This window comes from Mytilus trossulus, chromosome 7 (genome assembly GCF_036588685.1).
Source record: "Mytilus trossulus isolate FHL-02 chromosome 7, PNRI_Mtr1.1.1.hap1, whole genome shotgun sequence".
In the NCBI taxonomy this organism is placed as follows: domain Eukaryota; kingdom Metazoa; phylum Mollusca; class Bivalvia; order Mytilida; family Mytilidae; genus Mytilus; species Mytilus trossulus.
Genome location: NC_086379.1, coordinates 74,040,635 through 74,286,018, shown reverse-complemented (window position 1 = coordinate 74,286,018; position 245,384 = coordinate 74,040,635). Strand labels below are relative to the sequence as shown.

At 31.3% G+C, this 245,384-nt stretch overlaps 11 protein-coding genes across 21 annotated transcripts; 5 read left to right on the top strand and 6 right to left on the bottom strand.

Moving 5' to 3' along the window:
* Positions 1 to 13,586: 13,586 nt before the first annotated feature.
* Positions 13,587 to 35,210, bottom strand: LOC134725794 (serine/arginine repetitive matrix protein 1-like). 2 transcript variants are annotated; one of them, XM_063589952.1, is made up of 5 exons: positions 34,989 to 35,210; positions 25,325 to 25,436; positions 23,456 to 24,031; positions 17,642 to 17,666; positions 13,587 to 16,675 (listed from the first exon to the last, which is right to left on the bottom strand). In XM_063589952.1, the coding sequence occupies exons 1-5, from the start codon at positions 35,032 to 35,034 to the stop codon at positions 15,260 to 15,262; spliced, it is 2,175 nt and encodes a 724-aa protein (XP_063446022.1). In that variant the 5' UTR covers positions 35,035 to 35,210; the 3' UTR covers positions 13,587 to 15,259. The 2 variants fall into 2 exon arrangements, with proteins under 2 accessions (XP_063446022.1, XP_063446021.1); XM_063589951.1 differs by having other exon boundaries at positions 23,408 to 24,031; positions 34,989 to 35,204.
* A 5,142-nt stretch (positions 35,211 to 40,352) lies between these two features.
* On the top strand, positions 40,353 to 44,894 carry LOC134725793 (uncharacterized). The gene is made up of 3 exons (XM_063589950.1): positions 40,353 to 40,577; positions 42,479 to 42,613; positions 43,704 to 44,894. The coding sequence occupies exons 1-3, from the start codon at positions 40,517 to 40,519 to the stop codon at positions 43,925 to 43,927; spliced, it is 420 nt and encodes a 139-aa protein (XP_063446020.1). The 5' UTR covers positions 40,353 to 40,516; the 3' UTR covers positions 43,928 to 44,894.
* A 4,276-nt stretch (positions 44,895 to 49,170) lies between these two features.
* LOC134725792 (uncharacterized) lies at positions 49,171 to 53,785 on the top strand. Its single transcript, XM_063589949.1, has 3 exons — positions 49,171 to 49,337; positions 50,552 to 50,683; positions 51,558 to 53,785. Exons 1-3 carry the CDS (start codon positions 49,184 to 49,186, stop codon positions 51,794 to 51,796), a joined length of 525 nt encoding a protein of 174 aa, XP_063446019.1. The 5' UTR covers positions 49,171 to 49,183; the 3' UTR covers positions 51,797 to 53,785.
* Positions 53,786 to 60,063: 6,278 nt separating this feature from the next.
* On the top strand, positions 60,064 to 66,199 carry LOC134725791 (uncharacterized). Its single transcript, XM_063589948.1, has 4 exons — positions 60,064 to 60,199; positions 61,846 to 62,010; positions 62,468 to 62,518; positions 63,014 to 66,199. The coding sequence occupies exons 1-4, from the start codon at positions 60,136 to 60,138 to the stop codon at positions 63,172 to 63,174; spliced, it is 441 nt and encodes a 146-aa protein (XP_063446018.1). The 5' UTR covers positions 60,064 to 60,135; the 3' UTR covers positions 63,175 to 66,199.
* A 2,907-nt stretch (positions 66,200 to 69,106) lies between these two features.
* Positions 69,107 to 133,013, bottom strand: LOC134725790 (dynein axonemal heavy chain 3-like). Of its 6 annotated transcripts, none has more exons than XM_063589942.1 (71): positions 132,776 to 133,013; positions 126,809 to 126,907; positions 125,018 to 125,201; positions 124,752 to 124,814; positions 123,946 to 123,997; positions 123,334 to 123,511; positions 122,615 to 122,804; positions 122,032 to 122,107; positions 121,503 to 121,622; positions 120,916 to 121,041; positions 120,549 to 120,744; positions 119,848 to 120,027; positions 119,502 to 119,638; positions 117,402 to 117,507; positions 116,764 to 116,942; positions 116,317 to 116,410; positions 116,008 to 116,098; positions 115,456 to 115,646; positions 114,268 to 114,499; positions 113,616 to 113,827; positions 113,042 to 113,133; positions 112,444 to 112,558; positions 111,496 to 111,666; positions 110,745 to 111,007; positions 109,745 to 109,946; positions 109,349 to 109,555; positions 108,890 to 109,004; positions 108,257 to 108,452; positions 107,474 to 107,582; positions 106,908 to 107,198; positions 106,490 to 106,581; positions 105,738 to 106,092; positions 105,004 to 105,226; positions 104,572 to 104,702; positions 103,826 to 104,245; positions 100,798 to 100,959; positions 100,363 to 100,488; positions 99,677 to 99,834; positions 99,018 to 99,098; positions 98,514 to 98,697; positions 97,810 to 97,992; positions 97,238 to 97,464; positions 94,284 to 94,487; positions 93,702 to 93,829; positions 92,154 to 92,278; positions 91,453 to 91,638; positions 90,780 to 90,848; positions 87,617 to 87,784; positions 87,053 to 87,186; positions 86,159 to 86,612; positions 85,667 to 85,884; positions 85,316 to 85,523; positions 84,873 to 85,133; positions 84,323 to 84,524; positions 83,584 to 83,891; positions 82,786 to 82,971; positions 81,866 to 82,108; positions 81,271 to 81,431; positions 80,369 to 80,389; positions 78,035 to 78,192; positions 77,390 to 77,757; positions 76,754 to 76,961; positions 75,954 to 76,204; positions 74,867 to 75,030; positions 74,368 to 74,521; positions 73,543 to 73,671; positions 72,742 to 73,007; positions 71,982 to 72,070; positions 71,521 to 71,645; positions 71,104 to 71,193; positions 69,107 to 70,541 (listed from the first exon to the last, which is right to left on the bottom strand). In XM_063589942.1, the coding sequence occupies exons 1-71, from the start codon at positions 132,794 to 132,796 to the stop codon at positions 70,335 to 70,337; spliced, it is 12,315 nt and encodes a 4,104-aa protein (XP_063446012.1). In that variant the 5' UTR covers positions 132,797 to 133,013; the 3' UTR covers positions 69,107 to 70,334. The 6 variants fall into 6 exon arrangements, with proteins under 6 accessions (XP_063446012.1, XP_063446014.1, XP_063446013.1 ...); XM_063589944.1 differs by lacking the exon at positions 90,780 to 90,848 and adding an exon at positions 89,098 to 89,109; XM_063589943.1 differs by lacking the exon at positions 80,369 to 80,389.
* Positions 133,014 to 135,333: 2,320 nt separating this feature from the next.
* Positions 135,334 to 187,565, bottom strand: LOC134725788 (ras-GEF domain-containing family member 1B-like). 5 transcript variants are annotated; one of them, XM_063589941.1, is made up of 22 exons: positions 187,329 to 187,565; positions 176,429 to 176,530; positions 175,791 to 175,828; positions 174,755 to 174,839; positions 161,675 to 161,725; positions 153,868 to 153,924; positions 150,486 to 150,581; positions 149,253 to 149,342; positions 147,828 to 147,905; positions 147,105 to 147,193; positions 143,767 to 143,908; positions 142,614 to 142,700; positions 142,203 to 142,268; positions 141,770 to 141,838; positions 141,308 to 141,403; positions 140,760 to 140,903; positions 140,212 to 140,346; positions 139,755 to 139,822; positions 139,372 to 139,456; positions 138,983 to 139,049; positions 138,712 to 138,784; positions 135,334 to 138,270 (listed from the first exon to the last, which is right to left on the bottom strand). In XM_063589941.1, the coding sequence occupies exons 1-22, from the start codon at positions 187,428 to 187,430 to the stop codon at positions 138,249 to 138,251; spliced, it is 1,842 nt and encodes a 613-aa protein (XP_063446011.1). In that variant the 5' UTR covers positions 187,431 to 187,565; the 3' UTR covers positions 135,334 to 138,248. The 5 variants fall into 5 exon arrangements, with proteins under 5 accessions (XP_063446011.1, XP_063446008.1, XP_063446007.1 ...); XM_063589938.1 differs by lacking the exon at positions 187,329 to 187,565 and adding an exon at positions 180,988 to 181,158; XM_063589937.1 differs by lacking the exons at positions 174,755 to 174,839; positions 175,791 to 175,828; positions 176,429 to 176,530; positions 187,329 to 187,565 and adding an exon at positions 171,453 to 171,666.
* An 18,021-nt stretch (positions 187,566 to 205,586) lies between these two features.
* Positions 205,587 to 211,424, top strand: LOC134726668 (substance-K receptor-like). Its single transcript, XM_063591080.1, has 4 exons — positions 205,587 to 205,926; positions 207,409 to 207,848; positions 209,167 to 209,271; positions 210,083 to 211,424. Exons 1-4 carry the CDS (start codon positions 205,587 to 205,589, stop codon positions 210,401 to 210,403), a joined length of 1,206 nt encoding a protein of 401 aa, XP_063447150.1. The 3' UTR covers positions 210,404 to 211,424.
* Positions 211,425 to 213,133: 1,709 nt separating this feature from the next.
* LOC134726667 (uncharacterized) lies at positions 213,134 to 225,670 on the bottom strand. The gene is made up of 12 exons (XM_063591078.1): positions 225,576 to 225,670; positions 222,131 to 222,236; positions 221,490 to 221,616; positions 219,938 to 220,054; positions 219,182 to 219,327; positions 218,570 to 218,846; positions 218,274 to 218,337; positions 217,686 to 217,761; positions 215,909 to 216,041; positions 214,606 to 214,728; positions 213,874 to 214,028; positions 213,134 to 213,707 (listed from the first exon to the last, which is right to left on the bottom strand). The coding sequence occupies exons 1-12, from the start codon at positions 225,638 to 225,640 to the stop codon at positions 213,300 to 213,302; spliced, it is 1,797 nt and encodes a 598-aa protein (XP_063447148.1). The 5' UTR covers positions 225,641 to 225,670; the 3' UTR covers positions 213,134 to 213,299.
* A 2,286-nt stretch (positions 225,671 to 227,956) lies between these two features.
* LOC134725786 (protein Wnt-8a-like) lies at positions 227,957 to 237,578 on the bottom strand. Its single transcript, XM_063589935.1, has 6 exons — positions 237,194 to 237,578; positions 233,455 to 233,545; positions 232,558 to 232,684; positions 230,000 to 230,125; positions 229,119 to 229,261; positions 227,957 to 228,686 (listed from the first exon to the last, which is right to left on the bottom strand). The coding sequence occupies exons 1-6, from the start codon at positions 237,268 to 237,270 to the stop codon at positions 228,189 to 228,191; spliced, it is 1,062 nt and encodes a 353-aa protein (XP_063446005.1). The 5' UTR covers positions 237,271 to 237,578; the 3' UTR covers positions 227,957 to 228,188.
* LOC134725787 (uncharacterized) lies at positions 230,454 to 232,489 on the top strand. Its single transcript, XM_063589936.1, has 3 exons — positions 230,454 to 230,685; positions 230,805 to 231,203; positions 231,722 to 232,489. The coding sequence occupies exons 1-3, from the start codon at positions 230,532 to 230,534 to the stop codon at positions 231,910 to 231,912; spliced, it is 744 nt and encodes a 247-aa protein (XP_063446006.1). The 5' UTR covers positions 230,454 to 230,531; the 3' UTR covers positions 231,913 to 232,489.
* Positions 237,579 to 242,730: 5,152 nt separating the features above from the next.
* Positions 242,731 to 243,807, bottom strand: LOC134726666 (carbohydrate sulfotransferase 9-like). The gene has a single exon (XM_063591077.1). It carries the CDS (start codon positions 243,805 to 243,807, stop codon positions 242,731 to 242,733), a length of 1,077 nt encoding a protein of 358 aa, XP_063447147.1.
* Positions 243,808 to 245,384: the final 1,577 nt, after the last annotated feature.

Below are 245,384 nucleotides of genomic sequence, written 5' to 3'. Positions count from 1 at the left end.
AAAAAGCAAGATACAAAAACGGTTATAAATGAAAGCGCAAATCCATTACTTGAAACCTTAAAACATGCGGTTATTGAAAAAGCAAGAATCAAAAACCGTTTTATATGAAAGCGCAAATCTGCGCATTCATAATTTGTGTTTTTGCTTCTTTATTTCAAAACTAGAAATTTTGGTTATATAGATGTTGGCAAGTGGTATTCAAGTAAATCAACAGAAATACACCTCAACACTAATATTATATTGATTTTTACAGATTTTAAATTATGTTTCTGGTTCATACATTTTTGACAAAGATATAAAGAAAACTCCTCGTCAATGACCTGCATACATATGTTTGTAAACATGTTTTTGTATACAAACTGTAACTAATTGCTACTTTATGCTTGTTAAATTGTATACAAAACATAGACCATTGAAAAAAGTAAAATGACAAAAATACCGAACTTCAAGAATATTTCAAAACGAAAAGTCCCTAATCAAATGGCAAAATCAAAAGCTCAAACACATCAAACGAATGGATAACAACTGTCTTATTCCTGACTTAGTTCAGGCATTCTTCTTATGTATGGTTCTATTTAATTGCCATGTGATTATGGACTTCCCAAATTGATTTTCCTATGAGTTCAGTATTTTTGTGATTTTACTTTATATACCTATCCAAACCTCAGATGTGTATGACAGTTGCATAAATTACCATTATATTGGCAACGATATTTGAACAAAATAAACAGACATAAAAGGTAAAAATTGTCAAAAAAAGTAGTACAATAGTCATCATTTTGTTACAAACTTAAACACAATAAAAACAGGCAAATATGTCAACAAAGATCAGCAAAAAGGCTTATAGACAAAGCACATAGCAAAAATGAAAGACAAGAATAAAAATAAAGGCAACCGTAGTATACCTCTGTTCAAAACTCATAAATCCATGGACAGAAAACAAAATAGGGGTAACAAACTAAATAACTTACCATAGCACAATAACACACGGGATGTATAAGTACCAATCGAGCCACGTCAAATGGATATTAACAAAAATAAACTTAAGAGTAAAAGTAACATTCATAAAGACAAATATACTTCAAGTCTATCGAATATTATTTTTGAAGTTGAAAAGGGATATTTTACAACAAGGTGCTGGTATCTTCCGATGATCTTGTTTTCTAGAAAGAGGTCGAGACGTTCTTTGACATACTACTGGTTTATCACTTTCGTCTCAGACACCGTTTGCGTTTTACAAAGTCTGAGTAGCAGCTGCAGGCTGAATACCGAATACATTGAGAAATGAATATCCCATATGCAGGCGAAGTTGATATATTGCTACTAAGGTTTTAGGGGATTTTGACATAGATTCTATAGATTCTGGTACTGCAATAACCACTTATGTAAAAAAAAAGCATGAGTAAAAACACAAAAAAATACCTATCTCTGAGGAAAATTAATGAAACACATTGTGTTCGTCGTAATCTATTACAAGTCACGTTTTACTTTATACATAACACTGAGTATTTTTGTCGTTAAAATTTGATGAAATGCAATAAAATTTTGCCACGGTTGTTTTATTTTGTGATCATAATGTGTATCTTCAGTAGTGACATAACATTTATTGTTGTTGAAAAGTAGACTTCAAAAGGAGCAAAATTTCCATTGAGTTGTGTTTATGTTTATACTTGTAAACAAAGATTCAATTTGTTTTGTAATAAATAATTTAAATTTCTAATGACATGACTCTCAACTTTAGATAGAACATTTTCAATCTGTAAAAGGCAACGATTTCGAGATGGTTTGCGGACATATATAATGTGCTTATGGTAGAAAGCAAACCTAATATTTACCACAGTACTTCACATCACAAATTGTATATTATATGACCTTGTATGTTTTAGAGCTCTTTTCATCCAAAATGTTTCTAAACATGTCTTTTTGTTCTGTATTATTTATAAATGATTGTAGACATATTTCTGTAGGTGCTTTTATAATCAGTTTATCCATTTTTTACGGTAATCGAGTATGTCGGAACACTATTACGGGTGTCGCTTGCAAAGAATGTTTATGCTTTATGCCTTCTGCGATGGGATTGATTATTTGTAAATTTCAGTTTTCCTTCACGTCAAGTGACAAATGTTAAATGAAAATTCAGGACGACACAATTGTCTACAGATCCACGATTTTTATTATATAAACTGTATTAAAGAGGAACAGCAAGTGTCATTATTATGCTTTGTCAATGAAGGTGCTATATTGCGTTAGTTGGATTTGGACTTAATGAAGAGATTTTTTTCTGAATATTGAATAGACATTAGTGACACCTGAAACCAATTTTCTGACGATTTTTCCAACTCTCCACAAATTATGCAACAAATAACTTAACATATACCCTTATGATTACTAGTAATAAAGTGCACTTTTACGGTATCAATAATTCTATAACAAACTAAAATTTATGAAAAGTGGGATTTTTATTGTGTTAATAATTATTTTTTCAGAACCTTCCTCCGATAAAAAAAAAATTCTTGTGAGAAGGAAAGCAAAAAATGTTTTCCTATAATGACTGAACAGAAATACATTTCATAAAAACCATAAAATTTACATAAAATTCATCTTAAATTTTTTGATTGATGTTAAATGTAAAGTGCATGGCTCTGTCGATATCCTGGCATTGGCTGTTGTCTCTGATGGTTTTTTTTAGCCCACTTTCTACATAATGATATTCTCAGACGGTCCGTTATACAGGTACCACAGTCCTTGAATTTTAATACTATAATTAAAGTGGCCACCATTGTCATATGTAATGACATTTGAAGAGTGAGTAGCTCAAAATTATAAACATACACTGTTTCCAACTATGATTATTGACATTCCATTGAAAAAAGCGGTATACAGAATGATACAAAGGAAAGTACTACCGGTATACAAGTCTGTTTCATACACAATCAGGGCTTCTTTAAAAGATTGCCTATTTAACCATATATATCCCTGTTATAAAAGGATCATTTCATGTTTATAAAAGTTGCAGTTTTAAGTATGTCTTAATGTAGTAGCATACATGCAGGAGATTTGGAATGCTTTTAAATATTTCTGGATCAAACACTATTACAGGAAAATACAAAAAGTAATAAGGTATAAATAGAAATTTTAGCGTAATCTGTAGACTGGACAGATGTTTTTAATCTGCTGTTTCACTGTCTCAACTGTTGTTATTTTCACTATTTTCAAATTCAGCAATGCCAAAAAAATTTCAAGTAGGTGACAGCATAATTTTTTTTTCAGCTACAGTGCAAAACATATTTTTTTTCCCTGTCAGATGGGCCATCAAAATATTTTTTTCAAAAAAACACCAGCCCCCCCCCCCCCCCCCCCCACGATAAGAAAATGGTTGTTGCCTTAACATTATCGTATAGCTTTAATTTCTGCAAACATAATCAGTTCTCTGGTATCTTTGATGAGTGTATTTGTTTGTTTTGTGTATCTTTTATCTTTTATATTATTAATCCAAATACTTTTAAAAAATGGTCCAAATTTTGAGATAATAAAACATCTTACTCGCGTTCACATCTATCATTAATTTATTTCGGTCAGATATTGTGATACGAAATCTGACCTTTAATATCAATACAAGAATAGTTTTAATGGACATTCAATTTTTTTTTAAATATATGCTTCTGATAGTGTAGCACTGCCTAAATAACTTGAATATGGAACAATTTTTTTGTTCTTGAAATGATTAAAACTTAGAATTTTATCATAATTCATACCTGGTTTTGATTTTATTTAGGCTTAATTTCGATAGGGATCCCTAGATTTTCGACAGAAACTGGTATTTTACGTTTTGGTCCGATGTCCTATCTCAGCAAAGAAACAAAATGCCGTCTTTTTTACTATTTTAATCCGAGCAGAACTGGTGAGTCTTGTGTAGACGCAATGCCCAACTGGCGTAAAAAAAACTTTAAACCTGTATCTATGATGAGTTTATACCGTACAAACTTTGTATTTTTGTTTTCGACTTTACGTAAACACTGGGGAACTATTATTTAAGCAATACGGTGTTTATCCTAAACATTTATCTCAGCATTATTATCAATCTATTACACAAACATTTATTCAAAAACCCATTATCAGTGATACAAGTACTATGTTTATATATTCTGTAAATTATAACAAGCCTCGCCTTTCAAAACAATTGAGCTAATAATGCTAAACAACCAGATAAACCAACGGACATTAAATACATTGGAAATGAAAATATTGTACGTAGGAAGTAGACATATGGAAATATCTTAAAGAGGGGAAATATTAAACACGAGGACAACTACCAATGAAGAAAGATCAGACACAATCATTGGTTAGTGTAATTAAGCGCCATTGGCCTTTATTTCATCCTTCCTTGAATGTAACCAATAAAAAAGAAGGATTGTTTACATAATGCTATGTTCTGTGGAGGTCGACCGAAATAAAGAACGGAAAGTTTGGAATGTTGCAGTTAAATGATTGCATGTGCATGGATATGCGCAGAAAATATCTCTTGCAACAGGCCACTAACACATCCCTCTAACAGTTGTTCAAATGGTCATGGAAGTGTAAAGACCGTTTACCCAAAGGAAAAAGTAAAATAATTAAAAAAAAAAAACTAATTCCAAGGAAAATTTCTAATCGGAAAGTCCCTTATCAAATGTCAATGTCAAAAGCTTATATACATCAAACGAATGGAAACAACTGTCTTAGTGCAGGCATTTACTTTTGTCTATATATGCTTGTTTTAAAGCTAGAAACCTTTCCTTTGCAAGTCACGTTTCAGTAATTTATAAACAAATTCAAAATACTTGAGTTTGTTCGTTGTTAAATTTTGATAAAATGCAATAAATTTTTGACACGGTTCTATTATTTTGTGATCATAATGATTATCTTCAGTTGAAACATAATATTTGTTGTTTTAACATTCATTTCCATGTGTAGAAAATGGTTGATTAAACCTGGTTTCAAAGCTAGCCAAACCTCTCAAGTGTATGACAGACGCATAAAATTCCATTGTATTGACAACAATGTGTGAAGCAAACAAACAAAGAGTCTCTTGTTTAAAAGAGTTGTCGAATAGGCAATTACACTACATCTTTTTATATAGAAGTGGTAATAATACAACAGTCAACTTTGTGTTGGAATTTACAAGAGAAGGTCCACAATGGATTCCGTTTGGTCCTAAATGGTTTTTTTTTGTTTTTTTTTTGTTTTGTTTTTTTCAATCTGGCAAAAAAAACACATAGAAATACTTGTGAAAATCCTATAAAAACAAAACAATATTTTTGGCACCTTCCTTTAAAATTATAAAGTTATGATCCCTTAAACATTATTTATATTTTAAGGTCAATTTTTGTGATTTCAATAATTTTAATGTTTTGGCATAATTAACCTTGGCCACAATCCACGATCATTTATATTGATTAATTCTATATCAAAATGACTTTTGGTTACAAAACATTTTGGATCGTAGGTGGCGGCCAAGGTCTGCCTAAAGCTTTTAGGTCTGAAAATGTCCAACAATGGGCTTACTTTGGAGAATGATTTGAACTTTTATGAAAAGAAGTGATAGATTTTGCATGAAGGTTTTTGAAATAGTCCCATTTACAAATCAAATTGTGACCTTTTTGGTGTTTTATGATTAAGTTGATATTTTAGGCCATTTTGTGACATAAGTGAATATTGTCCTTTGAACAGAAAAACATGAAACTGTACATTCCTTACTTTAGATATTTCAGTTTTAATCGAGAACTCGATGAAACGGACAATTTTTCTTTTCATATTGTTAATATTCCTTTTTCAGACGGTGATGTTCTTTTAGTGCCAGCTTACGATTTTTTACATACTATGCAAAAAAGAGAGGTCACCTGTTTGTAAGATTATATATATTGTTTTATAACCAAACAAATATAACATTAAGTTAGTATAATCGTTAGCTTAAAAATTTCATTTGAAGAGAAAAATAACAAGTGTTCTCTATTTGAAACAATATTGCACATTTTTGGATAATTTTAACAGGATGAGTATACTTTTCAATTTAATTTGTCAATACCGTGCATGACCTGCTCTTGCATTTGTGACCGCCTGAAACTTCCGTTGCATTGAGTCGTCGAATAAAGTCTGGAGGGAAGTGTTTCATTCCCTGATACAGTTGTTCGGAGCTGGGATTACGTTTACAGTGGATTTCGATTATTTCTGACGTCGTCCAAATTCGTCCCAAAGATATTCGATTGGCAATAAATCTTGAGACATCGGTGACTATAGCAACACACGAACATGATTATTCTCTAAACATTCATCGAAATATGTGCAACTGAACAATTGTCCTGCTGAAAAAATTGGTTCAAACGATCCCCCTGGTGAAACAGGAGAACGACAGAAGCCAGAATTTCTTCCTTATACCTTGTTGCGATTAGATTGCCATCAATGTTTTTGAGCTCAGTGATTTGTAGGTTATTCCGCCCATAACATAATTCCACCACTACCAAAAACGATCTGTTTCTTGCACGCACGCATTAAAAAAGTCGTTCATTGCGTCTCCTGTATAGTCTGGGTCCGGCGTCGTAAAATTTGAAGTTGAAATTCTATTCATCGGCATCGGTTCAATTAATGGTCGACTTTTGCATTGAACCGTATTTGAGTTCATTGAAATCGCCCTGTGAGGCTGCGTAGGGAGCTACCATTTGATTTTTATGTGGGGCTACAATAAGAAATGTTGTCCTTCAAGTTTTTTAAGTTGTTATCTCTGTACTTGTTTTTTTTCTCACTTTATTCGGTCCTGCCTTTTATTTTATTTCATCCCGACCTTTTTTTACATACAGTTTTTGTAAAGTTGCTCAGCCTGCCTTTTCATTACTTAAAATTCAGGACATAATTAAAAACAAATCATCCTAGATCCCCCTGACCGATTCCACCATAAAAATCAAATGCTAGCTATCTAAGGATATGTCCTTTCAACGGACGACAAACTCTTTGACTTGAATTGACGCTGTCGCCTACGAACTGTTTGTCCGGATATTTTATTGTTTTTTTCTTCCGTTGGTTTGTCGAGCAGTTTGTTACGCCATTTTGAACAAATTCTGGAGATGAATAATGAAAATGTGTCTGTCTTGACGTAACGTAGTTTCACTTGACCTTCCACTAGTCATTCTAGATACATTATACAGATGTGCAACCTGCATTTGAGTCTTTTCTACTGCAAACATTCCAAGAAGTAAATTCACAAAAATACTGAGCTCCGGGGGAAACTGAAACGGAAAGCCCCTAATCAAAGTGCAAAACGACAGCAACTGTCATATTCCTGACTTGGAATAGACATTTTCTCATACAAAAACGGTGGATTAAACCTGGTTTTATAGCTAGCTAGACCTCTCACTTGTATGACAGTCGTATACATTTCCATTATATTGACACTTATAATACATATATAAGATAAATATGTAAAAAAATAGGGATACAGCAGAGAACGCTGTGTTATTTTCTTAATCACTATAAAAACAAACAGATATATAAACAAAAATTTACCATGGCATAATGACGGGATGTATAGGTACATAGTCATTATCAATCCATTCTTTTCTGATTGGATTCCATTTATATATCCCCAGGAACTTGAAATTAAAGAAACAATAGACACGGCTTCCTCTGCCTCATTTGTAGACTTATACCGGTACCTCAAATTTGACATACACGGTCATCTCAGTTCAAGAATCAATGACAAACGAGACAATTTAATTTTGAAATTATCAATCTCCTTCACCTTAGTAGCAGTATACCATTTCCCAACTTATTCGGTATTCAATAGCATGCTGTTGCTACTTAGACTTTTTAAAACGTCACCATTTTCTGAGCAGAAATTTGATGAACCAGGGGGATGTCTAAGGACGTCTCGTCCTTTTTATAAAAAAAAAGTCCATCGGAAGGTTTAAAGACCTTGTTGATAAATATTCCGTATCAACTTCATAAATAATGCACGATGTTCTTGAAGTATAGATCCTCGGTACTGACGTTGTTTATTATCTTTATAACGTGTTATAGTATTCTTTTATTTGTCGTTATGAATATTACTTTTACTATTAAGTCTGTCCTTTGGTGCTATCCATTTAACGTGGCTCTGAACTTATACATTCCGTAATTGTGTTATTATATGATAAATTATATATTCTTGTCTTTCATTCTTATATACAAACTAACAACAAACAAATATTTTATTTGCCAATCACGGCGCCCAAAATGAGCAGAATAATTACAATATAATTTTCAAACATAACTGATGTAAAGTAAATGAAAAATAGGTTTAACAAAGCACATAATATGATTGATTTTGATTTAATTGATTGATATAAAATATTAAAGCAAATGAAGTAGGCAGTTTGTAATGATAAAAATATATAATATGATAAGACCAATTGTCTTTTACTACGGTCCCTTTATTGGACAGGACACCTCATAGTATACTAATAATGTATTTAATGTAAAAGAAATAACTAATGTGAATACATATTTGATCATACATATCATTCTATATCTTTAAATAGAGAAATCTAATTTAAAATTGTATTTCTGTTTATATCTAAAACCTCTAGTAATTGATAAATTGTTATCAAAACGTTTTTATCTCAATTTCCCATTAGCCAAATAAAAAGAGATTCGTTATCAAGTTTTGAAATATTTTTATTTTTACTATATATTTTGCTTAGAAAGGGATTTCTAACATTATCCAAAGTTTAACATGTTAAAAGAAAATGCATCTCATCTTCTATTTCCTCATTACAGAGTTTCTAGTTTAATATTAAAGGAACGACCTTTTCAGAAATTTCATAAATTCAAATGTGACGCAATTTTTGTGCCTTTTCGCCATCGTATGTGACGTCAGTTTTTTATGATTTATTGCGTTGAGGCCTGGACTGAGTCGGGTGTGTCTATTCTGTGTTGGTCTATGCATTATGTATTCGGGTCTAGTTTTCTGTAATTAGTTAATACTTCAGTTTCATTATGTTTATCTCTTTTATATTCATTGTATAAAATTTACTGTTTGCAAAAGCATTAATTGTTCTAAATAATAAGGATGTTTTTATCCAAAGCATAAAAACATAGCCGTATTTGACACAACCTTTTTCAAGTGCTGTACAACTTGCGATAAGACGTGTAACGGTACTTGTCTATCCCAAATTCATGTATTTGGTTTTGATGTTGTATTTGTTATTCTCGTGGGATTTTGTCTGATGCTTAGTCCGTTTCTGTGTGTGTTACATTTCAGTGTTGTGTCGTTGTTCTCCTCTTATATTTAATGCGTTTCCCTCGGTTTTAGTTTGTTACCCCGATTTTGTTTTTTGTCCATGGATTTATGAGTTTTGAACAGCGGTATACTACTGTTGCCTTTATTTCTATTTCAAGTTTGTGAGCTCCAATTTTAAATCTTGTTAAAACACATCTTTGAATATATGGTAACTTCAATAAGTAAGGCTCAAAATTAAAATTTGGTTTAAATAATCGATATGTTCTAAGTTTATTTCCAGAGGTCTTATTTTGTCTTTTATCATTAAATAATTCTTTCTTCAATATGCTGCAATACTTTATATATAATATTTTTTCACCATATTTCTAATGTTTATTTCAGATGAGATATTCTAAATGTGAAATTAAATGGCCTGGCTACTCTGATCTTCTTGTTTTTGACAAGTGTTTGAAGAAACTCCGATTCGTATGAAAATAAGAAGAGGTCGACAAGGAGAGGCGCACAGTTCGTGCCGATAATTTTTTGAAAAAGTCTATCTCCAAATTCAACAATAGCTCGTTCTCTTTCATTTTGGCGTTGACGGGGTTATAACTTACGTGAAACATTTCTATTTTCTAATGCAATCGACACAATTATTGATCAAAAGGACAACTCGATTCCATATCTATATAGGTATTTTTTTTGGAAAAATATGCTTATATGTTTAAAACCAAAATTACGTCATTTTCCAATTTTACAAATTAATTAATTTGATAAATAAATCATTCCCTTTTAATCTAAAAAAATATTTGTAATTAATATAAATGTGTATGTTGTTTTATTTTTTATTTGAAAACAAATGAAAACATTTTGCAAAGATCTAATTCTAATGTTTAACCATTTAGAATAATTTTATATAAAGGATATATTATGTTAACTCGGATCGTATCTAAATCTAAGTGTACGATAAGCAAGATCTCCGTACAAAATCCCATTTGCAATTTTAAAAAGATAGGACAATATTTTCACTTAAAATTTCTGTATCTGTAAAGAAGAATTTGGAAAAGTAATTTGTGGTAACGGAATCCTTGACTTAATAATTTACCAGTAAAACGATTACATTCATAAAAATACAAAAAGTCACTACAGATAAAGGACAAATCATTATTAGATGAAGAAAAATCATCCATTTTTCGTAATTTTTTTGTGTAAAGTTTTAGTGTAAAACTGAAATGTCTCTGTTTGGGAAAGGACACTTATTGCTGTTTTTTTTTAAATTTATAACTGAGTTTACCATATCTATAATTTATATAACACAGTAAAACGTCCGCTGTTAAAAGGGCACAATTGGTACCCACAGGAATAACTTGTTGCAATTCGTTTGTTAATCTGAACTTTAACTTACAATTGCTTGTGTATTGGTCAACTAGCTGTTTGGCATTTGAGTTTGTTTACAATTACTATTATATGAAAACTAAGGGGATATGATATGTTTACTATCAATTAAAGACCAGAAGACAAAGATGCAAACAATTACAGGTCACCAAGGGCCTTCATCATTAAACAAAACTCATAACGCATAGCAAGATATATATGGAGTGTGAAACAAATAAAAATCGAAACCAACATACTGATTTACACAAAAAAACAATAACGAAAAACAATCATGGTAAACATGAACCAACGATTATCACTGAATTACAGGTTCCTGGAGTTTGAAAATGAACATAATGAATGGCGCAGGGTAAATCATGCTCACAATTCACAAACATGTTTACCCACACCACATAATCATTCTATATATGCCATTTTTTAGTCAGCGGTCTGTAATATGGTGGTTTGTCGCTGGTTACTGTTCATCATGTTTGATTTTCGTTATTTGTGTATTGTACGTAAATCACGTATTATATGGCACGTTCGTTTTCATGTCTGTGTCTTCTATAGCTAATATACGGTATGGGTCTTGATTGTTGTTGAAACCCTGGCAGTTACCTCTAGTTACTTAAACCTGTCATTTAGTCTCTGAAGGGTAGTTGTCTCATTGGTAATCATATCATGCCTTATGAAATGTATACTATAATGTATTTAAGGTGGTATAGGTGTCTTTCGCCATCTTGGATTGTAAAAAACAGAGAATCTAAGGTCCATATTTTCTATCAAATTAGCAAAATTTGATGCAGGAATGCAGATTTGTAATGTGAATTTTCATTTAAAAGAACCAATTTATAAGAATATAACATATAAATATTAATATTTTCACAAGTGTAGATTATTTTTGGTTGTTTTTTTAATATTTTCAAATTGGCAATTTAAGGGGAGGTAACTCTAAAACAGTGCATTTTCTGAAGGACTCTACATGAAATTTTCCTATTTTGTCTTTTAGCCGGAAAAAACGTACGGTGACCCTATCTTTTCTTTTGATATTCTCAAAGCATTGTTTGAAAGCAATCTTTTCCTAATTAATTTTACAATTCTATCATTTTGTTTAGTTTCTATTCACAAAATGTTGTTTTTTCCTGTATAATCCATACAAAATTTGTCATTTTGTCACAACCTGTGGCTTGAGAAAATGCGCGGTGACCTATCATTTTTATAACAGTTTTGAACATGTATCAATAGATACTACATTTTGACAAAGTATGAACAAATTCTATCATTTTTATTTTAGACTCCCATACCACCTTAAAACACCTCATGATGACAAAATATAAAGCACTTCAAGGGTGAAAACAGAACACGTTTTGAGTGTCTTTTTTGATTTGATACTTTAAGATCCTTCATTTTTATTGTACATCAAATGGACTGTATCTGTCGATTTGAGAAATACGTAGTGTCATTATCAAATACTGCTGAAACTATTTCAATGGTATAACAAAAGAAAGTAGAAAAAAATCTATATTCTAAATTTACATACAAAACTTAATGACACAACACCTATTGAAGTCGTTTAAAATCAATAAGCTGACGTCATGACGTCAATTAAAGCATCAAAACTGTTGGAAATAGTTTAAAATACAAGTGACAACGTAAATATTCGTTCAGACTGATAAATAATCGACGATATTTACATATTAGGCGTGGTACTTTAATGCCTTATCTACTCTATATGCGTTTTTGATAATACAAAAATCAATTATTGAAGGATATAAGAATACAGGAAGTATGGTTTTCAAGATGTAAATAGATCATAAGAATAAGAAATCATGTTGTTAGACTATTACAAAACAGGAAAAAACACGATCTAATATTGAAATTATTTAAGGAAGAAAATAATGGACACCATTCCTAACAGATGGCGAAAATTATAGAACATTTCCAGCACTTCAATTGTTATTCTTCATATTTTTTACGAAAATCCTTCTTTTCTCAGTAAATCCAAAATTCACAATCTTGATATAATGACCTTGATGTCGAAGTTCAAAGTCGGAGGAAGGTCATAATGATATGCGACACACATTGGTCTTGAGGCACACATCCATGCAAGGCCATGAAGTATCAAAAGATAAGAATAGGTAATGGCCCGGACAAGATTGTATGAGACGAACCAGAACTCAAAAGACAAGTATAATTTTCAAAAACATAAGGTATCCCTACGTCAAAAGGGGACCCACTTATATTATGTAACAAACACAAGTATGCTTCATTATCATAACGTCAATATTTACCGAGACTGCTGCGTTATTTGTAATTAAAAAAACACACATAAGGATTATTTGATTTGAGTACTAAAATTTATCATATAGCAATACTTATAATCTTACTCTGATGGATTTCTCATAAAAATACCTTGATAACTATTTAAACCACTTGTCCGATGCCCCTGCTGGTGGACGTTTCATCCCCGATGGTATCAATAGCCCAGTAGTCAACACTTTGGTGGTGTTGACATGAATATTAATAATGTGGTTCTCTTTATAAATTTCCTGTTTACTAAACCTTGAATTTTCGAAAAAACTAAGGATTTTCTTATCCCAGGCATAGATTACCTTAGTCGTATTGCCACAACTTTTTGGAATTTTGGATCCTCAATGCTCTCCAACTTTGTACTTGTTTGGCCTTATAAATATTTTGACATGAACGTCATTAATGATTCTTATGTAGACGAAACGCGCGTCTGGCGTACTAAATTATAATCCTGGTACCTTGATAACTACTTAACAGTAGTCAAAATGCCAAGTCAGGAATATGACAGTTGTTGTCCATTCGTTGGATGTGTTTTGTCATTTGATTTTGCCATGTGAGTATGGACTTTGCGTTAAGAATTTTCCTCGGAGTTCAGTATTTTTGTGATTTAACGTTTTGCAACACTCTTCGTATCACTTAACATCTCATTTCATTCATAAGCGAGACAACTCTATTATCAAAATATATTTATTCATTTGAAATGAATATAACAAATATATAACTGTAAAAGATATATCATATACTTTATATAAAACGTCTTCAACGTTTACAGTAATAAAATTAATATATATAAAAGTAATGGAACCGACAAACAAGGATAATGAATCTTTGATGATTTCTTGTTAAGTAAAGCGTGCAAAACTAAAATGTGTATCAAGTGAATGCAAGTACTTTGTAGATTACATGACATATTTACAAGTAAGCTCTTAAAAAAATGAACAATGCATAAAAAATCTATAAAAATATTAACATCTCATTAACTTTGCAAAAAAGGACCAAAAAGCATGAGTTGTAAAGAATTTTCCAGCCAGAAGGAATTTAAACACAAATGTTCATCTTTTCAATCTATTTGTGATATATAACTTCATTCAGGAAGAAGCTATGTTAGTAAACTAGTTTTCAAGCACCTGATACAAAAAAAAATTAATGTATTGTACACACAGTGATACTATCTTCGTGTGCTACAAGAGTTATACAGCTGCTGTATTTCTTGGTCCCCAAACATCAATATGTATGGTACATGTATTAAATAATATATTGGTGAGAGATTATGGCGACTATTTTTTTAAAACTTTTTTCAAGAATTCATTCGTTAAATTGTAGATTGTATATAAATTTGTTCCATATTTGGCTATCAGTCATGGCACACGCTATAAGATATAGCCCTTTCATAGTTTGTGTGCTTTTGATCAATACAATTTTTACACTGAATACTTATTAGATTCAAATAATAAAAAAATACAATGTTAAAGCTTCCTTCCATCAAGAACCGGTTATTTTTGTTTATTACAATTCATCATGCGAAATTAAAGCATTCACCCTGTATATAAAACAGTTAAATTTTGAAGTCTAGGCAAACAATACAGCGATCTACAATAATATGATATTTTTAAAAATGACTAACAGTGATAAAAATCATAATAAAATAATCATACACAGATTTCCCCTTCTAATGTCATGGAATTGGCTCTCGGGTATAAAAGGGCATGTGCGATTAGTGATTGTCAACTAAAAAGGTAAAACTAAGCACTACACATTCATGCATGTTTTTATAAGTTTGTAGCATCTCGACATGTAGCTATTCTCGTCATTGAATTTGATAAGCAGATATCAAGTTTTGATTGCTTTGATGACATTCGTCCTCTGGTTTCATTCATTAACACATTTGCTTGCAATTCGTACTTTTCAAAATAAAGTGTCACAATCAATGTCAAACTGGATTGCGAAAATTGTTTTAGGGAAACATTTCCTTGTTAGTATGTTAGCCTACTAGTATATGAGGATAATGATTACACTGTTATCGAGTTCAATATTTTTGTCCACAAAAATGTATTCAGTTTCAATTTAAAAGCGGCACCATCAGAACATGCAACTCATGTTCCCCACTAAATGCATGCGTAATAGGACTCTTCAACACTGCAAAGATCATTCTACATGGTATGGTGTAGAAGTATATATTATTTTTCATTTAAAATATTCGGGTTAAATTTGTAGTATAAGAAAAGATATGTAGCAAGTTTTTTTTATTACGGTAGCCATTTCCCGTTTTTATATCATAAGACTAATTCGATAGATAAAACATATGTCAGTCAAAAACCATGTAATTGCTAGCATCATCATTTTAATTTATTTTGGTAAAGGTGGTGGTGGTGGTGGAGGTGGAGGAGGGGGTGGGGCACGTTCCTGTGGAGGGTCATCGGGGTTTAAGTTTTGAGATCCTCTGGGACTATTAGGTTGTGATCTAGGAATTATTTCGGGTGGCGAAGCAGAAAAGTTTACAGCCCTATTTCTTGCGGAATCAGTGTCGTCATCATCATCCACAGACGCCTCGGGCATTCGATGTCTCTCTTTAAGCTCTTCCAGAACTTGTGTAGAAAAAGCAGCTCGAGCATGCTGTGTATTCCCCAAGTTTGTCGTGTAACGAGCATTCATTGGTCTAGAATCATTGCTTTGTGGTTGTGTTGGAGGTAAAGGCGGTGGTGGTGGTACTCTCCTATCTGGTGCTGGTGTTGAGGTGCTTCTGCTTATGTCATCTCCATCAAAGGGAGGAGTTGATGGTCTATCAGAACGGGATGATATGGGTATGTCGTTTGGGGGAGTTTGTGGTCTTCTGATAAGTGAATGGCGTGGAGTAGGAACAGGTGTCTCGTTTGGAATATCATTTGGAGGAGTAGACGGTCGCCTAAAGTCATCAGAACTATATCTATCCGTCCTATATAGATCAGGTTTCGCAGTTGAAGATAAGCGATTTGATGATGATGGATAATCGTCTCTATTCGACATGTATGGTTTACTTGTTCTTGAGAGACTTTGTCCTTTAGGAGGATATTGAATATCGTCGGATTTATATTTTTCAAGGTCATGAACAACAGTTGTATGTCCAGAGTCCACAATATTCTGAAGTCTTTCTGACATTGATACACCCAGTGCAGAATGTGATGCAGATGGGGTTTCAATCGGCTCTTCAGATGGTCTTATCACCGATGCATATGCATACTCAGATGGAATAGAACTTATAGGCTTTCGTTCTGGTCTTGGGGGCGTCGAATCTCGACGTAATGGTGGTGTTTGTTCTCGCCTTGGAGGCGGACTTGGATCTCGTCTAGATGGCGGACTTGGATCTCGTCTTCTTGTCGGACTTGGGTCTCTCCTTGGTGGTGGACTTGGTTCTCGCCATATGGGAGATGATTCGCGCCTTCTCGGAGACATATCAATATGTTTCCCGGGAGGTAGTAATATAACGTCTCCGGGTTTTGCACTTGCGTCGGATGAAAAAGAAAACATTTCATCGATTTTAGCTGCTGTATCGCCTCCACTTGCTGAAGAATTCCTCCGATAACTTGATTTCGATACTTCTGTATATAAATCTTGGTGATCAGATGTTCTATATCGTTCAGGTGAAGGAGTTCTAGACCGTCTACGAGCGGGAGATTTTGACCGAGATTTGTGTCTTCGCTTTGGTTGTTCGGGGGATCTTGATCGGCTTCTTGATTTAGATCGTCGTTTGCCTCTTTTCTTTCTGTTCTCTTCTTCTTGTATTTTCTAAAATAAATATTTATTTAAGCTTTACATAAATTTATACAAAACAAGATCTTTTTCTACTTTTCCTGCTAAGGAAACCTGAAATAAATACAGATAATAACCGACTTTTTTCCTTTGGAAGTTTTTGGTAAGGAAGATACCTCTCCTCAGTATTAAAGGATTTTCCCAGTCTATGCAGCAAAGTTCACATTTATTATTGCATACTTTAGTAATTTCTTAATTTGTCGTGCCCTTTTACAATATATGTAAGACATTTGAAATTTACAAAGCCAAAATAGTTTGCCAGATCTACAACAATTCATCATACTTTTGTCAATTGCTTTGAATAGTCAATGTCGCCGTTGGTTCTACTTGGGATTTGGGCCACACATAAAAATATTTTGGTTTGCCCAAACCCTATCCAAAGGTTGAGACAGTGGGTAGGTAGGCATTTTCTTTTTCTTTTTTTTTCAAAAAAAGAAATTATAGTATCAGATGTTTATCAGTCTTCATGTCTCTTTGATTAAAAAAAATCTTCTCCTAATCAGGACAATAAAAGAATTTGAGTAGCCAGTTTTTTTCTGGGTAGTAGCGTTTGGGCAAACAAACCTATTATTTATTATGGCCTTGTTTCCCATTGTAAAATATAACTTGGACATGAAATTTACTGTAACAACTTTGTGTGGAATTATTCCAAACTTATAAGTAGACATGACTCGATAGTTATTCTTCACTAAGGTTGTTTAAATGTGAGATGTAACTTACAAGTATATAGATCACCGTAGAAAGATGACCAATTATACTTGTCGTAAGGGTTGTCTAATTTGGTATTCCTATCGCACAGCTAACTAGTACAATTACAACAGTACAAGTACAAACGAAAACTTAGGTATATTTAAGATGCATAGTTGATTTTGAACTATCTAGCATCATTAAGTTTCAAAATGTCGTGATTCTCATATGAATTCTTATATCATTCGTGCTTACCTTTTCCTCGTCACTGTCTATTTCTCTGAAAAAGTAAGGGAACACAAATTAAGGAATGCTGCTACTATAAACATACTTTTACCTGTTACAGCTAAAAAGGAAAAAAATATCATATTTAGTCTTACATTTTCACTGTTTAACATATATTTAATAGATAATGGACGGATTGGTGTATCAGTGGTATGAAATTGGTACTGTTCACAAACTTCTAAAGCAGAGCATTTGCACGTTATAAGCCTGGTACTTTAAATGAGGTTTTACAATCACTGCTTCGATGACTCTGCTGGTGGACGTTCCGTTCCCAATTGTATCACGATTCCGCAGTAGTCAGAACGTTTTTTTCTACATGAAATGTCATTGATGTATTATTATTATTTTTTTACTTTAATGAAATATGAACCACGTACAGGTTTTCTATCCCGTGTATAGTTTGCTTTATTCGTATTTTCCAAAAGGTTTTGGAATTATCTGTTATCAATGATCTTCAATTTCTTGATAATAATCTTATGCATTAATAAATCTACTTTTGATACTCTCAGTTGTTGCAGCGTCAATAATTCTCAGTTGTGTGTGGGTGTACATATTAATCTATTATATAAAACAATAATGTTAACTGATGTACCCCTAATTTTGACATTTTTACCTATTTACCATTTTCCATACATTGTTGTCAATATGATGGAATTTTATTCGACTGTCATACAAGTGAGAGGTTTGGCAAATTATAAAATAATACCATTTTGATCCGCCATTCTCTGCATAAAAAATGCCTGTACCAATTCAGGAATACGACAATTATGATCCATACGTTTGATGTGTTTGAGCTTTTGATTTTGCCATTTGGTTAGGTACTTTCCATTTTGATTTTTTTTCTTCGGAGTTCGGTAGTTTTGTTATTTTACTTTTTTCGATCAATCTGATGCAAAACAAATTCTGTGTTCATGCTTTTTTGCTACATTTGTGATCGAAGCGTGAACGCATGGTCTGCTTTTTAAATTAGATAGTAATTGAATAACTACTCTACTACTTCTAGCACAACTGCAATTACTTTCATTACTACTAAAAGATATATTTGTACATATAACTCAACAGCTTGAGTTAGAATCCGACTGAGGGAATTATGAATGTGTGCTGCAAAAAGTGTTTAAGCAAGCTAACAATATACAGCAAACAATATTAAACAAAGATATACTATATGCATGGTAACTAAACTTCTATAGATTTCGCCTAACAAAAATCGGAAAAATGAGCACAAAATCAAATGCCGAGTGGTTCACAACATAAGACATATTTACGCACAAATCCCAAACATTTGTTCATCGAACGTTTCTTTTAACCCTCTATCGTTGAGTCATAATGAGAGTAGTACACTTGGTTGTCCTAACGAAGGTTAATCCGCTTCTGTGTGTGTTACATATTAATGTTGTGTCGTTGTTCTCCTTTTATATTTAATGCGTTTCCCTCAGTTTTAGTTTCTTATCCCGATTTTGTTTTTTGTCCATGGATTTATGAGTTTTGAACAGCGGTATACTACTGTTGCCTTTATTTAGCTTGTCAGATAGCTTTGCCTCATATGCAGTGAGTTACTGTGTTGTCTCAAAACCGTGGCACAAGAAATATGGAAGCGATCAAATGAGCAGGAAAATAACACGTAGAAAATAGTGATATTAATAGTTATGTTTTGTAATTCTCATAATGTTACGATGATCTTTGTAGAGTTTTCGGTTGGCGGTCTCCCCACAACCAATTCTCGAGAAGTTTTTGGAATTTAATTACAGCCGTTGCAGCATTTTTATAGTCATTTATTTAATACTTACTTATTGCATACATTGCTAATTTATTATGTTTTTTCATGTCTTTCGTTTTTACTATTGTGATTTGTCCATATGACTTTTTGTGTTTTTTTGTTACATAATTGTTAAAGTGACTAAGATTATAACACGATGGTGTAAAACATTTTTTTCCTGTGCATGCTTGGTATGAAGATTTAGTTCACAAAATGTTGTTAACTTAAATACAGTTTTGAGCAATGTTTTATCCCTTTTGCATTAGCTTATTATTGAGTTACTTAAACAAATTATTCAATCTGAGCGTATGTTTTAACAGCAATGTTATATTTAGAGACGTAATGAAGGATTTTATAGATTTTATAGAATAAAGCAAGCATAAAATACATATTTATTGTTATATAATGTGCAAAATGTACTACTGCGAAAAAAAACCACTTTGCCATCCTTCAGTTTATTTAGGTAGGATTTTATTTACAAAACAATATTAGTTCAATATATAATCAGAACTAGTGCATACTTTTTTAAAAGAATTAAAAAGTGCGAAGGCAGTTGTCTGAAAACACCTAGAAACATTATGAAGTATGTACATATTAAATACTGTGTACATACTTTTCTGTAAAGCTTAATTTTTATCGTTAATTACATGCATGCTACATAAAGGTTTTGGAACTAGTTGGAATCGGATATCACTTAATATTCACTTCGATAATTCATTCAATATAATCAATATAACAATAAACGAGCCATGTTGGCGAGTTTATCTTGTTATTGTTGAAAATAAATTATCAAGTTGCTATCAACAGATATCAAAATCTAACGAGTTCCTAAAACTATTTCTCTTATGGTATTTTTTCCCCTTAGACTGCCTATCACCATCTAAGACACAATTTTTTTTTGAAAGAATACAGTTGAAAAATGCTTGTTAAAAAATAAAATCAATTCTTGAATGAAGCTTAAAGGTTGTTAAAAATAAATAACGAGTGTTGATTGATTGATTCTTGGTTGCTTAACATCTATAAACTGTTTGCTTTATATAATATTAAAAGAAGAAGACAAACTGATCAAGCACTTTATAGATCAAGGAAATCCAACTAAAATTAATACCACCTTCCAAAGGGAAATAGAAAATAAACTTAAGAATATAGAAAATAATATTATAGAAAATTTAGAAACAGCTAAACCTTTCAGTTTCTCAGAAATAAAAAAAGTTATAAATGGACTAAAATTAGGGAAAGTTGCTGGCCCTGATAGAATTATAAATGAAGTTATAAAATACTCTAACCCATTTATGATTAAAAATTATGTAAAAATATTTAATCTTATTCTTTTAACAGGGAAATACCCTCAAACATGGAGAAACTCATTTTTAGTCCCATTACATAAATCTGGAGATAAAAATGATCCCAATAACTACAGAGGAGTCTCTATGATTAATTGTCTTGCAAAAATATTTAATGCAACTCTAAAAAATAGGCTCACTAAAATTATAGATGAACAATTAAGTAACAGCCAATTTGGTTTTAGAGAGAACCATAGAACTGCAGATAGCATTTTTATATTAAAATCTCTAATAAATAAGTATTTACATAAAAACAAAAAGAAATTTTATGCTTGTTTTGTAGATTTAAGAAAGGCATTTGACTCTGTATGGAGAGATGCTCTTTTGTACAAACTTTATAATATGGGGATAGGGAAGAAATTATTTAACATTATAAAACATCAATATGATGACACTGGGTCTTCAATTAAATACAAAAACATGGTAACTGATATGTTTAATATTACAAGAGGGGTAAAACAAGGTGATTCACTGAGTCCTACTTTATTTAATATATTCATTAATGACATCACAGAGGTCTTTGATAATGACTTGTGTTATCCTCTAAAAATTATAGACTCAAAACTAAGTTGTCTGCTTTTTGCAGATGACTTGTTAATTTTTTCAGAAACTAAAACAGGGCTACAGAATAGTCTAAATAATTTAGCTTTATACTGTGATAAATGGCAGATAGAATTGAATATTAAAAAGACAAAATCTATGATATTTAATAGGACATGCTCTAAACTAGAAAAAACATTTTTGAATTTTAAAAACAGTAACATTGATAATGTATCAGAATACTCATTTTTAGGCTTATTAATTAAATGCAATGGCAACATGTCTCATAGCACTAAAGAACTTGTTAAAAAAGCCAAAAAAGCATTATTTGGGTTAAAAGCTTACACAAAGTCTTTGAATAATTTACCAGTCAAAGTTGCATGCCACCTCTTTGATTCCCTCATTAAACCAATAATGATATATAACTCTGAAGTTACATATTTAGACACATATATATCTCTTTTTAGAGCAAAAAACAGAGCTTTAAATTCTGGAAAGGAAGTAGATATTTTAAATTTTGCAGAAAAAAGTCCAATTGAAAAATTACACTTGCAATTTTGTAAATTTTTACTAGGAACTAGAAAGAATGCATCTAATCTTGCAACTAGAGCTGAATTGGGGAGACTTCCTATAGAATTTAATATTAAAACACAAACATTATTATATTTAAAGAGATTTGAATGCTGTAAATTAAATCCTCTTTTGAAAGAAGCTTACATGCTTAGTAAAAACTTAGACTCGGAAGGAGTATACTCCTGGTTTACCTATGTTAAAAATATTTTAAGTGAACTTAATATAAATATAGCACAAATTCAACAAAATACTAGTTCAGACAAAAAAATAGATAATTCATTTAAAGTTTATATAAAAACAAGCTCTAAAAACTTCTTTGAAAATTTGATACATGATAAGATGCAAAACATAGATGAAAAAAGTAAACTTTATTTATATAAGAATCTTAAACAAAATTTATGTTTTGAAGACTATTTAAGAACATCAAACTTTACTTATAGAAAATTAATAACAAAACTAAGAATAAGTGACCATAATTTAAATATAGAAAAAGGCAGACATACAAATATTCCTAGAGAGCAGAGAATATGCCTTAAATGTAAAACATTAGAAAACGAAAAACATTTTATATTAGATTGTAAATTAAATATGGAACTAAGAAATAACTTTTTTAACAACTTGGATTTTAATTTTTCTGTTAAAGATTTATCTGATGAAGAAAAGTTGATTTCTATACTCAATCCATCAACACCATCACAAGTAAATAAATTGGGGTCCTACATCAAAAGGTCATTAGAACTGAGGACAGGGGACACTGGAATAGTTACTGTAAATGGATGATTGTGTATATATATATGTGAAATATAGTTATATTGTTTATTATTTTATATGTCACAAACTTAATGTTTTAGTTTATATGGCAATAAATATTTGAATTTTGAATTTTGAATATATATATGCATGTCCATTATACTATACCGTTATTGTAACTTTATATTGTATTATGGAGAAGACTTCACAAGTATGATTTACTTGTGTCTAATCCATTTTGCTTTGATTCAGCAAATAAAATATGTTTAAACTAAACTTTAGGCAAATATTTCAAGAATGTTTAGGACAAAAACAATTGTTGAGATCAAGCGATTGCTTTATTTTCTCATCCTTGAACGATTGGGTAAATGATACCGCGAAAACTAGGAAGTTGGGCATGATGAATGTGGGCATTGAGCCCTCATGCAGAAGTATAGAAATTTAAGTAAATCAAACAGTGTCATAAAGAAAAAATTATCAATCTGGACCTTTGATGGTCATCTTCAACCTTGAAAATAGCCGATTGAAATGTCGCAAATCGATATCGAATGGTAGTATAAGCCAACCAAAATAACACATTTGATATTGCTTGTTGATATCGCACTCCATTCAATGCGATATCAAAAATAAAAATGTATCTGTTATATGTTGGAAATAAACAACAGGTTATAACCATAAGAGAAATTTAAAGCATGTAATATATTTCGTAGATATTTCACAATATATTCCAATAAGTACAGTATGTATATGCTTCTAGATATTTCATCGACTTACTTGATGACTATGTTTGATTGTCTATCAGGCAGAAACGAACGGTGGTACCTCATTTTCCGCTCCCTCACTGTTGATCTGTTTGATCTCCTGTCCTCATCCGACTCATCGTCGTCCGATTCATCCACGTACACTGTGAATTGAGGCGGGAAGAAGTACGGGTGCATCATTGGATCAGGATAACCATATGGTCCAGGATATCCTGGAGGAGGAGCACCTCTTCCTCTAGGTCCCATTGGATATGGATATGGACCTCTTGGGCCTACAGATCCCATCGGGAACATCATTGGGGGACGACGACCACCACCACGTGTAAATACAATTCGTGCAGATCCTCCTCTCATTTGTCCCCTTACTGACCCATGTGGTGGTCCCCTATGTGATCCGTGCGGTGTCCCAGCATGTGAACCATGTGGTGTGATATGTACTATCGGAACACCTCTGTGTGAACCTAAATCAGTTGCATGTGGATGCCTTGGTCCATGTCTATGTTGTGGACGTGGTTGTGGGGGAGGCATATATGGGTTAGGTTTTGGATAGCCATTAGCAGCTGGTTTCGGTGCATGTCCATTGGCGAAATGTTCCTTTGGTGGACGTCCTTTTGGTTCTGCCTTCTTCCTCTTTTTTCTGGAAATCAAAAATTTTGAAATCTTCATTATTTTTAGAGTTGTGTTAAAAATTATGTTAATGATATCTTGGATATATAGGATGTTAGAAAATTAGAAAGGTTTAAATATTCCTATTCATTGTTTTAGAATGTATACTACGTCTCAAATGTCAAAGTATACTTTTGGGTCCTTTATGGGTCAACATGTAATTTAATTGGCAAAGAACGATACTGGATGTATTGGTTTTTTTTTTTTAAAGTAATCGTTATACTTGTTTTATGTAGCAAGAATATAAGTTTAGTGAGTTTAGTGATACCATTTTTTGTTGTTCTTACTCTTTTAATTCTGAAAGCATTTTATGAGGTTTTATTTCGAATATCTGTAATACAATTTTGTATTTGCATCTGTAAAAGATTCCCGAAATTCTATAAAAGTTTAAGAAAGGTTGTTTTAAAAACTTTGACTTTAAAGACTGTATCTTCTATCTAACAAACAAAAAAAGGCTAGATGCATGGCTTTGCATTAAGCTGATACAATTCAACATAAATGTTTATTTTGATTGGAAACTTGTCCGAGCCAAATTATAGTCTTGCCTGGAAGACATTTTGTCTATGACCCGATAATCTATGACAAACATCCACAGACATTTGCCTCAGAATATTTTATACCTTAATATAACATTTTACAGTTTCGCTCTAGCTAAAGAAGTTCCATAAAACGCTTGGCTGCTTTTGTGGACCTTACTTTCGATCATTTGTACAGTTTTTTCCCCCTAATCTACGTTAGTATTTAAACAAGAGGCTCTAAAGCTAACTCTCTAGAAGAATGTCATCCAAGGCAATGTTCTATCTTTTATAGTTGTCAATATAATAAATAATAAAATCGAATCGCCAAATTTGCTCGAAGTGCAAAATAATCTGATATATCATGTTCTTCTTGAATAATTCCATTTTTAGTAGGGAATAAAGGTTGATTAAGATGTTATAGCTTGATAATTTAAAACTATACTTATAGAAATGTTTTTTTAGACTTTCGTGAATCGTTTTGACACGGTGGGTTATAGGTGATTTGAATAAATAAATACTTTATTCTAATGTTGAATTTTGGACGGTCACGTTTTGCATGTGTGACTTTCCTAGCAGTCAAGACAAAAAAACAATGCAGCAACAAACGGTTAGTCTTTATCACCTAGTTTAAATGTACAAATGATATTTAAACAATAAATAACATGAAAGTGATTTTAGAAAGCATATAAAGATCTTTGAAAAAGTTAGCAATTTAAAAGTGAAAACAAATACCTATAGAAACTTACCGTAAATAAAATATTATAACAGGAACTCCAACGACAAGTACAATGAGTATCAAACCGGAAATGACGCCTGCAGCTACCACACCAACGTCTGTGTCAGACAAAGCACCAGTGCCTGTAAGAGAGTAGACAATTAATAACAATACAGAATATTATACATCCCCATCAACAGTGATCAGTTCATGCATTGAAACTTTTTTTACTTGCATTTATATATAAATGTATTGTAAACTTAAACTTAGAGTAAAACAAAAGCCCTTTTTGCTTAAACAGGGTTTTACTACAAATAAAACACAATTAGGAGTTATTTTGGATGGATGGATTAATTTGTGTTTATTAACGTCCATGGTACCAAGAGCATGGTAACAACGCACACAACCATCAATTCAACTAATAAGTGATTACTATGGAACGCCATAGCTGTCTTATGTGTCTTTTTTATTGCTTTTCTATTATAAGATGGTGCTTTTCTATTATAAGATGATGGTTTTCTATTATAAGATGGTCAAGCTTCTATTATAAGATGATGGTTTTCTATTATAAGATGGTGGTTTTCTATTATAAGATGGTGCTTTTCTATTATAAGATGGTGCTTTTCTATTATAAGATGGTGCTTTCCTATTATAAGATGATGGTTTTCTATTATAAGATGGTGGTTTTCTATTATAAGATGGTGGTTTTCTATTATAAGGTGCTTTTCTATTATAAGGTGCTTTTCTATTATAAGGTGCTTTTCTTTTATAAGGTGGTTTTCTATTATAAGGTGCTTTTCTATTATAAGGTGCTTTTCTATTATAAGGTGTTTTTCTATTATAAGGTGCTTTTTTATTATGTGATGGTGGTTCCCGTGATTAACCGGGAGTGTGGGGAACCACTAATGACAAGACGATTGTCCGGATAGTGACAAGACGGTTTACCGGACGAGATATAAATAGTCATAACTTTTTTGTTATTCGGTAGATTGGTTTAATATTTGTAGACCTTAAAGATATCAAAATATATTTTATGAAAATCAAACAAAATAAGTGAAAAAAAAATATTTTTGAGCGAATAAAGTTGACCGGACGGTATTCACACTCGTCGTTATACGCTGTACATATATTCAACTTGTCGACAACAAGTGTTAATATCTTTGACAATAATTGTCCAAGTAATTCAGGAATCTGTGAGATTTAAAAACAAATTATACGAAAATATAAATTTATAGTAAAAACAAATATGTTTCTGCTAAAAAAGTTGACCGGACTGAATTCACATTCGCCGATGTGTTTAACAGAGACATATATGATACATGAAGAGATTCGCACATCTATAATTGTATTTTAGGTCTTTGGTTTTAAATATATTAACAGGATTTTCTTTCTTCACAGAAGGTTGACTGTCAGTTAGAAGTATCTGATGATCTTGACTGCCATTATCAGCATACCTCAATCTTAGTAGATTTCGGTGTTTATACAACCTTTCTGTTTTGACTGAGGTATTTTTTAACTTGGCTGGTGTTTTCAACTTGGCTGATGTCTTTAACCTGGCTGGCGTTTTGTTGTTTTTGGAGACTGAGGTTCCAAGGGAAAGGACACTCAAATAATGTGCCTCCTAAGAGTCCGAGAAGCTCTCGGGATGCACGATTTTGCGTATTTTTTTTCAAGGCTTCTGGGGGTCTTGAGCGACCGCCAGACCCCTCACCGAATGGTGAATATATTTTGCCTCAATTTTAAATTTAAATATAGTGACAGACTAGTTAGTGACAGTGCAGTATTATACAAAAGTAACTTTGTGTTCGATGCCCGTCCTTTATTTTCTATTGTAAAGTGTCTGAACACGACTGAATGCAAGTTTACTTCTTCGATGTTAAAGGTCATATTGGAATACATTGTTGTTGTTTTTTCAAATGATTTGATACCGGCAGATTGGTGGTCTCACTTTAATTTAATCCATGTCAGCTATCTAGTTTTATCTTTAAAAAAAAAAGAGAGAGACAGTTTTTAATAAAAAGTTCAATTCACTGTAATCTTTGTTTGGATTCTGATTGCCATCTGATTATATAAGTTAATTCAATTAAATGTATTTGATGTCTCAGGTGTGAAAACTTAAATGACATGATTATTTGCTTGATTAGTGATTACGACAGGTGTCAAAATTAGATAGTAATCTAATTAAATACATGTAATAAATATTTTATATATCAGGTCTTCTAGTGTGCTGGTGAACTTACTCAAGTCAATATTTTGAGCTCAAAGTTTTTATTAATTTATTTTATTTATTTATTTATTAATGAAATGCACATTTATACCCCTGGGGGTTAATAAAAAAGCACCTTATAACAGAAAAGCACATTATAATAGAAAAGCACCTTATAATAAAAAAGCACCTTATAATAGAAAAGCACCTTATAATAGAAAAGCACCTTATAATAGAAAACCACCTTATAATAAAAAAGCACCTTATAATAGAAAAGCACCTTATAATAGAAAAGCACCTTATAATAGAAAAGCACCATCTTATAATAGAAAAGCACCATCTTATAATAGAAAACCATCATCTTATAATAGAAAAGCACCATCTTATAATAGAAAAGCACCATCTTATAATAGAAAAGCACCATCTTATAATAGAAAACCATCATCTTATAATAGAAAACCACCATCTTATAATAGAAAACCATCATCTTATAATAGAAAACCACCATCTTATAATAGAAAAGCACCATCTTATAATAGAAAAGCAATAAAAAAGACACATAAGACAGCTATGGCGTTCCATAGATTACCATCTTTCTAAACAAAATGAGTGTGAGCAGCGTAGCTATAGGTGGTGTATTTCTAAGTCTCTATTAAAAAGCACCAGGGGCGTCATCCACATATATTCCTTGACTAAAGTGTTTTGTACAATCTGTGTATTGAAAAAAACATAGGCTTTCGGTTTCCTGGAGAGAATTTGCCTCGAGTATATGTGATCGGTCAATGGTGAGCTAAAACAATGACTTTATAACTGATTTTGCAGTAGTTTTCATCAATAACAAAGTCTGTTAACTCCAGGGTTCTATAAATGTATCCAAGTTAACTTGTTATGATTACAAGAAACGTGTCTTATGGGCTAGATTGGTAAAAAATCAGGGTTCGACTAGTACACATTATAAAAGTATGATTCAAAGCCATATTACAAAAAAAATGTATTCTCCTGACAAATGAATAGTTCAAGCTTACTGCATTCTGCAATATTACATTTGGTCTTCTTACTTTTTCATATATCTAATAATATTTGTAATAATTACAGGTAACATTTGAGATTTACATCAGACGAATGACATTACATTTGACAGTTTATGTAATAGTGTCGTAATAGAATTGTAAACTTGTATAACACCATTGTCATATTCATCTGTGGGAAAAGAGTCATTTGGTCTATTATATTCATGGGGCGATAAATTTATTTTCGGGAGGGAGAGGGGATAAAAAGGAATAACTTGGCCTGGTATGAACTGAAAATAAATTACAGTTGTGACAGGAGGATAAGCATACGTACCAAAAACAAATGAAAATCAATCCGGAAAAAAGTCATCGTGCCCCACCCCCCAGATTTTTTGTATCTCTTTTCGCAATTCAGTCATGGCTTAGAGGAAGTCTTTATAGGCATTGAACTAGTAAGCTGTAGCCATCATACTAGTGGCATATAACTAAAAACTGATTGTTATAGCAGACATCTAGACGTTACTTTATAGTTTTCAATGATAGACAACTACCTACGCATAAAAAACAGGTTCTTAATCAACTATATTTATTTGAACTCAACAGAACTCTACAGAAAAGCAGACAGGAGAACACTGACTAACACGAAAAAGTTATTGTATCAAATAATCGTTAAATTCAGTTATTATTTATATAACATATTTGAATAACACAAGATTTAAATACCCGGTTATGTATATAATATTATTTCATTTCAGGTTTTTTAAATAGGAAAATCTCCATTATATCATCTTACTTCAGTTTGTTTTATATTAAAGTACAAAGAAGTAAAATAGAGCACAACGTTTGCCACGTAAAGTTTTTTTATGGTTGAGTTGTTTGGGGTATACCTTAGATATCACAACTACGGTATATGGAATTTTTCAGTGTCTTTATTTCAGAGATTACCACTGCGGTATATTTCTGTGAAGTGTCTGGTCAATACCTCAGATATCATCACTACGGTACACAGGTTTGAATTTTCTGGTTTGTCTACTCAGATATCGTACACATGTACCAAATGTCTAGGTCAATACATCATGCATATATCAACACCGTGATACACATGTCCGAGATTTCTGGGCCAATACATCAGAAATCACTATGAGGTATGCAGGATCGATTTTGTCATGGCTTTTACCTCAGCCATCACCAAAACTAGAGGCTCCAAAGAGCCTGTGTCGCTCACCTTGGTCTTTGTGAATATTAAACAAAGGACACAGATGGATGTATGACAAAATTGTGTTTTGGTGATGGGGAAGTGTTTGTAGATCTAATTTTCTAAACATTCTTGCTGCTTACAATTATCTCTATCTATAATGAACTTGGTCCAATAGCTTCAGTGGAAAATGTTAGTGAAAATTTACAAATTTTACGAAAATTGTTAAAAATTGACTAAAAAGGGCAATAACTCCTTAGGGGGTCAATTGAACATTTTGGTCGTGTTGACTTTTTTTTATGTCTTACTTCGCTGTACATTATTGCTGTTTACAGTATATCTCTATATATAGTATTATTCAAGATAATAACCAAAAAGAGCAAAGTTTCCTTAAAATTACCAATTCAGGGGCAGTAACCTAACAACAGGTTGTCAGATTCATCTGAAAATTTCAGGGCAGATAGATCTTGACCTGATAAATAATTTAACCTCTTTGTCAGATTTGCTCTAAATGCTTCGGTTTTTGATTTATAAGCCAAAAACTGCATTTTACCCCTATGTTCTATTTTTAGCCATGGCGGCCATCTTGGTTGGTTGGTACACATTTTTAAACTAGATACCCCAATGATGATTGTGGCCAAGTTTGGTTAAATTTGGCCCAGTAGTTTCAGAGGAGATGATTTTTCTAAAAGATTACTAAGATATACGAAAAATGGTTAAAAATTGACTATAAAGTGCAATAACTCCTTAGGGGATCAATTTGCCATTTTGGTCATGTTGACTTATTTGTAAATCTTACTTTGATGAACATTTTTGCTGTTTACAGGTTATCTCTATCTATAATAATATACAAGATAATAACCCAAAACAGCAAAATTTCCTCAAATTATCAATTCAGGGGCAGCAACTTAACAACAGGTTGTCAGATTCTTTAGAAAATTTCAGGGCAGATAGATCTTGACCTGATAAACAATTTAACCCCTTTAACAGATTAGTTCTAAATGCTTTGGTTTTTGAGTTATTAGCCAAAAACTGCATTTTACCCCTATGTTCTATTTTTAGCCGTGGCAGCCATCTTGGTTGGTATGCCGGGTCATCGGACACAATTTTTAAACTAAATACCCCAATGATGATTGTGGCTAAGTTTGATTAAATTTGGCCCAATAGTTTCAGAGGAGAAGAATCTTTCTAAAAGTTTACGGACGACGGACGCCAAGTGATGAGAAAATCTCACTTGGCCCTTTGGGCCAGGTGAGCTAAAAAGGTATACAGGTTCGAGTTGTCATGTTCTTGACCTCAAATATCATCACTCCGATTTACGACTTCGAATTATCTGGGTTTACACCTCGGACATCATTAATACAGTAAACGTGCGTGTGTTGTTTTAAAATAAATCTTTGTGATCTTCACTGCTGTATACAAGTTCGAGTTGCAGGTTCTACAGATATCAACACTAATTTAAGATAAACGGGTTCAAGCTGTGTGTGTATATCTGAACTAATACCAATACGTCATACTCCTTTATAGTTATGTGGGTTTATATCTCAGCTATAACCACTTCGGTAGACCTATACGAGTTCAATAAATGTGGATCTATTAAACTCAAGAAACTACTGCTACGGTATAAGAGTTGGTAACTGGGGTTTTGCCTAAGTAATCTTCACTTAGGTACATGACGAAGATGTGTTCTAGTATATATATGGGCACGATTTGTCTTGAGTTTTATACCGCAGATATCATCACTACAGCATAATACTAGTATACGACGGTGAATATACGGGTTAAAATTGTCTAGGTCAACATTGCAGATAACTATAGTGTCAGTTGCGCACATACTTTAAAGTTTGTCGTCTTTTTGAAATATATCATGATGAACAGTTACTACATGAATGAAACTATAGATACTAAATGTTTTGCTCCCAAAATAGGCTGTCTGTGTTGGGATGAGTATCCTTTACATGTCCATGAATATATTACCATAAATTTTTACTAAAAAATTATTTCTTCCCTTCACTAGAATGAAACTTATGATCCTTTTTCCCGTCCGTTATTTTGTTGTTATTCTTCAGGTTTTTGTGTGTGATATTTTGTGTGTTTTTAATGTCTAAATAGCCCTTATAAAAACTTCATGTCTTAATTCCCCATCTCATTTATGTCAATTAGAAGATGTGTCTATGGGTCATTTTAGATTTAATCTTTTCCACTGTACATGATTCAGTGATTATTACAGTGGACACGGTGTTCTTTGTCACAGTCGATTGTATGCCTATTTGCCAATGTAAAAGTTTCTGCCTACAATGTTTAATAAACACAAAAGACATAAAGCGAGGCGTGTTCCTGGTTCTTCAATTACAATTGGTCATGATTTATATTTAAATGAGTATTTAACATGATTTTATATTTAAATGAGTATTCATCTACTTACACTGCTCCTTATTAAAGTTAAAACTTTATGGTTGGATTAACTTATTACTTCAAAATATTTGTACTATAGAAATATATGTACACATATATGTTGAAATATTTTAAACAATTTAATTCGGGATTTTAATCGTATAGAAATAAAATCTACCCGCATATTAATTGTGCCCTTATGTTTACATAACCCAAAAGTTTAACATTGGGGTAGATTTTTAAGATGTCTACAATGCCAGCACATAATGCTAGTAAAACAAAGTAACCACGATGAAGCAGGTAGAGTTAACATGTCAAATAAAGTTTTCTTTATATGTACAAAAGTAAAGAATAGCTTAGTTATCATGACCTTATCTAGAAATATTACCATGACTTAACTTATTCTAACGTTAAAATTAAGTACATTCATAATCGCCGAACTTTCTTCACCGTGTTTATGTGCATGTGACACAGTGCGATGATAGAATTAACATAACACAGCCTTCTCACATTTATATTGAAAAACATTTCCGACTTAACATAAATACCCATACAAAAGATAAGACATAAAACAGTTCCCAAGAAATAGCCTGATGTTTCTTTGTTAAATATTGCACATTTATCACAGCCTACCAAACCCTGACATAAACAAGACAAATCACAGCAACCACCACACAACAATCTCATGTGCAAATAAGACAACCACGGATACCACGGCTTAACTATCTCTAAAGAAAAAAAGAAAAGGCACAGCTCCGGCGGTCTAACTGGTGGTCTGAATGCGGTCAACATAATAGAGAATAAAGGATAAAAGATTAAAGAATAGAGAATAATGGATGGATAAAAGAAAAGATTAAAGAATAGGGAATGAAGATGTGTTAGACTATAAACAATGACAGGCACATATTACAAGTTGTAGACAAAAAACGTTATATATTACAGAATACAGTATGGAGACTCCCATTCAGACCCTCCTTACTATCTCCTATAGTTTTAAAGACAAACCAGTACAATTGTCCCAAGCATGAACATAGATTGGACAAATTACAGTTGACCATGAGCTAAATATCTAATATATGCATGTAACAATAAGACTAAGAGAATAAGCACAGTAGACTTAAGCTTTCCTTTACATGAATTAAACAGAGCACAGGGAACATAAGTTTTCTTTTGTAGTTATAAAACAAAGCAAAGGGAACATAAGTTTTCCTTTGAAGACACAAGACAAAGCACAAGGAACGTAAGTTTTCCTTTGAAGACACAAGACAAAGCACACGGAACATAAGTTTTCCTTTGAAGACACAAGACAAAGCACAGGGAACATAAGTTTTCCTTTGAAGACAAAATACAAAGCACAGGGAACATAAGTTTTCCTTTGAAGACACAAGACAAAGCACAGGGAACAGAAGCTTTTCTTGAAGACACAAGACAAAGCACAGGGAACATAAGCTTTCCTTTGAAGACACAAGACAAAGCACAGGGAACAGAAGCTTTTCTTTGAAGGCATAGGGAAATGGACAGGGAACATAAGCTTTTTTTGCAGGCATATAACAAAGCACAGGGAGCATACGAGATCCTTTGTAGACATAAGACAAAGCACATGGAACATGAGCTTTCCTTTGCAGATATAAGACAAAGCACATGCAAGAAACATAAGATTTCCTTTGCAGACATATGACAAAGCACGTAGAACATAAGCTTTTTTTTTTACAGAAATAAGACAAGGTACAGTGAAAATATATGCTTTCCTTAACAGAAATAAGAAAGAGCACAGGGAACATAAACTTTCATTTTCAGACATAAGACAAGACACAGGGAACATACACTTTGCTTTACAGAAATAAGGCAAAGCATGTAGTGAACATAAACTTTCCTAAAAGATATCAGGGAACATGAGCTGTAGTTCACAGGAATCAGACAAAGCATAGGGAACATAAGCTATATCCTTTACAGAAATAAAATAAAAACAAAACTATATATATCCTATATATATGATGGACAGAGTACTACATATTACAATATACATATTATGATACTCAATGTGTTCTCTTTATGCTAGGAATGAAATCTTATCATTACACCTAATTCACCAAAACAATACATACCATTTCTATACGTACATATATATAGTCTACCTATAGGTGTACATTCTCCTCAGTTGACAAACACGATTTAGTACAGTTTTAAAACAATTTCGGATGATATGAGCGAATATTCACCCTAAATTTGTGTCACTTTTGTGAAAATTAATGTGATCTATATAATATTAGACACGATGTCATGCTCTTTCTCTTTTCAATAAAATATGCCATATATATCTTTGTAAATAAGTCCTGGTAATTTTGCAGTTCAGTCTTTTTGAAAATCAACGTTATGCATTCTATTATCAAATGAATGCATGCTTCATAGACAAATAGATAAGCAGTTCATAAACAACTGAATGGATATACTAATAGTGCGACCAATAAATGATTACCGTCAAGTATTTACCACAACCATGTCTAAAAGTTACAAATGTTCTTTTTTAAATGATTTTTTAGTTATTGATTGTGTTTCTGTAAAACTAAATGTGTATTATAACCGTTTGGTGACTTATGCCACACCCTTCTGTAAGACCGGGTATCTCAACCACACACATGGTCAACCCATTAAAGTATCGATTCTTACATATTGATTGGTAATTATTTATTTATTATAACTAACACAGCAAAGCTTTGTTACTGCTTTGTTATTTATATGTTAAATCAATTATTTTATTTCATCACGTCCCAAGATGTCTGATTATTAACCTTACCTGACAGGTGAGAATCAACGGATTATTTTTCCTAAATATATTCAAGAATTAAACAAGACAAGTTTATTCCTGATGTTGTCAAAATCGTCAACTTACCCGGTATAAGGCAAAAGATGCTGATTATCGGTAGGTACAGTATCATCTTTTCCCCGAAAATCCAGTTTTATGGAACTAGGAAGTTTGATCATTATTTCCCATTATTAAAATAGCACAATTCGACACCGTCTGTCCTTCATTCTATATAGTACACTTTAAACAGTTTAATGTTAAGCTTTCATGCACCGATGGTTACTCTAAATAGTATGAATAACTTTAGTACTGCAATTCAGGTGTTTCTCTCGGGACACCGAAGATCACCGAAATGTCCCGATGGTTTTATGATCAATTAGTTATATATGTTTGTCTCCTAAATTGCTATCTTGTCATATTGGAATAATCATAACATATCTGGTGTATGAAAAAAGCTGCATGTTTATTGTACTTGGGGAATTTCTAGATATTCCTTTTCACAATTTCGCCTTTTCCAGATAACGAGGCTTTGATCAGAGTTATTTGGGTAGTCGACCCCCCCCCCTTTTCTATATTTATATCTTGTTTTTTGTTGTTGTTTGTTTTATATAGAAAACATGCCTTGCTATTTAAATTATCTCCGCTTATTTAATGGGATCTTGTAAGTATCAATACGATTTAAAAGAAAAAGCAGTAATTAGTATAAATATCTGTTCAAGATTACGTGCCTACTTTTCTATCCCTGATACATGTTGTTTTTAAGTAATAAAAAGTTAGAGCTTCAAAAGTTAAATGGCTTTGCTCATTGTTGAAGGCCGTACGGTGACCTATAGTTGTTAATGTTTGTGTCATTTTGGTCGTTTGTGGATAGTTGTCTCATTGGCAATCATACCACATCTTCTTTTTTTATATGATCGTTGACTTTATACATTAAATTCTTCTAGTTCAAGCCTTAATTCTATGTATACATATTAGGACATACAACACGAATACAGTGATTTTTATTAGATACTACAAATTGAAAAAGATCCAAGTCGATGATTGTATTAAACAGATCAAGTGGTCGTTTTAATCCTTCCGTAAATGCTTTAAACTTCATGGAAGTTATAACAGTAATGCTGCATTGGCAAAATTAAAAAAAAATATTTGCACATCCCCTAACTATACATTTGGTATGCGACAACAAATAGATTGCCAATTGGATATCATGAACTCAGTCCGTTGATAAATGTTTGTGGTTTTGTTACGTTCGAGTCCGTTGGTCAAGTAGACTAAGCGTCAATTACTGAGAGTAATTTGTAAAAAAAGGTGCTGTAAATTCGTAGTGTTTTACAATTCTCTGGTATTTATATTGTTTTGCCCATCTATTAATACTTAGTAATACCATCACGGTGGTCTTTATAAAAGAGTAACACAAAAATAAATCTATGGAAGGGTTTAATCGCTTCCCTCGCTGTACCCTTAAAAGGGTTACACGAAAATAAATCTTTGGAAGGCTTTTATCGCTCACAAATTTCTGCGGGTACCTGAAATCTAAATCGATGGTCATACGATGGATAAGTTGCCATCATGAATAGCCCAATGTTTTACTGTTGCACACGAATTTAATATTTCCTCTACGTATGTTCCTCTGGTTTCAACTTCGGAACAATTTGACGCCTGCGTTACAAAAAGCTGTAAAATGTAGTACAGGAATCGATTAAGAAGCTGAAACTGTTGTGTGTTGTATACATGTATATATATATATGTGCCACAACATTATGTTTAAAGGTGATTTATTGTTGTTTATAACATGTTTAACCCAGCTATATAATGTATGTGCCTGTCCAAGACAGGAGACTGTACACCTCAGTGATTGTCATAGTAATGTTGCTGTATATATTTGTTTTTGTTAATTGTTTTGTACATTCATGAGACCGGTATTTTTATTGTTTGAATTGTTTTACGTTTGCCTTTTCGGGACTATTTATACTCCGCTTGCTATGCAGTTTGGGTTTTTCTCGTTGCTGAAAGTCGAACGATGACCTTCAGTTGCTAACTTATACATCATATGGTTAATGGTGGAGAGTTGTCTCATTGCCAATCATATCGCATCTTCTTTCCAAGATACTGGTAGGCAGTAGTGTCCTCCTGGTGGACTGTGTTGATTCATAGCTATGACGGGGTACAACCAATACTGCCGAAGTCATCCACTATTTTGAAAGTGCATTTTCGTTTTGGTTTAAAGTAGCCCAGAAGAATTTATCAACTTTCATATATAGTCAGAGTAAACATCCTAATTTTGTTTAATGCGACAAGTGAAATATTATCATCAAAACTCATACAAAAAATGTTTATCTATAAATCAACGATATCAGTTTACATATATAGGTTTTGAATCATGATTTGTACAGGGTTTTTGTATAAATTATCAGTATTTTGACAAACACCTTCTTTCGCTAGGTGATACACGTACATATATATATATATTTTTTCTTCTAAACCAAAAAAAGTGTGCTTATTTTACAAAATACTGATAACTTGTACACAACATATATACAGGAATTAGTATTTATAATGTAATTCTTATTTCTAAACTAAAAGACAAACTGTGGATTCATTTACTTTCGAGAGTACGTCAATTTCTGTGGATTTTTTCCATTTTACATAATTATGGATATTTAGATTCGTAGTTTTGGCAAAGTCTGCATACAAAGTTTCTTTAGAATTTTATTATTTCCATGAACATTTAAATTCGTAGTACCCCTATACCAACAAAATCCATGAAATTTGGTATCCAAAGAATATTAATGAAACCACAGTATTAAAAGAAATAATATCTTGTTTAAAAAATAAAATGCCTACGCAGAAATAAAAATTATCTCCTTGATTCCATATCCAAAAATTCTCTAAAACTGACATCAATAAATTTTTATTTTTTTACTCTTTAGGGACAATTTTTATAAGTAGACAACCTACTTTACTTACTTTAGTGACCAATTGCATGTGTTCCTCGTCTTCTTGGCTTGTTCCTTTATTTTATGATGACTCATGTACAAGAACTTCTCAAGAAAATAAAAAGTGTCTGCCATTACAAGTTAGCTTAACCTTCCGCTGTAGAGATGTCCTTTTAAAGAAAATCTTTTTCTTAAATTTTAAAACTACATATATGTTGATTGTGTCTATTCTTATAACCTTGAAATACGATATGGGTCGTGGTCATTGTTGAAGGCCGTACTAATACATATAGTTGTTTAAATCCGAGCAGCAACCCTCTTATCAAGAAAATCATGATAGGAAATGCAAGCACGGGAATATCGTATCAATTGGGAGATATATACCCCGTATGCAGGTGCTGCTGAAATGTTGCTACTTAGAAATGGAAAGTTCACATTTGGAAAGCTGAAATCATCTCTTTTGTCGTAAAGTTTTGTTTTCAACCGACCCTCATTGTAAATTTCTAGATGTAAGTCAAGATATGAGGCCGACATAACTGTATCTGTATAGTATCCTTTATCTGTAGTTCGATGGGATAGATGCGTTCAACATAGTCACCAAATTTTGAATTATTTAGTGAAAAAACATCATCTATATAGCGGAAAGTAAAGTTAGAGGATATTGCTTACTTCTTATCTTTGTTCCTAAGAAGTTCCTGTATGAGGTCAGCCTGAGTCTAATCGATGAACATGAATTCGACCGTTAGTGTCCCTTTATAAAGGACCCCACTGGGTCATCCTTGGGTATAAGCCTGCAGAGCTAAGCTTGTCTATATACGATAAGATAAGATAAGAAAAATAAATTTGAATTTCAATAGAGGACCCATTATGGGCATAAGTACAGCGATTTTTATATGAAGCAATTACGATATAGATAGCACACAAGAAAGACAACTCAAAATATGAAATATAAATATAAATTTCACCCATTAAAATCTAGTCTATTATCAAAATATCATGACAATTTTCAATAATTTTATCATTTTTAAAATTATAATTATTAGTAAACTAATAAATCATTTAAATGTCTGTAACTATTAATTGTCTAGTGTTATATCTGTAGGACTCGGAGGGGGGCGCTGATCGAAGTGCGATGATGGTCACGCTGAGGTGCGAGCCGGGTCAACCCTGAATTGCCCATGGTTCTTTTGCTGATATGCGATGGTAGCCACCAACTTTACAGTGAGTACTAGAAATGCTATGACTTTACTACAGCTATTTTCCTTTAAAACTATAGTACTAATTGCAAATACTGTTTGGTTAGTCAAACGAAAATTTGTATACAGCTAAAAACCTATTATGAATGAGAACAAGAAATTAGACAGATGACCAGTGTTTTTTTACTGCAGCTGGAGAAAATATTGATTTTTTTTGTAGTTTATGTACTAAATCCGGTAAATAGTATAATTCCGGATAGGTCACATCCATGAAAGGGAAGAGGATTGCAGTTACGACGTAAGGAACATATCCGATATCATTTGTGAAACAGTTATTCCATAACGGTCAACCATTGGCAACTCGTCACGGATGGCGTCCGTAAGATTTACGAAATTAAAGATTTGTATATGACGACTACTTATCATCCTCTGAAACTCTTCTTGAGAACGCAAAGGTTCCAACCGAGGCTACAAGTAAAACGGATCAGGACAATGGCAATGAAAACTTTTAAAATTTCAAATGATTTAATTGGCTCCTTTAGGTTTACAAAATTTACTTCAAATTTAACACACTAAATATTCTTTTAGATACAGTATTTTGAAAATACCACAGGTAAGAACTACCTCATATGGAAAATCTTTTAGTTTTGCGGCTGCTTCTTTGTGGAAAAGCTTACCAGACCATTTCAGGATTGTTCAAGAACAGCTTCTTACATTTTGAAAGTCTTGTTCAGTCCTGGAGAGGAACAGAATGTTTTTGCTCTGCCTGTAGATAATTTGTGTTACAATATTTATGCTTTTTATGCTGCATTAACAGCTTGCATTGCAACTGAAATTTTGTTTTTACTTTTTGAAATTTGAAGGATTTAAAAATTTTACTTTATGAATCATGAATTATTTCAAAAATAATTTTTAAACTGCGAATTTCAAAAAATTAAGTGCTTCATATATATGTTTTGGTATTTTTGATACATTCCCCATTTCCATTCCCAATTTTATTTCTACTAGTTTGATGTGTTTTGGCTACTATGTTTTTGTCATTTTTAAAAGTTAAGGGTTGCCGTTTTGAATTTTACTTTTAAATTCGGTATTAATGTTATTTGACTTAATAATATCACATTTCTTATCAAGACGCATATTACAAAATCATTAGAGACATTTACAAATTGATCTTAATTTATTGATCATAGATCTAGTATGTCTGAATTTTGTATTGTTAATGACATGACTTAATATATATTATTAAACACATACAAATTTATAAAACAATATGTCTCTGATGAAATCCATATTGCAACATGGTAATCAAAATAATGTTTCCGACTATTTTTCATTATTTCGCAATATATTTCCTTTATGTACCCCTTAAGGTCCTTTCGCAATAATAAACCCTATTTAACCTTATGACGTGGTGGTTTTCAGATAAGCGCATGCGTGTTCTTGTCTTGTCATTAACATCCGTCAAGGCAAAGGAGCAGCAACAATGAAGTACCTGGAGGTTGCCGTCGTTATCTTTATTTGTATTTCTTGTTACATCGATGTTGGTAAGTTGCATTTTAATTATTAAATCATATTTGAAAATGCCTTAAATTGAATCAAAATTTCGAGGAACGATAAGGACGCCATATGATTGAAGGTGAATATTGCTTGTACAAAATGTCCTTGAAGACTTTTTACCTTTACAAAGGACACATTTACTGTTTTACAGGGGTCACCTTGTTAATGACGTACTGGTTTAACCTTTGAAAACCAAACTCGAACATCACTGTGATATCAAACAATAAGTTAACCACACATATATATTATACGATCAATAGTAATCTTTGCATACAATCATCTTATAATACTATTTTTAGAGTTGGGTTCCTTTAATGAAACGCAACCCTGCTATAAGTCTTTTGCTTCCAATAGGTTGGGAAACCCCCCAATGAGAAGCTGTCATACACGAGGGGGCATTTTGCAGTTGTAGAAAAGGAAAAGAAAGCATTGGTGTACCCTTTTGTACATGTTTTTATAAAAGAAAATATGTTTTAGCATTTGAAATGTACCCCACATAAAATGGATAGTCATAACAATTTGAGGTTACTCCTAATTATGTCAATTCTTCAAAAAATTAAATATACAGTTTGTATTTTACCCTCCAACATCAATATTATTATATATGTAGATAGTGATATATTAAAATACAATTATATTATATTGCATTAGAAAATATAAAAAAAACATACTTTATTCTAAATTAAAGGGGCATCATGAGATTATAATATTACACATATTAAACAATTACAAAATAACAAAATGTTTTTGAGGAAGGCAAATAACTACATTCTTTTCAAACCTTGAAATAACCTTTCACACTTTAAAAAAGGAAATTTAAGGGTAGTTAGTGTTATAAATGTGGATTTTTGTAAATAAATTATTATAATTCAAGAAAAATCATTCAGAGTAACTATCTAAGTGAATTTAACTTAGGTCAGCTCATCATTTGCATAATTTCTTTACAAGCTTGCTGGTTTTACAAAACTTGATGTAATGTTATGTAATAGTTATTGTCCACTTGTGTCAAGGTGCTGTTTGTTTACAGTGGGTTTTAATGATTTATTGTGTTGTGACAATTATTTTACAATAGCCTTAGGTTCATGATGTAACATTATATAATACATTTTGATATTAAGATAAGCTATTGATTGTGATTAAATAAATTATCTGGTTCTTATATTCCTACTTACATGTATAAGAAAAACCTAGGGGAAAAGGTATTTCGTTTCAAATTTTATCATGTTTATGACATGTACAATGACCGGTATTTTAACATTTTATAACTGTATTAATAGTTATCATTGTTATATCATATACAAATGTACAAAAATGTATATATAGACGAAAAGAATGGACTTAAAATATAACAAGTCAAAGCCACTAACAATACCATAGCCAAAAGAAAGTTTTAAAAACCAAGCTGAAGCCATGATATTAAAGACCCAAATATAATTTTATTATATATATATAGATAAACTATCAAAACAAAGTTTCTTTATATTAAGACAGTTGATCGAGCACAAATGTATGCCAATGATTTCACTTCTGTTCTACTTACAAAAAATATTCTGTCTATGAATTCTAAACCAGTGATCTTGAAGGATATTTTCTCTATGGGCCCAGGCCCCCCACCAAAAAATAAATAAATTCAATGGGCCATTTTTAAATTAATGGTCCATGTTGTCAAATAAGTGGGCCTTTCCTTTACAATAAATAAAAAAAAACTCCAATCTAAACTAAAAAATGCTAGTGATTGCAATGAAAAGCGAAGTGAAAGAAGAAATGGAAAATCCCTGATCTGACAAGTTTCTACTAGCTCGAGTCTTGCTAAGCAGAAGAAATGTAATGAATTTCTTTGCAATGAATATGATAAACAAGAATCTTACTTATTTATTTTTACTTTCAGGAGAATCCATTAAATGTCATGTATGCAATTCATTTAAAGAACAACAGTGTGGAGATGAATTTCCAAAAGATAACACCAATTTTTTGAAAGAATGTCCTGCTAATTATACCATGTGCAGGAAGATTGTCCAAAATGGTAAGTATTTTATGTAGTTTAAGCAATCATCTTGTATTAAGGACATTTCATTTGATATTACAAATACATTATTCATTTATTCAGATCAATAATTTGTTTCAAATGGTTATTATCCATACATTTTTTGTTGTTTGGGTCTGTATTAGTATAATCACTGTGTGTCTAGTGTTTAAAAATAATATATATGGTATACTTGTATGCATTTATTAAAACACTTCTAAGAATTACAAAACATTATTAGAATTTGAGTTTTATAATTCTGGCATCATGACCTTTTAGCCTTAATACTGAGAAAATTGAGAACTAATGTACGTCCTTAACAACGTATTTTGAAACCTTGACAATAACGGTAAAAAATTGTCATTTCAATTTAGCTGAAAATTGATCCTTTTCATTTATCAATTACCTTATTGAACAAGTTAGAAGTCAGTGCTATTAATTATATAACTTGATTAGGTATCAAGAAAATCATCAGAAATTATAACAACTTTAAAAGCAAGATAAACCCATTTCAATTTGGAATCCTTTGGAATGTCAAAATCTCAAAGGAAGTGGTTCTTATTGTTATTTTCTGTCCCTAACAATGTCCCACAAGAATCTTTCTAAACAAAAGGCAAATACCATCTTAAATTTGTTAAAATAACCATGATAACTATACAATGTATTTTTTTTTTTTGTCATTCATAAATAATCATACATACTTGCAATTGAAAAAATGAGTAAACACACAGGGTTCTCGTTAAGGCAAGTCCATGAGTCCTAGACTCATCAAAATCTGTTTGGACTCACCATTTTCAAAACTGGTGAGTCCACAGAAGCATCAAGATTGAAACATTTTGTATAAACTGAACACAGTTAAACAAAAATATCATCATTTTACAGCTAAAGTTTAAAAAGTATTCTGAATTTAATGTCATTTCATTGCTCTGTTAATCCATGGAGGATAAAATATTACATTATATTGCAATAAAATATATTCTTCTTGCTGTTGGACTCACCATGGCCAAAAATGATGAGTTCCTGGACTCACCTTCAAAAATCCTTAGCAAGAACCCTGAACACATTGTAAATTATTTTTTTTTTTTTCTAGTGTATTATGGAGATGACTGGAATATGCGTTACATTAGAGAATGTGCTATGACTGGAGAAGTAGAAGATTCTTGTAGAGAAAGAACAGGAACCTACAAGGTCAAGGTTAAATACTGTCATTGTGGTGAACCAGAATGTAATGGAGTAACACAAAACAAGATCAACTTTATGGCAGCTCTCATCCCCTTGTTTGTTGCAGCTCTGTTTACATTCAAGAAGTTATGATGAAAATGACTTATAAAAAACTTTAAAACCACGGGTACTTCATTGACTGTTAAATATCTATGCATTACCACTCCCTGTCACATCCATTTAAGATCTAGTAAGAGTGTAAACTCTTGATGTGACAGGAGACGATTTTAAGGAAAGAAGAGGAGGTCATGATGAAACAAAAAACGCATAGTTTGATCTAAATTCACAAGTTTGTGTGATGAGATGAGAGTTGATGAGAGAATGGAACATATGTGAATACTGTTCATACAATTTTATGTCTGTAAACAATAAAACAAGCAATGAAATTTTTGTGCTGATTAAAAAAGGAACCAATGCTTAACATTTTAACATCTGAAATACACAAAAATTGGTGCAAGAATAATCTATGCTTGTTTTATTGATTTTAATGCTACTTTTATTTTGTATTTTTATTACATATCCATAATTCACTGCTGTAGAATATTTTAATGAAAATAGTCATTTGTTAAAAAGGAACCAGTGCTTAACAAAATCAACATCAAACATATAACAATAACATATGTCTTTGTTTTGTTTCAATATTTTACAGCTTTTTCATTTTCATTGTTCATAAATGTATCATTATAGGGCAGGGAAGATAAATGAAATTTCCAGTTTTGAATAATTTGGTTTGTCAGATCTAACATTCCTATCACTGAAGGGAAGTGCTTTAAACTATACATGTATAATCATAGAATACTATGTGTTGAAAGCAATTCTACCGTCATTTATACCAGAGCTTTTTGAATCTCAAGTAGTGAAAATTTCACTTAATTCTAATCTTATATTTGCATATTTTTGGGGAAAAGAAATTAATAAAAAAAAGAATCCAGCTTCTTGTCAGTTTAAATGTATGAATAAATTTGGTTGTTTACAACTGTACTTAATTGATTTTAATGAAAACCTTTTTTTTACATCTTTTATAAGTGGCAAGGATTCTTAATAAACTTCTGAAATCTTATGACTTGTATTTCATTTACCATGCTGATTGAAGTACATTTTATGTACAGATAGAACTGTGTTGAAGTCTTTGATTCGGTACAATACTACATGTATTTCAGTATTTGTCTTTTCACTTGATGGAAATGATGTTCGGCGAACAAATTCAAAGTTTTCCTCATTTTGTTTCAAGTTGCATTTATATATAGTAGTGTCACAACCGAATTTCTCAATACTTGTACAAGACAAATATTATAAACCTTACCAAAAGATATCTGCAGATAATTAAAAACAACAAGGTTTATGCTTCTAAAAAAGTTGTTGGATGCACACTATTCCTTTTTTAAACCACATAATGGTCCAGAAACACACAAAAATAGGATTATATTACAAATAAAAAGTCTTGGAGAAATTTATGTTCTTTCTGCCAATTCATTTCATTCAAGGAACAGATTTATTGAATTTTCTGTTGAAACAACCATATCTCAGTTTGATGTTATCACTATAGCATACCATTAAAATCATTTCTGATATATGCATTTACACAAGGGCAAAATATTGTTTGCATAACTATAAGTCTTTATTGTATGCTTATGAAAACCTGTGCAATACTAGACCTCATATTGAATAATCCTCAAAATGTGCACATAAAAATTTGGAGAACTGCAAAAATCCTGTGAACCAATAACCTTGAAAGCATTATTTTAAAAGAGAAAATTATACACTAGAGCAGAAAACCTCAGGGTATGCACATTTAATGAATTGTTTCAGGATGGACATTTTCTTCAAATTACTCTTCCTGGGCATGCATGAAAGAGTTACCAATGGATCATAAGCAACCAACAGTCTATTAAAGTTTGATAATATGAGTAAATATCATTAAAACTAACTGAAAATAGATACTAGTATGTCATTTACCAATTTTATAAGACCGCAAACATTTTTGGGGTTCAGAAATAATATAATGTTGTCTTCATAAGATGCATTGGATTCCAGACAATCATAAGTTACCACCAGTTTAGGAAAGGGGGTGAAAGATATGAGAGGGATAGTCAAATTTGTAGATCAAAAATAAATTGACAACACCATGGTTAAAAAATACAACGGACAAATATCAGTACACAAGACACAACATAGAAAAGAAAACACTAAGCAACAAGAACCCCACCAGAAAATTTACCCAACAACCAAATACACAGTTAGATTCAGCATAAGAAAATGTAATTCTAATCCCATTAATACAAAGGACAACGTTGACTCGTGGCACAACATGGCCTACAATACCAACTTTATCATAAAACATCAAACGGTTACAATTTGGTTTCGTAAATGGAACTATTTCAAAAGTATAAATGCTAAATAAATGATTTCTTTTCATAAAAGTACATCATATTCTCCAAAGTAATAGATAAATCTTGACCTTATAAAAATGTTTATCCCCTGTCAGGATAAAAGCGAAAGTGACAGGAGTTAAAGTGATGAAACAGTCAAAATCTATCTGATAAGGAATTTTCAGACTAGTAAGACCACCCATTGCGGGGAATGTTAGTTATTGTTTTAGTTAATATCTTTAATATTATAATAGATAGAGAGAAAGCATAAACGGCAAAAATGTCCAGCAAATAGGTCAAAGTGACCAAAACGCAAGTAGCCAATTGCCAACTTTAAGAATTATTAGCCCTGACATGTTTATTCTTTAAAATTTATTTCATCACAAGTTTGTTACTTGGCCGCAATCATCATTGGTTTTTAAACTAAACAATGTGTCTAGTGACCCGGTCAACCAACAAGATGGCCACCATGGCTAAAAATAGAACATAGGGGTAAAATGTAGATTTCGGCTTATATCTTTTAAACCAAAGCATTGAGATAAACTGTAAACAGCAACAATGTTCAGCAATGTAAGATCTACTAGTAAGTCGACTGTGGACATGACCAAAATGCTCAGTTGACCCCTTATGGATTTATTGTCCTTTATAGTCAATTTTTAACAAAGTTTTCGTAGATTTTTTGTAATCTTGTAAACTACTAAATCAAATTTAACCAAACTTGCCCACGATCATCATTAGGGTTTAAAAAATGTGTCCGATGACCCTGCTCGCGAACCAAGATGGGCTACATTGCTAAAAATAGTACATAGGGTAAAATGCAGTTATTGGTGCATATCTCTGAAACCAAAGCATTTAGAGCAGATCTGACGAAAATTTAATTGTTCTTTAGGTCAACATCTATTTGCCCTGAAATTTTCAGACCATCAATGAGGCAACCGGTTGTTGGGTTGATATCCCTGAATTGGTAATTTTAAGAAAATTTTGGTTATTATTTTCAATATTATTTTTGATAGAGATTAACTGTAAATAGCAAAGTAAGAACTACAAATAAGTAAACTAGTACTTTAACAAACTATTTTTCTCTATAACTATTGGACAAACTACAAGTTCATTATAGATAGAGATAATTGTAAGCAGCAAGAATGTTCAGTAAAGTAAGTAAAATAAAAATTGAGAAAGGAGTTGGGGAATGTGTCAAAGCGACAACAACCCGACCATAGAACAGGCCGCCAATGGGTCTTCAATGTAGCGAGAAACTCCTGCATCCGTAGGCGTCCTTCAGCTGGTCCCTTAAAAAATATGTATAATAGTGCAAAGCAGAATTCTATTGTCTTAATTTATAATAGCAAGAAATAACTTGGGGAAATAGCATTTTAATTTAAAAACCTAATTTTACAAATTAATATTTTTAGATATATGTAGATACTTTAATATTACAATATAAAAATCAAGATGAAAAGAAAAAGGATTAGGATGAAGACTAAACAATGTGCATTAACAACAGCAGAAAACAAAGGCAATTTGTTTTATTTTTACAGGTAAACAGTTTCGAGTTGTAATATTGAGTACTGTGCGGACTCGACATACATGTGAGACACAGCAGGAGGACTTTATGGACTATGGTTTCTTGTCAAATGTAAAGTTACTGAATACTGCCCTGACTAGAGCTCAGTCACTATAGTTATGTAGTTGGAGATCCTCTGTCTCTTTGTCTAGTGGGAAAATGCAGGTTTGTTTTGAAAGTTTTGACAAATTAAATCAAAGATATGAAAAGTTACAAAATTTCTCTTGTAATAATTTCCTAGATGAATTTGAAATTGAGAAAGGAAATGGGTAATGTGTCAAAGCGACAACAACCCGACAATAGAGCAGACAGCAGTCGAAGGCCACCAATGGGTCTTTAATTTAGCGAGAAACTCCCACACCCCTAGGCGTCCTTCAACTGGCCCATTAAAAAATATGTATACTAGTACAGTGATAATGGGTGTCATACTAAACTCCAAATTATACACAAGAAACTAAAATTGAAAATCATATAAGACTAAACAAAGGCCAGAGGCTCCTGACTTGGGACAGGCGCAAAATTGGGTCGGGGTTAAACATGGTTATGAGATGAAAATCTACAAACACATCACCATCGCCAAAACACAAACCCATCTGTATCTCAAATGTTTCATATGCACATAGACCAAGGTGAGCGACACAGGCTCCTAAGAGCCTTTAGTTCTAAAATATGCTTCTCTTTTTATTTTTCTTGAAATTTTACTGTTTTTGGTTATTTTTTTAAAATAGTAGAATAGATAGGGCGAAAGTATGAATGGCAATAAATGTTCAGCTGAGTACACAGGCACTTGTCTCAGAATTTTTTTCCCCTATATACCTTATTATAACACGATTTTTATAATAGATCATTTACTGCGGCCGTTTATTGCCAATTCTTCAGCGGTTTGCAAAATTATTACGATTGACATACTTTGGGAGGATTGCTACGGATGATTCCGACAACAAATGTAGGCATGTTATACACCATTGTATAGATAAATCAATTTAAATTTACGATATAACAAGCTTAAATAGTGGGGTTGACCAGTGGCGGATCCAGAGGGGGGGGGGGGGTTCCGGGGGTGCGCACCCCCCTTTATTTTTGCCGATCAATGCATTTGTATCGGGGCATATGTTTTGCACCCCCCCCCCTTTTGCCCTGGGTTAGCACCCCCCCCCCCTTTCGAAAATTCCTGCATCCGCCCCTGTTGACAGCCTATAAAGCAGCATATAACGGAACTTCGTCACCACCTAACATTTTTCTAAAATGCAAGTTAAGTACCTTGTGTTATAATAAGGTATATAGGGGAAAAAAAATCTGAGACAAGTGCCTTTGGTTTTAACTATGTTTATGTATGTAGACTAAAAATAGTCATGGTTCTCCAAAAACAGGAGGGAGTTGCAGTATAGTGAACTGTTAAATCAGGTAAATATCTAGATGTCGCTTTTATACTGGTTTACTTGGCTTCTACTGTTGTTAAAGGAATCTATAATTAGGGTACCAGTTTTACAGGAAAGCGCCATCATGGATAGGTTGTATCCAACTTTGCTTTTAATTTTTGGTTTTGCAGCTCTATTTCTATTTCAAACAGGTAAAATCATTCTTCCTAATATATATCAAAATTAAAACTTTCCAACATTGTGTTGCTACAGTTCGTTCGTTGAAAGAAATTACACACCTGTACAGGTATTTTGTTTACCTGTTGATAGTCATTCACTTCCGCATTTCATATGAGTTTGTTTTGCATCTTAACTGTTCGAAAATAGGACTCTACCCTTAATAAATAATTTAATTAACAAATTAGAGACCCACCTGTGCAACTGAAAAAACGGCTGGATAAAAAATGAAATTTAAATGAATGTTTTATTTTTTTTTCATTTCAGTAAGTAAACAAACAAATAATTCAACAGACTTTTGTCATTTTTAAGTAAAAACTTTTATGCACTTTTTTTGTTATAGTTCTTAAATAATATTGTAATTGCTGTGCATAATGTGATGTGGAGCTATCAGTCGATATGCATGCCATGTATACCCCATTGTGTGATAATTACACAGGCACTTGTTTCTATCCATACGAAGGTTGGCTATCCATATAAATATTTATATGGATAGAAACAAGTGCCAGTGGATAATTACCTACAACATGATATAGATTCTGATATATAATGTGGACGAGATACAGCAACGGATAATGGCTTATATGACAGACTTTTCTTGTCGCAGGATAAGACATCAAATACAGGAAAAATGGACTATGTGTATTTCAGTTCTGAACAAATGTCATTTTTGGCACCAAACTTTAACATCAGACATTTTAATTTTAAATTTTTTGTTCGCTCCAGAATGCTATAAATTTTGACCGGTGAAAAGTGTGAGTGTTATGTAATTTATTGAAGAAATCACATTTATGTTTGTCTGTTGCCATAGACAAACTGTACATTGTCTTAACCTTTGAAAGTTATCAATGAGGTTACGAACAGCCAATGATAATTTTGTAATATTGTCTCATGATGCTGGATAAGCCAATCAAATAAACAGTTTCGTATCACACTCTGTACAGTGTTGTACGAGATATAAATCCTCATTCAAGAAAAAGATAACAGGTCAAGACCATATGAGAATAAGAAATGGGTCGGCATAAAAACAGGAAGCATTCATGAGGGAACCCTTATCACAAGTATGCATAGACATTCACAACTAATGATGTCTTAGTTATAATTAATTAACTACAATATAAATGAGTGAAATTAGGTCTACAATAAATGGTTGTTCATGTACCTAACTTTTATAAATTTTGACTTTTAGGATTTTCTTTCCGATGTTACCAGTGCAATTCATACATGCAGGAAGATTGTGCAGACCACTTCAATAATCAAACATGGCATTTATCTGAGTGTGCAGAAAATGTTACAATGTGTAGAAAAATTGTACAAGAAGGTAAGATGGTTAAAGCAGATGAACTGTAAAACATTTGGATTTTTTGGATATATAAATGTACAATATGATATGGTTTTAGGTTTGACATTTCTTAGCAACAATTTTGGAAAAAGTCTTATGAGAAAAGTAATAGAAAGTAAATTCTATACCAATTATTCAAAGTGATGAGACTTTGGACATTCAGAAAGTGTTTCTCTATGTGTTTCTTATGACTATCAATCATATACAGTGACTGTTGTATTGCGGTTCAGATTTACAAGGTTGTTTTAATAAATGTTGTGTAAATGGAAAAAAAAGGATGTGGTAGACTGGTAGGATTGTATATATTTCTGTAAATGACCAGTCCTATGTTGTGAACCATTACAGATCACAGTATGACCTACAACATGTACAACATTGCTGAACAATAACTAAAGTTAAATCCATACCTTATAGGTATAAAAGGCCAGGGCAAAACAAACTAAAAACAAAATGTTAAATAATTCAAAGGAGAAAACCAGCAGCATGATTTATGCTAAAAATTTATATGAACAATTAACAAGTGTTATAAACAACAACAAACTAATGACAACCACTGGATTGCATTACATTGTAGGTCCTGGTTTGGTACATTCTTTTAATGAAATTGTAAAACTACAGGATTGAGAGTAATTTTAATTCATTATACATGTATAATATATCAAAGAACTTTAAAAGGATGGTGTATAAATCTCAGTTTCATATTTGACCAATCATGATACAATTATTTGTTCATGATCAGGTTGATTGACAGTCAGAAATTTTGACACCTGAATAAATGCTTCCCTTTCTTTCTAATTAACAGCTGTTTATACTGTTAACTGACAAATCATCTTTTTTCGTTTTCTTTTTTCAGTTTTTTACAATGATGAATGGCAGTTACGATACGTCAGACAGTGTGCCCCTAGTGGTACTGTAGGGGGTGATGAAGGTCGACGTTGTATGGAAAAAACTGGAACATACAAGGTGAAAGTGCGGATTTGTCATTGTGATAATCAAGAAGGTTGCAATGGTGCATCTAATTTCCACAGCAACATTCACATCATTGTATTGCCACTAATGACAATTTTATGTGTAAAATATTTGTGGACATGATAAAGAAGTGCTACATCAACATATGTTAAAACATTGTGAATTAGAATGGATCTGAGTATGAAAGTGAAGTCCCTTCCAAGCCTTGCTGGGTATCATATTTTGATTACTACAAATTGATTTAAAAAAAATAGAAACCCACTAGGTGATCTGTAAAAGCTTGTTCTTTTTAGTTAACTTTTTATGGGGTTCTCAGACTTATTAAATCTTATAATAGCTAATTTTGAGATTAAATTCACATATTTACGATTGTGCCTTGAAAAAACATACAAAACCATGTTGAAAATACAAACAAACCCCTCCTCCCAAAAAAAACCTGTTGTAACTGGGGATTTGGATTTCATGTTAATATGGAAAACATGGGATTTCTTCTTAAATTATAATTGATGAATTAATGTGATATGCCTGTTTTTGTAATATTTAATAATTCTCTGTTCAAAATTTTCTTTGTGGTTCATGACATGTTTGATTGTTGTACATAATCCAGTAGCTTTATTTTCATCAAAGACTTATCATTCACTTAAATCATTCCAATCGGATTACAGTCAAGAATCATTCCATATTATGTATAAATTTCATATGTAATATTGATAAGGAAATAAGAATTGTATCAACAGATTCTATTATGATATATTTAAAGCATAAATTACTGGAACTAGCTCTCAAACCATTTATTTGTAAATACATAACCTCAAAAGTCTGTTATAAGTACTATTGTTGTCCTTTTTAGTTTTCATATCACACTCATGGCTGGTTACATTGAACAATGAGGGTGGTAAAGGGGGGTACTGAACACGGAAACACGAGAATTAAAAATCGCAAAAACGATGCACGAGAAATAAAAATCGGGAAAAACGAAGCACGAGAAATAAAATCGTATATATTAAAGAAAATATACCAAAAGTTATTACTCAGCCATTCTTGGAGTCCATGCAGCCACTTGATTTTTTTTTATTTAAGAATTGAATGCTTCTTTTTGTAAATTTTTTGGGGTGTAAAAGCGTTGACCGAAGTACATTTTGTATGGAGCGCGGAAGCGCTTCATTCTAAAAATGTATGCACGGTCAACGTTTTTACAACCCTATAAAGTTACAAAAAGAAGCATTCAATACTTATAATTACATTTTTCAGCTAGGATAATGAAAACACGATTTTTATCAAGTTTTATTTAATTCACCTGTGCATTTTATTGTGGGACCTCGTGTCATCATGCATGATGAATTGTATTGTCTCATGCAATTGCTTACGGAATATAATGTTATGCGCAGTTAGCCAATCAGAATAACGTATTATAATGAAACATACATCTAATGTAATTATTATCATTTATAGTTACCATTCTACTTTTGCAATATGTATGGTATTAATAAAGTCCATCAAATGTGGGACATGCACGGGAAATTAAGAGCACCGACACGGAACACAGATAATAAAAAAAAGAGAAACACGAAGCACGCAAATCGAGCCAAACACGAGAAAACGAGAAATAAAACGTCAAAACATGAAAACATGTGAAATAAAAAGGCCGAAAACGTTGCATGAAAATAACCCTTTACCACCCTCAACAATGTGTACATAGTAAAGTCTTCAAATCAATAAATGTAATTGAAAGAAAGAATACTTTGACCTGAAAACCAATAAACTTTATAATAGACCACTGGTCATTTCAGGTTAAATACTGCCTAAATTAAGTTTTTGAAAAAGAAATGAAGAAGTTTTACCTTTGCAATTAGATTACAATAAGACACAAAGTATAATTTTAATCTGTTATATAATTATTTATAAAATTTTACTTGAACTGACCTGTTGAATTAGAAAATTATAGATATTTAAAAAACATTTAATGAAATATTTGATTCCTCCTCAGGTATGAATTATTGTTCCAGAGTTATGTGAAATTCTGTAATTGAGGTTGTGCCATTTGTATTATATACTTTTTATATTTTATGCTGTAAATAAATCATTTATAATAAATAAAATATTTTACAAACACTGTTTTATTGTTAGCTCACCTGGCCCGAAGGGCCAAGTGAGCTTTTCCCATCACTTTGCGTCCGGCGTCCGTCGTCTGTCGTCCGTCGTCTGTCGTCTGTCGTCCGTCGTCGTTGTTAACTTTTACAAAAATCTTCTCCTCTGAAACTACTAAGCCAAATTGAACCAAACTTGGCCACAATCATCATTGGGGTATCTAGTTTAAAAAATGTGTGGCGTGACCCGGTCAACCAACAAAGATGGCCGCCACGGCTAAAAATAGAACATAGGGGTAAAATGCAGTTTTTGGCTTATAACTCAAAAACCAAAGCATTTAGAGGAAATCTGACATTGGGTAAAAATGTTTATCAGTTCAAGATCTATCTGCCCTGAAATTTTCAGATGAATCAATCAACCCGTTGTTGGGTTGCTGCCCCTGAATTGATAATTTTGTGGAAATTTTGCTGTTTTTGGTTATTATCTTGAATATTATTATAGATAGAGATAAACTGTAAACAGCAATAATGTTAAGCAAAGTAGGATTTACAAATAAGTCAACATGACCGAAATGGTCAGTTGACCCCTTTAGGAGTTATTGCCCTTTATAGTCAATTTTTAACCATTTTTCGTAAATCTTAGTTATCTTTAACAAAAATCTTCTCCTCTGAAACTACTAGGCCAAATTAATCCAAACTTGACAACAATCATCTTTGGGGTATCTTGTTTTAAAAATGTGTCCGGTGACCCGACCATCAAATCAAGATGGCCGCCACAGCTAAAATAGAACATAGGGGTAAAAGGCAGTTTTTGGCTTATACCTCAAAAACCAAAGCATTTAGAGCAAATCTGACAGGTGGTAAAACTGTTTATCAGATCAAGATCTATCTGCCCTTTAATTTGCAGATAAATCTGACAACCCATTGTTGGGTTGCTGCCCCTGAATTGGTAATTTTAGGGAAATTTTGCTGTTTTTGGTTATTATCTTGAATATTATTATAGATACAGATAAACTGTAAACAGCAATTATGTTCAGCAAAGTAAGATTTACAAATAAGTCAACATGACCGAAATGGTCAATTGACCCCCTAAGGAGTTATTGTCCTTTATAGTCAATTTTTAACAATTTTCATAAAATTTGTAAATTTTTATTAACATTTTCCACTGAAACTACTGGGCCAAGTTCATTATAGTTAGAGATCAATGTAAGCAGCAAGACTGTTTAGTAAAGTAAGATTTACAAACACATCACCATCACCAAAACACAATTTTGTCATGAATCCATCTGCTTCCTTTGTTTGATATTCATAGACCAAGGTGAGCGACACAGGCTCTTTGGAGCCTCTAGTTGTTTATGCCTTTAGAACTACTTGATCCAAAAGGCCAGTGTAATATCATATTTGGTCAAATTCTCTGTAAGATGATCTACATACAACTGAGTACATACTAGTGGTAAGTTTACCTGGCTATCACAATCAATACTTATCTTCTATACAGCATACTAATAGAATTGTCAAATTGTCTTTTGTTTGAAATATCAGTGGTAAATTTCAGTTGATTGTTTACCTGATTTTCATTGTTCAATAATTAAAAAGTTTTACACTCAAATCAGTGCCTCTGGGAAATATATCTAAAACTATGTCAATTTCAAAGACTATTTAAGTGTAAGGACAACTGTATAAGGTGTTACAGTACATGACCTTGAACTCAAGGATCACTGTTGTTATTTCAGTTTCTTAGCCACAGCTTTAGCTCTTTTTGTAAAATGTTGTATATTTAGCAGTTAGAACAGGTTGCTAATTTTAAATGCACATGTTTTATAGTCTGCTGACCAGAATCTGATTTCTCCATCTTCAATATGTTAGTTGTCCTTGACCTTATTTTCAACTTTATTTTGTATATAGAACCATTGCAAGGTATAAATGATGAATTGTTGGGGTTAAGCACCTCTTTCAGCGTAATGGCCTAAACTAGTATTGTGGCAATCAGTTTTATATTGAGGAAAGAAGCTGGAGAACTTGCAACCTCCTTGTTTTCAGCCTATTTTTGCTAGATGTACAAAAAAATAACTGGTTGAACCACAAAACAATGAACTAGTTATACCACAAAACACGAACTAGTTAGACCACAAAAAATAGTCATCAACCGAGATCCGATTCAAATTGACATTTTGATATGATTGACCATTTGGTGATGAACACTAAAAGCTGTTACCATTATAGTCAGTTTTTGATAAAAGATTGCATGAAATCCAATAAAAAGCTTGTTGTACTGACTTGATATCTTCATGGTCCAATATTTAAACAAAATAGGGAAGTGAAGTGATCATTATTATACCCAATTAAGTCAATGTAATTGTATTTTATACTTTGATATACAAGTACAATTTGTTGTCAATATGAATTACCATACTTGTCAAGAAAACATTCTTAATTGAAAATTACATAAGTAATTCCGTTAAAAAAAAATAGGCTCGACCACAAATGTACAGTAATAAACAAAGAAGGATAACTCTAACTCAAATGTTTAACTTGTGTTGCAAAGTTTTATTTAAAAAAATCACAAATTGCAAAATGAAAGTAATCATTATCCTTGAAGTTGAGTGCTCACAAGCACTTTGACTTATGTTATTATTCTATGAGTAATTATAATTGACCTTGACTTCATGGATATGATTCATAAATCAACGTTTAGTTTTGTAATTAGGTCAGTTTCTCAGTTTGAAAGTTGTTAATATATATAGTAAAAACTAAATGTCTGTGTTCATGGTAATCAATTGGTGTACATGTTGATTATGCAGGCTTCATCTGACCTTGACCTCGTTTTCAGGGTCAATGTTAAGAGTTTACTGTCAAGGTCAGTTTTTCAATCAGACAATCAGACTAAGTTACAAGTGATTTTTTAGTTTGTTGTATAGCACTTGTGTTTGTCCATCTGACAGAGTTCATTTGGCTTTCACCTTATAAATCATTAGTAAGCAATAATTGTTAATTTTTATAAGTATGCAATTTGGAATATCCAAAAGTATGTAAACAAACCGAGTCAAGGTCACCATATTGATTTCAAAAATGACCAAGACCTGGGTCATATAGGTAAGCTACAAAAGGTCTTAGATAACAAAAAATATGAAATACAACAAAGAGAACTTCAATCTGATTTTAATTTTTTTTAAAACACACCAAAAAAACATTAATCTATCACTTGGGCAGGGAAACAAAGATACAAAAGTGACATATTCACTTCTGAGTATAAGAGCAACTGACAACACCATGGCAAATGAAACGAAAATCAACCAAAAGAAAAATAACAATATACAAAAAAAACCACAATATACAATAAACAAAAGACTGACCACACAAACTGCATCAAAGCAGGTGTTGATCTCAAGTGATTCTAAGTGTTAGCAGATCCTGCTCCCCTTGTTGCACCGGTAATTTTACTCATGGCAGTACTAATTCGGTGATGTCACATTCGAGAAAAGAGGATGGGATTGTGGTAACGACAATTAAATTTTAAACATATCTGTCGTCGTCTGGGAATCATATTCCATAGCAGTAAAACAACTCGTGAGGCCTACATTACATTTTTGAAGGGATGAATTCAGTTCAATCATCTTGAAACCTTGTTTAATAGGCTTATTGGTAATCAGCAATTCTTTTTTCAAGGAAATTATTATAGAAATGATCTCCGGAATATTGAATCATCTGGGAGATACTGCTATGATATACCCCATAATATGATAGTGTTATTTGAATGATTATCATATGTTGCTATTTATAAATGTGAAGTTCAAAATTGGAAAGCTGAATTAATCTCTTTTGTCGGAAAGTTTTGTTCTCAACTACATGTATAACCATCTTTTGCTCATTTTCAATTGCTTGATGTGGGTCAAAATGTTAGTGGAGTTGAGTTCTTTTTTTCTGTATTCTTTATTTTTCTATTTGGTTTTCTATGTTTTGCATATCTACCTCAATTCTTAAAAAGCATCTACAGTATTCTCTCAGATAATTTTTTTTGTGTCCATTTTTCGTTATTCTTCCTCCTCCCCCCTCAAGTTTTCAACGCTTATCTTCTGGTCGTCATATAACTGAAAGCGTTAACATTGCATGAGATCTGTGGAGTGTTAGTCGATTTTCTTACAGAATTTGTAGAGTTTAACCAGCGATATGTAAAACTATACTTTTTTAATAGTGATATGTCTCCGGTCTAACTTAAATAACAAGATATGATAGTAACATATTTACCATGATTGACCAGAGACATATAATACAATATCTTTTATAAAATATCTCTGCATTGAAGGAAAATAAAAACATATCATGTAATTGTTAATACTAGCTACGAATCCGAAAAGAAAATCTCAATCTACACGGTTTCTTGACAGAAACGTTTTAAAAGGTTAGTCTGACATTACAACACACAGTTAAGATAAGATAGGTAAACATGTATTAGCCAGCATAAACAGAATAAGAATGAATAAGAATATTTATTATTCCAATCAAGGGCCCTTGATGGGCAGCATAACATTTAAGAATTGAATGCTCCTTTTTGTAAGTTTATTGGGGTGTAAAAGCGTTGACCGAAGTACATTTTGTATGAAGCGCGGAAGCGCTTTATACTAAAAATGTGCGCACGGTCAACGCTTTCACAACCCTATAAAGTTACAAAAAAGAAGCATTCAATACTTATAATTACATTTTTTAGCTATGATGATATCATGAAAATACGAATTTTATAATTTTTGTATTTCATTCAACTGTGCACTTTATTGTGGGACCACGTGTTATCATGAATGAAAAGTTTTATTGAGTAATGCAATTGCTTACGGAATAACACGCGATGTGCAGTTAGCCAATACAAATAAAGTATTATAATGAAACATACATCTAATGTAATTATGTACACATAAAACAATACATCATGATTTGTAACAGAAAAACATTTTTTTATACTATATGAAACATTAAAAAGCTCAGACATATGTTATTATCTTCATTCTATATAAATCACATACATTTAATTCCAGGCAGGATCAGAACCATACAAAAAATTATAAAAATTATCATTGATCATCATTGTTATTACATACATTATTTTAAAACATTTCGTCTAACGTCTAGACATGTAATAATATAGCTCCCTAAATATTTAAGTACAGACAATTTTTCATAAGTAAATAAACAAACAAATTTTGCCTCATTAAAAAGATATATAGAATTAGGACAGATAGGGTTAATCTCCCTATCATTTTTGTATATGACCTCTTCTAAAGCCATTTTTGTACGAAGTTTTCAAATTGCAATAGTATGATATCAAAACAGCAAATATAATGAAGTTAATGAACGATTGAGATAGACCATTTTTACATATACCAAGGGGAGACTTGATAAAAAGCATTGTTATTTACTGTTTCATTGCATTTGATAGAATAAGAGGACTGTGTGGCACTTGTCTAAAAAAAATTAATATATATTACTTAATTATTAAGTGTTATATTAAGGTATACAGGGGAAAAAATTGAGACAAGTGCCTGTGCTTTGTGACAAATAAACCAAGATTTTTTTAAAGCAAATCCACAGAGATTTTTGTTATAAAATTTTAAACATAAGTTGCTTATTTGTTTTTTTATGATGTGCTAGCGTTTATTGTTTACAAATTGAAAAAGTTCTAAGCAATCTGTAGATTCCAAAACACCTCGTGCTGAGTCACTAAAGTCGAGCGCACCCTATTTTAAAGGTGTACATGATTTAGTCCATATTTATATATGTTTTAAACAATTATAACTACATTTATATTTTTTTTAAAGGGAATCAATGCCAACACTGCATGCAATAATTCTCTATCTATCAGTCACCGAATTGCCATTGGCCCAAATATGAGAGACTGAGTACAAGAATCAAGGCTGTGGATTTTCTATAAAATTTCGATGTTTCGTGCCTTGAGTCCTAATAAAGAAAGAACATACAATATATGACATGTACATAGTTAAGCATGCGTTGTCCATCTTAAATTGAAGTTCCCATGAATACGGATTTAATGAGGTCAACTCATTCACTTGCAAGTGAATCAGTCATTATCAATATTGTTAAGCTTAATTTGACAAAATGGAACCATTTTGGCTGCTATAAGCGAATTATTATTTCATTATTTCTTTTTTATTATTGATTGAAAAAAACAAATCATACTTTAAATTTTTATGCATCTCGTAGCTAGTGCTCCTTCAAGTGTCGGAATATGAATGTAGTAAGGCATTTTAAAAATCCGCGGGAAAATGTATCGTGAACTGGTTCCCTAAATTAAAAACCAGTCAGCAGGTGCCCGAAAGAAAATATGTAAATGAGACAGGTGGCGCTCTTCAAGTTTCAAAGACAGCCATGATGGACAGGTTATGGCTAACCTGTTCCATTTTAGTAGTATTAATAGGCTTATTTCGAACAGGTAAATGGTCTTTTTTGAAAGTCTGGACCACAAAGAGGATTGTATCTATTATGTGGTTCCTTAAACGTTACCGATAATTTCCTTTTTGAGATTTACCTTTACGATTGGTCACTGGCCAAATATGTATGATTGTTTACCTGAATTTGTTCACTTCCGCAAAGTCACAAAGACTGTTTATGTTCATATAACGCTCGTGTTTTGTTTATTATAAATGCTAAAAGCCAATGTATAACAGTTGCGTCTGGTCCTGCAGTAATTCTATGGCTGTGAGTGTGAAATTGCGAGGTACAGTTAGATTAAATGCGCCTTTTGTGAGAGTGCAATCTGTTACCTATGCTTGTCAGAAGAACCACTTCTTGAAGTGTAGATTCCCTAACTTTTATAAGACATGTCACTTGTTCCATCCCACATTTAAATGGTTAAAATCCTAAATCTGCTATATACACATAAATTATGTAAACATCACAATGTCACAGCACAAGTTTACAAACTTTATTTACATTTATCCACTTAAGTTAGTCATTATGAAACTCTCCTATCACATTATATCTATATACTTGCATATATGGCATCTTGAACCATACAACCAATATGTAGAGTTAAAGTCTTTAAAAAGCTTTGCTACATTTGGCAATTATCATTAAAGACATTAACTCATCTACCACACTCTCATCTTCCGTAAGCTAAAATATCTATTCTACATGAGTAAGTGGGAGGGTCCAATATTCTACATCACATATTTATAGTACAAGCCTCGTACAAGCATACATGTATCTTTACAAAACTGTCTAGATAATAAGATTTGAACTTTTCTGATGTAGTGCAAAGCAAAACCCAATTGACAAATGTTCAATAATAAGTACCCATGCCTCATTCAAAACAATAAAATAGTGAAAGAACCAATAACAATATGTGTTTATCCAATCTTCAACTTTTCATAATTTACTAATTGGAGGTATTGTTTCTTAAATACATGAATGCATGAAATATTTTCCACTGAACTTTTAACAGAAAATGAGCATGTTTAAAAAAGAATTCTGGCGCAGGAGACACACATTACAAATTTTGGCCTGAGCTTTTTAATAGCATCTGTTTTGAGATTTTGGGAATCTGAGTCTGTTACTATAAATAAATTATAATTATTATTTGGCTGCCAATGCTAATTTTGTTAAGCAATCGCTTACAAATTAAGCTATTCTACAATATTTTAAATACATGTATCTATTTTATCTCTATTCTGGAATTTGAAAATTTCATGTTTTACTCAAGCTCGACTCATTGTTAGAAAAAAAAAAATAAATACATGTATGTAAATCATTTTGCATATTTACTTTTGTAAATATGTTTTGTTCATGCCCACCGTACCTAAAACAATTCTCAAAATGAATTATATTTTCAGAAACTTTTAAAGTCTTATATTTAACTTTATTTTATCAGTTTACTTGTGTTAATATAGTTTTAAATATATTAATTTTAATCCAGTCCATGAATGAACATGCATAAAAAAGAATTTGCAGTTTTCCCATAAATTTGAAAGACAATATTATCACTGTTTTCATGCATTACACAGAGTTATCATAGCGAATGGAGTATTTGAATTTGTAATTTTAGTTTATAATACATATTACAATGTATATATGTTACAGGAGAAGCTGTAGAATGTTATCAATGTGACAGTAATGAAGACGGTATTCAGTGTCCTGCTGATGAAAGATTTGACACCTATATAAATGCTCCTGTAGATTGTAACGGGTTTGAGGCTCATACACCTGGCCAGTTTTGTATGAAAATAACACAAGAAAGTCCTGGCTGTGAGTATTCATGTATTTAAAATAAATTGTTTGATGTATTATAAAACCTTTCATTATGGAAGTAAATTTTAGAAAAAGGTAATTAATGTTAAAGTTAACCTTGGTCTAGAATTTTTTTTTTTTTATAAAAAACAATAGACTTTTAAGTTATTTATTCACTTGCCATGCTGATATCATATATGATGATATACATGTACATTTAAACTGTGTATATGCTAATGGTAAATCACTCATAATAATGTAAATTATCTGTAATTTGGCATCCCTATTAGATTTCAGAAATATCATATTGTGATTAAAATTCTATATTGGTATAGAAATTCAGCCACTTTTTTTTTTAAATATTAAAAAGTTAAACTGATACAAGTATATACTTGCAAAAGAACATTTTATATATGAACTAAAAAATATTTGGATTTTCTCAAAAATAATCATTTATCATGTTTATAACTTACAGGGCGAGGATGGAAAAAAGTGACAAGAAGATGTGGTTCAAGGACAGACTCAGGTAATCATATTGTAGATATAAGATTGGTTGCTAGGTGAAAACAAGTTTTACAGATTGAGTGTAAACATTAACTGAAGGTTGTCTGATGCAATATGTAAGGCCCTCTCAGTGGTTCTCAATTACATTTAAGCGCTTCTGTTTCAGTGCTATTGTATTACACATTTTGATTTTGATAGCAGCTGCAGTGGTATGATTTGTATTAATTATAATTTTCCAGTGCGTACTTGTACAATTTCAACCATGTGATCACCTGTTACAATGTGTATACTTTATATTTTACCCAATGATGTCAAATATCAGTTCAGGAAAAGAGCAGAATGCAGCATATCTTTAAATATTAATTTAGAGAATAAAAAGATGCACAAATATGGTAAGAGAGGAGAAATGTTTTAATAAAATCTATAATGAACAAATTATTTCTTTTAGTTTAAGGTCTGTCACTCTGTAAATCAAACTTTTATCTTTGATAATGTAGATTGTTATTTTCTATTGTAGGTGTGGCCTGGGGATGTCTGTGGTCATGGGACACAGTGGGTGTGTTTAGAGAGATCTGCTACTGTGAATCAAATAAATGCAATAGTGCTGCTGGATTACATCTTAGTCTTTTGTCGGCCATGTTTGTTGTTATTACTGCATATCTTGTCAAATTCTTATAATCCAAAATCTTTTTTGAAGTGTCTGCATATAGTTCATTTGTATAAAGTAGGAACATCACACATTAATTTAGAAATTTGTATATAGAGTAAGGAATAATTGTATTAGTTATGTCAAAATAAAGTAATTACTGTATACACAATTCACAAGCAATATAAGAAATTGTCAAGAGTAGAACAATAAATATCAAAGAATGCTTCAGGTGTGTGTTGAGTTGTAGATTCATTTTATTATATCATTTCAATTATTTAAGCTTTTAATCCAGCATTTATATTACATACCTGGGGTAGAAGTTGAGGAATTAATGATAAAAGTACATCATTTAAAAAGTCAATACATTAGAGTGCTCCTCGTTTGTTTATGTATGACTAATAAAAACAGTATATTTTCTTAACTTTTTCGCTATACATGTTTCTTTCTCATTTAAGTCATATAGCAATTGATATAATGACCAGTCATTTTACCTCTCTATTCAAAAAGAATATTTGATCACTTTTCTGAAACGAAAAATTCAGTAATAAATGTTCAACCTCAACTTTTATCCCAATGTTCCTGTACAGCTATATATTTTAGTGACACACTTTAGTTGAATTAGACAATGTCACTTTGTTCTATGCAATTCTGTGTAAATATTGGGGTTTGTTTCAGTGCCATACATTTTGTTCTATAATTTCATACCATTATTTTTTGCTTTTATTAGTCCTATTTTTAACCTTTATCACTCGTCAGTTTTAGTTGTAGTTAAGGCATAGTGTAGTGCATGGTAGAGGGCTTATTGAAAGTACATGTATTACCTATTTACTATTACGTCAACCATTTTGATGTACTTAACTGTTTAAAACACTAAAACCTATTTTGAAATGCTGGTTTTAATTGTTCTATGTCTTGATAACGTAAATTTTCATTTAAGCACTGTAGAACAAGTAATGAGATTCATCTTCAGTACATGGCAAAAGTTCTGGGTTCCATTGATTTCAATAAGGTCCACCTAGAATTTTCTTATATTCAAGACATATAAGACTTCAATAACATATTTCTATTTGCTTCTTGTGTGAGTGGGTGTATGTGAAAATTGTGTAATAAATTGTATGAAGTTGAAGATGTAAATAAAAGTGTTTTATATATATGTGTTGTCAAATAGAAAAGAATCAGTAATTACAAAACTATAAAGGTATTTGTTATTGAATGAAGAGAGAAAAAACTTTTATTATAATGTGCTAAACAAAAATGTTAACAAGCAAAACCATGTGGTTAGATAACTGATATAAACTATTGAATAATGGTTTCTATCACAAACATAACTAACATTTTTCATTTAAGAATGATGACCTTTTCATTTTTAAAGTACAGCAAAGGGAAGACAGATTGCTGTTCAATTCACTTAAAATTATTTAAAAAAAAGTTTTATTGATGTTTAAAGATTTTCAGAATTTTTTAAACATAAGCAAGACAAATTTGGAAAAACAGAATTCTTAAGTATAAGGAAAAAATGTGATGCTTTTAGCATTTTATAGATGATCAATTACCTGAGGCAACTTAAATAAACAACTTAGACGAACTAGCTTCTGTCTATTTATGTAGAACTATGTATTTATATAGCTCATAGATCAGAACAACGATGAACTTGAATAATATTAAAATTGAAATTTTGCAAAACTAAAAGGTGACTCCAGGGGAATTGACTCTGTACTGTACCAAAACTACTGAATTTATATTTTTATCAAGTTTTGAAAGATATTCTATATACATACATATTATAATGTATAACTTGTTAAAAACTACATTCTTTTTATGTTTACTACCAAATGGTGCTATTTCAGTAATGGTTTATTTTGAAAGAAAAATGATGGACGTTTAATTATCCATCCAGAAAAGCTTATACAATGGTCCAGTCCAAACTTTAATTGAACAATTTTATATTTTGATAACATTTTATATGTGTGTGTTGAACATTGTGGTTGTGATAAATTTCAACGATGTCTTAGTATAGTTTGTGTGATACAGGGAGGCGTGGATGCCCCCACCCATATCTAACATATCAGATGTAAATAATTTTTTAGTAAGATTGTATATTTAGATAATTTTATTGTATACATTGTGTATAAGTATGTGTGATTGATAAATGAGAGATTGATTCCAGAAAATTTTACAACTCCTACCATTCCATTAGTATGAAATATCACAGATGATTTTAAAATTGTTTTACCTCATGTAACAAAATTTATTATTATCCTCCAAAGAAATTTACAAAAGTATAAGTATTTATGACTTAAACATTCCATTTCTTTTGAAAACTCTTAGTTCTTTTGTAGGTAAATATGCATAGGTCCCCCTAGATGCCTTTTGGTTATTTGTGTTATTGGGTTGCTGTCTCATGACATACACCCCCACATCTCCTTTTAAACAAATTGCAATTTCTAAAATTGAAATATACAGGATACACTGATTTTTTTGCTGTTATCTTGCAATCAAAATCATCATCTTAATCAAACAAAAATCATGTTTTGTGAGGGAAAATTTCAACTGCAACATTTTAAAAGTAAATTGCATAATAAACATGTAAAATTGCTAAATATATGAAATGTAAAAAATTAAATTTAAAATAACCAAGTAAGATATCACATATATTTTTCAATATTAATATTACATTTTACAATTGTTCATATAAATTTGAGTCCATTTTAAGGTTTAATTGTTAAATTTAAATGTAAACATATCATGTACCGGTTGTGAAAACGTAGAAAATAAGAAGAAAGGTGTTATATACCAATGGCTAAGGCTATTCTCTAGAATTGTTTTCCATTGATAGCAGATTTACATATCAACCAATGGCTGAAAGTGTTAGTAATGTTAACCATATCATATTGAAGCTTGATCTTATACTGTTTTTCTTATATACAATAGAAACTATTCCCACACTGGTTGTGATTTTGCTTTCATTCCTCAAATGGTTGTGTAATTAAAGCTATCAGATATATATGTATAGATAGATTTATAAATTCTTATAAAATAAACTTTTGTAGAAAAGACAGTGTTTAATGGTTTTATTTTATGAAAGTAGAGAACAGTTTTTGAGAGCATAATGTGCTGCCTCTTTGCTGTTTTTGACTATTTTCTTAATTAATGCTGATTAAATAAAAAAGATGTGGTATGATTGCCAATGAGACAACTCTCCACAAAAGACCAAATGACACAGACATTAACAACTATAGGTTGCTGTACGGTCTTCAACAATGAGCAAAGCACATAACTGCATAGTCAGCTGAAGCCTGCTTTAAATTTTAGGAAATAATTATATAATAATAAGATAGAATTTTAAGAAAGATTTTCATTATGGCCTCTGTGACGTTATAATTCAGGTGCTATGCCAACTGAAAAATTGACCATTTTAGCAGCCTAAAAAAGCAGGTTGAGTACAACAGCTGGTGGACATTTAGATATAATTAATATAGTACATTTGATAGCTACACACAGATCCAGTTATGAGTGCTTATTGGACACACATTGCATGTACAATCAAGAATTGTAGCATTGATGGAAACGTGTGTGTGCAATGGAAGTAGCAATTTAAGGCTGTCATAATAGACAAGTTTCTTACCTGTTTATTAGCGACAAAAAGAAGGCAGTTTGTTGTCAAGCCTGCAAATTTTGTTGCAGAAAGCTCGACATAGGGATAGTGATCTGGTGGCAACGGTGTTAGCTTACTTCTTAAAAGCTTTATATTTTAGATGGTGGAAGATCATAAGATGCTTCATACTTTGTATATAGATGCCTCATGTTACAAAGTTTCTGTCGGTCACATGTGCAATTTGATCGACCTCATTTTCATGGTCCAGTGACTACTTGAAAAAAAAAGTAAGAATTTTTTGTAATGTTAAATTCTCTCTTATAAGTAATAAGATAATTATATTTGGTATGTGAAAACCATGCAAGGTCCTCATGCCCGTCAGAGTTTTCACTTGACCTCGACCTCATTTCATGAATCAGCGAACCAGGTTAAGATTTGGCGGTCGTCAAGTCCATATCTCAGATACTATAAGCAATAGGACTAGTATATTTGGTGTATGGAAGGAGTAAAATGTACAGGTCTAACTGGCAGGTGTCATCTGATCTTGACCTCATTTTCATGGTTCAGTGGTTATAGTTGAGTTTTTGTGTTTTTGTCTGGTTTTCTTGTACTTTATGCAAAAGGTCTACTATATTTGGTGTATGGAAAAATTGTTAGGTATACAGGTCTAGCTGACAGGTGTCATCTGAGCTTGACCTCAATTAAATGGTACAGTGGTTATATTTAAGTTGATGCGTTTTGGTCTGTTTTCCTTATACTTTATGCAATATGTCTACTATATTTGGTGTATGGAAACATTGTAAGGATATATGTCTAGCTGTTAAGTGTCATTTGACCTTGACCTCATACTCATGGTTGATTGCTCAGTGTGATTTTTTGTGTTTTGGCGGTTTTCTTAAATTATAAGCAATAGTTCAACATAATTTTTTGTATGAAAGAATTGTTAGCTGTACATGTCTGTCTGGCATGGTTCATCTGACCTTGACCTCATTTTCACTGTTCATTGGTCAATGCTTAGTTTTCCTGGTTAATGTTAAGTTTATGTGACATTTGTAATAAGGCTTTATTTTTGAGACTATTAACATTGTATCAATGATTAGAAGATGGACGAGACATTTCAGCGTGTGCACTCTTGTGAAGAAAGGTAGCAGGTGCAAAACAACCACCTAAAGGCACTAAGATAGTAGATGTGTTACTGTGTTGTAAGATGCAGATTAACTCTAGTTTTATTTACTACAGAATGTAGGATAGTTTAGGTTATAATTATCTTAGAAGTAAAAAAAAATGGTCTAAACTTATCATTTTGGTGCCTTTTATTGCTTATGGTACCTTGTGTTGGATTGATTTTGCTCATTATTGATGGCTGTACTTATAGGTGTGAATTTGGTCATTGGGAGATAAGTGTGGTTCATAAGTGTTTCTTGTTTTTTAATATAGTCCAAATTTAATAATTTGTAGAACATTTGAATTTGTTGTTCCCTTGTACCCATGAAATCCATGAAATTTAGTATTAAACGAATAGTAATGTGGCCACAGTATTTGAAAAACAGATCAAAGACACCACAAACCTACTGGTAAGATTGACCAATGAACCTTGAAAAAGAGGTCAAGGTAGATGAAACCTGCCCAAACTGATCACATATTGTTGACCTACTATTTGTAGCAAGTATAGTTAAGTAACTTTAATTGTTATTTGGATGGAGAGTTGTCTCATTGGCACTCACACCACATCTTCCTATATCTATTAACCTTGATAACTAATCTATGAAATAAAGCTGAGAATAGGTGAACCCTAGAAGACAGACAAAACAACTTGCTAGAGACATAATATAGTTATCCTACTTCTCAATATAAGTGAGAAATTCATGACAAAAAAGCTTTACATTTTTTTTAGCAGTTGCTAACCCTGAAAATGAGTTAATAAAGGACAATGGACAGACAAACATAAGGCATCATTAAACAAGGTTTAAGCATCCAGATATTTCTACCCTCTGAAATACACTCCTTCAGTCATATATTTGAGTCACAAGTCCTATTCTTAGGTCAAGTGGTCATTATTTCAAATAAAGTTTTTCCAAAGAAGTATAACTCTACAACATTTCTTTCATTAGAAATCATATGACATTTTCTTCCTCTGAGATTTAATAAAATTTGACTTTTTTTCATCCATAATTAAAACACCAACTGATGAGGATACAAGAAAACTACATGTTTAAATTTCTTTGCTGTCAGTGTCATACAATGACACAGTCTTTATATTCTAATCAGTAAAACTGAGATGGCTGGGACATATGTAATTCATTCAAGAATTTTTATGGATGGTTAGTAGTATTGGTTACTAAGGAATTTTAAAAATAAGAACACAGTTTTCACAAATATGGTTTATTTCACGATATGAAGGATTAGACAAACAAAATATTATTTTGTAAACTTAATTGGCACAACAAAAACAATAATCATGTACAAAGGATAAATTGTGTCTCATTCATTCATTCTCTTGTTGCCTTTTTGCTCAAATGAAATAAATCACTGTTTTGGAAAATTGCACCTCTTTCTCAAACAAATTTATCCTCTGTACAGATTTTTGGCAAATAATGCAGAAATTTCAGCAGACATCTTTTTAATCAGCAGTACTTCCAAGTAAAAAATAAAATTTCTTTAACGAGATATTGATAATTATTTCAAATTAATTTTTAAGACATTCGAGGTCATTAGTTCATATGGACGGAATAACTATTTATATTAAAATAATTTATGTAATAAAACAAGTGTAAAATAACTATCACAGATTACAAGATATAGGGGGATCAATATACTTATGTACAGCTGTCTAAGTAAAGCATGACTGTACGCTATTCTACACACGATCTTAATTGTGCATCCACGTTATAGTGTATAACTCCATTCATCTCTCAATGTTTACAGCAAAACTATGCACAAATCTGTGCAACACTTTATTTACAAATTAAACTAAAAATAAATATGACTGGAATGTTCAAACAGTAAAAATAGCACAAAAATAGATATCACAGACGGATGATTGGACACTCCTGTGTAAAATGTTGTTTACAATAAGTAAACCTTAGTCAACAAAGAAAGTGGATGGAATAACTCTAACCCTGTAAATAATTCATGACTTCCAATTTGGCAACTAATGCTGACAATACTAAACTAGCACACCCTGTACTCTTGATGTACTGGTCCTATGTCTAGGAGATCAGGACTATTAACATTACAAGTTCCTACATACATGTATAGATCTTGACTATTAACATTACAAACATATGGAAAATAAAATAATGAAATAAAACAATCACAATGTACAAATAAATGCACCATTACACAAAAATATGTTCAAATCAGCAGTTTTCGAAATTTACTTTGTGGAAAAAGATCACAAAAATATATATGTTCTGAAAAATATGTTATTTGTATAAATACTCTTTCAGCAGCAAAAATAACTTTGATTTTTTTTTCTTCAGCAGATGAATATATCACACATCTAAATAATAAAATATCACAATTGATCCATATTGGACGGAATTGTATCAACAACAAGTCACATATGATGCCACAAAAATGCCACAGCATAATTTAGTCATCGAGCTGACATAAGCCAGCTACACCTCTATTAATCCAATGTTTCTGTGGCATGTCAGATGGTAACTTCAGCATCATAACAAAGTTGGTAGAATGACCAGTAGTGGACAGCAATCCTCTTCTAGCTGTTGTCTTGTATACTGGACAATTATAATGAGGAGTAAGAGTAAACTTAGATTTTTCATTAGGTCTCATCCATATCTAAAAATCTGGTTAAGGATAAATTATTAGCACAAATGATACCTTAATTTTTTTATGCAATTTCTTTTTCTGTGTTTGAGTTTATTCAAATAACTATACTCTACTAATAAATTTCCATGCAAAAATGTTGCTTTTTTATATCTGTTCTTTTATTTATTTTTTTGTTAGTATAAAAAAATACAGCATTCTGCAGTCTCCTGTTGATGCACACATTTGTTTCTCTCCAAGGAAAAAACTCTTTTTATACATTTTATTTTTTGCACTTTTAAAATTTGAAAAAAAAACCATGTAGGTTTGAAAAAAGGTGACCCATAGGTATTAATTTCTATGTCATTTGGTCTCTTGTGGAGAGTTGTCTCATTGGCAATCATACCACATCTTCTTTTTTTATATTGAAAGGAAGTTTTAATAATTCTTTATTTTTCTGCCTTCACATCTGTTCTAATATTTTATGTATTTACCAAAATATAGTCTTAAACACAGGTTGTAATGGAGTTGCTAATGATTTAATACAAAGTAAAACCTGACCATGTATGTAATTTGAATGGAATAAAAAGGATACAATTGGCAGAGTTTCAAATAAGATCTTTGGTAAAGACTCTCCCAGGTTTCTTGTTTCTTTTTTAAATCTGGCTCCTTCAATGAATAAACCCTGGAAAAGATATAACAAGTTTTCAATACAAATCATAATGCTTTTTTCCTTCTGCCTCGTTACATCGTTACTTCACTACATTTCAAAACAGATAATAATAATAAAAAAAAAAAGTAATTGTAGATCAACCATACTTAATATGCTTATAAAAGTCTTGCTTTAAAAGATTGTATTTAGAAAATACAATACGAGACTGAAAATCTTCAAATTCAAAAGGAGATTAAAACTTTTTGGATTCATTTGGATTTTTTAGAATATGAAATATATAATTTTAAACATAATAAATCACAAAATTTACCTAAATTCTTAAATTATAGTACGACTTACATAAACATAAGCTCCATCCTCAGGCTTACAACTTGTATCTACATCACCTTCTAGGACTATTTCAAATTCAAAACCGATTGTATCAATTGGGATTGTATACTTCCTGGCATAATTCTGAGATACACCTATAAGTATTAAAAGTAGATTTTGATTTTTGCATATAAAAAATTGTTTATTCTCTCCTTATATTCCACTGGCATTTCAAGTTTCAGTAGATTTTTAGGGGGACAAAGTGGCTAAAAATTATTTTGAATTTGTTCATTGTTGGTTAATTTTTTATTTTTTTAAAAGAACTAAAAAATTAATAAGAAATTTTTCAAAAGTAGTCCAAAACTTTATAAGATAAGATAAAAAAACAAACCACACAACTTATTTTTTTGTGTTAATATTCAGTATATAACAATTTGAAACAAAACTGGTCATTCATGTTCTTATTAAATATTCTTATCTGAATGAATTACCTGTTAAAAATGACTGAGTAAAGTAGAACCCAGATAGCCAGAATGTTGCAGGAGAACCATTATCTATCCAGTCTGTCAAAAACTTTAGTCTGAAATTGGAAAAACAAATCTCTATTTGAATAATCCCAAACTATTTCTGAAAATAAACCAAAATGTGTGAAACTTCAACTAAAAGTGTTTTTTTTTAAAACAAAGGATAACACTTTTTCAAATTAAAAAAAAATAAAACAAGTGAAACTGCGAGCTACTGCTCACTGATGAGACCCCCGCCGCAAGTGGATAATATTAATAGTGTAAAAATATGCAAGTGTTCGGTAAAAAGGAAGTTGTCGAGTGATGAATCTGAAAACGCATCACACGGTATAGCTAACTTATATAAATCCTGAAACCAAATTTCAGAAATCCTTGTATTGTAGTTCCTGAGAAAAATGTGACGAAAATTTTCAACTTGGCTATCATGTGTAAAATCATACAAGTGTTCGGTAAACAGGAAGTTGTCAAGTGATCAATCTGAAAACGCATCACACGGTAAAGCTGACTTAGATAAACCCTGAAACCAAATTTCAGAAATCCTTGTATTGTAGTTCCTGAGAAAAATGCGACGAAAAATATTCATGGGACGGACGGACTGACTGACGGAAGGACAGACAGAGGTAAAACAGTATTCCCCCCTTTTTTAAAGCGGGGGTATAAAAACTTTTGAAAGCAACATGTTTAATCTGAACACATTTTCAACTAAGTCTATACATTTAATTATTACCTAGCCAGCAGGTCATTAATGTAACTGCCCAGTGGTTTGAGTGATGGATAGGACTTAGAAGCCCATACTGCTGGTACTTTTCCATTCAGCATACTGTCAAACACTTCCTCTAAATCTGAGGACATCACCACTAAACCTTTTATAGCTTTCTGTAGGTTGACCAGTGAAACACGGACAACATGTGTCAGTCTGTTGAATCGGATTAATTCCTGACGTAACACAGTGTTCATAGATTCATTATACACTACAGGGTATTTCTTTATAACCTGAAAGAAAAATATAAAATAAGTTAACAGCTGGTTCATTGTTTCATTACGGTACATATTCAAATTAGTTTAAAACTTATTTTTTTTGCAAAAGAAGCAAAAGGGATTTGCATTTTATAACAACACTAGTGACATTATCTACACCAATAGAAGGATTATTGCATTTTGAAATGGGCCAAATATTACAATAGAAATTAACCTACAGTGACTTCTGTTGCTACATCAAGGTTGTTTTAGTAGTGGAGAATCTTATGTTTTGAACAAGGTATTGCATTAGTTTTTGAAATACTAAAAAAAAAGTCTTAAGAATGTTTGTTACTCTGTTTAAAACTAACAAGTTGTTTAAGAGACTGTTATAAATTGATAGTATATAAACAAAGGAACTTAAAAAGCAGAATAAATGGCACTACATGGATAACACCAGAGAAATCAAATTATCTGACAAAAAGTATGACAAGATCAAGGAGCATCTTTTAATGAAATCTGTATGTAATAAAGTTGTATTCTAAAATGGCGATAAACATGATAAACATACCATATCCATATCAAACAACGGGGGCAGTTTACTAAGGATATCCATGGCTAAGTCTTTAATGACGTCTGAGGTTGACTTTCCTCCTCCTCCTGACTGTCTTGGTAAGGTCAGCAGAATGTTCTCAAACAACTGAAGAACAATATAACAATCAATTAACAATATTCTGAACGAACAAGGTCATATTATAATTAATACCTATGGATTTCATTTATTTTCATGGGTTCCAACAAGTTGGTTGAGGAAAAACATAGTTTTTGTTGCAATTTGATTTCATGGTTGATATTGAGATCCTGCAACATGTGTTTGTAATTGAAAAATTAATTGCAATTGGTTTGAAATAATTCTAAGAAATGATCAGTATGGACTGATTTTTAAAATAGGGAAGTATTTTTGAGTGAACTTATTTATGATGCTGAATATTGCACAAGTTAATCATAATTACAATAACTGCTATTCAAGCATTTTTAATGCTTTTTTCATAATGTGTTGATATAGCATAACTTTCTTCCAAAGCAAAAAAAAAACCCTGAAGAGTTGTCTTCATGTATTATGCAACAGACAACTAACACTAGTCTACATGAAGTTCTAAGACACATTCAAATTGTATGATTTGAGAAAAAAGACGATGTTACAAATAACAGTGATTGAGAGACATCAAAGTATAAAGGTACTTTTTAAAAGAACTTTGATTTCAAATTGGAATGTAATAATTTTATAATATCTCCCATGTAAATGTCCCAATAAATAGTATGCTATTCGTTTATGCTAACCTAACATTTATATAATCGTTGTATCTTACTTACAGTAAACATAATATGACCTTACCAAATTTGTTTCTTTGTTATCCTTAGTGATATCTGCATTCTCATGGAGACCAAATACTTCTGGTGAGGCATTTAAAGGTAAAGTTTTAATATAATCTACAAAACTTGAATGAGGACCATCTGGAGGGGCAAAATATAATCCACTGTCAGAAAATCTGTAAATAACAAAAAAATTATTATCATTGCTTCTTTCATTTTTAACCTTTGTTGATTTCTTAAAAACCATAAATGGTCTATTTCTTGGATTGATTGAATGTTGGTTGCTTAACGTCCCATGGTTTCTTTCATCATGACAGTAAATCATTTTAATTTACAATGGTAATAATGGTGAACACCAATTCTAATCACATGAAACCAACATCACACAAACAGAAACCTGTTACTTTATAAATTTCTTTTAAAAAAAAAATCTTTAAGAAACAGATTCTATTACAGCATCAATTTAACAATTAACAATTTTCAATTAAAAGAATTCTATATATTTGCAAATGAAAACTTACTTATAATTTGTATCAGTAACAATATCTTCTACAAAAGTAATGGCCAATAGAGACATGAGTAGACGTCTGTCTTTATCATCTGTGACACGCCCACCATAATTACATTCACCAGTCAGGTAAGACAAAGCAGGTAAAGGTAACTCGTCATAGTCATTCAGAAACATCTACAACCAGTCAGTTATCATTTTAAAATATGTTAGTATACCAACACCCTAGCCTCTCGGTAAAGCTTCTTTCATTTCATTGATTGTGCATCCTATTTAACTTAACCTTTGAAAAATCTTGGTTGCTGTTGACGCAAAAATAAACATAATGAAATAGAAATGATAACTTACAAATAATTAACCACAGCCACACTGGTTTTATCAGATTCCAACAATGCCATTAACTTCAAATAGCACAAAATATGGCTTAAAATTTTTCATCTCCACGTCCAAATTACCATGTCATGCTTTGAATTTGAATTTACAGGAAGTACATGACTGGGCATGTCATTTTGAAAAAGCTCATATGAGCAATGTTGAGCTTAGTTTTGAATGGTTAGAAGAATGGAAAAACTTTTCAAAGTACAAAACTAACATGGATGATAAAAGCTCACTTGAGGTTAAAATTGCACATGCGAGCATTATGTTAAGATTTTTGTGGGCACATATGAGCTACCAAACTGCACATGTGAGCAACCTGATTTGCATACAATTCTTACTTGCTTCTCATGTGCTTCACATGTGAAACTTATGTGCTTTTGTTAGCAATTTCTGTACGGGAATAAACTCTTACTCATGTACTCTCAAATATGTATCAGATAATCTGGCTGATATGAACCTGATAATTTGAACTCTTTGCACATTAACGTTTGTCTCCAGTTGATATTTAAGTCACATTTATCACATTAATGTTTTAAATTGTTTTACATTGTCATTTCGAGGCCTTTTATAGCTGACTTTGCAGAATGGGCTTTGCTCATTGATGAAGGCTGTACGGTGAACTATAGTTGTTAATTTTCTGTCATTTTGGTCTCTTGTGGAGAGTTGTCTCATTGGCAATCATATCATATCTTCTTTTTTATATTAATAAGAAATGCACTCACCAACATCTGTCTCAAGCTGATACGTAAATCTGATTCATTGAACTCATAAGGAATATTCCAGCCAAGGGGTCCAAACTTTCTTCTCTCCTGTACCAAGGCATGAAAGAAGCTCAAACCAAACAACATCTTGTGGAACTTTTCAGGTTTATTACATCCATCAAAGTAATTAGCATCAGAAATCGGGTCATTCATGTATGATCGCAACAGATTATTTTTCATACCCTTTGGAGGTTCATTTGTCATCTTTACACCTGTAAATGACATTATATACTTTATAAGTATTTGTCCTTTCTTTTTGTCAAGGAGATGTCCATGTATGGCCAAAAGTGACAAATATGGAAAAAATTTACTATAAATATGAGCAATTGTCAACTTTATTCATAATCTAATACAAATAGTTAAAATATATACTGTATATTGCCAAGTTTCAAATTAATAAAAAAAAACAAAAAACATATAAATCAAGGATATTTAGGACTCAATATTCTCTAATTTTCACCAACATACTGATATCTGTCACATAATAAATAAACTTCTCATTTTACAAGAGAGTTCCTTGGAACTGGATGGTACGAATATTTGTAATACCCTACACTTGCTTTAAGACAACAACCTCTTATTCAAATTTAGTTTAACAATTTCATTTTCTCACCATTTTGGAAAGATAATGTCAAAATGCAACTTGGAAAACATATTGGAAAGATAATTTCAAAATACAACTTGGAAAACATTTTAACAGTGATGTGATATCTAAAAGATGATCTTACTAAAATAATAATGACAACTTAAAGAAATCATACCATTTTGTAGAATGGAAACAGGGAATTGATCTGAGGGATAACTGGTGAGCCAGAGTCTGAAGTTTTCATGTGTATTTTCTGGTCTAATGACTTCTTCGCAAATCTTCTCTAGAGCAGGCATCCAACTTGTAGCTAAATGACAATTCTGTAACACCACCCATGTTCCATCTTTAATGGCCTTGTCTATCATCTTGGAGGCTATGGGACCCTGAAATAATTAAACACAATCAATTTACAAAGATATTTTCATCAATTTTTGTTCCTATAAATACCTTTTCTTTCAATCATAAAGATGAACCTATGTTCTTATGCTGTGGACTTCTAAAGATGGTTTGAAACTGTTTTAAATAAATGGACATAAATGATGAATTTGGCTTGCATAAAATGCTATAAAGAACTTGAGAACCATAAAATTGACATCACCCAAATTTAAATTTAATTTGTGTTTTGTGGTAATGAGCATTGTGTATAAGTTTCATAACATTTGGTTGAGGCAACCTAAAGTTGGAGAACGGAAATCAATTTCGGTTCGTATGTATGGACAGACTGACTGACAGATGTAGACAAGGTTAACACTAAATGCTCTCCTGTGATAGTGGGGCATACAAATGGATATGTGCTCAATTATAAAACTACCTGTCCTTGTCCAAGGGATATAGTCTGTATAGTTCCTCCTGACTGGGTGAAGCCTCGGTCCTCTCCAAACTTCAACAATGCCATCATAGGATCAGCACCAGGGGAAAGAACAAAAATTAATGGAGAACAATTATAAGAATCAACAAATGATCCACCCAGGTCAAAGGTTGGTGGTTCAATATATGATTGTCCTAAGTTATCTGTGATAAAATCCTGTACAGCTGGAACTATTTTATCTGGTCTGAAACAACGTAACACTATCATCTTATCCAGTCCTGTCAGAACGTTGAATGGACTCGGTAACTTAAATTCCTGAGGTGTGGAGGAATCATACAGCGGCTTCCATTGACCAATGTTGTCCATAACATCTGAAATGTTCAACAGCTTATATGACTTGAATGTGTTTATGTAACAACTTTCAAACATGTTTCATGATAAAAAAGGTCAAGTAAAATGTTTATTTCTACAATTGAAAAAAATATAAAAGTTGTTTTATCTCGCAATTAGTGTGAAAACAGGATTTTTATTTAAATAATGGATATTTTGCAACATCATGCAGTTAATATTGTTGGAATCACATGTATACAATATAAAACAGCAACACAAGTCAGAGAAAAAATTATTGTTATAAATGAAAATACTAACGTTTGAAGAATCCTTTGTGATTAGGAAGCGAAGAAGCTCTCACAATTTCCCCCCATGCCTTGTCACTCAACCATACTGGAGCTGGATTGGTATGGGGATTTTCTAGAGCCACACCTCCTGTTAACAGGAAACGCCAGATTGTATCATCCACTCGACCCCTAGTAAAGAGAAAACATTTCTACTGAAATTTACAAATTCTAACAATTGATATTTTGTTAATGTAAAATAAAAAGCAAAACAATTAGCAACATTAATAAATAATAATAATAAGCACACATATGGTATATACTTTTATAAAATAAACTTTAAAGCCAATATAATGTGTGTTTACCACTTTTAAAAGCAAATTTTAATGTGCATTATTTTGCAAAACTTTTGCTCTAGGATCATTTAGTTTTGTTGCAAATAGAAGATTATCTTTAGCAATACTATAATGACTATCTACTGTAACTTTTCAATCGATAGTAATTTCTTGGAGTGTGAAATTGGTAACAAGATCTTCTAGTAGCCTAACAGTATCAAACATAGTTTTTGAAATCTTTTTAAGGTTTAACTGCTTTTCAATTGTCATATTTTCCTAATTTTCAAATTTTGTAAGCTAAAATTTGTAGAAATAAATTTTTAGAAGTTATGTTTAAAATGCTGTGCATCATTGTTTTGTGACTAGGGCTTCAAATGCTTTTAGATTTAAACATCAGAAGGGTTTTTATCTCAAGACCACTGGTTAGCAGTTCTTGATTCAGTTTTAAATGAATAGATAGCCATAAAATTGTCACATATTTTTTATTCAATATTGAATTACAACAAATCATATCAAAATTTGTCTTCGAATAATAAAAAAGTCTTTTAATGTTTTCTTAACTACAGAAAACTCTCTGCACAACACAATTTCTGAATTAGGCCAGACATGAATTTCATATCCATACTTGCTATTTATCAAGCAAGAATAATATCTGTATTTTATGTAAGCAGTAGCAAATGAATAACATAATTGACGTATAATCATAAAAAAGCTAATAACATATACCATCTATTTAAATATACCATAAGAGTGTGAAAGCAATATGTAATTTGCAAAATATATATATCTAAGCAAGCAGACATGACACCCTTTCCACTCTATATTGAGATTTAATTTCCTATTAAACACAATACATGTATATAATATCTATATAACATATCATGGTAGGCCATACTTAGAACTGTCTCTTTGCAATATTTATATGATAGGCGCTTTCATTTAATGATACATTGAAGCAGGCTAACAATTTTAATACTGTTCATTCATGTATTCAAATCAGTTAAAGGTCATATGCCAGATTTTTTATAAGCATGAATAGTTTCATGAAAGTATTAAAATAAATAAAATTATGGAGAGATTTTGTAAAGACAATAATAAAAAAAACTCCACAGTAGTTATGTCCCCTTTGAAGGTGATGATAGCAGCAGTGCGTGCTACAGTTACCATACCTCAGTTATGCTTAAATAACTTACTTCAAATACACAAACACAACATGCATCCAATGGGGCTTTACTCCCACAAAAAATATTGTTTTTAAACAAATAGGTGTTGACACTTAACATCAAAACAGCTGAGTTGAAGACAAGACTATAAATGGATTCAGAAATAGTAAATTTGGAAGAGATCAATTGGGATTTTACACTGCAATTAGGAATAGTTTGTTGAAAGCAGCATCAAGAATTTCAAACAAGTAAATAGTTGATATTCATTTCATTTTCTATTAATTGTTTTCTTTTATATCAAACTACTGTTTAAAAAGCAAATATCATCGATTATCGCCAAAATTTGCATATGACCTATAAAATAGATGCAACAGTTTCTAAGTATGGCCAATTAAAATAATGTACTACATGCTATTGTACATTTCTATACATCAACACCACAAGTGTCTAGATTACATGATACTGTAGCTTTAGTTCCTGTAAACGCTTCATGCTAGCACCCAACCCAACCCTCCACATTTGTCTATCAGATTTGAATTTCTGATTATTAATGTACTTTCGTACAAATAATATATAAAATGTGTGCGCTGAAACTATCTCATGGACAGCTACAGCTTCTACTAGTAAAACAAAATAGAGATTGATAAGATTCGTCAAAATAAAATAAAATAAACAAAAGTTTCTGTACCTAAAAAAAAACTACTGTTTTTACATTACCACAAAATTTACTACCAAAACATACATTTTTCACAATTTTCCTTTCAAATAAAAGTTTTGCTTTGACTTAACAGATATAATGAAGATAGCTCCTATAACGTGCTCCCAAACTACATACATTTGAACCTGTGTTGTCTGTATGTCTATACTTACTTATTTACTTCAGGATTACTCCTTATAACGAATAATCAAAAATACTATCAAATATTCATTACAATTTCTAATAATATTGCAATAATACAATATAAAATAGAAAACTAGTACATTATGATAGTTTTCACTGAAATTTCTAACACAACTACTGTAAAATGTTTTGTCATGTTAGTTATATTGCAAAATATACCATGGAATAAGCAATTAAGCAGACTTCACAATTTTAATTTAAAGTGCATTCTTTGTAAACAGCAGTTCCAGAAGTAGCATATTTGTAATTCTCATGAAGAACAAGAAACCTACACAAGCATTTCAAAATTGATTTTTTTCTATTGTAATCACTATTATAGGATGATAGACTGCCATGAATGAGGATTGATGAATACAGAGAAAACTGCACAACAATATTTAAGTTTTGCAGACAAACATTATAATTAATACACACCAATAATTGTGACAACAAGAGATTAATAAGTTCTGAAATTAAGTTTTTCAAATCTTCTTTGCATTTTATAGTACATTTTCCGAAAGCTGAAATATTCATTTATGACTCTTTCAAGACAAAATGAAAGTAAAAAAATCACTTTATTAAATGTCAAGAATTGTACCCTATCCACAATGTATGCTGTGAGTTTTTTTTTATTATTATAATTCACACTAGAAATCTTTAAACAGTGAAATCCATTTAAAATTACCCATCTTCTTTTAAAACTTCCTTTTTCGCTTCATATTTTTTAAAACCTTATTGATAAATATCTGGGAAATATATTTGGTATCTATAACATGGGAATGATTACATTGGATTTATCGTGCCATAAACAAAATGTATTTACAAAGACGGTATGATTACATAGGAATGATCGTGCCGTAAAAAAAATAAATTAAGTGAAAAATGAACTTACATTCCCTTCAATATACCAATACATAACAGGAATGAAAACAACAGCTTGTCTTTTTCAAATAATGACCGACAGACATTCCTGTAGATACTGTTTGTGAAATGATCATTCAGGTTAAATATTCTTTCTTCCAGTACTTTGGATGGACTGCTGTTCATTATAGACTGAAATAAATAAAATTCAACATTTTATTCAGAAACTCAATTCACAAAAATATTCCAGTAAGCTTGACATATTTTGATATACAAAGAACTTGTGTGGATAATACTTTCAAGAACAAATTACAGATTTAATTGTTTTCTAAAGATAATTTTACACTTATTTTTTTGTAGACAATGTCAATACTGTGGATTGATTTTTGTGGAATAAGGAAAATTTGCATGTTTGTGGATTAATAATATCATCATGGTTTTGCAAAGACTGCATGCAAGCCTATAGAAAATTTGTCATTCGTTGAAGATTTAATTTTGTAATTTGTAATGAATCCACAGTAAGTAAAAATCTGAATTTGCCTATATGAAAATATTATCAGAAATGTGAGTTACGATATTACAAATGAGTAAATAAATGGATTAAATAAATGAAAAATACAGCTTACCTGAAGGTACAGATTAATAAACCAAGTCAATGAATACTGGTACATAGGTTCTATGTTGGCTAGATCTGAGATACAGAAGAATAAAATAGACGAATGGATGGCCACAGGTTTGTATCCGTTCCTTGTTTCATCAATCTCTTTCTCTGTCTCAGCTGCTATTTCTTGTTTAGCAGAAATTTCTTCCGACAGAACTTTAGAAGAAGATAAAATCTTGATGGCGGTCTCATCTTCTAGAATATTACCCTGTGTAAATATAAAACAAATTTATTAAAATTCTGGTGCATGTATATAAACCAATCAAAGCAGAGAATAAAGATCTTTAATGTATTCTGGACCGTGGAATAATTTGCCAATACCGCTAAGAAATATTACAAATGTAAATGTTAATTCTTTTAAATACAAAATAACAGATCATTTATTGAAATCAACCTAGCTGTATAAATAATATTGAAAACTGATTGTCATCATACTTATTTTTCATGACATTTTATAAAGTTGTATTGAATGTTATTATCATACTTGACTTTTTATACCGATGTATGCAATGTATATGTTTGTAATCTGTTTGTATTCATGATGAGGGCTTCAGTAAGATAAGTTATATAACTGTGTAACCCTCTTAAAATAAAGTATTGTTGTTGTTGTTGTTAAAGACTAGTATGTTATATGTGACATGTCAAACAGTCAAAAAATGTTGTGTTGAACCAAAGCAAGAGATGATACAATGGTATTGCATACATACTATCAACATTCCTTGACAGCCAAAATAAAAAACCCAAAACAATAAAGAGTCCTTACAAAAACAAGTGATGAAAATCTGTATTTATCATAATTAAATAAGAAAATTGTATAAATTTTACCGAAAAATATGTATCTTGAATTATTTTGAAGGGGAGGAGTTAATTAATCTGTTTAATTACCTCTGATGATGATAAAACTTCAAGAATTTTATCTTCAATTTCCTTGAGTTGTTTCTTATTTGAAGCACTTTCTATGATGAGTTGATTTTTCTTCTCTTCCAATTCAGGTTTCTCTTTAGCAGCTACAATACCTAACAACTGGTCTTCTAATCCTTGGGGTGTGATCATGAAGTTAACCAAACATACCTGTCAAATACACAATTAAAAAATCATATATGCAACTCACTTACACTAGTAAATTCCAGTAATTTTATTCTATGTGGACAGTGCTATTTTTTTCTCTATTGTTGTATGCCTCAGAAAAGGTCAGGAACCTTGTCAGAAAGTGTGTTTTGTTATATCTTAATGTTTAATGTCATTGATGTTGAAGTGATAAAAGTGTGATTTACTGCAGACTGTATGTTGACTCCAGATGTTGTCACGTTTTTGTTGTCTTACTGAGAAAACTAATTCTCAACAGTTAACAAAACAAATAAAACAGGAGCAACAATGTATAACACCTCCACTTTAAAGCTGGACAGAAAAATCAATAAAAACCAATGATTTGAGTTGAGCACCCCTGCTGTGTGCAGGATTGGAACTCACAACCTCAGAGTTGAGAGGTTAGTGAGAAAGTAGTTTGACTACTTAAGACTTCCAGGCCACTGACCTCAGAGTTGAGAGGTTAGTGACACAGTAGTTTGACTACTTAACACTGCCAGGCCACTGACGACCCTCAATAGTTTTAAGAGTTTCTTTATTACTAAATTACTTTAAAAATAAACATTGAGAAATATTGAATTATCATTGTATAATTACCTTGACAGATATCTCTGGTAAGTAATGTGGATTTCTGAATCTAGTTGTAATATACAGTTTAAAGTCTTTAGAATATTCAATAACATTGTCTCCCAGACGTATATAATCTACACCCTGTTGTCTGAATGTTAGTTTCTGTAAGATAGGTTCCAGTATAGGATCCAGTTCCTCTCCCACATTCTCCAGTAGTACAGGTGTACCAAACTGTATAGAATTCTCAAGAGTTCTCAGGTAATTAGCATCAGAAAGTTTAATTACTCCAAGTTTGTTTTCTCTCTCCATATTCTTTATCCATTTATTGGCTTGTCCTGTTTAAAATGGAAAATATTGTTTTTAATGTAAACAATGTAGATGAGATAAAAGCAAAATCCTTGAGTTTTCATATCATAAAAATTTGGTAGTACAATGAAGTCTTATTGATGATGATCCCTCCTCATTTTTTTGTTCATATTTTTCACTTGAAATATAAGAAACTAATAGAAATAGTTCTGAAAAATTATCACACATCAAAAGAAAATGATATTTAAATGACTACTTTAATTCATTGTATGTCATAAATCCACTTAAAGGAAACTGGAAGTGGTAAGTCGGATTGTAAATTGCATGAATTTATAATATAAACTCATAGCTTTTACATATTATTATCAGACTAAAAATATTTAAATTGTAAGACAAATTGTCCAATAAAATGTGACACTCTCTGTAAAAAAGAACAGAAATGTTTCTTTTGGTAACTGACCTTGTGGATCAATCATCAATGGCCATCTTCTGGACTTGGATACAATAATACCATTGTCAACACTGAAGGTATCTACAGGAAGTCCAGCTATATTCCAGGATCGAATCTTTACAGGTTCACCAAGAGTAGCATTCAGTGAAAAGTTCTCAGAACAAGGAATGTTACGCTCAATTGAAGCTTTGTGCCACTTGGCAATTATTTCCTGTAATTAAATGCATGGCTTAAAAATACAAGCAGAAATAGCAACAAACACAATAGGCTGGAATCTACCAGCTAGTTAGACACTGGGTGTTTGAATGGTAGGGCTTATCTAATATAAATCAAATGAAAAAGGGGGTGATAAAATATTAAAAAAAAATGTATCACCTTTTCTAGCAGTCTGAATTAAAAAAATATATCATTATTAATCTTTTTTCATACATTTGTCTGTCTGATATCAACTGACATATATTTGAGTTCATTTTTCTTTGTATGGATTTTTGCAAACTTAGAATACTGACAAAATGGAAATTCCTCATAAAACTGATTCCAAAGGTCAATAATAGTTTACCTGTCTATAATCCACAGTGAAAGCTCCAAGATATGCCACCAAACCAGATGACAGAAGGACATCACCAGTGATGTTAATATATCTATCTCCCAATAATCTGGCAGCCTCTGTCCATCTGTCTTTCTCTCCACCCAATCCTCCTATTAGTTTCTCTGCTCTGTCAAGTTTCTTCTCACAAATATCAATATTGGTCTCTAATTCTTTCTTCTTTTGTGTCATAGCTTCAAATTCATCATTCAATGCTTGTAATCTATCTGTTACCTGTACAATAAGGATAAAAAAATATTATGCTACTTCACCTACAAAAACTAAAAGTAGTTCCAATATAAATATAAAAATCTGAAAGTATTCTGAATATCAGAAAGTAAATCTCAACTTTTGCTTTTTTTTCATTTTTCTTCAAAATAAATGTCTCTAAATATGTCAGAATGAATGACACCTACCTCTTTGAGCTGTGCTCTTTTAGCATTAAGTTTTTCCATCTGAACAGCCAATTCTGATTCAGCCTCTGCCAACTTAAGTTTCTTTGGAGCTACAACTTTGGCAACTTTGTCATAAATATCCATAGCTTTTACCCATCTACACAGACCTTCACAAGCTGTTGATGCATTCTTAATTAATATAGGGTCAAAATCAGGGTTTGTTATGTATCTGAAATAATAAATAATTATTTAGTCAAACTTCTCTCCAAAAAATCTTAGACAATTATTGAATCAGAAATAAAATTCAAATAGAAGAATGGATGCAATGATCCCTATATACAAATCTTAATCTATATATCAACTCTATCTTACTTTTCTCTTATCTTTTTGATAATAGCTGGAGCAATATTGTCTTTATCATATGACTTCAGTCTATCCAGGAACTTAAAATCTGCCAGAAGTTTCTGAGAAGGTCCCCAATAATCTTCCACCATCTTTCCTGTACCAGTTGGATCTGGTTTTCTCTCCGACTTGGCATTCATCATTACACATACTGATTCCATAACTAGTCGTACAGGTGCTGGGGGATTCTAGAAGAGAAATCATTAATAATGATGGTCTTTTCTATCATTTATTCTTAGAGAGGTTTTTATTTATTTGGCTACCAACTAACTAATTCAAGATCAATTGAAAAAAAAAAATCAAACTTTCTCAGTGTTATACAGAAGACACCAAAAAGCAATACATTTTTTTTATTTTTCTATTGCAAAATGGAATAGTTTATAAAAAAAACCATTAAAACTTTCAGATTGTTAAACTCCTTGATGTGGAGTTATAATTTATATACATATAATCAATAATTACCTTCATGGATTTGACTAATGTAATATCAGCTGGTTTTAGAGTGTTTAAGGCTTGGATTGCAGCCTCAAGAGCTGGGATAGCCTCAGCCAGTTCACTTTCACATTCATCTTTGATAGCCTGAGCTGCAGCAGCGGCAGCATTAGCCACAGCTTCATCAGCAGCTACCACTTCTTTCTTTGCTTCCACTTCCACAGTATCCTGTTCTATTTTGATCATCAACTTCTCTGTCTCGGCAGACGTTTTAATGAGCTCTGGTTGTAAGGCCTTAAGTTCTGCCTGCATAATGGAGACCTGTGATGCAGCAAAATCAAGTTTCTCAAGACCAACCAAATATCTATTCCTCAGGGTAAGAATTTCATCACGTTTGACACCCAACAGAGACTTGAATGTCATAATCAGTTCTAAATATGAGGTTGGTGTCACATAATTATGTCTTCTTAGTTGGTCCATAAAGCTGAAAGTAGCAATATACAGATATTTAAAATCTATTTAACTGATATATGTTAGTTAATTTTTTTTCTTAGTTTTTAAAGTATCATTTTGTCTAAAAAGAATGAACCTGATTTTTTTCTAATTCCATAATATTAATCATAGTAAAAAAATGATTAATATTATGGAATTAGAAAAAAAATCAGGTTCATTCTTTTTAGACTAAATGATACTTTAAAAACTAAGAAAAAAAATGTATTCAACATTCTAGTAAGAAACACAAAAACTTAATTTTAATACTCTTATGTTGCCTTTTGGTTAGATACTATTAATGGATATTTTTCTAAGATGAGTCTCTAAATATATATTTTCTTTAATATAGTGTAAAATTCAATATATATTTGTTGCAAATCACAACCGAATCGTCTTTATAATACCAAGAACAACTAACTTAATATCCCATACCTGACAGAAAGTTCTCTGACACTCTCATGGAACATTTTGCACATAACCACACTCTCTTTCCTTATAGAATCATCCAAATCAACTTCTTCTAAGAATTTATTAGCTACCATCTCCAAAGCATCTGGTGGCCATGTCTACAATAAATATGTATTATTAGTACTCTGGAAATATACAACTCTTCTTCATATGTTTTTAAAAACAAGTATCAAATCAAATGTGTTAAACTCTTTCATCCTTACTACTTGTAATACATTGACAACATTTTGGCTGACATAGAAGTCAGCGAAACAATAACATAACCATTACATACTAAAGTCTCTTGGTCCAAATTCACAGCATTCTGTCACTGCACCAATATCTTGAGTGTTATTAATTTGTTAGACTTGTGTAAAGAAAATAACATCTTGCTAGTTTAAATGCTTTTTATTTCTATGATTCATAGAACATGTATCAATAGTTTTACATTTCAGTACACTACTGTGTGCGAAAGTACAGAAAAGAATTGCTAGAATTAAGTTCTTAAGTCAATATTCCAGACATTTTCATTGATTGTAGTCCACTCACCTGGAACCAATCTATAGTACAGCAGTTAATCAGTGAGGGGAACATCCTGAGACGATTCCTGAAGGCATCTCCAATAGGACTCATGGCTAACACTATGTGAAGGTTCTTTTTCACACGTTCAATAAAATAGTTGTACATAGCTAAGGGGGTGGCATCCATCTTTTTACCCTGTAAATATTGTGATGAGAATTAAATTATTTATCCCTATGTAAGTATTTCATTAAAATTCAACTATACTATAAAAGACACGAAAAATATAGAATTTTCTCTAGTCCCTTCTAATTTCAATATGTCACTAAAGAATGTTACAAACCTTTTCTAAATAAAATGCATGTTCATAAGTCATGTATTAAGTTTCTTTTGTCAAACCATATATATATATATATAATTATCTGTGTTGTTTTTATAATTTACTGAATAAATGTAACACTATTTGTATATAAACTTATCAACAAACACTTAAAATGAATAGTTGCAGCTTTTTGCATATCATAACATGGATTTCATCATGAACCTCAAATTAAGTGATGACAATAATGACACCTTCCAATAAGAAATAATGCTCCAAAGATATTGAAAATTCTTTTTGTAGAATTGGTTTTGCAGTTCTTACTTGTTCAGTTATATAATGGATTGTGGATTCTTTTTAATTTGTGAGATACCAATATTCATGAACTATTTGATAAAATAAGTAAACAAATTTGAATATTAAAGGTAGTCGAAATTTTCCATAAGATTGTATGCAGATTTAGGCAAACCCCTGGAATGGAATACCAACAAAAAACTATATATTCCTCATCAATCCAAGAAAATTGGTTTCTATGAATATAAATTAATCCAAAGTAACTAATAAACTGTCAGTGCTGCATTTCACAGATACTGAGTATACTTATTCTGATATATATATTTGATACATATATATGAATTCATGTGAAACCTACCTTCATAAATTAAGTAAAGATAATAGATTTTATAAGTAGAATTTACTAAAACTAAACATGCTGTTTCTAGTTCTAACTTAAAATTAAGTTAAAATCTATTTGAATAGACCCATATCAATCTATAAATATATGTAACCCAGAAGTAATTTCTATATATACTAGTTCATGCTTATTATACTTTTTTGACATAATATGTTAACTAGAACTTGAGAAGACTATGTGTCTACGTCATAGATGTGTGTACGTTCGTTAAAGTGCTGATTCTAAAGACATAATATACAATAGTATTTTGTTTAACTTCAGAATTAGGCAACATATAAGTAACTTATAAATATATACATGAATTATTTACAAAAATGGCTAAAATAGGTGTTGCCAAATTCTGAACTTTCTGTAGCATTTCAAAAGCTGAGATATACCACCCATGCTTATAAATATGCTATTTGTAAAGCTAATATATCACATGACCTGTATATAGTATCATGCAACAAGACTAATGTATCACATGACATGTATCGTCATGGTTACTACAGTACTTACTGAATACTTCTCCTGAAATTATCGTTAAAGTAAAAAAAAGACATTAGAATAGCTGGAACAAATATTTAAACATTCGTAATTACAGTTCCGAATACTTCACCATAGAAATTTATAATATTTCAACAAAATTAAGCAGAGCCTCATTAAGAAAACAAACTTATCAGCTTTGCAACTCTTATTTGTTATATCTTAATACAATATTGTATAGTGTGCGTTCATTCAACGTTGTGATCATGAATGTTTTTTGACAATATTTAGATTATTCAATGTTTATAGTTCATTGAACACAAGCAGAATGTGCACAAAACGTTTAAATCATTGCATGTCTTTGTGCATAACACATCTAGCAAATTTAGAATATTGATTAGATATTCCCACAAAATTATAACATTTAAAATAGGAAGTCATTGCATGCGTCACTTTGTTTTCTTTTACATTCTAATCAAAGCCATGTTCTAATTCAAATAAATTATGGGGTCCATGGGCTTGACATCACCAAAATATTTTGATAACCGTAAAACCTGAAACAAAAATCATTTTTCTGATATTTTCCCCATATCAAATCTAGTACAGAATTATCTCCCCTGGCAATAGAAATGAACCACAGAAATATGGGTTAAACCCTAACAGTACAAATATTTTTCAATAAGTCCAAAAACTTTAACATGATATAGTATTGTAAAACAGAGGAGCACAGAGATCTGAAAATATAAACCCCTCCCCCTTATTGGAAGTGGAGCATAAAAAACTATGAATTGTGTATGAGTGGTGACTGTTGGTGTATATCTCACCTCACAACATCACAACATAATAGCATTTTATAACTGAAAATGCAAATTAATAGGAATGTAACATAAATTTACTATGGTAGAGGGAACAAGAAAAACAGATAGAAAAATAAACTTTATTATAAAAATTCTGCAATTTTATTGAATCAAGTTTCAGTAATGCATCGACTGTAATGATGATTACGTTTGAGGAAATATCTATTTAACATCCCGCCAGAGTAAGAAATGGAAAACTGATGACAGATTTCCTTTTTATTTAAGGCACTAAAATTCAAGAATTCAGGGTTTAAAATTTTGTCATTTTTATTTTAATTGACATTATTCCAGACTACAGATTTTAAACAAACAAAAAAGTTGAAAAGAACCTTGAATTGTTTTAAAGTCAGATTTGAATCTGTTACACAGCTAGAAATAGATTCATGAACAAAAATCTTCTTATTTTGTGGTCATTTTACTTTTGAAGCTATGAAAGGCATTGGTAGAGATACTTCAATCAGTTTCTGACATTTGATATATATATATACTGAAACAAATGGGAATAGTCAGGTTTGAATATATGGTTTGCTTGAATTACCAAAGAATATTCATCTTCTGAAACTTCCTTACTAAAACCATTACTTTTTTGCTGTGAACAAAAATATGAAACAAACTGAGGAATATATATAATGTAAAATAAATGATAGCTATTCAAGAAAATTTGGTAATTCTCATTTTTCTTATTTCACTAAGACAACACTTTCTTTATTTTTTCAAATTCAATATGTTAATTTATTATTTCAGAAGACACTTATTACTTAAATTAATTCAAAATGCGTAGTAATAAAAATGTCTAATCATCCAAGAATAGCATCATAAACAAAATCAGGAATTAAAATGTATGATTAAAATGAATGCCTTGTCTTCTGGAGGAGCTGTTTGGCCAGTCTCTTTGGCCTCCTTAGCTTTGGCAGCTGCAGTAATTTCCTAAAACATTCATTTATAGTATTTTATCAACTCAGGGTTTGTTGGTATTTCATAATTGAATTTTATTTTGTTTATTTATCTTTTTACAGTGTCCTACAAATTTCATAGAGCATCAAAAAGAACTTTGAAACAATCCTTGTTTAATAAAATTTCAGCTCATTACTCATAATAAGTGAGAAAATCACTTGCGCAAAAACATTACAGTTTATTTAAAAAGTTGAACCATGAAAATAAGATCCAGCACAATGGATTTGCCGGACTGAAATTTTAGAAAACAAGATATGACTTTTCAAGTTTTCTTACTTCTAATTTTTTTTAAAGCTTTTTTCAACAAATAATCAATACTTTTGTCCTTGGATTATCATTCCTATTTCTTGCATTTTGCAACATTTATAATAATCAAGATAAAAACTGTAGTGATGCACATATTAATTACTACACTAAACACACAACACTTCACATCACATCCATTAATGTTAGTTTATCAAGTTTTAGTAATTGCATGAGCTCTCAATTTTTTATTTTTTTATCCATTGACCAACAACACTCCTAATATATCTATCACAAAGTACATGGGAAATCCAAACAGAAAAGATTATATTACCTCTTGTCTAGCAACAGCCTGCATTTTCTCTATTAATTCAGCTTTCTCATCTGAGGCAAAGATATTAGGAACATCACCAGTGTTTAATATCATACTAATATCCTCCATAAAAGATTCATCTTTAATTTGAGTATCAGCAAACAAAAATACCATTGGTTTACCATCTGCTCCAGCTTTTATAAGAAGCTACAAGAGAAATTAAAATAATGTTTCAAACTAAACAAATAGTAGAAATAGGCTTTAGGGGCCAGCTGAAGCGTGCCTTTGGGTGCAGGAGTTTCTAGCTGCATTTAAGACCCATTGGCAGCCTTTGGCTGTTATCTGCTCTTGGGTCTGGTTGTTGTCTCTTTGACACATTCCCCATTTCCATTTTCAATTTTATTTTGCCTAGTAATACTGAAAAGTTCATTTACATTTAAGCATGACAATAAGATTGGTTTCTATTTTGATTCAAACCATAACAAAAGAAATGCATTGACCCTTATGGCATGATCAAAGAAAATAAGTTTTGAAATGTAAATTTCAACTTTTTTTAACAAAATTGCTTTTTTTATTATCAGTTAGGGAGTTGTTTGTTTGTGAGGGGATCATATAACAGCAGGACTTTTTATAACAGTATTTATATTTATAGTAATCTTCATTCACACAGAGTATTAAATACAAATTCCTGTTCTACATATATAATTATATCTGCCACATACTTTCTTGATATCTTCTCTCCATTCTGTAGTAGTATAATTCTTTGTAATTTCTATCATGAACATATCAAAGTCTGCCATAAAAGTGGCCAGTTTTACAGCACTCTGTCGTCCACTACCACCAATACCTACAAAATCGTATCAATTAATGTACAATTTATGTAAGACAGTTAAAAACAAGTAAACTGCGAGCTACTGCTCACTGATGATACCCCCGCCGCAAGTGGATAATATTAATAGTGTAAAAATATGCAAGTGTTCGGTAAACAGGAAGTTGTCAAGTGATCAATCTGAAAACGCATCACACGGTATAGCTGACTTATATAAATCCTGAAACAAAATTTCAGAAATCCTTGTATTGTAGTTCCTGAGAAAAATGTGACGAAAATTTTCAACTTGGCTATCATGTGTAAAATCGTACAAGTGTTCGGTAAACAGGAAGTTGTCAAGTGATCAATCTGAAAACGCATCACACCGTATAGCTGACTTAGATAAACCCTGAAACCAAATTTCAAAAATCCTTGTATTGTAGTTCCTGAGAAAAATGTGACGAAAATTTTCAACTTGGCTATCATGTGTAAAATCATACAAGTGTTCGGTAAACAGGAAGTAGTCAAGTGATCAATCTGAAAACGTATCACACAGTAAAGCTGACTTAGATAAACCCTGAAACCAAATTTCAGAAATCCTTGTATTGTAGTTCCTGAGAAAAATGTGACGAAAATTTTCAACTTGGCTATCATGTGTAAAATCATACAAGTGTTCGGTAAACAGGAAGTTGTCAAGTGATCAATCTGAAAACGCATCACACGGTAAAGCTGACTTAGATAAACCCTGGAACCAAATTTCAGAAATCAGTGTATTGTAGTTCCTGAGAAAAATGTGATTAAAATTTTAAACTTGGCTATCATGTGTAAAATCATACAAGTGTTCGGTAAACAGGAAGTTGTCAAGTGATCAATCTGAAAACGCATCACACGGTATAGCTGACTTAGATAAACCATGAAACCAAATTTCAGAAATCCTTGTATTGTAGTTCCTGAGAAAAATGTGACGAAAGTTTCATGGGACGGACTGACTGACGGACTGAAGGACGGACTGAAGGACTGACGGACGGACTGACGGACAGACAGAGGTAAAACAGTATACCCCCCCTTTTTTTTAAGCGGGGGTATAAGACGGACGGACTGACGGACAGACAGAGGTAAAACAGTATACCCCCCTTTTTTTAAAGCGGGGGTATAATTAAAATATAGACAAGATTTCATCTTCTATATTAGTTTATAATTTCTACTTCATTTGGTCTCTTGTGAAAAGTTGCCTCATTGGCAATCATACCTTACTTACAGAACATTATGGTAGGTGCAAGTTAGATAAATACATTTTTTTTAATTCCTAGGCCTTAAAATTATAGCTGGCACATATCTCAAAACAGAACAATTATCAAAATAAAAAGAAATCATTGTAGTCATATTTGTACTATTCTATACTAGAACCATAAATAATGGATAATGAGACATACAAAAAAACATTGATAATAGTTATACATACCAACAAGTAACATGTGACCATTATCCTGAAGTAGTACTCTGCAGACACGAGATATGTGTTCAATGGCAAACTTAAACATAACTAGTCTCATTGGTGCCTTACTGATCATGTTGTATTCATCTAAATAGCTGTCAAAATATAGAAATATAAAGATAGGTATGTGAAACATCTATACTTAAACTGTATGCCCATGCCAAATATAAAACAGATAAAAAAAAATTCATACAACCCTAAAAATTCTTTCAATCTTACATTTTCTTCGTAAATATATTTTGGTGAATTTTATTACATATTTTAATTGGTACAATTTCCACCATAATGACCAATGAAAATCAAAGCCAAACAACTAATGTCCATGTCTTTTAGAAATATACTACGAATATCAGACAAATAAACAAACTCTCTGTTATCTAACAACTTTTTGGAATTTTGGATCCTCAATGCTCTGCAATCTTGTACTCGTTTGGCTTTATTAATATCTTGATATGAGTGTCACTGATGAGACTTATGTAAATGAAACACGCGTCTGGCTAACTGAATTATAATCTGGGTAGCTTTGATAACAATATAACTAAGACTTACTTTTCTATGACTTCTGTTAATTGTTTTAAGTCTGTAACTTCATCGTACACTTTATTTTCAGCAATCATGTAATCTCCAAAGAACAAACTACGAATGTTTTCATCTACAACAGTTCCGCTAGCTGATAAATGTCCAAGGATTTTATCTATGTTCATCTTAAAACTATTTGAACATTGTTCCTTAACTATCTTGAAAAACATTTCCCTGAAAGAAAACAAATTAAAAGAACTATTTTTTGTTTTTTCTTAAATTAAAATAAAGATTTATTTTTTGTTTTTTCTTAAATTAAAGAATGTTTTGTTTTTTCTTCTACACATTGCATTTGGTGTGTTTTTCTTTTACAAACTGCATCTGATGTGTCTTTTTTATAATATTGCATTCAATTATACATGAAAATATAAACCTCATTCAGATTTCCAATATGTTTCTGTAGAAGCAGTGGTAGCAATATAAAAGAATCTACTACTATTAATACAAAATACAATACATTGATTGCATTGAAATATATTGATTTCCAAGTCAACACAAAACATAATTCTATCAAAACATACATCTAATATTCCAAACTAGAGGCTCTAAAGAGCCTGTGTTGCTCACCTTGGTTTATGAGAACAATAAACAAAGAAAGCAGATGGATTCATGACAAAATTGTGTTTTGGTGATGGTGATGTGTTTGTACATCTTACTTTGATGAACATTCTTGCTGCTTACAATTATCTCTATCTATATTGAACTTGGCCCAGTAGTTTAAGTGGAAAATGTTAGTAAAAATTTCTAAATTTTATGAAAATGGTTAAAAAAATTGACTATAAAGGACAATAACTCCTTAGGGGGTCAATTGACCATTTCAGTCATATCGACTTATTTGTTAATCTTACTTTTCTGAGCATTATTGCTGTTTACAGGTTATCTCTATCTATAATATTATTCAAGATAATAACCAAAAACAGCAAAATTTCCTTAAAATTACCAATTTAGGAGAAGCAACCCAACAACAGGTTGTCCAATTCATCTAAATTTTTTAGAGCAGGTATATCTTCACCTGATAAACAATTTTACCCCAAGTCAGATTTGCTCTAAATGCTTTGGTTTCTGAGTTATAAGCCAAAAACTGCATTTTACCCCTATGTTCTATTTTTAGCCATGGCGACCATCTTGATTGAATGGCCGGGTCACCAGACACATTTTTTTAACTAAATACCCCAAAAATGATTGTGGCCAAGTTTGGATTAATTTGGCCAAGTAGTTTCACAGGAGAAGATTTTTTGTAAAAGATTACTAAGATTAACGAAAAATGGTTAAAAATGGACTATAAAGGGCAATAACTCCTAAAGAGATCAACTGACCATTTCGGTCATGTTGACTTATTTGTAAATCATACTTTGCTGAACATTATTGCTGTTAACAGTTTATCTCTATCTATAATAATGTTCAAGATAATAACCAAAAACAGCAAAATTTCCTTAAAATCAACAATTCAGTGGCAGCAACCCAACAACGGGTTGTCCCATTCATTTTAAAATTTCAGGGCAGATAGATCTTGACCAGATAAACAATTTTACCCCATGTCAGATTTGCTCTAAATGCTTTGAATTTTGAGTAATAACCAAAAACTGCATTTAACCTCCATGTTCTATTTTTAGCCGTGGCGGCCATCTTGGTTAGATGGCCGGGTCACCGGACACATTTTTTTAAATAAATACCCCAAAAATTATTGTGGCCAAGTTTGGATTAATTTGGCCAAGTAGTTTCAGAGGAGCAATAACTCCTAAAGGGGTCAAATGACCATTTTGGTCATTTGACTTATTTGTAAATCTTACTTTTCTGAACATTATTGCTGTTTACAGTTTATATTCATCTATAATAATATTCAATATAATAACCTAAAACAGTAAAATTTCCTTGAAATTACCAATTTAGGGGCAGCAACCCAACAATGGGTTGTCTGATTCATCTGAAAATTTCAAGGCAGATAGATCTTGACCTGATAAACAAATTAACCTATGTCAGATTTGCTCTAAATGCTTTGGTTTTTGAGTTATAAGCCAAAAACTGCATTTTACCCCTATGTTCTATTTTTAGCCATGGCGGCCATGTTTTTTGATGAAATGGAAATTAAAACACAAACTTTATTCTAGATACCCTAAGAATCAATCAGATGAAGTTTGGTTTAAATTGGTTCAGTAGTTTCAGAGGAGAAGATTTTTGTAAAAGATCATGGAGATCTATGAAAAATGGTTAAAAATTGACTATAAAGGGCAATAACTCCTAAAGGGGTCAACTGACCATTTTGGTCATGTTGACTTATTTGTAAATCTTACTTTGCTGAACATTATTGCTGTTTACAGTTTATATCCATCTATAATAGTATTCAAGATAATAACCAAAAACAGCAAAATTTCCTTAAAATTACCAATTTAGGGGCAGCAACCCAACAATGGGTTGTCTGATTCATCTGAAAATTTGAGGGCAGATAGATCTTGAACTGATTAACAATTTTACCCCATGTCAGATTTGCTCTAAATGCTTTGGTTTTTGAGTTATAAGCCAAAAACTGCATTTTACCCCTATGTTCTATTTTTAGCCATGGCGGCCATGTTTTTTGATGAAATGGAAATTAAAACACAAACTTTATTCTAGATACCCTAGGAATCAATCAGATACAGTTTGGTTTGAATTGGTTCAGTAGTTTCAGAGGAGAAGATTTTTGTAAAAGTTAATGACGCCGGACGCAGGACGACGACGACGCCGGACGCCAAGTGATGAGAAAAGCTCACTTGGCCTTTTGGCCAGGTGAGCTAAAAAAAGCTTCTTTTAAACTATTTCATTTAATCAATATTGGACATGCTTGAAAATTCCCATTCAGTGTTGATTACCCTGTCCTTGACAAAACAATTCAGTATATTCAAATCTACAATATCAAAATAATTGGTGGAAAAAACCCTTGATTTTACCTGTCTTCATGATCAATAAGACGATCATAGAATACTCTGTAAACTTCATGCACCCACAAACGCATTAGTTTATCTGCTTCCTGTAAATGGGTTGATGGAACTAGCAATACACCTCTAATTACACGAGCAAAGTCTCTTAAATTGAACACGTAATGACTCTTAGCTGGAGTTGGAAGGAAATTTAAAACAGCTTCCTTGTATACTCCCATTGTGGCAGCTACCAATAGCTGGAATAGATAAAAAAAAGTTTAAATATTTAATTTAATGAGGAAAGAAAAAACAGACTCAATTATCAGCATCAGAAACTGCATAGACATACAATGTTTCAGTGTAGCCCTTCACTCCATTCTTAATTATCAGTGTTCCAAACTTTCTTGTTATTTCTTATATTCATACATGCCACACCAAGTTATTAAATTGGTTTTCTGCCAATCTAGCCAAGAAGAAGTACTGGACCAGTTTATAAATCATAATACAAACATTTGAAAGGAGGGGACAAAACTTAAAAAAAATAAATGAAATTTGAAATGTGGAATTTTCTTAATTTATTTTACATCCAATAATGATCTCACCTTTCCATTCCTTACAAATGATCCTTCAAAATTGGCAAAATGCCAATCTGTAATTGATGTGAAGATTCTGGTCATTGTTGAATCATCGAACTCATTTATCGATACAACATTCAAATGTCTGGTAAAACGACTTGTAATATCGTTCCTACCTCCACCAGGTGGACCCATAGCTGCTACAAGTAGCTGAAAAATAGATATATTTACTTAACAGAAGTATAGAAATACAGTTAAGTATCAGAAGTATGATTACTGTAGTCACTTTTGACACACTCCCTATTTCCATTCTCAATCTTATTATCTATGAAACGTTTGCAGAATATTTCATATTACACAATATTAATTTCATTCAAAGATATATTTGAAAGTTTTTTCTTCATTTAAGCCCTAGATTCTTACTAAAATAAAATTAAATTAAACGATAATTGCTTAAACAATGGCTAGGTTAGAATATGCTGAGATATTAGAAAACTTCTATCCAAGAAGTCACAATAAATGTAATTATAGCATCAGAGGGTTTCATGAAAATTCAAAGATTTTGGTTTTCAGACTTAAAAACATTAAGAGATGTATCATTTTAAATATCCTATATACCTATCAATTATTTTAAGCAAAACAATACTTCGTGCTTAAGAAAATTGTGCCATTAGCACACTTTCTGAATCGCAAAGTTATAGGAATTTGCAAGATTTTTGTCTGATACATACCACGTCTGTTAGGAAAACTTTAGTTGTATCTTTTCTGTCATACCAATGTCCATGATCTAGCCACTGCCTCAATAATTCTATAGGAGGCTGAGCTCCGTACTTCTCTTTAGCTGGCATGTTCAGGTCATCAACAAACGTGACAGATTTCTTTCCCATTGGTGGACCAAACACTCCTTTTCTTCTCCTGATAATTGTAAGTTTATTTTCTTCATTAGAATGGTAATTCATACTATAATTTTCCAAATCAATTAAAACATAATATGATACCAATATTGGTTTAAAGGATTCTGGAATAATATTTTTGAAATGTAATTAAGGTCAAAAGTTACTGTATATGTTGGATGGTATATATAGTCTTCTATGTGCAGGATTTTCTCACTATGTTAAAGACCCATTGGTGGCCTTCTGCTGTTTACTGCCCATTGGTTGGGTTGTTGTCTCTTTGACATATTCCCAATTTCCATTCTTAATTTTCTTCATTTAGATCAATAATTTAACTCTTACCTGTCAAGTTTAGCCATTACAATATCTTGTGTCTGATTGGCTGATGTTCTGGCTGAGAAATTGATACAATTTGGCATATACCTATAAAAGTATAACAAAAATGTAGAATGTTTTCAAGTAAACATTTATCTATGTTTCAACTATTGTATAAACATAAAAATTATTGGTTAGCATAGGCAGTATTTGATTCAAAGGAAAAGGAAAATTAACTTTGAAACATAATGTAATTCTATCAAGTGAACCAACACCTGAAGTGGTGATTGTGTGGGAAGGTAAAAACGAGTGGATACCGCTAGGTATTCACAGTTGTATTGAAATCAAGGAATATGTGTTGTTGTCTTTTGTGACACATATTTGATATATAATGTGAGAACCAGTATCCTTAAATATGTTCTTCTTGTTTTGGGTGGTGTCAATCAATCCTAGAACAACAATCTAATCACTAAGTTTAATCGCTGTAAATCAATGAGGTCTTTAAAAGACACGGTGGCAGATAAACCCAAAAGCTCAGAATACTCCAATAGTCTTGCTTTGTAGAAAACTATGAAGTTGAAATCAAAAAGAAGACAGGAAACCACAAAATAAATAAATTTAGTGTTACTATCAGCTATAAATTAGATATATGTTATTTTTTTTCTCAAATCATTGATAAAACTTACAAATCTTTAGGTAGATCTAGAAGGAAGCCATTTGTAATAGCAGATTTTCCTGTACCAGTGGGCCCAACAAACAACATGGGCTGTGAATGTGGAAGGTATGTAGTCAGGAAGAAAGCTTGTCTAGCTGTGTCTGTAGTCTGTATAATTACTTCATTAATCTACAAAAATATACATATATGAGAAGCATGGAGTTGTATCAGTTACTAAAATGGCAGTAACATACAGTATATAACTTTGAATGAGGAAACTTCAAAGGATTGTTAGCACTGTTAGTAATAAGTCCAATGACCCAGACTAGTCAAACTTTATTTGGACTAGTAAGTGAGACACATACAAAAATTGATGGAAAATTTGTCTTTGGACTAGTAGTGAGAAAAGATTTTGGCTATCTGTATACAAGTAACACATTACTTCTTACCAGTTATATGATTTTCTCAAAATATATTGTTTTATTACTGTTAATTCAGAAATTATTGAATTCATTTATTATTGTGATTTTGTCATGTTAGACTAAAATGCAATATAAAAATTTTGCAATATTGAGAAAAATCCTGTTTAATTTTAATCAAAAATATGAAAATGCCAGTGTCAATTATTGCGATTATAACCCTGTCGCAATTATCCCAAATAATTTCTTAATTTACAGTAATACTTTTTAAACATCTGTAATTGAGGGATAGTCTTACCTTAGCATCCTTTGGAATTATCAGTTTATTTTTATCTAATGTGTCCATCCATTCAATCCAGTTACCACTGGCTTTCTTCTCAAAGCAGAAATCGTATATTGAGGATCTCTCTGGAATCATGTTACTCTGAAATCATCAAACAAAATACATTTTTATTTATGCACAGCCGTTTAATAAATTTACATGATCATTTTTTTTTTAAATGTTTCAGCATAATTAATCAACCATTATGTAACATATATTAAAAATAAAATGGCAAACTACATGAATCATATGTTCTACTTAAAAAAAAAAATCTAAATTATGTGTGAGCAATTTGATCTTGTGCAGCATGTCAAAACATTACAATTCTACGCAAGAAAAGTAAAAAAGAGAAATTCCAGAATATGATGCAGTAAGTTTATAAAGAGTGTGATGAATTGATTGGTGACTGACCTTGGTTATTTTGATTGACTTTGGTTTGGGATGATCAGGATCTACACCACTGACAATATTTCTGAAGAACGTATCAAACAGTTTACGTCCATCATCAGCAATAGTTCCTCCTACAGTCCAGATCAAGGAGAACAAAAACAATCCTTGTAACCATAATGTTATCTGAAATATAAAGCAGTTATTGTTATCTCTTGGTATACAGTCCAGATCAAGGAGAACAAAAACAATCCTTGTAACCATAATGTTATCTGAAATATAAAGCAGTTATTGTTATCTCTTGGTATACAGTCCAGATCAAGGAGAACAAAAACAATCCTTGTAACCATAATGTTATCTGAAATATAAAGCAGTTATTGTTATCTCTTGGTATACAGTCCAGATCAAGGAGAACAAAAACAATCCTTGTAACCATAATGTTATCTGAAATATAAAGCAGTTATTGTTATCTCTTGGTATACAGTCCAGATCAAGGAGAACAAAAACAATCCTTGTAACCATAATGTTATCTGAAATATAAAGCAGTTATTGTTATCTCTTGGTATACAGTCCAGATCAAGGAGAACAAAAATAATCCTTGTAACCATAATGTTATCTGAAATATAAAGCAGTTATTGTTATCTCTTGGTATACAGTCCAGATCAAGGAGAACAAAAACAATCCTTGTAACCATAATGTTATCTGAAATATAAAGCAGTTATTGTTATCTCTTGGTATACAGTCCAGATCAAGGAGAACAAAAATAATCCTTGTAACCATAATGTTATCTGAAATATAAAGCAGTTATTGTTATCTCTTGGTATACAGTCCAGATCAAGGAGAACAAAAATAATCCTTGTAACCATAATGTTATCTGAAATATAAAGCAGTTATTGTTATCTCTTGGTATACAGTCCAGATCAAGGAGAACAAAAACAATCCTTGTAACCATAATGTTATCTGAAATATAAAGCAGTTATTGTTATCTCTTGGTATACAGTCCAGATCAAGGAGAACAAAAACAGTCCTTGTAACAATAATGTTATCTGAAATATAAAGCAGTTATTGTTATCTCTTGGTATACAGTCCAGATCAAGGAGAACAAAAATAATCCTTGTAACCATAATGTTATCTGAAATATAAAGCAGTTATTGTTATCTCTTGGTATACAGTCCAGATCAAGGAGAACAAAAATAATCCTTGTAACCATAATGTTATCTGAAATATAAAGCAGTTATTGTTATCTCTTGGTATACAGTCCAGATCAAGGAGAACAAAAATAATCCTTGTAACCATAATGTTATCTGAAATATAAAGCAGTTATTGTTATCTCTTGGTATACAGTCCAGATCAAGGAGAACAAAAATAATCCTTGTAACCATAATGTTATCTGAAATATAAAGCAGTTATTGTTATCTCTTGGTATACAGTCCAGATCAAGGAGAACAAAAATAATCCTTGTAACCATAATGTTATCTGAAATATAAAGCAGTTATTGTTATCTCTTGGTATACAGTCCAGATCAAGGAGAACAAAAACAATCCTTGTAACCATAATGTTATCTGAAATATAAAGCAGTTATTGTTATCTCTTGGTATACAGTCCAGATCAAGGAGAACAAAAACAATCCTTGTAACCATAATCTTATCTTAAATATAAAGCAGTTATTGTTATCTCTTGGTATACAGTCCAGATCAAGGAGAACAAAAATAATCCTTGTAACCATAATGTTATCTGAAATATAAAGCAGTTATTGTTATCTCTTGGTATACAGTCCAGATCAAGGAGAACAAAAATAATCCTTGTAACCATAATGTTATCTGAAATATAAAGCAGTTATTGTTATCTCTTGGTATACAGTCCAGATCAAGGAGAACAAAAATAATCCTTGTAACCATAATGTTATCTGAAACATAAAAGCAGTTATTGTTATCTCTTGGTATATAGTCCAGATCAAGGAGAACAAAAACAATCCTTGTAACCATAATGTTATCTGAAATATAAAGCAGTTATTGTTATCTCTTGGTATACAGTCCAGATCTAGGAGAACAAAAATAATCCTTGTAACCATAATGTTATCTGAAATATAAAGCAGTTATTGTTATCTCTTGGTATACAGTCCAGATCAAGGAGAACAAAAATAATCCTTGTAACCATAATGTTATCTGAAATATAAAGCAGTTATTGTTATCTCTTGGTATACAGTCCAGATCAAGGAGAACAAAAATAATCCTTGTAACCATAATGTTATCTGAAATATAAAGCAGTTATTGTTATCTCTTGGTATACAGTCCAGATCAAGGAGAACAAAAACAATCCTTGTAACCATAATGTTATCTGAAATATAAAGCAGTTATTGTTATCTCTTGGTATACAGTCCAGATCTAGGAGAACAAAAATAATCCTTGTAACCATAATGTTATCTGAAATATAAAGCAGTTATTGTTATCTCTTGGTATACAGTCCAGATCTAGGAGAACAAAAACAATCCTTGTAACCATAATGTTATCTGAAATATAAAAGCAGTTATTGTCATCTTTTATAGTGTAAAATTCATATGTTGATTTGTATTTCTAATATTTTAAATTTACATCATGTAATTTTCTTCTTCTATTTATTTGCCAAACCAAGCAATGTTTTTTGAATGTTGAGAATATTTGACAGCAGTAGGAGCTACATGAATCACCATTTCCTAAATTCTATTTCCTGTTTTATTTAAGGAATGACTTCAATAATTTTTTTTCTATATATGAAGAAATAACATCAAAAATATTGTGAACACTGAATACCACTTATCGGCTTATTTCAAAATGTGCACTTCATTTTTCATGCTATTTCGAATAGACAGAGAAAAAAAATACAGTCATTCCATTTCAAGCGGAAGAAAAACAGGAAAACATGTTGATGACGTCAAAGTCACATGACAAAATTACGTCAATGAGCTGATAGACAAAACACTGTCAGCCAATCAGAAGACGTGTTACATCCAAAATTAAAGTATTGAAATATAAACACAAATGAACACAGAAATATATTTGATATAAAAATGTACCTGTTGTTTTGTAAGTATATCTGTTTGTTCTTCTTGTTCGTCACTTTTCTCCATTTTAACACATGTATCTTTAATCTCGTCCAATAGACATGTATACAGCCTCATCAAAGACTGAACCAGATGCATGTCTGATGTCGTCATAAACACTTTACATTTCTTATGAATAAAGTATAAACATGGGTCAATTAACCACTCAAACAAGTCATTCACTAGGTCTTTATCTTCCTGTGATAAGTTATGGGGAAGTTCATACATCATATACGATTCTTTGAATGGTCTCCAGCCCAGCTGGTGGGGTTCTAAGTAGATCATACCACATCGACTGACGGTAGCAGGGGAAGCCTGTTCTAAATCAGCAGGCTCAAATATCAGGTTCATGACATTAGACATCTGAATAATTTCACCACTCATCAAACATAGCTGTAAAAATAAACAACACAATACTGTCATTTTAGATATTCCACTGTGTATCATAATAACACCAGCAATTCATTTAACATTTTCTATAAAATGCCTATCAATATAACCACTGTCTAAATCTACTATCCTTTATTTTTCACTGTCTCTTTCCTTATTGTCCTAAGATTGAGACTTTAATGTGCAGTTCTTGGATAAAGAACAGTTTGAAATTTTATAAACTTAATCCTATTTTTGATACATTTTTATACATAATGATAGTGAAGATTTTTTTCACTAGAAAATAAATAATCAATATTTTTTGTAAAAACAAATAGAAATTAATAAACCTTTTTGTTATCATCCAATACAGTGTTCATGTTTTCTATCCACACAGCATCCACAGGTCCATCAAATAGAATCCACTTCCTGTCTTCATTTGGATTACTGGCATATTCTCTGAATGTATTAGCAAGTACACCTGAAACATAAAAATATGTCTTATGATCATCCAAAATTTGCAATATTAAATATAAATAGCTGTGTTTCAAATATCTGCACAAATGCTACAAAAACAGGTACAACATTTCATTTTTAGCTTATGCGTAAAGTTTTAGAAAAAAGTTCATAAAAATAACAAACTTTTCTTTATCTTTTGTGTCTCAACCAATTATTTAACTCGTATAACACAAATGTATGCTTAAATCCTGGTTAAATATTCAAGCTTGAAGTGGTATATAAAACATATGCAAAATAACGATTAAATTAAATAAATATAATACCATCAGTCCATTCATGAGATACTGGATCAAAACATCCATACAGCTGGCCCATGGTGATAGCTTTAGGGTTGATTATTCTGTATATTGTCTTAGACTCAGGGTAGAGTCCTGAAGCATGTAGATCTGAGAGGGCATCAGCTAACACTTGCCATCCCTGTGTTTTACCACCTAATGGTTCTCCTACTATCATCAAACCATGTCGTACCAAAATCATCTCATATACCTGTCAAATATATTATTCATTTCATTATTTTTAATCGTGAAAAAGCTCCAAGCCTGTATGGGTAACCTTAACTTTTATATGTGTATCTAAGATGTGTCACAGGAATTTTGTAAGCTAACATATCATATCTATAAATGGATATTGGATTCCAATTGGTGGGCTTCGGCTGTTGGCTGCTCTATGTTGTGGCTTTGACACATTCCCCATTTCCTTTTTCCAATTTTATATTGCATAGCAACATTATAATCTCCTCCAAAAAATCATTTGCAACATTTAAACATATTGCAGGAGTGCAATTTTAGCTTCAAATCATTGACATCATCAGTGACGAATAATTTAAACAGTTAATCAAGCTTCTCTATACAATACAAGGTTTATTGCATGAATATTGTATGTAAACTTTTAACTATCAATCTCTTAGATCTTAGTTTATTCTTAAACAGTTACTCACTAAAATAACTATTAAAAATATACATCAAAAGTTACAGTAAATCATTATAACAATTATCACCTGAATAATTTTATCCAAGAACCATGGATGTGGTTGTAGATGCCTCTTTACTGTATTGTCTTTAAGTGCCTCCATGAATAAACCATAATCAGGCTTAGGGCATTCCACACCAGGGAACAGATCAGAAATAATACCCTCAAACAGAGGTACATCCTGTGCTAAGAATTTAGGAAGATTGACATCCATGATGGCTTTCAGAAGAAGGACTGGTTCCTCTTCTTCTAAGTACTTCAGTTTCAGGTTACCAGCAGCAGTCAATACTGATTTGACAGCTCTCATTCCATAATCATAATGGTGCTGTGATGACAATTGTTCAGAACACAATGTGTATACTGCGACAATTTTGTTTGCCAAACTGAAATCAAAAGTTGGAATAAACATAAAGAATATTGAAGCTTCTCAACCATTCAGTTAAGAAAATAATGTAACAAAAATCATAAGTTCTATCATTTCAGCATCTACGTTTTTTTAGTTTTTTTTGTTTTTAGTAAAACAGCTTATTGGACATAACATGGCTTAACTTTATTCATCATCCTTGGGCCTTTAATAGCTTACAGTATAGTATGTGTGGTGCTCATTGTTGAAGGCCATACAGAGACCTGTTATTGTTTCCACTCTTGTCCATGGGTCTTTGTTGGATAGATTAAAAAAAAAATATGTTTAACACATCTTTGAACATCAAGCTGAAATGTAGATAAAAAGAAAATGTATTACAATCTAAGTGATAGCCATGGTAAATATCTATATCTTACCTTCTTGCATCTACAAATCCCATAGAGTACAATGAGATCTCTCCAATCATACCATAGTCTGGCACCATCATAGCTACTGTTCTGAATAACACCTAAAAAGGATTGATTTAATATTGTTATATATAATAAACATTTGACTTTCGATATGTATTTCTTATCTAGTTTTGTGTTTCTTTCAGTGAAATAAAAAAGATTTTTATAAAATGTTACTGACTTACAGATGATTCTTAACACTACAAAACTACCAGTAACAAAAAACTTTTTCATATTTATCAAAGATCACATAAGGAACATCATCAAGTTGTATTTGTTTTTTTCTTTCCGTTAGTTTCTATGGTTAAAAAAATTGGTTAATTTTGTTGTCTATTTCAGCTTTAACTACACACTTTTGTGCTTTTTCCAATGTTGAAATACAAACCTTAAGGTTATCAGGTAATTCCTGTCGGCCAGCATAACCAGGGTTCATGGTAATAAAACATGTACAGGAAGGATTAAGAGCTAATTCTGTCCCTTCAAATATAAATCTCTTTAGTCCTGCTGCTACAGCCTGTTGGATACTTAGAATTTGTTGGGCCACAACAGACAATACTTCCAACTCTATACGATTAAACTCATCAAAACATGCCCATGCACCGGCCTGGGCTAAACCTTTGAAGAATTTACCCATGGCCTTGTAATCCAAACCATCTGAACAGTTAAATACCACACACTAAAATATAAACAGGTATAAATCAGGGTTTCATTTAAGAAATTAAATTTACATGAAATAAACACTTTAGCTCCAAAATAAAATTTTAGTCGTTATAACCTTTAAAATATGTTAATCTGTAGAAAAAAAAGAAAAAAAAAGTTAGCTTACTGAAGGCAAACTTTTTTTCAGTGTGTTAGACTTGCTCTATGTTATGGTTTCACAAATTTAAAGTGACGAGAAAAAAAATCTGTTAAATTAACTTGAAACTTTAAAATGGAAATTATGAACTTTACCTGTTTAGCAACAGCTTTGGCTAAATCTTTACAAGTCTCTGTCTTCCCTGTACCGGCTGGACCTTCAGGGGCTCCACCAAGGAATAATTTCAAAGCTCCCATTAATGTTCTGAAAACAATGCAATTGTTTTGTTATAAATTTGGCTGTTAGGCTTCTCTTTTAAATTGTTTTACATTTTTCATGTTAACACCATAATAGCTAATAATTCTGTATTTCCCCCCTCCCTCATTGTTGAAGGCCAAGCTTATTACCACTTAATTTTTACTTTGGTGGATAGTTCTCTCATGTTCAATCATACCACTTCTCATTTTTTTATACAATGTTTAGTTTTAAAAATATTTTATTTGCATAAATACAAATTCTGTGATAAAATACAAGTCAAACAGACAATGTTTAATGTCAGTAAATATAACAATTTCTGAATATCATTAAGTAACCATTATAAAGAAACTGTAGGATTTTGCAGTGATAAACCTCCCAATGAGTTAGAATAAAATACAGCTGCTGTTTAAACAATAGAGATCACAAATTCAGACCGAACAGCTGAAGGACACCTCCGGGTTTGGAAATATCTCCCTGCATTGAAGACCTGTTGGTGACCTTCTGCTGCTGTTCTATGGTTGGGTTGTTGTCTCTTTGACACATTCACCATTTCCATTCTCAATTTTAGAAATCAAGATTTATCAATCATTAAAATATTCAAATTACTGTGACATAGAAAAAAGCATGATGCTAGAAACTTAACTGAAAAGATATTGATCATGATCAGAATCCTAACTCACCTGTAACATCTGTCTGTCAGTGGTGTAATGACCAAACGTCCTGAGTTACCAAGATACTCATAACCATATTTGATATCTGTGGTTATCATTCTAACAATCACATCATCTTCCCAGTAATAACGTAACTGAGCTAGCCAATCAAAATCAAAGGGACTGCATACATTGTCTTTGGCCATCTGGGCAACAACATCACGAGCTGAAAAATAGTAATAATTCTATTGTCATTTTCTAGTTAAAATATTTAATGCTTGATTTTTGTTGGATACTATATGTTGACCATTAACTATTTTGTGTTATTGGGCTGCTGTTTCAATGTCAGAAAAGTGTATTTAAGATATTTCAAATGGAAGCATACCTTCCACTCTGATAATTCGATGGAACACTTTATTTCAATATTAACTGTAAACCTTTCATTACAGCAGTGTATTTTTCATATTAATCATTCTTATATTATGTTTATAAAACATCTATTATGTAAAAAGTGAATTGTATAAACCTACAAACCCTTTAAATTATCATACTAGCTGTATTCATATGAATATTGCGCCTCTTTGACATGCATTTATGTGATACAACCCTCATATCGTAAACCAAATTCACATATTTTTGATAAATCATCATATGAAAACCTACCATGTACATCAATTACAGTCAAAGCTCCAAGGGTTACTCTTATTCCAGCATCTAGTTTACCTCTCACCAATTGGACAATCTGGTCGATCTGGCCATTACACTTTAAATGGTATTTCTGTGAAAGAGAATATACTTTTTAATAAAAACAGGAATTATAATTTACTATTATTGTATATATCTACAACTTCTATAACACCAGGTTTAATTCAAAGAGCTTGCATACTGATGTGAATAGTCCACAACAGCATAACAAAGTGAACACATTTAAATTGATCAGGATACTCAATGCTCTTCAACTTCATACTTTATTTGACCTTTTAAACTTTTTGGATTCGAGCGTTACTGATGAGTCATTTGTAGAGGAAACATGCGTCTGGCATAAATACAAAATTTAATCTTGGTATCCATGAAGAGTTTATTTATAGACTATGTGACTAGAGAAAAATACAATGCACCAACCTTTACTCCATCTGGTTCCTTCATTGATTCTGTTACTTCTGATGTCCACCATATAGAGCCTACACAGATGGCAACTTGACCAGGCCAGTCCACTACCCATTGATTACGAGGTGTTGTACTGTAGGCAGCGTTAGAGTCCATTATAACTTTACGTAAACTGCTCATCATTACATCTTCTACTTGTAACAACCATTTCTCTACCATACCCTATCATAGAAACAGATTCATAAGTATGCACATATAAAATGCTGCCAGAAAAAATTATTGAATTAAAAAAAAAAAGAACAAAATGTATTGAATATATATCTATCTATATGCTAATGTGGGAGGCAGTACAAGTAACTACAATTTCATTTGTACATTATGCATGAAAATGCAAAACTTCCAGAAACTTACATTTGCTTTTGCAGGTATGATCTTTGTTGAGAAAGGTACAGTTTCTTTTTCTGCTGAGACCATGCCTACAATTTCCTGGTTTTCTGTGAATTCCAGTTTACTGATACCCTCAAAACATTTCTTCAAATGAGGCTGCACACGCATTGGATCTTTTGTCTCAGACAAGATTTCTAATAACTCATCGTTTGACAAGAAGAAAAATCTGAAAGACAAAAAAGTTAATATCGGTAAAATCTATTCAATAAAAAATGAAAACCCAAGCTTGCTTTTGAAATCGTCTCCAAAAACATTTATCCAGTTACATACATGTGATAAAAGCGGATCAATTGACTTGGCATGTTGATCATCGTATGTAGTATAATCAGTTGACCTCAAAGTACTTCTAGTTCTAACATTACAAGAGACTAAGAAAGTCCTGTACAACTGTTGTTCTCCAACAGACTTAAAAATTCATATATATTATGACTATAGGTTTCAAACACTGTTATACATATAGATTCTTACATTGATACCAGTGGATTATCGGATTTATCCAATCGAGATAGTTAAATTATCAATTTTAAAGTTCGAGCCGCCTCGGCGAGTACTTTAAAATTTATAATTTAACTATCGAGATTGGATAAATCCGATAATCCACGAGTAACTATGTAAGAATCTGTTTCTCTAATGATTAAAAAGACATTTTCTTTTTTTGTTTACCGAAAATCCCCTTCGAGTGCCTTTTACATTGCACGAAGTTGTCAATTTCATTAACACCTGTTATCATATTTTGGTTCATTCAGTCAGCCAAAAAGGTCGTGACCCTCAAAATCATCCAATGATCTTCTGAGATCACCAGCAACCACACGTTGATTAAATTTTTTTATACAATGGGTTCGAAAAGGGATAAATTTCCATAGAATTAGAGAAAAGATTTTAAATGTCATAGTTTAAATATACATACATTACTTTAACTTTTCATTATGTTTTTTACCATACTATAACACCCAGCTTATCTTACCTTGGAAAATACAATCTCTTTTTCTCTAGATATGCATTCAATCCTTTCTGGATTTCATCTAATAGATTGTTAGCATCTCTCAGACGTCCCAACATGTTATTCTGAGATGTAGCTACCAGACAGTTAGGATCTTTGATGGCCTCAGTCATGATGTCTCTCCATACACTATCTACAATGCCAAACTTACGACCCTCCTCAGGCATCTGAGCTAAAATGTCCTCTGAACTGAAGATAGGTTCCAAATACAACCATGTGGCTTGACACTGTAAAATGATACAATTAATGTTTAGGCTTTCTTGACTTCACATAAAGGTTATTTCAGAAATTCCACTATCATTATAGGTCAGCTATTTTGAGGAAAAAATGATTTTCAAAAGATTTCAATTTTTGTGGATTATTTTTTTGTCTGGCTATCAATTTTGTGGATTAAAAAAAAATATTTACATAGATATGTGTATACAAAAGTCTGCATACAAGATTATAGAAAATGTGTTCTTGGCGAAACATTTAATTTGTGGTTCAACTGTACCCATATAATCCACATAAATTGGTATCCCATGAATATTAATAATGAATCCATTGTATAAGTTAAGTGTAACTTTCCCTTCATCTGACTCTAGATCAGCACCATACAACTAAATACATTAACAAATCTACATATTTATTAAAACTTGAAAGGTAGATTTAAAATAAGTTATTATTTCTTCCTTGCTTCATTCATTCAAGTTTTGATTTGAGTTGTTATCTTTACCTTGAGCCATTCATCCAGGATGTCTTGCATCAGTACCAACTTTTCTTCCCATTCTTTCATCTCAGCTTCAAATGGTTTAATGAATGGAGAACCTCTCATGGTCTGAGCTTTCACAACATGATCATCTAACAGTACTTGTATGTCATCTGGGGCAGCCATAATACTGATTCCCTGAAAAATAAATATTTATGCCTCAGTATGTCATTACAAACATGAATATGTCTTAAAAAATAATTTCATTCTTTTTGATTTTAACCATTTCCTTTACCCTGTCATTTCTTCTTAACTTATAATTCTAACATGACGTCCTTCAAACTCTTTGAGTACACACCCGTGGTAAAATATGAAAATATTGCTAGGGCTGTTCTTATTGTACTCCCACGTCATATGTATTTTAATGAATGAGCTACCCGACGTCATAGAACAACGACGTCAGAATATAAGCAGTTTACAGGAAAATACACGCTTGTGAAACCGAAAATCATCACAACAAGAAAACGTAAACAAACGATGCTAAAATGTGATATAAGCCAATTTTTTTTTTAAACATATAAGACATTTGAGTAAATTATCATTAAATTTATCCAAAACTATCTAAATACATTATTGTAAACAGTTTAAGCATGTCACTTATTGAGTTTGTTCCATTTATTTACTGATTGAATGGCGCGTTTATTTATGGGAACGGCAAATATCAGGCTCTACCTAGACCACTTTGATCCAAAAGAATTGCCGTATTGTCCTATTAGAATCAAAATAATTCATGGGGGCTTGAATATATCTATATTTTACCCCTCGCTATCGCTTAGGGTAAAATATTTGTCATAAAGGGCCAACCCGTGGTAAAATCACGATATATTCAAGCCCCCATGAATTATCTCTTAAATATTATCAAATGTTTGACATTGTATGTTTGAAAAATTTCACACTAAAGATTATGTTATTTACTGTTTCTCTGTATGGAATCAACTCAAAGGCCATGTCTTTCCATTCAATCTTCATCTTCTCCAAAGCTTTTTCTAGAGAGAACTCCTTTGCTGCAGATGCTCCTATGTCTTCCAATCTATAAATAACCAATTCTTAGTTAGGATCTATACTTTAATATTTTATTTACTCTAATCTCGAAGTGAAGATATGTGTAACAACTTCATTTACTATCAAAACTCAAAGAGTGTTTTTGTTAAATCAAAGACTTGTTTGGGTTTTCTATATAATCCATTTAAAAAAATCATGAATCTTTAAAAAAAAAAAAAAAAAAAAAAAGAAAGAAGTTTGCCTGGTTCATACCTTCTGTGCTCTTGTCTAGTAACTCCATTGTAAGTGTTTCAATATTTTGCAAGTAAACCAATCTTCAGCACTTTTTTTCCAGATCCTTACTTATATGTGTCTATTACATTTGATTTATTGTGCCTTCTTCAGTTCTCTGTATTTTAAGATGTTTTCATTCTGTTTTAAATGAAATGTATTTTGCATGATTTCTCAATTACATTTAGATCTTTATCTTTGAATTTTCCTAACCAATATGACTCATGATGTTATTACTTACTGTGCCAGGAATTTAGTGAGACCATACTCTAACATATTACTGAGGGAAGTTCCATCTACTGGTCTGATATCTGTCCCTACTATATCACTCATCTGGAAAACAAATCAAACAAATAGGTTAGGCCATTTAAAAATGCATCACAATATATGGAAGAATCTAAAACATTTTTTTACTCAAATTCAAATCTTTCATTGAATTTCATTCAACAAAGGTTGGGGTAAACTCATTTTAAATGGACTAAGCTTACAACTACTAAAGATGTTAACTATGGCAAAATGTCATTGCTAGATTGTTTGTAATTGCTTTGATTCACAATTTTGTTTTCAACTCCTTTATACAGTTATGATCAAATCATCCATTTTTTGTTTGGCCATTTATAACCACTAAAGTCATGTTTATCAACTGACAAATATCAGTCATATCTCACATGCAGATGCTTAGTAGATTTGGCCCTAAACTTGGACAAAAAAATAAAGGTGTAATCCCATTCCCTACACTTATAGAAGGGGCACTGAGGGATTTCAATAAAGAATTGATATCACTAATAATTTAGATATTGTCAAACTAAACTCACCCTCTGCCAATGTCTCTCCCTAATACCAGGATTACAGATTGTGGATAAGATGGGCAGATGCTGTTTAAACTTGTCAATTTTCCCTCTGACATTATCAGCTATTCTACGTGGTCCAGCTTGATCATTAAATGTCTTTGTTAACTTGTACATCTGTCTCCACATGTCTCCAACGTCATTCTCTATTTCTTCAGCATTCAAATCCTGGAATGCTCCTGAAAAACATATTTAATTTATCATATTTTAGATTTTACAACAGAAGATAAAAGTAAAGCAAAACACAACATGTCATTTACCTGTGTCAACAAAATAACTTAACATCCAAATTTCAAACTATTTATGATCAAAGGCAACTTTGTTAAGATTATTTACATTATTTAAACACAACAGTGCTTATACAAGCGTGTGGTTAAGGTTTGATCCCCTTAGGTCAAACCAAACACTTGGAAGTTCCTTTCTTAAGCATGCAGTATCTAAAATAAGAGCAAAGAACTGTTTACTCCCGTCAGAATTATGTGTTAGTCAAGACATATCTATTTATAGACTAACTTCATGTACAAGTATGCTAAAATACTGGTTATGCATGTCCATCTAGAACAAAACAGAAGTCATTTCATATTTTTTGTATAAGGCTCTTTATGTTATAACCACTTACCATTAAGCCACTTCTCATGTTTCTGGTGGAAGGAATAGGCAGTATTCCATAGTTTCTCATATGGTTCTTTCATGGTAAACATCTGCTGTAACTGTGGGAAGAAACTCTGTTCCCATTCTAGAAGAGTCTCCTCATCATTGATACCCTCTAGTTCATCACGTGCTGCTACTAAGTTTGTATCTAGTGCAGCCAACTGTTCAGTGTTGTTTCTCATGGCATCTTCACTGAGGAACTATATTATAGAAGAATAATAATTCATTAAACAACAATCTTTACTTTTTTATGACAAAATTGAATTTGAACCTAAGAAGAATCGAGAACATTTGAACCACACAATAGATTATAAAAATTATCAACAGATAATGAATAGTATAAATCTGCTTAATAAAAGAAAATATTTTTTCATTTTTTTTCCTTTTCAGTGAATTTACGGCTCTTTTCTTAATTAATATATAACAGTTTGATTGCCATGGATGAACATTTTTTACTATTAAAATAAATCAATTAACATTATCAGCAATATTTTTCTTCTTTCACACACGTAAAAAATCAACCAGATACAATTGGGACAAAGGAGTAGGTCCGGTAAGGATCGATTTTGGCCTCAAATTTCAGGTTCATCTGAAGAAAGATTTTGACCTCTTTTTAAACATTTAAGTGTCTATTTCATTTGAATCAGTTAGTTTATGTGAAAGATTTTAACTGATCTAGTCATTAAAAACGATCCGATTTAAGCTCAAATATGAAAAATCTACCAAATATGTCGAAAAATGTCACTTTTCAAATGGTTTTTGTCAAAAATGGAAGTGGCCGCATCCGTGTTCATCCAAAACCTTTATATATGTTATGTATTATCATAAAATACAACTCACATTTCAATATTATGGATGAACACGAATGCGGCCACTTTCGTTTTACACGAAAAACCGTCTAAAATTTAACAAAAATGATAGAATTGTGAAGATTTCGGTAATTTAGCATGACTTAATGGTGCTAGTACTCGATATATATGCATTGTATTGCCAAAAACAACCCATATTTATGTAGCAGAAGCATTCTACTGTCCAATAAATAACTAAAAGTTTACATTATAACAAATTTGTAAAACTGCTATATTTTGGGGCCAAAAAGGGGTCTTACCAGACCTACTCTTTTCTTTCACTCTTGTTTTTAAAAAGTGAAACTTACTTCTTTCTTCTTGAAAGATTCCACTTCTTTCATCATATCATTCAATTTCTCCTCAAACTTGGCAACCCTACTCTTAAGTTCATCTTCAATAGAATCTCTCTTACTAAGGATAATCTTCTGAGCTATCTCAAACACATTCTTAATGTGATCTGGCCAGTGGAATACATGTGTGTTCAACTTCTGGTCTTCAGCTGTTAAAAGTCATTGGTATTGTTATATTAAGCATCTACTAGCACTCCATAATTCTATATGAGTATAAATTATGGAGTTAACCAAAAACGCTTTAAATATTTAATACTCTTTGTGAAATAACATTAAGTAAATAAATACATTTCTGAATTCTGATGGTAACCTATTAATATCTATGCCTTGTTATTAGCACAATAAAAAGAAACTAAGAGATTAAGACTTTGTTTGTTCACATCATAACTTTAGATTAAACAAAAGAGCAAATTAATGTATTATTTTCTTCTTTTTTGGGAGACATATACATGACCTTAGTAACAGAGTATTGAGTCTAATTGGCCTTTTATAAAGGAGAAGATAACTTACTTGGATAAATAGCATAATCCAACAGGAACATGAGGCGATCCTTGGCATCCTCTATATCATCCTTTAACTTGTACACTGTCACCTCCTGGGACTACAACAGTAAATAAGATTGTTATTAACTATAAAAAAAAACACATGGCAATCCCATGCTTAAACTCATTTTAAATTGTAATACTAGACTAGACAAGTTCTTAGAAAGTATGTTTAATCTCATTTAACTCAAAATTGTAATTCTAGTTGTTTACTTAAATAAAATTATAAAACAACTTTTTGGGGCAATGTGTCACGTTTTTTTCTGATTTTACTTACAGTTTTCAAGTATTCCTGTATTTCCACAAGTTCTTGTGTTGTTTTAGGTGTTTCATTTACTTTATCTGCCATTTTGTCATATTTCTCACACAAACTACAATAAAGAATTCATATACTGATTGATTGCAAAACTTTCAAGTATCTGAAAATGCAGTAACATTCAAAATCAAATATTTCTGACAATTTGAGGGCATTTCTATACATAAATAAAAACAAAATGATAACAGTGAAAATTCAATCTTTTGTAAAGCCCATAATAAGTATAATTTTTCTAACATCTTTGACATATGGCCTGAAAAGAATTCTCAGAAAAAGACCTACTAATCTATGCTCTGAATTCAATATACCAATAGAGGGACACAACAGATAGTTTTATTTGTGAACCACCTATATCATATCCATGAAACAAGTTTCAAATCTCTTTTCAACAAGACAACAAATACATACGCTCTGTTCATGTCCCTGTTATCATCAATTTGTCTGGTAACCAGTTTATCCTTCAGTCTTTCTGCTCTACCACACAGATCATCATTCAATGCTACACAGTCCAGACAGAACATACTCAGTGGAACTGTTATTCTCAATAAAGCTATTTCTTCTCGCAGTTTGTTAAAGGCTATGATTTTCTGTAACACAAATTATGAATGTATTTGCAAAATTGAGAAAGGAAATGGTGAATGTGTCAAAGCGACAACCACCCGACCATAGAGCAAACAACAGCTGAAGGCCACCAATGGGTCTTCAATGTAGCTAGAATTCCCGCACCTGTAGGTGTCCTTCAGCTGGCCCCTTTAAAAGTATGCTTACAAAAGTATTTTATTTTCAATTTTTTTTTTATTCCAATTTAATAGATTCAGTAATTTTATAAAAGGAAAATATAGACAGATATATCATATTATATCATATTATAATTTAGAGATATAAGAAACTTATCCCACATTTCCAATGGAACAAATTTTTACAAAATTATTTACCAAAATCTCAAAATAACGACTAATCATTGAAAAACCTGTCTGTAATTTCTGTTCAAGTGATTCTCCTTGCGGAAATTGGCATATAAAACATATGATTGATATGAACATTACCTGTTTATAAGCTTCAATTGAGTGATCTTCTCTGAGGAAAGCAGCAACTTCTTGCTCTGCTTCATTGTTTAGTAAGTTAGCATACTTCTTGTATGTGTTCAAATACCTGAAAAATGCACAAAATAGCTTCATGTTATAATCAACAAGTAAAAAAAAACCAAAAAAACACAGCAGCATCTACCAAAAATCATTAGATTGAAAGTCTGTGACTTGTAAAAGTTGGTTTGTGCTGGTGAAAATATTTAGAACTAGAGGCTCTAAAGAGCCTGTGTCGCTCACCTTGGTACATTTGTATATGTGAATATTCAACAAAGGACACAGATGGATTCGTGACAAAATTGTGTTTTGGTGATGGTGATATGTTTGTAGATCTAACTTTACTGAACATTCTTGCTGCGTACATATATCCCCATCTATAATGATTGGCCCAGTAGTTTCAGTTAAAAGTGTTAGTAAAAATTTACAAATTTTATGAAAATTGTTAAAAATTGACTATCGATTCGTCTGAAATTTTCAGGGCAGATAGATCTTGACCTGATAAACAATTTAACCCATGCCAGTTTTCCTCTTAATGCTTTTGTTTTTGAGTTATAAGCCAAAAACTGCATTTTATCCCTATGTTCTATTTTTAGCCATGGCAGCCATCTTGGTAGGTTGACTAGGTCAACAGACACAATTTTTAAACTAGATACCCCAATGATGATTGTGGCCAAGTTTGGTTTAATATGGCGCAGTAGTTTCAGAGGAGAAGATTTTTGTAAAAGATAACTAAGATTTACGAAAAATGGTTAAAAATTGACTATAAAGGGCAATAACTCCTAAAGGGGTCATTTGACCATTTCGGTAATGTTGACTTATTTGTAAATCTTATTTTGCTGAACATTATTGCTGTTTACAGTTTATCTCTATCTATAATATTTTTCAAGATAATAACCAAAAACAGCAAAATTTCCTTAAAATTACCAATTTAGGGGTAGCAACCCAACAACAGGTTGTTCGATTCATCTGAAATTTTCAGGGCAGATAGATCTTGACCTGATAAACAATTTTACCCCTTGTCAGAATTGCTCTAAATGCTTTGGTTTTTGAGTTATAAGCCAAAAAATGCATTTTACCCCTATGTTCTATTTTTAGCCATGGCGGCCATCTTGGTAGGTTGACCGGGTCACCGGACACAATTTTTAAACTAGATACCCCAATGATGATTGTGGCCAAGTTTGGTTTAATATGGCTCAGTAGTTTCAGAGGAGAAGATTTTTGTAAAAGATAATTAAGATTTACAAAAAATGGTTAAAAATTGACTATAAAGGGCAATAACTCCTAAAGGGGTCATTTGACCATTTCGGTAATGTTGTCTTATTTGTAAATCTTATTTTGCTGAACATTATTGCTGTTTACAGTTTATCTCTATCTATAATATTTTTCAAGATAATAACCAAAAACAGCAAAATTTCCTTAAAATTACCAATTTAGGGGTAGCAACCCAACAACAGGTTGTTCGATTCATCTGAAATTTTCAGGGCAGATAGATCTTGACCTGATAAACAATTTTACCCCATGTCAGAATTGCTCTAAATGCTTTGGTTTTTGAGTTATAAGCCAAAAACTGCATTTTACCCCTATGTTCTATTTTTAGCCATGGCGGCCATCTTGGTTGGTTGACCGGGTCACCGGACACAATTTTTAAACTAGATACCCCAATGATGATTGTGGCCAAGTTTGGTTTAATTTGGCCTGGTAGTTTCAGAGGAGAAGATTTTTGTAAAAGTTAACGCAGGACGACGACGGACGACGACGACGACGGACGACGACAGACGCCGGACGCAAAGTGATGAGAAAAGCTCACTTGGCCCTTCGGGCCAGGTGAGCTAAAAATGGTTTGTCATATTGATTCATTTTATAGTCAAAGCTTTTAGACCTGCATCTCATTGTTTGTATTGTAATATGAAAATTATTGATTTTGTTATGATCATTATTGGAAATAAAATATCTTCTTCTTCTTCATAGTGTTTGAAATTTAAACAAATATTATGACTGAACAAGAAGTCAGGTATTGGCGTAACACTGACCATTCAATGTTCTATAGAAATGTTGACTTACTTCTGTGGTCCAACAGTGTTATTTTTGAATATATCCATAGCTCTGTCTACATATTCTACAACTAAAGATTCCTCAATCTTGACAGTTCTCAACAGTAACTTCTTACTTCTCATATCTGGAAACAACTCACATTCAACCTATAATGCAACATGTCACAATTAAAAAAAAATATGATTAGATTAAAATTTTTAATTTTTCAACTCAAAAACTTACAACTGTAATTCAAAAGTGCACATCAATAACTTGTGTTTAAAATTTTTGTGCTTTAACTTTGTTTTACTACTGATCAAAACGCAAGTGCATTAACAAGGACAGTTTACAGAGCAATGAGAAGAAAAGTGCTTACTCTTGTTAATCCGTCCCCACTAGCCACAATCTCAGAGAAACATCGAAGTATAATGTCTCTTATTTCCTTGAAAGCAGGATCAAACACAATCTTAGGTTCTTCTATTTTCAGTTTAATTATCATCATTGATGTCTCTAAGTATTTCAGTTCATCAAATGGTTCTTCAAAATCATTTCCTTCCTACAAAGCAAAAATAGACCAATAAGTTTATCAATACAGACTATGAAGTTTTTATATAGAAAAATCTATTAATGGTTACTCCATTTATATTACTCATCATTTATTAATTTTATCAAAAAGAAAAGTAAGTAAAAAACAAAAGAGGAAATGGCATTGTAAAGCGATATCAATCTGTTATGAGTAGACACCATTTTTCCTGTGGCAGTTTTATCAGATAATAGAAACATTTTGGATAACATGGCTTGAGTCTTTTGTCAAAACTTCATTATCACCTTGATAGGACTAAGAAAAGTTTTTTGGACCAAATTTCGGCTTGAATATGTTTTAATCAATGAATAATGAGTTCAGCTTTAAATACTTTAATATATCATTTTTTTTAGATATATTTTTTAGAGTTCTGTTCAAAATATCTAAAATTGAATAATGGCAACAACTTTATACCCATTGTTGTTTTGCATGGTTAGAAATTTATCAAATAGTCTTACTTTATGAGTTTTTAGAATTTTATCAAATAGCCTTACTTTATGAGTTGCAAAGAATTTGAGGAAGTCAGCGAGAGAATTGATGACCATTCCTCTCAGTTGTATAGACATGAGACCAGCAACACAGGCAAAGAATTCCTCAACAAGTTCTGTATTGTCATCATCATCTGGAGGCACAAGATCTTCCCATAATTCATTGTGTTCAACAAATAACTTGGCACAGTTGGGAATCCAGCTAAAAAAGTGAGAAAAGAAGTTAAGCTAAGTCAAAGTTTTCATTTATTTTTACAGAAATCAAATAAATGTTTAATATAACGAAATCATTAATGATAATAGATGATTATGTATATTTTGGAGGTAAATAATGAATTAAACACACTTTATTCTAAGATAAATACTGTCCTACCTTTTCCTCAGAACTTCATGTGCTTCCCAACATTGTTTCTTAACCAACGATTCAAACTCTGAGGGTAATAAAGGTAAATCTGCTTCATTTAGTTCTTTCAGGTTTACAAATCTCAATTCATTGAATCTGTAAAAGTTCAATAATTATTAAAACAGGATAATGAATTAGTTAATAGATCGGTCATTTTTATTTCTAACAAACTGATAGAAAAAAATAATTGCCCTTGAATTTATAGTACAAATTGTATTTGCATATAATAAGAAATGATGGATTGATTTTTTTATTAAATGCTTTAATGTTGTTTTTTTTGGCTCAAACTATTTTCAATTTTTAACTTTCCATTTAATATTCAGATAAATCACAGGCTTTTAAGCTTCTATTTCAATTCTGTGTTTGTTTGCAATAAAATATAAGGAATTATATCAGCTTTTCCTAACAATAACAATCTCAACATAAAACTACTAATAGTAACTGTTTAAGTCTTTCATGAATGCTTATGCTATACAACATTAATACCATTGGACTATCATAAAGAAGTCCATTTCTATATAGAAAATAATGAGCTAAAAAATCAAACCAAAACTTACTGGTCAAACCAAATATCCTGCAGTTTTAACATTACAGGATTTGTAATAAACAGATGCATCCTATTTGTGTCTTTCATGATTCTATAGCTATCATGCCATGGAACTGGAGCTCTAATGACTCTATAAATATAATAAAGAATCATACATTACAATGATTCGTGTTTACATAATTTGCACTGTAGATTCATTTAAAATACACAAAAGTTATCTTAAAAATGAAATTAACTTAAGCCTCTAGAAGTGAAATACATTTCTGCCAATTTTATTTTTATCATGGAAAGGGGAAACTTTGATCAAAATAAACCCCTATAATAAATCTAATCCTGCATCAGGTCAATTCAATACATTTGTCATTTTGAGAAACCGCTACAGGTTGAGCATTTCATATTGTTGACCTTGACAGTTGTCTTTTTGGCATTCATACCACATCTTATCATTTTGATATCTGAAACAAACACATCTTATTAATAAGAACAAACATATTTTTCAATCATAAATATTTAGCCAAAACATCTTATACTTTATTTACCTGTGAGGGAAAGGTTTTGGTGTCCAAGCAATGTGCAGTCTTTCTTTTTCTGTTGGATCTTTTAAAATGTAGTCAACTGAAATTATAAATAATTCTTGTGTGAAAGCAATGCAAAACACAACATCAACAGTGATACAGACATTTTGTTCGTAATATACCACAATAGATTTAGTATAGAGGAGAATGTACAATGAATTTGGTATTAAATAAAAGTTCATTACTAGTGTATATAAGATTGATTGTTGGTTGCTTTAGGCCGCATTAGCATGTGTATATAAGAACTATACATATTTAAAAATTGTGGTCATAAAGAAGGCTGCAAATATTTGCTTTCGTATTCAGATGCATGCATTTGATGTGTATCAAAAAATAGACAAATCAAAAGACGTAATCAGTCTGTTCCATAAAACTTAGGTTTTGTATGGCCTTCAATGCAAATTCTGTATTAATTTTATAATTCCAGTATTCCAGAGAAGATATAAAAATAAATTTGTAGGTGTTATGTTTTTGCTTCCTGCATGATTTCTCAATGACCAAATACTTAATAATGTTAGTAATACTAGTTGACATAAAGTTGATTTACCAATGGTTTTTCTCAAACTGAACTCATAATCCTTCTGCACTTCCTCTGTAAGATCCCGTACCATAGGTGTTAGAGAGGTACTAGAAAGGAGTGGTGGTGGGACTAGAGATCTGATGTTCTTCATTGTGTCAGGATGAGGTGCAGCTAACATCTGTCTCTTGACACCTTTCTGTATGTAATAGTAATATCTCTGTAAAAAATAAAACATTCAAAATAAAGTCTTTTGTATGCAATGTTATTATCTGTATGAAAACAAAATATTGATATTAAAAGTCTAAGTACATATTTAGTTTCAAACTTTATACTGTAAATCCAGAAATTATTGTGAGGTTTTTATTATTGGGGAAAATACGAGAAACTTGTGAAGGCAATAATTTATAAACTTGCATTTTAAAATATTTTGTATGAATCAAACAGGACTTTTCTAAAAATCATAAAAATTGTAAAATCGCATTTCAGTCTAAAATGACAAAATCGCAATAATAAATGCATGCAATAAATTCTGAAACTACAGTATGTATTGTCACAGAAATCAAATGTAAATATCTTGATTTGTTTAAAAAAAAAAAAAAGAGGAAAAATTTTACCTCTCAAAAACAGGGCATTTTTTATTTATTGAACTAGACCTCAAAGATAATAGTGAATAAATTTCGATCTGTTATAACCTTAAAAAATTCAGAACAATAGAAAATATAATATGATATATAATTCAAACTAACTTCTTCATCTCTGCTTGATGGTTCTCCTGTTTCTGTTATTTCATGATCCTCGAAGGCTCTCATTATGTCTAGTTGTTCATTAGGTGTGAATGGTCTACTTGGTGGTATCTCTGTTCCAATGTCTGGTAACACATCATGGCCATTCACTCCATTTGTTCCATTAACACCATTGGCAGTTCTATAATCAAAACAATATCATAGCATTTATATTGAATATAAGTTCGTAGATGTTCATACAGCCGTCTAAAAACTGAGTCTCACACACAGCAATTATGTGCATTTCCAAGAATAAATAGAATTTTAGTGTTTAGATGGTGTCATCTATAGTAACTTCACAATACTTTATTTCAATATAAGTTTGTTGTCTGGCCTTGTCATTATTTTTTCATGCTGTTACATGATAAATTAATTTTTGCCAAAGAAATTCAAAATGCTGTGCAAAAAAAAATCACACAAATCAACAACTTTCTTATTAGATAGAAAAATAATTGTTGAATGTTTGCTGAAAATATTGCTTTCTGTTAGAAACTTAAAATATTCCGAAGATGAGAAAAAGAATGTGCACAGAATAGTTTTTCCAACTTTGGATGGTTCTAATACTGATTAACTTACCCATTAAATGTGGGACTTCTTGGTGATTTTCTTGGACTTTTCTTCTTTAATACTGAAAATTTATAATAGAAACATTTTATTAGCAAATGATTTCAAGGCAGCCCTCTTTGACTCTGTCAAACCTTCTGGTTTAGAACAGTATATTTATATGAACGAAGAAAGAAATTGTTCTTCCGGGATACATTTGATTTGTACTATGCTTTGAGTTTACTTTTAAAAGCAAAATTTTCCTAACTTAAAATACCATGGTAAATGTTAAAAAAATACATTTCTGGTTTTAGATAGCTATATTCTGGATTCTAAATACAAAAATCTCATGATTATATAATTCTTCCTGTATTCTGGTTTCTTTGAAATTATCTCTAAGCACAGCACACAAAAAAAGCACTTGCTACCATCACCTTTCAAAACTCTTCAATACTATACAAGGGATTAAGCAATCTAACTAAATAAAATATTTCCCTCTTTTATATATGCTTTAAATATTAACTATAAATTAAAATACCCATACATTGAATAAATTAATAAATTAATATAAATGTCTCTTCTATCTGTCATTTTTTTTTTAATCTTTGGCAAATAATAACAATACAACTTATGTGCAAATAAAATATTCCTTCATAAAAATGCCCTCTGGTGGAAGTTTAGAAAAAAACATAAAATCCCCTCTAGATGCAGGAAACAAAGGTTTTGTAAATACGATCATGTACAAGGTTTTCAAGCCAGAAAGAATTTTGTTCATATATAGCAAATAAAGACAATAGCTACTACACCACACTCTTCACACAACTATATCTACACTTTACCATCATCAATAGGTGGCAGTTCTTTCTTGGTATAAATACCAGAATAAATCTGATCCTCCAGGTCTGAAATCCAGTCAATTCAGTTAAAACATTTTATTCTGTATTTTAATAAATCAATTTTCAGTACAATAGTAGGTCAAATGTTAATTATAGAAATCAGGAATCTTTTATCTTATTTTATCTGCTACATGAGATATCTTATATTATTTTCATATAAAGTTAAATCACAGAAAATTAATTTTTACTCTCAAGATCAATAAACTTACATTTTGTTTTTTGTCTTTGCAGTTTGGGAAGATCTTTCATCTTTAAATCACACGCTGACGGGGTGTAGTTATTAGCTATAGATTCACTTGGCGTCCGATGATATCGCTCTTCTTTGAATGGAGCAGCTAGAGTCCATGATGTACCCTTCATTATTGGTGGATGCTCACTGTTCCGCAAAACAATCTATAAAACAAGGAAACAATCGTGGTTAATAAAAAGAATTTCAGATTGCGTGTAAAGAATGGACAAATATTCATGCATTTCAATAGTAAGATAAAAATTAATGCAAAATAGGGTGGATATGCAAAATTGTCTGATCTGCCTGAGCTATGATTACTTATTAAAAATCCATTTATTTTTCCGTTATCTATTTAGTGTGTTGAATTCAAAATGATCTCAGATCAGTTGGTGACAACAGTTTCTAAAGTATGAAGAGAAGCATTAGAAATCAAGATGCACACATGTTTCACAGCTATCATTGTAAATTACTGTCTGAAAGGACCTGCAGATCAGTTTCCATTAAATATATTCCTGGCTTAACAACTTGTGTAAGACAAATATATTGGCTCCATTTAAACTACGTGTCAAACTAGATTTACAAGAAAGGAATGTAATAACAAGAAAATAAATTCGTGTTCTCCTTTTTTCTACGTGTATATCTATATTCCTTTATTTTCGTTCCCTTTTTCCAACTCAAACATGCTTTTTATTTAACACTGTCTTAACTCAACATTTTTTTGAATACTTAAAGTACAATAGTGAGTCAAAACATTGACCAAATAATAACTCTACTGATCATTTCAGTACAATAGTGAGTCAAAACATTGACCAAATAATAACTCTACTGATCATTTCAGTACAATAGTGAGTCAAAACATTGACCAAATAATAACTCTACTGATCATTTCAGTACAATAGTGAGTCAAAACATTGACCAAATAATAACTCTACTGATCATTTCAGTACAATAGTGAGTCAAAACATTGACCAAATAATAACTCTACTGATCATTTCAGTACAATAGTGAGTCAAAACATTGACCAAATAATAACTCTACTGATCATTTCAGTACAATAGTGAGTCAAAACATTGACCAAATAATAACTCTACTGATCATTTCAGTACAATAGTGAGTCAAAACATTGACCAAATAATAACTCTACTGATCATTTCAGTACAATAGTGAGTCAAAACATTGACCAAATAATAACTCTACTGATCATTTCAGTACAATAGTGAGTCAAAACATTGACCAAATAATAACTCTACTGATCATTTCAGTACAATAGCGAGTCAAAACATTGACCAAATAATAACTCTACTGATCATTTCAGTACAATAGCGAGTCAAAACATTGACCAAATAATAACTCTACTGATCATTTCAGTACAATAGCGAGTCAAAACATTGACCAAATAATAACTCTACTGATCATTTCAGTACAACAGTGAGTCAAAACATTGACCAAATAATAACTCTACTGATCATTTCAGTACAATAGTGAGTCAAAACATTGACCAAATAATAACTCTACTGATCATTTCAGTACAATAGTGAGTCAAAACATTGACCAAATAATAACTCTACTGATCATTTCAGTACAATAGCGAGTCAAAACATTGACCAAATAATAACTCTACTGATCATTTCAGTCTGAAAAATAAATACTTAAGATAGTTTCATGGTTTATCTTTTTGCCTATTCTAAACCTTGTCATATCTCATAGATGGATGTTTCTACTGATTTTGAGTGTGTGTTTTTTGCCATATGATTAAGTTGAAAAATGATACCTTGTAAAGATCTGATTGTTCTTTGGAATGTGTTGGAAGAGGTGGCAAGCCAGGCAATCCCCTGGTCTTACTGCAGCTCTGCACTGGAGTTTCAACATACTGAAATTAAAATAAAAGTCATATCAATTATTTATACAACAGCATGTACATGATGTATTCTAAGACAATTACAATGCAGTAATATAAAAATAAGAAGATGTGGTATGTAACACATATATCTAGTTACTTATTCAAGTCTAATTCTAAAACACAACATGACCAAACTTCTGGAGAACAAAGATCAAAATCAGATAGGACTGTGTAAAACTGTTTAATTTTCTTTCACAGGAGTGAAGTTGAGATCAGATTTCAAGAGGAAACAATTTTTTTTTGAAGGTTTAGAAAATTGAGCAAACCTCTCTCTCAACATTGGTTGCAGATTTGATACATCACATACATGTAAAACAGTGGACTAATTTTTTGGTGAAATTTCATATTAATTTGAAAGCATAAAACTACCTATTAAAATTTATATTACAGAACCATTTTCTTCCAATCTAATGCACTATACAAGATTATGAGCAAATAATTTTGTAGGCTTTATTTAGATATCTAAAATGCAATTACATGTACTATATTAAGACTGCAAATAAAATATTTTGTATATTGTATTGTTGCACTTCCATATGGATTTCTATTATAATTGCTATTGTCAGTGAAGGACCATTTATGGATTTATACATCTCATTGAGGATATTTTCAATTTCTAATCAAACAATTAAAAAAAACAAATAATATAGAAACAAGTATATATCATTAAGACTTAGATAAAATGAGGCCACTGTGTCATACTTAATATTACATAAATAAAAAATTTTGAAACTGGCAAAATATCCTGATTTGAAATCAATAACTTAACAAGCATGTTTTATAAGATACACATTAAATGTACCATGAATGCCAAGTTAATGCCGGTATTGAAAAGACGGATTTGGAACCATGCCAAAACATTTCAATTGTTATTTTATCTTATTTGGATTTCTTTCAGTAACGTGATTTCACAATAAACCAAATAAAATATTTACATGCACTGAATTTATATAGAATTAATAGTTATCTAACACATTATAATTACAAATGTATTAAATTATAAATGAGCAATGATTTTACACTTTGAAAACTAACATGCTTATTTACATGCTTTATCTAACCATGTGTATTATATATACATTCCTCTTATATAAACTTATAACGCTGTTTATTTAAATTTTACACTGTCAACATAAATTTATAACTGGGGTAGACTCAAGCTTTTACTTTACATATTTTTGTTGTTTGTTAAGAAAAAGAACAAATAAATTACTTTGGATTATTGCAAATATATCCCCTTAGAAAACCTTCAAGCCCTATCAGGCTATGAATAGCTTATGTACAAAAAATGTATATGTTAATTACATTATAGAACCAAAATATTGAAAAGAGTTATTAATCCTACTTAACTTTATTAAACATCGTTAAAATAGGTGGTTTATTTTTTTTTATAAACAAAAATCCCCTTTTATTTCTATACAAGATTCTATCAAATCAACAAAATTAGTAGTTATAGCCTTCCAATTAAATAAATCCTTTATCAAAAGCAGAAAAAATATTCAGATCTATTAAAATTGTACATTGTATGTGACCCAAAGCAACTGTAACTTACATTTGTAGGTTAAGAGCTATTAGATGAGCAAGAGGCCTATAAATGGAACTATTTCAAGTCATTTTCAAGAGATGACAAACATGTTAAACCTTGCCATGATATTATCGATAAAAATCACTTTGAGTCGATCTGAAGACATGAGTGTTATAATTGGTTGCTGCCTTCCTGATTGGTTACTTTTGTTAATTATTGTACATGTAGCATAAATCAAACCACAATTTTCCTCTTTTAATAGTTTTACATTTTATTTATTCTTTGTTCACCCTTATTTATGGTACATTTGTAGATGTTTAACTCATTGTTAAAGGCCCTAGAGTGATCCTTTTAAATTGATCACATTTTTGTTCTGTGGACTTCATCATGTCTATGTTCTGTTGACTCACTGACATCACATCACATAGTCAGTCTTCTCACTTGGAATTTTTAAGTCTAAGTCATGGAGATACATACCAGGGAAGTATACATGTATATTATAAAGAAAATGAGAATTCCATCATATATCATATAGATACTTCAGTAGTAATTGTACATCAAATGGATGCAGTGAAACGTTTTATCTACAACTTAAAGGAGAGGCTCTAAAGAGCCTGTGTCGCTCACCTGACTCCACTTGGGTTTTTGAAATCATATAAAAAAAGATAAATATCAACACATATGATCTAAATGATGGTTGAGGCCAAATATTGTTTAATATTGGACCCATATTTAAATAATAAATCCTGGTGGCCATCTTGAACAGTAAATCAGCAACAAAGTACCAAAACTTTTTCAGCACCTCATTAGGATCATTTATGACATGTTAAGTTTCATTCCAAGCCGTGGTTCTCTAAAAAGAAAACATTTGTATGTTTTTCCTATAGCCATACTAGGGTCCTATGTTGAAGGAAGTCCCCTGCTGGTGGCCATCTTCGATGATACATGTAGATCAGCTACATGGTAATAACACTTGGTCTGCCCCACATAAGGTTATAAGGAATGTTCATGTAATATTTGGTTTCATTCCATACAGTGGTTCTCTTTAAAAAGACATTTGTATGTATTTTTCCATAGGGTCCTATGTTAAACTAAGTCCCCTGATGGCTGTCATCTTGGATGATGGATCGGCTATGAAGTAACAACACTTTAATCCTGAAGCATGAATTTTTTTAAGGACCAGGTAAAAGTCTATTTAATTCAAATAGTTTTGATTTTGTAAAATGTGCATGCACCATGTCTTCATGGGTGTGAAAAATTATTTTTAGCCAGCCAGTTATTTTATATATTATCCCAATTTTAATCTTTTAAGATTAAATACACAAAAGACAATTATGGTAATCAGTTGCCGATTTGGCCATCCCAGTGATTGACATTAAAATTAACCAATATTCATTGATTCAAATTTGAAGTTCTGAAATAAACTGTTAAATTGGCATTGCATTATTTAACGTGTGCAACATCAGCATCCTTATATCTGCCTTAGATTCTTTATTTACAAGTGCAAAATAGCAGTCAAAAACGTTACTTCCGTTTTTTTAAATCTAATACCGGATGTTATCCAGTTATCTTGACAATGGTTAACCATGGACCAGAGACAGATAGGTAATTTGGTGTACATTTGCAAAGCATGAATGAGTGAAAGTAGCTCTTTCTAAGTTATTTCTTGAAAATATTGAAATAAATGTGAGATAAACGTATCAATGACCATTGAATTTCGCAACTGTGCACTTGCGCACAAGTGAACTAGTTGAAACAGTGGTTCAAAAGTGGTTATGACAATTTTTCATTTTTTTTATCTTTTAATCAAATCATATTTGTAAATGTATTTTTGATAATTTAAATTTTTTGACTAAATGGCACACCGCTGAAATGTAAGAAAATAACTTTGAATAGACCCATCAATGTCCAGTTTAAAATAGTTTTCTTGTCACCTGCACAGGTATATTTCAGCTGTTCGACAACTAATTAGCCTTGATTAAAATAAGGATTGTTTTAATAGTACTTAATGGTCATGTCACTTTTATGACCGGAAATGTGCAGCTGTTAAAGGCAAATGATTAGGTCAAAAAGATTGTGAATAATGTTAAAATGACCATCTCTTAAGAAAGCCTTGAAAACTAAAAAGAAGATGACCCTTATATGCTTTGCCCAGCCAGACTTTTACCAGACATTATGCAAATGTTCATCTTCACTAGCCATGGGTTACGATCCACTCCCGCTCTCTTCACCCTTGCAGATTTAGATAAAATTTCGGAGACACAGGGTAAGGATTTTCATTGGTTGCAGTCGAAACTTGCTGCAACCAATCAAAAATGGCCTTTAACATGATCACGTGTAAATATAGAAAGTGTTTGTAAACAATTGCCACGTGTTTATTGTGCAACAAATCTTTACATCCCTAAACATACGACTATATTTAGTGAAAACTTGAATGTTTTTAATTAACTAATAGAAGTTCCTGTGTATGTTTCATGCACAAATGTATGAATGTTGACGTATATTTTCGTTTCCGGCTTCGTTTCTAGACACTGCAGTGTTTTTACCTCCGAATTGAAGAGTTCAAGTGCTTCCATTGGTCAAGAATAATGTATTCGGAATGGAGGCGACTTAAAATTTACAGCAGTTGGTGCAACATTATTTTCACAAATGTTGGCTCAATCCGCCAAGGGTGAAGAGAGCGGGAGTGGATTGTAACCCTTGGCTAGCAAAGATGGCAAATGTTCAGAATATATGACCATTGGAATGGAAGCCATGCACATGACTGGATTTCAGGTTTTTTAAGCTTAGATAAGGCAATGTTTTTTACCATTTTGTCTGGATAATACTATTAAAAATACACTTTATTTGCATTTGATTATAGACTAGAGAACATTCTGGTTCCACTGATATCTAGTTTTATACAAGTATCTTTATTAATCAGTCCAAACTAAGGGTCACTTAAGCATGGTCCCTCAAAATATGATGTTGATTGCACCCTAGGGTCCTATGTTAAACCAAGTCCCCTGCTGGTGGCCATCTTGGGTGATAAATAGGCTACAAAGTAACTACACTAAGGAACATTCAAATCATATTTGGTTTCATTCCATTCAGTGGTTTTTTAGGACAATTTTTAGCAAGAGGCATTCCTCAAACAATATTGGTTTATTTCTTGCATTTCTTTTAAAAACATACAGGGGGTTCATTCTTATGACATTTTCTGCTTAATTTAAACACATCCTTTGTCTTGTACCTATATAGCTCTAACTATGCATTTCGTTTTATCCAAAGTTATGAACATGTTATTTTCATAATACAATTTTTCAACACATTGGAAATAATCTTGTGCCTTAAATTGTAAACATGTATCAGAAATACTCTTTCCTGATGTATGTTTAGTTGTGTCATCAGCATACAAGACTTTATGACAGATTTTGATGTGTAACACTGTGGATTAATTTATTTATCATGGGTATTAATTTTTGTGGATTGCTGAAAACTTTTATAGTCATGGATATTGATTTCGTGGTTTCACCAATCTCTTGACACAAAGCCTAGTGACATGATTGAAAATATGTTATTCTTTGAACAGAGGTCATGAAATACAAATGAAGCACCTGTCAATCTCTTATATTACAGGTATTAAAATACCTGTACATGGATTGAGAGATTTGTTTCCCAGTATGTAATTTTCTCTTTAATTCTTTATGGTAGCCTTATACATCTACAGCACACTATAAAAGAGTAGAACCACCCTTACATGTTAAAGCATCAAACTCCTATTTTTGTGATCGTTAGTGTCAAACATGTCAAATGAGCCTTCATTTATTATCGTTGTTCCAAATTTTTTTCATGAACATTATTTCAAAAACATACATATTAATGTTATTCCTTAAATGGCAAACCCCATTACTACCCTCAAATATAGTGGGTCTCATTGGGGTCTAAGTGTGCCTATTTTTTTTTTAAAGCAAGACCTGATTAATATTAAGCATGAAAAGGGGAAACGAAGTACAGCAGGACACAGGAAATTACATGCCCTATAATGGTAACGAGAAGAGGGATACAGGATTCTCACTGAACAATAAGACGGATACAGGATCAGAGACCCTGAATACTTGTGTATAACCCTAAAAGTCAAATTTCAGCAACATTGCCAACAATTATCAACAGTAACAAATTGGAATACTGGATAGGAAACAATAATTATTTAGTCATGGGAAATGGTTGACAGGAAATTTTAACACCCAAGTTCTCTTCCGATTTTTTGTTCATATACTGAGTACTTTGACTTTGTATTCAATCAAAGTGTTTGTTTACACGACTTTATTTACCTTGGCCCTTTCCATGGCCATTTCAGCTGTTCACTAGCAATAATTTAAAAGTTGAACGCAATTCTTGGTGTGTCCTCAGTAACGGTTAATAAGCGTTGAGCTACACTATATAAAAATGAGTTGGTTATACAATATTTAGATCCATGCTTAACTCCGAATCGGTTTCTTTGCTATGTCCACCATTTTCATAAGCAGCATCCGGGGTATTTGTTGCTAGGAAAATACAACCTTTTGATTGGATGAAATCTTTTTAAAAAACGTAATAGTGATTGGGAGACAGCAATGTGCACAAGGTGCTTCTTAAGTTTTAACGCGGGAAATTTAAAAGACCAAAATAAATCTCTTTTTTTTATCCAGGCAGTATTGTATATAGAAAAACATGTCATTCGAATTTTGATTTGTATTGCTTTTAAAAAAACCCCAAATAATGATATGTTTACACACTATTATTTTTATATCTTATACTGTTGCCTTTATATCAAATGGCAATTGATAAAAAAAAATTAATATTGCATTAAATCTGGGCCTACTAAAACTTTAGTGTAAAGTACAAGTAGTCTCATTTTAAATAGGAAGCAGAAGATATATCCTTGCTGATTACTATGTATTTTAATCTGATGCTACACTTATTTATGAGGGGGGATAGGACCTTCATCAGGACTCTGGGATCAAGTGTTTTTAAGCTCGGGATTCTGGGATTGACCCTGTTGGAATCCAGGAATTCTTTTTTTCCAATTTCGGGATGTCAGGATTTCAATTTATTTAAATTCGTGACCTCAAGATTTCGTGTTTTTAAGCCCTGGATTTCGGGATCAGGACCCCTCCTATCCCCCCTCATTTATCTCATAGTTTTGCAATGGCTTCACTACGATACTTTCACTCTTCATCTTGCAAGATTATCTATTTTCAGCTCTAATCAAGCCAGGATATTAATTTTCAAAATTCTGTCCTCTCACAGCCCCAAAAAATTAAATGGTTGTTTCCATACCATAAAGTATGTTTTTCTATAGTTGCTTACATCAACAACATTTATTTAGTAGTCTCATAAAATAAAAAGCAATCAATTGCATCTTTTTATTTTAATATACTAACCACTAAAAACTAAAAGGATTCATTACATTTTAATTCTATAACAAGAACTATCTATGCACTATAGGGTAAGGGTGAAGATTGGTACCTATTAAAATGTTTAAACCCACTGCATTTGTTTGCAACTGTCATAAAGTCAGGAACCTGATGTTCAGTGGTTGTCATTTGTTGATGGGGTTCATAAGTGTTCTCGTTACATGTTTTTATAGATTAGACCATTGGTTTTACACTTGTCATTTTGGGAGCACTTTATAATTTGCTGTTCTATATGAGCCAAGGCTCCATGTTGAAGACTGTCCTTTGATTAATAATGGTTTACTTTTACAAATTGTGACTTGGATGGAGGGTTGTCTCATACCACATCTTTTTTGAATTATGTACAGAACTGCCAACTTACACCATTTATGGTGGATTTCCCTCAACATGAAAGGTAATGAGATGAGTTTTGAAATTATACAAACCAAACACCTCCAAAAAGGCATTTATATGAGTTATATGGGTAATGCACATGCATACTCATTTCAACAGTATAGCAGTTGGTTATAGCAATATAGGAGCTATAAACAGCTCATTGTGGTGTTCAGAGGTGGGTGACTTAATTAAGGGCAACATTTCTGAGCATACAATGTAGTCCCTTGTTTTCCTTGTAACATCCTTCTCCTAATCCATAATCTGTTACGGTTCTTATATTTTCTAAATTTCAATAAAACATAACAATAGCTTCTTAGAGTCTATATCGTTCACCTCTCAAAAAATAATCTTATATTGCTGATCTTTTTATAGGGTTCATAATGATAAAATGGTTTTAAGAAAATAGACAAAAGCATTAAAGGTAAAAAAAATACCATTAAAGGAAAATAATTTCTTTTAGTTAACGTCCATGACCTAAATTCATTGGAAGTGTAGTGATTGATAGGTTAGTATAGGATAACATGAAATATCTATAAGTTGTTATTGACTTTGAATTAGCTTTCAGTAATTGTGAGTACAATTGGTGCTTCATGTCTATTGTTTTATGTGAGAAGTTGTTTTATTTGTGGTTTGTAGCATTCTGTTGAGTCAAGGCTCAAGCACTTTTAGTTGGTTCTTATGTTGTGCTGTTCAACCACTGATCCAGAAAAGGGGAGGTTAGAGCTCCCACAAACGTGTTTAATAGCACCACATTCTTAATATGTCTGTCCATTGTCAGCAGTCAGTTATTAAGTGGTTGTCGTTGGTTCTATCCGTAATGTTTGTTTTTTCGTAAATCGTATGGTTATAAATAAGTTTTCTCATTTAAATTGCATTTACATTTTTCAAGTGTCAGCCTATCATAGCTGACTATAGTGTATAATTTTTTCAATAGTGAAGACAATAGGGTGACCTAAAGCTGCATATATTTTTTTTTATTCTAGTGGATATTTTTAGATATCTCATCAGAAATCATACTACATATTCTTATTTTTAAATCAATAATAAAAACACATGGCTCAATTTATAAATATTTTTTTTAATTTATTTATTTTTCATTGAGAGATTCAACAAGTCCATATAAATCATCAAATATTTACATAGTAGGTAATAACAAATAACTTTCTCAACCTTTTGAATGAGCAGTAACAAGGACACAGTAAAACAAAATGTACCATGTAAAATGAAGTTTAGATATAACATGTTCTTTTCCACAATTAAAAACATTCTCGCTGTAACAATATGTAAAACAAACATTCAAAGCTTTACGCTATGTATGATAAATGAATTATGAAGATTTCATAATGACTAGGAGTTATCTTTCTTATAAATATGAAATATGACCGGGAGTTATCTCCCTTATAAGTTTGTCTATATTCCAAATTTTATGTGCGTTTTTATCATTAATAATCTATGACCACTGTCACGTTTACAAAAATGTTAAGTAAAATAAGATTTTAGTTCAATTACTGTGACATTAATCCTGAACATTTTTTTTGCATTACTAAAAAGCGTGTAAGGAACAAAATCAGTAAGTAAAATATCTAAATCAATTCTTGAACTTCTACTGATAAAGTTAAGTGACATAAAATATAACATTTAAAGCTGACATAAAATTCTTAGGAAATATCCAAAACAATATAACATTTCAGTTACAATTAAAATTTCCAAAATAATATGAAATTTATTTAACAAGTGTAAAATCCATGATCACAAAACCAAATGTAAATTTCCGATGTGTGTGATGTGAAAATCTTAAATAATGTTTTAAAAAGCACCATAACAGAATAATCTCAATGATTGTGATCAACAACAAGTGGAGCTCTGTATATAATGAACATTATGTTAATGGATGAATAAGATAAAACGAAGTCAAATGATATGAGTATAGGTCTCTTTAATTTTAAAAAGAACAAAAAGTATCCTCTTGGGTGTTTTTTCTTTATTCAGAATTTCAGAGTTTCAAGAGTAAATTGTAATAAGAAATGCTATTAACATTTCAAAACTTTGAATGAAGTCAATTGACTTTCTTTCTTATAAATTCAATAGAGAATGAAAATGTATTTACATTTTAGAATATAGAGTGATTATAAAAATGATGCATTTATTCAGAAAATGGGTGAAAAATGTCCATTGATTTCTTTCTATGTTTTTCCATCATTTTTTAAAATACAAAACTGTTATACATTGTACCTACATGAGTATTTTAATAACTTAAAAGCATTTATAACATTGGTTGAATAATTTAACTCAATGATATCACAATAAAAAGAAGAGGTTATGGCCTTTAGTCCAACTACTACATATCCATTATATAAACACTATAAGTGCATCTTGTCTTCAAATTGGGCAATTGTAATTTTTTAATATTACTTTTATTGTTGTGGGCCATTATCATCAAAATTTCCAATTAAAAGTAAATTAATCGTCCTAATACTTTCTATAAAATGTAGCAATCTATGAAGATAACAATGACATTACAAACTCTATAAAAATAAAGATATAAAAATAATTTTCAGCGTAATTCTTTTTTAGTATTACTGATTTGCAAAACAACATCAACAAGCAAGCCAAAAATACCAAACCCTCTTAATCTTTTTAAGCTTCAAACTGACAAATCAAGTTCTAGGTGCTAATGTGGCGTAAAGCAACCAACAATCAATCAATCAATCAAACTGCCAAATCATCACAAGTTTTAGTTTTGACTAAGCACATATACAAAAGTATCTTTAAATAATAACTGTAATCTTTACCAAACCTCTTCCTAAGTTAATGCCATTTACAGTCAAACATCTAAAGCAAAAGCTTCAATATTTAAGTCTATTTTAAGAGTTCACATAACCATGATGAGTCACTGACTAGCAGGGATGAACAATGTTTAATTGAATGAATGGAATGGTCAAATAATTTGAGGTAAATTTTGTAACAAGATTAATTTGGCAATAGTTAAATTTTTGTTTAAAATGTGAGATATTCTGTCTTTAGTTCAGTTTGATATTATTTTTCTTATCTTTTATAAGCCAAAGAATAATTCTTACATTTGCTGAAATACTCATTTGTGTTTGAAAGAAAATAAGCACCAACTAACAAACTCTGTAACCTTTCATCAAAACTGTTGCTTAGGTAGAAAGATGACATTGCTACATGAATACTCATCAATTACCCTGACTTCCTATAGAAAAAAACAGCCAGTGATCACACCCTTATAACTAGCTATCACTATGGCAGATGCATCTAAGATCTTTGTTTTCAATTATGTTAAAAACAATTGTTTTTTTTGCTATTGAGTGAAGCATATGTTCTGCTCTTCCGATTGGCATTGCAATATAATGGACTTTGCAATCGTGAAGTGTATATTTGCAACTAAGTAACCTATTGCATTTGCCCTAAAAATAGCTGGTAATAGAGTGTGGTTAAATACATGTACATATATATTCAGATAAGACTTAATTTTATAAATACATCATTTTAGAACTAACAAAATCTAATGAAGCATATCAATTAAGTATATACATTAGATATGACTACAAATATTTAACATTCATTTAATTAAAATATAACTCTACAAAATATGTCCTGATAACTTCGTTGTGATGAGGCATGATAAATCAATGAAAACATTGCACTAGACAAAGATATAGCACTAACAAATATGATAGTCACATGATTATCATGTGATTATCTATGGCTGGAATGTCAAAGGAACACAGTCAATGTTTGTTCTAATCATCAAGTCTTTTTTGCATCCAACAGCTGATGCAAGTATTCTGTCCTTCGGACTATCTCTTCTATTCTTGGACTGGTCCTGATTTAAAAATCGTAAACCAGCTCGAGTCTCTACACAGGTGCATCAACAACTGTACAAATGTCAAGGTCATCTGCAGTAAACTCCAGGTAATAGGTACCATGCTTTATTTACATTGCTTCATCTTCGTCATGAGATGCCAACTTTTGATCTAAAAGTAAACAAATAGTTCAGTTATACTATAGATTTAAAAAAGTATATTAATTTCAAATGCTTGCAAAATATCGAATAAGTTGTAAATTCTTCGAATAGATAACAATAATAATAATGCATTCAGTCATGTACACTTTATATGTTATGATTATCTTGTTTAGCTTGGACTTTCAAAGAACATGATATTGAAGTGTGCCTGTTGTTAATATAAGTATTTAGAGAATTATTACACTTGTTTGCAAGTTTTTCCACCGTTATGTAAAATCACACAACTTCCCGTAAACTTTAACAACACAATTAAAAAAAAATGACATCACTATTAAAAGGTTATTGTTTCTTGGAATTTGAAGGTTATTTGGAGCAGATCTACAGTCATTAGGAGAAAGAATTCAGCTTAATACCACAAGTGAAGTGAGTTTATTCAAATGTTGTTACTTACTTTAAGTCTTTGTGTCTCTCTTTTTCATTTTTTGAGAATGGTGCTTCACATTCAAATGATGCTAAACTTAAATCTGAAAAATAAAAATATCATCTGAAACTGGTCACGTTGATAATGAATAAATACAATAATCAATTATATATTTTTTTTTAAAGTAGTCAATCTTAGCATGAATTTATTTGAGCCTGGATAAAATATTTCATTTTTTTGTCATAAATCTAACTTAATTCTAATTCATCAAAGATAATTAAGTTAACAAACTCGTACTTACTTGACTCTGAGAAAACTGGATTTGTTAGAATATAATGTAAAACATCTGCTTTCTTCTCAAATGGACACTGAAACAGATAAAACTAACAATAAGTATTGTGTTAAATCTCAAAAATGGACAGTACATTTGTATTGGCTGTAAACAATTACATTTACTTTCTGTTGTTACATATTTCAATATTGATTTGGCACTTTTTGTATGCTCTGTTTTTAATTCTAAAAAACTCACATAGAACATTTATTTCAGCCAAACGTTCCTTTGCAATTTAAATTCATTTTAATTATTCTTGAAATGATAATGCTTTCCATGAGCGTTCAGCAGTTATTAAAACAAATTGTTTCATTTAATATTTCAAAAGTAATTAAATAAATGTTGAATTGACTTCTTACCTGAACTTGTTGCCAGTTGATTAATCCTGAAATCTGTTTAGCTAGCTGCCAGAACTTTTCAAAGTTGATATTACCATTTTCTAATCTGAAAGATGATAATTAAGTGTTAAAAAACATGAAAACTTTTAAGTACAAGACACAATTTTCATATTTTACAGGTCTATTTGAAACATTGTGCATGCTATTTTGAAAATAGAATAAATCAATCAATCAAATATAACATGAGTTCCTAGATTTTTTTTCTTAAGCTGATCTGTATTTGCATTTTTTTCCTTCTTTTTCACTACAAGTTATAGGCACTTTGTTTCTTTCAATTGAATTTCTCCTAATTTCTATTTTAGTTTCTGAGATTAAAACCACAAACTCTTATAACAAATACTTACTTGCTAGAATGGCCTTCATTAAGGAAATACAGATCTTTTACAAACAGACTGAAGAAAGGAATGACTATCTGAAAATATATTAAAAAAAAACAACTTAAAATGTGATAAGTATTTCAGTTTGTACTGAAATGATTAAATAAAATTGAACAAATTATCTCCCTTTAATTTTTTGTTTGTTTTGGTCTTGTGTTTTAGTATGTCTAAATTATTCCAAGAACTTTGTATAAAAGAAGTATTTTCATAAAATAACATGATTTGATTGTTTCATGTATAAATTTGTCTTTAATTATTGACACATTTGAATATTTACAATTTATAAGCTCATGCATGTGTATGCAACTTATGGACTCAAAATTGGACAAAAATAATTCTCATGAAACAATATAATTTTATTTTAACTTATATGATTAATTTATTACTTTGACAACAGATCGTTTCATTTTCCATCAAAACATACCTTTTCTCGTGCATTGGTAGCGTTCTCTGATCTCCACATGGCTGCCTTCAGACAGGACCTATAGCTGCCAAAGTTGTTGGAGGGATCCATTTGATGTTCTAAAATCTCAAATTTTGCTGTATTTACTTTAGCCCACTGAAAAACAAAACATTATGATTAACATCAACATAAGGAGCTATGGTATAATCTAAACTTGTTTGAAAAAAACCAGATATGAACAAATCTACCCTTAAACTTTCTATTTACAGTAAAGAAATTGAGTTGTCTCCCTTTGAATAGACTGAACAGAGATCATGTAGTTCTTAATCTTGTCATGGCAACAATATCCTTCAAGTTTAGAATTACTTCTACATCAAATACCATAAAACCTGATGCAAAAGACATTCTTTATTAACAATAAAAATTAACCTAAAGTTTATGTATGATAGATGGCTGGATAGCTGTTTAACGTCCAGTGGCAATTTAAATGCATATTCAGGAAGAAGTTCATGAATGACCAATATAGTTGTTTTAACGTCTGAGAATAGACAGGTAATTGATCTACTTACTGTTTTCTTTAACCTTGACACTTGGCTCATATTAAGACCAGCTATAATGGCTATAAGGGAATTAAAGTTTCCAATGTTGATGCATTCCTTCCCAACATCTAAGAAGTATTCTATCACTTTTACACGATTTTTCTTCTTTAAATGCTAAAATTGAAAACAAATGAACTCAAATACTTGTTTTAACATAACATTTTTTTATATGAATTTAGAGATCATACAATGTAGTTACTGAAAACCATTGCATTCACAACAATATACTTCTATATCAAATTGCAGGTGCTTTTATAACCTGTATATTTACTGTCCCTTATAACTTCATGATCACTTTAATAAACTATTTTTTTATTTAGAGGCCTTTTATAGCTTATCATGTGGTATAGTTTTTGCTTATATTTGAAACCGAACAGTGACTTTGTAGTTGTAGTTCAACATAATTTAGTCTTTGGTGGAGAGTTGTCTCATTGACAAACATATATCACATCTTCTTATTTTTATATTTTGAATGAAAACAGAACATACTCATAATTAGCAATAATATTTATACTTACTGAACATATTTCTGTTGTGATTAGGTAACTTAATCTATTAAACCAATTAACATAAGCTTCTAAGTTGGAGGTTTTCTTCATATCTTTAAAAGATGTCTGAAATAAAATAAATGTTAAAGCATATAAACATAATTTCCTATGCACAGATAAATTTCTACTTGAATGCAAGGGCTAACAAGAGATTTGATTATAAGGTATTGCAAATTTCCTAACAATTAGTTTGTATACAGTATGATCATTTTAGATATTAGGTAATAATGTTTTAGCAGACAAAGTCTTTTAACAAAAACAGTATATCTAACTTAACTATTTGTAAATCATTAATAAAATTGACAATGGAAATGGGGAATGTGCCAAAGAGACAACAAACCAACAATAGAGCAAAAACAACATTCGAAAACCATCAATGGGTCTTCAAATGTTATTTTAATTATAACCTTTTTATTTATCAAAACTTCATACCTCTGAACTGACAGGTTCTTTGGCAAAGGCTTGAACAAACTCTTCTGGACCAATCTGACCAAGTCGTTCCTGAAAAAGTTATTATTAAAGTTAACATTTAACAAAATTATAGATTTATAAATTTCTATAAACATGTAAATACAAAATGTAAAATGATACTTTGAATTCAGTGACAAAATTCTAGATTTATAAATTTCTATCATAAATTGTAACTAAGAGGCGAAACATGTAAATACAAATTGTAAAAGGATACTTTTTACTCAGTGATGTATAAACCAGATGGTTATGATTTTACAATTTCATGCATATATCATTTGGGGTTTAAATATACTTAACATCTGTTACATAATATATTCTAAGTATCCTATCACATAAAGGATCAAAATGTCAAAATTTTCTAAATCTTTTACTTAATAACTTCTTTTGTACTTACTAATTCTATATGAGTGAGTTGTTGTGCACATTCTAATGGACTAGGACAGATTTCAGTAATGTCAGTCTACAACAGAAAACAAAGTCATATATTAACTAAACTATGTAAAATAATCATTAAATAAACTTTAAAGCTGTACATGTAAATAAAAAAGCTATCAAACTTATTACCAAAGAGTTGACTTCTGGCCTTTTCTAAATCCCTATAAGCATATTTGGTAAAATATTGGAATGTGAAAGACTGAAAAAATGACATAAAGTTGCAAATAAAGGGGAAAAAAGCTTGTTTACAAGTTATATTATATAATCTTGAATATCAAATCCCTTTGAATCCGCTGCAAGCTATATATCATTTATGGTATATTTCCTTGGTAATATTTATGTTACCTATCAAATCAAAGACAAGACTTACTGTAGGAACTTCCTGTATACTGGATTTTCTGATAGCTTCTGTATTGATCTTGGACAATTCTTCTTCATATTTATGTAATGAGGATAACTGAAAAATGTGAAGAAAAATTTAAAAATTGCTATACATTTTAAGTAGACAAGAAACTCTAAACAAATTCTGCAAAAATGAATCAGTATTTATCTTCTAATTAGCATGTTATCTATCATTTTAATGAATGAATTTTCAAGATGTGCAAATGTTTTTGATTCTACTTTAAGGAATTTGGAAAATTTTCAAGTATCTATGACTTTTATATCAAAATTAAACACCCTATTCTTGCCAAACAGATTCATTATTGGAACAGTTTCAAATAAATGTCCAAACTAGTAAAAGTGCCAAACTTTCACTATTAACCACTAGCAACATCCTCTTACCCTAAGACATCTGTATTATACAATCAATTATATTTACTGAAGTAATCAAGTGCTTCTTAATGATTTTATCAATAAAACATTACAGGAAGTCAGGTTAATATAACAGCAGATCTTTGATTATCCCAAAGTTTTATCTCAAAATACCAAAATACTGGATTATTTCCAAGGCAAAACAAGGGAGACAACTATTGTTCAAAGTTAAGGGGAGATAAGTGAGGTTAAAGTGCAAAGTGTGACACTTTTATGTGATGGCTTCCACAATAGTTGTCGAAGGTGTGGTCCATGACAACATTTGACCTCGCAGTATATAAATTACATTTAGTTGTATTTTTTACAATCATAAACATTAGTTATATCTTTGACCTAAATTTAAAACTGCTAATGTTACTCATCAGTCTGATAAAGTAAACATAAAACCTTCTGTATTTAAACTTTTTATGAATGAAAACTTTGTGTGAACTGATAAGAGTGAGGTGGCTGATATGTTTACAAAAATATTCATCAATGAATCCTGTGTTTATTTTAAATGGAAAATGCTTGTGGTTTGTACTCTGTGGTTTTTATTGTATAATGAAAATTTAGTGCATGCTGAGTTGTACACACTTTATAATAACCACAGTATTTGTATACAGATGCTACCTTCTTTTCAAATGGATAAGCTCTAAATCCAATTATGTTTTATCTTTTTGTTGTATAAAGTACAGGACTGGGTGCAGCTTAACAATTATACTATTGCTTACCTTATTAATTAAGTTATGAGTAAGACTAGCAAAATCTGTTTGGAGTTCTGGATAAATACTAATGATTCTTTGGGTGATTTCTTTTAACTGTTTCATCATTCTGTCATCTCGGAAATCGTATGGAAACATTTCTGTCCATTCTCTGTAAAAAAAAAATTACTTACTTCTAAAGTTTTAAAATAAACATTTTTATTTCATTTTTGAATGCATCACCCTTTTAAATGATATAAATCAAAATTTGGATTCCTTTAGTCTTTAATGTACCTGATGAATGCTATTACAGAAACAAGAAACAAGAATTAGGTGGGCTGATATTGTTATAACCTTTAACATGCTTAAATTAAACTTTACAAAACAGAGTCTTGGAATTCTTACTATGTTAGACAAGCAATTAATGAATAGGAAAATCTTATTAAGCCTGTTATAATGCTCTTCAACTACAAAGTTTGACTGACAGAACATTTATAATTTGTTTCACTTCGAACACCTGTTTAGTACGTCTAACTGTAAACAGATTCCTGACTATGCCTAAATGTAAATAGAATCCTGACTATATCAATCAGAATTCAATATCTATCATTTTGCAAAGAAAAAAATATGTCCAACCATCAATTAGCATAAACCTTTTTTTTCCACTCTTTTTGTACCCCACATTCATTGTATGTGATACTTTTTATTTTTTCTCTGATATTAACTTTATAATCAATGTAGACCTGTACCTGTAATTAGTGTCTTACACAATAAAAGAGAATGAAAAACCACCATGATATTGTCATGCAGGCATAGCATTGTCTACAGTAATCAATGTCTAACACAATATAGGAGACTGAAAGAACACCATGATATTGTCATGGCGGCATAGCATAATTTGTCTACAGTAATCTATTAGAATGACAGGTGCTTGTTGTTTATCTTGCACACATACTTATATATCAAATATAAACTGCAAATCAAGAAAATGTCATTGGAAGCCACGACCACACATTCAATGCATGATCAAATACTGTTTTATCATGTGGTTAGAAGTTGTCACTTTTTCTCAAGTACCAATCTCCTGTCTGACAAGTGTCCAGGATAAAAATAAATACTGAAATCTTTGCAGGAGAATGTTTTTTTCTTAAAACCCACCCCCACATCGGACATTCCACCTTGTGATGCTCATGGGATTAGGATGTTAATTTCCTTTTGTGCGGAAAATGAAATAAAAGTGAAAATGTGACCTATGTCTAAAAAGGAATATAATTGATCAATCTATTTTTAACCAGATGCTCCGCAGGGCGTAGCTTTATACGACCGCAGAGGTTGAACCCTGAACGGTTGGGGCAAGTATAGACACAACATTCAAGCTGGATTCAGCTCTAAATTTGGATTGTGATTTAATAGTTGACAGAACATAGGTTTCTGACACAGAATGAATGTGTTCTAATGAACTTAAAATTTTTGTTTTCTCTTAGAGCAATTCACTATGCTGTTGAATATTAATCCTCTCGAAAAAATGTTTGAAGAAATTTCTTTTTATTTATGAAATTTCAAATGAGAAAAATTGAACCCAATTTTTTAATCACATCCCCCTTTCCCTTATTCCAAAACTAATCTCAATTAAAATATTCTAATGGAGTTTGCAACAATAACTACTCATTTAAATACATCATAAAATATTAAGATGTAAAAAAACTGCTTGTTATCACTGAATGGTAAAGATTATTTAAATTTATCAGTTGGTAGTAAAAAGTGAATATACATTGTATATTGTATATAACAAAGATTTAAGTTGATTCTGGACAAAGAAAGATAACTCCAATTTAAAAAAAATCTTGCAATAAGATATTTCTTGCTTACTATTCTGGACAAAGAAAGATAACTCTAATTAAAAAAAAATTTGCTATTTCACAATATTATGAAATTAGATATTTCTTGCCATTGCAAAATACTGTGCAATTGAAAAGACTTGCTATTGCACAATACTTAATATAATAATTTTAGATCCTGATTTGGACCAACTTGAAAACTGGGCAAAAAATCAAAAATCTAAGTACATGTTTAGATTCAGCATATCAAAGAGGCCCAAGAATTTAATTTTTGTTAAAATCAAACTTAGTTTAATTTTGGACTCTTTGGACCTTAATGTAGGCCAATTTGAAAACGGGACCAAAAATGAAAAATCTACATACACAGTTAGATTTGGCATATCAAAGAACCCCATATATTCAATTTTTGATGAAATCAAATAAAGTTTAATTTTGGACCCAGATTTGGACCAACTTGAAAACTGGGCCAATAATCAAGAATCTAAGTACATTTTTAGATTCAACATATCAAAGAACCCAACCGATTCATTTTTTGTCAAAATCAAACTAAGTTTGATTTTGGACCCTTTGGACCTTAATGTAGACCAATTTGAAAACATGACCAAAAGTTAAGAATCTACATACACAGTTAGATTCGGCATATCAAAGAACCCCAATTATTCAATTTTGATGAAATCAAACAAAGTTTAATTTTGGACCCTTTGAGCCCCTTTTTCCTAAACTGTTGGGACCAAAACTCCCAAAATCAATACCAACCTTCCTTTTATGGTCATAAACCTTGTGTTTAAATTTCATAGATTTCTATTTACTTATACTAACGTTATGGTGCGAAAACCAAGAAAAATGCTTATTTGGGTCCCTTTTTGGCCCCTAATTCCTAAACTGTTGGGACCTAAACTCCCAAAATCAATACCAATCTTTCTTTTGTGGTCATAAACATTGTGTTTAAATTTCATTGATTTCTATTTACTAAAACTAAAGTTATTGTGCAAAAACCAAGAATAGTGCTTATTTGGGCCCTTTTTTGGTCCCTAATTCCTAAACTGTTGAAACCAAAACTCCCAAAATCAATCCCAACCTTTCTTTTGTGGTCATAAACCTTGTGTCAAAATTTCATAGATTTCTATTAACTTAAACTAAAGTTATAGTGCGAAAACCAAGAAAATGCTTATTTGGGCCATTTTTGGCCCCTAATTCCTAAAATGTTGGTAGCAAAACTCCCAAAATCAATACCAACCTTCCTTTTATGGTCATAAACCTAATGTGTTAAAATTTCATAGATTTCTATTCACTTTTACTTAAGTTAGAGTGCGAAAACTAAAAGTATTCGGACTACGACGACGACGACGCCAACGTGATAGCAATATACGACGAAATTTTTTTCAAAATTTGCGGTCGTATAAAAACTGGATGTCATAACTTTTTCTAATTCTGGAAACAGCCAAATCAAAACAATTCAAAATCAAATACAAATATAAATATAGATGTTAAAATTGGTGATCTATTTTTATATAATAAAGTTATATTTACCCTAACAACTGCAGTATATTTGGACCAAATGTTCCCAGTTTTTCCTGATTTACTTCATCTTCAGCTAAATTCTGCTGGAATACACATATCTGAAATAAAATAAACTCTCTATCTTTAGAAACTATAAAAATAGCAAGAAATTGTTTAGTATTCATCAAGAAAAACATACACCAAATAGTGCTACCTTATCAAATAATTGTGGTCAAGAGCTTTGTTGATAAGATGCCAGACATTTGTTTCCACTGACCATTTTATCAGGTATACATAAGATTTTTTTTTCAAAAGGAATATATTGTCTAGTAATGAAGTTATGCCTCATGCCAAGAACAATAAAAGGTAAATTGACACACATGTAAACCCTTACATTTAGGATAGGTGTTTTGATAACCACCCCTGTATCAAGGATTGGCATTGACCAGTGTCTAGAGTATGGTTTTGTTAACTCATACATCAAGGATAGGTTTTGACCAATGGCTAGAATTTGTTTTTTTAACTCATATTATTAAAGGATTGGTGGTGACCACTGTATATAATTTGGCTCTGGTCACTACCCTCTAATACAAAAACTAGATTGTGTCCTTGTATTTTATTAACATCTGTTATTCCCAGAGGTTTGCAAGACTTTTCAGCAAAGTTCATATTAGTGACAACCAGAATCAAAACTAGTTTTTACCAGCTTCAGATTAACTTTTGAGTCATGTTTATTTTGTTTATAATACTAACCTGGCAGACTTCTTTTAGAAGAATATGAGGTTTGATGTAAAGCCTTGAACTCAACAAGAAGGCAAAAACATAGGTTCTCTGAAAAACAGGAAGTAAAATACATTACGTTACAAAAAAGCAGCTGTTACCTGCCCAATGATTTTAAAGTAGATAAAAGTAGATTGTTTATCAATAAAATGTAATCAAAACCTGAAGGCTTCATTACTAATCAATGAAAAGTCCTCTGTAATTACATCTCGTCCTAACTATAAAATCTCCATTAATCTTTATATAACAGCTGGTACTCTCATCAATACAGTATATATATATGTGCCTGATCTTGTATATCCAACTATTTACAAATTTAGGGCAGATTTTCATGCCATGTTAAATGATTAATATGTTAAAAGTTACATGGTCTTCATTCACCATCAACCAGAATGTACTATCAGTTTCTATTCTTCTTTTAAGAAATATTTCATGGCACAAGTTGACAATTAATCAATAAAACCCAAAAATATCTGGCAGACAGAGCAATTATATCCTCACAAATCATTTCCAATCCATACATATGATATATTCCTTCCACAAGATTTATCTCTAGGAAAAGACATTTTAAAGAATTACCATTTCTTATATGTTTCCCAGACCACAGTAATGAGAAAACCACATTACTGGATTACAGGACTTATATTTTGCTACAGATTAATTAGTTAAAAAAGAAAATATGCCTCTGTTCACATTTAACATTCTCTTTCATCAGACAACTTTCAATTAGAATAACATCTGACATTTTCTAAAAATTTGAAATATTTTTCTGGCATTTTCATTAATGACAAGTACCAGGAACAAAACATTCATTATCATGTCTGGAGGAGTCTTTTAAAAATATAGTTCTTTACACAAAAAAGAATGTTTAAAATTATTTTTTTTATATATGTTTTAATATATCATAATGATATTCAACAAGCATTGTATAAATGTTGGGATACAGCTTATGAAATCTATTTTACGTCTATTTTTTAACATATGCCACAACCCCCTCCCCCCTAAGCCCCCTGAAAATAACCAGAACAAACAAACATGTTATACATTTCAATTTGTTGGGGTCCTTTATAGCTTGCTGCCTCATCTGAGATCTGACTGTACTCCCCCTTCAATCTCTTCCATATCTCCTACATATTGACCGGGTTTAATTAGACACCCTCTTTCACCCCCCCCCCCCCCCCCCCCCCCCAAATCAGATTATATATAAATATACTTATATCAGGATGGTAGTTTGTGGTTGGTACAAGGTGTTGTATTGACCCCCTCCCCCCTCCACCGATCAGATTATACATAAATATACTTACATCAGGATAGTAGTTAGTGGTTGGTACAAGGTGATGTATTGACCCCCTCCCCCCTCCTCCACCCCCCATCAGATTATATATTAGATATACTTACATCAGGATGGTAGTTTGTGGTTGGTACAAGATGCTGTATCAGAGCTTCTAATGAGCCAGCCATTAGGTTTCCTTCTTCAAAGATTAATGCCTGTTGAAAATTTTAAATTCCAAGTATTACGTTTTACACACTTTTACGGATAACAGATGAATCAGATGTGATAAAATCGAGTCAGCAATATGGATTTATAATAACGTGACTGATCGTCGCACAATAAAGTCAATATGCCATTAAAATTGATTCAATTTTATAAAATGATTTGCTATCAACTGCAGTTTATTCTCAATAAACAATATGTTATAACTGTCAACATTACTACTCAAACATAAAGACGTAATAGATTCCAAAAACTGCTGTTTACATCATCAACTAGGTAAATACTTATGATACTTGGCAAGCACTTTCTGGTATATATGAATGAAGCCCTAATTAAATTGTTTTGATGTAATCTAACACATCTTATAAGATATGAACGTTGTTTTTCATTCTGCATGTGAAACCTGGCAATTATTGAAAGGAAATGATCCAACCTTTTCCTTTAATGAAGAACAATCTTCCTGAGGAGTTTTAAGAATCAATGTCCGCCTCTTACAAATTGATGGATATTATTTATTAATAAAAAAACCTTTTTATTAACAATATCTCAACTTCATAACAAAAATGCTGCGAAAGAATTTCTCTATACCTATTATAACAAAATGATTTACTATTTTTGTAAACTGATTAGCGCTAATCTATAGAATTATGATGAGCAGGTATAAATACCCTGGCATAAATATGACTGAAAATAGATTATCCAGTAAACAGTATCATTGATTCAATAACAACCTTACACTATTAAAAATGCATTAAAAAGACATAAAATAGAAGGCAACAAGGAGTAATTATAATATTTCACCCTCTGCTTAATAGAAGTACACAGAACAATCAAGCATACATAATAAATGAGATCAATAATGCTAAACAAAACATTGTCAACCATAACAATTAATTGATACCCATCATTTTGTTTTGAAATAGAAATCTTTATTAAAAAATTGCAATCTAAAAAGTTCCCTTTTAAATTTTATTTTATTTCATTGAAACCTGTGCAATTAACATTAAAAAAAATAGAAATTTTTTAATTGGGAGTTTGCTATATATGTATTTCAAAACAAAGATCTGTTAAAAGAAAGTTTTAGTCTTCTTGTTGTTTTGTATTTTAAGAAAGATGATAGAGTTAGTAACACCTACCTCGTCTTCCGTGTAATGACTTGGTACCTGGCTGTCGTATCCTGATGGTCTAAGATCAAACATGCGAGAGAGACTTATCATCTGTGGCCCAACACTCTGTAAAATATACCAAATTCTTGTATATGAAATGATTCTGAATGATCAGTACAACACATGCAAAATATATCAAAATTTCTTGGACATGAAAATGATTTTGAATAAACACGGTAAGGGTTAAAAGATACATGTACACGAGAACCATTATCCTGTACATTGTTGTAAAAATAAAAAACAAAACCAACCACTTATATGCTGTATGACAGGTGCTTGCTGATATAACAAATTTTGGTTGTTTGTCAATTGATCAATGTGCACAGCGTTTTTTATATAAATTGTAACATTCATCATTCTATTTTTAACTTGTGGTTATTTTTAACAAATATAGAAGTATAGGAAATTTTGTTACAACATCATAATTATGTTTAACTTCCCCTATATAGACTTTTCAAAAAGCGCTCTCTATAAGTACTTGACAATTTGAATCACTGCAACAAATCACAAAGCAGTATCACTTTCGATATGTAAATGGACGTAAATAACTATAATAGAAGCATCAACAAAAACACCTATTGTTTCTAAAGTAAATTTGAGAAAGCAGCTTTTAACTCTTTTATGTTGAGTGATTATTTTTTAATCCAAAATATGCATACTTTTAACATTAAAGAGGAAAATATTTTTTTTTTCTAAACCAGTCAAAATCTAGTGGATAAACACAAGTACACTCATACTTAGATTTATAGTGCATCAAACGCCATCTGACTTGCAACATATTGCAAGCATAACAAAGGCAAAACTGTAAAGGCTAAACAATAAAAAAAATCCGTGTTTCCCTCCCTATCTGGTTTTATACCTCATATTTCCTACTAATTTTACTTGGCAGTTAATGTAATGAAGAGCAAAAACTGCAGTTTCCTGATATACTCAAGGTAATTTTTGTTTAGCAAAAAAAAAGAATTGCTACCTACCCTATTTTTCTTAAGGAGGAAGTTCTCAATACAAATACTTTTTTGTTTGGCCTTTCATATAAATCCTACTGATGCACATCATATTTTTTTTCTTTTTCTTTAAATGTTTAAAAATTTATAACTGATTACGAAATAACAAAAAAATATTTCCATGCAACACTCACCGAAATGAAAATGCAGGTGATAATTTTGTCCCTTTTAAAAAACAAAATGTCACGCAACAATATTGACAAACGGGTATCTGCTCACGAATCAGCAGCATATTAAAAGTCAGAATCATTGAAATGTTTATAATTATGCAATATTATATTGATTCTAGCCAACCTGAGTTTGAAAAATCAGTGAAAGATATCATCGATCTCTTGTTAACATTTAATTTCCTATATCTTAACAAAGGTGTCAGTCCTGTCTTTAGATTGCATTTACGTCATACACAATTTGACAACAGTTATCAAATAACAATTAAATGTTGGCAAATTTATAACTGCCACCTACCCTTAATTGTTGCAGCAAATAATTGAGATTGACCTCCATTCTAGAATCTCTTATGTTAGAGTTATAATCCACATGGTTATCCATTAGCAACAGAATAGCACAAAGAAGTATCTTAATGCAAAATGCAGATCCTTTGCTAAGAAGTCAGAAACATAATCAAAGAAGATTCAAACTAAAGACCGCTTAATTACTGAAAAGACGGTTAAATTACGGAAGGCGTTGACAAAGATGTACAACTGTTTTCCTGTTGGCCCTATACCTCAACAAGTTATTTCCTTTCAGACACTCATCCAACATGTCCAAGGTCAGTTTTCATCCAAAAACAAATTTCTCATGTAACATGTAAACTCAAAACGATTTGAAACTTGGCAATTTGCTTGTATTGACTCTTAGTCTTTTTAAACAAGGATTTTGCATTACTTACATGACATTTTTAAATTTTAGGTTTTTAGGATTAAAATGCCAAAAGATACACTTTAAATCCATGTCTTACAGTCAGCTACATAAGAGGGCAATAGTATGATATAACGATTAAGGGAAAAAATCTGAACATTTAGATTTACACAACGCAAAAAGTTAAAGATATCAGTCATATTTTTTTTTAACTTAACTTTAGTCTTACATAATAAATAAAACACTTGACACTTGGGATTTAATCACTCATAGATGACGCAATTTGAATGTGCTTTTAAAGAAATTTGTCAACTTTTCTTGGCAGAAGATATGCAATATGACAATTAAGTATTTCAAATCATGGATGATATTGCAATGTCAGCAATATAAAAACATTATCCCACTATCACATGCTTCCCATGCACATGATCATGGGTCATTTACATGTTCTTGTCTTTTTAAGTAAAAATAGACAAAAAAATCTATATTCAGCAGCACAAAATATATACCTTGAAAAATTCACTATTGTCAATATTGTAATATATTTATCACTGCAAAAAGTATTTTGAATTCCCTAATGTGAAGGTGGTCAGGGAAAGGATTCAAGTATGGTATTCTTCAAAATTGAACTGACCCCTTGGTACCATGATGTCCTCTCATTAAATTTTATAAAGAACTGTCATAAATGTGGTGATGTAAATTTGGGTATTTCAAATCCCAAGTTGCTATCTAACGTTTTTGCAGAGAGCAATGAGCCCAATAATCATATTCAATTAATTTTTAGCTGAGATATAATTCTATATTGTACATCATGCAGCATGAAACATTGCTATAAATAACATGTGACCACAGACACTTGATTATGAAGATATTTATAAATCTTAACCTTGATCAAGAGCATGTAGTTTGAATGTGATCCAAGAGGATCAATGACTTTTTTTATACTTGATTAAGATGTCCTCAATGTGACTGTTGGGTTTTATCCAAAAATGTATCATAAGATATGAAAAGACTATTGTCACCCAAACAAACTTAACCTTGAGTTTTGCTGCACTCATACCACATCTTTTTATTATATCTTCTTAGTACAGATCCCAATTAACTTTATGGGATCCTGGCCAAGTATGGTCATACCATTGTCATTCCTAATACTGTGTCTACTTAGTTATTATACTTCACTCATTATAGCTTGAGAATAATAAGTAATCACTTCCTATTATTGGCACCTAGGCCATTGACTCCTAAATTTACTGTGAGAACTCCTGGATTTTACCAGGTTTGAACTCAAAGGGCAAACTTGACTATGTTCAACCAATAAATAATCAAAATATCTAAAAGTTGCGGATAATTCCATATAAATAGGCACAGATTTACAAAGGATTCACTCAACATTCATCACAGTGGTCCTGTTTAATTTTTCCTCTTTATATAGTTTAGCTTATAACAAAGTCTCCTATTATTTACTGTAAAGGAAAGAGATGAACACTTACCAATCTTTTTTCTTTTTTATTTGGTTTTTCTTTAGCAATGGTACCAAATATTGAAGGCTGAAAAAAGAAAATAATATAAAATATATACATGTATAACATGACATTTCATTTCTCTTATAGCTCAACTGTAGATCAAGTCTTTCTTTTTTGAGAAAAGGTAGCATAAGATTTCATAAAATTTTGGCTTTTTTTGTTTGTTATAAAAATGTGTGAACAGTCCAACCTGTCATGAAGGTCATCTCCATAGTTAAGAAAATCTTGTTGTATAATCAGTAAAATCACTATCTGTCCAACTGTAGTAATAACCTCAATTCTAAGGTCAGCTTTCTTATAAAATCAAATTTCTCTGGTTCCAACTCATGTGGATACATATGTATCCTTATTAATATACAGATTTAATTGTATTTTCCCTTTGAAATTAAAATGCAATGTAAAGTGCAAGTAAACATGTTCATTTCAACTGATTTAAATAGCATCCACTCTGTAATGGAACTGAGAAGGAAATCCATATCTCTAAAAAAACATTGGACATGAAAAATCTTACTTATATGGATAAGTATTTATATCTGTCAAGTTTTATTGTGAAAAATAAATAAAAAAACCTATTTCTGGCAGTCTTGCAGACTTCACTAAACATTGTAAATTGATTCCTAGAACCAAAGTGCTCCAAATAAAGGATAACAATAAGTACCAATAACAAGCGAGAAGTATTTCTATTCATAGTCATAAAGGAGGAACATAATTCATTGCTATTCGTTCTTATCCTCTATGGATTCTAAACATCAGTAATCTTTACTTGTATTGTTAAGAAACAAATATCATCTTTGATGTATAACCTCTATTCTAGGATAAAATTTCTCAATATTTCAACAATAACAATATATACTGATAGCTTTAAAAATATATCAATCATAAAAACATAACAATAATACAAGAATCTTCAAGATTTAAAGAATCATAAACTTACTCCAAAGCAATAGAATGTTCCCTTATTAATCAAATGAAAACCAATTGAAAAAATTATATATTCCTAAAAATTATCTGAAGGAAGTGTATTGAAAAAATACAAAATACATACCCAATTAGAGAAGCGCAACAAACACTTTATACAATGTATTTCCAAAAAAACCAACTTCACAGTGATTTAAATTATATTGGTTCCTCTTACAGTAAACCATTATCAAATCTAGCCATTCTATTGGTAAAGTTTAAAGACAGGTTTGTTTGTCCAAAGGTAATAAATTTGTATAATAATTATAGAGATCTTTAGATTACAGGTAGATAATAACAAGGTATGACTTTCACCTATTATATAAACAAACAAACATAGACATCAAAGGCAATTAACAGATGTGAGATTTAGTCTTAATTATTGTAATCTAATTGACCCATCTTTAAATTTACATCTGGTCTCAATTAACAAGTTTGCATATTAAAGATATGTAATATTTGTTTGATATCATTTTCATAACAATTAAATTAAATACAGCTGCTCAAAAACCCATTACTACACTATTTATATATTTTAATCCATCATTTTTATAATGTGTAAAATATTCTATGGGAGCATCAGAAAACAGATTTTAAAACTATCAAAACAATAGTTTATGTTTAAACCAAAATTTTAAATATATATGAAAATATATCATTGTCGAAGACTGAAACTAAGGATTTAAATTGTCTATTTTAAATCCTCTCTGAGACCTTCTTTCATAAAATCATGTTTTGTAGATGTTTATATCAGAGACATAAATATATCGTTTATAAATCTCAGTGTACATAAAATGAAATTAAATTTTACCATAAGATAAATCTTAAACTTCTGACCCTGTAATGACACATTTACTTACTAGGACAGGAAAACATGAGCTATCAATTATATTCCTGATCACACTTCTATAAACACTTAGGTCAGAATACAGTAAAGTAAATCATATAAACTAATGTAAACACTGTGAAACAGCATCTGAATATTCTTACCTTAATTATCCAAAACTAATGTCACAATTTAACACTATAACTACACTATTCAAAAATTCAATAATTCCCAATGTTAATTTTTTTGGTTAAAGTCCATTTTCAGAGGAATAATATCACATACATTGACATAAGTAAAATTTTCCAATGTTTCCACTGAGGGGGAGGGAAAATAACAGAAGATTCCACATTTTGATTTCAGACTGTACCATGATTCTGATAGGGGTGTTACAGCAGCTGGCACTGATACCACTTGCAGAGGAAATGACTTCTGGCAAGTTTATCATGTCAGTGTGTTTTAGGTTAGCAATTAATTTCTTTTGGTTTACCTTGATTTCTTCGTAAACAAGTTTCCAGAAATATTCAAAACAAGAAAAAATGTCAAAGACCTCTCAGAACCTGGTGATTTTATCAGTGATACCTTGTGTTGGTTATGAAACCATGGAAGTATTATATTTCAAGTCAAAATCTTATTCAATATAATACTTCCATGTTGAATCTAAGAATTATATATTTTAGCTTAATTATTTCATGTAAACTTGCACCAACATTTAAATGTATAAGTTCAAAAAGTAAAGTAGATAGAAAAATCAGAAAAATTAGGAAACCATAATATTGGAAGTTTAGAGTAGAATTTGCCAATACATTTGGGAGTAATCTAGAACTTTATGTCTAAATATGAATTACTGTCAATTAAGGAATAACAGCACTGCATGTAGTTGAAGAGTTGCTTTCATTAATTGGTTATTTGACATTTGCAAATGCAGTTTTCCTGGCGTCATGATGAATAAGATGAAGAAAAATGCCAGATCACAATATATTTTTTTAAAGATCCTGTTGATCTTATCAGTGATAACTTGCATCCTATACAAAACCATTGAAGTATTATATTCAATTACAATGTAATACTGCCAAATTATATTCAATTTATACTTCTATATTATATTCAAAATAATACTTTCAGAATGAAACTTTATCATTCTATAGAAAACTAGGACCAATATCTATATTATAATAGTCCCAGTTGTGAAGCAGATCTTAAATCTCAAAATATTTCGACACCTAAAAATTTATAATAGAGAACTTGCCAATACATATGGGAGTAATATTTATGTCTAAATATGAATGACTGTGACTGAAGCCTCTATAATATAAACAGTGGTAGAATATAGATTAGTTATCAATGATTCAGTAGCCTATGTCTTTGACTCACTCATTAATTAAGTTATACAATGTAAACAATCACTTGTTAGAACAAAATACTTATATAATAAGATTAGACAAAACCTTGGATATTGACAAAAAAAAAAGGTCAAATTTAATACTTCCATGTTTAGATTAAGTGAATTTTCACTACACCCACCCCCCTTTTGCATAGTCACTATCTACATATATTCCTAAGTTTGTCATTTCATGCTTTTAATCAGTGAAATCTAAATCTGATTATGATGATAAAAATAATTCCAGACATTGGACCCTTAGTCATCATTTCTCTATGACAAGACATAACATCAGGAAATTTTTAGATATAAGAATATATACATCATTAACAAGAGGAATATTGATTTTCTTAAATAAACAGCACACAACGCACTTAAATGGAAACAAGATTCCAGTAAATCTATGTCAACCACCTCTTATACAAATATTTACAAATGTTTAAGTGTGAAGCATACTGCTTTGATATCAAAATTAGTAAAATTGTCCTCAAAGAAAACTGTTTTCATTGAAACCACTTCAATACTGTAAAAAAACAATTATGGAATAAAATCTGAATTTGGTCAATTTCTAATAGGTATTCAAATTTTAAAAGTTACAATACTGTCTGCCATTTGCACCTGAATTTGAAACTGATTCAGAAATATTAAGGTGATTTAGAATTCAAGATTGAGTTTTAACAGAAAGTGAAAGACAATTTGTGCCTAAATCATTGTAGTGGGCCCGATTGTAGTTATATAAGAAATGGCAACACGCCTGCATGAGATACAATTATATGTACTAATAAGACTGTTTCCTTTGATGTTATATAACTTGAAAGTAAAACAAAATACACCTCTTGTATATTTTATCTTCTTAAACAATACCTTGAACAATTATCCAATGATTATAATGTTTTGAAATTTGAGTATGTAACTTTAATAAGAAGGGATGCTCTGAATTAGTTTTTCTTTTCCCTAATTTTCTGCCTGATTTGTAGTGAGACTTGTGGCACCAATGGCTAACTTTACACTTTAACTTGATGAACTTAATCATGTGTGTTATCTTTCAAAACAAAATCTTGTTCTAAAAAAATCAAGGTTGTAACAAGTTATTTATAGAAAGTTCACCAACCTGTTAGATGTATCAGAAAAAAATAGTGGTCAATTGTAGTTTATATATTAACCTATTATTTTTATTGGCATAAAAAGTAGCTTTAAACTAGGAAAAGTAAATATTTGATTATTTAAGCTGGGACATAAATATATAAGGTCACAACAGGAAGGTTATATTACCTCCATGGTCACTGAGGAAAAGGAGATTTTTTTATATGAAGTTAGCGCTTAGTTACAAATCATAAGTCTTTTACTTCAGTGATTTTTTTTCAGACATGCAGTTACACAAAAAAGGTTATTAGTAGAACCTTTGGACAGAAAATGCAAAACCAAAATTTGTAATACTTTCAATATACTTTACAATTGTAGGCTACCCCATTACTTTTTAAGTACAATTTAAAAAGAACAAAATGGTCTTCAGCATACTTTTAAAAAAGGTGGTTACATTAGATTTTAATATCTCCTGTACCTCCAAAAAATATGATTTTACATAAAAACAGGAAACCTTCTTTTATCACTCACAGGAAAAAATCTTTAAATAAAACTATAAATCATTTTAAATTGGAAAAAAAGCCTCCTAATTATAGACGATAAATTACTACATGTGATTAATTTACAAACATCTGACTGAAGAGGGGATTTCCTATTTTTTTGTTATTTACAGAAATATCAATTTTCCTAAGTATTATGTCACCACAACAAATATAGACTTTTTAATAATATCATAAACATCTTTTAAAATAAGTCTCAAGTACATGATCAGCCTATTTATAAATGACAGTTTTCAGGTTTTATTGATAAGCAGATCAGTTGACCTAAGTACCCAAGTATGCCATATAATTTCTACCCAATTAAGTAATATTTTAAATCCATGTAGATTATATATAATATAAATGACAGTTGTCACATATTCATGGTTTTCTGACAAAGAACAGGTTTAAGATTTCCTCTGAAGATTATCTATATTGCCCTGACAGTTATATAATAGAAAGGACATATAAATTACAGGTGTTTCAAAGGTATATACCTACATAATGACAGTTACATAACCTATATGAAAAAAAACTTCGGACTTTTAATATAAAAATTTAGACTTAAATTAATGACATGTCATTATGCAGACATTTATCATGTTTATATTATGGAAACCATGGTATAAAATAAATAAAAAAGTTATTTTGACATTAACAAAATGTAAAATCCTTTGATATAATAGATCATTCATAAAAAGTTATGTATTTTATTTTTTTTTAATTTGAACAAAATCATGTAGGTAGTAAATATGATGTTTATGATCTATCACTTCCCTTAGAAAAAACAAGCAAACAATACAAAAAAAAATAATCTATAAAATTCAGAATTATGAAAACTTCAGTAAAAGAATGGAACAGCAAAAAGTTATTTATAATTGTATGTACATTTGATTTAAATAAAGATTTTACATTTACACAATGAATAGGAACAAAAAGTGTATGTCCTTATAAAATATAATAAGCTGAACACCATTTTATTTTTGTTGACAAATGCTAAGAATGACGATTATGATAATAGAGAGAGAGGTATTCAGACTGTTGTCTCGTACTCCACTTACACCTATCTTTCTAAACAACAGTATCCCGTCTGATGTGGTATTGGACCCCTATGTTCAGCCCAGCAACCTCCTGTGTCCAAAATAATCTTAAGGAGTCTTAACTGGATGATTATACACATTATAGAATACTTAACAGAGATAATCAGATGTTAGGATTATCTCCCCTGGTGGGACTGGATAATGTTAATACCAGCTTAGTTTTTTAAGGAGATGAAATATAGCAACAGAATGAATAAACTGATAATTCTAAAATGACTTAATATATAAGTGAATGGTACTTCAAAGTGACTGGATAGACAATAAATCCAAACAAACAAACTTTAAGGACAACATTTAATATTTGTAAATATCATCTACTCAAAACTTTTTGTCTTTTTATACGTATGATAATGCCCTAGCTAGTATATAAAAAAGAAGATGTGGTATGATTGCCAATGAAACAACTATCCACAAAAGACCAAAATGACACAAACATTAACAACTATAGGTCACCGTAACGGTGTCTGTTAAAGTCTCAAAATGTTCATAAAAGATTAAATTAACGTTCATTTGTATTCTATGCACAAACTTATTGATTTACATTTGTTTTTGATTATTTCCAAACTTCCAAAGACTGTTTCATAGCATGTAAAAAGGGAAAAACGATATCGTAATAAGTAAGCAGCTTTTACAGTAATTCTTTATAAAATGAGACCTTGCATGTCAAAAGTCCTAAACACTGATAATTCATTTACACTTGAAAGACCTAGAATTATTACAGTATCTGTCACATATCAAGGTATATTATATCACATTAATCAGAATGGCAATATTGTTTTATTACAATATATTTAAGATGAAGTTAACTGCCTTTTGTGAAACACCATACTTAGACAGAATAGAACAGGGATGGATAATGAATAAGGTTGCAAAACCAAAACAGTTTAATATCAGGTTTCTTGATCAGTGTAGGTTTGGTACAGTGTTTAAAAGTCTTAAATATCATGTGGGAGTATTTTTTTTTTATAGTTTTTACTTCCATATGAAGAAATAACACTGCCAATTTTTGGGTATACACATAACAGAAATGAAATGGCAGTATTGCTCACTGTTGAATTGCTTCTCTTCATATATACTTGACAAATGTATATCTTGAAATTGTATATCTTGACAAATGTGTTTCTTGGCAAATGTATATCTTGATATTGTATACATGTACCTTAATATTGTATATCTTGATATTGTATACATGTACTTTAATATTGTATATCTTGATATTGTATATCTTGACAAAGTTTATATCGAAGTATATCATGACAAAGTTTATATCGAAGTATATCTTGACAAAGTTTATATCGAAGTATATCATGACAATGTATATCTTAGCAATGTATAGAATGTATATCTTAGCAATATCTTGAAGTAAATCTTGACAATGTCTAACTTGAAAACATATATCTTGAAGATGGTATTGCACTTTGGCTATAAGGGCAGTCCTAGCCACCTTAATCAGAGAATTTGCCACCGGTTCTAAATTTGATACTGATCTATATTGCTTTATATTATGAAAATAAACCTACAACTTGTCTGCATATATTTTGATGTAAATATTATACAATGTTATAGATGTAAGATTAATTGTTTGGTTAGCCTAACAGGATTTAAAAGCATATTTGTGTTCACTTTCTTTTTATATTTCACATTTTCAGGCCATTTTTGGAGAACTGTGAAAAGACATAATATATGACAAAAATGCAGTCCTGATGCAGTCAACACCTACCCAAGATAATGGATCTGTAGGTGTGGCAAACCACAGATGGACAGTCAGCCACAAAATTAGTCCTGAAATTAGTATTTTTGTGCATAAATGTCTGATTGAAAGGTTAAATTTCAAGTTGAAGACCCATTTTCTACCGTCTATACTATTTTCATTAAAATGTTAGCTTACCCTTGATTTGGAAGTCTGTTTCAATCCAATTGCTGGCTGGCTTCTGGAAGACTGAAAAAATACAAATATGTTATTAAATTTCATGATTTTTTAATGGGCTGCCAAAAATCTAATATGAACAATATAAATTGTTTAAACAACAAAAACCAGATCCAGATCTTACCAATTTTCTAAATAATTCTGGCAGCATATCAATAGATCCTACCCCTATGTCACTGTATGACAGGTTATAGGTTGGAATTTATATTCAAATTCAAGAAATAACTTGATCATCTAATGATAATGTTAAATAATGGTGTGCAATTAGTGGGGTGGGACTTTAAATATATGCAACTCCTACATGCATTGTTATCCATGTTTAGAAAATGATGACTAAAATTTTAAACTCCCTACTGGGTGTTTTTTTTTTAATTTATAAAAGTCCATTTGAACACTTTCCACTGAGGAAACTGTATATATAAACTGACTGACATAAGAACATATCAAAGTAAGTCCTCTGAAATTACAATAATCTTAAGATGTGGTTCTTCTTTAGTCAGTAATCAGGAAGTACTTGTAAGAGAGGATGCATATACACTAATATGTTTGATGATTCTGTGTACTTTATCCACCAAGTGTTTATTTTGAAATGTATCTTTTGATATTAAAGAAAAGAAACCATTCTTACAAAGGATTTAAATCTAAGAATAAATGCCCTAGCTTCTCCAAATACAATGTAGCTTGTTGTTCGGTGTGAGCCAAGGCTCTGTGTTGAAGGCCGTACATTGACCTATAATGGTTTACTTTTACAAGTTGTTATTTGGATGGAGAGTTGTCTCAATGGCACCCATACCACATTTTCCTATATCTATTAAACAAAAACAAAAAATCTTTGCTCAAAATAATTCAAGCTTAATATGGTCTTTTGTTTTGGAATTTCCAAGTAGCAAGTTGTTTATTCAATGGTAATAGTCAGTGGAGGATCAAGAATTTTTCATAAGAGTGGGCGCACTGACGGCCTCAGAGGCTTCAGTGATGCCCTATATATTTTTTTCAAAAAAAGGGCTCCCCCCTGAATTTAACTCTGATAGTTATAATAATGCTAAATTTAACTTTATATTTGAATATATTCTGATAGCCCAAAATGTTGATTAAACCACAAATGTTTTAATAGCATGGTAATTGCACCAAAACTGATCAGAAAAGTAAATGAAAAATTAGTGTCTGATTTGCATGATGTCTAATTGTGGACAAACATAATATTTCTTTAATATTTTTTCATCACTACAAATGTATCAAACCAAAATTAGATGGATGGATTGTTTTGTATTGTCCAGTGGCCAATATTGTATCAGTATAAGTAAAATGTATATAATGTTCCTTTGTACTCTGCAAAATGCAGAGATTTTTAACAATCTAGTTCACATGGAAACAGCCTTCTACCAGACATGTACTCTCCCTAACTAGACACGTAATTCTGACCATGAACTGACCAGACCAAACTTTGCTCTTACTCCCAAATGGTGCAAGCTTAGCTACAAGGCAGGAATTATTCATGTTCCTGTTAATTATTTGCCCTTGTCAGGGATCAAACCCACAAACTCTAAGCTTAAGGTGAGCAAACCAAAGTTTAGAGAAGCTGGTTATTATGCTACTAGCAGCATGGATTTTTTAACCTGAAATTCAAATTTTGATCCTTGAAACTTAAAGCTTCATTTATGATTTAACATTGAAAGTGTGGTAGGTTATGGACACTCTTTTGTGCTACCAAAGATTTCTTCCAAGAGGATAAAAAGGGTGACAATTAAACCCTTTAAATTCATGTTTATATGAACAATCAAAGTTGTTATTTGTGTGAAACAAGGTCCTACAATATTTGTTTTTGCAATATTAAAAAGTTCATTCATCTCAAAAACTATCTCAAAAAGTAAAAGATTTGAAATCATTAAACATGTTTACAGCTAGAACACGGTTTTAATACTTGTGTATACCAGAGACATATAATACATTTCATGTAAATATGTCTCCATGTAGACATATAGAAAAAATGGAAAACAATACATGGATAATAAAAATTCAATTTCACTTATAGTGCATGAACATTTGTGCATTTAAAAACAGTGAAAACACATGTTCATTCACAACCTCTTTAAAAACTTTTACTATGAAAATGAAAGCAACTTACTCCTCCATAGTACTACTGGTATTTATCCACATTAGAATAATTATGAACAAATGATGTATTCCAATCAGGTGTCAAAACAATACAGATCACTTAATGTTACAGGTGATTAGAGATGTCACTTGGAGGTGTCCAGATGACAGACTGACAGGTACTGTACCTGTTGTTACAGGTAACACACATTTTTTATAAAATATTTCTAACATTCCTCTGATTTATAGTCTATTTCGTAAAGATGACAATCATCAATAACTTAAAATGACAGGTAAATTATCTGTTTACTGATTTAAAATATTATTGTGATAAATGATTTCCTTTACAGGTAAACAAAAAAAAATACCTTTAAGGAAACAGTTTATTAATTTGGGATCCAATATAAAATTTAACCAAATGTTATATGATTTACAATAAAAATTCTAATTTCCATATCCAACGCTACGAAACATATTCTACAACTGAATAATGATTAATCTGAAATGGACTTTACAAGTGATGATTGTACGGAACAATTGGCAGAAAGGACAGTTTATTCAACCAAAGTAATCCACAATTAAAGTCCGAACTCAAACCCTGTTATTATTTCTAGTCGAATTGTACGATTTTCAATTGTCAACTCTTAGAAAGATGATTCATCCACGCCTTATTAAATAAATATTTGTGATAAAGTTAAATTTAAACGAAAAGTTTAAACTAAATCCATTGTATAGGTCTCTTTAATCTTGTTACAATAAAGAAAGCAATTTTTTTTTATTATAGGATTTAATTGGTGTTTACTTGTAGATCCATTTTTGAGTTCCTTAGGTATAAAATAATGGAGTAAAAGCTTTGAAAAGACACAGCTCATGTTTTTCCTACAAGTAGAAAGTACTATTTTTTTTAATTTAATTTTTTCAAAGTTTTTTTTCAAGTAGTTCAGTTGAGTAAACAACAGTACTGTAAACACTTTGAAATAAATATAAAACTCTTAGTATGGCATTTATGGGTGTTTTACCAGAATTTTGGTTAATATATTATCTGTATAAAATTGTTTGGACTACTAGCAATTGCTCATCTTTTTGCTTTGATCTTATGGTGTAATTTTTCATTATTTGATTTAGCATTACTGATTGCTATCCGGTTTTTTTTTTTTTTTTTTTTATAGTTCAAACTTTTACTTCTAATCCTAGTTGTAGGTCTGAGCATGGAAGTATTATATTGATATATAATACTTCCATGGTCTGAGGAAAAGTATAAGCAGCAGAAATTGTCTAAACTGATCTGCAAAAGGATAATGCTTAGATGTACTATCATAGAGGGGTTACTACATCTATGTCATTGTGTCTATATGGTTCTATCAAAAGAAAAAAAAGCCATAACTGAGAGAGGAAAGAACTAGGTATAGGGTTTAGATGTGTATACAATAATGTCTTTTTTTCGTCTCCTTGTGTTATCCATTGCTGTCTCACTGATGTTTACCCAACATCCACATTTTTAATTTATATCAAGGGTTACTCTGCTGGTGAGGTTTAGAAGGTCAAACTAAGGGTCAAGATCATTTCTTTCTTTAATAATCTCTTTAAGAAAGTTCAATGAAAGCTTTGAGAGCCAATAAATTGGTCAACAATTCAGGTCAAGACAGGCTACTTCCTATAAAACTTTTAATATTGCTATGATCCAAATTATTTATCCATAAATTGTCCTTAAAAGCAACGATACTCTGAAAATTAATAGCAAAGTTGGAAACCAACCCTGAGAACTATTTTTATGTGTTATCAAATTACTTTATAGATATTAAAGTGTAAAACCATCCACAATTTAACATTATAAAAGGTCAATAACATTAGAAAAGGTATAGCGGTGATCTCTTTTATGTTTCACCTCAGTAAACCTTTATAGATACCCATCAAGTTTTTCCCACAAATTCATACAAAAGGATTCCTGTTAAAGTATGTGTGAGAATATATTGACATCTATTCAATACTATAATGTATTCTCAGAGCGTAGAATGAATTTCATGATTGTCAGCCTTTCATATGGTAATCACAGCATGTTTGATGGGTAAATAAACTTACTGGGGTGAACATGGCCAAATACTGCCGTGAATATATATAAATTACAAAGCAAATTTGTCCAGGGATTAGAAGTCTGAAAAAAGAACACTTCCACATAAGAAAGTATAGAAAAATCATTACAAAGTAAATTTGGTTTCTGATAAAACATCTGTGTAGCATTAATTTCCCTTCGTATATTTGATAAGCAAATTTGTAGATGGACTGTAACCTTAAAAATATACTAATGGTAAATATACTTATGAGATTTACAATGTCAAGTAGTATTAGTGATATGAAGTGATATCTATGTACAAAGTCTGATCATGGAAGTAATATTCCAATATTACTTCCATGGTCTGATTGAAACCTCAATAAGGACAACACAAAAGCAACTACTTTGCCTATCATGGTCATTCATTAATAAAAAGTCTTGTCACATAATTAATAAGATATCATACAAATTCAGAAAGGAAAATCAAGACTCTTTATACTAGAAAGAATAAATGACTAAGAAGGGTGTCAGTCTGTCAGATTAAACAAAATGATCCTACCTACTTAACTAAAGAAGCATGCCCTGCAATATCATTTTTTTTTTTAGTCTGGATATATTTTTCAGTAAATAAACTAGAATAAGTGTTTGGGATTTTGCTGCAGAAAGCAGAAGATTAGACTTGAAGCATCAACAAAATAAACATAGATTAGACCGTTTGTTTTCCCGTTTGAATGGTTTTACACTCATAATTTTTGGGCCCTTTATAGCTTGTTGTTCGGTGTGAGCCAAGGCTCTGTGTTGAAGGCCGTACATTGACCTACAATGGTTTACTTTTTTTAAATTGTTATTTGGATGGAGAGTTGTCTCATTGGCACTCACACCACATCTTCCTATATCTATGTAATTTCACTGTTGTGCCATGTGTGATTTAAATATAAAGCTCTTATGGTCTCTTATGAATTGAGCAAGTATAAAATGTAGGTCGCAATAACCAAATTTTGTATGACTGTTATATAAATGCAACAATTGAGAGTTCATTATAGCCTATAAAACCTATCTTAGTATGGAACACATATGTGTATTGAAGTGTGAAATCTAAAATATAGTAAGTAAAATGTTGTAGACTTCACTACAAAAAGATTATTGCAATACAAACATGTTTGTCTGAAATAAATTTCATATAGATCCACCAGCTCTTATCTTAGCATTTTCTATACAGACAACGGAGGTTAGTCCAAGAAGGTCATAGAACCTCCTTGGTAAATCTGAATGTCCCAGTTACATTCCTGGTGGGGCATTACAAGGTCATCATCTCAATTGAAAAAATAACATTTTTTTTTTTATCAAGATATTGCAAACAGCATTTACAATATATCATTTCAGGAGATTGATCTTTCTGTAAAAATTCCAGATTTCTGATAAAAAAAGTTTTGCAGAACAGGTGTGACTTGCAGTATCAACTGACAGAAGAATGCAAAGGAAAGATAAGTAACTAGAAACAATGTCTTATCCAACAATGCTAAGGTACAGATAACATAACAGGGTTAGTTTTTTACAGGTATATCAAGGTCTCAAGATAACTTTTCTAAACATTTAAAAAGAATTTAAAACAAACAAAAACTTAAGGATTGATCAACTATTAAAGGAAAACAAGGTTATTGTCAACATTGACTCAAAGAGTGGGCGTTTTAACCCTAAAATTAAAAATCTATTTTGACAAATTTTAAAGATTTTATCCCAAAGAAAGGCCACACAAATTGATTCAGTTAATTATACAAACTTCAGATGGATCAGTTTACACACAAATTTATCCTATTTCATCCTCCAACAATTTTTCATTCAAATATCTTAATCTTAAATGGGGTTCAATAAAGCTGTTGGTTCTGTTGCTATTTTTTCAATCACAGAAATTGGATTTGCATTTATAATTTAATTTGTAGGAAAATGGGTGTGTAATCTATGTGATTTCAATCCAGTGAGTGATGGGCCATTTATCAATATATAATTATCTTTTGTAAATAATTAATGTATTATTCTAGCGGCATTAAACAAATCAAACAATTTTTCATCTATAGTTAATAGTGTTTAGATATAGCATCCAAATGATAAGTTTCCTGTTCAAACTGTTTTCAAACCAAGATCAATCAAGGAAAAGGAAGCAATATAAAACATAGGGTTAATTAAAGTATCAATAATAATAAAAAGAAAAAAAAAAGATATTTCATAGTATGAAAACAAAAAAACAAGATTAAGGTTTCTAACAGATTAAAATTGTCAAGCTTCAGACTAGAAATGAAGTCATTAGTATACTGCAAAAAGTAAAATCACAAAAATACTGAACTGAGAGGAAAATCAATTCGAAAGTCCATAATCACATGGCAAAATCAAAAAACAAAATGCATCAAAAACAAATGGACAAGAACTGTCATATTCCTGACTTGGTACATGAAGTGGATGTTTGACAGATGTACCCACATGTTTATAAAGCATCACTGCTATTTAAAGCTGTTGACCAAATATGAAGATATTCTGTAAAGTGCTACTTGAGAAAAGTATTACAATAATATATCACTGACAAACAGACTAACAAGGTGAATGAGCATACACTCTTTAAGAAGGGTGGTATGATATGCTTTAGCAAAATTACAATAGAACAACTATGTAATGGTGTTGGAGGATCAGATAGAGATCTAATTGGATGAAATATTTTAACAACTTTTAAAACTCAAAATCTAATGTACATTTTCTTTGAGAAATTAAAAATAGATGTAAACTTAAGCCACATAAGGCATTCAGACGATTTGTGTGCTTATCAGGAGTACATTGACCATAATAAACAATTATGAAGACACTCAAGACAAAAAACTGAAAAACTAAATTAATTGTCCCAGTGAATTATCAACATGTTATAATTTCCATTCATTAGTGTTTTTCAAAGGCATCAGATCTGAATATAAAACTAAAATATGCCACCAGAAAAATGAGCATGGGATAACTTTGCAGGCCAAGGCAATGATTTTTTTTCCAAATATGGTTTAGTTCCTAATTGTATCTATAATGTTGATCAAACACAATTCATGTTTCTATCAACTTCAACCTGAATGCTACATATGTACAGCCAAGATCCAACAACAGATAGAGTTAATGTTGACTGGTTTCTTTCTTATAAAAAAATCAAAGTAGTCTTACAAACTGAAGGAATCTAGCATTTAAACAAAGTATAAATAATATACATCCTGAATAATACCATATTGTGAAAACCCATTGATGAAATCAAAAGGAATGTAAACAAGCATTCTATATAAATCATCGCATCTGCAATGTTTTGATCATGCAATAAATAGCTGTCAAAATTAAGTTAAAAAGATTGTAACAAAAAAATCCATTTACACACATGTACTTTTACTTGTCTGCTTGCATCTTCATTTTACATGTTTAATTGTGATCCAGCAAATTGAAAAGTTGATGTTATATTTTTGTACCTGGAATTTAGTAGAAATGACATTATTTGACAACTAGAGGAATGTGATGATAGCTATTACAGAGGGCCCAACAATCCTACTTAGTATGATAGTTTTCTGTCAAACAATCTCATGGCAGTTGCATTCACAGGTTCATTGTGGTTAGATAGTAATAAAAAGAGTCAAAGTTCAATATCTTCTGTAAAAATGGGTGAATGATCATCAAATGACAGTTATAATAGTGAAATATGAATGATGGCTAACATTCCTACTAAGTATAGAGCTTTCTGATGGTCATGTGGTGTCGTCTTGGTTTGTGTCAGAAAGATGCACAGGATCTTAGATAGTCACGCTGATTATTTAAAGGCTTTCATTCTTATGGATGAGGGGGATAGGACCTTTATTGGGACTCCGGATCGAGTGTTTTTAAGTTCAGGATTTCGGAATTCTTTTTTCGAATTTCGGGACCTCAGGATTTCGTGTTTTTAAGCCCGGGATTTCATATTTTTAAGCTCAGGAATTCAGGATCAGGACCCCTCCTAACCTCTCTCACAGATATCCAGAAATGATTCTAAAAAGTGTCTGACTGTTGGCTAAACTTTTAGGGAACAGGAGGATAAACTATATGAAACATGCTTATTATTGAACTGAATTTGTCCATAATGAGTCTTCTATTAAAAAAAAGTAACTTTATCTTATATTTATCATTCTAAACTTTAAGAACTATTGCTTTTAAATGGCCACAAACAAACAAAAACATAAACTCATTTTATTTATTAACAAAAGTTGTCTAACCATGACGAAAAAAACAAAGCCTGACCCTTAAAGCTAAATATAATGGCACTTTTACATATATTTAAGGTAAATTTCCCCCATCATGTCATTAATTTACTTTCCTTGAACTGTGGTTCAATGGTTTAAAAGTTAACACATAAATCACTTATTTGTAAACAAACAGCCCTGGTTTTATACTAAAAAATCATCCACAAGAAAACTAGACTAATCTGTTACCCAGATACTGTAAACATCTTATGTAATGGATCTTTGCCATTTGGAAGCCTATAGATGTTATATTTTGGGTGTCATTCAATTCTCTGAAGTTAACTAATAAAACATAGCCATTTTGTAACTCCTTCTTACTTTTCCTTCAAAAATTCAAAATATCACTTTTTGGAATTATAAAGACCCTTTTTCAAAAACTGAAAATAAATTTAAATTAATGTACACAACTTTCACTCATACCAGAATTTTAAGATCAAAGCCTTTTTGAAAACTAAGTGACACAAAAGAAAGTTTCTGAAACCTAATTTAAGAAAAGTTCACCTGGAGAGTTATCTCCCTTTAGAAACAAACTTTTAGACATTAGTTTGGTTTCTGTGAAAGTTAGCAATGAACAAATTACTGATGGTTCCACTGATTCAGATAGCATAAGTAAACTTTACATGATGATGATGATGGGAGTCTTTAATGACCTTGACTTGCTATACATCCCTCCACAGTTGGCTAAACTTTATATAGTGATAGAGTGTATTCGGAGTCAATATTAGTCCAATCTTGGTTTTAACATGGAAAGAACAATTTTGATGGGAAAATTTTATGTCTTTGGGTTATATTTAATCTGTTTCTGTAATCTTTTTCGGATCTATGCATCTTTTGTAGTGTAAATGATGGAAATTCTCTCTCTCCCCTTAATTTTTTGGTCTTGAGAAAGTTTAATTATTTTTTTTAAAGGGCAATTTTTAATAACTTTCCACTAAACAAATGTTTATCCTTTTCAATTTTAATTCTTAATAACACAGGGATTATTTGAGGATAGCAAGAAAGAATATCAATGGCAGACAAAATTGAATTATTAAAAATCATCTAAAAATGTCCTTCTCTAGATCATAATTGACTGAAAACCAGTTATTTCATTTTTAAAATACAACATTATTTTATTTTTAGCTTTATAACAGAAATGAACAATTTTATTATCTATAAAACCTTATCATGAAAGTCTATAAAAATTAAAATACCTTTCTAAAATTTCTGGTTCCTTACGTGTACAAATCCTTTTTTTGAACATCTAAAATTTTGGAATACAAGTATAAGTAGGAACAAAGAGAAAATTTGTCATTCACACAATAAAACTCACCCCTCTCAAACTTTTTCTTAATCTCCTGAATGAAGATGTAATGGAATTACTCATTTTAAAGCACAATTTCAAATAAAACCAAAAATTAAAAAATTAAGTTCTCTAAATCCCACATCCATTTTGAATTTCTTTGGTTATTTCAGTTGATTTGTGACCAACAGATGTAGAAAAGCATGTAAACAAACATAAAACAAACAGATCTATATCTTGTTTGTAGTTTGAAAAGTCCGCCAGTGAAGATAAGGGGATTTTATTGATCTATCATTAGTTAAGGGTGATCAGGGGCTCCCTTGGGGGAATTAGTCACAAACCATTAGTCATTTGTGGGAAAACATGATCCCTATTCATTATTTATAATAATTGAAATGTAGCAGGTAATTCATTAAAGGTAGAAAAGACCAATTCATCATTTTACATTATTATTTATTCAAAAGTATTCCCACACAATTTAAAATTTATAGGGTCTGTATTAATCTCATTGGAGAAACTGATGAATTTCCTTGTATGCTAAAAAACATAACCTATTTTCAATATCTTTTGAGGTTTGAAGTACATCTATTTTAAAGTTTAAGGGTATACAAAATAGAAGTTTAAACAAATAAAACATTTAATTTAATAGCTTTATATTTAGTTCAGTCAGATAAGAAGGCCTCTATCTAGAAATCAAACAAAGTAATAGTTATTTAACAATAATAAATAGCTCAGTTTGAATTTATGTTCTTATGTAACAAGGACAAACTTAACATGTAACCCTGCTGCTCTCCCTTTGTTAATATTGATTAAAGTTACATTGTAAAAGCATTAATTTGTTATATATGTGGTAATTCAAACAGAGAACATTTATTTCTTTATCTTTAAACAAAGTATTATTGACTAAATAAAATAAATATATATTTAAAGCTTTCTCATGAAACAGTATCCAGGATATGGGCTAGATTAGAACCAAGCCAGCACTGTTTCACTGTAGAATTGAGTCCTGTACTTTTGCTAGATTAGAACCAAACTTGAATGTAACACTATATACCAACTGGCATATTGTAGAATTGGGTTCTGTTTTTGTGTTAAATTTACTTCAGGTTGTTATTATTAATTTTTTTTCTCTGTTTTCAAATTAAGTTTAAATTTCAACAGTTTCCTTTTATTTCTACCTGGTAAAAACAGTACAGTAAATGTGTCTCAATCAAAGCCACATGAAAGAGAAAAACATCAATCAATAAAATGTTTGAAAAAAAATACCCTAAAAACCTCAGTAATTATCAGAAAAACACCAGAAACACAATTGGAACATTAAATTTTTCCTTCTCCATGTTACAATAGCCCTATAGGTATAACAGATATTAATCTAGAAGCACATTAATTTTACACATGGTGGATACCTTGGTCATTAAAGTTGTAGCCAGGAGACATATATAGTCAACATTAATGTTTTGTAATCATTACTTTGATTGATGTGAGCCACACAAATTTTTCAATGACAAAATTTTGATTGTTTTTTATTATCTTTTTATTTTAGTAAATTTTATCAGATAAATCTTTTCAGAGAAGATATCAACAGTTTTATGGAGTTTAACAAAAGTATATTTACAGTTAATTTAATTTAGTATGATGGAACCAAACAAATTTAAATTCATAAGAAACAAAATGTTAATTGTTAAATTCATATTTATCTGTGCATGATAGTTTCAAAACCTATACCAGAAAAAAAATGTTTCAAACAGGAAGTTATTAGAAGGATTTGGCTAGCTAAAACTAATAGCCTTGATCCAAGTATAGTCTCTGAAAACTTCCTATTCAACATAATAAAACTCAAAAGATTGAAGGCTGTTTAGCCATGAATGGTTTCTCCGTGTACAAATAATATTCACTCTACAAATTGAATTGACTTAATTGCGAATTAAAAGTTGATTAATTTTGAATCATAATAATTTTTATGGCATTTTGCCGAGAAAAGGTTATTTTCCATGATGTCCACAAGAAAAATATGATTTATGAGAATTTTTTGCTATCAATTGTTAAAACTAATAAATAATTCTGTGACCTGCTGGGCTTTAAATTTTAACTGTTCAAAGGGAAGTAATTCTATTCATTAGCCATCATTATAAATTCTTGACAAAATATCCATTACTTAAAAAATCCAATAAGAGCTCAGCCAAAATTAGGTAGTTTTCCATTTGAAAAGCTGTAAAATGACTTTTAAAATATTCAATGAGTCAATTTGTAAGCTTCCCATCTTACTTTCAATGCAAAGTATAAAAATTGTTTAGAATATATCTAATGTTCAGGATCTATTGACTTGAACACAGATTGAGTTTGTTAATGACTCAGAGAACTTTTTAATAAGATTTTATTGTATTTAATATGAAAGCACCACCCATACTATATATTTAATTCATATATATTCCCTAAAATTATTTAGTGAAACATGGTTCCATCTAAAGCATTATCCACAAAGATAACATTTACAGACTTGAAACATTTAAAATGGTCAACACTTGGATATTATGTCAACAGGACTAAAATCTCAATATCCATCTTTTTCTATATAAGCTTTAAATTTTCAAAAAATACTTATATCCATCCATATATAAATTCATCCAAGATAATTACAATTGAAGCCTTCATTCAAAACATGGGCGGATCCAGCCATTAAAAAAAAGGGGGGTCCCAAACAAGGATAAAGAGGAGGGGGGGTTCCAACTATATGTCCCCATTCAAATGCATTGATCCCCCTGGATCCCCCAATGCAAAAGACAGTGATACTCCTATAAATTCATCTGAAAAAGACTCAATTGGCAAAAACAACCTTCTTTCAAGAAAAAGAACAAACGTCTTTAAACGAATTTCATCAACCACTTCTATCCAAGATTTTATTGTTTCCACAGCTAGATATATACTACCTCTGAGGTTTTGTGGAAGGATATGCATGTCTGTCTTAAATGTGTGGGATGTCACAAACACATTAATGACATGAAAAAGAAAGAGAGATGGACAGAGAGACAGACAGACTAAATTGAAATTTCACACTCACTACTGAGAAAATTGTTAAAAGAAACAATCAAATGTAATGCATCATATATTCAATTTTTTGAGTATTGAAAAATTGTAGTGCTTTGTATTGATATTTTTCCAATGATGACTAGTCACTTTCAGCTAGCACTCTTGGCTGAACTAGGGCAGCACGTTTTTATAAGTACAGTAAGCTGGAGAACCAGGAGAGAATGACTGACCTTCAACAGGAAAACTGATAAATGATGAAGTAAATATAATAGAATAACATGGACATGCATGCCTTATTTACTTACGCCTCTTTTATGTTGTCTTTTAATCATGCCCATGGCTGCTACTTTGTATTCTTGCTCAAGTCTATTATAATTTAACTGGAAACGACTACAAAACATGAAAACTAGGTCAAAATTGTATTTATAAAAACATATATTTCCAAATTTAAACAAAAAATATTTTAGGGACTAGAGCAACCACTCACAGGGCTAAACTATACTACCTACAGATTGTATATAGCTTATATTCTGTCAATTCATACAAAAAAGTCAGATAAATGTAATTACACATGGCAATATCATGTATGCCAATAACTGATTTGAGGAAATATAATTAAAAATGGATCTAACTGCTAATAACTTACAGAGAAACCATGAACATGATGAATAATTAATCTACAATATAATTGCAATATGTTTTGTCTTTCTTACTTTTCTATCTTTTACCATTATATTGTAATCTTTGCCAATGATTTGTATAATCAAAATCATATACAAATCCTTGACTTTGGCAATAGATTAATACTGTTTTTATATTTATTACTATTTCAGGCTGATTACAATTTGCAATTATTCTAAAACCTATTGCAATTTATATAGATGAATTCTGATTGAGGTATAGAATTTTTTATTTATTTTTTTAAACATGATACTAAATTGTAATCTAAATAGATTATTCAAAATATAAGGTTGACAACAACAAAAAAATAATAATGTAACATGTGTTTTTTGTAAGACCTAAACAAAAACATATGTTTCCTTTAAAAAAATGAGACCTTGCTTTGACCTTAGTGTGACCATCATATTTATATTAAAATAAGACAATAAATCTATGCAATGACAAATCTATATGTAGTCTTTTGTCCGTTTTAACATAAACATATGAACATCTTGTTAGATACCTTCCGACTGACTATGAATCAGTGTAGCAATATATATCTATCTATGAAGTTTCAGCATTCATCATCTTGTTAAAGTGGAAAAAACAATTTCATCTCGTTTCGTTAAAAGAACAGAAAAAAAATCTTAGATCCTTAAATCATCACAATAAATATCTTACGTTACACTAGACTGGATTTGTCCAATAGCAGCTCTTTTCTACAATGAAAGAAAGATAACTCTGGCATTAAAAGCCAAACAAATTAGATTTCTGTACACTAATTAATAACTTGAGAGGCATATAAATTTGGCTCTTTTGTTATTCAAGTGGTTTTTCAAAGAAAATGAGAGCATATATCTCACATTGAAACTTAATTGTACAAAACTCATAGATTGGCTTGCCTTCTGTTAAGTTATCTAGTATATTGTGTTCAAGATACTAACTACTCCAGCAAGATCTAAGATGTACATTGAGATTTATACCAGTTCCTATTATATATCACAGGTTTCTTTTCTTTCATCTATTATTCAAATATGTTTTTTTCGTAATCTCCACAATTAAAGAGTTCTGAACAACAGGATAAAGAAATTCCAATATTTGTTTAGATAAATGTCTAGCAGCAAAACAATCTATACAAGTATATATTTTTCTAGCAAAAAAAGAGCTGACCGTGCAAGGGAAGTCATAAAACCCCCATCATCATAGCAAAAAAACATATCTACTTTTGTTTCTGTATACGAAGTCAAAACCTAGTCCTTAGGTCCTACCCTGGTAAACATACCAAAATTCAGTGTAGATTAACATTGACTACAACATACCTGAGCTACGTCATGTCCATAATCATTATTATTCAGCTGGCCAAGTTCTGATTGTAATACTGATAATTTTCTCTTCTCAGCTTCAAGTAATCTAAAGGTAACCTGGAAAACAAAAGTTAACAAATATACTTTTCCAATTAACTCAATTAATATCATTTCATATATATATATATATATATATACCAAGGAGAAATTGTTTGCCCAAATTATCTCTCAAAATAGCCAGAGTTGAGATTGTATAGTTACAGTAACAGATTAAAGGAAATATTACCATAAAACTCTGTAACTATTACCCTAACCCTGGAATTTTGTAACTTATACTTTGAGTTAATCTGAAACTTTTTAATTTTTACCCTGAAACTTTGTAAATATTATCATGAAACTCTGAAACTATTGAAGTGAAACTTTGTAATTATTATCATGAAACTTTGTAAATATTATCATGAAACTCACTAACTATTACCCTAAAACTTCGTAAATATTATCTGGAAACTGATCACAACAAATTTTTCAAATAGCATCTTACTTTTCTTTAAGCCAGTAACACAATTTGATTTTTTTCAGCAGACTTTTTCATGCTCATTTGTTAGATATTAACGTCTTATATATGTCTCATGGCAAAATATATATCATTAAGAAACATTTTGGATTTTTCATCAAATTTTATGCATTTTAAAGAACTTGGTGAACTATAAATTATATGTAGAATTAATACTTTTAGAACAGATCAATAGTTGTATAAAAAGTGCATAAAAAGGGACTTAAAAATACATTATATTTTGCTTAAAGGATTCAGTTAATTTTACAAAATATTTAACATAATTTGAGTATCAAAATCTTTATCCAAACGCTTAAAGTGTCTAAAACTATTATCAAAAGTTTACAAATACATGTAGTTACGATTTGACAAATATCACAATAGAAGTCATCCTATAGTATTTTACTGCATGGTTCTTTATGGATATAAATTGCAAATGATATTTAAATTATATCCATATTATTGGGGGTAATATCTATAAAATTTAAATTGATAAATATATATTTGTTATGATATTCATTTTGGTGATGAAGTACATCAACTAGGTATTCCAATGGAGAAAACAGAAATCCTCTTCTCTTAAAGCAGAAATGTGTGTTATTATACTATTATAGATACATTTTAATACTATATGCAAATAAATATTGTCTTATATCTTCCCAAGACTTAAAATCTTATTTTATGAATAGAATCACTTTAGCAGAGACAGTCGCTTTAATATGAATATTGGATGAGAACTTCCCATGGAAGTCATCATAATTAAATTGCTCACAAACAGGATGACTGCCCCCCCCCCCCCCCCCCCCCCTCTCATTTAATTTTTTTTTCTGTTATAGTGATGTTTTGTTAAAATACTGTGCACACAATTTTACTGTTATCTCAGAGTTTTTTAAACTCAAATCCAGAGACAGATTTAGATGGATACTCAAATTAATCTCAAAATTTTCAAAGAGGGTTGCTAACAAACAAGAAAACAGTAAGTAAGCTGGAAGGAAACCTATAAGTAATCTGTAACAACTATATATTCACTTATATTGACCATGTTGATATAGCTTTTAACTCCTCATTTTCTTATGAAATATACAGCTGGATAAAGTTTGCATGGTATGCTTTGTTTACTCCTATTATATATCATTAGACACTATTCCAATACATGATTGTCAATATGATAAATAACACTTTCTCTTGAAGGGTTTTGTACCAATTGCTCATAAATCTCCAAATATTTGTTTACATATTTTGCTTTTCGAAGTTTTGACCTGAGATTAAGTGGTAGAGTTTAGGCTAATTTGAAAATACACAAATTTTATAGTCCTTTCACCTGGATGCACTACCATGTTGTGTAACTCCTGGGCCAGACACATTTTTCTTAATGCAGTCACATTGAATGCTGTGTATACTCACATTTTTAAGGATTTTTAATCCATTTGACAATAAATGTTGACCTTCATTCAAACTCCTTCATTGAAAGTTAACAGATATAGATAGACACTTGGAATTTGATAAAAACTTTATGATGAATGACCTTACATTAATTTACTAATGTTTAAAATTAGGTTATTATCCCAAATAAATAACATGATAGATATAAGAAGATATGGTACAATGTATGAGACTATCAGACAACTCTCCATCCAAGTCACAATTTGTAAAAGAAAAAATTTTCAAAACCATTGTTAACACTTCAAACTCAGCAATAGCCATTTCTCAATTCATATCTTTCACCAGAAAAGATTGTCAATTTTGCACACCTTGCACACACTTATGATGACATTTACAAGATAGAATATGCGCCTATATCTGTGCTCTATTAATGTTTTAAGCAATTACAAAATCTCTCCCCCCCTCCCCATTCTTATAAAAAAGTTCTGGATGTTCCATAAATATGTAATCTTAATTCCCATATCACCTAAAGGAGGGTGACCAACTTATTAGATGTTAATTTTCCAAATATTTTGTGCAGTATAAGATTAATCTTTTTCACCTGTCTGCTCAATATGTGTTGGTAGAAATAACGCCTAAATTTTAGTCATTCAGTGATAGAAGTCACATGACAGATTGAATTAATTGCCATATCCTAGAACTAGCCTATTGTTTGACTCAAGTTTGTCTGTAGATCAAAATTTCAAAACGTTGTCATTCTGTTTGTTACCTTCCCCTCTATCATCTCATAAAGTAGTAACATGTGACTTTTGATTTTGCGACACTTGACTTCAACAGTAATAGTTCTTTCCAGATTGATTATATAGCTGGGACTATTACTTACAACTGTGATGTAGATATTATTACACTGGTTTCCAGTCCCAGTCAGTATATATAGCAATACAATGTATATTTCCAGTGTTAAAATAAGAGAGTGTTTTTTTAAAAGTGCAAAAATTCAACCCTTGACCAATAAATCTTATTAGACATGCAGTGGTAAGTGCTTTGCACTTTTCTGTCAACCTGAGACTACGTCAGGTGGTTACTTCCTATAGTTTTAGTGGTATGAGTGTGCCGCTGAACAGTTCCCTTTTTCATGCCCTGCTGGTTAGAACAGGGTCCCTTTTTTTATGTCCTGTTGGTTAGGGCAGGGTAGGTTTTTCATGCCCTGCTGGTGAATACAGTTTATTTTTAAAAACAAAGTATTGGGTAACAGGAATGACCAAATAACACTTGTAATGACCGAATAACATTTGAAATTTTGATATAAGCACATATTGATGACTTTTAAACATTGATTATTAAATAATTATATATTATGGATGTAGTTTATAACTTAAAATTGATTTACAGAAAGCAGATAAGTTCATTTTAAATTAAGTGTGTACATCCTGCAGCATGGTGGCCATTGCGATTTCCTTGGTCACCATGTTGGATGTACAAACGAAATTTAAAGTTATTTATGAACTTATCTGCTTTTTGTAAATTATTTTTATGTTATAAAATACTTCGATGATGTATACATTTATTTAATAATCAATGTTTAAAATTCACCAATGTGTGCTAATATTACAAATTAAGTGTTTTTCAGATATTAACAGTGTTATTCAGTAATTCCAGGTACCGCAAAGTACTTATCTAGAACAAAATTACTTATTTAACCTGGGTCTAAAACTGCATCTATTTTATAAGGTCTAGAACAGGTATACATTTTCTGAGTGCATAGAACAGGGTATGTTTTTCAATATTTTTGTGTAGAACAGGGTATGTTTTTCAATGTTTTCTGGTTAGAACAGGATTTGGCAAGTGCTGTCAGCACGGAAAATGATCAGGTTAAGGATTATGTACCCTTCTGTTGATTCAATACTAAACATATGGAAATTTTAAAGAAAATCCACAGCCTTTATCCTTGTACTCTCATATTTGGCAATTTGATGACTGATAGATATAGGATTATTGCATCCAGTGCTAGCATTGATTTCCAAAAAACAAGTTTATCAATGTAGTTATTGGTTAAAACAAATAAAAATATGGACCAAATCAAGATTGGTTAAAACAAATAAAAATATGGACCAAATCAAGTACACCTTTTATGGTGCGTTCGAATTTAGTGACTCGGCACGAGGTATTTTGGAATTTACAGGTTGGTTAGAACATTTTGTAGAAAAAGAACACTAGCACATCATAGAAAAGCAAGTGAGTAATCTATGTTTCAAATTTTATAACGAAAATCTTTGTATCAAAGGCTGTGGATTTTCTATAAAAATCTTGATCTATTTGCCACAAAGTAACTAGTAAATGTAATGAAATAGTAAATAATTAGTCTTTCCATCAAGTTTCCCACTAGTATATGTACTACATCGCCTGTCTCTATTATTCATTATATCTGTTGTTTTGATACAATTGAAGTCTGAAAAATTCGTACAAAAATGGCTACAGAAGGGGTCATAAACCTTAATGATGTTATAACCGAAAGGAAAGTCAGTAACCAACCTATTATATGTATCGGCTATAACATATATGTGTTTAATTAGTCTCAGTGTATCCGTTTCCCAATTTTTGAAAAAAATAATAAGCATCCTGAGAAAATTTTGCTCACTTTTTTGGCGACTCTGTCCTGGGAACAGGAATTTTAAAAAGCATGGCCGTACAGATATTCTCACTTCAAATTAAATAAACTGTTCATCAACTGAGGTGTTGTAGGAAAGTAAACATGGGTGGGATATGATAATGTTGATGATTTTCTGTAAAGTTCTGAAACTGTAAGAGGAAGAAAATCAGCAGGAAGTCTTTAAATTAAATTTAGGACAAAGTTGGGATGCGCTAATGATTCCGGAAAACTAGTATATTTTTGTCAAATGCATAAACATCGTTTCTGATCTAAAAGTTTTACAAGGGTATGACATGATGGTCCCAAACATTGTGATATTTCGTTTGTTTCTGACCGAAAGTGTTTATTTAGGTTATACAACTTAAAGATCACAACAGTAGGTCCCTAATTGGGACTGACTCTTAGACTTGAGGGGGAGGACAGGGGTAAGGGAGACAGGGAGAAAGGGGGTAGGAGAAAGGAGAAAGGGGGTGGGAGAAAGGAGAAAGGGGGTAGGAGAAAGGAGAGGAAGGCTGGGAGAAAGGAGAAAAAGTTGGAGAAAAAAATAAAATATATGAAAAAATAAAATATATCTTTTTTTTCCGGTAAATTAAAAAAAATAAAATAAGGAGAAGAGGGGTAGGAGAAAGGAGAAGAGGGTGGGAGAAGGGAGAAGGGTACCCCCTGTCCTCCCCCTCAGATAGTAACAGGCACGTGCCAAGGAGATGTTGTTTTGAAGTCATCCAGACCACTTATACTAAGCAGTACAAGTCTGACTGACACATCTTATTCTCTTTTAACACAGACCCCTTTGTTCATAGTCGTCGTTTAAATGTCATGCTAACCGGCATCACGACCAGTCCAATCTCCCTTAGTGATTCATTGTTACAACCCTTTATCATACATGAACTATTTGCTACTGGACAGCAAGCAAAACCAATCATTTTTTTCTCTCTGTTCATCACTCCAAATCCAAATTTGAAAATTGTGGAAAGGACACCATGCTTGATTTTGCACATGCATAATTTACACAGGTACTTGTCTCAGAAAAAAATATTCCTATATACCTTATTATAACATGTGTTATAATAAGGTATATAGGAATATTTTTTTTCTAAAACAAGTGCCTGTGATAATTTAGATTAAACCTTCTGACCAGTTCATTGATCGTGTAATTGTATGGGTTATAGCTTCTTCAACACTTGCGCCTTATATGTTTCTTGGCTCTAATGTTCCGGCCCTCTTTGACATGTTTGCTCTCAAACAGCATATATTTGTTGGCTCTATATTTTGGATTTTAAGAGAATCCGATGAATATTAATAAAAAAAAAACTAGAGGCTCTCAAGAGCCTGTGTCGCTCGCCTTGGTTTATGTGCATATTAAACAATGGACACAGATAAATTCATAACAAAATTGTGTTTTGATGATGGTGATGTGTTTGTAGGTCTTACTTTACTGAACATTCTTGTTGCAACAATTATCTCTATCTATAATGAAATTGGCCAAGTAATTACATTGGAAAATATTTTCTAAAAGTCTATAAAAATTTATGAAAAATGTAAAATATTGACTATAAAGGGCAATAACTCCTAAAGGGGCCAACTGACCATATCGGTCGTGTTGACTTATTTGTAACTCTTACTTTGCTGAACATTATTGCTGTTTACTGTTTATCTATATCTATAATTTTATTCAAGATAATAACCAAAAACAGCAAAATCTCCTTAAAATTACGAATTCAGGGGCAGCAACCCAACAACAGGTTGTTCGATTCATCTGAAATTTGCAGGGCAAATAGATCTTGACCTGATAAACAGTTTATCTCCATGCCAGATTTGCTCTAAATGCTTGGATTTTTTAGTTGTAAGCCAAAACAGCATTTTAACCCAATGTTCTATTTTTAGCCATGGCGGCCATCTTGGTTGGTTGACCAGGCCATCGGACACAATTTTTAAACTAGATACCCCAATCATGATTGTGGCCAAGTTTTGTATAATTTGGCCCAGTAGTTTCAGAGGAGAAGATTTTTGTAAAAGTTAACGACGACGGACGACGACGGTCGACGGACGACAAGTGATGGGAAAAGCTCACTTGGCTCTTCGGGCCAGGTTAGCTAAAAATACCACTGCAATATCTTGTTTAAAACAATTGGTATATATTCTATCTACATGATATATATAAATGATCATAAATAGCTATAGTCCCAGTTTTTCTAACGTGGACCTGGCCACCTAGCTCTTAGCGTCGAAAGGTAATCAGGATCCCAAGCTACAGTTTAATTCGTTGCTGATTATTGTTTTCTTATTTATTTGATTTTCAGAGTGTTTATGTTTTGAGTATTAAAACATGTTTAAAACAGGACATTGCAACGGTGGTAAAAGTACATAAAAGGAATCAATCAGATAATTTCCATCCAGTATTTCCGTGACAACTAAAAAGAAATCCATAAACGAATGGAACAGGATATACACCATTATTTATATGCATACATATTTGACAGGTAAATTACTTTTTCTTGTTGCAGTTGTGTATCTACATGGTTGGTCAAGGAATGTTAATAGAATACTAGTAGTTAGTTTTTACACATTTGACGCAGTTCTGTAGCATATGTAATCACTCTATTGCAACTGAAAATAAATTTTATCAAAATAATGTTTGAAAGTCAAATTAAAAGTCTTTACAAATTATTTGACATTCAATTTACAGCAATCAAACGTGGATTAGAGGGTTGTGAAAATCAACAATAAATGAATAAATCATTAAAAATATATGAAGATTTTCGTCAATTAAATATAGACGAAGACTGAAAGATAACGGCTGTTTTGTCCACAGAATCGATAGTTTTCAGTAATAATTTGATTTTTTCTGTGTCCAGGAACTTACGACAACCATGCACGGAAAATGTACAGCCTCGTGACTTACGACAAACATACATACACAATTAGGCAAGGTTAGACGTATTTGCAAGTGCTCACCCCTTTCCCCTTAACATATGGGGCAGTGAATAAATAGCAAATTGGCGCATAATAGATAGTCAGTTACTGCCGAAGATAGGTGGTCATGTGGTAGTGTGCTGGGCTCTCATTGCTGTCATGAAAGAAGGGCAACATAAGTTTAATCCTGACTATAACAGAACTATTTCTGATTTGGGATCTGCTGCTTCATATCTTACACGACAGTCAGGAAGAGCAAAAAGTTTTTAACTGTAAGTAGGAGGAAAGCATTTTATTTGTATAATGATACGTCTTTCTCGTAATGAAACCAGCATGGATAGCGTCAGCGTGAATGTCCAGCACAAAGCTAGATAGATTGCTGACTTTCTCAAATATGCATATGCCTAAAATCAATGTCACTTGATGAACAACCTTAATTCTTGCTTTCTCTGTCTATTGCCCGTATAAACAACAACCAAAACAATGCAAAATCGGAATGGAAATAAAATCGAAAAATAAAGCAATGAAAAAGGACAAAAGGTATAAGTAACTTATGTCATATTATAAAATAAAATATCATCGAAAAAATGAAAATACAAGATATCAGAGAAATTTTCACACTAATGTCATAAAAAGGTTTTTCTGACCACAATATATCAACTATTTGTTCGAAAACAGACAACCAGAACAATATATTAACTATTTGTACTAAAACGGACAGCCATAACATCAAATTGATGATCTCATACAATAAGACTGTCATTAAAAGGACTGACTCAAGGACTGATGTTTATATTGACACTTATAGACGAATTCTTCGGATCAAAATAAAACAATCATTATTGTCTCTGAACATATATTTCTACGATGTCGTACCATCACAAAGGACATATAGTGGGAGTTTGTCCAGCTTCTATGGATATAGTACCTTTATTAATATAATGCTATAGCAACAAAGTTTCAACAACGACTGATTTACATGAAGGTTGTTACCAGACTTCAACTGTATTATTATTTGACTTTGGGTCTTTGAGAATAGTGGTATCTCTATTGAAAATTACAAGTTAACTCTGCTTAATTGCTACGCTACTACAGGACTGTATCGAGAAAGAAAAAAAATATACCAGGGATTTTGTTTTCGATTAAAACTGAGTAAATTATACTATGATCCACTATGTGTACTGGTTGTCGCTACAAATTCCTTTCATGGTAATAAGTCATACAAAAATACACTAATTAAAAATGACAAAAAAATTATCAAAGCCATTATTGTTTTGTTTTATATTATTTATGTCGTTTTAGAGATATACTGTCAAATAATTGGTATGAGTCAAATGATTGAGAACCCTTTTTTGATATTTATTGAAATTATAATGGAATGTTTCGTGTTAATAAAGACAAAATATCAGTTTTAATAGATTTAAAGAACAAAGATATAATAATTTAATGATCTGATGTCATAAAAACGATGGTATATTGATTTAATGATTTAATGTCAAACGAGCGTAGCAAACAACTTATTTACAGATTATTTAAAATATAAGTTTGGCAAAGAAAGAAAAAGCGTTTCCCTCACATAGGAGAAAGACATAAAAAAAAAACGTGTCTGGAAAAACTAAAACTACATTTTCAAAACAAAAAGTGGTACTGCTCCTTTGAAAATTGAGACTGGAAGAAAGGTCTTTTATATAGTTGAAAAAAAATCGTTTTTAAATAACACTTGCAATGAAAATCTTTAAATTGAAAATGAAAAACGTCTTAATGAAATGTCCAGTATATTCATATTTTCATTGTTATATTTTTCATCAACAAGGTTAATTTAATGCATTTGATTTATAAATATATATACTTTTCAGATAGTATCTCTTAGCTCTTTTAATGAGATATTATATAGAAAACGTATTCAACACTATATATTGCTTTTGGGTGAATAATTTTGGGAAATTATGTTAAAAAGACACATACAGATCTATGATCTGTTAATTCAAATAAATATTGAAGACATTTTAAAAGATAAATTAAGGTGCAATTGACACTTTATTTTTGTACTGAATTTCGATACAGATAAAAAAGATAAGAAGAAAGAAGCATTATATTCTGAATCTAAAATTAAATCATAATAAGTATATCGACAACACTGTGATATAACAATAAAACTACAAATATGTATCCACGAAAAACATATCTATCAATTATAAAACGAGAAATTTGCTGAATTTGCTACATTCAAAATAACATTACCTCGAAAAAAAAATGGGATGAATGACCACTTATTATCAAAATTTAGAATTGTATACCTATATGTTCTCAGTACACGTTAAAGCGTTGTCCAGTTTAAGACGCATGTAGCTTTGATATACATAGAGGGAGAACAATCATGACATGTTCTGTTCAAATCCGAGACAACATTTCAAACACACGACAATCATCAACTGAGAAATTAATCCTACGCATGCAACAGAAAACGTAACAACATTTGATTTTTCATGATTACTTAAAACAAATTATAACCATAACAAATGGTATAGTTACATCAATATATAATATATCAAAAGACCATTTAGTTTTAAGTGTAGGCTTCTGGACCAATCTGCCAAATGAAGCATATAATAGATGCAGCAAAGACAAATTCAAATCATAATTTACATGCAATTTCGTCTGTCCAATCAATAGAGTGGTCAGGTTGTTTCAGAACATAGAAAACCGAGAATAAAACCAAATATTTGTTCATTTCCATTTTTTTTCAATTACCATAAACAACAGCCATCCTATAAGTATACAATATACAGATGCTACTATATATATTTTATTCTGAAGAATTTATGTTGATACAATGGTATACAGAAACACATAGACATACATAATAATATTATAAGACATGGTGAGGTAACAGCAAATAAAGAAGAAAAGAATGCATAGATTTGAAGACTTACATTGTATCAGAGAATCAATGTTTTGTATTTATGATTTTAATAAGCTTACACAGGTTTTGATATGAACAGGCATTGATAGTGCATCATATCATGTAGTGGGTGGCTGAACGCTTTGCGTGTAGATCATAATGTGAAATTGGCAGTTCTATACTAATAGTCCAAGGGTGATCTAGATTTCAGGAAATCTTTGACAGATTCAAATATCAAACAGAACTTGCAGAAAAGGCAAGAAAGATGGAGTTTAGTCTATAAACTTGTTGATTTATACGTAAAGCAAATATGACAAACTATACATATCTAATATTCTCATATCATGTATAATTGTGTGTCAATATATACATCATGCTAATCAGTGATCACTTTACCTGGCTAATAATTACAGGTGTAATGAATCACACTAATATGCATACCTGTTACGTAATAAACTTTTTGTAAACTTTTATATTGACATTATTTATTTTGTCCAAATCCATACTGACTTACTTCTAATTGAATTCCAAACAAATCAGCAGAGGGCTCCCGAATTTTCCTCAATTCACTTTCTAATTGTTGACGTCCCAGGGATCTGAATCCTGGATCCTCCATCAGTATCCGTCTCCAAATAGAATGTTTACTTTTGATTTTAGATCCATAATTTAATTCATAACTATATACTTCTAATCCAAAGAAATCAAGTAACTCATGGCGTGAACTGTCAATATTTCTCAATACACGGACAGGTAAAACTAATTATCATCATAACCTTTGACCCTATCTCTACTATTTACACTGGTTTTATCATCAATAAATATACCTATATTCTTTACTTATTGTGTAAAAATAATGACAGTGACAAGAATATTGTAATAAAACAATAATAACTTTGGTCCGTGACTCCGCCCCATTCTTGTAAAACATAATATATTCATTGTAATGTTTACAATACTATATTAAGCTAATAATCAAGCCAAAAATCTTTTATTTCAACAATTCTTGACACGCAATGAAATATAGTATGTTAAATATGCAATATCGTAGCACTTATATTGGATGCATGAGTAACTTTAAAATCAAAATGTATATAATTGTTTAAATAATTTTGATTTTAACGAAATCAAAGTAACAACGAAGTTTCAAATCAGGTAATTGTCCTTCGACACCGTGAGAATAACATGTCCTCATCAAACAATAAGTAGTCGCAAAAGCTCATTTGTTTATATTAAAATGGTTTTACAGTGAAAATTGTAACGATCATAGATACTATTCTTATATAACAAATATACCAAGTCAGGAAAATGCATACATATGGTAGTTGTTATATCAAATGGTTCGGTTCTATGTTTGTTGACGTTTGTTTTTGTTGCCGTGATTTCAGTCTTTCTGTTGTTCCGTTGTAATCCTATTATAGTTGATGTGTTTCCCTCGGGTTAAGCTTGTAACCCGGATTTGTTTATACTAAATCGGTTTATGACTTTTGAACAGCGTTAAACTTTCTAGTGTTGCCTCTTTTTACCGTTCAACAGTCTAGTTTTTCACAGCAATTCAAAGATTTTTTTTTGTGGGGAAGGATTTGTTCAGTAAGAAGTTACTATACGAATCTTTGTTATACTAGTATTAAATATAGATATTTGGTCAATGTCGTTCAAAAGTCGCAGTGTATTGCGCCGGTTAAAAAGTTCTCGTATTTCATATGCGCCACAGGTTATATTTGATCTGCACCAAATGATAAATATTAATATTTTGCCATTTTTCAGTTCAATAATTTACTATTACAGTTTTAAATGCAAGTTTTATCCCAAAACGATAGTCGCAAAAGAAGCATTGGAAGAGTACCCATTGAGTATTGAATTGAGTTCATATATACTCAGTACTCATCTAGAATTTGCAGTCACTTATTGACAGTGATACTGTAATTAAAAAAACCACCAAAAAACACTAAATGGATATGCTACTTTGAATTATAAAGACCCAAATGTTCCTAAGCACATGTCCTATCTCAATTACATACACACAATTCATGTTGTCACCGCAGATAGATCTAAAACAACATTGTGTTTGAGTGTAAATCACATTACATTTTACTAGGGTTCGTGTTCCTTAGTCCTTAGTTTTCTATGTTATGTTATGTGTACTATTGTTTGCATGTTGGTCTTTTCTTTTTGAGCCATGACATTGTCAGTTTATTTTCAACTTATGACACTTTTAAACCAACTGGTTGACAATTGTAAAGAAATCAGGTATTCACTTAGAAAAATACTGAGCATATACCCCAAGATATTTTCAAAAGAGAAAATCCTGAATACTCATATGCCTTTTTGTGTTTATTTGATACATATGATGTGTCTCTGTACTTATACATCCCGTGATAGTGCTCTTGTCCTTCATTTTTGATCATGTGCGTTGTCTATATGTCTTTTTGTAATGTGCGTTGTCTATATATAAAAAAGATGTGGTATGATTGCCAATGAAACAACTATCCACAAAAGACCAAAATGACACAAACATTAACAACTATAGGTCACCGTACGGCCTATGTCTTTTTGTGCTTCGTTGTTACATACTTGTTATGTTTTTATGGTGATTACGAATACTAGTATAACACAATGTTGACTGCTGTACTCTTATTTTAAGTCTTTCAACCATTATTTCTGTTTGTTTTGTTCACAAAGGGGGACGAAAGATACCAAAAGGACATTCAAACTCGTAAATCTAAAACAAACTGACAACGCCATGGCTAAAAATGAAAAAGACAAACAGAAAAACAATAGTACACATGACACAACATAGAAAACTAAAGAATAAACAACACGAAACCCCACCAAAAACTAGGGGTGATCTCAGGTGCTCCGGAAGGGTAAGCAGATCCTGCTCCACATGCGATACCCGTCGTGTTGCTTATGTGATTACAAATCCGGTAAATAGTCTAATTCGGTAGGTCAAATTCATGAAAGGGAAGGGGATTGTAGTTACGACGTGAGGAACATATTCGATATCATTTGTGAAACGGTTATTCCATAACGGTCAGCCAACTCGTGATGGCGTCCGTAAAATTGACGAAGGGATGATTTCAACTTCACCATTTGGAACTCTTGGTTCAATAGCTTCCTTGTGAGCAGTAAACCTCTATCAAGAAAATCATGATAGGAAATGCAAGCACGGGAATATCGTATCATTTGGGAGATATATACCCCGTATGCAGGTGCTGCTGCAATGTTGCTACTTAGAAATGGAAAGTTCACAATTGGAAAGCTGAAATCATCTCTTTTGTCGTAAAGTTTTGTCTTCAACCGACCCTCATTGTCAATTTCTAGATGTAAGTCAAGATCTGAAGCCGAATGGTGGTCAATTTGATTGAATTTGATGCAACTGTCATACAATGAACGGTTTAGCTAGCTATAAAATCAGGTTTAATCCACCAATTTCTACATAAGAAAATGTGTGTACCGAATCAGGAATGCGACAGTTGATATCAATTCGTTTGATGTGTTTAAGGTTTTGATTTTGCCATTCTATTACGGACTGAGAAACCAAAGTCAAAATAAGTTAGCGAGGAAAGTTTTCAATAGAATACATCTTTTGTACTTAGATGTCAGAAAATTTTTCAATACATTAATAAATTAGCTCATCATAGACACCAGACTTAAAACTTTGTACTTCAAACGCGCTTTTCGTCTACAAACAAGTCATCAGTGAAGCTCGAATAAAGTTCAAAATGTCAATGAAAGTATGAAACAAACTGTTATCACAGATACATGTCTCGCTTTTTTTGTAATTTTTATAATGCAAATGTTGAAATTAAAATAGCAACAATTTTACATGTAAGTTTTGAAAATATTCAAAGTCAATGAACCATGACTGAAGGCACGTGGCTAAAAAAATCTCCATGGAAACAATATGTGTCAATGCTAATACAACTGCATACCAAATACCATTGACTTCTCATAAGCTGTTCCCTTTAAACAAACCTAAACACAAACTTATAATGTAAACTAAGCAAAATTTCAAAGTCACTTAACCATAACAGTGGTACAGGGTCAAATAATCTCCACAGGAATGAGATGTGCCAATGCTAATACAACTTCATACCAAATATCCTTGACCTACAACTAGTGATTCCAAAAAAAAATCGACCTAATCACAAACTAATACATGAAAACTAAGCAAAAGTTTCAAAGTCAATAGACTGCCATGACTAAGGGGGTTCAAATAATCTCTTTGGGAATGAGATATGCCAATGCTTATGCAACTGTATACCAATTATAAATACCTTAAAAAGTACTACTAGTGGTTCCATATAAACTGACCTAATCACAAACTTATACATGAAAACTTAGCAAAAATTTCAAATTCAATAAACCATGACTGAGGGGTCAGTGCCAGATAATCACCATGGAACTGAGATATGCCAATGCTTTTACAACTGCGTACCAATTACCATTAACTTACCTATAGTGGTTCCCTATAAAATGACGTAATCACAAACTAATACATGCAAAATTTCAAAGTCAATAGACCATAATTGAGGGGGCGGACCAAATAATCTCAATGGTAATGAGATGTGCCAATACCAAAAACTTTGACCTACTACTAGTGGTTCACCATGAACAAGACCTTATCACAAACTAATACATTGTTGACGCCGCCACCGACGCCGAAAACAGCATACATGTGTCTTGCTTTTTGAATCCGTCAAGCGAGACAAAAAGTAAAATCACAAAAATACTCAACTCCGAGGTAAACTCAAAACGGAAAGTCCGTAATCGGTTGACAAACTAAAGGATTCAAAAACATCAAACGAATGGACACCAACTGTTTATAAATTTGACTTGGTACAGGCAATGTTTAATGTAGAAAATGGTGGATTAAACTCGGTTTTATAACTAGTTAAACCTCTCACTTGTATGACAGTCGTGTAAAATTCCATTATATTGACAACGATGAGTGAACGAAACAAACAGACCTAATAGGTAAAATTAGGGGAACAGTTAACGTTGTGTTATAATCTTAAACACTATATAAGCAAAACATTTACCATGACAAAATAACATACTGACGGGGTGTATAAGTACAGAGCGACGTCACATGCAAAAAAGAACCACAAAAAGGCACACAGACAATGCACATTGGCAAAAACGAAAGACAAGAACACAGAAATTATCAAAATACAATAACACAATGACGAGATGTATCAGTTCAGAGCCACGCCACGTGTTACCAAGAAACACAAAAAGGCATACAGTGAAAACATAATAGCATAATTGAAAAGACAAGAATACACACAAATATCATGGAAGAATAATAAAATTAACGGTACCAATTTTCTTGCACCAGATGCGCATTACGACAATACATGCCTCTTCAGTGATGCCCGTGGCCAAAGCATTTGAAATCCAAAGCTTATATAAAAGATGAAGAGCTATAGTCCAAAAGGTCCAAAAAGTATAGCCAAATCCGTGAAAGGAATCAGAGCTATGCATGAGGGAGATACATTCCTTTATACTAATTTCCAATATTTTGAAACAGCAAATTTTAATAACACAAAAAATCCGTATTTCATGCCAGTACCGAAGTACTGGCTACTGGGCTGGTGACATCCTCGGGACTAATAGTCCACCAGCAGAGGCATCGACCCAGTGGTAGTAACACAATGATTGGATGTATAAGTACAGTGCCACGTATAATGGATACAACAAAAAGAACAGACTACTTAACAGTCAAAGAAATATTCAAAAAGGCATGTAGAAGGATAACACGCTATTAAGATGATAAACAACGTCAGTACAAAGAATCTTTACTTGAGGACCATCGTGTATTATTTGTGAAGTTAATACGGAATGTTTATCAACAAGGTCTTGGTACCTTCCGATGAACTTTTTAAGAAACTTTTTACCCACATTCAGCTTAGAAACTTTTGGCGTTTTAAAACGTCTACAGTTGCAGCCTATTCTTGAATACAAAAAAAGTTGGAAATGTATATCCCATGTGTAGGTGAAGTTGATTTATTGCTACTAAGGTGAGGGAAATTGATAATAACAAATTAAAATAGTCTTTTTTGTCATAAATTCTGGAACTGAGGATGACTGTGTATGTCGAATTCGAGGTGAAAGTCTAAAAATGAAGCGAATAAAACCTTGTCTGTTGTATTTTTTTAATTTCTAGTTCTAGGGGATATATAAATGGAATCCAATCAGAAAAGCTTGGGTTTATAACTGGAAGAACATTATCAATATATCTGTATGTGAAATTAAATGACCAGGCTTCTATGATCTTCTAGCTTTTGACAAGTATCTGAAGGAACTCCGATTCGTATGGAAATATGAAGAGGTCAACAAAGAGAGGCACACAGTTCATTACCATACGAATGGCGACAACTTTTGGGAAAAAATCTACTTCCAAATTCAACAAATATATTGTCAAAAAGAAACTTCAGCATACCCGATCACTTTGTCCTCTGTGCAGCATGTTTAACCTTTTTTTTTTTCTTTAAACAAAGTATGCCATATATTGTATTGCAAAGTAATAACTTTATAGCGTATGCTACCATTTTTATGATGGAAAGTAATGCGAATTATTTCTTCGAGACTATTTATTCGATTTCACATGGGGAATGGTGGTATACAGGGTTGAAAAAAAATTTGATTTAATTAATTTCAGAAAAAGATCGAGATTTAAAATAATCCAGAAGTTCTTTAAGAGTTTATTAGGAATCCATATATGGTTAATACCACTACGTGAGTAATTTTATTCAATCAAAGGAGTGATCTCCGGTGCTCCGGAAGGGTAAGCAGATCCTGCTCCACACGTGGCACCCGTCGTGTTGCTTATGTGATATCAAATCCGGTAAATAGTCTAATTCGGTAGGTCACATTCATGAAAGGTAAGGGAATTGTAGTTACGACGTAAGGAATAGTTATCAAAGGTACCAGGATTATAATTTAGTACGCCAGACGCGCGTTTCGTCTACATAAGACTCATCAGTGACGCTCATTTCAAAATATTTATTAAGCCAAAGGAACATATCCGATATCATTTGTGAAACGGTTATTCCATGACGGTCAACCAACTCGTGATGGCGTCCGTAAAATTGACGAAGGGATGATTTCAACTTCACCATTTGAAATTTTTGGTTAAATAGCTTCCTTGTGAGCTTCAACCCTCTATTAAGAAAATCATGATAGGAAATGCAAGCACGGAAATATCGTATCATTTGGGAGATATATACCCCGTATGCAGGTGCTGCTGGAATGTTGCTACTTAGAAATGGAAAGTTCACAATTGGAAAGCTGAAATCATCTCTTTTGTCGTAAAGTTTTGTTTTCAACCGACCCTCATGGTCAATTTCTAGATTTTAGTCAATGGTACTGTCGGTGAAACTTTCTAAAACAAAATTTCCTTCATAATTTTAACCAGACATTGTTATATTTGTATTATGATTATTGATTAAGTATCACTCTTATAGTTTAGGAATAAAAAAAAGAGGTTTTTATTATAAAGAAGAGAAAAAGAATTGACCAATGCAAGAATCAACATTAATTTAAGTTACAATTTCAAACCCATTATGTTGTATAAGATTGACATGTTTTTAATGGTTAATGAATTGCATTAAACCATTGAAACTGACAGCGGATACGTTCCGCCGTCTCATGAGTTATGTAATGATATACGACATCTGTTATATTATAGTGTAAGTAAAATAGTGAGACACTTAGTACCACAGTATGTGAAATATCACAAATAAACTATCTTTTTTTTCATTTAGTAGATTAACAAATTGTTTTCTTGCTCCTTTTGTTTTTTTGACAATAAGAAATAAATCACTTATCCTGTTCTTATTTATGTTATAACTGAACAAATATGATGAAGTACATCACATTTTTGACCTTATGTGTATCTAACAAAATTTACTACAAATTGGCCATTGTATGTTTTACTTTAGGCGACATATAGCTTAAGTAAACCTGAATTTTGTATTTTTGTTTTTATCCATTCAAAATTGTAATATCACACGCCAAGCATACGTAGTAGAAATTATAGATTCGATCGAACTTAAGATTACAAATTTCTTGAATAAACATCTACATATTGCACCACGTTCTCTCTGTTTCACAACAGGAGCAAATAGATATAAAACAAGTCCGTCAGCTATCCTATTATAGACCTTTGATTTATGACTTGAACAGCGGTATACTGTTGCCTTCATTTAGGACCATTGCTAGCTGTATGTGGCAAAACATTTTAGAATTTGTGGTTCGCAATGCTCTACAACTTTGCACTTTATTTGGCTTTTTTTTATTTGAGCGTCACTAATGAGCACATACAAAATTTCAATACTGGTAGCTATGATTAGTTTATTTATGACTAGCGAACAGCTGTATACTACTGGTGCCTTATTTAAGAAAAATTGTACGCTTCCCTGACAAAGTTCACACTAATCGTTGACAGCAAAAAATGCCCTTAAAATATAAACAACATCAACAACATACAAGAAAGAAACATCGGTACATCAATCTTCATCAGAATCAACAGCCACAACATAGAGGCTATAAAGATACTATAGGGGTAGTCAAACTTATAAGTAGAAAACAAACTGGTAACGCTATGGCAAAACAGAAAAACCGACGGAAAGACAACAACACTATTCAAAGCAAAAAAACATTAAAGACTGTGCAAAACGTACTTAACCAAAAGTCCGAGTGATCTCAAGTGTTCTGGAAGGGTAGACAGATCCTGCTCTACATTTAACACCCTTCCACTTGCTCATTTTATTACAAATCACCCAGAGATAAGTCTTGTTAGCTATATCACATTCGGAGAATAGAGGACGGGATTGTGATTACGACAATTGGAACTCATGAGTCGTGACAGATAATTCATAACGTCAACCAATCCGGGATGGGGTCTGTAACATGTTCGAATGATTTGAACTTCTCCATTTGAGATTCCTAGTATAATTGCTTCAATGCGGGTAGCAACCCCCTATCATGGAAATCGTGATAAGAAATACAAGCTCTTGAATATAGTATCAAATGGGTGATATGCAATTAATACGCAGGTGCTGCTGGAATATTGATACACAGAAATGGAAAGTTCACAATTGAGAAGCTGAAATGTACAAATCTTACGAAGAATAAAAAGTAGCTAGCACTATCATTCTATTTCACCTTCAGATATGTAGATGATATACTTTTAAAAAAAGTGTGGTGGCTATGCCTCTTTTGTCGTAATTTTTTTTCTCAACCGACCCTCTTTGTCCATAAATCTGTAAATGTAAATTTCAGAAATTAGGAATCTTAAATGTATCTGTTGCACAAAATGTACACCCACAATAATAAGGGGAAAGGAAAAAAATCACAAAATTATAATATGTTATAAAGTTTCTGATGCTCGTAAGTAACGAGTAAATGAATTCGGACATTGTGATCATATAAATAAAACTTCTTGGATCTATGGCCTCGCCTATCGATAGGCACACATTGAGAGTAATCATAATGGTAATAAATCGTACATACAGACTTTGTCATGTTCCTCTAATAATTGGGTACGTATATATCATTTGCAAGTGCCATGCGGGTAAAGTAAATCTCTCTATTTCATAGTATCTTTTAACATTTCACCCTATTTTGAAAGTTTTATCCCAGCTAGTACGTAATTTGGTAGAATGTAGAAATGTATTATTTTATTATGCTGACACAATGACTGGACCGTCCAACATACAAATTTGTAACAGTTTGACCGGATTTAACGTACGAAATAAAAGTAAGAGTACCTGTCTGCGAAATTCACGTTCAAGATGATTATGAAATTTGTTCTAAATACCTAATTCTGTATCTGATGATGTCATTTGTATAGAATGTTGTGTAAGAACCGAATAGAATATATTACAAACAGAAGCGGTTTCGTGTATTTTTTTACCACAGGTACGTATCCGCTAGAGTTGTCTGAAGATCAGAACAAATTACCATTTTACTCTTAATGTCATTTTGACAATTAGAAATAAATCACATATGATGTTTATATTTTTGTTATAAATGAAAAAGAATAACGAAATACATCATCGTTTTGACCTATCGAATCTAACAAAATTGACTACAAATTGTCTTTTATATGTTTTACTGTAGGCGAAACATAGCTTAAGTAGTCTTGCATTTTGTAGTTTTGTTTTTATCAATTCAATATTTTACTTTCACATGCCATGCATAAGTGGTAACACTTATAGACTTGATCGCACTTAAGATTACTTAACACTCGAATATATATCTAGATTTGTATGACGTTCTTTCTGTTTTTCAACAGAAGTGCTTACAAAATAAGGAGCCATTCGGCACAAGGATCATTTTTACCTCCCCAATAAAAGTCACGTATGTCGTCAATAACTTTAAATAACCGCCCAAAAGTAACAACCAAAAGATAGAAATAGCGGCACAACAACACTCTTCAGACTGAACAGCAGCAATATCAGAAACATCAACACAAGTCTTAGTAAGGTATGAATGAATGAATTTTATTATATCGGATATGTTCCTTACGTCGTAACTACAATCCCCTTCCTTTTCATAAATTAGACCTACCGAATTAGACTATTTACCGGATTTGTTATCACATAAGCAACACGACGGGTGCCACATATGGAGCAGATCTGCTTACCCTTCCGGAGCACCTGAGATCACCCCTAGTTTTTGGTGGGGTTCGTGTTGTTTATTTTTTATTTTTCTATGTTTTGTCATGTGTACTATTGTTTTTCTGTTTGTCTTTTTCATTTTTAGCCATGGCGTTGTCAGTTTGTTTTAGATTTACGAGTTTGACTGTCCCTTTGGTATCTTTCGTCCCTCTTTTATTCTCAAACACTATTGACATAGTTATAGAGACAATAAGTATATACAACAATATAATATAAAGTGCATGTATGAAGTAAATGAAATACATTAACCAGGAGGAGAGACCTTCACATTAACAGCTTTAATATATCGACATGATTTTTTCTAAAACTGTAATATTAGTTGAAGAAAACAGATTACATAATTTCAAGGTGTTTGGATTTGGATTTTTCCAACAAAATTACGGTAAATACTTTTGTCTTTCATTAACGGAAGATTTACAAGACAAAATATAATGATTCTCGTCACCGATTTCAGCCGAGCCACAGATACGACACAATCTATGATTTCTCGACAGATTGTGCCATCTCCCTATCTTTACTTGTAGACGGTGGCTACCACATCTAAGTTTACAAAACATAAACATATAATTCAATGGTAAAATAGAAATATATTCTTCAAATTTCAATTCTTTTTTAAATATTCTATAGCATATACCTTTTGAGTTAGAATTCATATTTTCATACCATTACTATATAAAATGTTCTATTGGTTTTTGTTCTAAACATTTAGAAATCCACAGAGCAGAAAAAGTACCCTGTTGATTCCACATATTTGACTTTTTGCTTAGTGCTTTTTGTAAAGCATAACCAATACTCCAAACAATAAATATTAGAATAGTTTAGTTTAAACATATTTTATTGTTCAAAATGACAAAAGGATCAGACACAAGTTTTACAACTTAGAAACGTCTTCTCCAAAACAAATACAAAATATACACATTAATTAATGAACATATGAAATATTTCTAACTAACAAATAATTAGAATAGACGAATAATAGCTTATATAAAAGTGAAGAGACTTTACATTCTTCTCCATGTAAAAGACGACACCAAAACTTTCCCATACGAACTCTTGCGTGAGATGGAATGGGATATCTTACCAGGTCTTCGTAAATAATAAAATTTGGAGTAGATTGTTTCAAATGTAATATAAGTTTACAAAATAGCAAATGTACTTTTTTCGAGTAACTCGAAATTTTCAAAGCCCCAAATTTCACATCCATACAAAAGTATCGATACTATAGTTTTGTCAAACATATCTAATTGACATTCAATAGACAAATTGTTCTTTTTCTACATTTTTGTAACAATCCATACATTGCTTTTGTAGCTTTTTCATATAAATATTTTCTTGTCTTAAAAAAAAGAGGCACTTTTTGAAAAAAAAAAATTCAAATAGCTATCTCGATTTCATAATCTTCAATATAAAATTTTAAATTCTTTGACAGTCGACCTTTTGAGAATACCATAACTTCTGTTTTCTTAATAATCACAAAATTTATCAAGCATCAATTGTAAGTCTTCATTTGATTCTGACACCAAAATTGTACCATCAGCATACAGTAAAATAAAAATTTTGAAATAAACCATAAGTTCATTTTATATATCTTTATATATCTTTACCAATAGTTTCTAAACCTGTAGCACTTGTAGTTTCTAGAAAGTCTTGGAAGTCATTTAGATCCAGCTTGATTCTCATGTAAAATCTTGTAATGATCGAAAATGTACTTAATCTATCATTCAAAACAGATGTGAATATCTTCCCAATTTAAGATAACAGTGTTATTGGTCTATAATGTTTTGGTTCCATTTTACTCCCTTTATTCTTAAAAATAGCCAAAAAGCCACGACTCTGGTACAATACCTGTATCAAAAATCGAATTGAATAAATAAACATAAATGTCAATCATAGAATCCAATGAATTTGAAATGTATTCATTAATAATTTTAAAAAATCATCACATGGAGACTTGGTATTTTTTCGCTTTTTTTTTACTGCTTTACTTATTTCATCTCATTTATTTCGTCTGAATTTATCTCGTTTATAAATGATCTGTGTTTGTATATAAATCTTTAAAAAAGTCATTCAAAGTTTCTAAGGAATTTTAGAAATATCTCTTTGCCTATTAACATGAAAAGTTTCCAAAATTCTTTGGGATTTTTTTTCTCAATGTTTTTCATTTTGTTTCGAAAATCTGTATTAAATCTCACAATAGCATTATCCATAGTTTTCTTATAGGAAAGTTCACTCATCCTTAATATTTCTTTAAATATATTTGAGCCATAGTTTTTACACAGTCTTTTGATTTTTTTGAATTTTTATTTTGTTTTCAAACAATCCAGATCAAATCATTGCTTTTTTGAATGTTTGTGTGCTTTGTTAGCTGTGAGACCGAAAGTAGTTTCTGCCAATTTCAATAAAATATTACAAAGATCAAAAACTACTCCATCTACTTCCGGTTTTCGTGAGAGAGGTAAATATCAACATGGCATCAAGATCATGTTAGATAGAGGGTTACTGCTCACAAGGAATCAATTAAACCAAGAGTTCCAAATGGTGAAGTTGAAATCATCACTTCGTAAATTTTATGGACGCCATCACGAGTTGGTTGACCGTTATGGAATAACCGTTTCACAAATGATATCGGATACGTTCCTTACGTCGTAACTACAATCCCCTTCCCTTTCATGAATTGACCTACCGAATTAGACTACTTTGTAATCACATAAGCAACACGACGGGTGCCACATGTGGAGCGGTATCTGCTTACCCTTCCGGAGCACATGAGATCACCCCTAGTTTTTGGTGGGGTTCGTGTTGTTTATTCTTTAGTTTTCTATGTTGTGTCATGTGTACTAATGTTTTTAGCTCACCTGGCCTAAAAGGCCAAGTGAGCTTTTCCCATCACTTTGCGTCCGGCGTCCGGCGTCGTCCTGCGTCGTTAACTTTTACAAAAATCTTCTCCTCTGAAACTACTGGGCCAAATTAAACCAAACTTGGCCGCAATCATCATTGGGGTATCTAGTTTAAAAAATGTGTCCGGTGACCCGGCCAACCAACCAAGGTGGCCGCCATGGCTAAAAATAGAACATAGGGGTAAAATGCAGTTTTTGGCTTATAACTCAAAAACCAAAGCATTTAGAGCAAATCTGACATGAAGTAAATTTGTTTATCTGGTCAAGATATATCTGCCCTGACATTTTCAGATGAATCAGACAACCCATTGTTGGGTTGCTGCCCCTGAATTGGTAATTTTAAGGAAATTTTGCCTTTTTGGGTTATTATCTTAAATATTATTATAGATAGAGATAAACTGTAAACAGCAATAATGTTCAGCAAAGTAAGATTTACAAATAATTCAACATTTGGAAATGGTCAATTTACCCCCTAAGGAGTTATTGTCCTTTATAGTCAATTTTTAACAATTTTCATAAATTTTGTAAATTTTAACTAATATTTTCCACTGAAACTACTGGGCCAAGTTCATTATAGATAGAGATACTTGTAAGCAGCAAGAATGTTCATTAAAGTAAGATGTACAAACACATCACCATCACTAAAACACGATTTTGTCATGAATCCATCTGCTTCCTTTGTTTAATATGCACATAGACCAAGGTGAGCGACACAGGCTCTTTAGAGCCTCTAGTTCTGTTTGTCTTTTTGATTTTTAGCTATGGCGTTGTCAGTTTGTTTTAGATTTATGAGTTTGACTGTCCCTTTGGTATCTTTCGTCCCCCCCTTTTTTTTTTAAACATGTCCAATACTAAAATTGAGAATCCACATCATTCGTTAACGTGATTGATATAGGACAAAAATAAAGTCTAACAGTGTAGCTATAAACAGTGTTAAAACGTCTGTTTGAGTGGATTAAAATCACAGAACTGGTTTGAAGTTGACTTGTTGGAAATGTAAACAAACAAACAACAAAATTAAAGTTTAAGAAGAGAAAAAAGTAAAATATCAAAACTACTGAACTCCGAGGATATTCAAAAAGGAAAATCCTAAAAGCTCAATCACATTAAATAAATGGTTAACTGTCATATTCTCCACTTGGAACATGCATTTTCATGTGCATGTGCAGTAAATGGTGGATGATTGAAAAAGAGAGGCGAATGATTAAGAATAGTGATAGAATATACCGAAAAAAAATCTGCTCTTTTGATTTAGTTTTCAAAATATTTCAAGAAGAATAGTTTTCGTAGGAGATGAAGGAATATTTCACTAGAGTAAACAAAAAAGCAACAACGTTCAATAAACATGACAAAACATATTGCTGGGAAGCAAATTTATAAAACCCACAAACCGCGAAAGAAACCTTTCTTTGTGCAGCAACAAACGTATTAGGTGTGGGTTTTTTTTTAGCAAAAGCTTCCATTAATTTGACACAAACCATACATAAATCGTGCCAAGACTAACACAGCAATTATGTAATTTTTCTTCGACCAAAACAAATTATAAAGTTGTCAAAATCATTACACAAAAGATTCATTGATTCACACGAAGGCAGCTATCACTTGCGGGTAGCTTTAATTCAATAGCAATTCAACCCACTTTTATATCTAGAAATTCAATAAATTTAATCTCCCTTTTTCATGTTTTCTTGTAACAGTTTCTCTCCCTATCTTGAAATGAAATTGACGTATAATTTCAAGAGGACATTTTGACATATTTCTCAAGTAGTACGTAATGACAGTTGGTAGAACAAATACTGGTAATTTGGAAAGAGGTTTCGTAGATCATTTATCAGACCAAGCAACATAACATTGATTGTTAGGGCAAAAGATAACAAATATACAATTAAAAAAGTTCGCAAGTCGAAGTATTAAAGATTGAAAAACAAAATAAATAATAATAAAACCCGATGACAGGACAAAGAATAGTCTACAAAACACTTCAATATCAACCCATAAACAACATCTCTTTATTTAATATTTACCATAATTTATGAAAGATCAACTCACCAATAATTGAACTAATACCCTGCAGCCTTTAAAAAACGCAACACACATTTTGTTGATTGTTAAAAATAACTACTATTCATGTTAACCATACATGAATGCGGCGGGGTTAAACATGTTTGTGTAGAAAAGTAAACGCATAACAATACGCACATTAAAATTCAGTTCAAGAGAAGTCCGAGTCTGATGTCAGAAGATGTAACCAAAGAAAATAAACAAAATGACAATAATACATAAATAACAACAGACTACTAACAGTTAACTGACATGCCAGCTCCAGACTTCAATTAAACTGACTAAAAGATTATGATTTCATCATAAGAACATCAGGCACAATCCTCCCCGTTAGTGGTTTAGTATCATATCATCATAACATATATGAGAAGAACATAACCCGTGTCATGCCAACAACTGTTTTTTTTAGAATAAATGTGTTTAGTTCCGATGTAAAGACCTTATCAGTGACTCAATATTAACGCCTAAATATGCAATCTTTAATGACTTGACAACAGTATCGTAATTATATCCCTTCTTAATAAGTCTATTCAAAGGTTTTGTAAGTTTCTGAGGTGAATACTGACACCTTTGTGCTTTATACAGAATATTTCCCTAAAAAAATGGATGTGAAATACCTGAACGTATAAGAAGTCTGCATGTTGAGCTATATTTACGAATGATGTCTTTATACCGATGATAAAATTTAGTAAATGTTTTGACTAGTTTGTGATATCGAAAACCCTGATGTAATAATTTTTCAGTAATACATAAATTTCTCTCGTTAAAATCTACAACATTGTTACATACACGAGCGAATCGTACAAGTTGAGATATATAAACACCGTAAGATGGTGACAAGGGAACGTCACCATCTAAAAACGGATAATTAACGATAGGAAATGAAAATCATTCCTTTCATCATAAATTTTAGTATTCAGCTTTCCGTTAGTGATATAGATATCAAGATCGAGGATAGGACAGTGGTCATTGTTAGTATTAGCTTTATTTAAAGTAAGTTCAACAGGATAAATTTCATTAATATACATACTGAAGTCGTCATTATTGAGAGCCAAAATATCATCCAAATATCTAAAAGTATTATTAAATTTGTTTATCAGATGTTGTTTCGATGGGTCTTTGCTTATTTTTGTCATAAATTATAACTCATAACAATACAAAAATAGGTCCGCAATAAGTGGTGCACAGTTAGTCCCCATTGGAATTCCGATAATCTGACGATACACGGAATCCCCAAAGCGAACAAAAATGTTATCTAGTAAAAATTCAAGGCATATATAGTATCAAAGCATGTCCAATAAACATAGTTTTTTTTGTTTATTGCTACTCAAAAATGACCTAAAAGAGTTTGAACATATAGATTCACATTCTGATTTTTTGAATGCCCATTTGATTAGGTGTGTGATTTTTTTCTTAATGAGAATGTGAGGCAATGTGGTATACAGGGTAGAAAAATCAAAACTTTTAACAGATTCAAAATCACCAATATAAGCATGCAATTTATCAAGTACTTCCAACGAGTTCTTGACACTCCAAAAGTAATTTATTCCACTATTTTCGAAGGCCTTATTTGAACAATTTATTATCAGGTTTTTAATTGTACCAAGTGTGCTGGTAAGAAGAATAGACAATTTAGTAGTTGAACAATGGCTTGAAGGCGAGATAAATCTATATTTGTAAGGGGTTTTGTGTAGCTGAGGAATGATTTTAACTCTCGGTCTTGAACGATGTTAAGATCTCCTGTTATAACATGGGAAATGGGTCCATAAATATATTCGGAATTACTGAAATTACATGAAGTAGGTGTATTTTCACTGATATTAACATCGTTACACAATTGACTATAATTAAACACAAATTTCCGGGTAGATTTCTTGTAAATATAACAAATAAGAGGTAGATCAGTATTGTCAAAATATCCAGGAATTTGTTCTTTAACAGAATGGTCGTTAAATATACCGGCAATATTTACAAAATCAAAGCCTTTATTGACATACTTAATTTTAATAAAATGTTTTTTATGATCTTCAGGGCGATCAATTTTGGGAAATTTAAAATGTTTGTCCTTTTAATTTTTAGCCATGGCGTTGTCGGTTTTTTTAGTCGATTTATGAGTATCTTTTACCGATACGTTTTTTTTTGCTGAACCACAATCTCGCCCTCTTTATACGATTTTTTGCTTTGATAAAATGACTCCATATTTTTGCTTGCTATGCAACACGACGGGTGTCATTACCGTAACATAAATTATTTACACTTTTAGTTTTATTTGGTGTTCGTGTCGTTCAATTTTTTGTTATTCGTAGGGATTTGTGGATTTTGTTTATTACATTTTTTTTTCTCTGACCATTACTTTGTCTGCTTTTTTTTTTAACTTTTAATTTTTGAATGACATCTTGTTTTGTTATCCGGTCTTAGTAAGTCCACGGAAGTTACATATTTCGTTAAAAGAACAAATAATTGGTTTTGTACCATGGAAATAAAGTACACTATTGACCAGTCAATATAATACTTCCATGCTGGTACATATCAAACAGCACCTTTAACTGTAGACATATAGATTGATATGATACAATGGCTCGTTGTCCTTATATCTGAATACAGAAATTACTATTTTACGAAAAACACTTTTTATCAAAATTCATCCCTTTTGATACGCAGACAAACTCTCAACTAGAACATATAAACATATGTATATGTCATTTTTTGTTATACCTGTTACTGTCAAATCATACAGGATTTCTTAAAGACAACATCTTAAAATGAAATCACAGATGCTGTCTCTTTAGTGGTTATTTACAATCATTGAATTCTACGAAGTTCGAAAAAGTCTATTCTAATATTTGTTAACATGATGGACAAATTCTATTTGTTCCTGTTGATAATGTGATTTTCAAAGAAACTTTCTTACGTTCACTTTTATTGGAATTAATTATTTTGTATGACGATAGTGATCTATGGTGAGATAATACCAGATTTTATTCCTATCAGAGTAAAATTAAATATTGACAATGATAACCAAGTAGGCGTTTGATAACCCTCAATGGTAGCAGCAACACTATCGTATTTATTATTTCTGTCAGTATCATATTCGTCCATAATTCTCATGGACGGAAGCGGTCTACAATGTCTGGCAAATGTGAAAATACCGCAACAGTCAGCGATGAAGATTTATTAAATACAAATTTTATAGGCGAATTAAAAAAGTTTCCAGCATGGGAAACAGCAGTGAAAATAGCCGTTGTAGCGGCTGTAGACCTCGTCGCTATCATTGGAAATATTCTCATCATCTTTATTGTTGTTCATTCAAAGAAAATGAGAACTGCTACCAACTTTTATATTGTGAATTTATCCATTGCTGATTTACTTGTTGCTTGCTTTCCAATATGGATTCACCTTGTCGATGACGTTACTGAAGGTTGGGTAGTAGGGGCGTATTTCTGTAAATTTAATCCTTTCATACAAAGTAAGTAAATAAATATGACGAGACTAGAAATTTTCTTTTGATTTAAATAATGTAAAGGAATAAACTCAAAAAAATACTATTTTGAGTACACGCAACTATTTGCTACTTATTTTACGATTTTGATAAAAGAGGATTGCAGTTTCGTAAACGTTCAGAAATTTATATTCGTGTGACAACAACTTGAATGTTAAAATAATTGAATATCGTTTCATGCATTAATAGCAATCATACACATTCTTTTTTCCGTTTTGTTAATCATTAGTTTTGTTATCTTATAGTTCTGTTATGTGTGTGTGTTGAATTGTCTTTGATTTTTGTTCTTATGTTGTTGTTGTTGCACTTCAGTGTTTCTATTGTTCTGTTGTTTTCTTCATTTTTAGTTTGTCACCCGGATAGTTTTCTCAATTTATGACTTGCGAATAGCGATATACTACAGTTGCCTTTATTTGTGAAAAAGAAAAAGAAAACACAGAGATCAATGGTACCACAGTGTGTAGCACCTATTCATGCTAGCAACCTAAAATCTCATTTGTTTAACCAGTTCTTATCAGAGAACACTGTTTGTGTAAACTGTAATCACCCTGTTGAGGATAACAAACATTTCTTTTTCATTTGCCCTAAGTACAATGATGTAAGACAGATCCTTCTTGATTCCATTAACTCCGTTGCTGACAATGTTGATATAAATATTGAATTATTACTTTTTGGAAACAGATTATTTTCATATGATATGAATATTGCTATTTTTAAATCTGTTCATAAATATATCAGTGACACTCATCGTTTTGTTTAAAACTTACTTATTTTTTGCTTCATTTAGTTTTCTTTTTTCTTTTTTTTTCTTCTCCACTTAAACATTAATTCATTTTATCCACTAAGCAAGCTTAGTGTCTCTTTCAAGCCATATATATATATATTTCTAATGACTTATAAAGGATATTTGCATGTTTCAAGGTTCTTGAATATATGATGAGTAATTGCCTATATATACTTAAATATACTTTGCATTTAGTAAGTAACACTGTAAACATTTGTTTTCTCGTGTGTGCTCATAAGTAGCATGCATATTCCACTATATTGCATTATTTTAAATACAGTTGTTATAATTAAATTATACCTTGAACATGTAATATGGAGAGAGCTTTTATAGGCTGTGCCTGTTGCTCAATCCTTTTCATATCTTAATGAATAAAATATGTTTAAAATCAAATTAAAAATCACCTATTCATAACCGTTATTCTTTTAATGATTTCATTGTCTGTTCCTTCATGATGCATCTTTTTTTCTTTTTATTTGCATAGGAAGGAATATAAATATGTTTCATTCACGTGTTATTCGAAGTGTGCAGCTCTACAAAACAACTAACGCAATACAAATAAGCAACAGCCAAACAAACATGATATGTTTTTGCATTTATCATTGTATGAATAGCAAAAATTGAAACTGAATAACAAAATAAATGATTACGATTTTTTTTTTAAGTTACAGCAATGTGTGCAAGTATATTTACCCTGGTAGCTATTGCTGGGGACAGATTCTTTGCCATTATGTTTCCTCTGAAATCACGTGTTACACAGAGGAGAGTCAGTCTGGTTATGGTAATTATATGGACATGTGCTGCAGCCATAGGTATGCCAGCTCTGTTTTTCTACAAGTACACAAAAAGACAATGGAAGGATTTTCTCGAAAGATTCTGCTCTGATGTATGGCCGCAGACGAGAAACTCGGATGGCGAATGTGATAACGGATACAGGTCAAAGAGTGCGTACTGGGTATGTGTTCTTGTGGTTCTTAACTGGATCCCAATGGTTATTATGATAGTGATGTACACAATCATCCTTGTGAGGCTTGGGAAGAGAAGAATCATTCCGAGTTCTGGTGCGCTATCTACTTCTGCAATACAGCAGAGATCAAAACAAAAGGTAGATACTATAAAATACTTAAAAGGTTTGAAATAACAAATATGTTCTTATAATTATACGACTTTGAATTCTTGTATGATTGGATTGATAGCCGAATTACGTATCCTACATAGCATTTTATTATTAAGAAGTAAATGATTTAAAATTCTCATTCACTATGTTCATATACCGCAATTCGTTTGGCACTATTCATAATGTTCTCATTCCCTTTATTATCGTATGTTCTATACGTAGTTTGTTTTTTATTCCTATTTTTGTCCGATGCAGATTGTTTTCATTTCTTTATATATCCAATGCAGATTTTTTTCAATTCTCTTTTGTTAAATTTAGATTTTTTTCTAATCATTCTTTACTTTGATTAATCACATTCCTATGTTGGTCTAATACAGATGGTTTTTATTCCTTTTCTTTAAATCGGGTTGTTTTCATTTCTGTCGTTCTTACATTGTGTATTCAGATTATTTCATTTCTTCCATTTCCGATTGATTGTTTTTATTCCTATATTTGTTCAATGCAGATTGTTTTAATTCCTATTTTTGTAGGATACACATTTTTTTCAGTTCATATTTTTGTTGGATTCATATTTTCACACATTCCCTTCAATTGAAAATTAGCAAAACAAAATACAATAATATCATGTGATCGATTTAACACTTACTTCATTGATTTGACTCAAAACCTGACTCGGGATATACCTTCGAATTATAATATTACCAGATTAAAGATACCAAGATAGGTAACCAGTCGATAATGTTTTCACAGAGAGAAATGATATTAAAATGCAGGTACTCTTCACTAGGAGGCTGGACTAGTGGAGTCAATTGTTAACAGCAAGCAATATATTGTTGAATAAAAAAAAAAAAAAAGAAAAAAAAAGATAATGTTTTATTGACATAGTGTATACATAAAGTTTGACAGGATATTAGGGATGTGCAACCCATATTTTGTATTACCATGAACATACAAACATAGATGACTGCCCGTTAATCTTTCACAGCATGTGAAGTTATGATAATGGCAGCTCTGAGTTGATCGACAATGGCTCTTTATGAACTTATAATCCCAGATTATTTTGTTTTTGTTTTTAATTTCTGGTTCTGACCAACCAAAAGTTCTAATTTCTTATAAATGAGGAGAAACTGCTTGAAAGAAGCAAAGACAATTCTCTTATTTTTGTTGGTGTAATAATGACAGTTTTTCTTAATCGAGAGCAAATATTTGCCATTGTGGTAGTACTGAATATGCAAACATATCTTACACATAGCTCAGTAGATCTTTACTGCATCGTTTTATGTTTTGGCTTGTGATTGCATTTTAGGTTGTTATGATGTTGTTTGCCATATTGATAGCATTCATCGTATGTGCGATACCTTTCCAAGTAACCAAGCTGTTTGAACTGTTTCGGTCGGACAGGAGACAATCGGTATGTATTTTCTAAATCAACACTTTTTCATTATGAATTTCATTTCTTTGAGAAGGCACCCTTGTCTTATTTTTTTTTATTGCAATTCTTAAAAAAATTATCTGGAAACGACCTTTATGGCACGGTTTAAAAAAAACCAACAACTGCACTGTCAAAATTAGTATTCTGGTTTCTGATAGTTTGAAATGCACCAAGTTTTTATACAACCATATATAAATAAAAGGAGATGACTTGTGATGTGATTGTCAACTGAGACCACTTTTCATAAAGACCATGGACAAAAAATAAATGTGAACTATCACAATTTCCCGTACTAACGCTTGTCAATCCGTAGACCGCTTCGGTAATGCTTTATGAGTGGTAAGGCTATTTTGGTGGTCTTTAAAATGAATAGCTATATTGTAAACATTGAAACATGCTACATATAAGTTTGAAAATATCATAATTTCTACATATATGAAACTAAACACACAATTGCCTTACGAGAAGCAATGCAAGCAGATGCATAACCCCGCCGCAGTTTCGCGGCTGTCCCAATTCAGGAGCCTCTGGCCTTTGTTAGTCTTGTATGATTTTTAATTCTATTTTCTTGTGTATAATCCGGATTTGAATATGACGTCCATTATCACTGTACTAGTATACATATTTGTAAGGGGCTAGCTGAAGGACGCCTACGGGTGCCGGAGTTTCTCGCTACATTGAAGACCCATTGGTAGTCTTCTGCTGTTGTCTGCTCTATGGTCGGGTTGTTGTCGCTTTGACACATTCCCCATTTCCTTTCTCAATTTTACATACTATTTTTGTCTTACAGCTTCCTGACTGGTACAATCCTCTGTATTTTATTGCTGTAACATTGCTGTATACCAACAGTGCATTGAATCCAATTATATACAGTGGTTTGAATGAAAATTTCATGACCAGCTTTAGAAGTCTGATCAAAACAGTTTGCAAAAGAAAACCAAAAACAAACAGATGTACCAATAAGAATACAACAGAGATGATTAGTATTGTAGATTCACGAAGAGGATCTAAAGCATCAATGCTGGAAAGTCTAGCAGACGAACAGCATGGTACTTTCCGGTACATAACTAACAAAAAACAGATAAATCCTATTCGTAATTCTATTCCTTAAAGACTACAATATCTTTGTTTTAAATGTTTATGTAAACTTTCAGTTGCATACATCATTTTATTTATTATTACTTGCATTAAGGTTTATAATGTCAAGAAGCGTTTTAGCTTTTATCGTGTTCATTATGCTTAAATGTTTATTTCAAATATGAATGCTAATTTTCACCTTGGTGTTCGAGGGAGTTATTTTAAAAAGTGCACATTAAAATGTCGCATATTTATGTTATTGCACTATCCTTTCATCCCCGTTGACTGCTTTCGATATCAAAAGTTGAAATTGCACTGTCTGACTCCTTAAATTTTTAAACAAATGGTGTCCATATTTATTTTCATTTAGCCGTGTAAATGTGGTCAACATCGATACTTTTGTCATATAACATTAAAAGCTCATAGCACAATAAACTACCTTAACCTAAAACTTGAACCTGCAAATGAAATAATTTGCCACTATCCAATGTCTATGTTAAGTAAACCATATAATTTGAGTAAAAAACCGTTATTGGATATAATTTAAACAGCTCACATCATTATGAACAAGTTTCACCACAAAGTCATGGTATACGTCCTAAAATACACTTGTTTAACCTGGTACGTAACGGACAGAAGGACAGAACAGAAAAAAATCATGTTTAACCTATGCTGGACATGAATATGAAATCATTAGAAAATTTAATACAACTTACCAATTTTCATTCAAATTTAAACAATATGAAGACACAAAAAAATAAATAAATACCAAAACATTAAGCTATCAAAAAGAGTAAAATAGAAACGAAGATGTAATAGTTTTTCTCTGTCAAATACTTGCATACATCTAGAAATATAATAATCTAACAACAGTTTATTGATTATTTACATAAAAAAAACTATTTTGTTTCAGAGCGACCAGGTTCTATTTTGCTCGCCCAACTTTGTTCTCGTACTCCTGGCGACGTACCATGTGTCTTTAAAATATAAAATGGTTTCAGCCCAGCATTTTTGTTGAGGAATTTGTCTATATTAACATTTATAACCGTGTCCCGAATAAATATTTCAGAAATATTTGCCAATTGAAGTTCAACCTTTTAATCCGTTTTAACGAGATATTTTTCGTTAATTGAGTATGTTTAAAATATTTGTATCTGGACATTTTCCAATCATCAATTTATCAACAAAAAAATATTCTACTGATAAGCGGAAATAGGAAATCTATACCTTTACAATTCATTTAAAACTTTTAAACTACATCTCCAATTGGCCAAATAGCAAGCACCATGGTATATATCTCTCGAATAAGATTTTGCGGATACCTACAAATGTAGAAAACAGGGGGAAAGAACACACAGACGCTCATCGGTCTATAAACTTCAAGTCATTTAAAATCTCACAAGTTTATTTTCATAAATCAAAAATAGAAACCCCAAATAAAAACAGATGCCACACTGTGCATTATCTAAACCAAATAAAAAAAAATTAGCGTTCCAAAGCCCCCTTGTATATTCTATCTACCAAATGACAATTACTTTTTAATAAAGGTTTGTCAAGAAATAAAGGCAACAGTAGTATACCGCTCTTCGAAAGTTATAAATCGATTGAGAGAAATCAAAACCGACTTACAAACTAAAACCCAGGAAAACGCATCAACTATAAGAGGAAAACAAAGAAACAACGAAAACACTGAAGTGCAACAAAAACGAAAGACAATGCAATGCACATAGAAACGAACTATAAGGTAATAGCTGCCATTTTCCTGACTTGGTACAGGACATTTTAAGAAAAAAAAGTTGGGCTGAACCTGGTTTTTAAGATTACTACCTGTGGTATTTTCCGTATTTTCCTTTTCTTTACACGTCATAAAAATTCAACAGGAAATGTATGTGTTAGAGTGCATTCAATGCAATACAATATCAAATATAAATTACAATTTCAAAGAGACATTGATCCTGTAAAAATAATAATCAGTGCTGATTTTCAACTTTACCTAAGTAAACGTATCATAGATACCAGGATCAAATTTTGTTTTTACTCCAGACGCGCGTTTCGTCTACAAAAGACTCATCAGTGACGCTCTAATAAAAAAGTCCAAATAAAATACGAAGTTGAGTGGCATTCAGGACCTAAATTCAAAACAGTTTTGCCAAATACATCTAAGGTAATCTACTTCAGAGGTAGAAAAGCCTTAACATTCAAAAGTTTTATTAACAGTTAAATTATAAGTATGACCATATCAATGATAATACATTTCAGCACAAAGGTGCTGACTACTGAGCTAGTGATACCCTTTGGGAATAAATATACTATTTTGATATGAATTTTATAAATAAAACTGGGCAAGAATTGTACACGTTAAGACGCTTAGAAGACCGGACAGAGACATGGTTTTTCTATGTATCCCGCAAGGCGTTACGGAGGACAAAAAGACGTTTTGTATGTAGCATATATGCATGCGTGCCAGATTTAACCTACTTAAATCACGAAAAGCGTCTGATTTTATGATTATTTAGAAGAGAGCTTTCATGAATCGAACTCAGAAAAATAGAAAGAATATTTTATAATGCCCGACATATTTCCCTCAGCTCCTCTTAACCAAAACAAAAAAAACGACCTTAATCAATATCGCCTCGTTCCCATTACGTACTAAATTATATGCCTGGTATGTTTATGACTTTTTACACTCCTGTTCCTTTCTCATTTAGTTAGCCTTATTTAATGTTTATTTAAACAATGAATGTTTGTGCATCAAAATAAAAAGCAACATACTGATTATATTACTACATGTACATAGTTATAAGTGGTGTTGTTTACATCTTGAAAATATTTGATCAAAAGTATTTCGTGAGTATAACCATATCTTTGCATATTAACTTCTATTTACCAACTAAATAAACAAGAAAAAGAAAATAATAATAAAATGTAACCTACTTCAAACAAACATACTTATTGTGTTTTCTAATTACTTTGTATCCACATGACACACACAATGTTTTACAACTCTTTCGTTCTGAAACGTCCGTTGTGTTTTTATTACGAGAACACTGTCTCCCTGTAGTCCCTTCAATGTTGTGTACCTGATTTTTCGTGCAGTAGTTCGGGGATTTTCGCAAGTACGTCAAATGCTTGTTTTTAATCTTGGTTACTTTTTGAGTGGTTTTATATTTTCTTTGGTGTAACTGACCATCAAGAAACTGTACATGTTTTGCTTTTTTGTAGCGGTTTTTAAGAAAACTTCCAATATGGCGAAATGTGGAAACTTGTCTCCAACATATTATGAAGGTACAACCTTTGCCTTGGCACGTACACTTTGTTTTGGCTGTCTTTTCAACTGCCTGAAATGAAAAAAGAGAATCATTATCTGTGTGATTACTTTTATCATTAGACGGATGATTAACGATAAGAACCGATGTAATACACACATTGATTTAGCGCATTTACCTCTAACTCGAAGTTGAGCTGAACGTGCATGCATACATGATTTGTTTAAATTTCACCAACCTTATACCCAACTTCATAATTATGTAGATGCATAGCTGCATTTTCGTCCTTTCCAGAAGTAAACTCCTTTAGTAACTCGTAAGTAAATGTGCCTCCAAATTTGATCTTGTTACTGCAGCCATCCCAATAAAAGGTTTGAATGTTGTCTATTGGATCTACAAAAATGCAAATCACATCTTATTAATTTGTATAAAACATATAGCCGATCATTAAATAACTATCTATAGATTTATTGTTTTATAAGAGTTAAAGGTCACGAGCAACACGAAAGGTGCCATATGCAGGGCAAAATCTGTTATCCCTTCTTGGACACCTGAGATCACCCCCAATTTTGGTGGGGGTCTTTTTGCTCAGTCTTCAGTTCTCTTTGTTGTGTTTCGTGTACTTTTGTGAGTCTGTTGGTTCTTTATTTAAACCATGGCGGTGTCAGTTTATTTTCGATTAATGAGTTTGAATGCCCCTTTAATATCTTTCGCCTCTTTTTCTCATACTAAAATACTTCTGACACTATCATGCGAGAACTAGTGAATTTCTATATTCCTTTTACGTGTAATATAAGTTATCTGTTTGATTTGATATAAATAGTTAGCAATATTCAAACTGCAGCAGCTAAATAATTATATATACATGTGAACAAAACAATAAGTAGATTTTGAAACACATAGATGATGTGAATTTTTTTTATTGACGTGTAAAACATCGGTAATGGTGATTTAAATTGTAGATCTATACCTTGTTTATATTTTGTGATCTCACATGAACAGAACTTTTCGTTTCCAGAGCTGCACATTTTTGCAATTTCGTGAATTACACCAGCTGCAGTGATTGCTTGCACAAAAGCAGCCTCTCTGGTGGCTGAAACAAAAATAGACAAAAGTATTTTTGGCGATTTAAATGCAAGATAAGTTTAATTAATCAAAAACATATGATTTCCATATAAGTTTAAATTTTCTTAAAACTTAGGAGTGCCTCACTTGTTATCCATATGTTTGATGTTTTTGAGCTTATAATTTTGCCATTTGATTAGGGACTTTCCTTTCATAATTTTCTCTGAGTTCAGTACTTTTGTGATTTTTTTCTTCGCTGTATCTTATGGTCAAGTGAGATGTGGTTTGTGTGGAAAAGGTGTTATATCTTCTTTTTACATATACACAAATGTGGTATAATAAGCCTGTCTACAAAAACTCAAATTTGTTAAACAAATTCTTTCATAATTCTGCTGGACATTAGGAATGCACAAGATCTAGTATGGTTGGATACATGTACTACAATATTCACAGTTGTTGGTATTGGTGAATCAATATTTTCTTTGGATTTTAAAAATATGCATTTTTGGTGTTGATGTACATGCATATATAGTCAGATAGACAATCCGAAACTTGTAAATATATGATTCCCTTTTCTTAATCAATATGAGCTTGACGCAAAATTGTATAGCAATGTAAATCAGTAAAGGCAAACTTATTCCATGACCAAGTATCACAGCAGATCTTAAATACCCATGCTGATTGATATTCGAATTTTATATATTCTGTCCTTAACATGTTCCCAATTCTACATATGATTCTAGCCAATGGAATTTATCCTAAATTTTAAGGCAACCAATGATAACCGATATCTGTTACCTACTCATTTCACTGATAGCATGACTATTTTAAGAATGCAATATCTTCGCACCGTGATGTGTTGCAATGAAGAAAAGTTTCATTTTATTGGAAGCCATCATAATCTTGCTCTTAACGAAATTTCGATTCGAATTGCAAATCTAAAACGTCAAATTTTGACCAGGAATATTCAATTTGAAAAGATCTTTTTGATATCTCGAAAAAAACCCAATATAAATTGCTCTGTCATATATGCCGCACATCTCAATTTTCTGTAGCAGATATTATTTCTTAATCTTCAAAACATCAAAATACATTCTGCTTTAAGTTGTAAGTATAATGACAAGCACTTATGTATAACAGTTAGGGTTTTCTATAGTAAGAAAGCAAACAAATGGCTTAATTAGCATGTGCAGCAAAACACAACTAACCGAATTCTTGACTTATTGTTGCTTTGTTTTCGGGGCAGTTCCATCTTTCCCATTTAAATTGATACTGACATTCTTCCTGTGCTGCTGAAGTGTCACGTCTTATACTACGCAAAATATGATTCTTTGACAGAATCTATAAAAAAAATTGTTTGAAATAAGATTTACGTGTTTCTTGAAATATGTGTCATAAAACTAAAATCACAAAATAACTGAACTCAGAATAAAATCAAATCGGAAAGTCCCTTATCACTTGACAAAACCCATAAAACAACTGTCATATTTTTGACTTGGTACAGGCATTTTCGAATGTAGAGAGACGTAGATTAAACCTAGTTTTATTGAATGTGATTCATAAGAGTTATTTTACTTTACTTATGAATGTGAAGAAGTTCTTATGGATTTCTAATCAAACTGCAATAGTATTGATAAAGAGTGAATATACATTCGAAAGGAACAAAACAACTTAATATGAAAATAGAACAAACATTTGAATTTATATTCAATAGTAATAAATAAATATGAAACTATGAGTTATGTGAGCAAAGATTACAAAATAATACCACCCCTTGCATAGACAATGTTTTGGTAAGGAGAACCAAACATAAATTGAGATAAAAAAAAAAAAAAAACAGAAGGTGTACAATAGCATTATATGGTTAAGATTTGAGAATGTTTCAAATTACAATTAATGGTTTAAGAGGGGTCGCAGATACTAATTTGAAACCTAATTAAGCAATTGCCATTTTTTTTTTATCAACAAATGAAATGGAAGGTATGCCATGAATCATTGAAATTAAAATTCATTTACTGGTTAAGGAGGAGTTGGAGAATAGATATATAATAATCATAATATGAAAGCGCAAAGTCCATGGTTTTGTTTTGGTAAATCCGGGGGGGGGGGGGGGGGGATCTCAAAAATCACATCTTACATCTATTCGAAAACCTTTAAATGATATTTAAAAAAAAATCATTCAAATACTCCATTAAAAGTTGCAGACATTAAACAAATCTGTTTATGAGTTCTTCATGAATCGTTTCACTAAGATGTAGATGCAGAAATCCTGTATCCTTCTCATGTTTATTTCAATATGTCGTTTTCATACGATAAAATCTATTAAAAAAAATTTAAAGATTTTTTTAAAGAGATAACAATAGCTGGAATTTCCCGTAGATGCTGACAATAAAGTTACCCAATGCTTTTAAGAATAACTGAAGATAAATGTTTTCTCAAAACGTCAAATTAATAAAATTAACATAAACTTAAACAAATGATTTTGTAATAATTTCAGTTATCTATTAATATTTTTAGTATCCTTTAAATGGTTTGAATGGTATGGTTCTGGTTTAATTATAACAAACTAATTTTTTTTTACCAAATAATTAAGTATCCCTTAGTATATGTAGATCCTCAAGTCTTATTATTGAAAAGTATTAAAAATAAGAAGAATAAAAACTGCATCTGTGAACAATATCGTATATATGAAACGTAGAATTAACTGTTTATACAAGCAAACATTTAGGAGATAACGACACATTGAATCCTTTAAAGGGCCCGAACTGTGGTCTTTGTTTTATGGAATACAATCTATTGTCTGTACATATATACCTCGATACTTAGTGCCATGCAGGATATGCAACTCATTCCGTTTCTTTTTTTTTAAATCCAGTAGAAAAGAGAATTTTAAAAACAATACTTAAGCTTTCATCTGATTGAAGTTTAAAGTTTTTACATTTAAATGGATGTTTTTTTTATGACTTTACTTTGATTAGTACTTGCCTGGAGTCTTGTGAGAAATAATGCATTGTGGGTATTATTAGATGTCATAAGTTGATATGTAACCGGGTCGAATAACCTGGAAATATAAAGTTGTTTGTCGCAATACATTGAAAAAGTAATGAAACAAGTTTCGCATAGTTTATTATTTATTTCTTTAACGGGAAAAATGAAACAAGATGATATTTCATAGAGAAACAGTATTCCATATCATATGAAATTCAAAACATTTTTATAAACCATTGAAAGTACTCAAAAATCTAGGAAATAGACAAGCAAATAAAGGCAACAGTAGTATACCGCTGTTCAAAACATAAATATATGGACAAAATACAAAATCGGGGTAACAAACTAAAACTGAGGGAGACGTATTAAATATAAGAGGAAAACAACGACACAACATTAAAATGGAACACACACAGAGACGGAATAAGCAATAGACAAATCCGATAAGAATAACAACTATAACACCAAAACCAAATACATGAAGTTGGGATAGAAAAGTACCGTGACACTTAAATATAAATCGGATAATTTACATGTGAATTTGATCATCATATGTATCAGGAATATATATATAGGGTAATTTACCAGTGATCTGTCAACTTAACAATCCTCAACATCTTTACAAGATTTTGGTATATCTTTAACATTGCTGCAATAGAAAAATGATAAAATAGAAGGAGAACAAGTACAAAACAAGATGTAATTTTTAAACTAACTATCGATGGATTTACCTTATGAACGTAATAAATGAATTAAGCTTGCCATTAAAATCTAATTAACCTGGTGGAAATTTATTAAGAAGAAAACAGATTAAAAGAAAATGGAATGTGATCTTAAAATGATTTTTGGAGATTACTTATAATACATTATCCACTGCTTACCTTTGTTTTTGTAGATTGGTGGTATGTAAATACTATCAGTTGAAATCTGTAAGTATGCTAATTCTTTCCTTAAAACCAATTCACGAGTTACTCCAAAATATTCAAACCAAAGCTGTTTGTCCATATATTTAACATATTGTGCATGTCCATAAAGTTTTTTCAAGAAAGTTCCAATTTCACGGAAAGTGGAAACTTGTTTCCAGCATACTCTCATGGTTGCACAGCTTTTATTAATACCAGGGCATACACAGTCCAATTTTGCACCCCGTAACACTGCCTAATGAATATCAATGATATATAAGATGTTGGTAAATTGTTTAAAAAAAATATAGACAGCAAATTTAATGATACATGAATATACTCATATCAATTATTAAAGTCAACGAAATATATTGTTTTATTATTGAGCTTCAGTCCCTTTACCATTATCTTGTTTTATATCATTGTGTTAATAGCTAACTACTTTAAACGATTTAAAAAAATTATGTCGATACTTTTGGTTGTATGTGTTGACGTTGGTTTTCTTCAACTACGGAAACACAAAGAATTACAAAATAACTATTAGCGCTTTCAACCGTCGATTCGGTTTTCGATATATATAGTTTTACTCACCCGTAGTCCGACTTTATAATTATGCCGTCGCATAGCTGAATTTGCATCATTTCCAGGGTCCAACTTGTTCAGTAACCGCTCTGAAAACTTCATCCCGAAATTTATGTTATCACTACATCTTCCCCAAACCATTCCCGATTGTTCTCCTATAGAAATATACTTTCTCATAGTCAAAGCTTCATTGTAATAAAATAGAGTATGAACATGGGTTGCTTTTTGTAAAAAAAGCTTTATTGTGATAAAATAAGATTTATTCTTTCGTTGCGCTGTGATGGAACCCATACTTAAAAACATCAAGGTGTGTTTTTTTTTAGTTAAGATTTGGAAGCACTTACAATTTTACGTAAATTTTGCAGCGTAAATTTCACGATCGCCATCACGACTCGAGTTGGTTGACAGTTATGGAATATCCATGTCACATGTGTCACATAGAATATCGGATATGTTCCAATTGTCGTAACTACGATCCAGTCCCCTCCCCCAAATGTGACCTACTGAATTCGAATTATTACAGGATTTGTATTAACATGAACAACACAACGAGTGCCAGATATTGATCAGGATCTGCTTACCCTTCCGGGCACCTAATATCATCTCCAGTTTTTGGAAGAGTTCGTATTGCCTAGTCTTAAGTTTTCTCCGTTGTGTTTTTGTACTGTTTTTTTTGTCTGTTTCTTTTTGTAGCAATGGCGTTGTCAGTTTATTTTTGAGTTTGAATGTCCCTTTGGTATCTTTTTTTCTTTACAACTATCTTACCCCGTTTTGTATGATCACATGTACATAATGTCTGATCCTCTGACCTACAATACATCGTCACGGCATACACGAGTCCAGCTGCCGTGATTGCTTGGACAAAAGACGCCTCCCTCCTAGCTGTAATAAAAATGTATTGTGTACAATTAATCCGCGTCTAGAGAATAAATCATAAGCCGGGTCTTATATGAGCAGACCGGGTTTAAAGTGGTGATGTATATGTTAGTGTTCCAATGGTGTTATGTTTTATATCTGGATTATTATATCTAGAAAACATTATTATCACACATATAAGTATATAACTTTAATATATGAGAACATTACATTTGGGAAACGGTACTCCGCCTCCCTCCACCAACGAAAAGTTGTCAACACAAAAACAAACAACCTGTCAATCAATCATTCAAGGTTTTTGTTTAGCTCAAAATCATGACACATTTTTTTTCATGGACAACAATCCTCTCAAGCACACGGTTTGCATATATCACTAGAACACCAATGAATGTTTAAGATGGTACCCGAACATTCCGAATATGAATATGGGTAAAGGAAAAAAAAAGATATTTGAATATATACAGACTCAATAATTCAATATTTTGAGAAAAAGTTTATGATAAAATCTTGTACGTGGTTTACATCAATGAGAAAGTAAACCAACACCATGAAACAAAAAGAAACTCAGAGATCAACATTCGGTCATTCGGTCCTCCATTATTGACTGGATAGTAATAGTTAAAATAATAAATGTGTCTATTATATTTTGAAACATTGAAAATATTCAAATTCTTTTCGTGTTTCACCTACCGAATGTTTAATTTCAAACAACAGTTAAACAAGTGAAAATTATAATGATTAAAAACTATAAATCAGCAAAACATAACATCATATAGGTTTCACTCTGTTATCTTCTTGTTCCGTTTCATTTTATTATATCCTTGCTTTTGGGTGTGAACTTATTGATAATGTATTACAGTCAAATATAAAAATATTTAAAATGAGATGTAATGTATTTTTTAAACGAAACAGCAGCCCATAATCTACATATATCTAATGAACACAAAAGTGTTAGAACCTATCAAATAGTCCTTTAAGCTGTTGGCATAAGTGAACATCAAATCTTGTTGTGCTTTACAAAAGTTCCACACTGTATTAAACAGTTCGATACGCATTGTTTATTTTAGGTTTGAATTGTGTATGAGATTTGTGACATACATTTTTAGTCATTAAGATTATTACAAAACGTCGACTGTTGTAGCCCTATTTTTGACAATGTTTACCTATTATGTCTGTTTATTTTGTTCACAAAACGTTGACAATATAATGAAATTTGTTGCAACTGTTATACAAGTGAGATGCCTAGGTAGCTAGATAACCAGGTTAAACCCACCATTATTACATTAATTAATTCCTGTACCAAGTCAGGAGTATGAAAGTTGTAATCAATTCGTTTGATGTATTTGAGCTTTTGATTTTTCCATTTGAAAAGGGATTTTCCGTTTTTTTTTTACGCGGATTTTTTTGTGATTTTACATTTTACAATTTTGTATTAACTCACAATCATTTTTGTCGAGCAATGCTATATTTACTGGACAATTCCAGGTACTGAATTCGAACTGATATTGACATTCTTCTTGTGCTATTGAAGTTCCATTGGCTATGACATGTAAAATTTCTCCATTAACCTGCATAAAAGAAAACACATATCGTAATGAAATAAACGGCTTAATAACAAATGATTTGCAATGTGTAGAATAAATATGAAATTTAAGAAACAGTGTGTTCTACGAGCTTTAAATTATTTTTTCGTAAAATTTAACGTATAAACAACAAGCAGAAATGCATTCTTAATTACTTTTCTTGAAAATTGAATCATTTCGGATTCTCATATCTGCCAGCGATCATCACTGACAAGAAACAAACATGCACACATGGTACATCAATTTTACGTTGAAATATTATGACATTAAACATACAGCATAATAGTTAAGTAATGATAAGCTCCGAACAAGAAAATGTAAACGTCTTCTTAAAAATTATTGTTAAAAAAGAACAGCTTTTAATTAATTATTAAAATAGAAATCTTTTGAATCTAATTTCAAAGTTTATGTTATTCTTTGAAAAAAAGTCCATGTATGCCGGATTAGTTAAGATGCCAAAAAAATTATCGTTTACAAACGAAAGAAAAATAGACCATACCGAATGTTGGTTGAGTAAATCAATGAAATCCGCATTCTCAGTATAGTTATTGAATATCTGTCCTCTCTTATTAGAGCTCTTCGAAATTTCACTCTGGGACCAGCAGCTAAAAAGAAAGTCTATGAACTTTAAAAATTATCCTTGTTATTTCAAAATGTACGTAAAACATACGTGTATAATAACATGCGTCTCTTGCGCTGATATTGAACCTAGAGCTGATAATACATGCGATATGAAAAATGTCATGTTATGATCTTTTTGTCATATGCTTCAACAGTAGAGAAATCATAGTGAAAAAAGTGTATAACACCCATTTTGTTTTGATTTTAAGGAAAAGATAGAATGAGACAACCGACCCTACATTCGGTGAAAAGTATTGGAACAGCACTTTCTTGTAGTACATCTACATGATCTAGTAACAAACACTTCAACAATTAGAAACGATATCCCTAAGTAAGATTAATAAAAACCTTCTTTAAATAAATAAAGCATCTTATTTTTATCAAGGTTGAGAATATTGTAAAACTAATCGTTTTATCACTGAAATGCTTAAATGCATCTTGACATCTATCAAATTGACTGATGATTACCACGTTAAAGCTGTGTCTGTATTTATTCATACTTTGCCATTACATGAAATTTTATTTTGCACACATGTTTAATTGATAAAAAATCGTCATGTCTAAAAATCAGTTTCAGTTAAGTTATGTTTTTCGAGAATACCGAAGTTATATGCGGATTTATATATATAGTTAGTAACACTGGAAAACCCAAACTCACAAATCGAAAAGAAATTAAATACTAGTGACGTCTTGGAAATTCCCTAACAACTGTTACAGAATTGGATGAGAAAAAAAGATATACAAATATAAATCATTTATATTATTGGTTACTAATAAATAGCTCAAATTATTACTGACGGATGATATTTTTCTGTAGTCGCCATTTACTTACTATAAATCGGACTGACAGGTACAAGACATGCAACCAAAAAAAGTGTACCAAAATACAGAACTACAAGGAATTTTAGAAAGGGGGAGTCAATAAAAACTAACAAAATCAAACGAACTGTCATATATCTAACTCGGTAGAGGCATTTTACAATTTTTAATGTAAAATGTGATTAATCCCTAAATGCATCAATGTAGTATTGTAAATGCTCCAACTGCGAACAAGTATTTAGTCTGTAGTAGTCTGACGGCAAATCTCAAATTGTATCGTTAAAACATTATTGACATAATTTGAAAACTTTTTAATTTAAACCTTAATTTTTTCTCCAAGTTTTCTGATTATCTTTTTCAATGAATTAAACGTTTACTATAAGAGCATACCGTAAAAACTAGTAGGACCCAGAGACATTTCTTATTTTGATTTGCCTCCCAAAAAAACGGGATTTCAAATTAATGAATATTACTTGATGCATTAACAGAGGCAACAGTTATATACCGCCGTTCAATAGTCATACATCGATTAAGCGAAAACAAATCTGGGTAACAAACCAAAACCGCGGGAAACACCACGACGTTAAGAGGAAAATAACGGAACAACAGAAACACTGTACTGCTACAAAAACAAACGCCATCATACATAGAAATGAACAATTTGAGTATAACATTACTGTCTATGAACAGGGAACTTTAAGAAACAATGGTGGGTTTAACCTGGTTTTATTGCTAGCCAAGCTAAGAGTGGTGCATTTTCCCTACCTCATATGACGCTTTTCAGTCGAATTCATAGGTAAAGTAAAAAGTATTACCTATCGTTAAAAAAAAATTACATTACAATATAAATAATCGAATAGAATGTCAAATTTGTATAGTCTATGGGCATATGGGTTTATTTTCGTGTTTACAATTTTCAGTTATTTGGCCTAGCTAAACCTGCACTTTATATTAAAGTTAACTTATACATGTTATACATCAATAAAAGAGGGACGAAAGATACCAGAGGGAAAGTCGACCTTATAAATCGAAAATAAACTGACAACTGAAAAAAATAAAAGACAAACCGACAAACAATAGAATACATGACACAACATAGAAAACTAAAGAATAAGCAACACAAACCCCACCAAAAACTAGGGGTGATCTCAGGTGCTCCTGAAGGGAAAGTAGATAACATTTGGCGCCCGTCGTGTTGCTTATGTTATAACAAATCCGGTAAATAGTCTAATTCGGTAGGTCACATTCATGAAAGGGAAGGGGATTGTAGTTACGACGTAAGGAACATATCCGATATCATTTGTGAAACGGTTATTCCATAACGGTCAACCAACTCGTGATGTCGTCCTTAAAATTTACAAAGGGATGATTTCAACTTCACCAATTGACACTCTTGGTTTAATAGCTTCCTTGTGAGCAGCAACCCTCTATCAAGAAAATCATGATAGAAAATGCAAGCACGAGAATATCGTATCAATTGGGACTGAGATATATACCCCGTATGCAGGTGCTGCTGGAATGTTGCTACTTAGATATGGTAAGTTCACAATTGGAAAGCTGAAATCATCTCTTTTGTCGATTTGTTTTGTTTTCAACCTACCCTCATAGTCATGGTATAGATGTAATTAAAAATATGAGGCCGACTTACCTGTATCTGTTGTATCTTTTATATTTTTAGTTCGATGGGATAGATGCGTTCGACACAGTCACCAAATTTTGAATTATTTTGTAAAAGAACGTAATCTATATAGCGGAAAGTAGAGTTAAAGGATATTGCTAGCTTCTTATCTTTCTTCCTAAGTAAGTTCCTGTATGAAGTCAGCCTCATAATAATAAAGAAATAAGTGGACAAGAAGAAGGCGCAATTGGTTTCGATTTGAATGCCGACGGTCTGTTGAAAAACACGTCCTCCGAACGTAACAAATATGTTGTCAATGAAGAAATCAAGCATCGTGATTATGTCAGTTTTAAAGATTTTTTTGAGAGGTGATATTTTATTTCATACTGAAAATTTATTTTTTGTAGATTTTATAATGTGCAACTGGTCTGCCGAATTTTATTTCTTCAAACAAGAAAAGTGTAGAAAATTTATCATTTTTTTTATATAAAAGATTCTCCAAATTTGAAACGTTGAACGACATTACTTTTATTCCAAACTGTACAAAAATCATATAATGTCCTTGGATATATGTGAATTCTAATTGAGAGGTAAAATATATCAAAGGGAAAATTCAAGTTAAAGGTTGAAAATTATCTGACAGTTTCCATGGTAAAAAAATTTGCACCAAGAACCCCACCAAAACTGTGGGTGATCTCATGTGCACCGGAAGGGTTAGCAAAACCTGCTTCTAATGTTGCACCCGTCGTGTTGCTCGTGAAAGTACAATAAAGAGTTCAGAGGGTGGTTTTACTTATGAAACTAATTTTAAAATATTTAGAAGCATATTGTGTACTGTACTATTTATTAGTTTCAATCGAAAATTTTAGTTGAACATTTTCTCTACCTTTTAGTGACTAACAAAAGAATAGATAAAATAAGCCAGTAACTATTTATTCCATTCATTATCATAGAACGTTGTGAATCACCAATCCTGGTAAATGAAACTGTTCCAATTCTAATTTTATCTCTTAGTTTTGTTTTTATCTTAATTATATTATAAGCATTATTTTGGGTTTTCCGTAATACAACTTGAATTGCGAAATGATCATGATGTTTACATCTGGTGAAATTTCAGCGTGTAGAGCAATTGGTTTCAATTACATCTTGTACTTTTTATACCTTTCTTTACTCTTATAGCGTCTGAATAAATCTGTATTAAAACTGATGCTACAAAATTCAATAAAATTTTCCTAAAAGTGTAAACGGTATAATATATAGCAAAATTATTTGGAAAAAAGAACAACTTCAATTAGAGTGGTTTCTTGTTGCAACAATTTATGTTTAATCAAATACTCTGAAACAGTTTGTTCTTCATGCAAAACAAAATGAAACATAAAAATTATCTTCTTTTTGGACGAGTTCCAAGTAGCGAAGTTGCAATCATCCTTTCGTAAATTTTACGGACGCCATCACGAGTTGTTTGACCGTATTGGATATGTATTTTACAGATGACGACGGATATGTTACAATTGTCGTAACTACGCCCCGTCCCCTTTTCCACATATGTGATCTATCGAATTAACAATATCAACCGGTTTGTACTCATACCAGTAACACACAATCACTGCTTATCCTTCCGGGGAACCTGAAATCACCTCCAGCTTTTGGTGAGGTTCGTTTTGCTCAGTTTTTTTGTTTTCTATGTTGTGTTTTGTGTACTGTTGATTGTCTGATGGTCTCTTTAGTCTTTAGCCATGGCACTGTCAGTTTATTTTCGACTGCAAATGTTTGCACCTGTCCTAAGTCAGGAATCTGATGTACAGTAGTTGTCGTTTGTTTATGCAATTTATACGTGTTTCTCGTTTTTTATATAGATTAGACCGTTGGTTTCCCCGTTTGAATGGGTTTACACTAGTAATGTTAGGGCCCTTTATAGCTTGTTGTTCGGTGTGAGCCAAGGCTCCGTGTTGAAGGCCGTACATTGACCTATAATGCTTATAAATTATTATTTGGATGGAGAGTTGTCTCATTGGCACTCACATCCCATCTTCCTTTATCTATATTATTGAATATCCTTTTTGTTGTCTTTCGCCTCTAATTTGAACCATATTTTGATTTCTTGAATTTTTAATGAATCTTATTGGGCAAATACTAGAGCCAGAATAATGATTTATCACATCTTTAAAAATAAAAAAAGTTTCTCCCACTTTTTGATTTCAAAACTTAACCCTTAATACAAAATTAGAGCAAAGACTCAATCGCAGAGTTAAATAATTGAAAATTATCTATATTGAATATTAAAACATAAGTAAATATAAAATGGTTAAAAATCTTTAAATAATACAATGATGGAAAATGCACAACCTCGATGTCAAATTATAACTTTTATTTGGGTATCTGTCTGTCCTGAATGTTCTTCCATTTATTTGTACTGTAGTCATATCATGTAATGTTGTTATTTAAGTGTTATATTTAACATTGCCTTAAAAGCGCGAGGTTTGTCTAGCCGTAAAACAAGGTTACACCCACATTTTTTTAATGCCCTATACCTAGTCGGGATAAAAGCAGTTGTTATTTTATAGTTTTTGTCTGTGTGTGTTGCATTGTCATTTTGTTTTTTGTTGCACTTCTGTGTTTCTGTTGTTTTGTTGTTTTCCTCTTGTGGATGATGTGTTTACCTCAATTTTAGTTTGTAACCCGGATTTGTTTTCTCTCAATCGATTTATGACTTTTAGACATCGGAATACTACTCTTGCCTTAACACAACATTTTAAGAGTAAAAGTACAATTTTCAGTATAACTTACGATAAATTTTAATGTTTTTTTTAAAGTGTCGATTGATTGAAAACTATTGGAGGAGCTGATTACAAAAAATTACCCGTCTTTTATAAATTGTGATAAAAAATGATTAAGTTTCCAAGTAAGATAAATAATGAAAAAATCGTCAAACAATTCCATAATAGCAGGTTTACAACTTTAACATGTGTGTAAAATTTCTATGATGTTTCACGGACGTGCATTGAAAACTGTAAGAGTAGAAGTTTACACACAACTGGTACTATCTTTCGTGCAAATAAATCTCAAAAGTTCCAAAGTCTTGAAAAACAGTGGAAAATTCCCCAAAATTAATATAATAGCAGGTATGCAAATCTAACAAGTATTCAATCGTTTTTTAAGGTTTCATGGATCTAGAATAATAACTGAGATAGGAGTTGATACTATGAATTAGTTTCGGACCAAATAGTTGCTACATGTATATGGCATTAATGAAAATAAAAACTAAGAATGATTTATGTCTATTTATAGAAATAATAAAATATATAAATATAAAACAACAACAACAAATATAATTAACAACAAAATGGCATTGTCATGTTTGTCAGGTTTTTTTAAAAATATACATCATACCTCACTGTATGAGGTGGCATTAGTTATAGAACAATTTTATCGTTATGCTGGAATAGCAGTTCTCAGTTAACGAATAAGAGATCAGATGATAAATCGTCAAGAAATAGTCCTATCTTACACAATAATAATTATTTTCCCTTGTCACACATTTGTCACATTTCACCTTACAACACCATCGAAATTTACAATTGCATGTGTTGCTAACGTCCACTGTCACTTTCTTCACTTTATATCCACAAGATTTACATAAAGTTCGACAACTTTTTCTTTCTGAAGTTGTCATCGCATTTTTATTTTTACTACGCATACACTGTCGACCTTTTGTTCCTTTTATGTTCATTACATGGTCTTCTTTACAGTAGTTTGGAGATTTCTGTAAAAATGCTAGTTGTTTTTTTGAAAAAACGGCCAATTCGCGAGTTCTCGCGTCATTACCCTGACGTAGTTGGCCGTCATAATAATTGACAAATTTAGCCTTCTTGTAACGTTGTTTTAAAAACTGTCCAATTTCACGGAAGGTCGCGACTTGTTGCCAGCATGTTCTGATCGAACAATCTCCCGATAACCCATGACATTTACACACCATTTTAGTATTCCTTCCAACAGCCTACAACAATAAAATGAATGTAATGAAAAATAAGCAAAATTCAACATAAACACCAACTTGCGATACTAGAAGCACGCAAAACTTAATACTTGTACTGAATAACTCCAACACTCTGTGTTGTGCAGCACCAATGAATTTGTTTTACTATAAATATAAAAAAAAGATTTTTTTATGAACTTCTGGTAGTCAAACAGTTGATTAAACTATTTTGCATAGTCAAACAAGAGACTAAGTTCATAGCATCTACAAGCAAAAAGTAAATCAAGACCTTGTTAAAAACTTGAAGCAGAAAACTAGGGTTAAAATACAAATTTTTAAAGTAAGACTGCATGAATGGTTCAAACCCATGACTTGTAAAAAATAAGATGAAATTGAATAAAAACCATGCAATACATAACGAGGATTTCATAGAGTATCTATATTAACACTTACCTGACGTCCTGCGCCATAGTTTTGTAGCTGCATTGCAGCATTTTCATTCTTTCCAGAGGTCAACCCTTTCAGAAACTTGTATGTTAATTCGTCTCCAAACTTGATGTTATCACTACATCCTCCCCACTTCCAATTAAAGCCGCCTGTCAAAAAAAAACATACGTTAATTCTCTTTCAGGAACATTGGTTATTCATAGATATGATTATAACGGCTATATCGTTTTAGTCCTACTTATTCAAGACGTTAAATGCAATAAGAAACTTCGCTTAAATACTGAAGAGTTGATAGTTTTGCTGTAGAAATCAATAGAAATCATTCTGAAATATTGAGAACCTAATAAATGAAAGTAAAAATGTCGGTTTCACTCAATATTTTGAGATGTTGCGAATGTGAAAAACGAATGGGAAACTTTGATTCATTTTCGATACTTCAATAGTTGTTGAACACAAAAACAAACGAGACCAAACTATACGCAAACATAAATATGGAATATTTTAAATGGATTTACCAGCTTTAATATAATATAATAAACAGCACAAACAAACATAAATCAGGCCGTCAGTTTTTTCGTTCGAATTATTTTGCAGATTTGATTTCGTGGTATTTCATAGCTTAGCGGGATTTTTTTTGCTCATTGTTGGAGGTCGTACGGTGAGTGATATGTCATTTGGACTCTGGTAGAGATATGTATCATTAGCAACCATACCACATCTTCTTAATTGTATAAACATAATGACGTTGATCCAAATCTTCTTTTATTAGCCATGCCTCTTATTCATAACACAGATGGTATCGGACAAAATACACTTCCATCAACCTCCAGAGAGGGCAGGTCCTGTGATGAATACATATATTTCACAATACTGTAACCGGAACTTACCAGTTTGTCCATTTCTGGAATTATCACAGGTGCAGAATGTTTCCTGTCCAGAGCTACACTGTTGTGTAACCACGTGCATTATTCCAGCTGCGTTGATAGATTGAACAAAAGCAGCTTCTCTGGTAGCTGAAATAGAAACGATTTTTTTCATTATAAAAACACTGATGTGTGTAAAAAGAATAACATTTTCATTTAATTTTGTGATATATAATTTATGTCTTTAAATGTCCGGTTGATTTCATTGAAATTTTAGCAGATGTATGTTTAAAAACTCTCATATTTTTTGCTTGTTGAATATTAATGTACACTATACTAAAGTATGTTTCAAACTTTAAGATCAATGTTCGAATATTGAAATGCGTTAATATTATTTCATCCCAAGTAACATCCTAACTATAAACTATTGGACTAAAATACCCCTAAGGAATTAGTAATTTGTCATATTCTATGTCTTGTAAACACGATGTGTGACACATTTCTGAAGACATGTTCTACCCGGTAATCCCCTCAATAGTTACCACATTTATATTAAATGGATTTTAAAATGTGTTTTGGACTAAAAATTGGATGTTTCTGTTATATCTTATTATTTTCTCATAGTGTTGCCATTTCCTTCGCACAACATTGGACAGCATCAACCTTCGATCTACCTGTTTATGGAATTTATAACAGAAATGTACCGAGCGGTGAGTCAGGGTTTTTCTTCTAACCTTTTTATTATAGTAATGTGTCGGAAATGATTTTAAGTGCCATGTATTCTTTCCAAAATTTGAATGAACCATTAAACTTTACATCTTTTTGATAGGAGCCACCACACACAGCAAGAGTAACGATGTGTATTGGAATGGATTAGCAAAAGCCTTTGAGCAGAATCCGGAGGCAATCATTCAGGGTATAGAGGATAGTAGAGAACAAATACTAAACAAGAAACGCCTATTTAGAGACCAGTATGGGCGCCAATTTTTATGGGATCCTAGATCTGGAGCCATTCCAGTTCTTCAGCACAATCATGTTAAGCATGACGTACAAGCTATTCCTATTATGTATTACGACAGAGTTACTGGGTATCTAACAAGCCATCCGTCTCGCCCAAGACTACAATTTCTGGTCCCCAAAGAAGGGTATCTTTTACGGCGAAATCGTCACCCGAATGTGGAATGTGACCCTACTGTAAACCCTATGTTGTCCTTTGATGACGGAGGAGGTAAATATATTGCAAACGTGTTTTAATTATTATTACTTTTTAATTGTTGACAATTTTAACCATTGTTACAGAGCCTATTCGAAATCGGCGTTTACTCACTACAATCCACTACCAAATGTAACTTGCTCAACTCGGTTTTTTCTCTCAGTTGTTGGAGCTTCTTTAAAGGATTTAAACATTTTCAGTTTAAAATGTTTTGCAATATTAGATGCTAATTCAGAAATGTCTGGATTTTTTCAATATATTATTCTTGTACTATTTAAACATTACCGTGTAAAGGAATTTAAAATATCTAATTCCCAATACCGCGGTACCATTGTCTCCCAAACAGTCGATATAGTTGTCGTTTTTTATAACTCATTCTACATCATTCTAAATCTTTGAGAATATTCTCCAATTTATTTTTATCATTTAACAAAAAAAGAATGTTGGCAGCATGAAATAGTATTGAGTGAAATCTTTTATTCCACAATACAACTGTTTAAGTTTATAACCCTATTTGTTTTAATCCATTGCAGAAACAAGAGACCCATGTACGGGCAAGGTAAAGGGCAAACAACAAGCCGAGTTTGGACTAACAGCAACTTCCGGTATGGCAGATGTATTGTGCGCGTTTTGTCAACATATCAAAAACTTGCGATGTATTTGGCAGTTTTGTTCACATCCTGATGGGGTTTACAAGATAAAAGTTAGTGAGAACAAAGGATAAATACGATAAAATATGTTTTACATATAGTGAAAGGTACAAGCATTTGAAATATGGAGTATCGATATATCGGCTGGATCTTTGCGATTCAAATGGAAGTACCACTTCTCTTTTACATGTGAATATTCACTCAAGCTATTCAAATAATGTTCATAGACAAGCATCAAATATTATTATATGTAAGACTACTTCATCCGTATCTTGTGTAAACTATAATTATTACAATCTGCTTAAGTTCGTTTTGGCATTTTGTATAAATCATTATTAGTTGAGTTTACAATATTTTTATATAGCAGGTGTCGGCATATATTTATGTTAAAATTGGTGATCAGTACAACCTTTATTTTGTTGTGAGGTGCAAGTAGCAAAAATTTATGATGAAGACATTCAATTGATTTCAAATAAGAAGCGAGCAAATTGTTTCATTTTTCTAGCATAAAAACTGTTAGTATTGCATTCCTCTACATAACCCATTGTTTGGACTTACATGTAAATCATTTTCATCTTCCGGAACAGGCATGTAATATTTGCCACTAGACGTTAAACAATCAACAATCAATCAATATATCATTTTCTAGTATATGATACTATTATTATCTGTGTTTATTCAATGCATATAAAAATCTACAGTGTTATTACAAAACTCACCAAAATCTTGATCAAAGGGTGCTGTGTCTGCAGGGCAATTCCATCTTTCCCATTTAAACTGGTGTTGACATTCTTCTTGTGCTTTTAATGTTCCTTTTCTGACACTGTCCAAAATTTTTGCCTCAACCTACAGATACAAAGTCTTACCATATTGACACATGTTATGCTCAATTTATTCACTTAGATCAAAAAGTTAAAGAATGGACGGATTTACTTGCAAAGGAAAAGTTGTTTTTGTTCTTATTCAAAATTGATAAAAATTACTGGTGCATAATTAACCTCTTTTAAATTTCGAGTTGGACAGCCTCTGGTCTTAAATATCATAAATACTATTTCCTATTTGACTGTCAGCTAGGTCATGCAGAGTGCAGAAAGTGTAAAACATAGTAAGTTGGTAATATCTTATAAATATTTGAGAGAACAAAATAACTAGGGGAAAGGTAAACAAAAGCTGTTGTTATACTTTTCGCAGTCAATGTGATTATATTGTAAGATTGGTAACTTTTAATGGAGTAAATATTTTTCAAATTCTTATATTTTCATAAATTTAATAAATTGGCGACATTTTTTTGCTTTTGTATGAATAAAAAGACAAAATGTGTCATTTTTCAAAACAAGTCAGGAATCGGTGGATTCTTCGCACTATGTACACCCAGAAACAGACAGTCGGAATCCGGAAAAAGGAGTACCAATCTCCTGTCAGTCTTAAATTTAGTATTGATACGATAGAAAACAGTTTAAAGAATACAATTGTGTGTTTTCACAATGTCCGTTTTCTTAAGCATAACAGTCCCAATCCCTAAATATTCTATTTGTCCCAATACAAATAGTCATAATGGATTTTACGAGATCTATAAAGAAAAAGCAGATTAACAGTTTACGGAGAACAATGCTTACCGGGTGACGGGTGAACAAGTCAGGATTCCTGGTATAGTTGGTTGATGTTAGTCCGACCTTTGGTCCTGCTATTAGAATCTCATTTAATGACCTGCAGCGAAATAAATTGTTAAAGATCAATGGGATATAGGAAGTCTATATCTCTTAACTTCAAGATTAAATAAAGACGTTTTAATTCTATTGTCACCATTGTCGATAATTTTTAGTTCAACCTGGTACGTTATACGATGTTATATGCATATTGTTATAAAGACAAGTCCGATTGTTCACAAACCAAAATATTTGATCAGGGATGAAATGCTATCTTATTCAAGGGCAACTATGTGACAAAATGGACGATGTAATATCGTGCACATTTGAAATAGGTTATATTATATTTTATTCAATATGTAGATTTGTTGGCACGCATGTATGTGATGTTATCTGTTTGTTATTGTCTTCGTTTAACATAAAAGTTATTTAACAAACGTGTCATGTAACTGTGTTTAGATCAGATAGATGGCCCTTGCTTGTAAAGTCATGTCATTCCCTCATTCCATAGACCCATTTGCGTGAATATTACTATTAATGATTTACAATCCACAAAAATGCAGCAGTTGTTACAAATAAAGCTAGAAAAAAAATGTTGCAAGTTTGTCGCGATAAAATCTAAGATTGGTGTTACTAACAAATTCTCTAAATAATTAAAATGTTTTAGGCACGCGAAGCTTCCTATTATTTAAAGTTTGGCATTATGTTACTATGTTCATATCAGCTTTTTATAATAGATTGTTCCTAACATTGTAATTAATATCAGAAAAAAACATCAATAAACTACAGCAGAATAGTTCTCATATAAAATAAATGTAATGCTGATTTTTTTTTAAAGTCTTATCAAATTTTACTGAATCACAATAAATAAAAAAAATCACCAGACAGTTGAACATATATCATGCCAATGGTCAAGACTCAAGGGAGTTGAGCAACATTTAAAAAAGGTTACTGCCTAAGTGTCCGTCCCACGATGGGCATTGTGTCAACATCGGTTACTCTTTCAATAGATTATTTTGGCATTGTTGTAATATTTTGTTTTGTCGAATTGAATTTATCTCTATATGTTAAAACTTTGTGAATCTATATAAATGATAGCAGTTACTGTTTTTGAGTTTGTCGGTGTGGTTGTTATTGAATTGTAGAAGAGCGTTAGCTTTCAAATTACTAACGCTCTTCTACAATTCAATAACAACCACACCGACAAACTCAAAAACAGTAACTGCTATCATTTATATAGATTTTTTTTTAAGGCAATACATGACAAAGGCAACGCAAAATTCCATAGAACAGTCATGACTAAGGCAACTTAACAATGCATAGAACAATACATACATGTAGTTTATACAACAACAAAAATAGGCCAATAACTGACAAAGGCAACTCAAAAATGTATTGGACATTCCTTGACCACTAAATCTCTAAGCAAATTTCCTGAAAACAGCAACTAAAAAACCCTTGGAGAAAAAACATGACAAATACAACCAAAACCAAAAGCCAGTAAAAGGTTGAGCACACTGCAAACATTAGAAAACTATAAATGTTTAAGCTTAGTCAGCAAGTCAAGTTCAATAAATGGAGCAGGAAATACTGTTTACTTCCAGAGCACATGGGTGAGCCGCCGGTTTTTTTTTGGGGGGGGGGGGGGGTGTCGTGTTGCTCAATCTTTGACCTGTGTTTTGTGTTTATGTAAAATTTGTCTCCTCGTTTTGTGCTTTTATTCGACCAATGGTTTTTGTTACTCTTTTGTTATCGTCTATCTTTTTCAGTCGACATTAATAATATACTGCCAACCTCTTATTTGGCTTTATGACAAAACAAGTGCAGACAATGACAGTTGGCTGAATATCAGCCATGAAAAGACACTTGACGCAACAACACTTTATTTTGGACATCAACATTAAACGATGAAATTCTGAATTGCCTTTCTATGAACAATGACAAAATGATATAATGTAACTTTATAGAATACAAATTTATTCAAAATCAAAAGTTATGAGCAATCGTAAACTGAGCATATAAATGATATACATAAATCCATAGATGGGGTATGAGTGCCAATGAGACAACTCTCCATCCAAGTCACAATATGTAAAAAGTTAACACGTATTGATTAAAATAAAGTGCAACCTCTGTTTGTTAAAAGTTTTGCCCTGCAATTTCCTTTCAAAATGGAGAACTATAAGCGCTGACAGTTACTTTTTTTTGGAGAAGGTGAGTGATATGATTGATAATAATAATAAAATTAAATAAATTAAATCCAACTTCGAAACATATTTTATGGGGAAAAAAATCAATAATAATGTGGGTCATTTTTTAATCTATTCTAGATTGTTTTATTTCAATCTGATTTCATACGATAAAACTTCATTGGTGGCAAAACAAAAATTAATTCTTACTCTGTTGAAATCCGTACAAAAGTGTAAAATGCTAAAAACCAATATTTGCATGAAGAACTGTCATTATATGTTTTAAGTTTTATATTGGTATAATCCACAACCTTATATACTTTTGTGTAGATTATCGACGAATTAACCTTGGAGTGCATTATTTGGCATGAAAAAAATCAAATATAAATCAACAAGCTACAGCATTTTTAGAATGCAGCAATCAGTCATGTTCAGTCATTGTATTAAACAATGTTGCACAATAATGCTGAAATCCTCATTATAACAAATGAACCCGATTTTTGTACAAAAATGCTGAAATCCTCAATATAACAAATAAACCCGATTTTTGCACAATAATGCTGAAATCCTCAATATAACAAATGAACCCGATTTTTGCACAATAATGCTGAAATCCTCAATATAACAAATGAACCCGATTTTTGGACAATATTGCTGAAATCCTCAATATAACAAATGAACCCGATTTATTCACAATAATGCTGAAATCCTCAATATAACAAATGAACCCGATTTTTGCACAATAATGCTGAAATTTTCAATATAACAAATAAACCCGTGTTTTTGCACAATAATGCTGTAATCCTCAATATAACAAATGAACCCGATTTTTGCACAATAATGCTGAAATTTTCAGTATAACAAATAAACCCGTGTTTTTGCACAATAATGCTGTAATCCTCAATATAACAAATGAACCCGATTTTTGCACAATAATGCTGAAATTTTCAATATAACAAATAAACCCGTGTTTTTGCACAATAATGCAAAGCCAACAATACATAAAAACCAAGATTCACACTACTACCAACAATAGCTGTTGAATTGTGCACAATGTTTGATATAAAACTATGAATGTTGAAAGAAAAGTACCAAAGGAAAATCAGTGGTATCAAAGACAGGCTAGATTAAAGAAAAAAGGCTGATTTGTTTAGGGGGAAGCCATAACGTAGACTGGCTGATCTTGTCTGTTACAGATATTCTCTGTAATTTAACATAAGGCTCGAATAAAAACTATCTTACTATATGCTCCAGTTGAAGACAAAACTTAAATAAAATATTAAAAAGCAAAATCTAAACCTAAACCTAAAAGACAGGAAAAATATATATCAATAAAGTTTCATTACATTGATTTAGTTCCAATGAAGAAATATAAAGAATAAAAGATTAATTAAAATGATATATCAATATCTAAAGTTTAAGATAGAAAATTAAAAAAATATATAACAATTCAGATGTTTATCATGAAATGATCACAAATGCCAAATAAAGAAAATAAAAAATCGATCAAATTGACTTACCATGATTTGGATGTATAAATATTAAAAGAGCACACAATAAATAAACATATCCACGAATATGAATATGAACGAATCATCTTTACGAGCAGTTCAGATTTGATGTTTTATCTTGAGCGAAAAAAATCCGTAATAATTAGTTGTAGTTCCGTATCGCGCTTTATTAGGACAAATGAAGATTTGCCCTCCGGAAACACAAGGGTTAAATTATGACAATCGAAGAAGCTAAAGATTCAATGCAGTTTAAAATCCTTGCTTTATTCAAATCATATCGTATAACAGCTCATTCATAAAATGTGTCGTTTGAACGAGCAGTTAAAATGTCTATGAAATTTATCCTGTCCGATGGGGTATAGAACTTGTAAAGATTGATGTCACTTTAATTGATAATGATGTACAAATTTAACACTGGCAGTTTTATTTTAATTTCAATGTCAATTATATGCATATAAAACAATACCTTATAATTGACCCAAGGCAGGTGTAATGGTGTCGGTTTCTCTTCAGAAAACAATACAAGTGGACCACAGAAGAAAAGTTAACACAATCCGTTAATATTGTGTCAATTAGTTCATGGTTCATTATTTGAATTTCATAACAACAATATACGTTTGCCATGTTTGCATTGATCATAGGTACGACTTTCGTCAGCAATACAAAATTATATGGCCTGTTATACGAAATCGAAAAAAAATTATCTATTTCCTTTTTACAATAATTTTGAGTTTGTCTGTTAGCTTTAATGTCAAATTATCAGGTTGTCGATATTGTATCAATTGGTTGTGATGTAATTGTTTGTTTTATAGCATTTTTGTTTTCTTATTTACTATATTTTATTTTCATACGCATGTTGTTTGTTTTGTTTTGTTTTATTTTGTTTGCTGTTCGTACTTAAAATAAAAAAAATAGAGTTTTAACCATCGATCTCAGCTTTGTCTTGCATTCATACAAGTAAACTCAACTTTCACTGATCTTTCTTGAATACCGACTAGAGGAACTTTAGAACACAGTGGTAATTTCCGATGTTATGACGTAAACATTGGATAAAACGTTTATACCGAAGCACTGACTGACATGTATTGCAATAATTGTCAATGCAGGTGCTATTTCAATATTTCCAAAATAATTTGTTTAATGTGAATCTTACAATAATTTAATACTTTAAGTAATAAATATATCAACAATTATAATATCAACGTGTCAGTGAAAAAAGGATATTAAGTCAATTCTTTAGAGAATATATGAATGAAAACGGTATTTTAAAATATTATGCACTTTTAAAAATAGTAATTGACTAATTATTTTTTATATTGGTCCAATTTAGCAGAAGAATAGTGAACAGATAGTTTTGATGAGATAAGAACGTCACTTACCTGGGGGAGGTTTAAAATTTATAACTCCTTCAGGTAATGATAAAAATCTATATTATATTAGATAACAAAAAAATTTACAAATATTTACAATAATTCTTTTGAAGTTACGTATCGGTCTATCACCAAAAGTGTGAATTTAAACCGAAATTGTGATTATAGATATGAATGACATTAAAAGGGCAAAATGTCCAATAAACATAAAAATTAATTAGTTATTCCATGTATTATTAATTTTTCATAACTAAATCTGACGTAATATCACATGAACATATTTTGTACAAAAACACATCAAAGAGACAAACCTGTTTTTTTTTACGTTTTAAGTTAATTATTTGCGGTCATATATGTAGGATTGTCACTTATATATTGCATTCATTGCCGTCATTGGCATCCTTATTGGTCATCTCTGTTACTTTTTCTCTCTCTGAAGAATGACGACTCATTTAAATAAAACTATTTCGGCATTTGTGGTATATATCTGTATGCTTTAGATAATGCATTAAGTTTGTCATAGAATATACATTTGAAGGATTTTGGTTTCTTCAAAATATTGAAAATATTGAATTGTAGAAAAAGAAATCCAATTTGAACTGTGATTCAGACATTGACTTTTAATTTCAGGGGCAATTTTTACAGTCAATATGTTTATTTCTCTCAATAGTATTTGAAATGTTTCCCAAGTGTCATTCTAACAACTTGACAACAATGATTTCTGTTTCTATTAAAGGGTGTCATAGAGCTACATGTTACTTCTGCGACACCGAGTCCGTTATTTTAATACAAAGTTATTGCTCTAGGATAAACTGGGGTGTGCGCCAGTCGCAACGATTGTTCACAATATTAAAAAAAAATCTGTGAAGTGTGTACAATTTGTAGTTTCAGTCCAATAATAAAGTTAATTTCACTCAGCAAGACATGATCCTGTCGAATCTAATTGTGTTTTGCACAAAGGGTATCTCTCTGTTTTCAGTCATGATCAATGCACATGGAAGCTTTCTCAATTGAAACTGGTATGCTAAAAAATTCGAGTGATGCCATTTGATTCACCTCAACTATTTCAAACCGCAACTGATGCATCAGTGAGAATGTAAGAACAATGAAGAAATATGTATTCATCCTGTTTTAACTTGATGTTTATCTCTCCTTTGTAACTCCATTGTTTGATCAAGGGGAATGGGCAACGGCATTTAACTTCTCTTTTAACACATGGCAAGAGTAAAATCTCTTTGTTCTTACTGTGGTATAATATGGATAATGCACAGCTAAGGTGTGCATTAACTACCTCAGATAAACTGCACAGTTCAAATCTATTTTTACCTTTAGGGGCGGTTCTTGGATTTTGAAAGGGGCGTTATTCTATCAAATAAAAAAAAATCCCCGAGTGTAGCGAGACTAAAGACAATATTGACGATTTAAAGCTAAAACACGATACTTTGTCAAATCCAAGGGTTAACGACCTTTTCGCCCCCACCCCTTGAAATTACGACAAAGTTAAACTTCGTACAAACATCGTAGTTTCAAAATAGGAAAAAGAAAGGTTTCTCATTCCTTCATTTCTTTTTATCTAAGCTGGTACATAAACTATTTTATTATATTTTGTGGACAACGTAAATCTAAATCAGTGTTTTAAAGTTATTTTTTTTTGTTAATTTCTGCCCAAAAAGAATTGTATCTAAGAATATCCGAATATAATGATTTAGATTAGTTTCAGATTCAATGGAATTTATAACGACTTTTTGAATATCCGAATATAAAGGAACTATTTTAGGATTGAATTTAATGAGGACCATATTTAAGTTTGTTTTAAAACAGGGGGATTAGATGGAGATCAATCAGACTTCATTTAGATGGAGGTGTCTTAAAAAGTAATACAGAAGATAAAAAGAAATTGGGAAGGGGGGGGGGGGGGTTGCGGGGAGTAAAAGGTTTTGAAAGAGAAACGTATTTTCTGTTTATTTAACATTTTAAATTTAGGTAATATACCGGTAATATCTTCCTCGGTTCCTTTTCTCTCTAAGCATACCATTGAGGGAAAGAAATTCAAAAGCAATCATAGTATTCTGATTTAGGGAGCTACCATTTGATTTTTAGGGGGGCTAGGATGATAAAGTTTTTCCTGCATTTTAGCTGTAATCTCTGTCCTGCCTTTTTATTTTTCACTCTGTTCGGTCCTGCCTTTTTTTTTAGTTTATCCTGACTTTTTTTTTTACCTAAATTGTCGTCCTGACTTTTTTTGCAAGTGTCTCATCCTGCCTTTTTTTTTACTCAAAACTGTCCTGCCTATTTTATTTGAAATTTCATCCTAGCCCCACCCCCCATAAAAATCAAATGGTAGCTCCCTTAAACTCAATAACCCTTGCAGTTATGTTTTTAATTCATACACCGATTCGAAAGTACACAGTTTGTGAAAGTCTTAATCGTCACCAATTAAATAAAAATTGGGAATAGATTTAACGGAAAAGATAAAAAAAAAAAAATATACCATTAAATCGCAATTTTAGAATGAGTCTAAATATGAAAAAAAATATTAATTTTAAACTTACCAAAGTCGTATTTTCGCCTTGCTTTAACCTACAAGAAACTTTCCTAGGATCCGTGGATTGCGGAATGACGTCAACATTTCTAAAACGTTCGCGTAAATTGATTGCGTCATGTGTTAAAACAGTTATTGGCCAATCAAATCGGTATATGGAATTTAATCTGCACAGCACGAGATGACACAATAACCCGAACTCCTACGTCGTTCGGGTTATTGAGTCATCTCGTGCTGTGCAGATTAAATTCCATATACCGACTTGCTTGGTCAATAACTATAACTTAATCCGTATTAAAGGATAGACGAAAGTAGACTGGTACGCCCTTGAACTCTAGAATTCCTAAATTCTCGCCCGAATTGCTCGTGCACTTTCCTGTGCAAAAAAAAACCAACCAGATTTTCTCCAGCAACCTCTTTATTTTTCTTTTCTTAATTTTAAACAGAGTATTTCTTTTCCTCGAGTGAGTTTTTGAATATACATCTAGTTACGTAAAACTGTTTTCAGTGAAATTATATATTTTTCAATTTGGGTTTACGTGCTCCCTATAAAATATTATTTTTATTATTTGTAGTGGATCAACTTTCACCAGAGACCATGATGACGTAGGAGTTAGTATCTATTATAAAGGTCACCATATTGATACAGTCATTAACTACGAGCAAAATGAAACTGCATCGAAAACTATAAAAGTCCCCTGATTCGACAAATGCAAAACAATTCAACCGTAACATCTGGTCTATGGTAAAGTAACTAATATGAGGATGGAGAAGAGTTTGAATAGTTCATTTTGAATTGTCAAAGACAAATTATCATATAACGAATTAAAGCTGTTCTCATGTTATGTTAGTCACCAAAATGCAATTATAGACTACAGTTTGGGATCTACAATATATTTTGTGGAACTTATGATTATTAAAGAATTTGATCGTACTAGGTTGTTTTGTGAATGCTAGGGATTTTTACAAGATGCAAACAAAAACCCTCAAGTTTAAGGATGTACTTAGGTGATCTTGGGTAAAATTAAATAAATCGTTGAAGAACTTAAAATTTGATGCTTTAAGCTGGAAGAGTATTATTTAAGGTCGATCATAATAAGCTAAAATATTGATAGGTCATAGCGCTTCGTTTCGAGATATTTGATGTATTAATTATGGCGGGAAAAGGCTGACTCGGACTTTTTCTTATCCATTGGTATTATTTGGATCTAAAATGAAAAGAAAGAAAATCAAGAATATGCTTAAATTTTGTTAAATGACCTTTTATGCGCTATGTCTTATATGAAAAAATAAACGGCTGTGATGGTGCAAGATATTTGACCTTGTATCGTATGGAAAAACACCAAGGAGTCTGAACATCTAACATAAATTCAAAAACCTCACCTAAATACATCATTAACTAGCTTAAATATATAAGAATATGTGACGGTCCCTCCAATTCTGGAAATATAACAAAAATATAATCAATCTTAAATGCACTATTAAATTTTGAAAGTAGACAAAAGTACGTAATTTCATTGGACTTACATATATTTTGTATTGTTTATACATTTGCAAATTCTATCGTCCGTTTTCAACATATATATAAAGATATAAAGACAATAAGCTAAACGCCTAGTTGAAGTATTTTATTTTTACCATTGAGCTACACTGTGTTCTGAAATATTTTTGTTCTGGAATATAGATGCAGGGTACATATTGTAATCAAATATTTTAAAATCTATAATAAATACCTTTGCTAATTTCTCTAAAGTCTGTAAAGAAATAGTGCTATAAGCATAAATAAGATGTTTTCGTTTTTGTGATCGCAAGTCAAATTTTTGTGATTGCTTAAAAGATTTGATAAAGGTTGACAATAATTTCTCTTCTGTAATATTTTCTGCCTCTGTATATGAAAAAGGCAAGTTAATTTCATCCGCTATTATTCCCCTTAACTGAAGCTTTCGCCACGTCCTTTTGAGACTCTCTTCAAAGCTTAAACATTTTGAAGCTTCTTTTCTGAATTCTATAAAAGTGTGACTAACATCATAAATAGCATCAACGACTGATTGATTTTTAAAATTCTGTAAAACCGGTATATATTGTGTTAAATTTAGTTTTTCCAGTATGAACATAACGTCGTTTTCAAATGATTCTATTTTACCAATGAAATCATATTGTATGTGACAAGGAAGGCACAATTGATAAGCTGGAATAAAATGAACGTCACGTTTGATCTTTGGATTATTATTAGAATGAATAATGTACTCTACAAACTCTTTAAAAGATACATCATGTCCACATGTATTTGTTATCTCCCTTGCTAACCTGGTAGCAGGAATGCCTATTTTGTTCCAGTAATACGGATTAGGAGAGTATAATTTGTCAATAAAACCAGAAAGTAATCTTGTATAGGGATTTCTCACAAATATAAATTTTGTAAATGACTTCAGTAAACCTAGCACTTCCAATAACGTTGTTTTAGATAAATCCACATAGTAAGAATTCGCTAGTTCTGGTCTTATTCGATAAGGTGTTTGTATTTTGCCTAGCTGTACATATTGAAGTAAACGTCTCCAGAATGTTGATCCAGCCTTTTCTATTCCACAGTAAATGAATTTATAAGCTTTGTTTGGTTGTAGTTGGCGACGAAACATTCTCTCTGATGTTTTAATCTCCATATCTCCCAAACTTTTACACTGTGAAAGCTGGTGCAGATATCTATTCGTCATAACTTTACTGGTGGAGTAATCAACGTTGTTAGTCTGTATAACAGAAATAAAAGAGAATTAAAGAGTAAAAGTAACTTAAGGCCTGTTTCACAAGTTATTGTTAAAAAAAGAAGATGTGGTATAATTGCCAATGAGACAACTCTCCACAAGAAAAGAAAATTACACAGAAATTTACAGCCATAGGCTACCGTAAGGCCTTCAACAATGAGCAAGCCAATTACATAGAGGCGACGTGGTCCGGTACTTGTACATCACAACAGCAAAACGGGCAGATCCAAGAGTACTCGCATTTACTAACAGCTAGTTCAAAGCCAATAATAATTAATGAAAACAATCATGCATCTAAGACTTAATTATCAATCAATACACATCCAACATCCAATGACTTTAGTGTTCAGACGTCATAAACAGTCATAGAAAAAAATGACATTGAGCAATGCCAAGATACAGGAATCGACAGATTGTAGATCCATGGAAGTGCATATGTATAAAACAATAAAGCTTAGTTTGCTTTTAATTTACTGATAGCAAAATCAACATAAATACCAATAAAAACAATATTCAAAGATTTTATGACAGTGTTGAGATGTCAACCTTTTAGAAAATTAAGTTTTTAAAAGAGCGATAAGCTTACCAGGATCGTTTCTAAATCTGTCAAATTAGTTACATTAGGTGTTCACAAGACATTTATTTTTTCCTTTTTTTTGTGACAATTTACACAAAATACATTGGATGTTGGATGTGTACAGATTGCGTACGGATATGTTGTACTGTTACACCACTGTCCCATGTTAGGGGAGGGTTGTATGAATTTAAACCCACCACATTTTATATATGCACATCTCAAGTCAGGAGTCTGTAATTCAGTGGTTGCCATTTATTGCTGTTCTTCATATTTGTTAGTTTCTTTGTCTCATATTTGTTTATTGCCGTTTCTCATATTTGTTTATTGCTGTTTGGCATATTTGCTTCACTTTTTTTTTTTTTTTTTAAGTTTGTTCTTGTGTAGTGCCGTTGCCATTGTCCACGTTAGGTTGGTTAGTTGGCACCAACAAACTAGTATATCTCTGCTACAATGTAGCCTAGTGGTTTTCGTTTGTTGCTGTCACGGCAAGATTTTTTGTTGATCGCTCATTATTTTGGACACAAATTATGCCGTACGTTTTGTCGTTTGAATTTCAAACTCAATTGTTTCTCTGTCATTACCATAATGGTTTTAAATGAGACAATATGTAAATTCTTGTAAACTCAAAAGATCTAAAAAAATATCTAATTCTAGGTCGTTTTCTGATCTAAATTCTATCAAAACCTTCGATTGAACCACCCTTTACACTTCCGTTCTTGAAAACCTATATAAAAGAAATAACCAACAATGTGTCCTTTCCATAAAAATTGTTTCATACGCCACACATTTATTATTATTCTTTAATACAATTTGGCATATTTGGTTCAAGATGAATTAAAAAATAAAACATGCTAAACAAAGAACATTTGATCAAAATGATTGAGTTTCTCAATGACAATACATTTGTTGTATTTAGAGGTTGAATTTCCAGCAGGTTGTCGGCATTCCCAGG

Excerpts from the sequence above, each read along its gene's own strand:
- LOC134725794 (XM_063589951.1), bottom strand. The coding sequence starts at position 35,034 with ATGATACTGTACCTACCGATAATCAGCATCTTTTGCCTTATACCGG. Across the intron at positions 24,032-25,324 it reads GTTATAATATTTTATTTACG|AAAAAAGAGGAAGAAGGCAG; the intron begins GTAAGTTTCTAT and ends TTTGATTTCCAG. Across the intron at positions 16,676-17,641 it reads TAGACAGTGACGAGGAAAAG|AAAATACAAGAAGAAGAGAA; the intron begins GTAAGCACGAAT and ends TATTTATTTTAG.
- LOC134725793 (XM_063589950.1), top strand. The coding sequence starts at position 40,517 with ATGAAGTACCTGGAGGTTGCCGTCGTTATCTTTATTTGTATTTCTTGT. Across the intron at positions 40,578-42,478 it reads TTCTTGTTACATCGATGTTG|GAGAATCCATTAAATGTCAT; the intron begins GTAAGTTGCATT and ends TTTTACTTTCAG. Across the intron at positions 42,614-43,703 it reads CAGGAAGATTGTCCAAAATG|TGTATTATGGAGATGACTGG; the intron begins GTAAGTATTTTA and ends TTTTTTTTCTAG.
- LOC134725792 (XM_063589949.1), top strand. The coding sequence starts at position 49,184 with ATGTCGCTTTTATACTGGTTTACTTGGCTTCTACTGTTGTTAAAGGAA. Across the intron at positions 49,338-50,551 it reads TCTATTTCTATTTCAAACAG|GATTTTCTTTCCGATGTTAC; the intron begins GTAAAATCATTC and ends TTTGACTTTTAG. Across the intron at positions 50,684-51,557 it reads TAGAAAAATTGTACAAGAAG|TTTTTTACAATGATGAATGG; the intron begins GTAAGATGGTTA and ends TTCTTTTTTCAG.
- LOC134725791 (XM_063589948.1), top strand. The coding sequence starts at position 60,136 with ATGATGGACAGGTTATGGCTAACCTGTTCCATTTTAGTAGTATTAATA. Across the intron at positions 60,200-61,845 it reads AATAGGCTTATTTCGAACAG|GAGAAGCTGTAGAATGTTAT; the intron begins GTAAATGGTCTT and ends TATATGTTACAG. Across the intron at positions 62,011-62,467 it reads AACACAAGAAAGTCCTGGCT|GGCGAGGATGGAAAAAAGTG; the intron begins GTGAGTATTCAT and ends TATAACTTACAG.
- LOC134725790 (XM_063589942.1), bottom strand. The coding sequence starts at position 132,796 with ATGGCCATGGAAAGGGCCAAG. Across the intron at positions 126,908-132,775 it reads TGGCCATGGAAAGGGCCAAG|TATGTTGAAACTCCAGTGCA; the intron begins GTAAATAAAGTC and ends TTTTAATTTCAG. Across the intron at positions 111,008-111,495 it reads TCCTGGATGAATGGCTCAAG|TGTCAAGCCACATGGTTGTA; the intron begins GTAAAGATAACA and ends ATCATTTTACAG.
- LOC134725788 (XM_063589941.1), bottom strand. The coding sequence starts at position 187,430 with ATGGAGGATCCAGGATTCAGATCCCTGGGACGTCAACAATTAGAAAGT. Across the intron at positions 140,904-141,307 it reads TCACAACAGAAATATGTTCA|CATTTAAAGAAGAAAAATCG; the intron begins GTAAGTATAAAT and ends TTTCAATTTTAG. Across the intron at positions 139,457-139,754 it reads AATGAAGGCCATTCTAGCAA|ATTAGAAAATGGTAATATCA; the intron begins GTAAGTATTTGT and ends ATCATCTTTCAG.
- LOC134726668 (XM_063591080.1), top strand. The coding sequence starts at position 205,587 with ATGTCTGGCAAATGTGAAAATACCGCAACAGTCAGCGATGAAGATTTA. Across the intron at positions 207,849-209,166 it reads AGCAGAGATCAAAACAAAAG|GTTGTTATGATGTTGTTTGC; the intron begins GTAGATACTATA and ends ATTGCATTTTAG. Across the intron at positions 209,272-210,082 it reads GGTCGGACAGGAGACAATCG|CTTCCTGACTGGTACAATCC; the intron begins GTATGTATTTTC and ends TTTGTCTTACAG.
- LOC134726667 (XM_063591078.1), bottom strand. The coding sequence starts at position 225,640 with ATGATAATGAATGGAATAAATAGTTACTGGCTTATTTTATCTATTCTT. Across the intron at positions 221,617-222,130 it reads ATTTACTCAACCAACATTCG|GTTAATGGAGAAATTTTACA; the intron begins GTATGGTCTATT and ends TCTTTTATGCAG. Across the intron at positions 216,042-217,685 it reads TATTTCTCACAAGACTCCAG|ATTCTGTCAAAGAATCATAT; the intron begins GCAAGTACTAAT and ends TTTTTTTTATAG.
- LOC134725787 (XM_063589936.1), top strand. The coding sequence starts at position 230,532 with ATGGATTTTAAAATGTGTTTTGGACTAAAAATTGGATGTTTCTGTTAT. Across the intron at positions 230,686-230,804 it reads TAACAGAAATGTACCGAGCG|GAGCCACCACACACAGCAAG; the intron begins GTGAGTCAGGGT and ends TCTTTTTGATAG. Across the intron at positions 231,204-231,721 it reads GTCCTTTGATGACGGAGGAG|AAACAAGAGACCCATGTACG; the intron begins GTAAATATATTG and ends AATCCATTGCAG.
- LOC134725786 (XM_063589935.1), bottom strand. The coding sequence starts at position 237,270 with ATGATTCGTTCATATTCATATTCGTGGATATGTTTATTTATTGTGTGC. Across the intron at positions 233,546-237,193 it reads ATTTATACATCCAAATCATG|GTCATTAAATGAGATTCTAA; the intron begins GTAAGTCAATTT and ends ATTTCGCTGCAG. Across the intron at positions 228,687-229,118 it reads ACTATGGCGCAGGACGTCAG|GCTGTTGGAAGGAATACTAA; the intron begins GTAAGTGTTAAT and ends TTATTGTTGTAG.
- LOC134726666 (XM_063591077.1), bottom strand. The coding sequence starts at position 243,807 with ATGACGAATAGATATCTGCACCAGCTTTCACAGTGTAAAAGTTTGGGA.